The sequence below is a fragment of the Thamnophis sirtalis genome, unplaced genomic scaffold, assembly GCF_051295495.1.
Source record: "Thamnophis sirtalis isolate CommonGarterSnake01/CBP01778 unplaced genomic scaffold, rThaSir2_p1.2 scaffold_5, whole genome shotgun sequence".
NCBI classification, from domain to species: domain Eukaryota; kingdom Metazoa; phylum Chordata; class Lepidosauria; order Squamata; family Natricidae; genus Thamnophis; species Thamnophis sirtalis.
This window is the reverse complement of record NW_028261385.1, coordinates 60,497,288-60,785,645: the sequence shown is the minus strand read 5'-3', so window position 1 is coordinate 60,785,645 and position 288,358 is coordinate 60,497,288. Positions and strand designations below refer to the sequence as shown.

Below are 288,358 nucleotides of genomic sequence, written 5' to 3'. Positions count from 1 at the left end.
TGGGCCTCAACTGTCAGCGGCTGGGGAATTCTGGGAGTTAAATTTGCATGTCTTAAAGTTGCTAAGGTCGAGAAACACTCATCTCTATGAAGACTTGTGTTTATCATCACAATACTGAGGAATAGAACAGAACAGAGGTTGGAAGGGACCTTGGAGATCTTCACGTCTAACTCTATGCTTAGGCAGGAAACCCTATACCATTTCAGACAAATGGTTTCCAATCTCTTCTTAAAAATCTCCAGGAGACAAGTTGTTCCACTGATTCATTGTTTTAACTGTCAAGAAATTTCTCCTTAGTTCCAGGTTGCTTCTCTCCTTGATTAGTTTCCATCCATTGCTTCTTGTCCTGCCCTCAAGTGCTTTGGAGAATAGCTTGACTCCCTCTTCTTTGTGGCAGCTCCTGTGATATTGGAACACTGCTATCATGTCTCCCCTAGTCCTTCTTTTCATTAAAGTAGACATACCCAATTCCAGCAACCATTCTTTATATGTTCTTTATATGTTTACATTCCGCTCCAGTCTATTATTTTCAGGAAATGTCAAGGGCAGTATTGCAAATGATGCTCCATTGTGCATTATTTAAATGGAGGAACTTTATGTCAGAATCAATTGGTGCTCTGAAAAAGCAAAAAGGAAACCCACCTTTGGCTGGCCATTATTTCTGTAGGGAGGCAGGTTAGCAATTCCCACCGTGCTGAGAACTAGCTGAGTTCATCAGCGAATGAGTCACCCATAAATGATACTCCTTTTATAAGCTGCATGCAATGTTCCTATTGATGAGCACTTCCTGTGATGCTCACTCATCCTCAAGGGGACTTGGAATGAGAGTTCTGTCCACTCCCATCAGTATAAAAAGGAAACTCTCCATTAAAAAAAAGCTAGTGTGCATTTTGTAGTCTAAGACAGAGAAGAAACATCTGCTGAGCATTTCCTCTTTGCTAACACTGCAAAGTCTGCAATTTTTCAATAGCTGTTAAGTAACTAAAACAAAAAGAATTCTTTCAGACCTTTGGGGAATTCTTTTGCTGGCCATTTCCATTAATAATATTTGAGAAAGCGTGGAGCCTTTCATTGACGCGGCCTGCATTCCCATAGAGTGTTCCAACTCTATAAAAGCAGCTAATAAAAATATATCTGGCTCTAGTTTCCACAAAGAAATGGCTCCCCTAACTGCAGCACAATTCTCTAAGATGAAGAACCTTTTACCAGCACTGTGTCTCACAACTGTGAACTGTGCACTTGGTTTAAATGGATATGCAAAATATAGTCCCACTGATTGTGGTTCTCATTCCTCCCCTTCTCCTTCCACCTCCTCCTTCACAAGATTGAGATGATAAAAGAGACTCTGATCAATATTTCTTTCCTGTAAAGCTTTCGTCTTATATTTGTAATTGTCCTTATTCTTTTTCATTGCATTCTTCCTCGTCTTCCCCTCTCCAATTTCCGTCCTTTGAGCAAGATCCAGTTTTCTTTTATATATCTTTGAGCAGTCTCTCTGATGAACTGTAAATTCCTCTTGCCTTTTTTTCTTTTTCTATTTTTCTCAGATATATTTTCCACTCTCAGCTATCTTTTCAACCTCAGTGTCTCTGAGCTCTTCCCCATCTCTTTTGCTTTCCTACAAACAGGATTGTAAATTGCTATTTTGTGAGCAGTGCAATACTCTGAGCCTTTCCTGTATGAAGCTATCAGAGCATAGGTGGTATTCATCAGGTTCTGACCAGTTCTGGAGAACCGGTAGCAGAAATTTTGAGTAGTTTGGAGAACTGGTAAATACTGCCTCTGACTAACCCCGCCCCTATCTATTCTCTGCCTCCCGAGTCCCAGCTGTTCGGGAGGGAATGGGGATTTTGCAGTAAACTTCCCCTGGAGTGGGGAGGGAATGGAGATTTTACAATATCTTTCCCCTGCCACGCCCACCAAGCCAGGCCCACCAAGCTGTGCCATGCCCACTAAGCCACGCCCACAGAACCAGTAGTACAAAATTTTGAATCTCACCACTGTATCAGAGGTTTTATGGCTTTAAATACACCCTTGAATATCTCAAAGATGCTTTTTCAAAAGGCACCTGGACTATGTTTTTTTCCCCTTGAGGAAGAAGATGTTTTGCTTTTCATCCAAGAAACTTCATCAGTTCTGGCTGGATGGTGGGGGTATGGGAGATGGGTGGAAGGATTAGTTCTGACAGGAAGTTGGGGTGGTGATGGAAGGATTTTATTTCTTTGCAGTCATCTGGTCATTAGTATTCTCTCTGAGAGCCTTTGAGGCCACTTGAGGGTTTACAGTATCTGGGCCCTAGGGTCACATAAATCAGAGTGCAAATGGGTGTGGAATCTTCTTGGAACTGCTGAAAGGATTGTGTTGTAGACAGGTGATAGGAAGGTGTCAATTCCTCCCCCTCTGTTGAGAGTGGGCTGTTCAATTCTAACATAGATGGACCTTTTCACCCCTCTTTCAAAACAATGGTCCTCTCTATCCAGAGACAAAATGTGCCCAGATTGAAGCTAACCTGTTTCCCCAAGGGTCCAGCAGAAGTCACTGGCCACAGCTTCTCTACTTTGGTTCTGAAATATCTCCCAAAAGCAATGAGTTTATCAAAGATCCTCTGTTCCTGGGTAAGTCCTTTATCAGCAAGGTAATTTATTTGATAACTTGCAGCAGAAAATAGAAGTCTTGCATTAATTTATGTAGGCATATAATTCAAGACATAAAATAATGAAACCAACACAATAAAAATCCTATTCTTTTCTACCTAGAGAGAATGAAATATAGTGATGTAGCTTGGGAGCAGGAGATCATACCTGAAAAAATTATGGAGCTTGTATTTTACATTCTGTTCTGACCTAGGCTTCCCAAGATCATGAAGCAGATTCCTCATCCCGATAAAACCTCTTTTATTTAGGTTAAAGGGAATTCCTTTCCAGAAAAGTCCCGGCAAACAGTCTTTCATGAGATTTCAGGCTTGGAGAGCTGCCAGGCCGATATCTTCCAAATGCCATGCCGTAACAGCAATTACTTGGCAATAAGTCAGGAACAGATCTTCACCCTAATGAATTGAACTAATGGTCTTCTGCAAACTCCCCTCCCCTTTCGCTTCTCTTTATTTCCTCTGGGAGGGGCCATTCACCATCCACCTGTGTCTTTACTCCCAAGTCGACCGCTGTTCTTTAGCTGTTCCCTTCGTCTGGCAACTTTGTGCATGCACACCCTGGGAACTGGCTTCAGCTGTTCATCTGCCTCACTGATGTCTGACTCTGAGGGCAGCTGATAACTGGCATACGGCCCTGGCCCCATCTCTGCCTCTGACACAGAGCACTCATCAGAGCTTTCCCCAGACTCCAGGACTGGCCATGTTCCTCTCCAGCTTCCTCACTGTCTGAGTCTGCCAACAGCTCCACTGGCCCCTGGCGGGCTACAACACACTCAGTATATAATGTTGATAGCATAAGTAAATTTCTGCCTTTACCTTGAAATAGCACACTATTTAAAATAAACAGTGTGTTCCAAATACGTTAGATCAAACTTTCTCAACCTTTCTATCCTGGAGGAATTCTTGAAATAATTTTAAGGTCTCAGGAAATCTCTGCACAAAAATCACAAATTAAAAAAAAATGCAAACACTTCACCACACAATTCATTTCAAACCTATACAATCCACACTTTACAATGTTAACAATAACAGCAAAGAAGCAGGTCAGCAGTTGAGTCACGGGGTGTAAAAATGCCACCACTGCAAATGTTAGTATTGCATAGTGTGCAAAGTTTTAAAAAATGTTTATTTTTATTTTTAATCACGCTCTCCTAGCACCCTTTACAGAAACCTCAGGGGTTTTTGGGAATCCCGGTAGAGAAAGGCTGAATTAGGCAATTTAAAAGATTCAGATTTTTCCTGATGTGATAGATGTTTTGTAAAATCTTGAATATCTGGAAGAAGACTATAGAGATTTAGTTAATCAATATAAGGATCAGGAAATGAAAGTATGAGTGAATTAATATTTTATTTGTTTGCTTAGAGACTTGTTTGATTCCTATCCTGCCTTTTCTCTATAAGCTAAAGATAATGCTAAAGCCACTCATAGAAGGCTTCTAAGCAGAATAATTGGTTCTACCAATTTCTGTTATATTGCTTCCTCAAAAAGATTACCAGGTTTTGCTCTCAGACAAATTCATCAGCTGCAACTGATAGAAAAACAGAATTCCAGAAAGTGTACCCAGTAATATGACACTGATAAAATGTCAGCCAGAAATTAAAATGTCACTGAGACACATCTCTGAAAACAAAACAAAAAAAATAATCCAAAGGACAATATTTTGCCATTTTTGAAGTGGGAAATATATCAACAACAATAAACTTAGTAAATATGATTGTAGCTTCATTTGATTAATGGGAAATTCATGACATTGTATGCTTAAAAGTACACATTTACCTGTAGGACTTCGCATAATACATTCTACCTGATGGATACTGATGAAGCTCTTTTCTGATATGTTTTCAACATTTTCAGAGGCACTATACTGATGTTTGTGTGTGTATGTGTATAAAAATACCTTTCCATAAAAAACATAGGATACAGAATAATAGAGGTACTTGTAGAGGTCTTCTAGTCCATCCCCGTGCTCAAGAAGGAGGTCCTATATCATTTCAGACAAATGGTTGTCCAGTCTCTTTTTGAAAGCCTCCAGTGATGGACCACCCACCACTTCTGATGGCAAGCTATTCCATTGGTTGATTGCTCTCACTATTAGGAACTTTCTCCTTAGTTCTGCTTCTATCCTTGGTTATTTTCCATCCATTGTTTCTTGTCTCACCTTTTTGGTACTTTGGAAAATAGTTTGACCCTCTCATCTTTGTAGGAGCCCCGCAAATATTGGAACATTGCTATCATGTCTCTCCTAGGGCTTCTTTTCATTAGACTAGATCAGTGATAGCTAACCTTTTTGTTGCGGCATTCCGAAGCACATGCCCGCGCCCATAATGCAATGCACTGCCTCCCGTGCATGTGCCTCCCCTCCCCACGCATGCACACACAACCCTCGTGCTTGTGCATGTGACACTCCCCCCACATTCCTCTGCCCCTGAACATGAGCTCTGCCCCCCCCCACCCATTTTTGGCTTCCAGGTTGGTGCAGGAGGCTTTCCAGGCCCAAAACATGGTGTGAGGAGGCCCCTGCATCCCATTTTGGTCCTGGAAGGCTTCCTGCACCAACCTGGAAGCCAAAACAGGGCACAGGGGGCATGGGCACCCCCTGCACCCCATTTTGGGCTGGATGGCCTGCTGCACCAACCTGGAAGCCAAAATGGGGCACAAGCACACTCTGCGAGGTCCCAAATTCAATGCGAGCATCCTGTCATCCATGCACTCCCCCCGCACATATGCTCCACTCCCCCGCACATACACACAGATCCCCCGCATGTGCCGATCTCCAAGCATTGCGCAGCAGAGACCTGAAGACCAGGTGACCAATGGGAAGCACACATGCATGCGGAGTGGAACTGGGCTAGGGTAATGGCTGGTGTGCCATAGGTTCGCCATCACGGGACTAGACATGCCCAATTCCTTGAAATGTCTTTGAATATTAGTAGCTTGGGTTGGTAGTTATGTTGTTGGTTTGTGATCCGAGCTTGGTGATTTTGTTGCAAACGTTTCATCCACATTGGAGGAGACAATTTCCTTGAATGGGGATGAAATGTTTGCAACCAAATCACCAAGCTCGGAGCTCAAACCAAAAACCTACCCAATTCCTGTAAGCGCCCCAAATTTTAAATACTTTTTCCACACTTTATAATATGAGGAAATATTCAAATGTGGCTGAGTAGCCACTCATATTTTTCTTCCATAAAGTTGTCATTCATGAACTTTGGCTTACAGTAAAATATCTGGTATCATTTGACCAGAGAAATATCAGCTACTACTATCAAAAAAGAGCATATTATAAAAGATGAGGCACTTGATGAAAAAAGTAAAAAAAAACCTACTGTAGGAAGTTAGCACCCACCCCTCTCCTAGGAAAATGAGATATTTTAGGAAATATTAAAAGGGCAGAATATTTCCCCCAAAAGGGAGGCAGACACTCATCCCCCACATTTTCAATGGGCCATTAAGGCCTGGGCCAGTCTATTCTACATAACAAAGATCTACTTCCTTCAGGCAGAGCCATAGGAGGAATTGCCCAAAGCCCCTTCATTACATCATCACCCAGCAAGGCTCAACCAAGCCTACAGTTACCCCTGCATGCCCCCATGGGAGCCTGACATCCAATCAGAATACAAGCTCAAATTCAAAAGCCCAGAGAGGGCATAAAACCCAGGCACTCTCAGCATCTCTTCCCTTTTTGCCCAGGACCTCAAATCATGTGATCCTGTCCACCATTAACCATCTTTCCCAGCAGTCTCCATGTTTCCAGTGTCTTTTTTCCCACTTGGAACTGAACCCAGATAGACAGGTCTTCCAACACTACCATTACAAAATGTATTCATTTCTCTCAAGATAATCCATAGAAAAACACACAAAGGTTTCCTTCAGAGGTGACCCAAACTACATTTGTACTGAAAGCAGTACAATAATCAGTTATTGCGGGTGTAAAAAAAAAAGATGTTAATAATATCTCCTCAACAGACTGCAATAATAGACCACAGAGCTGAACCACCACAAAGCAGCTTCCTGTTATAACACATAGCGTGCAAGTGAGCAAATGAAATTTTTGAGATATCCAGTAAATGGCTTTCAGGTCAATGATACGTCATTCTGAACTTTTAGAAGAGCAAGCATATGACTGCTTCAAGTTTTACTGAGCACCTATTGAGGCCAGGGATTAACTCTTGGCTCCTAAGGAATTCCTAATTGGTTCAATATGACACTCAAATAGTGAGAAGAATGTCACCATTCAGATTATATTCATGGATGACATTTTAGCAGGCTGTGTTAAATGCCAAGGCAGGTTATTCAGATAGTAAAATTCAAAATTACTTCTCTTAGATGAATGAATTGGTTTCTTTGAGCCAAGATCTGTTAACACAATGTGATTGTGGGGAGAAAGTACTCACAAATGTATGACTTTGTTACACAGAATAAAAGCCAGATTCCCCGTGTTGGAAATAATTATTTCCCTAATTTGTGATCACTTTCAATCCAACCTCTACAAATATTGTGCCAGGATACAGGTGCAGTGGTGGGACACCTGTATCCTGACACAATATTTGTAGAGGTTGGATTGAAAGTGATCACAAATTAGGGAAATAATTCTTTCCAACATGGGGAATCTGGCTTTTGCATGCAATTTCTTACATATTTTAGTCCTCATCCCTAGAGCTGCTTTTGTGTGACATGGGTGGCTATATAAATTAGAATTAATTAGAATTAATTAATATGAATTAAATATTAAAATTACCTCAATTATTGGGCAACGTTTACCTCACAATATTGTGGTCCATGTTTTGTCAATTGCATAGCAAATGTATATTTTTGTGTAGATATGTAAGGTAAAGGTTCCCCTAGCACATATGCGCTAGTCATTCCCAACTCTAGGGGGTGGTACTCATCTCCGTTTCAAAACCGAAGAGCCAGCACTGTCTGACGACGTCTCCGTGATCATGTGGCCGGCATAACTAAATATCGAAGGTGCACAGAGTGCTGTCATCTTCCTATCAAAGTGGTTCCTATTTCTCTACTTTCATTTTTCACCTGCTTTCGAACCGCTAGGTTTGCAGAAGCTGGGACAAGTAACAGGAGCTCAAACTGTTACGCAGTGCCAGGGATTCGAACGGCCAAACTACCGACCTTTCTGATTGACAAGCTCAGTGTCTTAGCCACTGAGCTACCGCGTCCCCTGTGTAGATCTGTAGAAAGGGCAATATCTCTGTGTTGCTTTTGGGGGGATTACAATAAAAGGAAAACACATTACAAATCTATCTTTTGGCTAATATATGTAGCAGATGGCCTGATCTAATTTATGTTTGAGTAAGTATAACCATAAACATCTATTCCAAGACAGATGAAAAGCCATGACCTTTTGTACATACATCTTTTGCATTATAAACATCTTGAAAAATATAGAGGCTATGCTAAACTACATTTTGAGAAATAATATTCTAACTTGACATTAGATTAGATGAAGAGATTACAAAGACATAAAAGGGCAAATAATTGCAGAAAGGGTTTGTTCTGTTTTCAAGTGGAACAGAATGCCATGGCTTTCCTCAGCTTCTCACATCCCCTTTCCAACCCCAAACCACATTTGTGATAGGAAACAAACTGGAAGAACTTTGTGCAGTAGTTTTATGTCTTATGAGAGACAACACAACTCATAAATATAGTTAAAGGGATTGGCGGGAACTGTGTGACAATCCCATCTGCAAAAATTATGTACTGACATGTTGGAAGAAATGTCCATCTGGGTTAAGTTCCAAGTGGAAAGAAAGACAGTGGAAACATGGAGGCTGCTTGGAAAGATGATTTTAATGGTGGACAGGATCACATAGTTTGAGGTCTTGGGCAAAGAAAACACATGGGTGAGAGAAAGAGAGAGAGAGAGAGAAAGAGAGAGAGAGAGAGAGAGAGAGAGAGAGAGAGAGAGAGAGAGAGAGAGAGAGAGAGATTTATACCTTCTGTTGAGCTTTGAATTTGAGCTTGTATTCTGATTGGTTGTCAGATTCCCATGGGGCCATGCAGGGACAACTCTGTAGGCTGTCCTGAGTCCCAAGCTTGGTTGACTCTTGCTGGGTGATGATGTAATGAAGGGGGTTTGGCCAATTCCTTTTATGGCTCTACCTGAAGGAGGTAGAATAGACTGGCCCACGCCTTAATGGCCCATTGACAAAGCTACCTCCCTTTTAGGGGAAATATTCTGTCCTTTTAATATTTCCTAAAAGATTTCATTTTTCTAGAAGGTTGGTGACAGGAGTGGGTTGCTAATCCCGTTCCAACCGGTTCGGTTGGAACAGGGCCGGCGGCGTCCTCGTGCACGTGCGCAGTTCACGCATGCGTCTTAGCGCCTGCACGATGCTCCAGCTGCTCGCGGAGACTCGCGCAGGCGCTGTATGTGCCATCCAGCTGCTCGTGGAGAATCGCGCAGGCGCTGTATGTGCCATGCGCCTGCGTGGAAGCGCAGAAGCCTTCAAAGACCGGTAAAGAGTGCGGGCAGGCGGGTGGGCCCTTCGCCGTTCCCGGAAGTTACTTACTTCCGGGTTCACCGACCAACCGGTTCGCGGGGACCGCCGCGAACTAGTTGAAACCCACCCCTGGTCGGTGAGTGCTAACTTCCTACAGACACTCAGCCAAAAATTGGACAAATGAAAAGGACCCTATCATTTTGAGGAACAGACACCTTATTGAAAATAGAACAGTCAAATTGCCCAGTCAAATTAAGTATCTAATATCACTGATATTCACTGTGGTATAGTCAGATAGATTGATAGATTGAGATTCATTCATTCATGAGATTTAAAAGATGACCCAATTCAAACAATGTGATTCTGGATGGCTTAGGTAATAAACAATTTTTAAAAAACCAAAACAGAACCAACATCATATACTGTATATCAAACATATGCAATGTACAAGTCTTCTTCTTATTTACTTCTTCTTTTACTGAAACAGCAACTAAGCTACATAACAAAAGAAGCAAAAAGGAACTTTCACTGACATGGCCCATAATGCTTCAAGAAAGAGTCAGATTTCAGTGGTTTTTCTAAAGGCCAGTACAGTTGGGACCTGTCTGGGTCATTTTTTCCCTAAACAGAGGCAACCCTTTACAGAGCTTCCTAGTCCTATAAGCTGATAAAATTTAACAGAAGGAACCTGGAGTATGCCTTCCTGTAGGAGCACGTAGAGCTGGCATATGTTCTTGGGAGAGTAATATGGACATACTGTATGCCATGTAGGGCTTTAAAGATGATTACCAGAACTCTGAATCACAGACGAAAGCCTATTGCAAACCAGTGCAGCTGTAGTGAATGTATATGGGCATCAGTAGATACACTCATAACTATCTATGTTGCTGCATTCCAAATCATTTTAGATTCTGGATTTAACAGGCCTATGAAAGGCTGGGCTAATAATGATCTCTTACTCATCTGCTGAATTATGGGATCTCATCTGCTGAATGAGATTCCATCATTCTGCCCAAAGTCCTTTCCTGGTGGTATTATGAGGGATTTTAATACTAGACTATTTGTAGTCTAACAGACTGTGTATTATCGGATTCGCTTTTCATTGCATTTTCGTGAAATATGTAACTTCTTTCGAAGTTGTCCAACTCATTGTTCATATAAATTTAACAAATACATAAATGCTTTCAACTGGCTCCTTGGAATGACAGTTCCATTTTCATTCATGATGTATTTTGAAATATGCATATTAATGGATATACAATAGATAACAGCACATTTATATATACAATCTATAGTTATATATACAATTTATATATACAATTATAACTGCACATGGGACATAGTGGCTCAGTGGCTAAGAGGCTGAGCTTGTCGATCAGAAAGGTTGGCAGTTTGGCGGTTCAAATCCCTAGCGCTGTGTAACAGAATGAGTTGCCATTATTTGTCCCAGCTTCTGCCAACCTAGCAGTTCGAAAACACGTAAAAAATGCAAGTAGAAAAATAGGGACCACCTTTGGTGGGAAGGTAACAGCGTTCTGCATTTAGTCATGCCGGCCATATGACCATAGAGACGTCTTTGGACAGCTATGGCTATTCAGATTTGAAACAGAGATGGGCACTGCCCCCTAGAGTCAGGAACGACTAGCACATATGAGTGCAAGGGAAACCTTTACCTTTACCTAACTGCACATTGCACCTTGTGCTTCAATTTAAATCATCATGATATTATCTTAACTGTTATTTTACAGTTGCAAAGTTCAGCCCATGTTTTAATTAGCTTTTGTGTTAAAAATAGTTTTTTTCTTATAATGGTAGAAGGCAAGCAGAATATGAATACATTGCAAGGAATCACCTGCTGTTCAGCAAACAGATAAAGCTCCGGGATTAAATTAATAATGTCAAGTTTCCAATATTAAATAGGAGTAAAAGCTGTAAATTATAGCACAATGTTACATTATTGAAGCAATAACTATGAGAAATTAGCAGACCAGATGTTGAATGCATACCTATTAACATGCTGCATTTTCTAAAAGAGTAATCTAATGACAGTGACATTTTTAGAACCACTGAGTTCCCTAATTATAACAGCCATGTGGCCTAGGAATGCTGTAGTATTGCTCTTTGCAGCAATTTAATTTTATTACTCTGAATGTCTTCATTTAAATCTTCTTACATCTAAATCTCGCTATTAGATATGAGCCAAGGAACTCACTAGGATGGCTAGTTGTAGAGTTGTTTCTCATAGTGATCCACCTAATGGTCTGGATGCAAATTTACCTCCCACTGACATGTAAATGTTGAATTAAATGCAGCTAGTTTAATTTACTGTCAGGCCATTCATCCTGTTTTTTCCTTGGACACATCATGAAAATAAGCTTGACTTGCTTGCCAAGATTAAACATAAGAACTTTTCTGGCAGTGCAATTTGAAGCTGAGGCCATCCAATTGAAATTTAAAGGACTCCTAATGAATGGAGAGGGTGGGAGAGACAGGAGGAGGGAGGGAGGAAGAAAGAGAGAGAGAGGAGGAGGAGGAGGAGGACTGCATAATTGTGACTCATCTGCCAAAAAACCCCCACCCCATCAATGATTTAAGGCAGAGAAGTATAAACTGATCCCTCTAAATAGCTGGGCCCTGGGCAGCATGGCCAATGGCTAAATATGATGGGATCTATTATCTAAAACAACCGCTTTCTGACTCCTGACTTATGTATTTAACTTTAGTTCATTTTTATATTAATCTATGTTTTCTGGTTACGTAGCAAGAAATGCTTCCAGTAGAATCATTAGTTCAGTAGATAGCACTTTTGTTTCAGGAACCCCATCCGCTTCGCTAACTAAAATCATAACATCAAAAGGGATTTGGGTAGCATCTTTTCCAATTAACACATTTTATTAAAAGGCACAAGGAACCATTCATCCTAAAACAGATTCTTGCCAGAAACTAAAACAAAGAAGAATTATTCTTTAATTAATCCACAGTTACACTAACAGAAACATCACAGTCAACTTCATACGTAAGATTAGAAGTACTTTCACATACTCCCCCCCTTGCCCCCATGATATTATTGGAAGAAATGTCCTTCTGGGTTCGGCCCCAAGTGGAGGCTGCTTAGAAAGATGGTTTAATGTTTAATGGTGGACAGGACTGCATGGCTTGAGGTCCTGGGGAAAAAGGTGATCACATGCTTCCAGGTGTTGGGTGAAGAAGAAGAAAGGGTTGAGAGAGGGGCTTGCAGGGCTTTTTATAATCTGTTTGGCCTCACCTATCTGCCTCCTGCTCCTGTCCAAGAAATGTATTCTGATTGGTTGTCAGACTCACATGGGGCCATGCAGGGGCAACTCTAGCCTAAGTCCAGGTTTGGTTGAATTCTCAGATGCCATGTGGTCAGTTAGGTAAAGGGCCAATATTATCATGCCTTAATCCCATCCCCCTGTAGCTGAAGGGGAGAACTCTTTATTATGTAAAGGGACCGGCTTGGCCTTCTTAATGGCCCATTGACAAAGTGGGTGGGGGCAGGAAGCTGCAGGAAGTTTCTCTTTAAAACGTTTCTCCTTTTTCACATCCAGGGAAACATAATATTCTGCCTTTTCAATATTTCCTAGGATATTTCATTTTTCTGGGAGAGGGCTGGGTGATAACTTCCTATATTTCCCATTATGCCCCTTTGAATCCTAAGTTAGGCAAACAAGCTTTACTTTTTACAAAACAATTAATAGATACTCTTTTAATTGGGACTCAAATAAAGACAAAGTAATATCACAGCATCTTAATCGTCCAGGTCATTTGAATACAGACTTCAAAGTCATTGTTTTAGAACAAAGAAATGTGACTAGTATCAGAGAATGACAGACTGCCACATTCCTAAACATAGAAGGACTTTAGGCTATCTCAGTAAGTCTTAATAAAGGATGAGGTTTTTATAGACATTAGATATTAATCGTCTTTCTCATAGGTAACTCGTATCTGCATAATCACCCTTTTTTTCTACCCCATCTTCTTTCCTTATTGCTTGTCAAATCCCATGTCAGTTTAACTCGCTCTGTGCATCTGATGAATAACTTCCTGCACTGTGTTTTAATTGTGTATTTTTTTTTCCTTTCTTTGCCCCTCGTACTCTTTTAAACCTCTCCGCCTTAACTTTCTGCAGGAGTAAAAATTACGGAAAAAGAAAAATACACAAGTGGAGCTGCAACCATCTAGTCTTCATAAAAGGCTATGGTTGAGCACTGGCTGCTTTACCAATTCTAAAGAGTCATTTAGATAAAGTTCTTTGAATCTTATCCACTGTATTTAAAGTTATTAAAATAATAAAAAAGGAACTAGATTGCCACATGTTTTGCATGTTGTTGCCATTCATATCAGGACTGTGTTGTAGCTTTCAAAGGGATGCTTTGCTTTAACAATTCTTCAAACAATCCCCTTCAGTTTATGAAGCTATGAAGCCCCCAGGCACAAAGAGAATATGCTTTGATTGGATCCCTCCTGCTTTGATTGTTAACTGACTTCTATTCTTATTCAGAAATTCTGTCATCTCACTAATATCATCAAAATATATCCCTATCATTATTTAGAAAATATGCAATGCACTATGACCATGAGAACTTCCCAAGTTGAGGTCCTTCAAGTCAGTTGGACTTCAGCCTCCATAATCACTAAGCTGATGCAACTTTTGGCAAAGTTGACAGAGATTATGAAAGTTGAAAGGCTACAGTTTGGGAATGGATGTATTAATAGTAAAACCAGTAGATGTTGTTATTGGTTTGTTTTTGAAAGAATATGAGTAGCTGTACTTTCACATGCTGTTCACTCAAGACATGATATATGAGCTGCTATTCCTAAAAATTTAGCAAATAGAAAGGAAAAGGACATATATATAGACCAACAAGCTTCAATGTTAATCTTGAAGCTGTAAATCATACTATGTCAGAAGACAGAGGTTATATATCAAATAATTTGTCATAATATATGGTCTATTAATGGTACAATTTTATGCCTTCAGAACATTTTTATCCTATTCCCAGAAGAAAATAATTTAACCTTGCAAGATCTTGGATAAATTCATTTTTTTTTCATTAGCAAAAATGAACAGGGGAATTTATTTCAAAGTTACGTTAAATAATATTTTTAAAAATATTTGTACCATTTAATTATGCAAATATGGTAACTGAAGACTTTAAATCACTTGGTGGGATATACAGAGAAGGGGAATATTCCTATAGTGTTATATTAAATGCTCACCAGTTGTTCCCCAATTTAGAAACATGTTTTATTTTCAAGTATATGCCTGATATTTGATTTTGGGGGAGATATAGGGATGTTGATCTTTAAACAACTAAATTATTTTGTTGTGCTGTGCTTATTGGTGTTTCTCAGAAATAATGAGTTTGAACTAACCTTTAAGTCAAATATTCAGATAGAAAAACGTTGGAAGTTAGATAACGCTTTGAATTTCTATGATTTGATGATCTAGATATAAAAATTTTGCAATGCTGCAACAAATGATGGGCGAGAATATGGATGAAGAAGGATGTATTGGTAGATATCTGATTATTTTGAAGTAAATTAGGATAAATATATTTTTCAACTTTTATTTATTTCATAGGTATATGTTTCAAATAAAACTAAGTCAAATGGTGACCAATACAAAGACAAATTCTTGTATGTCCAATCACACTGGGTCAATAAAGATTCTATTCTATTCTAAAATAAATTTTAAAGGTTTTTTTGGGGGGGGATTATATCTGATTTCCTCATTAAATTCCAGCATTCTAAGCCATGTTTATGTGAATGAGTGATTTTTAAGAAAGTAAGAAGAGAGTTAACAAAAGCATTAGAACTTTCCCATTTATTAAACAAATAGAAACTTTGATCTTGTCTTGATCCTTTATCTTTAGACAAAGTTTGAAAACACATGTTTGATTCTCCCCCCAAAAAGTTCTAATATTATACATTTTTTTTAAAAAAAAGCCCACCCTTGTTTGTTTTGCATCTTTAATATTTCATCTCCTGCTTTAATGCCATTTGTGTTTATGGCCCTTTGAGAGCTAATCAGTAATAAGCCTAAGTAAATAAACAAGTTTGCAAATTTTTCTAAGGCTACTTGAGAGCAAACCTTACTGACAAAAGCAGGCTGGACTTCTAAGTAAATATGCAGAAGACTGAATTGTAAACTACTACCCTAATTCATCTCCATTAAGGCATTTACAAACACAAAGCCTCTAGCTCAGATAAAACTAGTGGCTGGCTCTTGAAAGTTGGTTTGGGCAGTTACTCTTCTGATCAAATATATTCTGTTTGATTATTTTATTTGCTTTATTTTTAAGGTTATAGATACTGTAACTGAAAGTTAGCTTGAATAGTTATATTTGTTTTCCACATAAATTAAAGATTTGTTTTAAAGAGGTTTCTGAAGGCGAAAGGTTAATAAACAAAGTCCTTTAAGTTCTGTGAATTTAGATAATTTCAAACTTGTAAACAAAAGCTTTTGCATGGTCTGGAGATCAGCAATTAACAGCAATTAGTGATTGCATCTGCTGTTGTTTGCCAAGTTCACAGTAGCAAGTAAGTACAAAAGAAGTTAGAAGAACACCTTGGATACACCATTGTGTTTCCATTTCCTTTAATAGTCTGCCTTGAATGCTAATGGAGGTCTTTCTTCAGGGAATTGGGGGGGGAAATCCATTGGTGTTTATATTATCTTTCAACTAATTATCACTTTTCCCTCCGTTTGAGCAGATTGGAATGGGCCAATTTGATAATTTGTAAGGCAGCACAAAATATAGAAATTTTAAACTATTAATATAATTGTGTGTGTTGTGTTGTGTGTGAGAGAGAGGGGGGGGAGCGGGAGAGACTAAAAGTCAAGCCCGTAGACCAATCACCATATGTTTTATTGTAAGATTTTTTACTTAGGAATGCTCAAAGGTCGTATGACAAATGAATAAAGAAATATTTAGAAATAAACCCAATAGAACCCAAGTCAAATATTTAGAGCAAAGGGCCTGACTTTTTATACATTGTATATGATTACTGTAGCCTATTTGAGATCTGTAGCTTCACTGGCCTTTTAATATTTTGGTATACCTTCAGAGAATATCAGATTATAAATTGCCCTAACTTCTGCCTTTGAATTTAAATATTACCTTATTTGAAACTTTAACAATAGTCCAGTGAATCACTTCAAGAAAACTAAATATCAGTCTTCATTAACTTTTTACACTCCAAGTCTTTTTACACTGCAATTCAACTCATCACATCTTCAACCACCACAGTAGGAGATTATGGATGCTGGACTTTAACACACCCGGAAGGCATCAGGTTGAGAATGCTACTATGCTCCATAATGTTATTAGTACTCCTTTTACAAATAGCAGTTCTTGGCAGGTAGCAAACCTCTTTTGAGACAAGGGGACATTTCAAATAGCAGTAGAGATGAAGAAATATTCACAGGTGAATGTGAAGGGTTTTTTTGGGGGGGAGGACGGGGAAGTGACAGCTTAGTTCCTATAATAATAGAAACAGTATTGAGCCAACCTAGAAGTACATCTCATCAGAAGGTAGACCATGCTTGGTTTTATATATACATATATCAGCCTCAGGATGAAACTGGCTTGGTAGTAGCAACTGTGAGAGAGATCTTGGTGTCCTAGTGGACAACCACTTAAAAATGAGCCAGCAATGTGCTTCAGCTGCCAAAAAAGCCAACACAATCCTCAGCTGCATTAACAGAGGGATAGAATCAAGAACACGTTAAGTCTTAATACCATTTTATAATGCCTTTGTAAGGCCACATTTAGAATACGGCATCCAGTTTTGGTCGCCATGATATATAAAAGATGTTGAGACTCTAGAAAGAGTACCAAGAAGAGCAACAAAGATGATTAGAGGACTGAAGGCTAAAACATATGAAGAACAGTGCCTGGAATTGTGTATGTCTAGTTTAATGAAAAGAAGGATAAGGGTGTTCCACGATACCAGTGTTCCAATATCTAAGGGGCTGCCACAAAGAAAAGGGAGCCAACCAGGGGTGGGTTTCAGGCGGTTTGCGGCGGTCCCCGTGAACCGGTTGGTCGGCGAACCCGGAAGTAAGTAACTTCCGGGAACGCCGAAGGGCCCACCCGCCCGCCCGCGTTTCTTACCCAGTTTTGACGAGTTCTGCGCTTCCACGCATGTGCAGGACGCATACAGCGCCTGCGCGATCCTCCAGGAGCTGCTGGAGCATCGCACAGACGCTAGTACGCATGCGTGCACTGCGCGCATGCACGAGGACGCCGCCGGCCCCGTTCCAACCGAACCGGTTGGAACGGGGCGAGAAACCCACCCCTGGAGCCAATCTAGTCTAGAAAGCACCAGATCGCAGGACAAGAAACAATGGAAGGAAGCTAATAAAGGAGAGAAGCAACCTAGATCTAAGCAGTGTTCAACAGTATCAAAATGGCAGACACAATCAGGCAACCAAGCGATGTCCATTTTAATATGCAACACACTTATCATCAAATATAAAAAGGGATTGGACTTTAATTGAACTTTAGATTGGACCAGCCAATTTAATAAATAAAATCTCGCTCACATGAATGTCTCGCTATAGACCCAAACAGGCAAGTATGCATCTATGATTTTTTTTCCAGCCTAACTTATTAAACAAGAAGAAATGGGGGAAGCACAGAAATTACATGAAGGACTATGCAAAGTGCAAAGTTGCTCTAAAAAATCAGTGAGCCATATGCAACTTTGAAAAATGTCCTATGGAATGGCCTTTATTTGAACACTTAAAAATACACTCTGTTTAGTTTTGAAGGCTTACGTTAGCAGAGCCAATACGCCTGAGGGAAATTCATTCACTGAGCAGAGTACGTTCAAAGTTCATAATCTAAACAAAATCAAAACAACCCCCATCCCCACTAAAACTCAAGAGGCCCAAACAAATTGAAGGAATGAGAGATGGAGCAGTAGTTTAAAGTTATTTCGGCTGGGATGCTTCACTTTGGCAGTTCATGAAGTCCTGGTGAAGGTCCATCCAACCACTATTTCTCTGGATTTCAGCACAAACTTAACATATGATCCATTCCCCTCACCCATATTCTCTTGTCTGGTCTAAAAATCAGATTGTGTTTATATAGACAGATCAATATAGATGTTTACTTTTTAAAAAATTCCATATTTTCAGGACTGTAGTTGTATTAATGCAAATCTTTCTGAGAGCCATCAGTTCTGTCTGTGTCTGCAGAACTTACTCTGCTTCAGAAACTGCAGTCTTGGTTTCATCTCGGTGGCATCATAATGTACAAACTACAGCTAGTCCTCGAATTATGACAACTGAGCCCAAAATTTCTGTTGCTAAGCAAGACAGTTGTTAAGTGAATTTTGTCCCATTTTACGAGTTTTCTTGCCACAGTTGTTAAGTTAATAGTAAAAGTAAAGGTAAAGGTTTCCCTTGCACTAATGTGCTAGTTGTTCCCAACTCTAGGGGGCAGTGCTCATCTCCATTTCAAAGCCAGAGCCAGCACTGTCCGAAGACGTCTCCATGGTTATGTGGCTGGCATGACTAAATGCCAAAGGCGCATGGAACGCTGTTATCTTCCCATCAAAGGTGGTTCCTATTTTTCTATTTGCATTTTTACATGCTTTCAAATTGCTAGGCAGAAGCTGGGACAAGTAACAGGAGCTCATTCTGTTACGCAATGCTAGAGATTCGAACTGCCAACCTTTCTGATCAACAAGCTCAGCGTCTTAGCCACTGAGCCACCACGTCCCATTAAGGTAATAATACAGGTTGTTAAAAGGATCAGTCATGTGAAGAGGTCCCAGCTCTTTTAACTTTTTTCCTTTTAAAAACTAATTAGTTTTATTAAGGAAATTATAATAATATATTTCTGAAATAGATGACATTAGAGCTCTAAAACATATTCTGTTTTTGAAAAGCTCATTTGTACAGGTAGTCCTTAACTTACAACCCCAATGGAGCCCAAAGTTTATGTTGCTAAGTGAGAAATTTGTTAAGTCAGTTTTGCCCCATTGTCTTGCTACAGTTGTTAAGTGAATCAGTGAATCACTGCAGTTGTTAAATTAGTCAAATGGTTGTTAAGTGAATTTGACTTCCTCATCAACTTTGCTTGTTAGAAGTTCGCAAAAAGGGATCACTTGACCCCTGGACACTGCAACCGTCATAAATATGAGTCAGTTGTCAAGCATCTGAAAGTAAATCACATGACTATGAGGATACTGCAACAGCCATAAGTGTGAAAATGGTCATCGGTCACTTTTTTCAGTGCCGTTGTAGCTTTAAAAGGTCACTAAGTGAACTGTTGTAAGTCGAGGATTACCTGTAAAAGAAAATTCCGTAGATCAGCTGAGTGATGCAGTTTCCTCCTTTGTAGCATTCTCACATGAACTGCAATTCTATGTGAAATAAGGTGAAAACCTTTCTCATGATTAGGAACAGTGCAATCATAGCCAGTGTAGGAAATTTGGAGAGCCATACAAACCCAGGAAATGCAGAGTCCTCGCTGATATTAAGATGGAGTGACCAAATGTTAAAATGATGAAACCATACAATCTCAAGTAAAAAGTAAAGCTGTAAAAAGAAAATTCATTGGCTATGAAAACTGAACACTTAACTATTTTTGTTTTTAAAAATTCTTCTTTGGAGACAAACTTCTTCCCTTGGCAAAGAAAAAGAAATGTTTTGTATTTTTATTGCATATTTATAATAAACACTCAGGAAAAGATGAAAAGACACACAAGAAACTAAAATGAAAATAAGGAAAAATACAGCAAAACAGATAAGCAGGGAATTTATAAACATCATAAAAATAGCTTAACATTTTTAGCATTTTGGTTGAAGATGAATATATTATAGCATTTTAAAAACTGCTAATCCCAAGGAAAAGTAAAACCCAAGTAAAATACAACAACAATAGTCAACACATACAAATTATAAAATAAGATTAAGAATTATAGTAGTTTATATCTGAGGAATTAAATATCTTATATTAAAAGAACCCCAAATTGCAGAAGTGGTACAAACCTATATATACAGTTTGGATCCAAAATTGGTTTTCAAATTGAATTCAATTCAGTGTTTAGGAAATTATTTTAGACATTGAGGTGTACGGACAAAGATTAATTAATTAACCTTTGTTCTGCAGAAACAACTGAGGGTTGTTCTCCCCAAAAGAACCATTCAGTATCCTTGCAACAGCTACTAGGGACACAGCTATCCTTGTGCTATGGTAAGGTTTAATAATGTTTAATTTAAAAAAATAGTAAGTTGAAAAGAAAATGCACCTCTTAAATTTGGTTTCTCCTTCGTATTTTAAATTATTTTCTGAAATTATTGAACTTTACGATAGTGTCACCAAATCCTGATCATTGTATTTCTTGTTGTTTTTAGAAAAGGAGTAATCCATTCTAGGAACCAATATTGAGATAATATAGCAATGGTAAAACAGAACCAATTTTCTCTCTATATCTCATTCAGTGCTTAGGCCCAGGATACCTGCGAGACCACCTACTGCCACCGGTAGCCTCCCACCGTCCAGTGCGATCCCACAGAGTTGGCCTCCTCAGGGTGCCATCGGCCAGACAGTGTCGGCTAGTGACCCCCAGGGGGGAGAGCCTTCTCTGTGGGAGCGCCTTCCCTCTGGAATGAGCTGCCCCCAGAGCTTCGTATAATCCCCAACCTCCGGTCCTTCCGACGCACCCTAAAATGTTGGCTTTTCCAGCAAGCCAGCCTGGCCTGAACAAAACAAAATAAATTATTGATTATTGTTAATTTTAATCATTTTTTTAAAATGTTATTGTTAATCTTAATTGGGTTTGTTTTTTGGATATTCTATCTAGTTTTTTTTAAACTTTTGTAAGATGTTTTTTTTTAATGTTGTATGCCGCCCTGAGTCCTTGGGAGAAGGGCGGCATATAAATCCAATAAACCAAACCAAACCAAACCAGTGTAAATTAAATATTTTTCTCCTGTTGTAATCTGTATTGTTCCACATCAATTTTTATATATAAACTCTGCCTCTATTTTACTTGTTTGTCTTTGCAATCATTTTCATCTGTAATTTATAAATAAAATGCACCAAATGCTCAAAGCTTTGTTAGAAGGTTTTTCAAATTTTGTTTCCATCTTGTTCTTACAGTTCCTATAAAGCTACTCTGCTCATACTAAAACTGATTAGAGACTCATAAGATTTTATCTTTGTTTTATTAATAATCAAATATTAGAGTCTCTCGACTGATTGAATATTTGTTGTCTCTCAACTGACTGAATTTTTCATGCTTTTCTTTTTATGAACACAAATATTTCATAATAAAACAGAATATAATAAAACTGGTTGGATTCCTTTCCTATATTTTTAATACGGTGTGTGTTATTACACACTCTCTTTTGTTGCACTTTGTTTCTATTAATCCAAAATTATTTATATAGTCCAACTGGAACTCCTAATCCATCAATTGAGGCAACTAATCCTAGGGTGATATTATCCATTCTGCAATCCGTTATCTTGATAACGTAGTTTAAAGTTGGGAGATACCAAAACACTTTCTTTTAAAACCAGTAGTACATTAAAACTATATTTGCTTTTTTTATTCCACCATGTTACACCATATAAAAATTGTCAGTTGCCTCTGCCTGATCATTTAATACCTAGTTTTCTTTTTTCTTTTATTGCAATTATTTGGAAAAGACAATTAAGCCTTGGCAGAATGTTCATTTTAACAGCTGTATTTCTTCATTATCAAAAAGTTTGAACTTGTTCCATCTTTTTAAAAAATGCCATTATGTTCTTTCCTCAGATCTCTGAATAGTTATTTTTAAATAGGCTTTTATTGTTTTTGTAAATTCTCAGATAGTTAACCTTTTGAGCAATGGCGTTGAAGCCCATTATGTGGTACAACTGCTAGTTAAATTCTAAGTCAACATTTGAGTTTTGCCTTACTGACCTACTATCCTGACCCCAAACCATGCTACTGTGTAGCACTGATTTTCTTTTGAAATATCATTTCCCTTGCTTTCGTTCCTGCAAATACTGCTAATAGTTTATCAGTGTTCAAAGCACAATTTCTTCTCCAAATGCATTTCTTTCCACATTCGTTGCATTTGGATGTGCCAAAAACCATGCTAGTTGGACATCTGGGAGGTACCAAGTTGGAGAAAGCTGTTGTAACAAAAGGTCTCTTTTATCTAATAAAATGCCCCCCCCCCAAAGTCTGTCTAGCCTTTCCTTCAAATATCATTTCTTCTGTTTGAAAATAGACCGTCTCTCCTCCGTCTCCTTTTCCTTCTTTTGTTTGTTCTATATTTCACTTTTCTTTCAGCAGCTCAGGGTTCCATATAAAATGATACTTCTTCTAAATTTGTTCTTTCCAAGTCATAATTGCTATATACCTATAAATCAGATTAATCATTCTGGAGCATATAATTATGTCTGCATATGACTAGATGATTGAACATTCTTCTTTTAGTGCAGGGGTGTCAAATTCAATTTCATTGAGGACCGCATCAGAGTTGTGTTTGACCTTGGGGAGCCATGGTGGGCATGGCCAGCTCGATGTAACTAGTGTCGAGGGTACCCGTGGTGGTCCAAGCACTCTGCAGGCAAAAATGGGCTCCCAAGCTCCATTTTTGGCTGTGATGGCTTCCTACAACCTTCTGCCAGCGAAAACAGAGCTAGGGAGGGCTGCACACGGCCCTTGCGAGCTCCATTTTCGGTTGCAACAGCCTCCTGAAACCCTCAGCAGGCGAAAACAGAGCTCAGGCTAAGCTCCATTTTCACTGGCAGAGGCACTTTGAGCTGGTCCTTTGCTGTTTCCAGGAAGGCCCCATGGGCCAGATCTAAGGACTCTGTGGGCCGGATCTGGCCACTGGGCCTTAGGTTTGACACCCCTGTTTTAATGACTGGTCATATTAAGGGAGGTGGTTTTTCAGTTTTCTCTAAATTGCAAGAGCTACTTTCTTAATAAAATATTCACTATTTCTTATGGGACCACCCTCAAGAACTTCCTTTAATACTAACTTTCTGTAAAAGAACAATTACCAATTTACAGATGATAAAAATTAACATTTCACTATGCTTCTGATATTTCCACCACTTGCAATCTCTGGTACTTTACAATTCCTCGGTGTGTCACCCAATTGGCTGGATATGGAAGGGAAGAGTTAGAAGGCTGCATTAATTTCTTAATAGAACCCCACTTAGTGGTCTGTAAAATATTCATGAACTCAGAATTGATCTCTCAGATATATAAGCACATTCACTATTCCATGAAATGTACTCATCTGATTTTCTCTCCCCTCTCCCACCAAGATAAAGGGATGGGGTTTAATTTTTTTGAAAACTGGTTGTATTATCTTCCAGAAGACCCTTACCCATTACAAATATTAAGTGCACTCCTAGGCCCACATACTATCTTAAAATTTGCCTCTATACTACTAATCAGAATGTCTTGATCTACATACAATATTGTGTACGATATTCAGATTAAAAAGTTGGCTAGTAAAGTGTTCTTCATTAGCAATCCAGCTGCAAATATGAAACCACCTCTCAATAGTCATAGCCTATATAGCCTATAAAAGGGACGCAGTGGATCAGTGGCTAAGATGCTGAGCTTGTCAGTCAGAAAGGTCGGCAGTTCAGCGGTTCGAATCCCTAGTGCTGTGTAATGGAGTGAGCTCCCATTACTTGTCCCAGCTTCTGCCAACCTAGCAGTTCAAAAGCATGTAAAAATGCAAGTAGAAAAATAGGCACCACCTTTGGTGGGAAGGTAACAGCGTTCTGTCGCACTTTTGGCATCTAGTCATGCCCGCCACATGACCACAGAGACATCTTCAGACAGCGCTGGCTCTTCAGCTTTGAAATGGAGATGAGCAGCGCCCCCTAAAGTCAGGAATGACTAGCACATATATATGAGGGGAACCTTTTCCTTATATAGCCAATATATGTCAATGATAATAATATTTCTATCATTGCCAATGACAGTTAAAGATTTAATACATTGGTTGTTTTGATGTATGTTTGGTTTCATTTTATTGCATAATTTAATGGGTATTAAAAGCATACCCTGCCTTAGATTGGGTGTAGAAAAACCTATACATGAAATGATCTCATTTAGAAAAAGCTCATCACATAACCAAATTCTCATTCCAAAGGACACAGGAAAATCTTACGAGAAAATTGTTTTTAATATTTCAGTTAAGGATTTAATCCTATTAATCTTACTACCTTAACAGTGCCAAATCAATATTTGTGAAGACTCTGGAACAAAAAACCCCCAATGCGTTCTCAAGATTTCTCAGAATGGAAAGAACAAAGGTACATTGGTTTTCCTGAAACATTGCTTATCTATACTGTACTGTACTGTTCTTCCTCAACATTTGTAATCATGGAATACAAACCTACCATTAAAATAGAAAACCGGAGCATATATTTAATTCTGCATCCTCTCCTTCATAGCAGCTAGCAATGCCTGTGGGAAAACCATAGGGCAATTGTCCCTTCCTGCTGTTCTTCAGCGCCACACTGGCACTGTTTCTGGAAGTAGTACATGATCATTATGATTAGAAAGCATGGAGAAGATTCAATTCCACAAATTTGTCCAGTCCCTTGAATGGTATCTAGTTTGGAGGTCATGATTATAGCTTGTGTAGTGGATTCTTTATAGGAGCCATAGAGCTTCCCTGAATGCCTTCAATTACTACTATTATGAGAACAGAGAAACAACTTTTTTCTATCCATTTTTTTCCTGCACCTAGCACAGTACTTCTCAACCCTATCAACTTTAAGAGGTATGGACTTCAGTTCCCAGAATTCCCCAGCCAGCTGTGGAACTCTAGGACTTAAAGTCTCATGTCTTAAAGTTGACAGGGCTGAGAAACGCCCACCTAGCACGATCTTCTGAATCTCTTTCCATGTTTCTCCTTATTCACATTTTCCCCAAACAAATTTGCTTATAATATTTTCTCCCTGAGATATTGTTTCTTTGGTTTGCCCATTCTTGCACTTCAAAAATAAAATAACACCATTTGGAGATATGATAGGAGCTGGTATTGCCTGTTCTAAATTGAACGGTGATCTCATCCAGCTGCTCATCTAGCCCTCACTCTTGCCCTTGGACTTCTGCGGTAGAGTTCAATAGTTATTCTTACATAAACTGATCTCAGAAGGCTTTTCTAAAGATGGAAATTTTGAATGTGTTTGTGTTATAATATAATGGGTTCTCCTAGATGCAAGGTTCCAAAGCTATAAGGCATTTTATCTTTCTTCCTTAATGGATTTTTGGTTAAGAAGAAAAAAACCATAAGATGAAAGGGGGGAAATATACAAGTGTTACTAATGGAAATAATGGGCATCTAGATTTTCAGAAGAGTCCAGTTCCAAAGTTAAGTGCTTTCATAATACAAAGCCCCAGGGATTTCATAATAAAGAGATCTCTAGCAAAAGTCCTCCTAACTTCCTGAAGTTCTTTTAACTGGAAATTCTGTATACCAAATCTGGAGGTTTCTGTGTAACAAAATCAAGACTTTTCTATATAATTCTTTCAAATAATCACATAGTGATCTTTATTCGGACTTGTGTATTCTTCTAGAATTAAAACATACAAGCATGGAAGTTTCTGCCCATTTCATAAATGGCAAGAAAAATCAAGCTGATGTCTCTTTACTGAGGAACCAGTTAGCAAAATGTGTGACTTTGATTAGATTTTGTTTTCCACAATCCATTCATAGACTTCTGGTTGATAGTGGGACAAATCTGATGGTCCCATCCTACTTAGTTCTTATCTCTTAGTAACTATGTGACACTAATGTGATTGCCTCTGTCTCTTCTCCAGGTCACTACAGAAACTATCTAGAGTCATATATAGCTGACGTAGTGAAGGAATTATATTTTCTTCTGACACAATACTTGCCCTCCCAAAACAATTAAAGGCACCGCAAGAATAACTCTGGTAATGATGCAATCATGGGATAATGCAAGTAGCTCCCATTGGCTACTTAAGTTTGAAAGCATGTCCCCTTCCCCTTTTGACAGCTAGGCAATGGCATTTTATCTGCGCTGCAAGAGAGATAGTTACAGAACCTCTTGTTGGAATTTTTAAAAATGAAAATATTAACTTATTGGAAACACATAAAGGGGTTTATATAAGCATTTAATTCCTCATTAATACCTTTATACCTGTAAATTTGTTAGAGAGAGATCTAGAATATAGCCCCCAGTTGATATTCAAAGGCCAAGTAACTCAACTCAAAACCAATTAGGTAGACAATTCTTTTAGAAAGACCAACAATAAGATTCTTGGCTAAGCAGTTTTTTCATTACCAAAACAAAAATGTCTTCACTGTCAGAACAGGAGAGAAGAAATGTAAAACAGAAAATGATAACTTTTGAATTTTTTTTCCAAACAGCTGAAAAAAATGTAGTATAGACACCATTTTGTTCTAAATAGCCACATAGGAGCTGTGCTTCTTAACCATCATAACTAATAATGTCACAATAGAATTCAGAATCTCATTCATATTCAATCTTGTGTAATCAGAATTAATAAGTTTGAATTCAAGTTCATTTATCTTAAAAGCCAGTTCTTCCTATATGCTCAGAAACATTTAAACCAGGACTTTCAAACTCCCAGCCCATGGGCTGGATGCGTCACGGGCTGGCCACACCCATGCCCGGTTTAGCAAAGAGGGGGAAGGTCCCTATACATCACGTGACACCACTGTGACAACGTGAATGTGGCACCCCTGATCTAAACAATAAAATTATTTACAAGATCACAGCTAATATTTCCCCTTCCCTGTTCATTAGTAATCTGCAGTCTTGGTGATTTTGCCAACTGATGTTTGTTGAAGCCTTCCCCTTTTGTACAGACCCATAAAAGACTTAAAGATAGGGGTGAAATGCTACCGGTTCGGACCAGTTTGCCCGAACCAGTAGCAAAAAAATGCTACCTGTTTGGGCGAACCGGTATTTCCAACTATCAGCTATGATGTGTGATTTATATTAGCTAGAATTCCTGCTTTTTAGCTAATCTAAATCACATGGCACAGCAGATCCCCCCCCTTACTGTTTAACTTACTTTGCAAGTGTGCTCAGTAGCAGGCTCCGCCCACCTGCCTGAAGGTCATCACATCTGTTTTTGATGCTCTGTGCATGCTCACATTTGCAAACCGGCAGCGAAGATAAGTTGATTTTACCACTGCTTAAAGATACAATTCTTAGATAGGTGAAGTGGGATTTCACAGTATCAAAATCACCTTAACTTGCAAAGCAAGAAATCTAGAGCAAGGCCACTTCTAAGGATCAGGTATGGCAAGTGGCATTTGCTGCCACAAGATAAGTTTCAAGTTACATCTTGCAATGAACAAATTATCTTCCCATCTTACTAGACTCACTTTAACCTGAAAGCACACAATCAAAGGTGTGAGATTTTTGTGGTTTGAACCTCAAGATCATCTTCAAATCACATCTTTGATAGTGTGCTTTCAGGTTAAAGTGAGTCAGAAGCAGGCACAGTTTAATTTAGGGGAGACATAATGCATTGTAGAATTGAATCTCTGAATGCTGATCTCAGGGTGCTGTTAAATAGTTAATGCTGTTACTGCAGTTTTAGAATTTTATCCCAAGCATTAAAGACTTCCAAGATTTAGCACTAGGATATATTCTAGAATAGGGGTTATTTCTCATGCTAAATCACCCAGGGGAAAAAAATGACTGGAGCCTCCTTCATTATAATGGTGCTTCCATTTGTCTGGAGCTATGGACTGAATTGTGGTCTACTGCCTTAGACAGGAAATAGCTGAATCTCGTGTGTGGGCAGTAGGGACTTCCACATTTCCTTTCTGTTCAGATCAAGTCCATCTCAAGGGAGAGTTGTGTTGCAAGGAGTCAAGGACAATCTCATGCATCCTCTTGTTAGCATTTACACCTTCTCGCAGAGGCCTCCTCTCCTTTGGAGAACAGTATAGTGATCTAGATAGCAAATATTTTAGCAACCCCTGCAGCTCAGTCTCTCTCTTACTCTTTGAATTGCTAGATTCAAATCTAGAGAGCTTGCATATTCTTTACCTTTAGATCTACCAAAGCAGTAAAACTATGACTATGGCTTGCTGCCTTCTATGAGCTATAGTGGAGTACAGGATAGCAGATCATATTATTGTTTGGGGTTTGTCATATTACCTCTCTGTACAATCTGATAGGGTCCAGATATTTATGCCAATTCCCCACTATTCCACACACTTCTTCCAAACCATCCAGTGGTGGGATTCAAATTTTTTTTTTATTGAAAATTTTGAAAAAAAAACTTTTACATTTACCTCTCTCCCTCCCCCTACCCACCCACCCCAAACCCCACTCCACTCCAATATCCCCCCCCCCCGGCTTCCCAGAACCAATACAGGGTATAAATCTTTAACAAAGATATTTTAAGTTAAACTTAAAAAAAAGTTAGTATCATCTTTCATTTGAGCTTTAACTCCTCTTTGCTAGGTTAGCTCTAAACAGATTATATCATTCCTTGTTTCTTCAGTCATAAACTATCTGGAATTTCTTAGTCCCATATTTATTTTGAGTATAGTCAATCCATCTTCTCCCTCCAGTTTATATCTCTCATTTGAATGGTCCTTGAGATATGCTGATATTTTAGCCATCTCTGCTAGGTTTGTTACTTTTAATGTCCATTCTTGAATAGTGGGCAAATCTTCTTCTTCCAATATTGCACCACCAAGAGTCTTGCTGCAGTTATTAAATGCAAAATCAAGTTAGTCTCTATAACTGTACAATCAGTAATTATACCTAACAAAAATAACTGAGGGGTGGATTCAAATAATTTAACAACCGGTTCTCTGCCCTAATGAGCAGCTGGGTAGGTGTGGCTCAGTGGTCATGTGACCATGTGGGAGTGGTCAACTCAACATCACTCAGGTCCATGGGCGCTTTGCCTTACCTGTTACAATGTAATAAAAGTTAACCGGAGAGGCAGTTTCTGTAAGTAGAGCAATAAAGATTAGACTAGAAATAACACCGGAATGTTTCCTTCCTGCCTTCCTTACAGGATTAGCCCTGTAAAGTGGAAAAAAACAAAATAAGATTTCTTCCAACAACCAGTTCTCTGAACTGCTTAAAAAGTTAACAACTGGTTCTCCTGAATAGGTGCGAACTGGCTAAATTCCACCACTGAAACTATCTCTCTAACCTTGAAGGCTGGCCATTTAAAAAAAAATTCCCATGTCACCCAACTCTTTTCTCCTGGCCCACCTGGATGTTTCAGCAGCTTTCAATGCCATCAATCATAGCACCCTTCTGGATCTGTTGTGTGGATTGGGAGTGAGTTTGTCTTTGAGGTTTATCCTCCTTCTTCCACAGCTGGTATCAAATGGTTGGTGGGGACAGGTCCAATTGTAGGCCCCTAAAATGAGGGAGGTCTCAAGGTTCAATCATAATGAGGTTGATATAAGTATGTAACCTTTTATTAATACATTTATACCAGTATTAAACTGTTTCTTTTTAACATCTACATCAGCGCTGCAAACCCCCACCCCATGGGGCTGGATACATCACACACTGGCCATGCCCACATCCGTTTTAGTGAAGAGGGGGAAAGTCCCAATACGTCACGTGACAACACGTGACGACATGAGTTTGACATCCTTGGTCGACATGAAGCTGTGGGTGAACTCATGTATAATAGCATAGAATGGCTTTATAGCTGTCACTCAAGACCTGGCAGGTGATATCATTTCAGTGTTAATCCATTGCCTGACAGTTGCAAGGGTCTGGATGGGAAGGAATTGGCTCTGGCTCAACTCTAGCATGATGGAAGGATTGGGAGTTTTTGGCTGTTCTGGGTCCAGTGATGTATTATCTCTGGTTTTTAATGAGGTAACATTATGTCAGAGTTGGTGTACAATTTGGGAGTTTTCTTAAACTTGCAACACCAACTCGGGGAGCAGGGAACAGCTATGACCGTGGGTGCTTTGCAATAATTGTCTCGTGTAATAATTGTGCTTATTCTGAACAGAGAAGCCTTGCTCATGGCCACTCATTTCCCAACTGGACTATTGCAATATGGTCAACATGGGGCTGCCTTTGAAAACCACCCAGAAATTACAAGGTAGGTAGCATAGTATTGGCTTGGACTTTGATTTGAACCCATCATGTATCCAGGTTACACCATTACTACATGAGCTACACACTGGCTCCCAGTTTCTTTCTGGGTGCAATTCAAAGTGCAGGTTATAAACTATATGGCACAGAGTCAGATTATTGGTGAGACCATTTTTCACTGAAGTATTTGCCTGTTTCACCACACCAGGTAAAGTAGACACACTCCTGTTTTCTTCCCTTAAATATAGCCATCTATCTGGACCAAGGAAGCATGCCTTTCCACAGGAGTCCCTTTCCACAGGACTCCTCCTTGAGATCTGGCAGGCATTCAGCTTCTGAACATTGCAGAAAGCTATAAAGATTGGGGGGGGGTGTCCACCAGACATTAGGATAATAAGGTTGGAGCCTGGAGATCACATAGATGGTGAAATGTCTATGATGGGTTAGATACAGAGGTTGCTTACAGTTCGCACCAGTTTGGGCGAACCAGTAGTGGAATGTTGGCCTGGGTCACAGAATCAACAGCAATCCAGGCTGGCCACACCTCCAAACCAGTTCCCCGGTCGCAGCTGCCATTCCCAGCATGGTTTTTGTCCTTTTTTAATGTTCTGCGCATGCACAGAACTATTTACAGGCAATTGCAAACGCATGCGCAGCGCGTGAAGTGAATCGGTAATAACGCAGGCAGCAACCCACCCTGGTTAGATGCCTAGTTTTGTTTTGATTTTTGTTTGTTTTGTTTTATATTGCATGTGAACTTAGCACTGTTGCTAGCCACTCAGGACTGTGTGCAATAAGCTTGGCATTTATACAAAACTTTTAAATAAGTAAATAAATGCAACAGGTTGTGGAGGTGTATTGATGACAGAACTAATGAGCAAAGCAATGACTTTGATTGTGGCTGCCAATTTTTCCTCTTGTAAAGGTACATTTCAAGATAAATGGAAAGTAGTACCCATTATCTTGAAGTGTCTAGACATTGGACAAAAGAGGGAGAGAAGTAAGTATATGATCTTACCGGTTCAATACTGTACAAAAGAGTTCTAGGTCATTGAAATGTTTCCATATGCTCATGCAGTCATGTTTTTTTGTAAATGTCAAGAAAACCAATGGAACACTACAAATGCAACATAGAGGCAAATGGAAGACAATTGGTGGCTTTATGATTAGTCTAGACAGGAAACCATAAGCCTCTACTAGTGAGAAATGTGCTGCGAGCTTCTCTAGAAAAAAATCCAGTGTGATAATTATTTGCTGCTACCTGTCAGAAGCAGCCTGGTACCAGCTTTTCAGACTAGCAAATGTGATGGAAAGCCATAGGTTTTTATGAACAATTTGCCCTGAGCAAGAGTTCCCATCCCAGACAAAGGGCAGCCTAATCTTTGCTTTAAAACTTCCAGATACGGAGCCTTCACAGCTTCAAAGGGCAGGCTACCCTACTGCTTAATAGTTCTTATGGCCAGGAAACATCTTCTTATTCCGAATTTAGATCTCCCTTTATTACGCTTCCACCTTTCTTCTCCTACCCTTGAAATTGCTGGTGGATAAATCCACACTTTTCACTCTTTGAAATATTTCCCTAACAATATTTGAAATATTTAAAGATTACCATCATATTTTCTCATAGTCTAAACATCCTCGGTTCAGTTCATCATAGGATTTAATCTCTGAGCCATTTAGCATCTTCATCTGGTTCTTTTCTGCCTTCTTTCTCATTCCTCGGTGGGAACAACCTCTTTGTATTGTGGCAGCCCAAAACTACCGACTCTCTTATAACCATTCATTTCCTTGTCCATATTATCCATTTCTTGTAATCTAATGAAAGTAATCATTTCAAGCAGGCTATAAATAGGCATTGTTAGTATATAGTTTCAGCTACACTTTAAATAGAAATGGAAGTGCTCTCAGGTATTATTGTCTTAGAACACAACTGGGGTCTAATTACTTTTTGGGAAAATCAGAGAGAATAGTCTGTGATCTTCCCATTTTTAGCCCAACACTTCAGAGTTCTGTCTCAGAAAGGAGTATTTTCTGTGCAACACTTCCCTCCCTCCAACTCTTAAAGCCTTTATTTCAAACAGGTGCCCTGTTTGATGCACAGAGATGAAATAGGAAGCAGCAGAAACAAGCAGTAAAAAAATGAAAACTTGAATGGAAAAAGACCAAATTTGATTTCTTTGATTACATACATTAATTAACCTATAGTATAAATATTCATAACTATTTTGCAAGATGTTTATTTGATTTACACCATTTATACAAATGGTATCCCTCGTTTGCTTTATTGAAAAATTTGGAAAAAACAAGAGTATTATATTCATATCTTCTTTAGCCATTAGAGATCATGACAACCTGAATTTCCAAGCTCAGGGTAGATACTGTACATGCAGTGGTGGGTTCCTACCGGTTTGGGCTGAACCGGTGTTGTTTTGGCAGCCTGGGTCGCTGGAAGCAGTGACCCAGGCCTGCCACACCCCCGAATGGTTTTCCTGGTGGTGCCATAGGCACCGTCATCTTGTTTTTTGGTTCTATGCATGCGTAGAACAATTTTAGTTGCACTGTGCATGTGCGCATAGCGCGCATAGTGCGCATCAAGCTCCAGCCCGCAGGGCGCATACACAAGTGAACCAGCAGTAGTGCCTGCCGGAACCCACTCCTGGATACATGCTGTGGATTTTCTTCTCTTGTCTATCTTAGTATTGTCACAAAGAGCTAAAGATGAGAAATATCTATGACATATAGTAGTGATTTTAAAAGGTTAGACTAGAATTACAAAAGAAAGAAAATGCAAAAAGATAATAAGCACCCACTATGTTTCTAATGACTTCCTCAAGGCAAATGCTCATCAATAAAACTTCCTTTAAAAACTTTTTTTCCAGCCACGATGACATGTAGGAAAATATAAAATATGTCTGGCAGAGGCAGCAGCTCATGGCCCCCAACAGCATTTTCCAGCTACAACATCACTCTCATTGTGTCCCAGTCAGTTTGCCCTACAGTCAGACAGGATGAATTATAGGTAGGTTGAAGTTCAACACCCCACCGATCGTCACTTCCACAAATATTGGTGGGGAAACAAATTGCATTTATTTTCCCAGACTTTGGACAGTCTGGTGGTACTTCCTGTTAGTAAAATGCTCTTCCTGAATCTGTAGTTTCAATATTATACTTTCTAATACATAATTGTGTCTGCCTGTTGCAGTAATCCAGAGGATGAAATGCCACTTAAACTCCACCAAAAGTCATTACTATCTAGGTCCTGCTGAGGAAGAGAGCAGGAGCAGGAGAAAAGCAGCATCAAAAAGCTGTCCAAATAAATTTTACTGTGATAGATTCTTTGTGATAGAAAACCGCATGGTTAAAAAAAAAAACTCCCATTAAAAATATACTAAAGCCTCTGGATCCCTGACATTGATTGGCTAAAGCACCTTTTTTCCCCCTTCGTAGCATTTTCCAACAAATGCAGAATCAACCAAGTGATGTTCCAATGCTTGTAACAGGAGTTTTCTGACCTGCTTATCACCCAAGCATGGCATCATGGGCTGAGAGAGAATGTCTGGCTTTCATGCCATTTTCTCTCATGGAAATATAAAATGATGGAATGAACTTCTATAGCCCAACATTATTTTGTCTCAGAACAGCTGCTAAATGAGTATACCTTGAAGGCTACCACATTAAACAGCTGATCTACTTATGTATGATATTTCTATTCCACATTTATTACTTTACAAGTAATTTAAAGTGGCAAACATACCTAATCCTCCTCCTCTTTTCTCCATAGTAACAACCCTGTGAGGTGAGTTGGGCTAAGAGAGAGTGACTGGCCCAAAGTCATCCAGATGGTTTTTATACCTAATATGGGACTAGAACTCACAGTCTCCTGGTTTCTAGGCCAGCATCTTAACTACTACACTAAACCGGCTTAGGATACAACATAATTTCATTTTTTTCAGAACTAACAAATCTCTTTCCCTACCCACCAATTTTTATTTGATTGTTGTGAAGAGTTTGGTTTAAACAGAGCTATTTTAAGACACACCAAACACGCATTGCACTGACATTGTAGATCCCAACTGATTTGCAAGTTCAAAAGTTCAGTTCAGCATTCATAAAGAAACTGACTTTGTTTGCATTGCTGTGTAGACATTAAAGATACCCATGCTTGGGAGCATGTTCTGTTTTACCATGGGATAAATGATTTTTCCGGATGTTTGTCAGCTGTCCCATCGCAAACAGGCGGATTAAAAAGATGAGTTGCAAATTTTCCCCCCAGAGGCAGTTGGCTTAGATGCAGTGAGAATTGGATCTAAATATTCCTGTAGAATACATTTGCACATCTAGAGAAAAATAAGATGCACTCCCTTGGTAGAATCACGGGAAGTAAAATACAAATGTTCTCTTTTGGGGTAGGTTGTTCTCTTATTTGCATGTTCTGCTTCTTCCTTTGAGGATGCCCTTCCTTTGAGGAACTGTTTAATTCAACCTGGGGTAGAGATAAACAACGATAAGAATGCAAAATGGGGAAACTTCAAGTTGCCTTTTAATACCTTTTGCAGAACAGAATCAGCAAAAATTTCCCCTGGTTATAGTTGTTCCGCTCCATGGTGAGATAGATCACATTTTGATTTTCATTATAATATTTAGTTCTGAATTCAAATCTATGAATGTAAATTAGCATAGAAATTTTCTATAGCTTTCCTTTGGGGGGGGGGATAATGCCTGAACAGCTTTTTCTCGTGTTTGTACAGGTAGCCCTCGACTTACAACAATTTGTTTACTGATCTTTCAAAGTTACAACGGCACTGAAAATGTGACTTGTGACCATTTTTCACACTTATGACCTTTGTGGCATCCCCATGATCATCTGATCAAAATTGAGCCACTTGGTGTCCTGGGGTCACATGATCCCCTTTTGCGACATTCAATGGGGAAGTCAATGGGGAAGCCTGATTCACTTAACGACCATGTTACTAATGTAACAATCACAGTCATTTATTTAACCATTATGGGAAGAAAGGTTGCAAAAGGGGGAAAAACACTCAACAAATGTCTCACTTAACAACAGAATTTTTGGGCTCAATTGTGGTCGTACGTCGAGGACTACCTGTATAAATCCTCTTGAGTCAATGGATACAAATGCACTCCCTCATCTGTTTGATTCAAAAATGAATGAGAGAGTTATTGGAATAGAATGAAAGTTATGATTAGGATTTATATAGGGAATCATGAACAGGTGGTTGCAGATAAATAAATTAGATAAATACATTTGTACCTTTTAAAACATCTAGAAGAGATTGTCAAAAAACAAGATAATATACTTTAAAGTATAATTTAAAAAGTGTTCCAATATTTGAACGGCTATCTCAAGAAGAGAGGGTGTCAAACTATTTTCAAAAGCTCGAGAAGACAAGACAAGAAACAACGGAGGTAAACTAAACAAGGAGAGAAGCAAACTAGAACTAAGGAGAAACTTCCTAACACGGAGAACAATTAACCAGTGGAATGGCTTGTCTTCACAGATTGTAGGTGCTCCATCAAGGAGACTTTTAAGAAAAGACTTTTCAGACAGCCATTTGCCTGAAATGATACAGGGTCTCCTGCTTGAGCAGAGGGTTGGACTAGAAAATCTCCAAGTGTCCCTTCCAATTCTGTTATTCTGTGTCTACTGTATTAAAAGTTTGTGCTTTGTTAAAATATGCAGATATGCAGGTGTGTTCACGTTAGGACAGGTCAAACACAGTATTAATTAGATCATCTGATAATTAAAGAAAGTATCAGCATGGTCTTAACTAACTTACAGTGAATGTGATTGACCAAAGGTATGCTACAAAGTATTGACATAGAACATATTAATTCTTCAGCTGATTTTTATTTATTTGTTATTTACTTATTTATCAAATTTATATAGCCAGCCCATCTCACCAGAAGTGACTCTAAGTGGTGTACAACAATCAAATAAAACAACAGTATAAAAGCAATCATTACAAAACAATCCTTATAAAAATATGGGCAACAATTATTAAAATTAAATGATTTTAAAAAAAAATAGAATATGCAAACCACAAATAGAGAGAGTAAATATAGCAACCACATTTTCTGACTAATTCATCCATTTGGGGAATGGAAATGGTCCAGGATTAGGTTTTTTTTTTTCCTTTTCTTGTTCCTATCAGAATTCTGGATTGGCCAATTTACAGATGCATTTGAATGAAATGACAATCCTCTGGGAACATTTCTCTTTAATTTAAATGGTGGAGGAAATGCACAAACTATTAGGCTCTGACCTTCTGCGTCCTTTAGGACATTTGTCTGGTTGTTAGCAGTTGGCAAGGCTTCAGATTTGCTGTTTTTCCTGAAACAAAACAGATTTTTGAGCTAAAGTGTCAGGGTAATGTCAACAAAACATGCAAGGCTCAATTGCATATAAATAGAGGACCAGAATGTCTAAGCAGCTTTGTAACACCTTCAACTGATTTACTAGTGATTATTTGAAATAGCAGTAGTCATCAATATTGTTCTCCAGAAGTGATAGCCACTTCTATTTTTTTCCTTACCCCAAGTCATTGAAAGAAAAATATATTATTTCTCTGTCTACCTATCAAGTATGCAAAACTATTGAATTACCACTATCTTTTGCTTCTAAGGAAAATAAACTGCTGCTATCAGATAAGGTCACAGAAATAAGAGTCCATTATCATTATTGTTTATTTTCCAATTCTTGGGGTTCCCTTTGTGCCAATAAAAATATGAAAAAGATACAAAACCAAAAGCCCTTCTAATGTCAAATCAACTTAACTGGACTTAGAAGCAAAATATACAGTTTACATACTATAGGGCCCTATCAAGATTCAATGATTGATACTTTATGAACTAGGTCAGTATTTCATCAACTAATTGCCTCCAGTTATTTGAGGTCTATAATTCCGGAATTCTTAGTCAGGTTGATTAAATTGTCTGGAAATGCTGGGACTTACATTCCAAAGACACCTGAAGGCTGGGGAAACTGATATAGGCTCTCTGAGGTTTGTAGAATATTTGAACATATTAAAAGTGTGTAATTTGCCTCTGAAGGTATGAATTGTGCAGAATTTCTTCATGAATTATTTAAAACATTTCCTAATGTCACTTATTGTCGGGGAAATATAAAGCCTGTTATTGCTATTGTTATATCAAGACAATAATTGTTAGAAGATACTATAAAATGTCATAAATCATTGTTAGGATTAGACCTGTTTTTCATCCTTACTGTGTTTGAATTCAGGTGAGCATAAAAAAAATCAAAAACAAAAATAATGATTAGAAAAGTCAGATATTTATTTTAGCCACTAGGTCAAATATAGCTTGTTTTTAGAATGCAGTGCTTAAAAAAACAGAAAGAGATTGTATAATATCTCAAGTATTACAAAGAATCTATAATGAACCTGGACAATGGATCATTACAACGATTGATACAAAGGGAAATATATATTTATTTTAGAAGTCTTTTGAAACCCATATTACAAAATCATTTAGAGCAGTGGTTCCCAAACTTGGCAACTTTAAGACTTGTGGACTTCGACCCTCAAAATTCTCCAGCCAGCTCTGCTCTGCTCTGCTGGCTGGAGAATTCTGGGAGTTGAAGTCCATAAGTCTTAAAGTTGCCAAGTTTGGGAACCACTGATTTAGAGGTTTTTGTTCTATATCTTCTACCCAATAAACATCTGTTTATTTTTAATTACAAAAACTATGAATATTGAATACACCATGCGTTTGGTGTAATTTTATGGTCTATGAAATATCTTATCATAATGGTATTAATAACCTGGCTAGATTAAAGTCTTCAGGATGTCTAGTTGCTGATATTGCTATACAGGAAAAGAAAATCTGAAGCTGCAAAGATAACATTACAGTAACAACAGGGAATATAAGAGGTATGAACACAGGAAAGGTCAATGAAAGATGAAATGAAACAACTACAAATTGACAACTTAGGCATCAAGAAATTGAGATAGACTGGGATTGGACACTTTCAGTCAGAAGATTACACTATTTATTACTAAAGACATGAAAAAAGAGGGGACCTGTGATGTTTTTATCATTAGGAATGGTATGGCAAGAAAAGTGCTTGTTTACAATGGAATCAATGTCCAAATAATATCAATTTGACTTGGTGATGAACATTTTAATATGTTGATCATTCAAGCTTATGCTTCTGATGCAAACAGGAAGATGGTTTATTACTTCTGGAATCAAATTCAAAACGAAATGGACAGAACATGCAAGCAAGATATGCTGTTTGTGAATGGAGAATGGAATACCAAAGTTGGAAACATGAAAGGAAAAATGTACCGTATATACTCGAGTATAGGCCGACCCGAATATAAGCCGAGGCACCTAATTTTACCACAAAAAACTGGAAAAGTTATTGACTCGAGTATAAGCCTAGGGTGGGAAATGCAGCAGTTACCGGTAATGATGTCCCGTGCAGCCGCGGGAGCGATGTCCCGCCTCCTATGACACACGGCACAGTGATTCCTATCATTGGATCACTGTACCAGAGGAGGTGGGACATCGTTATGTAGCTGCTTGCCATAACAAGGAGGAGGTGGGACATCGTTGCAGAGCGGCAGGAGGGGGAGGAAGGGGAATTGTAAGACAGCTCTGCATTACATTAGAACGTGAGGAGGGGGGTGGTGCGGTGCGCGCTGCGTGGCAAACTGACACAAGGGAGGGGAAACTCACAGGGGCGCTGGGCCATTCACGAGCGTCACCCAGCGGCATGGCCCCGCCCCTTTTTCTCCTCCATTTCGGGCAAATTTTTCACTGACTCGAGTATAAGCCGAGGCGGCTTTTTTCAGCCCAAAAAGTGGGCTGAAAAACTCGGCTTATACTTGAGTATATATGGTACTTGGATTGGGTAGTTTAGGAAACTAAAATCAAGCACGAGATCAACTTATCAATTTCTGCCATTCCAATTATTTCTTCATCACTAACACTGTTTTCAGAGAATCAAAACAATGCCTCTGTACATGGTCATCATCAGATGGAGTATGTAGAAATTAAATTGACTACATTATTGCCAAAAGGAAGTGGGGGAGCTCAATTATAGCATCAAAGACATGGCCAGATGCCAACTTTAGAACTGTTCATGAATTGCTCATGTTCAAGCTTCAAATTAAACTAAGGAAGGAGAAAAAGCTAGTTAAATTTCTACAATATGATGTTGAACATGTATCACCATTTCCAAGGAGAACACTAGGAATCACTCTGAACCCTTAAACTTCACTGATAAATAATCAAGGAATTATGGAATGAATTTTAATAATTCATTAAGGATGAATGTGGGGAAAAAGATTACCAATAACAAAGAAATAGAAGAAAGGAAACTGGATGTCAGCACAAACCATGGAAATTGTCAAGGAAAAGAAGAAAAGGCAGAGCCAAGAAAGGCAAAAATCTCAGAAATGAAATTAATGAAGAGTTCAGACAGCTGTTAGAAGAGACACCAGGCAGTATTACAACATCTGTAAAGACACTGTGGATGGAGACAGACATGGAAGAACAAGGAAAGTCTTTCAAAGGAGTTCTGAATTCCAAACTCAAATTGGTATGCTAAATGACACCGATGGACAGATATTAACAGATTCAAAGGAGATAGAAGGATGAGGGAAGGAGTATACTGAAACATTGTTAAGTAGAGAAGTCAACATCCAAAATACTTTAGAAAATATTCCTTACTTACAAAACTCTAGTACTAGGAGATGAAATTAAATCAGCACTCAATTCATTATCAAGTAGAAAGGCTACAGAAGCCCATTGAAATATGGAAGGGAAACAGAAGAACAATCAAAGTTCTAACCAAGCTATGCTTAAATCTGGAGGGTGACAGAGTGGCCAGCCAATTGGAAGAGGTCAACCTACATTCCAATGTGCAAATTATATATAACATCCTTAATTTCATATACTAGCAAAATAACACTTAGGATCATCCAACACAGATTAGAGTCCAAACGGGAAAAATATGCCAGATGTTCAAACTGGATTTAGAAAAGGCCAGAAAAAATGAAACATTATTACAGATGCACACTGGATAATTGAGAAAGCCAAAGAATACCAAAAAGAAAGCAGTGTGTAGTTTATCAATTATAGAAAAGACTTTGATTAAATTGATGACATCAAGCTCCGGAAAAAGCTTAAACAATGGGAATCCCGGAACATCTCATTGTCTTCATGAAATATTTATACAGGTCAGGAAGTCACAGTATGGCCAGAACATGGTGAAACAAACTGATTCCAGGTTGGCAAAGGAATGCAACAAGGCGCATGCTCTCCCCTTATTTATTCAATATGTAGATGTTATGGGAAGCTGGGTTGGAAGAAGTCAAGAGTGGTTTTAAAATTGATGGATGAAACATCAATAACCCATGCTATGCCAGTAATACTGTCCTGATAGCCAAAAATGCAAAGAAATTGCAAGCCTGGTACTGCATTCCTTAAGCAAGACTCATAGTTGGTGCTTCCAACAGTTTTTGGTATTTCTTTCCCCCTCCCTTTAGGGGATATTTTTCCAATGAAATCTGTAGTTTTAAGAGGAGGAGGAAAGAGGAGGAGAGGGAGGCACTTTAATCTGAACTTTTATTAATTTGGAAATGTGATGAAAGCTATCAGTTCACAAGTAAACCTTTTTGCAGGTCCAATTCAATTTAGGGCAATTCTGCCCTTCAGCCTCAGCTTCTTTCTCATGTGCTCCCAACTGTTCTTAAGCCAGCTTTAGAAAATCCATTTCCAGTTTGACTCCAGTGGTTTCACAAGAATTCTGAGCTGGTGTTCAGACTAGACCGTGGACTCTGTAAGATTCCCCTGTTCTTGCCCTTCCATTCAGAAAAGGCAGGAGTAGCTAATTGGTTCCAGTATGGACCGGCCTACCAACACCGCCCTTCTTCTTTTAGGGATTCTTCCCTCCTAACTAGCTCCATACTGTTTCTTCGCTTTTCCAATTTGTTGGGAACTGGGAAAGCGGGATGCTCCATTCAGCCATCATTTCTCACATTAGCTTCTTGACACTAACATGAACCCTTTTTAATTTCTTTTTTTCTCTTATAGCTCCATAGAATTGCTCTGAAGCTGCAATAATCAAAACAATAAGGAACAAGTTATTCTTTTGTCCTTAAGTTCTTCTGAGATCTGGGGAAACTTTGCAGCAAGGAACAATAGATAAGTCAGCTTCACAGAAAGTGGTATGTCCACGAACAACCCCATCCTATTTCTTCACCTCCATCCTAACTTAATGCCTGTAACTTAAAAGCCAAGCTATCTTGGAACTCAGGCTTAAAAGGTTTTCAAAAGAGTCCTGTCAGTGATAGGATTCACATTTTTTTACTACCAGTCTGTGGACATGGTTTGGTGGGTGTGGCAGGGGAAGGATAGTCCATTCCCACCCCACTCCAGGGGAAGGTTACTGCAAAAACCCCATTCCCTCTCAATCAGCTGGGATTGGGGTCAGTCAGAGGTGGTATTTACCGGTTCTCAAAATTACTCAAAATTTCCACTACCGGTTCTCAGAAGTGGTCAGAACCTGCTGAATACCACCTCTGAGTCCTGTGATCAGAAACAGCCCTACTGGTATATTGTAAGGAGTAGTTGTGGGGCACATTATACCCCACATCTACCTCTGCTGCCTACCTCTCCTGATTTCCTTCATTTGCACCTATAACCTCTTAGCTCTTGCATTCATAATTACATCTACTCTCTATATAATTATGAGAAAGAGGGGAGGGAGACTTTACTTCATAATTAATTCATGATTTACTTTTCCTACATTCCAAGGATAACTTTCCATATTTACCACCAGATGGGTCCATAGATATAGAACTCCACTATGCAACATAACAGAAGATGTCAATTATCAATCTAATTTATACCCATACATACGCACATTGTCTCCTAACAACATGGAGATTACTGGTCAATTCTTGCATATTTTGTCCATTATGCCACAAGCACAAACAAAGTCCAGCTTTATCTCAAGTATGTTCATATTATTCTATGCAAAATCCAGTGTCAACCAGTCATGCTAAAATACCATTACCTATATCCTATCAACTTGGAAGCATTGTTGTTTGTAAACATTCTGAAAATTACTACCAGGCTGGTTGTGTGTTTCAGACCCTCGAGTGTGCATTGGGGACTTATTATTATTATGGCATCTACCCTGGAGCAACATCTGGTGCCCGTAGGTTCTCAAGCCTGCTGTACTGCTTCAGAATAGAAATGAGTTCTGTGCTACTTGGAGCATAAAAAGAAAATGTACTAATCCTCCCCTCCAAAGCTACCTTTAGGGAAATGTTGAGAAATGCATCGGTCCAGAATTAATTAGAGGTAGGACACATTTCCTGTTTTCAGTTTGATTTGGCTTGGCTTTGCAATGAGCTATTCTCCTCCAGAGAAATTCTGGAAAGGGCTGGTTACTTCTCTTATGACCCATAGACTTTGTGTCATGGTGTGCTGCATTTTTCCTTCATTGACTGATTCATTAATTCTTCTCTCCATGCATTATCGTTACTACCACTATAGCCACTAAAACCCCATTCATCCCAAGGCTAAATGTGGCTCATGCTGAGACTTCAGCACCATAAAAAACCATAAACTCAGTAACAAAAACTTTGAATCTTAGCCTTGCTAATTTCAACCCTTGCCTCCCTACACCCTAGGATATGTTAAACATATCTCCTGGAGATGAATAAATTGCCCATCAATAAGTTAAAGCTTCAGTGTTTATTGGTCAGGCCAGGAGTGAGGCTATTTTAGGTATAGTTGCTTGGGAAACTATGAAAACTAATTTGTATTAATTCAGAGTGTAGTTTCAAGGCTATAATTCCCTTCTTCCCCAGCCCCACCACATAGCAAAAGGATGAAAGAAATGGAGATCCACAAGTGATAAAAGTTGACAAATGAAAGTATGCATGTGCATACTTACCAGAAAACTGGTAGGATATAATTATGTTTGCTGCATAATTGACACATTCAATAGTAGGTCCATGCATTGCCACCATTGGAAGCAAAGCAACTTCTTTTGATATATTTTAAAGCATTTTAAAGCATCTGATGCCACGAAGCATTTGCCAGTTTTTTGAATGGTGCATCTTCTCCCAAACTGCCTATATTCTGATATTATTGTCAGTGTATCTGGAATTCATTCACTTTCCCAGAATTCTGTGTTCTTGTTCAGCATCTCTGCTCTGGTCAGCTTGACCTCTTCCAAGACTGCACTGTGGAGAAAAGGTCAGAAACTAAGAGTGTCTTTGCTTTTCTCTGACTCATCTGTTGCAAACATCAAAATAAGTTTCACACATTGTGTCTGCACTGCCCCTATTGGGTTCTGGAGAAATTTCACGCAATATATGCCATGATGGCAAGAAGTAAAGGAATGCCAATGTCTTGAAAACACATAATGGCACAGAATCATAGGGGCTGTTTTAAAATATTTCTACCTCAATGCACAGTTTGAAGACATTGTGCTTCTGTCTGTGTGTTTCTGTGATAATGGTCAGATCCAAATCCCAAAGGTGCTTTTTCAGGAGGCAACTGGACTTTCTTGTTTTTTTTTCCTTTTGAAGACATTTTGCTTCTCATCCAAGATGCTTCTTCAGCTCTGACAGAATAGTGGGGAATGGAAGGATTTATATTCCTTGCAGACAGCTGGTCATTTGCATCCTTTTAGCGGGTTGGGTTGTTGAAGTACTTGGAGGTTTATCTGAGTCCTTAGGGTCACCTGAGTAGTGGTCCTGGTTTCTGTAGTCAGAATAACAAAATAACAGGGTTGGAAGGCACCTTGGAGATCTTCTAGTCCAAACGCCTGCCTTGGCAGGAAACCCTACACTACTTCAGACAAATGGTTATCCAACATCTTCTTAAAAACTTCCAGTGTTGGAGCATTCACAACTTCTGGAGGCCTTGTTCCACTGATTAATTGTTCTAACTCTCAGGAAATTTCCCCTCTGTTCTAAATTGCTTCTCTCCTTGATTAATTTCCACTCATTGCTTCTTGTTCTACCCTCAGGTGCCTTGGAGAATAGTTTGACTCTGCAATTTTTCCTCTGCAATTTTAGTCTGCAATTTTTCCTCTGGAAATCCATTCTGACTCCCACACCATTCAAAGGGTGTTCATCCCAAATTGTATAGCTAAAAATCTGTAGAGATTTTCAGTCATCCAGGTCATGGTTGTTGTCTTCAAGGAATATAAATCCTTCCATTCCCCACTAGCTGAAGAAGCTTCTTGGATGAGAAGTAAAAAATCTTCAAAAGAGAAAACAAGAAAGTCCAGTTGTCTCCCGAAAAAGCATCTTTGTGATAGTCATCACCTGGAAGACTGAGAATCTCTACAGAGGTCAGACCCAAATATTATTTCATGTTTTTCCAACTCTCATTTAAAACAATGTACATAATAACCACCAAATCAAATCCACATGTGTCTAATTACAGCTACTGGACCTGGAGACATGTTTATAGTAAGTGGGTGGTTGGATCTTCCTGCCTATGATAAAGTAGCGATGAAGAAGTGGGCAGGGAAAATATTGAATCTGATTTAAACACAATCATAATATCATCTTCATTATGCAAGAAATTACAATTCACTGGCTGTTTTTGCAGGGACTCTTTTACACTGTACATAAAAATGCAACCACATTCTATAGTGGAATTGACAGCAATGGCTTCATGGATACTACCTGGACGCCTTGTCAATTTCTCAAATCTACAATGCTGGAACCTCCTTATGGCTTTCCTCCTATATTGACCAAGTTTAAGTTTGAAGCCCAGGCTGAGCTCATAGGAATTAATTCATGGGAATTCACAAAGGAGGGGTGGATTCAAAGCAATGGGGGGGGGGGGAATGAAGACTGCCACATTAAAATGCAATCCAAAAAAGGGTTCCAGCACAAATTCCACTGGCTTCATTGCCAACCGCTGTTCTGCTTCTGCTGACGATTGTTTCTGTTTTTATATAGGACAGAAGACTGTAGCTTTATTTCTCCTCCCATCAAGCATTATTTGTCAGCTGGAAAAACAACCACAAATTGTGCTCTTTAACATGTGGTGGGGCTAGTTGGGTAAATGGTAGACAGATGCTTTGAATTGTGGCGTTAGCCACCTTTCAAGTTGCTGGACTTTCACAGTTCTGCAATGAGCATCATAAAGCCATGTCCAAAATAGCCCAGCTGGCAGATCACAGGTAGGGAGGATGGCTCATGATTGAAGTGGGAGGGGCTTTCCCAGTCTTTTTGCTCTTAGAGCATTCTTTTCCATTTCATACCAGAGTTCTTGACTCTCTTTCTTAAATGCTTCCCCCACTCATCACCCATACACACTCATTGGGGAATCACCAGAGTAATGCAAATGATTTCAGAAGTGAAGAGAAGTGAAAGGATGGTTGGAGGAAGCTGGAAAAATAAAGAACAGATGTCCCAGGTGGAATCTGACTTGAAAGTACATTTCTGGCCACAGAGCAGCTGTCTCAAGGTTCTCCAGTCATCAATGGAACAGTTCAGAGGAAATAAATTAGGGACTTTCCTTCTCGAAGACACCTTGCCCACATTCCCTCCGTTTTGCTCATACACCACTTATTTTTCTCCCTCCCTCTTGATCTTTTTTGCACAGACAGTGAGACAACCCAAGAGCTCTTATATGAGATGAAGAGCAGAACCGAAGCCTATCCTGAGATTTTCCCAAGGATAGAGGGTCTTGAGATGGCCAGCCTTCTCTTTCCCTAAACCACAAGTCTTCCCTGGCATCTTTCCTTTCTCCACTTCCGGAGTTCAGATTTTACTCTGGTCCCTGCAACTCATCAGCTGCCTGTCTGGAAGAGTCCCCTCCCACTCCCAAACCACAGAACCAAAAGTAAAATAAAGAAATAAATGAATGAATGAATCCATGCGTGCACACAACTGCCCGCCATCGTAGTGTACACAAAATGATTACGCATGAGTCCTCCTCTCAACAACCTTTTCCTTTCCCACACCCCACATACTGTCTCTTTTCATCACAGAGGAGACGCAGAATCGGAGAAGAGGCCAAGATCTGAGAGAGTAAGAAATCTCATGCAGAGTTTTGTTTCGTTTTGTTTTGACTTTGGCCATTTCTATAGCGGTGATTGAGAACATCTCTTTTCTGCGCAGCACATGTTTCAAAAAACAGACCTACTGCTTGTGGAAAACAGCGTGAAGCCCAAATAAGAGCTTTAGCTAGAGATTATGCAGGCAGCTGCCTCTATGGAAGTTGGTGTTCAGTCTCTCCTGTAACCCACACTCTTTAAGTAACACACACTCTAATCTGCATACTCTTTCATGGCAAAGAGTGTGCAGATAGGACAAAGGGAGCTAGACAGAGCCCAACTATGATTATCTTCAGGGCACAGGGGGCAGCAAGCAACGACATGTGCAACCTGTCACAGATTTTTGTCCGAATGGCATTGCAATGTCACACCTCAAACTTCAATCCTCCTAAAGTGGGAGTGCGATGTCATAAATCACAAAGAAAAGGGTTGGGAGTGTCATGCTGCTTTCATCAATCTGACCTCCCCTTTACTCCACAGACACTGCATGAGGCAAATGATGAAGCGTGTGTGACCTCATTGCAAGCATGTCATGATTTGGGCTTCGTCACTGTTTGTGGTGGATGCAACCGATTTCACACCTTAACCACATCAGCCACCCCAGCACCAATAAAGTCTCCAAGGGAAAAATTGTGTCAAAAAGAGGGAAGACATTACTTTTAAAACAACCCTGCTAAGGGGGACTTGAAGCAGACTTCGCTGCTGAGAAAAGCCCTGGTGACAAAGCGACATGGTGACAAAGAACTCCACACACCATTGGAGAAAGTGAAGACACGTTCAGAGAAAGCCAGTGAAAGGAAACCAAAGGTCCTCGACTTACAACAGTTCATTTAGTGACCATTCAAAGTTACAAAAGCACTGAAAAAAAGTGACATGGCCATTTTTCACTTACGACCATTGCAGCCTCTCCATGCTCATGTGATCAAAATTCAGCTGCTTTATGACGGTTGCAGTGTCCTGGGGTCTTGTGATCCCTTTTGTGACCTTTTGACAAAGGCAAAGTCATCGAGGAAGCCAGATTCACTTAACAACAGTGTTACTAATTTAATAACTACAGTTGCCTCTCTGTGGCAAGAGAGGTCGTAAAATAGAAGTTCACTTAACAAATGTCTCGCTTAACAACTGAAACGTTGGACTAAACATTTGTCGTAAGTCGAGGCATACCAGTACTTCTCAGAAAATACACAGAATGGAAATATTTTCAGCAGATATAACATTATGCTCTTTTGGAGTTCCTATTTACTGGTTTTCTTTTCTTTTTTAATTGATGTTATTCCTTTCCCAAAGCAGGAACGGCAAGTATTTTGTCAAATTTGCCCCACAGCCTCCCCCATATCAATGGGGAAAACTTCCCAGTTCTGGAGAAGCCCTTAAACCAAATGATGAAGTGACCGAGAGCCAAGCAGAATTCCCTTCCTCCTTCCGAGCGCTTGCCACCCCGCGCCCATTGACTCAGAAGCCGAGCCCAGAGAATTCAGCCGAGCTCCTTCTCCGCCAAGGGTGCAAGAGCGCACCCATCGGCCAGAAATGGGCCACCTTCACAGGTCCTGCTCGCTGGAGAACAGCGGGACTCCTTTCCCACTCAGCGGATCCGGCTTGAGCAGCGTGGCTGGGAGAGGAGCAGTTGGCAAGAGCGCGGAGCTGAGGGCTGCCGCTGCCGTGGGAGGTGCGTTGGAGGACACAAGGCTCGCTGGAGAAAGAATGTAGAGGCAGCTCAGCGGGGAACGGGGGAGGATGTGGCGGCGCGTGTGAACCGGGACTCGTCGCCGAGGAGAGTTCGGCGGGAGGAGTCCCGCAAGGCCGAGAGGAGGCGGCGGCGGAGCAGGAGCAGCAGCAGAGGAGGGGGAGGCATCCGCTCGCAGCACGGCCGGCGGAGTTTTTTCTCCTTCGGCTGGACGGCGCGGTCGGGAGGCGCTGATCGTCCCGTTGCGGCTGCGCTCTTGGCTAAGCGGGAACTTTTGGCCCCACAAAAGTGGGACTCGGCAGAGCAGAGCGCTTGGCGCCAACAAACCTCCAGCCGGCATGAGGCGCGCCGGGCAAAGAGCGGGCAAGGAAGGAGAGGAGCGGACGCCAGGTGAGCGGGAAGGCAACGCCGCGCGGAGTTAAAGGGCGAAAGGGGTGGGACGCCTCGCCTCTCACAATCCGAATTGGCACGAGTCGCTTGGGAATCGGGTGGGACCGATGGGGCAACTGTAAGGGCGAAGGCGAGCCAAGAGACAGAGACAGAGAGAGAGAGAGAGACAAGGCGATGCGCCCGCAAAGCCACAGCCGTGCGATTTGCAAGCTTATTTGGGGCTGGTGGCGGGGAGGGGGGGAGACCGGCTGGTGACGGGGACGAGGTGGGACCGTTTACACATCCCGTGTCGCCAAAAACGACAAAAGGCATCTGGCCCCGATCCTCGTCCCCTTTTTGAACTTGGTGGACCCACAATTGTATTCTCCCTTCACGACGGGGCTGTGCTGGACACTGGTTCTAAGTGAACTCCAGTTCACCATCACCGATTTCCACATTTCGTTATGTGGCGGGTGGGTGGGAGGGCTTGAAGACTCCTCCCCTTTTTAAAAAGTTACGGTGGGACCCTCGCTCATTAACGGGCCTTAATCCAGAGCAGCTTCCTCGGCAGCGCGTTCATGCGGGGAAGAGACCAAGGACCCAATCGGCATCTGGCTTAGCGGGGGTCCCCTTGGCCTTTCCAGCTTTTGATGATCCGACATTCAGACGACACAATCGGGCTAACTAAACTTCCCCCAAAACGATTTTGGGGAAATATAAACGAACAATGAAAGTAACAGGGAAGATGAGCATGAGATTAAGGGGCGTGCATAAACACAACAGCGTGCCTACCGTCCCTGTCCTAATATTCCCCTGTATTGGTATTCATTTCATATATTCATATTATGTATATACATATATCTGTTATCTAATTCATGCTTGATGAAATAAAATATTATTATTATCATAGCACTGTGCATCGGATAAACCATTCCCAACCCAACACCTCCCAAAGTGTTGGATTAAGACAGGGAATTAGAGTGCCAGATGGGAAAATTTAATTTATAGCATCAGTTTTTAAGCCAGGAGGCATTGTTCTCCTCCTTTGCTTTGGAGTTTGCTTGTGCATTTATTTGGTTAAAATGTTCATGTACTGAATTTATACCCCGCCTTTCCCCCAGGGCAGCTCAGGGTAGTATACCTAGCATGATCCGCCTAAGTGGGTTGGACTGAAAGCATATGACTGACTTCAAACTACTCAGAAGGGCAGACTTGAACCCCAGTCTTCTAGATCTAATTCAACATTCTTTGCATTTGCTTCTGGTATGATCAGGTGAATGCATTTTCAGGACACCCATGGATCTTCTCTGGGAATCTTGGAAAAAAATTCACAAAAAATGGACAGAATTTAGGATAACTGCAGCAAGGTTTTAAAATGGCCATATTAAATAGCTCTAAAGAAAAGGCTGAGATTTCAAAAGTTTGGAGTACAAGGAAGAGAAAAGCACTTTTTTAGGAAACAGCCTAGTCTTTGAAATGAGGAGATCTCTATGAAGATAGCTTCTAAAAAACAAAAAATGTACTCATTGTGTTCTCTGGAAGTATAATGGAAGAAAATAAGCAGAAGTATATGAGATGCAATTCTAAAGTAATGGTAAATTTAGCAAAATGTGGTAATAAAATATGGGCAGTCATCCAAAGCATAATCAAACCAATGCCATTTGCTTGCAAAGAAGCATGCAGCTTCTACTGAGCCAGTGATTGGACAGGCCTTCGTAAAGTACTCTGGAAGTGGGCAGGTCAAATCCAGAAAAAAGATGGAGCCTCTTAAAGGTTAAGGTTTTTTTGCTTTAAGGTTTAAGGTTTAAAGTGAAATTGAAGGATGGTAACTAACAGTTCAACTCCTTTCCTATATAATTAACTACTAAATAAACACACTTAATTTCTTTCCTATTCCAGACTGATCACATTTAAGTCTCTTCCCACTTCAGACATAAAACTGCATATATGGACTTTCAAAAGTTAATTTGGAAGAAGTACTTTAGGCAGTATCTCTCTGCTGCAAATTAAAGCAGCCCCACTTTTTTTCCCAAGCAATTAAAACTGAAGATTCACAACTTCTGCATACTGCTATTGAATATCATATATTGAATATATATATATATATATATATATATATATATATATATATATATATATATATATATATATATATATATATATATATTCTGTGCAAGAGAATTTAATTGGATACACACTTTTGATCTACAAGAAAGGGCAATCCAAATATTTATTTTATTTAAACAATTTATATGACTACCCACCTCACTATTAAGTCTTTGGGTGGAAGGATCCTTCCTTCCTTCCTTCCTTCCTTCCTTCCTTCCTTCCTTCCTTCCTTCCTTCCTTCCCCATACAAATGGACTTTTTGCATAAAATACAGCATGTTATAAAATAAATTAAATTGCAACTGGGGAGTTCTGTAATGGTTTGCTTCAAGAACAACTCGTTGATCAGTTTGAAATGTCATATCGTCTCCCTGGGTCATTGTTTTATCAGACAAGCAGAAACATGCTGGGCAGACAGTTACAGATCATACAAGGTCAAAATATTCACATGACATCATATTCGGCGTGTAGAACTATTATTTCATTTGTGGACTGCTCTGTGGGGTATTGTAACTAGATCAGAGTGATGTAGGCTGAAATAAAATGAATACGGACTGGAATCTTGTATAAACATAAGCACAGCATCTTTCTGATAGTAAATACAATAAAGCTGCTCTGTCCTTTTCTTCAGGCTGATACGGGATCATGATTTTAATGAGTAGAAGAAGTTTTGAGTTTGTTCAAAATCTGAAGCACTTCTCCACTTGTTCATTTCCATATTCACACTCCCTTCTGCTCCCTCTCTTCCTCTCCATCTGAAGTAAAGGACAAGGGGGAAAATAGAGGGGCATCAGGGGACAGCATCTGGAGTGCCTGGCAAGGACACTCCTCCTCCGCTCATGATTTCATGACTCTCTCTGGGTTCAGACTTATGGGAAGAAGGTTTAAAGGTACATGGACTGCTTCTTCTATTCTCTCCCTTTCCCACAATCTCCCTCTTGTAAGGATCCAATTTCAATGCATCCACCATCTGGAAAGAATATTACTTCAACTAGACTTCAGGAACATGAGAACACTTTTCTTCAAACAGCCAGCCCATACATACCCTCAGCTTCACAAATATTTATACAAATCTAAAACCCCCAATAATCTTAACTAAATCACCTTATTTTTGCTGGTATATCCCAGTGATATTGAGCTGCAGTGCATGAATTGACTGGTGGTCTGCTTTTAATTTCCTGTTTTACAGATGATGTAATTTCACTGCTTTCTTGACTATGGAAACCTAATATTGTGTTTGCTGTTAATTTTGCATTCATTTTTACAAGTCCTGCATTGTCTATTTTCACCATTCTTGGTCATGAAAAACAGTGGGGTACTTAGGCAGAATCTGTTTGTCTGTCTATCTGTACTTACATCTGCCTGTATTTACACCTGTCTGTCTGTCATCTATGTCTATCTATCATCTATGTCTGTCTATCTATCATCTAATTTCACACGCATCCCTGTCAGACAGCTAACAACCAATCAATTGGCAGCCCCTGATATCAAATATGTGAATGGAGTTTGGAACACATCAAATCCATCACCTAGATCAGACCTGCACAACTTGTAAAGGGGACAGGATGACACTGATACATTAAAAATCATTGCAAGCTGCAAAGAAATAGTTGATGTGCCATTCAGCTACTCTGCAGCTAATGGAGCAGAGTTAATGGAATTATTACTTGCTAAAAATTGCCAGCAGGCACACAAAGACTGCTTCGTGGGATACTTGTGGCCTGAAGGCCATATGCTATGCAGGCCTGACCTAGATGCTGCATACATCTTGATCATGGTCAGGCTGCAATGAAAACCAATAGGAAAGGACTGCAGAAATGTGGAGCATTCCAGAGACATACCTCTGGGTGCATAAGAGCCATAATTTTTAGAATTATGACAAACATGCGTTGGTTGAAGTAGTTAGTGCACATCTAAGGGAAGACATGTTGACACCTTCTTGGAACTTTCTGATATCAGTTAGATAATTTAGATCAATCAATGAGTCTCTGGAAGGCATTCAAAACAGCCACAACCCTTTCAGTTTCTAGAGGAATTGCTTGATGGCATCATTACCAGGTGGAAGCCTTCTGATATACATATGTGATATATCTTAATAATATACATTAGGGCTTTGAACCTGATAGTGATATCATCTCTCATAGGTTCCTATTCAAAATAATAGAAGTATCCGCTTTGCCTGGTAGTCCTTTAGATTAATTGTTTCCATTTGTAAACAGTAAAGTAATCATTACAATCAGAGGTGACATGCAAGTAGTAGTAGTAGTAGTAGTAGTAGTAGTAGTAGTAGTAGTAGTAGTAGTAAAAGTCATAGGTACTGGAGTTCCAGTGTCTTAAGGATACACTATATTGCCAAAAGTATTTGCTCACCCATCCACATAATCAGACTCAGTTGTGAGGAAATACCTTTGGCAATATAGTATATATAGCAGACTTTAAAACAGCATTTCTTCAAGGACTACAATCCAAAAGTAGGCAAAGGCAGGATATTTGAGTGTCTGTGTGTGTGTGTGTGTGTGTGTGTGTGTGTGAGAGAGAGAGAGAGAGAGAGAGAGAGAGAGAGAGAGAGAGAGAGAGAGAGAGAGAGAGAGAGAGAGAGAGAGAGAGAGAGAGAGAGAGAGAGAGAGAGAGAGAGAGAGAGAAGATTTTAAAGGTTCCTCTTATATCCCCCTGCTATTTGCTTCCAGCATAAAGTTTACATGAGATGCTTTATTGTCTTGGGCCCCTGGATATGGGTATCTGTGAGAATGTATTTTCCAGATTGCCTCTGCCCATCCTTTCCAATTTTCTGCGTGAAGAAAGACATGTCTGGAATAGATAATGCCTTCCAGAGGCACATATGATGGACAGGGCTGAAGCAAGCAGCAAATGTTGGCTGTAACCCAAAATGGGTGAGGATAGTTATTCTCCCATATGCCCCTCTTTTTCTTCTTTCTGCTAACTCTCACTCTGAAATTAATATATAGGCAGCGTATACAGTATGTTACTCTAGGGCTGCGGGCTGATTATCCATGCATTCAAGGACAAGGATTGAAACTGCTGGACAAAAGACTCTATGTATATTACTTTGGCCTACATTCCTTTGATCGGTATGAAATTATTTTTCATAGAACAGCCAACAAATTAAAAACAATAGAAAAAGCTGCTACAATGTGCCAAATATAGGATAGTATTAAATTTATGATTTGGTGTGTGATCAGCAACTATCTGTTTGGCATGTCTCACCGTAAATGCTTACATATGATATTGCCTTGAAATGAACTGAAGAAGCTATTTTGGATGAGAAGTGAAACATTTTCAAAGGAAAAAAAAACCCCAAAGGGCAACGCCCAGTTGCCTTTTGAAAAAAGCACCTTTGAGACAATTATGACCTGGATGATTAAGCATCTCCATAGACCTGGAAAGTACGTGCTGTTTTCTTGTGTAAAATGTACCATTTGTGGATCTGATTCATTCTGGTGCAATGAAGTGGTTTAAAGGCAGTTGGATTGGACGTTTTCCATTGTTGTGTTTATCAAGGAAAAAGGGAGGAGGGAATCAATGTATAAATAGGACTGTATAACTTAGCAATTATCTGATGAAGATTTGTTCTGCCGTGGAAATATACATTAGTATTTTATCAGGAGATACTCTTATTATCTCGTCTTATTGTTTCTCCAAAGCATTCACAATGCCCTACGTGGTTCCCCAACCCATATTTTATCTTCACAATATCCCTGTGTAATAAATTAGTAAGGGAGATAATGATTGGCTTAAGATCAGCCAATGAGCTTTGAAGTATGGTGGGATTTCCCAAGGTCTATGTAATCTAGCCTAACTCTCTTACCCAGAGAGTAATATTAGCTCCGAGTTACTTTCTTAGCCTTAGTCCACTGAGTCAGATCATGTTTCATAGTGAAATCGAGTACATACTTGTTTTGCTGACATATTTAACTGTTCTTATCCAACAGAGGGTTTAAACAAGAGGCCCTCCCATAGTTTTGTCAGGTTCTAGCAATCAGCTTTGCTTTTTTCAACTTGAAGCCTTCCTTGCTTGTTGGAAATTCTTGGAAGTGTATCCAGAGTGCCCAAATTGCGGAGAACTGGTGGAGAGATTTTTATGTATTAAGCCTAACTTTTGTTTGGACAATAGAAATGATTCCAGGTCAGCCTCAAGCAAAATTCTCCACTTGTAGTTTTCTGATTTTCAAACTGCTATGTTTGCATAAATATTGGAACAGCAGCAAAGTGTGTTGTGTTTGGTAATTAGTAACTTAGCTGAAGCTCCTTATAAGAACTACTGGAAAAATAGCAAAATTGGGATCTAGGAAACTGGATCTTTTAGCTATGTTGGGAGTTTTTTTATTGCCACCAGCAACTATATAGAAGACAAGCAAACTGGTAAGCAAAACTTCCATCTGTGGGCCAAAGTAGCTTGTTGGCAAGTCCCTTTTTTTTCCATTTCTGCATTTTTCTCTGCAGTTCTCTTTCCCTCCATCCCCCAACTCTGAGTTTGCAAATAGCATCCCAGGGCTGCCAGTAGCTGAATCTGAATATATAAAAATATATTTGGGAGTTGAAAAAGAGGGATCAAAGCCTTACTTACTCCCCTTCAAACCAATTCTCTTTTTCCCTTCCAGCAATCAACATTTGTGCTTCCACTCTTGCTATTACCTCCACTTTCTGAATGTTCTGTATAGGCTTGAATGGGCAGTTCTAATTATTTACAGTTGTTAGGAGGCAACGGGAGCCTCCTGTTTACGGTGTTAGAAGTCTGTAGGAATGCCAACAGTTTGCTTTTCACCTTTAGGGAAGGTGTCTTAGTCAGTCATAAAAGAAAGACAATGGCAACCCTCTTTTTCTGCTCAACATATTGCATATTCATTCTCCTGCTGGGGAGTTCTTTCTTTCAATCTGTAATTTGGCTGTCTTCTCCCTTGTTGTTGTTAGTTGCGAAGTTGTGTCTGACGCATCATGACCCCATGGACAAAGTTCCTCCAGGCCTTTCTGTTCTCTACCATCCCCTGGAATCCATTTAAGCTCACGCCTACTGTTTTGGTGACTCCATCCAGCCATCTCATTCTCTGTCGCCCTCTTCTTCTTCTGCCCTCAATTTTTCCCAGCATTAGGCTCTTCTTTAGTGAGTCCTTCCATCTCATTAGGTAGCAAAAGTATTTAAGTTTCATCTTCAGGATCTGGTCTTCTAAAGAGCAGTCCGGGTTGATCTCCTCTAGGTCTGATCAGCCAAGAAGGGAAGGCGGGGAGCCAAGCATCCCTCCCAATGGTTGCAAACCTTCCCCATATGCAAGAAACACTGCAAACTCCTATTTTTTGCAGCAGGACTCGTGCTTAAAAATGAATATGGATGTCTGCTAGTAATGTGGTCACAGCAGGAAAATGCTGGTGCATAGGCTTTGTACATGGTGCAATGGTAAGCCACAGAAGCCATGTCAACTAATATTGATCTGATCTTAGAAATGTCAATACAGCGTTAATAAATCTGTGTGCTGGAATTGTATGAACATCCACTCTCCTTTTACTTTGACTCTGATTTTTATGTAAAGACAACTTCCATGCCAGAGTTGTATATTTTTTCAAAGTCAACCCCAGGGTTTCTCTGCAAGTTGCCACCGAATTATAATTTCTAATATAATATAATAGTAAAGAATAGCTAGATAACGATCGTATTTAATTTTAATTATTTAACAAGCCAATGCATGCTGTGAAAAGAGCTTTTGGAAGCATACGGGGCATTTCCTAACCAATGTAAGCCTTTCAGTGCAAGAGAAGGGTAGAATAAGTTGTCAGACTGGTTAGGAAAGAGTCTGCTCCAATGCCAAATCTCAATTTTATGTCAGTAGTCTTCCTGGCATACTTTGTCAATTCTCAAGCATTTCACTAGTGGCTCAGCATTTTTGACCTGATTCACTAGCAGTAGGGAGAAATGTTCCCTGGTCAAAAAAAAAACCTCAGTTGCTAAAGAAGTCACGATCCTTGGACACTCTTGGTTGACTGAAATGCATTCAGTGGCTTCAAGGTGAAGGAAGAACTGAAGAACCTGCTTGAGGGGAAACCTCTTCAAGGAGGTCAGGTGATGCAATAATGAGGGTTTTTTAAAATGAAGACTGTCCTATTCATCTAATCATTTCAAATTTGATTATTGGGTGAATAGGCGGAAATATAAATGTAATAATAATAATAATGATAATAATAATAATAATAATAATAATCAAAATACAAAGACATACAAGTAGAAATTGAACGACTATTGCAAGGGCAAACAAGGGTAGTAGCAATAGTAATAGGCACCTTGGGTGCAGTCCCAAAACAACTGGAGCACCACTTGAACACCATAGGCATCGACAAATTTACCATCAGTCAATTGCAGAAGGCAGCTGTACTTGGAACTACTTCCATCCTGTGACGATATCTGTAACACCATCAAACATCCAGATTTGCCTATCCCAGGTCCTTAGTAAGAACTCAATAGGTAGACAAAAATGCCAAGTCCAGACTGAACATCTGGCTGACTGTGCGATTAATAATAATAATGTGGAGTTGTAATTTTTAAATGACTATAGAGTGCCGTAATGGCTTGCCTAATAGTTCATTTCTTTCTTTAATTTTCTCTGCAAAGTTTGAAAAGGTACAGTTGTTTCACAAAGCCACATGACTCTCTCTGTGCTCTAAAGAGCATCCTACAGTTCTGGGTCCCCTCCCCCAGCTTTGGATGCATGGTGATAATCTTGGCTGAGCCAAGAAAAACATTATCAGTGATTCCATAGCATGGAGTATCACTTTGAGGCAAATCATGGCCACTTGTTTGTTGTGTTTCATTCTTTACTTTTATATAATTGGCTTAGATGAGTTTTGTTGTTGGACAGATTGAAAACGTAAGTAACCATGAGAGATGACAATGACCATCCATAAAAGCCCAATCGGAATAATATATTATCTTTTTGGACTGCATCGATCAATATGCTTTGGAAGAGTGTATGTTGACTGGATCTCTTCAGATGTTACATCTGATATACGGTAATATCTGAACTTCTTTCTTAAGACAACTGTGAAATCTAAGTACTGTGCAATTTTCAGTCTATTATCTGTGCTTAGTACTGGATTGTCAGCAAAAAATCCTAATAAGATGGCCTTTAACTAGATGGATTTTCTAATTACAACTAGTGTTGCTGTGAAAGCTGAATCACTGGATAGGGATTCATTGCCGCATTGTCTAGAGCAGGGGTGTCAAACTCGAGTTCATTGAGGGCTTCATCAGGGTTGTGTTTGACCTCGGGGGTGAGGGGTGTGACCAGGGGGCATGGCCAGCCTGTGGTGGCCCAAGCGCTCTGCCAGTGAAAATGGAGCTCAGGAAGGCTGCACAAAGCCCTCCTGAGCTTCATTTTCATTGGCAGAGGCACCATGGGCCAGTCCTTCACTGTTTCCAGGGTGGCCCGCAGGCCAGATCTAAGCATGCTGCAGGCCAGATCTGGCCCAGGGGCCTTGAGTTTGGCACCCCTGGTCTAGAGGATGCTACAAGTGGTGCTGCCCTTTTCTTTTAAAAAAAGAATACAATTGAAGTGTGTCTGTCTAATAAAAGGGAGAGGAAGAGATCAGATCAGGAATGTGCAGAAGAGGGGGCGGTTAAGAAACAAGAAGTAGAGGGGAGAGAAATTGGATGCTTCAGCAGGAAGTATTTTTCCTATGAAGTGAAGGAATTCTATTTCAAGTTCTATGCAACATTTTCCCAGGCAAGGTTTGTATTGGATTGCAGTCTGTTACTCATTTAAGATGCCATTTCAGACAGTTGCAGTCAGGACCAGTTCTATAATTAGGCACAGCCTGACAAGTTCAGACAGCACATTTTGGGTGTTTTGAAAGGGTAAAAATGAAGAGGTTGTGATTTTACCATTAATGCATCATTACTGCCAGAAATGAGATGTTCTTGTGGCATTGCTTCTCTCTTGTGCTCAACTAATTTAACAGGCCTTGAATTCTAGGCAGATGACTCTGGACTGTGGCAGGGTAGAAGAGAAGATGATAATACCATCTAATATTTTAATTTCAGTCAATAAATATCAAATCAGTGCTGCCCTGTGTCTACAATTGTATCTATATTTTAACTTGTATCTTGTTTTGTTTTGTTTTCTGTGAAAATCATTGCTTGGAAATTCATTCCTACACTAATTCTGCCCTTCCCCTTAATATGTAATAACTTGCTCACGTTTTTCAGTCCTATGTGATGATATAAAATGAACTTAGCCTTTTTTGGCACAGTGACAATGTACTTGATATGGAAAGTCTTTTATAATAGAAACCTCACCTGTTTGATAATAGTAGCCTCACCTGTATCTTCTTTGCCTTGAGGATCTGATTGCTCTCTGTTTAAAGGAGAGTTTCCTGTTCCTACTTTGTTACAACATGAGATTCAGGAAGTCTAAGGACTAACATTGTCTTTTACTTCTTTTTAAAGGTCCTGGCAGCCGAGCCTGAAGATGCTGAGATGCAATCAGCTTGGAGACATCTTTAAAGAGCCACGCTCTAAAGATTGTGGTGTGAGCTCCCCCTGGTGGAAAACAATTAGAACAAAAGTTTCTTGATGTTTAAAGTGCATCACTCTCAAATTAAGTCATGGCTATTGTTAGCACAGCGCCCCCTAGTTTCTTATTCTTTCCGGAAAATGAAGTTGTGGACCCAGTGATCGTACTTCACTACAATTATACTGGAAAGCTGAGCCGTGGAAAAGAAAAAAAATTGACTATCATTGCACTTCTCATTATCTGTGGCTTTATCATCCTGGAGAACCTAATGGTGCTGATTGCCATTTGGAAGAACAACCGATTTCACAACCGCATGTATTTTTTTATTGGCAACCTGGCCCTTTGTGACCTGTTGGCGGGAATAGTTTACAAAGTGAACATTCTGATGTCAGGAAACAAAACTTTGACTTTGTCTTCCAGGATCTGGTTTGTTCGGGAAGGCAGCATGTTTGTGGCGCTGGGCGCTTCTACACTCAGCCTGTTAGCTATTGCTATAGAACGGCATTTGACCATGATCAAAATGAGGCCATACGATGCTAATAAAAAGTACAGGGTTTTCCTGCTTATTGGAACATGCTGGCTTATCTCTCTTTCTCTGGGAGCTTTGCCCATCCTTGGCTGGAACTGTATTGGCAATTTAAGAGACTGCTCCACCATTTTACCACTGTACTCCAAGAAATACGTGGCATTTTGCACCATCATCTTCATAGCCATCCTAGTGGCCATTGTAATCCTCTATGCCCGCATTTACATCTTGGTGAAATCAAGCAGTCGGAATGTCACCAACCACAACAACTCAGAGAGGTCCATGGCATTGCTGAGGACTGTTGTGATCGTGGTTGGGGTTTTCATTGCCTGCTGGTCTCCCCTATTCATTTTGTTGCTGATTGACGTCGCCTGCAAAGTGAAAGAGTGCTCAGTTTTGTATCAAGAAGATGGCTTCATAGCTTTAGCGGTCCTCAATTCAGCCATGAATCCCGTCATCTATACGCTGGCAAGCAAAGACATGCGCCGGGCCTTCTTTCGCCTGGTGTGTGGTTGCTTGGTGAAGAACAATGTTGCCATGTCTTTGCCTATCCAGCCCACCCCGGATCAGAGTCGAAGCAAATCCAGCAGCGGCAACAACACTCCAAAACTGAACGATGACTTTCTGAAAACAAAAAATTTGTCGTACATCACCGAAAAGAATAAACCTCCGTTTTATAATGGAAATGTCTGCAAGTGAAATCTGCTGACTGGGCACTTCAATGATTCTTGTGCTGTGGCTTTTACAGAGCCAAAGAGAAAGGGGTTGTTGTAGTTTTTAAGTGGAGTTTCCTGCACTTAACTCATAGGAAGGGCAAACTTGAGACAGCTGCTTAATTCGAAGTGCCTATTTTGAGCACTGAGCTTTAGGCCTTCACCAACTGATTCAGGAAAGGTTTGGCTGCCTCTTCTAGTTCCTGTGAGGATTGTGTAAAGAAGAAGAAAAAGCGCTACCCCTGACATTGCATTCTTGATGCAATTCAACTGAAAAAGTGTACTTACTAGAGAAACAAGGTAGGAATGGCCGTTGATTACTCAAAAGCACTACATGAAATTCACTTCTTATGTTACAAAAGACAACTGTGGAAGCCCTTACAGGACCCTAGCAGAGTCTTCCTCAGGCTACATCTGTCTGGAATCAACGTTTAGGACTTAAGAGAGTGCCTGGACAATTTAGCATCTATATGACTGACTTACTTTTTCAGTAATAGAAACACTTATAAATATTCTGTGATGTCACAGTCATTCAGCAAGCAGTCTGGGAAAAATGCGAAATCATTTCATAATGATGGCTGGTCAGCTGGTTGCATATGTGTACAAAACGCCCTTCTCCACTGTTACTGTTCATTGGCCGCAGGAGACAAAACTTTCTCTATCCTGCAGTTTAAGGTGAATAATATACAGATATTCTATCCAGAAGAGATGCAATGGCTCAGTGGCTAAGACTCTGAGCTTGTCAATCAGAAAAGTTGGTAGCTCGAATCCCTAGCACCGCGTAATGGAGTGAGCTCCTGTTACTTGTCCCAGCTTCTGCCAACCTAGCTGTTCAAAAGCATGTAAAAATGCAAATAGAAAAATAGGAACCACCTTTGGTGGGAAGGTAACAGTGTTCCAAGCACCTTCGGCATTTAATCATGCCGGCCACAATCACAGAGATGTCTTCGTACAGAACTGACTCTTCGACTTTAAAACGGAGATGAAAACCACCATCCAGAATCGGGAATGACTTGCACATATGTGTGAGGGGAACCTTTACCTTTACCTTATTCTATCCAGGCTGCAATGTTATTGATTTCTGTTAACATTTTCACAAATATTTATTCATCCATTTTGAGATGTGTTATATCAAGAAATCAGGGCTTAAGTTAGAATGCGGTGGTTTATTTTGCCAGGACTGATAAACAGCCGCAGGCCCAGCATTTGTTGTGTTGAAGTACACCAATCAAGGCATCCTAGGGAGGAAAAAGAGGGATTTTAATTTGGGGCACCAACCTTTGTTTTTCTTTGTATTTGTTTTCTTTTTATTATGCCTGCTGTGTGGCATAGGTTTACATTATATGGCATTATAATATGCTAGTCTGTATATAATATAACTTTTTATTGTAACAAGTACTGTGAACATGTAATCTTCAAATATTTTTTAAGTAAATGAAGAAAACATCTTTATGTAAGTTTTGTGAGACAGAAAATAGATGCTCAGTTAATCCAGTAATCAGTCTTGCATTTACTGGTGCAAATTTCCAGTGCAAATACAGCAGTTGTGACTAGAAGCCATTTCTGTATTCTTCTGTATATATATAAAAAAACGCATAATCATTGTTTTTCACTAAAATAGTTTTTTTATTATTATTTAATGTAGTTCAATGATAAAATTAAAACATGTGACTTGGAATTTCATGCATATTTCACCTACATATATTTTGATGTGGGTTTTGATTTTTTTACTATTTGGGAAGAATGTTACAGATTGAGAAATAGGTCTGCACTATTGTTGTTTAAAACCGAACCAGATAAATAGTCTATTGGAAATGATGTGATCCTCCCCAAAATCAGGAAAAGACAAAGCACAGGAAAATTGTTGCTACTTAGAGAAAGATGTACAAATCACAAATCATACTTCACTGTTGACGCTCCTTGGCAGTTATATCTAGGCTCAAATTGAAATCTCTACATTACATTGAAATGCTCCTTGTTGGGGTCTTCCTATACATTAATCTATTCTTAGGCTTATCTGCCTAAGCCCTTTATACAAGTAGTCCTCAGCTTACAACCTTTCATTTAATGACTGTTCAAAGTTACAGCATTGAAGAAAGTGACTTAACAACTGATCCTTGCACTTATGACCATGACAGCATTTCTACTTATTATGATCAAAATTTGGGCATTTGGCAGCCACAATGTATTTATGATGGTTGTAGCATTGTGAGGATTATTTATACACAATTTTCCCAGCCCGTTTCTGACAACAAAGTCAATGGGGGAAGGTGAATTTCCTTAATGACTGCATGATTCACTTAACAACTGCAATGATTGCTTAACAACCACAGCAAAAAAAGAAAGGTTGTAGCAACAGAAATTCTGGTCCCTTATTATGGTTATAAACCAAGGATTCCCTGTATATACTCTGTGCTTATTTTGGACTTAAGCCTTGTTTTTCTCCTCATTGCTTTGTTAATAGATCCGGCCTATTTTTGTCAAGGTCAACTTCTTTACTCTCTGCACCGGTAACAGCTCTCCATGAGGCTTAGACATTTCCTTAAATATATGCCATAATGAATTGCTGTTCCACAATCCATCTGGAAAATATAATATTTCTCAGAGAAATGCCATGAATTGATAGAATCGGCCAATTTCATAGAGCCTGTCTTAAAAAAATTGTCAGGGGAAAGTGTGATGCCTGAATTCTTCTCTAGGACTAGATCCAACCCAGTCTGGGATCTGAACCACAGCAAAGCCTATCAAATCATACAGTCAACAATGATCCAAGTCCTGTCCATGCCTGGTGACCACTACATATGGAAATTGCTTCCACCGTGCAAGCATTTCATATTGCTTACATGCCATGAGGGAGATCTGAATGCTATTCCTTTCGAATATATCTCTTCTTTAGATGGGTTTTTTGGGAAGAAAATTAAGAGTTATAGATATGAATCAAAATGGAAGAGCAAGAAACAAGCCCTTCTCTTTCTAAATGATGACAGAAAAATGAGACAGGAAGGGCGAGAGCAGATAAGACTGTCAAATACATCTTGAAATGCTGGCAAGGAACAGGAGACTGTCTGAGTCAGTCAGACTTTTCCTAAAGCCAAGTGTGTCCACCCATCAATCTGCACAGCCCACAAAATGTCATGAGCAACAGCTATCCTGTAAAAAACGGGTAGCAAGAAAATGGTTCTGTCTTTGTGCAGTCAAGCCAAGGCTGCAGTGATAGATGAGATGCAAAACAAAACTCATTGCTGATTTTCTAACGAGGAGGGAGAAATCCTTCAGATTTCCAACTTCACATACAGTAATCTAGCAAATACCAAACCTGCACTGATTGGATGTCATCATTACTCTGGATACGTTTACCAAAGGACTATTTCTCACTGGTTCATGTTCCTGAGCAACAGATTAGATAATTGTTATCATTTCATGAAGCCTTCCTGAACATTTCTGCTGTAGTACAGTGTCCCAGAAAACTGATCTTTTACAAGAAGCTTTTGCTTTATTTATTTACCATTTTACTAATTAGACTTACAGCTTTCCTCTGCAAATTTCACTTTTGTTTCTCCATAATTTCTTTCGGTAGTCTGAGATACAATAACTGCTACCAAATTACCTGAACCTGGATCTCCCTGGTTCAAGTACAACACCTTAATTACTACACTGTATTGACTAAAAAGGGTTTAGACCATTGGTTTCTCCCAGTTGTAAAGCTGGCATTATCTGATATCCTCCAGATGTTTAGAATTAATTTCATCGTTCTCAGTATACACAGCCAATGGTCAAGGATACTGGGATCAAAATATTCAGAGGACACCATGGTGTCTATCTTGTTCTATATGTTCCAGGTCAAGTTAAAACTTCAGAATATAAAAACTAGTTTACATTTCTTAGACTATGCATTGCACAGTCAATTGGCAAACGGCAGTACTAAGTCTAATTTGAGATCATTATTTGATTGGCAATGCTGAATTTCTGAGAAAGTAATATAAATCAGTACTCCAAGTTTGGTTTGAGAATTGGATGTGATACTTTTTAATGTGCTTCTGATGATTCAAAGGTTTGGAACTGTTTATTTTGAACAGGAAAGTACATATTATGGAAATGGAGGAGACAAATTACTAGTTGACAATGATCTTGCATTTGAAGCAATGTTTCAATAAAATAATATTAAATCAGATAATTAGAACAGCTCCATTACATTATTTAGAATTATACTTACTTGAAAAAGTCAGTATTCTTCATTTCTATTTTGAAGAAGAGCTCCAGAATTTTTATTAATGAGTTCAATTTGTGAATTCTTACTTTCCCCTCCTGTTCAGCCAAATGATTTGTAATCTTAGATGACAAAGATCTAATATTACACATCTGGAAAGTATAAATTCGAAGAAAGCTGTAATATTGCATTTGCACACAATTTTAAGTACCCATTTGATATGTCATCAGTACAAAGTAATTATCAAGAAAAATGTATAGATAAAAGCAGATATAGTTTTTATTTTTAATGAAAAATTGAATCTTTCAGATTTGCAGTTTGCTGAAATTGTGGGCAGGAAAATCATGTTTCTTATATTCAACTCCCTCCCATTCAAAAGTAGCCAAGAGTCTTGTTTTATGCTTTTCTTTCTTTTTTAGAAACTGCCTAGGATGGTTAACAGCTGTTCTTTGTGAAGCGATTTGAATCATAAGCTATATTTCATCAGTCTCCAATTTAAAAGTCTCTGTAAGAAATTATGTTTTTTTTTCTGAAATAAGTTGGAGACAAAATACTATTGTTCAAATGGTAATATAGCTCATGAAGAGACCACTTTCTGCCAGCTGGGCTGCTAGCAAGGAGGACCATTCAGTTATCTTCTCCAGATGTTAGTTTTCCAAACTAGAAATGACTTTTTGTAAGATTTGTTTAATTTGACCTTGCTACAAATACATAGCATTAAGAGGTAAATATTGACATCATAGAAAGTAAAACCTTTTTTTTTTGGCCCCCATGGTTTCCAGACAATACAAAAGTGGCTGTAGATATAGAGAGAATTGCACTTGTTTTAAATGAACAAACTCTTTGGAAATTGAAATTCCAAAAATACAGCAGACACTTATAATTATCTTCCCAAAGACAGTTATTGGTGTGATATAGATATTCCTGCATCAGGAATCTGATTAATCCACCTAAATTAAATTAATATATTTCTTCTTAGGCTATTATTTTATGCAGCTGATCCAAAAAGAATCCTTGAACTGCATGCTTTTAAGGTGCCAGAAAATTCTTTGTTGTGTATACCTGAAAGAAGTGTTAATCTTAGCTTTGTGAAGATGAATTGCAAACTGCTTGAGACCATTTAAGTCAGAACTCACTTCAAGTAACAAATACCTCTAGAAGACCTACAGGTCAGGCATGAAAGATCAAATCCACACATGAAGGTCCAGTTAAATTGGTTTATTGCTAATCATGCCTATGCACAGGAATCTTCTCAACTAACGGTGAGCATCTGCTTGGCGTTAGATAAGGATCAACAGAATTCAGGGGAGGTTGGACTTAGTTCAGTTGTGCCTACATAGGGATTCTAGGCTTATCCCTCTTTTAATTCTGCCCCCAGGTTCTCCCACTCCTTAGAATTTAGAGATTTAATATTGCTTCTGTTAAAGGAAGTGTTGTCAATTAAAGTCATTTATAGATCTAAAAGTCAGAGCATGGATCTGCACATATTGGAAAAAAATTAAATGGGTTGCTCCTTGGATGAGAAACCACCAAAAACCGTCTAGAACAGTGTTTCTCAAACTTGGCAGGTGAAGATGTCTGGAATTTAACTACCAGAATTACCCAACCTGCATGACTGTCCATGGAATTCTGGGAGTTGAAGTCTACACATGTTCAAGTTGTCAACATTGAGGAAACATTGCTCTAGTCTGTAGACAGTAATCTATATTCTAAAATGTAGATTAGACTGGGAAGTTTCAAACAAAGACCAGAAGGTGATAGTGGCAAATAATTTCTGTTTTGTTGGCAAAACCACAATCCAATTGAAGGTATACAGTATTGACTCATGAGTGACTTTCTATTTTTATAGCTGTCAATAGGCTTATCCTTCGTTAATTGAACCAATCCAACATTTTTGTTAAAAGCCTCAGAGCAATTAATTTCACAATTTGGGGTGGGGTGGGAATTTTTTTGATTTCTATTACATTTATAATATATGAAAAAAATGTAATTATGAAGTAAATGTATGTGAGTAATCCAAATTCTTATGATAGGATAATATGTTCTTTATTATTTCCTTTATTAATTTTAATCTTAAAAATACTATTATGCTTCCAGCTTCATATACCCCACCCCCAAATCAGTAACAGATGAAAAAACAGGAAACCTTATTCTACTTTGTAATGTTATAACATTACCACTACACCGCTTGCCCCTACTACAGTCACTCCTTCCCCCTACTACATACGTTTCCCCTACCACCACATATTATATTCTTCTAGGAAAAGATGGGTACACAATTTTAGACATGACTGGAAAAGAAGAATTACATGCCTAATAAAACACTCTTGAACACTCTTTTATTAAATCAAAGTAATTTCACACAGCATATTAATAGAAAATTCAATGCATGTACGTACTTCATACACAGATCACATCAACTCAAAGTCAAAACAAACCGCAAACAATCTGGAGTAGTGTTATATACAAATCGAAATGAGACATCTGAAGTGTGGGGAAATGATCATTTACTTGAGAAACAAGAATGTGTTAAAAAGTTGATTCAGGATAACATTTCTTGTTGGCATACTATCTCACAGAGTCATTTTCCTTTGTCTGATGCTTGTTCATTGCATTTTTTTCTGTTTGCTTTCTACTATTGTGCTTATTATATTACATTTCTTAATTTTTTAGCTTTAATTTTCTAAAGGAAACAAGACTCGTGACACGTATATTCTAACTTCACAATCACACACAACTCAGATCTTTTCTTCTGTTAAAACTCCACTGAAGAGTAGAAAAATGGTTGTTGTCTTCAGCAGATTGACTTCAAAAATATAACTATCTACCATGTCTATATAGAATGGGACATGTGTATATGTACACAAACAGTGTTCCTGTTAAGGAATGAGAACACTTTGAGTAAAGACACTTTTCTGAAAATCCTTTTAAGCAGTGTTTTTTTTTAAATGCTTCCCTATTCCGAAGTCCTAAAAACATATTATTCTAGTACCCTGCAGAACTGATATTTCTTCAGCCTACAGAAACCTCAACGGATGATGTTCTTTTTCTATGGACCTACAGCTACACTTTTATTTCTGATTGTGGCTTGTTGCACATCTCACCAGCCACGGGGCCAGTCACTTTTTTTCAGCAGGCTGTTGGAGGCAGAGTTCAGTTCCAGAAGAGACAATGGGTAAATTGTACTCAAGATGATGCTTGATCAGGTGGCTAATGCTATCAAAGGTACGATCCTTTGTACGAATCTGAAAATAAGAAAGGACATGCAATCATATCATTTGCCAGATTTGATGATGCTTAACTGAAGGTCCCAGCCAGGTATAACAATACATTCATATGAATTCAATAGGTATGGCAGTCTGGAAAATTATACAGTTTGGAAAGTCAGGCTGGGAGAAGACCAACCAAATTAGTGAGGAAACAACTTCAAAATGAACCTATTTCTTTGGTCTGTACCTATTTCTTCAACTACCAAGCTTGATTCTACTAAACTAAAACCCAATATAAAAATATTATACTACAGTCGTGGAAAAAGACTACTTTTCATCATTTGTATATTTCTTTGCAAAGTTTTAATGTCCAACTTAAATAATGTAAATAATGAGCAAATACATGGATCACATTGTGAATGTGGAGACTAAAATTAAATTGAAGCTCTGGGATATTCTTTAAGAGCTCACATCCAAATTTAGGAATTGGGGTCTTTAACAGAGCAGCAAATTATTTGAGCAGAAAAACCAAAATTGTACTTCTAAAATGTGGCATGTTTCCTCTCTTTATGAAGCATCTCCCTGCTTTGCAACCTCAGCCTAATATAGCCTCATTGATGTGGTGAGAATAATCTTTGACTGTCCTCTGCTGTTCAAACATGAAAGTTACACATATTATTTCTTGGTTCTTCATCAAGAATCAGAGACCAGCCTATAAATTAGTAGAGAAATTTAGAGGCCATGAAAAGGGTGATGCATCCTACTGACGTTTTATTGGCACTAGGGATTATACAGAATCATCCTTTCTACTATATCAAGACCAAAAAAAACACTTTTTCCCCTTCTCTTTCCTGATGGGAAAGCAATTCCCTCCTAAATTAAGGTGGATCCAAGCTTTATCAGAGATGGCTTCCAGGGAATGTGGCTCAACAGGTTCATATGGAAAGTTACTCAGTTTTGAAAGAAATTGGCTAGGAACTAGAAGTAGATCTGCTGGTGCATTGTTGGAATAGAGATTTATTTGCAAATAAAACTGATTCCACAGGAAGAACCAGCAGAGTTCTTTTTTCCCTTTCAGAAGAAAATGATTCCATGTACAATCTAGCTAGTTATGCTGATCACTTGAAATGAATTTGATACATACGTCAAAATCATTTCATCTGACACATGAATTGCTAAAGGGATCCGAAACATTACATCAGTTTATTTGCCCCTAGATTGCTTTGGAGAGATCCAACCATCTTTCAGACCTTAACAAGGCCTTAAACAAGGCTCCAACTCTTCTTCCATAAATATGAAAGAGTTGGTGGAACAGGTGTCTAGACTTTATGTTGAGTTCTCTGATACTGACTGGGGAATTTCTTCACAAACTTTGCCTTCAGACATGAGAAAACAATGCCATCTGCTATTCTGAGTGTCTGTGTTCCTGTCACTCTTCTTCTAGAAAGTTCTCTTAGAATGAGAATCGACAAAGAGAAACCATTCTCCTGTTGTTCTGCTACTGTTGTTGATTGAGAGTGGATAGGGAGAGTTCATGGTTTCATCTACAAGAAGAGGATATTACTGGAATAGAAAATTCCATCATCCAGTGCCCTCCAAGCCCTACTCTTCAGACAATGAACAATGTCATCAGCTAAGCCTGAGCCTTGCAGTAGAGATAAGGATGAGAAAAAGCCAAACCTTCAACCAGGGGAGGGCTGCTGGGGGTTCGCAGGGGTTCGGGAGAACCTCTAGCTAAGATTCTGTGCAGTTTGGAGAACCCCCAAATCTCACTCCTGGCTGGCCCCACCCAGCCCCTCCCACAAGTCCCCACGCGGCGTGTTTTGGATGCAGGTAAGGGTACATGAGGAGGCTCTGGGAGGGCAAAAACTGGGCCTACCAGATGTACTGGAGGGCCTCCAGAGCCTGGGGAGTCCGTTTTCATCCTCCTGGAGGCTCGAGAAAAGCCTCTGGAGTCCGGGGAGGGGAAAAACACCCCCCTCGGCCCGCCGTGGTGCAGGAGGCCAAGTAGGCTATGCTCACCATGTCCACATCCACCCAGCAACCAGGCAGAGAACCCCTTGCTAAAAATTTTGAAGCCCACCCCTGCCTTCAACCAAGAACTATATAGATTGTTTTGCATGGGAGTACTTTTAGCAGCCAAAAAATGGCATCTGGACCATCAGGTTCAAGCCTAAATTCAGGGTAGGAGTCCAAACTTTACATCCAAAACCTGGAGCAAGAGAGAATGACCTTATTCTTTGCAACATCGTCTCAAGTAAGCATATCCCTCCTTAGATGTTCTCAACGCTAAGCATGGCTAATTATGGAAAACGATCATCATAGGACTTGATTTTTAGTACCCTGATTGTTCCCTTCTCCAAGCCTCAATCCATCTTAGAGCACCTAGTTCAGAAATATTTCAGGCTGCATCTCATCAAAGTACATTATGATAGAATGATTTTTTTAATGATTTGGAAATGATTCAAAAAGAAAAGAGATAATCGGATGAAGAGTGAACTCTTGCAATTTTTAAGATCTTGGTTATTTCATATCCTTCCCAGAAGAGACTTCTCTTGCCAATAAACCATACCAACTAGCCCTGCCAGTTAAGTAAAGAACTGGGTTTTTAAAAAGGTTTCATTTTGAAATTGGAATATAATATTCTTTGCTGTGGTTCCACATCACTGTGTTGGCTTTTGGATAGGCAATTCGGGGTTATCAGGAGCTGCGGTGGTACAGTGGTTAGAATGCAGTACCGCAGGCTACTTCTGCTGACTATCTGCTGCCTGCAATTTGGCAGATTGAATCTCAACAGGCTCAAGGTTGACTCAGCCTTCCATCCTTCCGAGTCGGTAAAATGAGGACTCAGATTGTTGGGGATAATATGCTGACTCTGTAAACCGCTTAGAAAGGGCTGTGGACGGTGCACCGTGAAGCAGTATATAAATCTAAGTGCTACTGCTATTGCTATTAGGCTGCCTTGTCCTTCTCTTGCTGTCTTACCTGAAAAGAAATTATAGCAATAGCAATAGCAATAGCAGTAGACTTATATACCGCTTCATAGGCCTTTCAGGCCTCTCTAAGCGGTTTACAGAGAGTCAGCATATTGCCCCCAACAATCTGGGTCCTCATTTTACCCACCTCGGAAGGATGGAAGGCTGAGTCAACCCTGAGCCGGTGAGATTTGAACCGCTGACCTGCTGATCTAGCAGAGGTAATGTCTCAAAACATTATTGAGGTGAAATCCTTCAGGTTATTAAGCTGAACTTTTGTAGCATCACTCTCCCTTAAAGATCTGTCCCTCATTTCATTTTAATCCCATTCATCCCCCCCCTCATGAAGCAGTTGCAGATATTATGATGCTTATGGTTGAAACTTTTATTAACTCATATCCTGCTGAACTGAATCACACTGCCTATGGATTTCAAAATGAATCAAATGAATCAAAATGAATCAAATCACACAACTATTGAATCTCGGGTTTTCTATCTGAATTAAATCGAGGCTGATTTGCACACACCAAATACTGTGGTGGTATCCCTCAAGAAGCAGGACTTCTCTGCAGTGGGTTTCGTTAAGCTGAAGCTTAAAATTGCCCTGGTCCCTAAGATATAATTCTCTATTGCTCTGAATATTGTATTGCACCACCACAAGTTAAGTGTGAATCAGTCTGCTTTAATGATGAAACTAGATAGTGCAGAAAGGTGGGTCTCTACAACCTAAAGTAAAAAAGGTCTCTCTCCTTAGGATCACATACTTACAACTCCTTCAGGATCTACCAACAGAAGATGTTTGGCTTGTCCATTCTGTAATCCAGTGAGTACATAGGATCCTGGATTGGAGGTACTTTTCCTAACCAGAAAGTCTCCACTTTTCTTTAAGAGCTGTTCTGCTTCTTTCCTGGTCATTTTTCCTTGATACCAGGGCTCTGTGCTCAGTTCTTCAGCTGCAGTTGCTCCACTTGCTCTGGAAAGGAGAGGACTGGTACATTCAACTGAGGTAGCCTTATTCAAAACAGGCCCTGGCATTTGATTCTTGAGAGCATCTTCGAAAGGGCCTGGTAAACAGAGGAAATAACAGAGAGAAATTAGCAACAATTTATGCCATCCAAATTCCTAATCCCCCCCTCCCCTATATACTGTGCTCAGGAAAGAGATCTGGATAAATTGCAACTATCATTCTCTTCCACTGAGACCGAGGGATCTTAAACCAGCTTAATTTGAATGGGTTGTCCTACTGCATGTCAAAAATTTCTGAACTTTTCTAGATAATTCAGTTGGATAGAAAAGAAAATATATTAAACTTTTTTCCAAAACTAAATACATTTCAATATAATTTTTATGAATAACATTAGCATGTTTCTGTACTAATTTAGTTTAAAAGTGATCAAAGGGCTCTTCAGGTTAAAAGTTGGGTCAAAGAGAAGCTGTGGGATGATGGAGTGATATGTAATAAAAGAATAACAGCAAGCCTATTACCTTAGCAGAGGAAATAAATTTTAAAAAGCAAGAAATTCCTAGATGTTTTCAAGCATCACTTTCTGGACACTGCCTAACAGGAGGGATAAGAACTAAGGTCCAATCTCAACCTGCAGTCCAGGAGGGTCTCATGATTGTTGATATTCAAAGCCTTGAAGATGTTCAAGAGAACTAGTCACATATATTTCTATCCATTTTCTAGCACAAAGTCATTCCCTAAGGCAATTTAATCATCCAGGAGATGTACTGAGTAGGTAAGCAAATGACAGCCCATCTCTTCACATACTCCATTCCTATCAAGGAAGGAAGGAAGGAAGGAAGGAAGGAAGGAAGGAAGGAAGGAAGGAAGGAAGGAAGGAAGGAAGGAAGGAAGGAAGGAAGGAAGGAAGGAAGGAAAGGGCTTGCTGAACCCAATCATCCTAGACAATTTCTCTCAAGACTCCAACTTTCTTTTTTAGAGAGGAAGGTTAGGTTTTAACTCCAGAAGACTCTCAAGGAAAGGGTTTATCTAGGTTGTTAGAATCAGGCTCAGCATGCATATGGCATTGGTCATGCTTACTGATGACTTGTGACAGAGTCAGGATGGAGGAACATACTTCTTGATCACTCAGCAGTACTAAACATGGTATTCTTTTGGATCGGCTTCAGGCTTGGGAGTGGAAGCATTGTACAGAATATACAGAATAACAGAGTTGGAAGGGATATTGTAGGTCATCTAGTCGAAGCTCTTGCTCAGGCAGCAAAGCCTATACCATTTCTGACAAGTGGCTGTCTAGTCTCTTCTTGAAAGCCTCCAGTGATGAAGCTCCCACAACCTCTGAAAACCAGCTGTTCCACAGGTTGATTGTTCTCACTGTCAGAAAATTTCTCCTTATTTCTAAGTTGAATCTCTCATTTATCAGTTTCCATCCATTGTTCCTTGTCTGGCCTTCAGATGGTTTGGAAAATAGCTTGACCCCCTGCTCTCTATGATAGCCCCTCAATTATTGGGACACTGCCCTCATGTCTCCCCTGGTCCTTTTCTTCACTAGACTAGTCATGTCTAGTTCTTGCGACTGTTCTTCATATGTTTTACTCTACAGTCCCCTAATCATCTTTTTGTTCTTCTCTGCACTCTTTCTGCATCTCCACATCTTTTTTATAGCGTGGTGACCAAAACTGGATCCAGTATTCTAGATGTGGTCTTATTTATGTGTTATAGAGTGGTATTAGTACCTCACATCATTGTTCACAGTAGTTCTCCTGCTTTCTGTGTGACAAAGTTCAATTAAAATTGGAATATTAAATTAAATTAGAACATGAATGGAAATTGCTTGCTGATTATTTCTCTGAGTCCTAAAATGAAGATGATCACTGCTCACAGCAGGTTTAAAGCAGCAAGTGATTGGAAGTTCGATTAATCCATCATTTCCTCCCTGCAGAAGAAGTGGCAGCCTTCCTGCTCAGCTCTCATTTGCTTTTCCAAAAGCAGAGATAGTCAAAAATAGTTGACTTCAAAAAAATCAGGAGGAATGTGAAAATTTGGTTCAAAATTAAATATATTTTTTTTAGCAATTGTTGGGGAAATTGAATCATCACAATCTTTTTAGCCAATAAGTGTCCTTTTTGAATCTCTTTACAGGATTGCATTTTTCAATCAATACAATAGTGGCTAGAAATTGTTGACCGCCTACTGAATTCTCCAAAGCAAAAAAAGATCATCTACTTCAAATTAGATTTTTAAAAGATGGTAAGGTGAACGTACTCATGTCAAAAAGATCTTTTCCTGGCCTGCTGTCTTTGGTGCTTTCTATTTTTTCAGTAAACAAATGTTCAGCCTCTGTCTGAAGAGCATGGAGCATTTCCATATTTATATGTCGTGTATTCACATACATTGGCATCTCTTTTGATAGATCAACATTGGATTTTCCTTCTGGCAGACTGTAGATGTCCAAAGACCCTGTGAAACCAAGACATCCAATGAAAACCAATTTATATCCTGAATTCAACAGGTCACTTTGCTTTAATTCTAGAAACTCAATTTTCATTCTTTGTCCATTATGTGGAATTTATTCTGCATCACTGTTGACCACAGCATTATTCCAATATTATTTTTTCCAATCCTGTGAACAATCAGACTTATGCAGTTTTTAAAATGTTTATTTGCTTCAATATTAATTTATAACCTTTTGTTCTCATTTTCATGTAGTAAAATAACATTATCTGGACACAAAAGCCATACAAACAGATAAAATAAAAATGGGGAAAACTTAATAATTCTTGTCCTCTACAGGTAGAGCTAAATGAAATTATTATAAATCACTTAGTCAGTTCATGTCAATTCATCTGAAATACCACTGCTACTTTTAGAAGTATACAATAAAAGTGACAGAGGCAGACAGCAGGAGTTAATTAATTTGGGAAATATTCTTTGCTAAATAAAAAGACTTCAAGTAAACTTACAGGGGATTTTTACAAAAGAGAAGAACTCTGCTAGATATGTTCGATAGCTAAAGAGCCATAGTGTGAAAACAAAATTTAACCAGGCTAAAAATAGAAAGCTCTTCTAACACAATGCTCTGTAATCTTTCAGTTACAAAAGCTCATATTGCTTGGATTCTGACATTTACTACACCGATACATTACCACTTCCAAGGTTCTGGAAGGAACTCAACAGTGGCCATTGCCAGCTAAAGAACTGGCATATGTGATTTCACATTGTGATGATGATGATGATTATCATCATCATCATCATCATCATCATCATCCTCCTCCTCCTCCTCCTCCTCATCATCATCATCATCCTCGTACTTATTGAAATTGCTGTACCAGGAAATGCCAGCGTTAAAGAAAAAGAACTGGGGGGGGGAATCACAAAATAGCATGACGTGGCCATCGAAACTATGTGGTTATGGATGAAACATGTAACAGTGATACCCATTGTTATCAGGGCACTTGGTACCATGTCCAAGAATTTTACAAAATACATTAAAAAATTGCAGCTTCCTACAATAACACCAACGGAACTGCAAAAAAACTGCATCATCACAAAATATGTGCAAATAGAAGAACGACTGTGGCAAAAGAAAGCAAAAATAGTACCAATATTAAGAGGCACCTTGGGTACAATCCCAAAACATCTGGAGCATTATCTGAACACCATCAGCAATGTGAAAATCATGTTTAGTCAATTTGTCAAGGCAGCTTTACTTGGAAAGCTTACACCCTACAATGATACCTTGAACACCAACAAACAGCAACATCTGCCTATCCTAGGTCCTTGGGAAAGACTCAATAGGTAGATAAAAATGCAGATCTTGTTGTTCAGTAACATCAATGGCAATGATGTTTAGTAATAGCACTTAGACTTATATACCACTTCCCAGTGCTTTGCAGCCCCCCTGTAAGCGATTTGTAAATTCAGCATATTGCCCCCAACAATCTGGGTCCTCCCTTTATCGACCTCGGAAGGATGGAAGTCTGAGTCAAGCGGTACACCAGACTTTTTTTTATTATTCTTTTACCACATCTTTTCTATATATAATTCAAACTCTGTTCAATCAAAAAACAATGAAAGATGGGTACAAAAGCCAAACTCAGGAAAAGCCAGATCTACATTGTCTTGCCTACTCTCCAAAAGGTAAGTAGGGACAATACCATCTGAATTATGTGGAGGCAGGGAAATGCTATTCCATATGGCAGGTCTAGTGATAGAGAAAGCATGTTTCTTGGGTCCTATGAGATAACTGAGTGAGAACCTACTGTAGAACATGACTCCTGCCTATCCAATCTTATTGGATGGGCTGAAGTAATTGGAACTATGTAGATTTGTACCTTGAGTATACATATAAAATACAAGAGTATAGCTTACCTTGCCTGCTGGGTGCCTGTTGCCGGTCTTCATCACACAGATCTCTAACGTGCTGGCTCTGGTAGTATGTTTGCTCTTTTCCCAATGCTGATGCAGACTAAGGTGGTAGTAAAAATATTCTTCATGCAAACGTTACCTTTAAAAACTGTTATGCATTTTCAGTAAGTCTTTTTTTAATGATTGGTCCAGGTGCAATTCTACCCAAACCCAGTTTTCGTTCATTCATTATGTATGACACAATGAGTATGCATAGGAGGAGGAAAGTAATGATGTCCTTCTGGAAAACTGCATTCCTTTCCTGTTTTATTAACCCCTGTAATTCTAAATGACAAAGTTGGTATATTACATCTATAAAAGGAATTCCTCCAGTTGAATCACTCTCTCCTAATGAATGAATGAAAGAGAGAGAGAGAGACAGACAGAGACAGAGACAGAGAGAAGGAAGGAAGGAAGGAAAGAAGGAAGAGGGAGGGAGGAAAGGAAGGAAGGAAGGAAGGAAGGAAGGAAGGAAGGAAGGAAGGAAGGAAGGAAGAGGGAGACGACTATTTTAGTTAAATTAGGAGAGTGTAAAGAACAAAAGTTACCAGAGCAGTGCTTTCCTTCACAATCTTGTAAACAATTGTTAAATATTAAATACATATGAAATAAATATTAAATATTTCCTTCATTGTATTATTAGATGCAAGATACCAGAACATTTAGAATCTCAGATAATGCACACTGGAATAAAACCAAACCAAAATTAGTTTCAAACATGACCAAGCAGGAAGGAGATCATCAGGCCATGTTATTATTCCTGAGTCAACTACACCAACATCTCTTTTTGGCCTATCAGTCACTTATGGAAATAATAGAACATACCATTGTCCTTATGCTACCTATTACATTTTAAATGAAGATGCTACATACGTTAACATCTGCCCAAATAGTAATGGCATTTAGGGGGAGAAAAGCTCATAGGTGCCTTAGAAACTCTAGTGAAGATCTTGTTCCCATGAGAAAAAGCAGTGGCAATACAGAATTAGAGATTTATGATAGGGCCGCTCTTCTGTGTCAAATTATACTGACATTTTGAAAAGATGCAGACTTAAAAAAAATTACAAGAAACGAGGACAATGGGCAGCTTTCATGGATCAAATAAAAATATGGCAAGAAGGACTTATAGTATTGTATATTGGTACAGATATATATCGTATATATAACATACTTGTTATAGATAAAATGAAGAGGGACAAGTATTTCATTCTCTGTTATGATATCAAATTTTTGGGTCATGCAGCTACATGGATTGGCTGGAGAGGCTTTAGCAAAGTTCCTCCCCACCCTTTACTTCTCTGTATCTTTTAGGCAGCTATTTTCAATCCACCTTCAACCTTAATACTCTAGATGACTTTCATAGGGATTGCTTTGCTTACCTGAGCAGGATCTGAAATAGGGGGAATTTTGACCTTGACTCTTTCGTCCATTTTGTTTGGAAAACTATTGTAGTAGGGATGTTCAGCCACTTCGCTGTCTTCTTCCATCCACAGTTCATCCAGACTTTGCATCCTGCAGAGAGGTGCTCAGTTAATTGCTTCTTGATTTATCTTCATTTGTTATCACAATGAAACAATATTTTAATATTGGGAATGGTTTCTAAACAAAGAGCTATTTTTATATCAGAGTATCTGTGGATCCTAAAGTTGGAAATAATGTAGGCACATATTTACTGCAGAAGTCATTCTTTTAGTCGTTAAACAATTAAACAATTAGGAATATTTTATTGGTGTACTTTTTTTTTTTGACAAATGAACTCTCAGGATAATGTTGTAGGATCCAATCTGGGGTGGTCACTGGGACCAGAGGTTTTTGTCTTCCTAGCTTTGGGAGTCATGCTGGAGTCCATCTTCAGGGAACTCGTCTCTAGCTGAAACCTTGAAGATGGTGCCCATCTTCTCACTGAAGATGGGCTCCAGCACAAGTCCCAAAGCTCAGAAGACAAAGTCTCTGGTCCCAGTGATTGGCCCAAATCGGATCCTATTTTTCTCTGAGCTCCTCCAAAGGGCAAATATGAAGTGTGAGAAGAATGCCACTTTCTATCTTCAGTAGTGCGTATGAATAGGTAGTTTTATGCATTAGGACTGAAAGCTCTATTATGGTACAGTTTGAGCCCTCATTCCTTTAAACAGAGTACAAATAAATCAAGAAAATACTGAAAATTGCTCCTGCTCCCAGGCGTTTCAACCCAACTTCGAGATCTACTTTACTGTTTTATAACAGTTATTCAAAGATTAATAATAACAATATAATTTGTTCAATTTTTGAAACCACCTCATCAAAACTCAATGATATACAGAAGCAACTTAGAACTAAGGAGAAATTTCCTGACAGTTAGAACAATCAGTGGAACAACTTGCCTCCCAAAGTTGTGAATGCTCCAACACTGGAAGTTTTTAAGAAGATGTTGGATATCCATTTGTTTGAAGTGGTGTAGGGTTTCCTGCCTGAGCAGGGGGTTGGACTAGAAGACCTCCAAGGTCCCTTTCAACTCTGTTATTCTATCATTCTATCAGTACCACTTTGCCCTGCCTGATTCTGAATATACAAGCAGGACAATTCAGCTGTCTAAGATCTTCAGCATAAAAACATTTGCTTTGCCTTCTATCTTATGAACGTATTTCTCCCATTAAAAGACATCCTAATAAACTTTATTGCCCCTTCACTCTCTTAGATGCAAGAAAATAATCAAACTATTATATTATGTAGTCCTTAACGTACAACCACAATTGACCCAAAATTTCTGTTGTTAAGTAAGACAATTGTTAAGTGCATTTTGAGCTCTTTTACAACCTTTCTTGCCACACTTGTTAAATGCATCACTGCAGTTGATTAGTTAGTAAGCTGGTGTTAAGTGAATCTGGCTTCGCCATTGACTTTGCTTGTCAGAAGGTTGCAAAAGGTGATCATGTGACCTTGGGACACAGCAACAGTCATAAATATGAACCAGTTGCCAAGCTTCTGTATTTTGATCACATGATCATGGAGATCCTGCAATGGTCGTAACTGTGAGAAACTGTCATAAGTCACTTTTTCAGTGATTTTTTCAGCTATTATAACTTGAATAGTCACTAAATGAACTGTTTGAAGTCAGGGGTGGGTTGCTACTGGCATTATTCCTGGTTCAGCATGCCAAAATAAGAGTTCCTGACTCTAGGGGGCAGTGCTCATCTGTTACAAAGCCGAAGAGCCAGCACTGTCCGAAGATGTTTCTGTGGTAATGTGCCCAGCATGACTAAACGCCAAAGATGCAAGGAACACTGTTGCCTTCCCACCAAAGACGGTCCCTATTTTTCTACTTGCATTTTTACAGGTAGATCTAATTAAAACATTTGCAGCTAGGTCTAGTATTAAAATTCCTGAGTAAAATAACTCTTGTGATTCCATTAAATCAAGAAACCTGTGTGTATAAAAATCTCAGTGATACTACTCACCTGTCTTGAAGTGCTGGAATCTTAGAGGGGCAGTGCAAATATTGCTTAAAACGAAGTTCAAATGCTTGCCCTATGGTACTGATTATATCCTGGGCAAGACCATCACAACATTCCAGAATATGACATGCTGGAAGTGATGAGAGAACAAGACCATTATTCAAATATATATCCAGGAGAAATCTGTATTACTACAGTTTCCAATTTTATTTGCTGACTTTTGTAAATACCAAAAAAAAAACAACACATCATCTAAGCAATGTTAATGGCATCATACTGGCATTGTTTTAATTCTTGATTAGGAGCTGTCCAGAGTTTGATATAAAATGAATGGCTAGGTAAATGTTTTAAATAAATACATTTTATCTGACCACTAGGTCATTCCTGGAAAGAAAAGCAAAAAATTGAAGATCTGACTGGAACTATAGAATGTCTACTCCTGGTATAAGTGGTTAACATGTTTCATTTCTTTGATAACGTTTTATACATCGATCAGTCTTCAAGATATCTCAAGATCATGTTAAAATGCACTTCTAACCACTCCTTAGCCAAAAGAGCCCCCAAAGTGGCTTTAACATCTTTTGTTCTGACTGTGGCTTCCCAAGAGCATGAAGCAAACTCCTTGTCCTGGCAAAACCTCTTTTATTAATTTACTAGGAATTCTGCTCATTCACATCCAGCAGTCTTTCAAGGGAGAATTTACAGTCACAGACCTTATCTGGCTTGGAGAGCTGCCAGACCGATATCTGCAAAATTTGGCAAGGAGTCTTGGAGAGTCACGAACCAATTAAGTGAACTAATTGTCTCCTGCAAATTCTACTCCCCTTTCGCTCCTCTTTTATTTCCTCGTCCACCTGTGGCCTTGCTCCCAAGTTGACTCCCGTTATTTAGCTGTTCCTTTCGTCTGACAATTCTGCACATGCGGAGAATGTAATAGATGAACAGCTGGGAACAGGCTCCAGCTGTTCATCTGCCTCACTGATGTCTAACTCTGAAGGCAGCTGATAACTGGCATACGGCTTTGCCCACCCCCCCTGCCTCTGACACAGAGCTCTCATCAGAGCCTTCCCCAGACTCCAAGACTGGCCCATGTTCCTCTCCAACCTCCTCACTATCCGAATCTGCTGCCAGCTCCACTGGCTGCTGGCGGGCCACAACCAGTGGTGGGTTTCCATTTTTTTTACTATTGGGCAAACATATGCACACAGAAGAAAACTAACCCACCTCAACTTTTGAACTCTACCACTTCATTTGCAAAATGTTGAGAATACTGCCCTTCCTGTTGGAGGGCATAGGTTTAAAGGGACAGGGAGCCAATCCAGGAGCATAGCAAATGCTACATATCTAACTATCCTCAACAAAGTTCTTATGAAAAGTTCTTAAGGGAGCAACATTATAAATGTAAGTTAATCTTGCATGCAAATGCAACACACTCTGCTGGACTGGCTGTTAATACAATCATTCTTCTTCCATTGCAAAGAGCTATGGTCCAATAGCAGTTAGAACACAGTATTGCAGGCTAATTCTGCCGACTGCCAGCAGTTCGATTCTCACCGGCTCAAGGTTGGTTCAGTCTTCCATCTTTCCGAGATAGGTAAAATGAGGACTCAGACTGTTGGAAGTAATATGCTGACTCTGTAAACTGTTTAAAGAGTGCTGTAAAGTACAATGAAGTGGTATATAAGCTCTTATTTCTAATATATGAAAGGCTGGGAGAGTCAGTCTCAGATCTTTGATTATTTTATTAATTTGGCCCTCATCATTTTGAAGGCAACCAAAACTCCCCATTGGCAACAGGAAGGGCATCCAGCCATTAGAACACTCTACTAGCTCCATTCAGTTGCCCAGACTCCACCCTGCAAGGGATTATGGAGTCAGTAAAAGATGATGTGCATTAAAGGCAGAGGTGGGTTCCTACCAGTTCGCACCTATTTGGTAGAACCGGTTCATCAAATCTACTGAACCGGTTAGAAGAGGTTCTACCAGTGGACCCGGAAAGCAGGCCACACTTACAGAAGAGGTTCCAAAATTTTTTGAAACCCACCACTGGTCCTTGGATATGATTATTCTACACTATCATGCTCATATTTATAAAACTCAGTGCCTCTGCGAAAGGTAAGGATGACTACTGCATTTGTGGTGCAATCAGAACATTGCGTGTGTTGAAGTTGTTTTAATGCAAACCAAAGATGCCTTTTAAAAAACAAGTTTACATCATATTCTTATGCATGTCAGTGCTGTGTGTGAGGTAATTTAAGGTGGTTCTGACAAGTGTTGTCGGCATCTTCATATCCGGTCACATGGGCAGCAAGCCACTCCCATCCGGTCACATGGGTGGCAAGCCACTCCCACAAAGGAGGCCACACCCACAGAGTAGGTTCGAACAATTTTTGACACCCACCACTGATTAAAGGAAACAAATATCTGAACAAATAAATACAAGCACACTGCTAGCAAAATACCTGTAGGAAGCCATTAGAAATAGAATAATAATGGAAGAGAATCTGGACAATATATGTTTTCAAAAGGAAGATGAGATTATTTACCTCTGTGATTAACAGGATCCTTAGCTACATATGCAACATAGTCTGTTGTATCCTGTTGGAGGAGCATAGAGAATAAAAAAGTGAAGCATCTATCATGAATGTGAAAGTTTCTTTTTGTACTGATTCAGAGATCAGTTCAATTTTCAACTGAATCTTTGCAATCTGGTACTTATGCCTGGATCCCACGGTGACAAAAATATTAGAAAAATCCTATCACATTAGATTTTAGAACGGATACATTGATCAAGCAAGCCTTCTCAAAGTCTTGCATAGGTAACTTTGTAAAGCAACTGAGCAAATCTTTAGATTAAAAAATCAATTGAAAGTTTGAGATGCTATTTTCGAAAAGTGGATTCTAGTTTTCCAAGTCCATTAAATGGAGCTCTTACAAATTATTAAATTATTATCAGTAAATCTTAACTAAACTTCATATATATTGTAAACCCCGCTGAAAATATGTTCATGTATCACAAGCATGTTCAAATAAACTGAAACTTTCTTTGTCTTTCTCCCTTACTGCTATGCCCTAAGGGTGTAACAATGAGCAGTTTCCTCCCCAAGAAAGATAAGTAATACATTTGGCACAATGACCTCTTGCATCAATAGCAAATGGTAGAAAGGAAGAGACTTACCACATCTACTCCAGATGCAAAAGAAATAGATTGCATATGATGGTTTGCTATAATCTGTAGAGTTAAGAAAACATAATGTGTGAGATACACAAGAATGCTAGTTTTCTTCCCCTCCCCCAGCTGTGTTCTTGAGTATATACAATCAGAAGCCCAAATTAGAAATACAAGGGTAACAGTGACAAATGTCATGTATCTCTACGCCTCCATTTAGAGTACATTCAAATGGCAACTCTGTCTGTAAGATCTTCAAGAGTCATTCAGATGTGAACCTGGAATTTGGCAATGAAAGCCAATGCCACCCTGCCCCCATTTTTAATTTTATTTTTTTAATTCCAGTATGGCTCTTAATATACAGACGACCTTTCATTATTAGGTGCTTCGAGAATCAGTGCAAAGAACTAACAATCCCAGCTTAATGTCTGTCCCCGTGACACTATTCTTGTCTCATCCTCTGGTCAGAGGTAGTATTCAGCCAGTTCAGACTGGTTCGGGCGAATCGGTAGCTCTGACAATCAGCTGGCCCTGACCACCTGCCCCTGCTCTATCCTGTCCTTTATTTCCTGCTTTCTAGCTCACCTCAAACGCATGGCACAGCTGATCCCCTCTGGCAGCTGTTTTACTTACCGTTGCTGACTTGGAAGGTAAGCAGCTGAGCTTCTAAATGCTCCATTTTCAGCACTGTGCATACCTGCACACAAAGCACGCGCTCACCAAACCAGTTATTAAACCGGCAGCATCCCACCACTGCCTCTGGACATGGTTTACATAGCCCTACCAGAGGTGGGTTCCTACCAGTTCAGACCGGTTCGGCCAAATAGGTAGTAACTCGGTCGGACACGCCCCTGAAACAGTTGTATCGGTGGAGCCATAGGCACCGCCATCTTGTTTTTTGCTTCTGCGCATGCACAGAAACAATTTTTTTACGACTATGCATGCATGCATAGCGTACATGTGAGCAAAGTGCCTGCAAATCCACAGCGCTCCTCTGAGCGAACCGGCAGTAACAGAAGCCAGAACGTACCCCCGAGTCCTACCCTACTGTTTTCTATAGTGACAAACACCGAAGCTTTTCTCTTTAAACCACCAAAGTCACATCACAATGCTATGTAAAATGTGTAACACTGGTCTCTGGTTGAAGTTGTAGGCATACCAAAAAGCTAAATTATTCTCTTCTTTCATTCCAATTTGAGTATCTTTGTCTTCATGGCTTTTAAATCAAGATCCAGAAATATTCATTTCTTTAAAACATTTACATTTATCTTTTTTATCTAAAAAATAAATTAAAAAAACATAAATATATAAAACAATTAATCTAACAACATACAAAGCAAATTCACAGCTTGAAAATAGCATAACTATGCAAAGAAGCATGCCAGATCACTACCCACTTTACATCTGCAAGATGTACTTGAAGGGATGGGAAAATGAAGTCATTTATTGGTGAGTTCAAATGGAAGAAATGGCCTCTCGAGTTATACACATGTATCTATATTTTTACTGAAATAATTGTATATTCAAATGTTATTTTTTTTAATTATGAGAATTAAGAACGGAAATAGCTTGCTCACACTAATCATGAGAGTTTAAAAAGAGATAATGGGAATGAGAAAAATACCAACCTGCTTGCAGTTGGGAGTCATCAGGTTTAAGCTGGTAGTAGATATATTCAGACTGATGTTCATTCCTGCAAACTGAAGATTGGTCTTCCCCAGAATATTAGAGAGAGCTTTACTTGGTGGCTGGAAAATTAAAATGCACATCTTTCAGTACTCTGTCCACGTTTGATTCCATCTGAATCCCTCTGAATAAATTGTCACCTCTAAAATTTAATAGTCAAGAACATGACAATTCAATCAACAGTGTACAGATGCTTTCAATACTGATTTTAAAAAAAGAGAAAATACTACAGGGAAAAAAAATGGATCTCATTTTGTATAACCGAGAGATGGAAGAAATGGTTTTAAAACTGGAAGCAACAACCTTTTCTGGAAACTGGAATCAGTAACCCCAGCTGCTGGTGAGAACTTGCAGGATTGCAAATCTTAGCAATAGCAATAGCACTTAGACTTCTATACTGCTTCATAGTGCTTTTACAGCCCTCTCTAAGTGGTTTACAGAGTCAGCCTATTGCCCCCAACAATCTGGGTTTTCATTTTACTCACCTTGGAAGGGTGGAAGGCTGAGTCAACCTTGAGCTGGTGAGATTTGAACTGCTGAACTGCAGTTAGCAGTCAACTGAAGTAGCCTGCAGTACTGCACTTTAACCATTGCGCCACCAAATCTTAACTCCTGCTTAAGATTATTATTTGTTTTCAAAAAGTATTTATAGGTAGTCCTCAACTTATGACTACAATTGAGCCCAAAATTTCTGTTGCTAAGCAAGACAGTTGTTAAGTGAATTTTATACCATTTTACGACCTTTCCTGCCACAGTTGTTAAATGAATCACTGCAGTTTTAAATTGGTTATTAAATGAATCTGGCTTCCCCACTGACCAGTGGTGGGATTTAAAAAAAAAATTAGTACCAGTTTTACTACCAGCTTGGTGGGCATGGCATGGCTTGATAGAGCCAAGGTGGCGCAGTGGTTAAATGCAGCACTGCAGGCTACTGCTAGATCAGCAGGTCAGCGGTTCAAATCTCACCGGCTCAGGGTTGACTCAGCCTTCCATCCTTCCGAGGTGGGTAAAATGAGGACCCAGATTGTTGGGGGCAATATGCTGACTCTCTGTAAACCGCTTAGAGAGGCCTGGAAGGCCTATGAAGCGGTATATAAGTCTACTGCTATTGCTATTGCTATATGGTAGGGGAAGGATGCTGCAAAATCTCCATTCCCACTGCACTCCAGGGAAAGGTTATTGCAAATTCCCCATTTCTTCCTGATCAGCTGGGACTTGGGAGGCAGAGAATAGATGGGGGTGGGGCCAGTCAGAAGTGGTATTTACCAGTTCTCTGAACTACTCAAAATTTCCACTACCGGTTCTCCAGAACTGGTCAGAATCTGCTGAATATCACCTCTGCACTGATTGCTTGATAGAAGGTCACAAAAGGTGATCACATGACTCTGGGACACTGCAACTGTCATAAATATGAGACAGTGGCCAAGCTTCTGAATTTTGATCATGTAACTGAGGGGATTCGACAATGGTCAACTTCGAGTGGTCACTAAATGAATGGTTGTAATTCGAGGACTACCTGTATTTTAAAGAGCACTTGTATTGACTGAAGACAAATAGGTTTCTAAATAGGCACTGCACTTTTTAATGATCCTAATTGCTATGAATTCAATGATCATATAAATATGTACACACAATACACATTAAATGCACAAACTCATAAATAAATATAAATATAGCCTAGTTTTTTTCAGGGACCATTTATTGCTGGTTTGTGCCCATCCTGTAAATTGGGCAGAGTTGGCATGCTCTTGGTTCAATCAATTTAACTGTATCAACTGATGGAGTCCATGAAATGGGCCTTCTGTTTCTGGGACTGTCCTTTTGTAAGAACTTTCCCTCAGATTCATATGGCCTGTACCCTGGCTTTACTTAAATTAGCCCTTTAAACCTGATTCTTCTCCATGGACTAGGACTTAAAGTGGCAGACCCCATGTATGATGATTAAATTGCTAGAGACTGAGCTATTTTCCTTCCAATATTTGGTTTTATTTGGTTGTGTATTATATTGTCTCAAATTCTTTAATATTGTATACTAGAGATACAGTGGAGTTGGGCAGCTTGTGTAACCAACCAACCAACCGATAAAAAACTTACCTGTCTCCGATCTCATTTTTCAAAAATGAAGTTTGAGAGCAGTGACTATTCAGCTCCACTTAATTCTATTAACAATTGCTGAGATTCTTGCTAGATTTTTTAGACAAAATAATCTTAGTATGTTGAAATTAAACTTGTCTGTGATTGGATAGTAGAGATATGACCCTTTCAAGCCTACTGTGTACCACTGAAGTTTGACATCAATAATACACTATGATTAGAAGCAAGGCATATAGTCTTAAACCCCAGCTGAATGACCAGTTTCAGCTGTTTCATTCCATGTCATTTGAGTTGAGAGATGATGTACAAATCAAATTTATCTTGCATACTTTGTGATATCCAATAATGTGAAGCCAATCATCTGGAGATTTGGTTTACATTGTTACAAATATATAAAAGGTACATGCCTATCTGTTTTTTGTCAATCCTACAATAGTTGTTGATATCCTGAGGCAGTCACTGGATAATGTTTGAGGGAAAATAGACATGATTTAATTCAGACATTTTGTGGATTGGGAAATCAGCTGTTTGGAATGGTAGACCTAACTACTTAGTGGGATTACTTTCTTCTTGAAGAATTAAGTGTAAGCTTGAGAACTCTCTTGAGCTCTCTACTATAGTCAATAGTTTGAGTGGTAGAGTCATAAAAGTGAATTTTGTTAATTAAAGGCAATATAGCAGCTATCACATGTTCAAAACATTAGGAACTATTGTAGTCATTTGTAACCCATCTCTACTTATCACTAAACTGAAATAATGTTGTTATTCATTGTAGTTGCTTTGAGTCTAGCTCAGAAACTCACAAACACCTCAATGTGAATGAACAAAAAACAATGGAATGAAATGATTTAGGTTGGGTTAGAAGGTGAGTTAAAGAAGTGGATACTAACTAAATCTGCCCAATTTTAGGATTGGGCAGAGTATTTAGTTGGGCACAAACTTCACAAACTGTATATATTTGTTTATATTTATATGCATTAATACGTATTGTGTGTGCACATATTTATATGAGCATTGACCCAACGTATAGGAATTAGGCTCATAAAAATGCAGTGCCTATTCAAAAATCTATTTGTCTTCAGTCAACAAAAGTGATAAGAATGTTAACAAATATAATAAACCACCTTTGTTAAGATAATAAACCAGGAGAAATCTGAAATGCTAGAGATGAAACCAAACATACTGGTAGATCAATGGAAGAACATTTTATTAAAAAAAAGTTCATATTTCCTTTTCTATTTTCTATTTCTACATAGGGCTTTAATACAGCTCTCACTTTAACATGCTTCTGTACTGTCGTGACTTTCCTTCCAATTATCACATGTTGTTGAATCATTACATAAAAACATAAATTTCATATGTTTAATGTTCCTAACACTGCCTCAAACCCATTGCTTAATGCAATCTGAATAAGAACAGCAGATAAATAATTGTAAATAATTACATGATACATGCTCTTTTTCAACCTAAGGAAGAAGATAGTAGCAAGCCACTTCCAAAAATGTTGCTGAGAAAACTGAATAATTTTTTCCATATAGTCACCAGAAGTCAATATATAAATGTGAATAAAAAAATAATTCTTCTTCCCAGGACCCTCTTCTGCTCAAGTTCTTATATATGTTTGTACAAAAAACTAAACACAAATGTACTTAGTGCTTATCAATTATTTGCATCACATTATCTTGGGTAGAAGCAATATAAATTAATTTAAAAAAAGACAGCAGTTTTGTTTGATGGTGAAGATGTTCTAGAACTGAAAAGACTTGGGCTCATGTCTGCTTTGATGCACAGAAGCTGACTGGTTAATTGTGGGACATTTTTCAGAGATAAAATTGGAGAAAGGCATGATAGTTGGGCAACAATGGTAAGCCAATAAATAAGTAATTAAGATTACTACCTTTCTTCTTTTAAAAGCTCCTTTGGTTCCTGGCACAGCTTCACAAACAAGGCCAATTGCTTCTCTAAAAAGATAGAATAGGATGTCAAAAGCAAATGCTTATGCTATTTTTCTTCATTTATTTTTACAAACAGGGCTTGAAAATCTAAATTGGTCCCTTATGACACACACACACACACACACACACACACACACACACACACACACATCTGCAGAAAAATCTGAAGTTAAAATTAGCATTGTATGATATTAGGCACTTGAAATATTGTATATTTTGACTATTTCATACTTGTATTAATTGTGCTAATAGGAACAACACAATTACTCAAACATCAAATTTTCCTAGAGGAATGTGAGTTAGTAGCATAATACATTTTCAATGCATGGATTTTCCTTCTATCTGAAATATATTTTTTGGGATTTCTGGAGTCAATGAGATTGGTTTTAAATTAGATATAACAGGCATTTCCATACCAAAAAGAGTATATGAACATTTATTATGAACCAATGCAAACAGTCTGAATAAATACATGGCAAACTCTGTCTTACAGTAATTTTCATTTCTTGCAGTTTTTGGTTTAAATGCACACAAGCACATAAACGTACACCAGGACAGAGCACAATCCTTCACAGTCAAATCAGGTCAAATAAACTCTTATTGAATATGATGTCAGGGTGATCTGACTGCTTTGTTATAGAAAAAGACTCCTCAGTCTTAATATTTACTTCTATTATAGAGTGACTGCTAATATTATTAGTTGTATGCTGAGCTATGACTGAAATAAAATAAAAGGAAATATAATGTAAAATAAGAATTTAGTGTTGAATAACCTTCATAGTTCTATAGGCAAAAACAATCGGCGGTAATGTTCTATAGATACAGGTAGTCCTCGATTTACAACCACAATTGAGTCCAGGATTTATGTTGCTAAGTGAGACATTTGTTAAGTGAGTTTTGTCCCATTTTATGACTTTTCTTGGCACATTTGTTAAGCGAACCACTGCAGTTGCTAAATTATTAATATGGTCATTAAGTGAATCTGGCTTCCTCATTGACTTGGCTGGTCAGAGGGTCGGAAAAGATGGTCACATGGCCCCAGGACAGAAGTGGGTTCCTACCAGTTTGGACCAGTTTGGCCAAGTAGGTAGTAACTCGGCCGGCCACGCCCCTGAACCAGTTCTATAGCCGGCACCATCTTTTTACTACTGCGCATGCATGCATAGCAGGCAACAAGCACACTAGCACAAAGCGCATCCCTGAGCGAACCAGCAGTAACAGAAGTCGAAACTTCTGGAAACTGCAACTGTCATAAATATGAATCAGTTGTCAAGCATCCAAATGTAAATCACATGGCCATGGGGACTCTGCAATGGTCACAAGTCTGAAAAATGGTCATAAGTCACTTTTTCAGTGTCATTGTAACTTTGAATGGTCACTAAATGAACTGTTGTAAGTTGAGGATTACCTGTATAGGAAAACGAGGACTGATGCAGAATGATCCATGGTGCAGAATGACCACATACAAGAATCAAGAACTCATCCCTAACTTCTCCATAAACCATTTTGCTTAGCATGTTTTAGAGACAATTTCAGTATGTTACATGTATCCAAACTGTTCAGAAATACAGTTGTTTTTTTCACTTTTCATCCACAGTATTGCCAAGACTGTATTTTATTATTATCATTATTATCATTATTATCATTATTATCATTATTATCATTATTATCATTATTATCATTATTATCATTATTATCATTATTATCATTATTATCATTATTATCATTATTATCATTATTATCATTATTATCATTATTATCATTATTATCATTATTATCATTATTATCATTATTCGCAACAACAGAATTGTATCACAGCGGCCAATTGTTTCACCAGATTTGGCATTGATTACTAGTCGGACCCCACCTAGGGGCCTAGGACATCGTAACGTATTTTCGTAATATGTGTGCAGATCCAAGCAGTGAGGCTTTTTGCATTTGACTGATGGTGATTTTGTCAATTTTTAACTGTTTTAAATGTAATTCCAGTGCTTTTGGAATAGCACCCAGTGTGCCTATTACCATTGGAATTACGACTGCTAGTTTGTGCCATAATAGTTGAACTTCTATTTTCCAGTCCTGGTATTTCACAATTTTTTCATATTCCTTCTCGTCGACCCTGCTATCACCTGGTATTGCGATGTCTATGATTGTAACCTTATTTTTCTTAACCAGTGTGATGTCTGGTGTATTATGTGCCAGTATTTTGTCCGTTTGTATGCAAAAATCCCACAAGATCTTGACCATCTGATTTTCAGTGACTTTTTCAAGCTTATGTTCCCACCACTTTGTTGCTGTTTTAATATTATAATTTTTGCACAAATTCCAATGGATCATTTGTGCTACTGAATTGTGCCGCAATTTATAATCAGTCTGCGCGATTTTTTTACAGCAGCTGAGTATGTGATCAACAGTTTCATCAGCTTCTTTGCAAAGTCTGCATTTGGCATCATCAGAGGATTTTTCGATTTTGGCCTTAATGGCATTTGTGCAGATAGCTTGTTGTTGTTATTATTATTAGGCATTCTGAGGAAGATTGTATGATTGTTGAAAGGCAATATTATATGATACAGAAGAGAGATAGTGTTTCTGGAAACTTGATCCTAAGATCCTTAGGACTTTCAAAATAATTAGTGCTTGGAAGAAGGCTTAAGAACAGACCAGAAGACTGAAGATGATACATGAGGTAGATTCCCTAAATTGAATTCTGTTTCAGCAGCTGCAAAATTATTGTTTCATAACAGATGACATAATAGTTGCTAGCATTCTTTTCTAGCTGTTTCCTATGCTGGGACTGGAACTGCAGGGAGAAAGGAAGGAAGGAAGGAAGGAAGGAAGGAAGGAAGGAAGGAAGGAAGGAAGGAAGGAAGGAAGGAAGGAAGGAAGATGCTGCATGCTGAGAGTTTTGTTAGTTTGTTTGCTGGCCAAAGCAGAAACAGGGTAACTTCTTTATACTCAGCATAGAAAAAAAACAGATAATCAGAAGGAACGATTAGTGCCTCTTGTCCTTTCTTCCTATTGCAACAAATCAGATGATAAAAATTCAGATTAGCCTTGCAGAAGTAAATTATTATTTAAAAAATAGCAAAAGGAAAAGTGGGAAAGACTGAGTGGGTTTATAAATAGAAGAAAATGGCATCTTATTCACATTCCCTGAATGCAACAGGATTACTGCCCAATAAAATCCTTATCTGGGAACACCAAATTACCAAAATTATCAAGTGCTTTTAAAAAAGTATGGCAAAAATAGGGTTAAATGCTGGCTTGCACTTGTCAACCCTTTTGAAGCAATGGACAAGCCTTCTCCAACTTGGTGCTGTCTTCATTGGAAAACCAGAAGGATTGAACCTCTATTTCCTGACTTCCACAGCTGACAAGCATTCCCAGAAGAGCATCTGTTGGCAAAAACAAGTCTCCAATTCTTTCATGGATGGGTGTTTATGATATACCTTGCTTTCGTGATCAGAACCGACTATTAGGCCAGAAAAGGATTTCCAACCAATTAATAATAGGGCTATTGGGGCAAAAAAGGTAAAACAATGCATAAGTAAAATATCTCCCCCTTTTTTCTCCTTCTTTATCCATTCCTTATATATTATGGCATATATCTAGCTATTAATATACATATAATGATGATATTAATACAGTATCAAACCTAACTGACTGCCCTCAAAAAGTGAGCTCAAAATATTAAATCAGACTTTATTAATAAGCTATCAGAATAAATAATTTTTAAAACTGATTTACTTGGGCAGCTTTATGTACTTTTCAATGCATATATTCACAATGGACCCAGTCGGTTATTCAATATTGCCATAGTTTCACCTTACTATTTAGGAAACCTATTGTTTTCCCAGGTGGTAGAGTCAAGGTTTGGCACATAAATGATTATATCCTCCAGATTTATAACAGCATATCCTCACTTTGAAATATATATACTCTTGTGGATTTATAGAATCAATCACAGCTTTGAAACTATACAGAAGCTGTATTGAAAAAGTGTTCTGAAAAATGATATGAATGTATTTTACATTGAAAACATGGATACAAAATTGACAGCAGCAAGTTTTAAAGATTAGACTCAAGCAATATAGTAGTTACAATATTTCCTGCCTTAAGAATCATTACACATCACAAAACAGAGACAAATAAAACATGCTTAGAAATCTTAACTTGACATACTGTTGTTATTTATTTGGAATTTCGTACATAAAGCAGCCTTTTCTTACTTAGGACATTTCCCCATAGCTCAAATAAAGCACTGAGTTGCATTTCACAAAAGCTTATTGCTGTTAATAAATTTGATAGTCAGAAAAAGGGTGTCATCAGGCCACTGTTTTTTTGTCACATAGACTAAAACAGCTCTCCTCCTATTTATATTTCCTCTGTGAGAAAGCAGAAAGGTAAAGCTGCCACAGGGTATATGTTCTCCCCACGGTCAATCTCAGTTTGCTAACTCATAGGGTTGACTTGATATCCTAATTTTCCACTAAGAAAAGGTTGCTGTCTGCACTCCTCTCGATATTTCCAAGTGGCTGGAAAATCACCTACCAATCACTGCATTACAGGAACAAATAGTCCTCGACTTATCACCACAATTGAGCCCAAAATTTCTGTAGTTAAGTGAGACATTCATTAAGTTAATTTTGCCCCATTTTACAACCTTTCTTGCCACAGTTGTTAAGTGAATCTCTGCAGTTCATAAGTTAGTAACACGGTTGTTATGTGAAATCTAATTTCCCCATTGACTTTGCTTGTCAGAAGATTGCAAAAGGGGATCACATGACCCCGGGACGCTGCAATGGTCATAAATATGAACCAGATGCTGTGGATCTGAATTTTGATCACATGATCATGGGGATGCTGCAAAGGTTGAAACTGTGAAAAACTGTCATAAATCACTTTTTTCAGTGCCATTGTATCTTTGAATGATCACTAAACAAACAGTTGCAAGTCAAGAACTACTTGTTGTTACATCTGCAGATTTAGTCATCTGTCAGAAGGACAGTGGATGGGCCAATAAAGGGATCACCACAAACCATCTCCCTCCCTCCCTCCCACTCCCTTTTTATCTTTCTCTGTTGCTTCATTGTGCAACTCTTAAATATGAGTTTAGTATACTTGGTGCAAAACCCATGTTCAAAAGAATCCCAAACAAGAGGTAGATATAATGGGCATGGGTTTTTGCTGAGAAATGGCTTACTCCATCCTTCATCTTCTTCCTACAAACCCCACCACCACTGCTACTCTGCTGCTAAGTCTCTGAATTGGAGGTGAGTATAAAGGGAGCAAGTGCTTGATCAGAAAGAACTGGACTTCCAACTCGCCAGAGTAGAATGGTCTCTAAAGACACTGTCCAAGAATATGTCAATCATTTATATGCTATTTATAAATAGCATATATATTACATAAGCATATATATATGCTTATGTAATATATATGTAAGAGCCAAGGTGGCGCAGTGGTTAAATGCAGCACTGCAGGCTACTGCTAGATCAGCAGTTCAGCGGTTCAAATCTCACTGGCTCAGGGTTGACTCAGCCTTCCATCCTTCCGAGGTGGGTAAAATGAGGACCCAGATTGTTGGGGGCAATATGCTGACTCTCTGTAAACCGCTTAGAGAGGGCTGAAAGCCCTATGAAGCGGTATATAAGTTTACTGCTATATTTACTGCTATATAGGTCTCACTCGTCATCCTCAGGCTGGTGTTTTTGGCTTAAAGCATGGCCGGAGCTGCAGTTTTTCTATAAATCTTGGTGGGGAAGTGTGGAGTGCTGGCGTTGTTTCAGTAAGTGGATTGATTGGCTGTGTGGCTGTATCATGATTCGTAGATTGGTGCTGATTGGTGCTGGCTGTGTGTCCACTGTTGTTTTGTGTTGTAACGGCCTGGGTGGTGGATCGGGCTCGTTTGTTTACCAGCCACACAGCCAATCAATCCACTTACTGAAACAACACCAGCACTCCACACACTCCCACCAAGATTTATAGAAAGACGGCAGCTCCAGCCATGCTTTAAGCCAAAAACACCAGCCTGAGGATGGCGAGTGAGACCTCGCCAAAACGTTGCCAACACAATCTCAATCTTATAAGGGAGAAGACCCGAGTACAACAAGAAACTTACATATAATTATCATCATGCACCCTGCACTATTCCTGGTATTTTTCTCCTTCAAATAAATTAATTGTATCTGATTCAAAAGGTACAACAGTGATGGGAATGTATGTAGAATATATCATCTTACCTTGTTATCTGTGTTCTAGTATTAAAATCCAGAGATTTCATGGACCGCAAGACCTCTATACATCCCAAATACTACAAAGAGGAAAAAGTGTGCATATAAATATAACTGAAATAAACTTTGTACAGCAAAATCCATACTCATACTTTGATAGACAGAGGTTGTGGTTTTATTTATATCTCTTCTCCAACAAATAGTCCATCAAAATGGCTTGCTAAGCATGTATGGTAAAACAAATCCCATTATCCCCTTTCTTATTCTTATATATTTTTCATTTATCTATGCAGCAGCAATAATCATTTTTAAAAAATTGGAGCCCTCCCTATTAGGTTAGAAGCTACACAGAAGGCCCTTTCACTAGTGTGTACATTTTTAAGCATACTATTATTAGTCTAGGTTGCATAATTAGTTAATGCTGCAGAAAGTCCCTTATGCTTATAATTTAATTTGATGCTACATATAATAACTGTGCAAGAATAGAATGAGTTAGAAAATTTGCATACACGATATCATTTGTGTCTACTGTGGGAAAATATATCCTGTGCCACATGCATGACTCTCAAATTGTGAAAGGCATCAGAGGCCATGCAGACCTGTTTCACGTTCTTTTCCTAAATGTTTGCACACCAACACATCTGCACGAGAATTTAGGCTTTACAGTAAAAAAAAGGCTAACTGGCTATTGACAATTCTGCAGCTGTGTAGATATATTTAAATTAGACTAACTTGATTATAATAAGGCCTGGCCAATCTCTCCTGTCTCTGCTAGAAAAGAAATAGAAGGCAGCTATAAATTTCCTGGCCACAAACATCTTTTGCCTGGTCCAGATATTTCAGTCAGTAAACAACTTTGGGCCAGTTGCTGGGATGCTGAATGTAGAGGGGATAATGGTTGGAATTCAACTTTGGAGGCACCAGTTTTCTGCACCAATAAATCTATTGACTATTGGGGGCAATAGATGCAGACATAATTGGCAGAGGGACTCAGGACTTTTGTCTTCTTTCTTTGTCAAAAAGGCTTGCTTTGTATGTTTTTTTTCCCCTAATGGACCTTCTATGGATTATGCTGAAATTTGAGGGGCTTTCATCTCATTCCTTGTAGGTCATCTAGTCCAACCCCCTGCCCAAGCAGACCCTACACCATTTTTGACAGATGGCAGTGCAGTCTCTTCTTGAAAGCTTCCAGTGATGAAGCTCCCACAATTTCTGGAAGCAAACTGTCCATTGGTTGATTGGTCTCACTGTCAGAAAATTTCTCCTTATTTCGAGGTTGAATCTCTCCTTGATCAGTCTCCATCCATTATTCATTGTCTGGCTTTCAGGTGCTTTAGAAAATAGATTGACTCTCTCCTCTCTGTGACAGACCCTCAAATATTGGAACACTGCTATCATGTCTCCCCTGGTCCTTCTTTTCACTAGATTAGCCATGCCCAGTTCCTCAAACTGTTCATCGTATGTTTTAGCCTCCAGTCCCCTAATCATCTTAGTTGCTCTTCTCTGCACTCTTTCTAGAGTCTCAACATTTTTTTTATAGTGTGGTGACCAAAACTGGATGCAGTACTCTAGGTGTGGTCTTACTAAGGCTTTATAGAGTGGTACAAGAACCTCCCTTGAACTTGATTGTATCCCTCTGTTAATGCAATTTTGGATTTCATTGGCTTTTATGGCTGCTGCTGCGTACTGTTGGCTTATATTTAATTGGTTGCAATGCATACAATACATACAATGCAGGCTGTTATCTGTAGACAAACCTGAGCAGCTTAGGTTTACCATTGTTTCCTTCTGAGGCCTGAGGAAATGTGATTATTCCAAAACCCAGCCCTTCTCATTTACTTTAGATTTAAAGTGATACAAAGAAAGGTGTATAGAATCACACGTGTACACACTTTTTATGGCATTTATTATTTCAACTTGCACAGGTGGTAAATAAAATTACCTGAGCTGTTCAGCATATTATGTAAATCAATTAGAAATATAGACATTCCAGAGTAACATTCACAAATAATCTGAAATTTTGGATTATTGGTGGAATCCTGAAATTTTAAGGAAGCAAAATAGAATGAGCATTCATACTTATGAACTTGGCTATCAATAAATGCCATAAGAAAGTGTGCATGTGTAAAATAAATAAAATTGGCTTGCTGAAGAAATGAAAATGATTATGCAGAATTTTGCAAAAATGATGCTTGGGATGGAGAAAAAAAGAGATACTAAATTCTATAAGAAATTTACCATATCCCCAAATATGAGATAGCAATCTGAACAAAATACTATATATAGGCACTATTATTGCATTTTTAATCATGAAAATAGCATTTTTATAGCAGCTTCTAATGCTAGCCCTTCCCTAAGTTTGGTAGTTTGCCAGTCAGCCAATAGTCTAAAAATAAGCTTGCAAAATTAGACATTTCTTATATAGGCACATTTGAATTCATGCCTGTCTGAATGCAATCTGTCTCACTACTGCCGCATAATACTTTTAGCTGGGAAAAATAACCCTGTCTTTGAAAATTTGCCAACAGTTATTCATGTTGAACTGATTATGCGTATAGTAATGTCATAAAACAGAACTGGCTTCATAAAAAAAATATCCAGGCTATTAATTGCATATGAATAAAGGTTAAGGATACGTTTTGTTTCAGGTATTTTTATGTGTGAAGCATCAATGCACAGACTCTATAAATAGTCTGTTATATTTGATTGAAATTTATTTTTAAGATAGCAGAACTCTGCATGATTGTATTTTACTATTCTTAGATTTTCAATTTAAAACTACAATATAAATAGATAAAATTCCCACTCATACTTGGCCCATCACAAGACCCATTACAAGGCCCTCACTTGACACACCTACGCCTGATCCATCACAAAATCTCCTGTTCACACAAAGCCCTCATAAACAGAAGAACACTGAGATTGACATGCCCTAAACTAATATGTTACCTAGTCTGGTAATAAAACTTTCAGAAACTAACCCACAAGCTCTTGAGAATGAACCTTCACCCTCAAAATTAAATTACTTAAACAGAGAAATTAAATAGAAATTTTAAATTGTAATATATTAAAAATAGATAAAATAAGCAGAAGGAATTAATTACATTATTGAAAATATACAATAGCTCTTACCCATCTGGGAAAGTACCATAATAATAGAGAACTGAGACAGATACAGTAGTAGTTATGCAAATCAGGTTCACAGTTGGATTTTCTAAAACCCAGAAATAAAATTAAACTGAAAATGACAAAGTGGGAGAGAAGGCTACCCACTCTGATGTGATATTATGATATATCTTCTTTATCTTTGTGGGGGTATCCACAGGAAGAAGTAAAAAAAAAAAAGTCTCACCATGCACAAAAAGACTTTGCTTGTGCATGCACAATTGTCGTTTTGACTTTTTTTAACTCCTACCCCACCAAGGCATTTTGGCCTTTGGTCACCAGACTATTAAAAAAACAAAAAAACTTTATTTACTAAAAATGTGCATGCAAGCTTTTACAGAATTATTATAAGAATTATCTATACTGGCCTGAGATCCTTATGGGAAGAGTAGAATAAAATATAATAACTACTCATGATAATATTTTGATGAGTGGCAACACAAGACCTACTAAAACTGACCTCTTTTCCTCCTAAGTCTTATTTTCCTGATCTTAGATTCCATTCCAATAAGCATGTTTTTATCGTTATTAATTTTATATTACAGGTAGTCTTTGAATTTTGGCCACAATTATGACTGGAACTTCCATTGTTAAGCCTTCTGATCATCGAATCAGTTTTATGACCATTATTCTTTTTGCTGTGCTCATTAATCTGGCATTCCCACATTGACTTTGTTTGTCAGAAACCCTCAGGGAAAGAGGTGAATGGCAATCATGTGAGCCCGGGACTTTGCAACCTGGCTGCCAAATGCATAAATCACAAACATGTGACTGCAAGAACTCTGGTGCTTCTAAGTGCAAGGACCACTTACAAGTCACCTTTTTCAACACCGTCATAATTTCAAACAGTTGTAAAATGAATAGTTGTATGTGGAGGATTACTGATATGTTGTAGAGGTGTTACCGGAATTTGGGGTTCATTTTCCTTATTAGAAAATAACAATTATTTGACACTATCGCTATCTCAGTTGTCTTTGCTATTGCTGCAAATCTGTCGCGGAATCTGCAGTTGAAGTTGGAGGGAAGAGTTAAGAGGCTGGGTAGTCTGGAATCACGGAAGGGGAGGAAGCAACAGAAAATACACACCCTCTCCAAACCTTGGAATATTTATCTAGTTGTTCCGTAATGAGTGCAGCTTGTCTGGCAAGATTTTTGTAAATAGCCGAGTAGCAATAAAAATACTGCCCTGATCAACTTTTAGTGTCATTCTGGTTCCTTGTCGCAGACAAAATCTGATGAAACAGAAGTGGGAATGTCCCTAACTGTTAGCCAGTATATTCCAAAAATAAAGAAAAAAGCAGCTAGGATTTCTTGACCCTTAATACCATTTGCATAGATACAGAATTTTACTAAATGTGCACTCACAAATAATGGATGCTTCTCATTAATGGATGTAGTGAATATGCTTTTATTTCCAGATGAAAACTATGGAAAGCAAATATACTTTGATAAGAAATGGTACAGAAAATGTAAATACCTAGAGTACAGTCCAGGAAGATGTTTCCATAAACACTCCTTGAACTAATCAAAATTGTGTTTTATTGCTCAGAAATTCCTCATAGACCCGGAAAGAGTCATACTATGCTTTATTTATGAAGTTGGTTGAAATCTAATTTTAGAGCAGCTTTCAAATTAAAGTACTTTGCCCTATGCCAATTTTTTCTAACTATATTGCATATTGTTATTTGTTTTTTTTTTCATAATTAAAATGTTATTGTATACATTAAAGTAATTCTTATCATAATGTTTTTAATAATTTCCTATGGCCCTTTTTATTATATCAGATTGTCAGGTCATGGTTTTCTCACTAATGAATACAGGGATCAGTCACAGTAGTTTCAGTGGTGATGCAATATCAAAACTCCCAAATGTTTCTGTAGCAGCTGGATTGTTTATCTCTGTTCTTGATGTATGTTCTTGATGTACTTCTTGGCATTCTAAGATAAAACAACAAACTCCACCATGGAATCAAATGCCATTCAGAACCAGCCAAGTATCAGAAAGTGATATGAAGCTGGGGGCCATATTCACATTCTTTTATCTGCAGCATAAACATATTCCAGTAACTGTTTTGGTGAAGCTGACTTTACCTCACCTCAGCCCAAAGCTGAGGTATGTTAAAATCATCTTCAACTGTTCCAGTTTTCAAGTCTGCATTTAGCACAATTTCAATCATTGGCATGCCTTCTGTTATTGTTGATGAAGTCGAGAACTTGGGTTTGCCCTATTATTATTGGACAATTTATATTATGGGTGTAAATCCTTCTCCTCTCATAGTTAAAACAGGCCACAGTCTTCCATTGCTATTTCTAAGATGAGATTCCGTTTCTCCTGGAGTCAACCTGAAATATTGAGTGCTAGTCCTTTACTGAGAAAATGCTACTTCTTTGCTGAATAGGAAGCCATTTTAAACTAAGAAAGAAAGCCACATTGTGTCAGAATTTTGTTCCTTTCAAACATTGCTATTAGCTAATTGGATCACTTTCAGATCACTGCTGATTGTAACTCTAATTTAAGGTCCAGAAGATAACACTTCAAATTTCCACTGCGTGAAAGATTCACTAGGTAGCTTTGCACAAAATAACTAAGGTCTGAGCAAAAGAGAACCATTAAAATGCTTCTATAAGATTGTGACATGAACTCCAGACCTTATTACTTGCATGTGATATCACAACAAAAGTAGAAACAGGTGGATTTTTTTACTGCAATGTCACAATATGTTTCACCATTTTAGTATCACAATGTTGAAGACCTGATGCTTATGCTTCAAAGCCCTTCTAGAAAAGGGAAAAAAAAACATTTGAAGCTTTGTAATTAGAATACCAGGGATACATGATTAATCTAGTACACATTTCATCAATGAAGGATATTTCTTAAAAGAAAACTTTTGTTCACTTGTTTCAAACATAAACATCACCTTTCCATGACAAAACACTGAGAAATGTATGTGTTTCATATGCTGTGCATAGAGGCCATGATGCTTTTTAGAATTCTACTGCATGACTGAATCAGAATATTTTATTTTATGTCTCAAACATAAACATCACCTTTCCATGACAAAACACTAAGAAATGTATGTGTTTCATATGCTGTGCATAGAGGCCATGATGCTTTTTAGAATTCCACTGCATGACTGAATCAGAACATTTTATTTTATGATCAGTTTTAAATTGTTTTAAATTGTTTGTGGCTAATTTCCTGATCAATGCCTGTGGCTGTAAAACAGAGCTTTGCACTTTACAAAGTTCCTGCAATTTCAGAGCAAATGAATCAAAAAAAGCAATTTTGAACAAAGACTAATGTTTGCTTTTTTAAATTTATAGGTCAACTTGAACAATAGAATCTAAATGCATAAACACTGAGATATCACAGAAGTATGTTAGTTGCATACCATATATATTAACAAAAGGTTGATATGTCTTGTTTAATTTAGTAATAAGGAAGCTGACAGAAAGAAAGTTTCCTCTCTCCATAGTCACCGATATCCAACAAAAATTGCTGAAAGAATCAGATGGCTGGCTTTGAAAGCATGGTTGTTTTTAGTGTAGTCTAGTTATATTTTTATAAATAGGAAGATCTGCTGTTTGGAGTTGCGGAGAAACTATATAGCTTTAGCTATTGCTAACCTTGATTTGTTGGTGTTAATGTAAGAAATTTGGAATTTTTCATTTCCTTTTCTATTTCAGACAACAAAATATCTTGTTCAACACAATTTCACGGTACTTCTGAATAATATAATATGGACCCCAACTAATGTAGCTTATGGAAGTTACAACTTACCATATGTAGAATAGATTTTTCTGGTGCACAAATGAAAAAACAAAACAAAACAGAAGAAATCCCATTGCACAGAACTAATGCATGTTGGATGTATCCCCATATATGTGGTATTGCATTGTCAATTATAAGCAGCAAAATTGCATCTTTCCATAGTTATTTTTAAAAGGTTCTGAATTTAAGCTGGCAAATTAGGCTGAAAAAAAAGTTGGCTTCATTTTTTTTTTCAGCAAATGTACTTTCACTGTCCCTTTTTAAATATATATTAATTGGAGAGGCATAATCATCCTTTCCGATAAATATGCTAAAAGCTGGCACAATTTCCTAAACTATATGAAGATATTCGTGTATTTGTAGAAATAGAGATGAATACACACACATAATTTGACTATAAATCTACTGTATATCAGTTTTCAAAATATATTTATCTTTATCAGAGAAAATTATTGAGAGATATTTCAGGTTCAGCTTGATCTAAGAGCAATATGTTAACTAATGAAGCTACGTGAAGCTGCTTCCCATGCCAATCTATTGCTTTACAACAGACATGGCTTGTAGACAGTGGGTAGAAGATGCACCATCTACATTTTTTTAATTTAAATCAATAAAACAATGCAAACTCACAACAGTTTAAACAACAATAAAGATTTTAGCTGTCTTCAGCCACTGATCCTTGAGGTTAGATTACGTTCATAGTTCCAAACGGTTAGGTATTACAGAATTGAAAAGGGATTGCCTTGAAGGCATTGTTTCCATCCATCATATGAACTGATGTCCTGTACTACACTTAGAATTCTGGATGTCTGATAAAAGAAATACTAATGTTTTGAGTCTCCAATACATCTATAACTGGGAGTTATAGTACTATATATTTTAAAGCAATGCCCATGTATTTATTAAATTTATTTATTATCCTCACCTTATTTTAGTAGCATTTAGTAGAAAGGAGCCTAACATATTCTAGAACTCCAATTAGATCACAGCAACTGCCATAATACAAATTATATTTCAGGATTTATAATACATACAAATTAACTTGGTGCATATCTGATAGGTAATAATCCTTACCAACATGAATGTACTTTTCTTCTGCACAAAGAAAATGTTTTTCTTTACCTAATTTCTGGTTATCTTACAGCATCATACAGATGCTAAATTTTCCTGTGGAATTAAAAGACATATCTGATAATAAATTATATAAATTTTTGAACTAGTCTTTGTATGTGTATTTGTTGAATGATAAAGAAGTATTAACCAGATTGAAAAAAAAGATGGCTACACATTTTCCCTTTTAATTTAATTGCTTAACTGTGGGATACAACAAAAACATTAGAATTTATATAGACCTTTGGCTTCTATTAAATATGAATTTAACAAGTGGTACATTGCCAAATCAGAATTTTTATTACATTGCACCAGGCATGGATGCTGGGAAGGAAAGAAAAAAATCTAGGAAGCTGCTGGCCTTAGACTTAAAAAATTCAGTAACAATATCTGTACCATTGTATACTTGGGAAATGTGCTGTATATAGATTCTAAACCAATTATTCAATAGTTTTAAAATTGTACTTCAAACTGAACAGTTCCAATTTTTCATTAATAGATAATGAGATTATTGCACGACTATTTTTCTCCCTGTCTTCAAAAAATTGTGAATATCACTAAAATTTATTGTTTTGTAGAAATCTGCTGGGTTTAGTGATTTCCCAGCTAATTTGATAATCCCCTCCATTTAATAGGTGATATAAATCAAAGGTATGCATACACACACACACAAAGAGAGAGAGAGAGAGAGAGAGAGAGAGATATTCCCAAGTCTTAAAGTTCCAGTTAAGCAGCTGTTTCTTTAAATTTAGATATTAAGATTTTATCATCTACCTTGGCTCACAGATTGCTGCCTGTTCTTCATCCTAATATTACACAACCCCTTAGGTTGGATTTCTGTCTGCTCGTAAAGGATCTGATAATGTAAAATTGTTAATGAATGTGAATCCTGCACTTATTTCTTTAGATGAAAATAAAGTTTTTGATGTAATTTTCTCAAAGTTTCTGACACAGATGTTAACTCATATTAAATTTCCCCAACAATTTTACATTTGGGATTAATGTTTTACTGAATTTCTCATTTTATATGATTGTCAATGGTGTGTCACCTCCTTGATTGAAATGATGCCATTGATGTGAGAATTAATTTTCCAATTTCAGAATATTTGAATGTTATTTAAATTATCACAGCCTGAACTTTCCGTATTGCCACATTTTGGCTGAAATTCACAGGATTGCTAATATGACCAAAAATAATCAGTGACTTCTAAAATTATGTATAGTTCTACTTGGCTTCATGTATATAATATAAACCTAGTTTTATACAAGATACAGAGAGAGAGAAAATTGCAAAAGGAAATTTCTAATTATATCCTTTAAATTAAAGCAGATCAAACTAAAATAGAATGAGTATAAAAGCAAGTTGTTATTAAAATATTAGACAAAATCTAAAGTAGTTAAAAGTTAAGTTAGTTGTTAGAGAATTAATAATGTGAATTATTAAAATGAAGGATACTAAAATATTGAACTTCTAAGATATCAAAATATTAAATAATAAGTTGCATTTATTTGTTGTGTATAATATTATAGATAATGCAAATTTTAAACTACTTCACTAATAATTAGCAGGTTAGAATAAAAATACTCAAAATTTTAGATAATTAACTAAGGTATTACATGGGCAGTATATCTTTGCTGAATGTAGTACTCATCACTTTCTCATTAAATCTTTTTTTTTCAAAATCATCATTCATGTTTGTCCCACTATCTTCAACATTGATGAAGAGAAATGTCTCTTAATGGGTTCTGAATGTTCTGGATTTAATGTATTGTATCCTGGAGTTTTTCCATTATGACTGTTTATAATAGTTCGGTGTACTAAAAGTCTAAATCTGGAAAACTCATTTCCTTCCATTTATGAACTACAGCCATCCTTCCTGTCACTAATCAAATCCTTATTTTTCTCCCTAAAGCAACATTAAAAAATATTGTTCTTGTTTTACAGGGATGGAAGATGAACAGATCTGATCCCCAAGCAACAAATGTTCAGAACTGTCAGATCATTGGATAACTCCACCAAATGTGCCAGTTAATCATCTTTAGAAAAAGATGTTGATATTTTGGTTAACAAAGGAACAAAGAATTTTTGTGCATATTATTATTATTATTATTATTATTATTATTATTATTATTATTATTATTATTATTATTATTATATAATGTTGTTATTATCAAAAGGACAAATCTATTCCTTAGTTAAAATATAAGACTGTTGAAATGTGTTTACCCTCATCAACAACAACAAGAGGACAAGAAAGGATTTTTGAGCTGCTGATGAAATTTTTCACACATAAGATAAATTTCTAGTTCTTTCTTCCTTAATTTCTTTTTGGGGGAAAACTAATATCTTTGTTATATTATTTTTTAATTCTGTGTATTCATGTAATGCCTTACATGTACCTGGCGGGGGGGGGGACTAACAGAAACATTAAAAATTCCAAACAATAAAATATTATTAAAACAATTATCAGTGAAGTCAGGAAAGAAGTGAAAAAATTACTACGCAGCTAACATCTGAAATGTATGGAATTACAATTCATTATTCCCAATATCAATAACTTAAAAAAAACTTTAATAATTAAAAAGAGGAAAAAGAAATCTAAAAAAGAAAAAATATGATGCAAACAAAATTCAGTAAAATAGAAATATCAGTTCATTTTTAAACACAACATTAAACTTTGAGTACACAAAATAATACTGGTCTATTACCTTCCATTCTATTCCAAGTCAATTCATAAGCAGGTAGCAAAAAATAATGTCCAATAGAGTAACAATCTTTTTGCTGAACTAGAATTATATACTGAGATCATGAATACACTTTGTTTTCTATATATCTATCCAGAAAAATGCTTAAGAGAAGCTTTCAATAATAAATAATTAAAATGAAAATATTTCTATAAAGCATACTATTTACCCTAATCCACCAACAATAGTGCCTCATCCGTCAAGTTTTTAAAGTCACTTGAAATTTGCAACTGATGCTTTTTTATCAGAATATAAGTAAGCAAATGATACAGAATAGCTATTCTAAAATCTGACACTGTATTATATATTTCCTTCATTAACCAGTAATGAGTACTATATTCTGAAAAATAGCAATGAGAAGCATATTTTATTCTACATGCCATGATAAATTTGTTCATTAAATATGGTTCTTAAGTAATTTAGCTATAATTATAATTACAAATTACAAACACTAACATTTTCTATTTTTGTAAAAGCAAACTTTTAAACCAGATAATTAAGAAGATAACTGAAATAAAAGTACAGCCAGTGTAGAATCTTGAGCAATGAGAAATTAAAGGTCTGCACTGTTGTACTATACGGTATATCATAATTTCCCCCTTTAAATAATCATTCCTATTTTCAAAAAATAAAATATAAATACAATGCTTCTGCTTAATCTTATGAAATATCAAATATTTTTTATGAAAATCTGTTCTGTTACAATGAATGGTCATTCTCAACAGTGCCATTTTAGAACCAAGTAACTATCGGCATACAGTCACAAAATAAATCATTAATTTTGCCTTTAAGTTCTTAGACTTCACCTGGTCAGATGAAACCTTAACTACATTGAATCAAAAAACTGACCTAGAAATGCACAAGGATTTTTTTTGTCCTACTCCTTAACTATCAGGGAACAGAAAGGGGGGAGAAAGTCCTGTTAAAGACTGTTATGTAAAACAAGACTGCATTTTGAATGCACCACTTCAAGAAAGAGTATTTCTGTTTGCAAATAAGACAGATTCTACAAACTGTTGCTCTTCTAGCCATGACATGCAAATAAAAGAGTTGCGTGTGTATTTGTACACACACACACACACACACACACTTCATTTGAGATATTTGATGTTTAAACTCAGAATTATCATATGGAAAGATATTACTCTTACCTCACCTATTACAGATTCTCCAGAAACAATACTAATAAATATATACAAATACATGCAGTGCTCTGAAGAGCTGGGTATATAATCCCTTTAATTTTGAAAGTGCTCTTTCCCACTGCTTTAAATCATTTAAACTGCCAAGAAGTCAGCTTGAATGTTCACTTAATGAAAGCAAATTAACATCGGTTTTTCACAATAAAATCTTTTGCACTTAACAGTCTTCATTTGACTAAATTCCAGATTAAAAATCCTCCAACCTATTTGGCTGGTGTCTAGGTCCCCCCCCCCCAAAAAAATTATTAAACAGATACAAAAAAAACAGAGTGTGGAAAGAAAGAAGACCAACCTTCACAATATACATCACTCCTGGTCCTAGGATCTTCTCATTTGAATGCAGCCATCCTTGGGGTACTTTGTTGGCAGTGCTGCCACGCTGATTCCAGTCCTCATCTCCCAGGTACATTTCCTCCGACCATGGTTTTTTCCCGGTATTCATCTTGTTCTTGTCCTGCTGAGAAGGCAGGGTGGCAGTGGCAAGGCTACATGTGTTGTCTGAAGTCTCTGCTGCTGAACTACCCTGCAACTTGGCGACAGCCAGCTCTTTCACTGCAGAGGAAAGGTTCTTGATGCCCCAAAGGCTGCCTGTGGAGGAGAGTTTTAAGTGGGACGCTTTAGGCACAAGAGTGGAAAGGGTGGTGCTTCCACCATGCTCCTTCTGGAGGTTCTCAGGTGAGGCCAGATATGGCGAAGACGCTGAAATGGTATCTGTTGAGGATAACTTGCTGTTGATGGACCAGTTATGGACCGTATCATCCACTGATGTCACCGAATCATTCCTGAAGCGGTTATACTTGGAACGCTGAAGCATGCCCTTCTATCTGGAATCTTGTGTTCGTTCCAGCAAACAGGAAACCCCTCTACTAACATAGCAAATGATTTAGAGTATCAAAGATGGTCAGTGAAAATGTGGCCATGGGGAGGAGCTTGTGGTTTTTTTTAAAAGAAAAAATGAAAGGAATTTTGCTTAAGGTTCCATGGTAAGGCTAGGCAAAGCGGTAATTTTCTGTGCAACAGAAAGATCCCAGTCCAGCTCAGAGCTGCCAAGTCTCTCACAGCAAAAGCATGACTCACCCAAATGAGAAGGACCCTTTTCAACAAAAGGCTCAGTGAATGCTGCAAAGCACTTCCTGTAAGGAAAAAAAAATCCACCCACTTACAGCACACTACCTCCAATCAATTCTCACATTTCCTTTCCCTATTTGAAACAGATATTTAGCCTTCCTTCCTTCCTTCCTTCCTTCCTTCCTTCCTTCCTTCCTTCCTTCCTTCCTTCCTTCTAGGTGAATATCTGCAATGGCTCAAAGCAATTGCATTAACTTTTTTCCCTATGTAAAGTACTAGCCTATTTTAATGGCTTTATAAAATATGCCCCAGTGTGCAACTATTCAAAAACAGAAAGCAAATGCTACAAATTCTACACAGTACAGAATCCCTCATTCTCTCTCTGTTTTCCAGAAAAGCTCATTATCAATTAAAATAGCCATATGTTTGTCACTATAATCACCAAAGTGCAGTCTTTCTTTCAAAACCACAGTGTTCTGATTCTGGAATTTTTAATGCCAGCAGTTTTATATTAAATGTTGTGCTGTACAATATGAAAAACATATGGCTTAAGTAATTTGTATAAACACACACATATGCATATTTTCTTTAATCTAATATTTCAGGACAACTAAAGGACAACTGAAAAATATTTAAGACAAAATAGTAATGCCTCCCGTTCCAACTAAAAATAAATCCATTAATAATCATTTTGATTTTCATCAATAATAATCAAGTGTATAAAATTCTTAATATGAAGAGATAAGCAACACACCAACCCTTAAAACATGTGTAATATATTTATTGTAATCATGCAAAATGTAACATTCTTATGGAAACTAATCTTGCTAATATTTCATTAAATTAATGTATTTAGATTTGAAACTATGATTTCAAATAATTATACTGAAAAAGGCAAATTTCTGAATAATCCTACTCCAATTTAAACAAAAAACAGAAAAGAGAACGGCAGCACACAACTTAATATATTATCCAGAGAACAGTTGACAATTTTCTCACAGTAAAGGCTGGATTATAGAAAAAGCAATCATACAACAGCATCTTTCAATGCAGGTATTTAATGAGACAAATTGATGATACATAAATGAAGGCAGCACCTCTGATCCCAGCAGTGATGAATGAAAATGTCCCATTCATTGTAAAAAGCAAATGTCTAGTGATCTGCAGAATAGCCTTTCATCACACTGCAAACCTGCTACAGCTTCCACACTGCATTCATTATTCCCCCTTTTCTCCTGCTACCCTAGCAACAGCAAATATACATGGTAAGGATCGTTTCTGATCTTGTGTTCTGCAATAAGCCGCAATCTCTGTCATTCAGAAATTATTCCCTCCATGAAAAGTAGATTTAAAAAAAACCTGGAAAATATGAATGGATTTCTGTATATGTGAATGGAAGAGCTGGCTGGCATACCAGCATTTCTGTGAATGAAGCAGGGCCTGGCAGGCTCTACCAGGCAGTAATTCCTTGGATGCTAACTATGTGGACCAATAAGATGCAGCCCGGATGACTCATTCAACAAAGGCTTGCTAAATAGTGGAAGATTCCATTTTGCACACAGGTAAGATATTTCTATACGTATAGAATCCACAACTAGGAATCAATACATGTCTCCAAGTAAATAATGAATACATTACTGCAATATTCTTCTCCAGCATATGGTATGTGTTTGTGTGTGTTCCTCAAAATTCATTTAGCAGGTTTATGTTTACTAGACAATGAAATAAATTCATACATACCTTGATGCTTATGAATTCTTACTGCAAGTATACCAGATGCTGGGCATGATCCAACCTTTGCATGAAGTCCCTTACCTGAGAAGAAGGATTATTGGGACTTTGGAGTTATGATAAAGGTGAGTAAGAAGGGGATGTGGAAATGCATATGATTATGCATGACGTAGAGAAGTACGTAGCTTTTCTCTTAATACTACAACTTAGATCAACCAATACAGATTGTACTTCAAACAATGCATAGTCATTGCATACTGCTGAATTCAATGTTACAAAATGGAGGCAGCAAATAACCATAAGTGACTTAAAAAGGGATTCGACAAATTTATGAGGAACAGAGCCACAAATGGCTATTAATCAAGATGGCCAAACCTTATCTATAGCTTAAAAAGCACTATTCCTCTAACTAATGATTGCAGTGAAAGATCTGTGCCCTTTATGGTCTTCCTGTAATTATTTGAAGAAAATCAGTTCATACAAAACAGGAGGTTAAAGTGGAAACACCAATGAACTGAATGGAAAGGTCTTTTTAGTGCATTGTAGGTACACTTAGCATGCCATGACATTTCTACATATGTGTTTCTTCAATGTTCCTAGGCAGATTCACCAAGCAGTTTTAGTTGTTTCTGCTACATTGAAGCAACAAAGAACAATTATTCTAGATAGTGTGGAACTTCTCCTGCTACTTTAGCTCAATTTGGCATGGACATTTATATAATTATATTAAGGACAATGACTACTTTTAATTATTTTCAAATGAAGAGAAATTAAAAGATATAAACAGTTATCACAACTTTGAGGGTTGCTATCGAAGTGCATTTCACTGTGCTTAAGCCTTTGCACAGAATTTAGAGCTCTAGATGATACTGTATTTCTTTACACGATGGGGAAGATAATGCTAGAATTTTCTTAATATTTAATTTTGGGATAGGTTAAATTTTTGAAAAAACGTTTTTAATGTTTGGGCATTTGAAAGATTCATCTGAATCTTTTCATTTAACTCTGGTTGGGAGTTTACTCTTAAAGATTTGAGAACTCTTTTTAATCCCAAATTGGCATTAAAGATGCCTTCTTAAAACCCTTAGTTTTTGCCTCTGGTTTGTCAGATGTGTGGGATTTGACAAGCATGACACTAATATGAAGTACAAAAAAGGAATTTTGGTATAATTATGAAGTAAAAGAGGCTGTGAAAGGGAGAGAAATGCATGTCAGGGAATGATTGCTGCAAATTATATAATGCATATATAGGGAGAACGTTTCAAAGAATAGTGTCAAGGGGATTTAGAAACAGTCAAAATTAAAAGAGAGGAAGTATAGCTCAATGGTGACAGAATATAACATAGCAATGAATGGATTACCTGGGTGAAGTAAGAGATTTGTATGATGATAAAAATGAATGCGACAAATGTTAATGGTCAAGGAAAAATTGATGACAAGAACATACTTAATGTGAGAATATTAAAAATGGCTAAGGCTGCATGAATGGATGGTATAACAGAAGAAATATTAACATATGAATGTGGTTTGCTTATGGAACAACTGAAGGCTTGTCGTAATGTTACTAAAGTGCTACTGTTAAGGACATGAATCTGTGTGAGACTTTGTATGTAGAGAATGATTGTTGCTGGGTAAGAACCTGAATGATTTTCAGTGCATGCTAGATAGAATGTATGCTGCAATAAGAGTATGGATCTGAAAACTATTATATCAAAAACCAAGTATTTGATAGGGAAACAGAATAAACAAGTGCAGCTTGTACATAAAGAGATAAAAGCAGAATATACGTCAGTAGAATGCTTACTAAAAATAGGGAAATGGATGCAGTATTTTTCAAATATACAAATACTAATAGAAAAGTGGTAGGTAGTATGGGGTCTGTCATGAGGAGCGGATACTTCACAAAAGTATTGTTATGTAGAAGTGAGAATTAGGCATGTCACAGATGATGAATCAGAAGGAGTAGATTAATGGGTACTGAATGAATATGGATTACAGTGAGCAGTACAAATGAAGTATATTTGGGTGGTTTATTCATATAAAGGGAATCAGTGAGAACTGAATCACAAAACAAATGTGATAAGGAAAAATAAACAGGTTGAGAGGAAGAAGACAAGAAAGTCTTAGTAAGATGATGAATTCCTTAAAAAGCAAGAGATGCAAAATTTAAAGAGCCAAAGGCAATGTATGAAGCATTGTATGGATATGGAGGAATCACATATGTTTTACAAGAATAAAAAGCTCTGGAGAGGTATAATGAAATATTTGGTTTTAGCTGTAGTTCCTTTGCATTTTCTGATCTCATGCTTAAATTGGTTTAACATTCTCTATTCCTTTTCTCTTTTTCCCCATAATGCTTACCATGGAAAGGTAAAGGATAAAGCTGAAAGATTTGTATGTATGTGTGCATACATACATTCAGGGATGAGGAATTCCCACAGATCCACTTTTGAGATCCCTTTTCTTCACAGGTGATTCTCTCAATTCTCTACTGAATCTAACACTAACATTCCTACTTTCTCGCATTTTCATATGTTCAGTGTGTCCGTGTTCTCTTTTTCTCCAAATCTGTTTAGCTAATGTCCCTCAGAGTTTTAGGTGATGTTTCTACTTTAACATAGTCAAAGCCTTATTCGTAAGGGTTTTAAAAAATGATGAAGGGCCTGAGCCTCCCCTCCTGTCATCTTCTCACTGCTTTCTCCATTGATTAGGTTTTTTTCTACTGTTTTTTTTCCAACCCAGAACCCATGGACTGGGAGTGTTTGCGGGAACTTAAAATGCCCCTTGTTAAGTGACTATTTTGCTGCTTTGACCAAAAATATTGATCTATAAAATCATTTAAAATCCTGAGTCACATGATGACTGCCCTCTTCAGTGAAAGCCCACAACAATTGGTCGAATCCCTTTAAAAAGGCTTTCATTAATCATAATTTAGGGATTAGGTGGTCCACGTAGCACTATTTTATAATTACAATCTTCTTGTGTCTTCATTTATACCACTTTCATCATCATTTTCCTTACCAGAGAAGGAATAAAATCGGAAATGTAGAAAAGGGAAATAAAATGCATGGCTAGAACATGTCAGGAGGCGCTGTCTTTGCAGGAGATTTCTTGTGCCAATACATATACCCCTTAGCTAATAAAGCAAAAATATCAGTGAGTAATTTTTTTTGTTCTTCCTGTTTTATACTCTGACCTTGTTGGCAAGGGGGCAGTTATGGCTTTCTTTATAAACAGAGTAGAGTAAATGGACACTCCACTAGGTCTGTGATGGTGAACCTATGGCACACATGCCACTTTTGGTATGCGGAGCCATTTCTTAGGGCATGCAACACAATGCCCTGTCAGCTCAAGTGCACATGCGTGCGCTGGCCAGCTGATTTTGGCCTTCATTTTTGGCTGTTTTTTGCCCTCTGGAGGCTTCCCTGAAGCCTCCGGAGGGCAGAAAACAACCCAACTCACAAACCGGAAGTTCAGAACGGATTTCCGGGTTGCCCGTAGGCTGTTTTTCTTGCCCCCAGAGGGCAAAAAACAGCCAAAAATGAAGGCCAAAATCAGCTGGCCAGCGCACGCAAAAACGGCCCAACAAGAAGTCGGAAAACAGGCCTCCAGGGAGATAGGAAGGCCATTTGCGCCCTCCCGAGGCTCCTAGAAAGCCTCTGGAGCCTGGGGAGGGTGAAAAATGGGTCCACCATGCCAGAGGGAGGGCGCATAGAATTATGGTTGTGGGCACATGTGTGCATGACCTCCCTGCACTTCTCTTGCTTTTGGCACACAATGGCAAAAAGGTTAGCCATCATTGGCATAGGTGATTTAAAAGAAGAGACTAACAGATAATTTCTCCTCCCCACTCTGCTCCCCAAATTATTTTGACAGAAAGCATCAGTGAGAGAATTCCTGAAGTAATACTTTCCCTATGCTTATATGGTGAATAGGGCTTATTATAGTTGAGACATCATAAACAGGTAGTCCTTGACTTACAATAGTTCACTTAGTGACTGTTCAAAGTTACAATGGCACTGAAAAAAGTGACTTATTACCATTTTTCACACTTCTTAGGACCATTGCCATAGTCATTCAGCCCTCCCTCTGGCATGGTGGACCCATTGACAACTGACTCATATTTATGACGATTTCAGTATCCTGGAGTCATGGGATCACATTTTGTGACCTTCTGACAAGCAAAGTCAATGGGAAAACCAGATTCACGTAACACTTCACAGTGTTACAAATTTAACAACTGAAGTGATTCACTTAACAAATGTGGCAAGAAAAGTCATAGTAAAATGGGACAAATTCACTTAACAAATGATTCACTGAGCAACATAAATCTTGGGTTCAATTGTGGTCATAACTCAAGGACTACCTGTGGCTCCTAGTAGAATATAAGATAAAAATAGGGAAAGGTGTGCTATTAATATCAGCAAGGTTTTTATGGTATTGCAAAGCTGTCTAGATATTATTATGAAGTATTATTATGAATTGACTAGAGAACCATCATTACCAAGGAATGGAATAAGGCAACTTCCAGTGCATTTTGTATTTATCCATAAACACAATTACAATTGCAATCCTCTAGCTCTGTTCTGTAAGCACTTTTTGAAAATAACAAACTTACTATTGGTGCAAATTATCATTTAAATCTAAAAAAATCTTCTGTGCATCTGTGCTGGGAACACACAAAGAGAAACTTAAAACCAGTAAATTTAAGTGCTTCAAAATTTCAAAGTGAGTCATGGAGAAAAAGAAACTGAACAATGGTGTGGTAAAACAGGAAGATAGGAAAATATCCTCACTGCCATCTCCGTGATGGGAGCTCAACATTCATAGAACAACGTTCTCTATCAAAACAGAAGCAGAGGTCTGAAAATGTGGCTGGTCACATTACATCTGCCCAGATTGTCTTGATCTCCTCTGTTGTCCTTAAGGGTGGTAGCACATTAGATGTTTTTCCATCACTGACATCAGTCAGTCTTGCAACAGACTTGAGAAGAGTTTTCACTAGCTGGGTGGATCAGACAGCAATTGACTTTGTTCCAAGATGTACCTATTGAATTCTATAGTAGAGTGTTTAGAGGTCAGCAGAACTATGAGAGGAGAAATGAATTGATACTTGGGCCAACAAGGCCACAACTTCATTTAATTTACTTTCTCCTACATAAAGGGACAGGTTAACATTCACTCACATATGGGGATAAAAAGCAGGATATTTGGAAATGCCATGGAGGAGAACAAATCACACCCACTATCCCTAATCGTGGTTCTTTCTTCACCAAATGGGCACTCAATTTGGGGGCACACTGTGCCTCTATCTGTAGCATAATAATGAGCAGCCCTTCACTTATTTTAATCAGAGGGGAAGGAGTAGAGAAGGGAATGGAAACATTTGACAAAATGATGGTTTGAAAGAGCATCCTTTATAGGCCCCATGAAAGTAAAGACTAGTTTTGCCAACAGTTCATTCCTGTTTTGTTTTTTTAAATCTGGTGACCCTTATTTTAACACTTCATCAAACAGGCAGACATTTAATTAGGTTTTTTTTTACTTTAATTACCTTTCCCCAAGCATAACATTCAAGTAAACTCAAAAGTGTTGGAGAATTATTTATTTTTATTTAAAGTAAGTCCTGGCCCCACCATAAAAAATATTGGCAAGTTCCACTTCTAAAGAGTGGCCCACCTCAAGGGATTGTTGTGGTCACAACACAATCTATAAAGCACCTTTATTAAAAGGTTTACCAGACATGTCTGCAGTAAATTCTGTCAGATGATAGATTATTATCAATCAGAATATAGCTGGAAGGGATCTTGGAAGTCTTCTAATCCAAGCAGGAAACTCTATACCATTTCAGACAAGTATCCAGTCTCTTTTTAAAGACTTCTAGTGATGAAGCACCCATAACTTCTGAAGACAATCTGCTCCACTGTTAGGAAGTTTCTCCTTAATTCCAGATTGCTTCCCTCTGTTGATGTTGCTTCCATCAACAACTTCTAAGTTCTAAGCAGTGAATTTCTTCGCCTTGAAGTGGATTGAGATTTAAAACAGGTTCTTCCAGCCCAGCAAAAACCTTACACAGAGGAGTGGATCAATGTGGTTAGAGAAGAAAATAGGTCTCTGAGAGTCATCTGGAAAAATAAGATCCACTCACGAATGCCTTCTGCTAATGTCTCCTCTTCCCTGCACTGTTAGGATTTCCCAGATCTCACTGTTGAATTTTTTGTCAGCCGGGGAGACCATCTTGGGGCAGAGAAAGTAAAAGGCAACTCCAACTACATCCAATTTATTGTTTTTTTTTAAAAAAAATCAAGCAAATCTAAGCCTTCAATGATATTAACATGACTATTGTTGTTATCTCATATGTCTAAAACTCTATGCCCAGTCCTGTGAATTTCCAAATGAGAGCCTCCATCTTCCTCAGAAATACTCATTAAAATGAGTATTTTAATAAAAAATGTTCTGGTTAATACAAATCTTAAAACAAGCCCTTCAATTTACCCCAACATGCATTTACTTCTCTTCTTGCTGCATGAAAAGATACAAAACTATTGACAATTCACATGAAGAAGAACCATACAACAGAAATACATTTTTTTGTCCTGATTTGCAACTTCAGACTTCAGCCTTTCAGTTTAAAATTCTCACTCCTTCTCCATTTATATTCACTGTTTCCATGACAGTCTGGTTGCTAAGGGTGGACCCAATAAACACATCATAGTTTAATCTTCATGTGGAAGTTGTTCTTCAACAAACAGGACACCAAAGCAATTACATCAAAGCAACAAAAAACATTGCAAGATTTTCAAAACTTGTAGCATGAGCTGCTGTCATGAATACATTGTGTACCTAGGGTGTGTGTGTGTGTGTGTGTGTGTGTGTGTGTGTGTGCGGGTGTGTGTATGTGTGTGTGTGTGTTATTCAGTACCAAGTTAATATTTCAGGATATTAAGTTCATCACTAACGATGAACTCACGTTCTCATTATTGCCAGAGACGCAGGAACATACAAACAAGATGCACAAGTGAATTATGTTTCTCCATTCTATTTCTTGTCATTAGTTCACAACTGATAAAACCTCATCCAAAAAACTACTGGTAGTCCTTGACCTGTGACCACAATTGAGCCCAAAATTTCTGTTGATAAGCAAGACAGTTGTTAATTGAATTTTCACCCATTTTATGACCTTTCTTATCACAGTTGTTAAGTGAATTATTGTAGTTGTTAAGTTAGTAATATGGTTAAGTGAATCTGACTTTGCTTGTCAGAAGGTCGCAAAAGGTAACCACATGACCATCATAAACACGAGTCAGTTGCCAACTGTCTGAAGTTGATCATGTGGCCATGGAGCTGCTGCAACCATCATAAGTGTGAAAAATGGGCATAATTTTTTTTCTGTATCATTGTAACTTTGAACAGTCACTAAATAAACTATTGCAAGTCAGGGACTACCTTCCATAGATTTTCCATGTAGAAGATGTTGGGGCAAATTAGGTTGTAATTAACTGCTGAAGAATACAGTACAAAATGCTGACATGAAAGCAGAAAATGTTATGTCCAAAGAATTTACAGGTGATAGAAAAAAGATCTGTATTATGCAGACCCTATAAATTACCAGCTTGATCTGAAGATTTGCTAAACAATTTTATATGAGTCAGAAATGCTTTTAGAAAAGAACTAAAACCGAATCAACAAAGATCTCCTTACACTTCACCTCAAACTCAGCAACATGATCCATCCCGCACTTTAGGACAAATCCAAACAACTCACTGCCTGGAGAGCTGAAACACAGACCACTTTCAAGACAGAAACACACATCAACAAACTCCGAAGACTAAAAGAACGGCAGAAACCAACCCCTCCCCCCTCACAGCCACACATGAAACAAACAGTGCATAACATCTCAGATAGGATCCTCAGCAAAGCCGAAACCAATGTCCTTTCAAAAGGATTCAACTTTGCAGTTGCCCCCAAATACATCCCCACTGAAACCATTATATGTGGAGTTGAAACCAGCCTGACCAAAATCAACGCTGACGCCTGACGCTAACAGAATCAGACTCTAAATCACCAACATCCTCTGCACCAGCAAGCCACCCAAAAGCAACTTACCCAAAGAAGAACAGACAGCACTACTTAACCTGAAAGAAGACACCAGCATAATAATCCTACCAGCAGACAAGGGCAATGCCATGGTGGTTATGAACACTTCTGACTACCAAACCAAATTAACCAATCTACTCTAAGACTCCACATACAAACCCCTAAACACGGACCCCACCACCTACCTGGAAAAAACCACTAGATCCAAAATAAAAGCCTCCCCCATCAGTGAAGAGATCCAGCAAAGAATCATTCCCAGAGAGAAATCATCCAGATGCCCTAAACTCTATGGTCTCCCCAAGATACACAAAGAGGGAACTCCACTTAGGCCCATAGTCAGCTCCATAGGCTCACCTCTACAAAATCTAGCCAAATTTCTCACCAAACAACTACAGCCCTATGCAGATTCCATCACCTCACATGTAAAAAACTCTTTCCAGTTTATAGAGATCATAAAGAAACAAAACGTACAGCCCAGCGACCTACTCATGAGCTTCGATGTCGTATCCCTCTTCACCCAAGTGCCAATCAAAGAAGCCTTGACAGCTATCCAAAACAAATATAACACCCCCCCCCCCAAAACACATCCTTGATCTGATCAACCACTGCCTATCCAACATATACTTCATTATAATGGACAAAAATACAAACAGATAGAAGGAGCACCCATGGGATCACCCCTCTCACCTGTCATTGCCAACTTCTACATGGAAAACTTTGAAACCCAAGCTCTAGAAAAACTCTGGCTCAGATATGTAGACGACACTTTCATAATCTGGCCACATGGGAAAGAAAAACTGGACAACTTCCTCACACACCTCAACAATCCAAAATACAGTTCACCATGGAAACAGAAGTAAACAACCAACTTCCCTTCCTGGATGTCTTAGTCTACAGGAAATCTAATGGCTCCCTAGGACACACCATCTACCAGAAGAAAACACATACTAACCTTTATCTGAATGCACTCTCACACCACCACCCAGCCCAGATCAACTCCGTAGCCAAGACACTCATCTCCAGAACAAAAGCTTAGCTGATGAACAACACCTAAAAACCGAACTACACACTCTCACTAACGTACTGACATCCAGTGGATTCCAAAGAAATAAGATTACCAACCTAATCCAAAAAGAAACCCCCACTAAAATCCAGGACAGAGAACAAGAAAACGGAAAAGCCCTCCTCCCATACATAAAAGGCACCACAGACAGAATCAGCAAAATCCTCCACAAACACAACATCAAGACAGCATTCTGCACAAACCGAAAAATATCCACCATCCTAAGAAACCCCAAAGACAAAATTCAGTTAGAAAATCAAGGAGTATATGAAATCCCATGCACCACCTGCCCCACCACTTACATCGGACAAACCAACAAAAGAATAAGTGCACACATTGAAAAACACAAGAACGCAATCAGAAAAGAGGAACCTACTTCTTCCCTAGTCCAACACCCTAAAGCCACAGGACATAAAATTGACTTTAAAAAGACCAGAACTATTGCCAAAGCTGAACATTTTAACAACAGAATAATCAGAGAAGCCATCGAGATAGAAAAACACCCACACAGCATGAACAAACGAGATGATACCTCCCGCCTACCCGCCCTTATTGACAAATGAGTCCCTAACACGAGGGATGACACCAGATCCACACTCACAAGAGCCACACAGGATGTCACCACCACACATCCACGCAGAAAGCAGACTCAAACCCACACTGATGATGAGGCACAACCAAGGACCAGAAGCCAGACCGCAACTGCACCATTAGCCACTTTAAACCCCTCCAATCCTTACATGAACCACAAACCCCCAACCAATCAGAACACACCTCCACCCAATCAGAACACAGCCAAGCTCCCACCCAATCAGCTCAAACCCCCACTGGCAGTTAAAAGAAAGAAACAGCTGAGATCTCACATTGCTCCTGGAAGCACGAAGCCGAGCAAACAAGCCTGAAGATGACGAATGAGACTTTGTCGAAACATCGCCAAGACACTTCCAATTTTACGCGGGAGAAAACCCGAATAACCAAAGACACACACACACACACACACACGAAAGATGGCTGCCATAATATAACTAGATATATAGTTAGATATATATCTATATATTTATCTATATGAAAGATGGCTGCCGTAATATAACTGGCATGGGGCATTTTCCCTTCTCCATACAGTGTTCTATTGAGAATATTACCACATTGTATCTTTCCTTGCAAGAGAGCTGTCTACCTGATTTCAGTCAACAAAGCATTTGCTGTGCCTTTTAGAACCGTCAAATTTCTATTAAAAATATTCTTCAAAGTTTAATACATTTGAAAGGCAACATCAATATTCCAAAAGAAGAGAAGGGGAAAGTGATGTCACAAATGTCATATCACACCAGAGACAAAAATTACATAATTGCATAAGGCTATTTTATGATGATGTCTATGGCAGTAGATGACTATCTAATCAACATGTGTGATGTACCGCCTCAAGTTTACAATTTAAAATAATTGTAGAGAGGGTGTTAAATCTGCACATGCTCACTTGAATTCTGACCAATAGACATTAATCACATCTGAAGTCAGAATAGAATGCATTGAGTTAATTCAATCCATTAGTATATGCAATCATTAATGTATCAGGCAAATGTTTTGGCTTTTCAGGTCACTGGGGATCACTTCAATATTTTTTCAGAAACTTTTCTGGAATTCCCCCAAACCATGGATCTTTTTTTCATTATTAATACTATATTTATTAAAAGGTTAAGAATGCAAAATGAACTATTATATTTGCATCCGATATTTATATGATGAATTTTTGCCAAGGTACTCAGTTCAGTTTGGAATTTTTTAAGTTCAGGATCGATAAATCTTACAATGACTACTAGTCATGGCATCTATTTGGGACTTCGACATCAAAGGCAATTTTCCATTGAATGCCATTTGGGAACTGTTGGCATCATCATACACTGGTTGAAGGTACTGCAGTAGAATTTGATTGAACCCTTTTAGGATAATTGTTACCAAATTAGATGAATTTTTTGTCTTATCCAGCATGATCAGAAAAGCCAACAAAATACTTGAAGCAATAATACTTGAGGTTTACATACATACATACATACATACATACATACATACATACATACATACATACATACGAAAAATACCTGATTTTAAACACTGCTGTTTGAGGTCTGGAGTTTATGCCTAATGACTTGTTCTTGGATTCGCCTTCCTATTCCTTATTCATTGCTTTTTTACTAAAAGAAGAGCAAGGCAATCTTCCCTTGAATCAATACAGGCTTTCACAAAAAACATCAAAGTTGAGTTTACTTTTCAAAATGAAAAGTATGAATTACAAACACTCCATGTCTAACAATTAAAATGAGCAGAATTTAAATTAATTTGGATACAATCAAAGGCAAGCCGTTAAATCATAGACAACCATTTAGGTAGACTTTGTTTTATTTTTAATAAGTTATCCTGCCTTTAGGCTATGAGGATTTGGATTCTATGAAGAATATTTGAGTTTGCTTGGTATGAAAATGAGATGTGCTTGGAGAGTTAATCTGGTGGAGTCGTGACTATTTGTAACTCACTGTCAACTTCTCTCTGATGAGAAATAATTAAAGCTTCAGGAAGAACACACAGGAAGCAGTGGAGTATGCATATACGTAGGTGTGGAAAGCATTTGTTTTCATCCAATCATTGAGTAAAGAACAAAAGCATATATACTTATCCATTGCTCTATTCTCTTTTGGGTAAGTAGCATTAAAGCAAAGCACAGAAAGGGTGTAGAAATGGTAGACCAAAGAAATATAAGATGTAAAAGATAGGAAATCTAGCTATATCGAGCTTATTCAGCCATATAGCTAAATAAAATATATTATTCGTGCAACTGGGCTTATTCAGTACTACATGACCTGAACCACAATGGGAAGTTGCAGGATCCAGTGCTGACCTGAGCTGCATACAGAGAAAAGGATTCTATGTGTAAACAGCATGGTGCTTCAAATATAACAAAACAGCGTATTCAGGATGTGCTCTGAGCCAAGGGCTGATATTATGCTCAAGCAAACTCTCAAAAATACGGAGTGGTGATTATTTTCTGTCTTCATTTTTACCTTTGTCTTACATTATTTATTTCTTCACTTAATTGTAAGTCTGTATTCCTCTCTGTAAAAATGTTTTAAAGGATTTTTTTTTAAAAAAATAATTCTTTCCAAGTAATCTGATACCAGTCTGGGAGAAACTAACAATAAACAACTATGGTCCTTTGTGACAGACAAGAATCAATTGAATTACTTTCAAGTGTGATTGCTTTTAATTTGAACCTTTTCTCTGTAATATCTTTACAATAAACATTTTCTTTGTACCTGCTGGTTCAACTTATTCCCTGAAGCCGCCTTCACCTTATCATAGACATCCATGAAGATGTCAAATCTGAAATATGATGGATGTTGCGTTGTGAGAAAAGCCCTCCCTGTTTATGGGAGTGATGTCAGTTGTAATCCCATGCCTCTTGCAGATTGCAGCATCCCTCCTCCAGACCACTGATGATTGATTGCATGAGCTATCAAGTTATTGTTAACTCTTAATGACCATGTAGACACATTTTCACCAAGATGATCTGTCCCTAGTCGGATCTTCTGCTCTTCCAATAGTGCCCTCATTGCCTCTGTAACTGAGTTTATCCACCTTGCTGCTGGTCATTCTCTTCGTCTCTTTCCCAAACATCAACTTTCTGCATTATAATGCATTATTTTATGCAGTATAAAAATTGTAAAAGGCTATTGTTAGTTTCTAAAAAGAATTTAACTAAGCATTGAATTTTAAATTCTATTTTAAAAAATATCCTCTTGACTTTTTAAAATGACTCAAGGGAAAACTAAAGGAGGATGATATTGACCTACCTCAGAAAATTATCAAAATATAACAAGTATTGAATAAAAAAGGTTAAGGCATGGGAATGATAATGAAACTAGGAAAAAGCTGTAGATGTTGGTGATCAAGAAGAAAGTGGACCATACACCAGTGGCAAAAATCTAGAGCAGGGTGAATTCGTGTATTTTACTAGAATGTTATAAAGATGAGTAAATGGATGAAGAAATTTTAAGATGTGCAAATATTGATAGAAAATAAATGGGTGCTAAAATGATAATTCAGTACAAAAGGATGTATATTGAGATGGTTTGAATGAATGATAAATAATCTGCAAAACCAATTTATATGAAGAAAGAGTAAAAAAAAAGTTGAGAGGAAGGGGAAGGCTAAAAAGTTGTAATGAGGCAGAATTTGTGGGATGAAGAAACAGACAGGTGAGAAATTTGAAGGACAAAAGGCAATGTATGTATGTTCTTTAGGGGATTGCTCAATTTCCCAAATGGGCTTTGGGAGTCAAACCATAAAGCAACACAATTAAAACTGATTCAACGAAATTCCTACTGAAGGAAACAAAAACAGATAATGGTGCCCTATTCAGCTTGGGTCAAGGCATGATAAAATCAAACCAAAATATGAAACAATATGAATGTGGTGGTAGAAAAGATGATTTGTCAAAATAGGAAAACTATGGAGAGGTGAAGAAATATTAGACATAAATAGCCTAGACCCAGTTACAGAGGTTCTTGGATGTCATATTGATTATTCTTTCTTTACGCAACAGAGTTGCTGCTATGAAATTAAACTTAAGAAAATCTCCCATGTATGGTGCTCAGGACTCTATTTAAATTTATATGTCACTTGGGACCCAGCAACTTGGAATAATTAAACTGGAATCCAAAAGATTGGATAGCATAAGGAAGTTTGACTATTAAAAATAGTTCACCACGAAAAAGAGAGAGCGGAACATAGAGGAAGATACACCTTCAAGAGAACAGATTGGAGAACATGAGTGAGTGGACTTACAATACTGGGAGACATCACTACTGAGTTTAGCTTCTGGTTTAACTATAGTTTCTGGTGACAAACATGGTTATTATTTTTCTTTGAAGACAATTTCTTCACTGGCTTAATAGTGGATTTGGCCTTAGCTAGCAGTATTGAAAAACTGAGTTTTTATGTAACCAACCATGCACATATTCTGCCTTAACAGTTTGTCCTCAGCCACACTGTCAATGTTGTTTATACATCAGTATTTGTTTATATGATACATATGATTATTCTTTAACCTAACTCTGCTTTCCATTTCCTCACAATACAACTTTCCCTTCACAACACATCGTTGCTTTGTATGAATTTACCACTTACTTTTTTAAAGCCACAAAACAGGTCAAGATCTTAAATAACTGCAAAGCAGGAAATAAAAACAAATATAGGCATGATATGTAACAGGGTAAGCTGTATCTATCAACTTGCTCATTACAATTTCCTTCTATAGAAACAGGAGCACTTTGTGGGTAGGTATATTTTCATTATCTCCATTAAAAAATTGGGGTCATACCTCGGGATCTCGTTTCTGTCAGGACTTAAGATGATAGGTGATACTCATTTCTTCTGGACTGAATCACACAGCAGTCCCAATATGCTTTATTGCTTCTTTTGTCCTTGCTCTCTATATAGTTTGTAATGGAGAGTTCAGATGAGGAGCATACAAAACCTTTCCTGACTTCGCCAGTATGGTATGCTGCAATCCTGAATAACTATGGCCTGCCCCTTTAACATTCTGTCTTCTCCAAGGTGAGACTGACGTCATATGAGTGGGTTGGAATGTTGCCATAGCAATGCAAACCTGTGGGTGGGAGATGTCAGCCAACAAAGTAGGTGTTCCCCATCCTTTCCCCTTCAGATACAGTACATTATAAGAATTGTTCAAATATGATTTTATTAGAGGAGACACTGTTGGAGATAAATTCCAACTGTCACCTGTCAGTAGGACTCTATGCCTTTTGCTCTGAAACAGCTATGGGTGAGTGGTACTCTCTTCATAGACACCTGGTTTGCTTCCTTGGCTTATCAGCTTTCAGGATAGCTGCAGCCATCCAAATTTGCCCATGATGAGAACATTATCCTTTTTGATAGTTTTGATATTTTATTTTCCAAAGCACCAGAGGGCAAGACAAGAAACAATGGGTGGAAATTAATCAAGGAGAGATTCAACCTGAGGAACTTCCTAACAGTGAAGACAATTAACCAGTGGAACAGCTTGCCTTCAGAAGTTGTGAGTGCTTCATCACTGGAGGCTTTTAAGAAGAGACTGGACAGCCACTTTTCTGAAATGGTATGGTCTCCTGCTTGAGCAGGGGGCTAGATTAGAAAACCTCCAAGATGCCTTGCAGCTCTATTCTGATTGATTGGTTGATTCTGATTGATAGATAGATATTGGCATTGGCAGCCACCCTCTACCTCCATTTAATGCCAAGAAAAACAAGGAAATGGCACTCCCCTGGATTTGACGATCCCATTTGACTGCCTCAGAATATCACCAACTTGGCACGTTCATTCAAACACTGCAATCCATAGAGAACGCAGGCATGAGTCATCGGGAGACATGCTGCTTTAGCTCTGCAGCTTATGTCCTGCCTTCATAGCAATAGCTGTACCAGCCTGGGCTATTCTACCCAGCAGCAGTGATTATTCAGCATTATCCAATGGTGGAGCCAGCAGAAAAGTATGCCATCTTCAAAGAACTCCAGCTGTGCTTCCATCCCTATTGTGTCTCAGCAGAACAAGGGTTTTGTTTGCAGAAGGGGGAGAATAAGATGCAGGATGAGGAGGAATGCCTCCTTTATAGCTCATAATGGAGTATCAGAGATGTGTAACAACAGAGCCCTCACTCCTGCTCCTCGCCAATGTGGCAGAAATCAGGGGAAGGAAGCAGGGATCTCAGGTTTTTTTGGTGCCAGTTCTCTCAACATCCAAAAGCCCCATACTTGCCCTGTGTAGTGGGTAGATGAAGCCTGTTTTCTTACCCAGAGGGGAAGAGATATGGAGATTTGCAACCCACAGCATTGTAGTAAAGGAATCTGAAATTTCACTGTGTGACTGTCAGCTGCAAAACCAGTGTCCCCCACAGTGATGTTAGAGCCACTTCATTACAGGACTGTCAGTTGCAGAATTGCTTCCAAGAATTCACTGAACCTCAGAATACTCCATTGTCCCTGTTTTCCCTTTCATAAGGGGGACTGAATCTTCCTAGTGCTGGCAGAACTGACCTCCCAAAGATCTATATCCCATTTTTTCTCTTTCCACTGGTATTGGCAGAAGTAAAATAGAGACACCAAGGGCACAGTGGGTACTGTGCTGCTGTCAATCAATAGCTAAAACTAGAGGGGAGAGTGTGTCAGCAGAAGCCTCAGATCAGTAAAGGATATTATCTTCACTACTGGTTCGGTAGCGGGAGTGCGCGCGTGTGTGTGTGAATGAAGCATGTGCAGAAGGTTCTTGATGACACCAGGGTGGGTGAGTGGAGCCTTGCGCCGCCACTACCAGTTCATCCAAACCAGTGCAAACCGGCAGCATACCACCTATGCCTCAGATGGCTAATAGGAGTTGGAAAAGTGCTAAAATGCACTTCAGCTTAGACGAACCAAATGGCACTGTTTATGCTGGAAGAAGCTGGAAAACATCATCTTAAAATCAAAGAAGAAAAAGATTCTCCAAGTGTTGAGGGCAAACTGAATATGACGTTATCTGTTTTTTAGAGAATATGTTTGCCAAAGCAGAGCCAATCATAGATAGCAGCTTGTGTAGAAGATCAATAAAAAAGAATGTGCTTTTCCTTATCACAAACACTTGAAAATGAAAGTGATCAATTTATATGTGTAATTTATACCAATTGAAGTATATTTGGATTTGATATTTGTCATGACAGCTGCTAGATCTTGCAAGTATGCCACTATCTGGAATCCAGAATGATATTTAGAACACTGTATCACTGATGCAAGATCACCAGTGAAGAGCCCAAAAACTCTACCACTGGACTGGAGTAGCATTCACTGGAGAAAGAATTGCTGGTGGAAAAAAAAACCCAGACGTCTAGGGAGATGGAGGCAATGTGAAAAGAAGTTGTTGATGGGAAAAAGAGGAAGAGAAGGGGGGAAGAATAGATTGGATGAAGTTGAACCTTGTGGAAAGCTAGAAACTGACTGCAGATAAAGTGGAGGAAAGCAAAGACTTCCTAAAGAGAGGAAGAGAGGACTGAATAGTGGAGAAGATTGCGTCAGAAATTAGGAATGCACTAGATAAGAAGAGTGAGATCATCAGAGATCTAAAGGATACATTTACTGAGACAATGTATGGGAGGGTAAAGACTGCTGGACCTGGGAGGCATACTTGGAGAAACTGCATGGATTTGGGCCAAGGGCACAGGACCAGAATCTGGGTTGCTGGGCTAGGATCCTGGCATTGCAGTCATGAATTGTGGGCTGCCCTGTGATTGCTATATATCCTCCTAGGGAAGCAAGACAATCACTTTCAGGCCTTGGATATGTTCATGAGATCACCTAGCATGTTGACCAGTTTGTACAATTCTGATCAGAAGCTTCAGTGGATAACTTGTCAATAAGACAGGGCAGTTGAGAGGCCTCCTCTGTAGTGATTCTTCTTGATCCAACTCTAGTAAGAGGCAGATGTAGGTGAGGTTGAGGCAATAAGGACATTGATGCAAATCAAGAGAGATGATGTAAAGTTTTGGTGTGCGGAAATCAGGAAGCTAGAGTGACATGCCAAGTTGCTACTGTACCAGATTGCATGTGAGGCTTGAACGGGATTAGCTTTGGGATAATGGTGATAAGACGCTGACCTTGTTGATTGGCAGTTCAGCAGTTTGAATCCCTAGCACCGTGTAATGGAGTGAGCTCCCCTTTCCTGTCTCAGCTTCTGCCAACCTAGCAGTTCGAAAGCATGTAAAAAATGCAAGTAGAAAAATAGGGACCACTTTGGTAGAAAGGTAACAGTGTTCCATGCACCTTTGGTCTTTAGTCATGCCGGCCATATAACCACAGGTGTCTTCAGACAGCACTGGCTCTTCAGTTTGGAAACGGAAATGAACACCGCCCCTAGAGCCAGAAACAACTAGCACGCATGTGCAAGGAAACCTTTACATTTACTTTAATGGTGATTCATTAGGATCTATTGGTCTTCCAGATATCAGAATACAAACCTGAAGGGGTGAAGATAGGAAAGCAGGTGCGTTCATGACCAATAGAGTTATGGTGAAAATGCTGGGCTAACTATTAGAGAGAGTCCTGCAATTGCTTCTGGTTCCAACTAGATTGCCAGTGACTCTGATATCAGTCTGCTGTTGATAAATTCCTGACAGTGTCTAATCAGTTACTGTGTTAACAAAATCATCCATTACTAGATGCATTAAACAAAATCATATTCTACTAAATATGTTAACAAATGAAGACAATAGTCTGTATGCATGATTGTTTTTTAGATTAATTTATATTACACTGAAGTTATACATGTGAACTCTTATAACTTCTGATAGTACTACTAATGGGAGAATGAAAAAAAATGGACTTTTTGGTTATAAATCTTTGAGGCAAAATGAAATCACTTTGTTTTTTAAACATGGAGTGAGCTCTGGCACATGTATAGTTACTATATGAATATAAAAAATGATTTACAGGAAATCCTTGACTTACACTTGTTATGAAGCCTGTCCGTGATGTTTATAAGTCATGATGGTTATAGAATAAGTCATATAACTGATCTGATTTTAAACCTTTTTTGTGATGGTGGTTAAGTGAAGCACTGAACTTGTTAAGCAAATGCTGAGGTTTGTTAAGTAAAATTTATTGAGGGGATATAGGCAATAAAACTATCAACATCCCATGGGAAATATTTTTTTTCTATACAAAAAAACCAGAAGGGTACTTGAGACTTCTACTTAAATACCCAGTGCTGTATTTTTTTCTGACTGCAATATCAGTAAATTCAATAGCACTAAGGCTATTGTTACTTCCAGTTTGAATATTGTATAGACAAATCAAAGTGCATTCCTCTGTAAAGGTTTGAAAAATTGAACAAAGTGCCATGATCATTCTATCCTAAATATGTACAATTATAATCCATCATACAACATTGAAATTTCAAACTGAAGAATAATAGTATTGATTAGAATTATGTTATGTTGGTGTCCTAGTTTCTTGAAAAAACTGCTACTGGCCAAATTCACACAACTCACTAATATCAAACTAAGAAACAAAATGAAACGGTATCACTGACCAATTTGTTAACCTGGATCTTCAGAATTCCAGGTGATAGGAACTCTGAGTTTATAATCTGTTTCTATTTTAATTCCAATTTGGGATAAAATGTAGTTTACTATATTATTCAAACTATAGTTTTTTTAAGGATTTAAATGTATTTCTTAAAATCTTGCCAAACATCTTGTAAATCTGTTGCAATACACAGTGATTAGATATTTACCCATTAACTTGGAAAGTATTTAAAGCAAACTAATGTAAACAAATGCCAGGCAAGGACATGAGGTAAACAACTTGACAGGATGCCTATTGGGATAAGATTGCCTTGGAAGCATATATCCTGGTACATGGAATTTCTGAGCAGCAAGAACTTTCAAAGCTGCCAACATTTATACAGGAAAAATATTTAAAGGCAGAAGCAAGTTGTGTGGCATGCGGTCCTAATATAAACTACAGAGTTTAACACATTAATATGCCAGCAGATTCTGAAATCCATAGTGTCATAAAATTTCTTGCAATCACCAAAGAGCTGTGTCAGTTTTTCTCCAGTCCATCAAACTATGTAAATTATCTATTCTTATTGTGGTCTTGCAAAAAAAAGAAAAAAAGAATCCTATTTAGATAATTTTCTTGCCATGTTTTAGGCAAAATGTGACCAAATTATTTAGGTTTCTTTATCATTATTAGAATGCTGTAGGGTTAGGGCTATCAACTGACCTTTGTCAGATATTTAGAAACATGGATTAGATAGTAAAAAGCATTTCCTATTCCAGCTACCTTAAATCAATTTTTTGAGCTGGTTAGAGAAGACTAACTATTCTGCTCTATTCAGAGAATGCAGGAGATCCAGCGTTCAGGATTCTTACTTTGACATGAAGTATTTAACTAGATTTTTATTATAAATTGAATGTATTTATTGGGCATCATTTTACAGTATATTTATAGAAATAAAATATAAATAAAAATCTTTAGATTTAAAAAGTGACGCATAATATGAACACCACTATTTGGGGGAAAACATGTTCAATCCATACTACATTATGTGTTAGAACCCTTGAAATCTCAAATTATTGCTCTGATTGAGATATTCAGATCTGAAGTTGAAAGAGACTTTAGATATAAAGTTAGGTTTCAGATATGGCAGGAGATAAAGATTATTGGCAACTCCACATGGTATTTCTAGTTGCTCCAATAAACATCATACTTGTAATTCCCACTTGTCATCTCCATTAGATAGCAAACTAATTTCTTTCTAATTACTCAGTTGGGATTTAAAAACCACTTTGAAAAAAATTTATGAGTAGAAATTTTGGAGATCTTTTTTCTATCGATAGAAACTCTTGCCTCTAAACTCTATCTTTAAATAACTTTACATTTGTTGTTAAATTGAGCAGAGAAAAAGTATCTTAACATCTCTTTCTTACAGCAAATGCTAAACTCTTAAAAAGTAATAAATGACAAAATTAAATGTGCTAATTCATAGATAGAAAGTCTGATTACTTTTTCTTCTCTACTGGTTATCAGGAAGAGCTCATAGATTATTCTGTGTTTCAACATCAGCCCTGGTGAGAACAAAAAGGTTCAAAATGATTCTGAGTGTTTGAAAGTGAAAACAGTAATGGTTTGGAAGTGTGACAAGGCGAAAAACTTAAATTTACTTATCAAGGAGTATGCTCTATTGAATTCACTGGTATTTAACTTCCAAGTTCTATTGTTTAGGGATTGTGCTAAAGATTTCTTGAAAAAGCTTTAAAGCTACGCAGACTCCAATAATACGGTACAACTTAAAAAGAAGCATGTATGCTATGCAAATGTTATCTGTTCGAAAAAATAAAAAATAATCATTTGTGAGTAGAATCTCTTTGAACTGCTGAAGGAAAGTGCATGTCTGAACAGAGAGGTAAACTTTTAACATAGGAAAATAGAAACCTTTGAAGTTAAGACAAGTAGAATGTAGGAAAGAAAACAAGAGAAAACCCACATTTCAAATGTTATGTGGGGAAGCAATGTACTTAGAAATTTTTTAGAAATTTTAAAAAGTTGGGCCTACTCAAAACAGTGAAACTGAAAATATGTGTAGGTAGTCCTCAACTTACGACCACAATTGATTCCAAAATTTATGTTGCTAAGGGAAACATTTAAGTGACTTTTGCCCCATTTTACAAATTTTCTTGCTACAATGGTAGCAAGAATCATTGTAGTTAAGGTAGTAACATGGTTGTTGAGTGAATCTGGCTTCCCCACTGACTTTGTCAGAATTTCACAAAAACTGATCACATGACCCCAGAACACTGCAACCGCCATAAATGAGTCAGTTGCCAAGCATCCAAATTTTGATCACGTGACGATGAGAATGCTGCAATGGTCATGTAACCATTTTTTGAGTGCTATTGTAACTTTGAACAGTGACTGTTGTAAGCTGAGGACTATTTGTACACAATTATTCAGAAGACTTCCTCTAGTCAAGACCATCAAAGCATTTGACTGCTATTCCCATCATTCAAAGATCCTCAATACTGGAGATTAGAACAACAGATAGTCCTCAACATATGGCTACAATTGAACCCAATGTTTCTCTTGTTAAGTGAGACATTTGTTAAGCTATTAATGCCCCCTTTTATGGCCTTTCTTGCCACAGTTGTTACATGAATCACTTCGGTTGATAACCTTAAGTGAATCTAGCTTCCCTGTTGACCTTATCAGAAGGGTGCAAAAGAGGATCAGATGACCTTGGGATACAGTACCAGTCAAGAGCCAGTTACCAAGCACCAAGTTTGATCACATGATCCTTCAAAGATTGTAGCTGTGAAAACATCCATAAGTCACTTGTTTCAGTGCCGTTCTAACTTTGAATAGTCGTTAAATGAACTGCTGTAAGTTGAGGACTACCTATGTAGTTTGTCAGTGCTCACTAAATTGAGAAAGGCTGACTGAGCCACCTTTCCCAATATTGGAAAGTTTGTCAGTGGGAGGAAGATTTAAATTAGCTCTCCATGGTGCAGAGTTGAAGGATTTGGAGTTGGTAGATGCTGGGTGGGGGTGGGGGTGAAAACTGGACCCTTGTAGACACAACCAACAGAAAGACTCGGATCCCTTCCCCCTTTGAAGGCACTCAGTAGAGGGAATGAGACAGATTTTTTTTTTAAAAAAAAGGTTTGCAAATCCTACACGCAACACTCTCTTTAGGAAAAGGATGAAATGGCTCCCTGGTATATTACTGATTCTAGAATGCGATCCTTGTAGAGTTTTATTCTTAAATATCCCACTTTTGATTGCAGTTCTGGACTCCGCAATTCATTAGAGTAAATTCTTAAATGAAACGGCGAAGAATGAAACGACGCGGGCAGAAAATTGTCCTGAAAACAATATGCAAAAGGTGGGTAGCTATGCGCGAAGAGCAGCCATTTCGATAACAATAGTTAAGGGGGGGGGGGAATAACAGCTCTTGGTCACCACCCGACCGGAGATATTGGAATCGTATATCATTCTTTCTTTTCTCGTCGGAGGGAGGGAGAGACAAAACCCGCCAGGACCCAGTAATCAACGTCTGAAGTGTGTTTAGCGCCGCCACAACTCCCCCCGCTTGCGCCTCGGCGCCTCCGCTCTCCGATTGGTGGAAACAGAGACAAACCTAGGAGAGTGTCAAATAGCAACAGACCGAGGCCACGTGACGGCGCGCGCTCCCATTCGTTCGGGGCTCCCTTCCAATCAGCGCCGAGATGTCGGATTCAAATTGGGTCGGGTGCCGAGTTGCTTTCACGGCAGTCGGTTAGTGACGAGCTCTGGGGCCGGAGGGGGATTTGTCTGTGGTCGCCGCCGCCGCCGCCGCCATTCCTCTCATAATGTCTCATAAACAGATCTATTATTCGGATAAATACTTCGACGAGAACTACGAATACCGGTATGAGAACGGGGAGGCTCGTGTTGCTTCGTTTGTGTGGGGGGCGGGGCGGGCGGGATGGCTGAAGTCGGCTTTCGATCAATTTGCCTTTGCCTGAATACATAGAAGCGAAACAACGAGCGGTTGGCCGCCTCAGAGGCTGTAACAAAAAGGAGAACTGAGGAGCTTCAGGGGTTATTTAGGAAACGCGGGGGGAAAGTGGCATCAATGCCCATCAAAATTATCTTTATAGGTAGAAGTTGCCATGCAAAAGAGCTGAGGCACTGCTAAAGTACAGTAACCGCCGTTGTTTTCATACACTCGGCCTCTGAGGGGGTAACTTTTCTCCCTTTCCACCCTAAACTCTTTATCCTGATCGCAGCTGGGGAGGGGGATAATTGGCTGATCCGAGGTTAACTCTCGGGGAAACCTAATGACTGAGTGGGCGTTGGCTGCAGTAATGGTTCTTTTGCATCTTTTAGATTTGGGAAAATAGTTTGATTGTGTATGGTGTGAATATTGAATATTTGTTTGTGGAACTGCAAATGTAACGTAATATTAGATACTTTGAAAGTATCTGAATGCTGCCATTGTTGATTATGTAACTTCAGCCGAAGCATGATTCTAAAGAATTTTGATCACTTCCAAAAAGCAATGGATTTTTATCGGAGATTTTATTTTACTCATGACTGGGTTCATGCCTATTGAGTCAACTCTAACCATTTTATCCGTGAGTTTGATATATACATTTTAAATCGTGATAGGCATGTGATGCTGCCAAGAGAGCTCTCAAAGCAAGTACCAAAAACACATCTAATGACTGAAGAAGAATGGAGAAGGCTTGGTGTTCAGCAGAGTCTTGGCTGGGTCCACTATATGATTCATGAACCAGGTAAAATAAATATAGATGTTATATTTTTAGAAAATATTTTCCCTGTAGACTTCATGTTGCATTGATATGAATTGGGAGTGTTTGCATAACCTACTGAAATGTTTATTTCATTTGTGGTCAACATTTTTCCCTTTCTATCATTTGGGAATTGAAGGGAAAAATACAAATGTAGTGTGTCCTATGTCAAGCTAAATTGTATAGTTTTTGCTTTGGAGAAGTAAACTTAGTTGTACCATATTATATTGTGATACAAAATATTTTGAATATTTTGTTTAGCATGTTTACATGTCTTTTAATAAATGTTAAATATTTAGTTGTGATATGACATCACAATTTGTTTTGAATATGTTGGACTACAGTCTTATGTTCCATATTTGAAAGGGGATTTTTCTTTCCAAGTCAGTTACGATGGCAGTGATAAAGGGATGGGTTTAATCAGCATGATTGGCAAGTGTAAGCTTTCACAACAGGCATAAACAAATTTCTGTTTTTCTCTTGCAGAACCACATATCCTTCTTTTTAGAAGACCACTTCCAAAAGGCCAACAAAAATAACTTCTCTAAATTTCTGAAATTTTATGTACAAATGTATATATGTTGGTAGTATTCAGTGAATACTTGAGAAAAATGTACAAATAAGTCATTACCTGTGCATGAGCTGTATTATTCACAGCAACAGAGCTCAGTAAAATGCAAAGTTAAGTTGGCTGCTATGATCTTGAACTCTCATTGTTAACAAGTGCCTATTTGCTCTTGTCAATTTTGTTCAATAAAGTTTACAACTTACATGTAATGTGTTGATTATACAATCTTCAATGATCTTTGGTTTATATTAGAAATGTATATTTCTATAACTGTTAGAGCAATTCATCCTGTGGCTTTTCAACTCCTAAAATAGGTCTGAAGAAATAAACCTGTTTTTAAAATTAAATCTTGGTATGTATTTTATGGATTTTAATTTCTTAATCTAATTTCCATACAATATAAGAAAAGCTGTCCAAATTTTTTTAATAACAGCTGGCTTATTTCTCATACCCTGCCTATAGATCTGATATTTCCTAATAGATCACCTAGCCATAAATATCACCCTCTATGAAACTAAGAAAAAAATGAGATTCATGGGCAAAACCAATTGACAAATTCATGCTGATTTGTGATAATTTGTTTCCAAAGTGCTTATGGATCAATTGCTCTGTTACCTTTAAAATCTTTCCCAATATTGATGTTAGAGTAAGTCTTACTGTTCCTGGAAATGTAAGGTTTTTGAAAATTTCTCAAGGATAAATATTTGGCTAGACTACAGTAAATTCCTTAAAATCCTCTAGAATGCAATTCATCTGACTGGAGATTTAAACTTAAATGCACATTCCATCAACTTGTTTATCAATTTCATACTTCCAACAGGCTGGAAGACAGCTGAGAGTAACAAGATATTATTTAATATAGCTAATTATTAAAGTATTACATTTAGAGATAGTAAACTGTAGGACCTATATATAACAGGGAAATAATAGTTTGGAAATGCTAAAATTGAGCAGGACTTGGGTGTGGTCATTGGCAAGATGAGTCAGCGGTATGATACACCCATGAGAAGGTAGGTAACAGACTTGGCTTGCATTATAAGAATTGTGTCAAAGGTGGATGAAGTCATTCTATTCGTTACTGGTATAATCACATCTGGAATTTCATGTATGATTTAGAGGTTTACATTTCCTGAATAATATTGATAGGTTATTGTACAACAGGTGTGTCCAGCCCACAGGTTGCATGTGGTCCTGGATAGCTATAAGTTTGTAAAGTTTTATAATTTGTGATGTTTATATAAACTATATTACATACTTTATATGCTGCCTGAGACAAGCCAAAAGGTTGGCCAGCCATGCTGTAAAGCAAAGGTGTCAAACTCAATCCTGTTGTGGACCACATCAGGAGTTTGTTTGCCCTTGCAGGTCCGAGGTGGGTGTGGCCTGGTCATCGTGGCTGGGCCTGGGGCGGCAGGAGCCAGTCCCTCGCTGTCTCCAGGACAGGCCAATTCCATGGTCTATCACAGGCTGGATCCAGCCTGCAGGTGTGTTTGACATCTACTGTAAAGGATTCAGAGGAGATAATGAAAATTGTATTGAGACGACATGCTTTATGAAAATAAGCTGAAGGAACTTAAGTTGTCTGATTCTACCCAGGGGATGGGGAGAACCAAGGGAGCATGATTTAAAACAAAAGTCACAGCGAACATGGTTGAAAACTTCCATGGCCGCAGAAACTGACCAGAAATAGATATAAGGTGCGGCTACCTGTATATTGTTTAAATAACTTACTAACAGTGTTAACAATAGTGGAACAGACTTGGAGATTGTGAGTTCTCCATCTATGGACAATTTTTAATAACTGCACAACCATTTCTCATGGATATTTTAGTTTTTCTGCACATCACACAGGGTTAGGTTTAGATGTTCTTTATGGTCCCTTCCAACTTTACAATTCCATGATACGGTCCTACTAAAACTTCAGAGCATAATGGCAGAACATCCTTTTCTAAGACAAACTTGTGAGTAGTGCCACGTTTTCTGTGTTAAGTGTTGTTTCTCCCAGCATTTGGAATACTGATTCCCTTTTCTAAACTAACCCCTAACCTTTATGTGATGTGCCTATATTGACAGAATAATTTTCACTGTGGAGTCTCAGGCTCAAATCCTCATTTATCTAGAACTCATTCAACACAACTTCACACAGAATAGTGAAGAGGATGAATGAGACTGCATGTAAACAGCATGCCACTTTAAGCCCTCCAAATAAAATTTGAAATACACCAAAAATACATGCAGTGCATTTAATGAGGCAGTTTCCCAGGATGCCTTCTGTTTAGAAAAATCAAACGTAGCTTATACATGAGATCTTATACATAGTAGTATAGGCTTGCTAAATATCAAGTGTCAAATGAAGGCAGCTTCCCAGGGCAATTCAGATGTATAAGGTTTTTTGAAAGGAAAAAAGCGTCTACTGATGCGAAGTTCCAGAAAAATTAGAGAATAGCGGTGTATTGTAGTCAAGGTTTTTGTCACTTCTTCTCGGAGATTGGGTAGCAAAAGCTCCCACGATGGCCTGCTCTGCCTCTGCAGCTGGATGCGGCTTCCCTCCCGCGCAACCGCGACCCGGCGCGACTTCCTCGGAAGAACCGTCGAACACTTCCGCCTGCAAGGTTCTCTTTGCCTCTGGCGTCATGGCGACTGTCATGTGACGTTTACGCAGCTGCTGATTGGCCGTGATCCCCGTAGGCTCCGGCGTCGCTTCCAAGACGACTTTTGTGCGCGCCAGCGGGGTTTGTGGTGGAGGGTAGGGTGGAAGTCGCCGTTAGCAAGGCATTGACCTTTGCTTTTCTCCCCGCCATGACTTCAGAACGGGGAGCGGGCAATGAGGTAAGCGGGAAAACGGCGGTCAGGCTGGGTCTGCGGAGCACTAAAAATAAAGACCGGCTTTTCTTTTAAGTCGCCCTGGCCGTTGTTATGTAACCGGCAGCGAGAACTCCCACTCCCCCGCCCGCGATCCCGGTAAAGAAAAAGAAAAGGAAGCCTCTGCCCGAGGTTTCTTCTTGGTAAACCACGTCGCTTGCTTTTCGACGGGAGCCTCGAAGTGAAGGTGTAAAATGACAGTCTGTTCAGTTCAGGTGGGGAGTCCTTCCTCCTCTGCCAAATGAAAAGCAAATACAAGCGGAGATCTGGCGGTCACACCCAAAGGCCTTAGGAAAGGCACATTTCGAGTGTGTTTTCACAACCCGCTAAATTGTAGTTAACGAACTGTAGTAGAAAGTCCGAAGCCAAACAAAATGCATCACATTAAAACATAGTGTGGTAATTTTCGTTTTAGTTCAAGTTATTTTAATACAAACTAGCATGTTTGTTAACCATGACTTACTGTTAAAATATTCCGTGAACGTAGCAAATATACTGTAAACATTATCATTACAGGACATTGATAGATTCCATTCCTCTTTCAAGGTGGCTAAAATTAAGATGAATCTTGCCTATGGAATTGTTTTTCAATAGTGTATTTGCTCTTGCACCTAATTTCTGTTCTCTAAAGCAGAGAGAGAATTGCCATTTCTCTCCATTTGTTCGTTTTTCAAAAACATATTTTAATGCCAAAACTTCCCACAAAAAAGCTAAAGTTCAGGAGACAGGGCTTTTTCCAATGAAAGGAACATATTGTATTCACTGAATATATTTATTATCTGACTTTCAAGACTTGTCTCAGATAACATAAGGTACCTTACAATATAAAACAGCATTGTAATTCTATTTGTAAATGTAAATGATTTCAAATAATCTGACTTAAAATAAGCAAAACAGCTTCTTGAAATTAAGCTCTATACCCAGGAATTAGATAATGTGCAACAATATTATTTTCTTGATATTAATATACAAATGGTTTGCCATTGTCTTCTTCCAGAATTTTAATCTAGTCTAATTGAAAATATTGACACAACTATTTAAAGGGGCAGGGAGAGAGACTGATAGGAAGCCTGAAATTGGACTTTTCTTATTATTATTTGAACTGTAAGAAACTACTTATGTAGCAGGTACTTCTTTTATTACAAATTACAATGTGCAATGTGATTACAAATATAACAGATAAAAATTTTTGACCCATGCTTCTAATGTGACCAAATGTTGTGCGTCTGGCAATAATGAACAGTGAAATAAGAGTAACATTGGCAAAATTGCAGAAGATAACTATCAGAAACAGATGACAGCAAGTAATGATCTTTGCATCATATATATATATATATATATATATATATATATATATATATACTTAAAGTCACAACCCCTGGTATGCCCAAGTGTGGGAGGAAGGTCACACTTCCACTCTCTGTCATTAGGCTCGTCACAAGAGTCCATCCAGACAGAAACCCAATATTTTTACTGTTGCCTTTGTTATATTTGTGTTTTTATTTGTGCTGATAAATAAATAAAGGAAGACTAGTATAATCCCAGTAAGGATATGGCTAGCTGATGAGAGCTAAATAGCTTGAAATAGATCTATACTAGTCTTCCTTTATTTATTTATCAGCACAAATAAAAACACACACACACACACACACACACACACACACACACACACACACACACACACACACACACACACCACACACATATATATATATATATATATATATATATATATATATATGATTATTTAAAATAATATTGGTAACCAAATTAAAACTAGATGATGCGATAGTCATTAGTATTTCTTCTTAGTGAATATGCTTATCTGCATTTAGTAGCTTTTCTTCTGAGAGCAAAGTGTATCCAGGAAAAAGTATTCTCTACTTTAATTTTGCCATATTGCCTGACACTACTAGTCAAAGTTCTTATTATTTCAATTTATTTACATCCTCTGTGGTTAGCAATGCTAAGAATATTTTGTGGATAACATGATGCATTCAAAATGAACCAAAGACAGTTATTCCACTTGGAGAAAGAACCAGCAAGTGTGTGGTTCCATATGGCTTAATAGAAATATACAAGCACATTAAAGGTATATACTGTGATTTCAAAGAGAATAAACGAATTTACTTGAACAATATAATTGGGAATGTTGTAGAAGTTTAAGATAACTGAATCTGGGCTCATTACATGGTATAAAACAGTGGGAATTGCAAGTACAAATATTTAATATTTCATTTGGATGGAAGTGGCCTTTACCCCCATCCCCACCCCCATGCACTCACACTTTGGCTAAGATTGTATAGTATATGTTATTTTCTGTTTTTAATTTATGAATTATTTATTTCATCAAAAGGATAATTATGATTAGCTAATGGCTGAAAAATATGTGATGCAAAGTTGCAAAATTTTCAAAATATTTAATTTTTTAATGTATTCAAATTGTCAGAAATGTAAAAATTATTCAATCATACTTTAGCTTAATATTTTTGCAATGTGATTTAATGTGTATATTTCACTTTTTGATTAAATCTGCACTCGCAAGCAATCAGTATAAATTTGCCAGATTATGACTGCACTAATTGCAAAAATAAATAATTCATATTCTTGACCGAAACATTTAAGTTTCCTGCAATGTTTCTAGAAATAACCACTAGAGGGTGCACAGTGAAAGGGCATTTAACTGCTAGTTGAATAACTTGCTGCAGTTTGGTTGCGACTTTATAAATGAAAGTTAACATAGAGCCAATGCAAACATACCACAGTGTATATGCATATTATAATTTTCAGCTCAAACCAACCGATTGCAGATTAAAGTCTTTTTCACTGAATGTTACAGATTATAATCTACAGTGGTGATCTAGTACGAATTGGTAGATATTTTTTAACTCCCCTAAATAGGGGTGAAAAAGAGTGAGTAGCTCAAAGTCACTTGGCAACTTCTGTTCTTAAGGAAGGATTAGAATCTTGTCTCCCTACTTCTTGTCCAGCACCTTAGCTGCTGATATTGTCTTTCTCTCTGCATATAGAAACATGCATACATACATAGATATAGATACCGCATTTTCACAACTATAAGCTGCACTGAAAATCCTAAAATTTGATCAAAAACCGGCAGTGCGGCTTATAACCCGGTGCGCTTTATGTATGGAAAAAGATCGAAAATCTCTCCCTCCCGATTTTACGCTCAAACTTGAAGCTCGCAAGCGAATGACCGCGCGCAGGCACGCACACGTCCCTCGGGTCTCTCCCTCTCAATTTTTCGCTCAAACTGGAAGCTCTCCCACACGTCCCTCGGGTCTCTCCCTCTCAATTTTACGCTCAAACTGGAAGCTCTCGCACACGTCCCTCTGGTCTCTCCCTCTCAATTTTACGCTCAAACTGGAAGCTCTCCCACACGTCCCTCTGGTCTCTCCCTCTCAATTTTACGCTCAAACTGGAAGCTCTCCCACACGTCCCTCTGGTCTCTCCCTCTCAATTTTACGCTCAAACTGGAAGCTTTCCCACACGTCCCTCTGGTCTCTCCCTCTCAATTTTACGCTCAAACTGGAAGCTCTCCCACACGTCCCTCTGGTCTCTCCCTCTCAATTTTACGCTCAAACTGGAAGCTCTCCCACACGTCCCTCTGGTCTCTCCCTCTCAATTTTACGCTCAAACTGGAAGCTTTCCCACACGTCCCTCTGGTCTCTCCCTCTCAATTTTACGCTCAAACTGGAAGCTCTCCCACACGTCCCTCGGGTCTCTCCCTCTCAATTTTACGCTCAAACTGGAAGCTCGCAAGCAAATGACCGCGCGCAGGCACGCACAGGTCCCTCGTGTGGGAGAGCTTCCAGTTTGAGCGTAAAATTGAGAGGGAGAGACCAGAGGGACGTGTGGGAGAGCTTCCAGTTTGAGCGTAAAATTGAGAGGGAGAGACCAGAGGGACGTGTGGGAGAGCTTCCAGTTTGAGCGTAAAATTGAGAGGGAGAGACCAGAGGGACGTGTGGGAGAGCTTCCAGTTTGAGCGTAAAATCAAGAGGGAGATTCAGATTCAGTTCGCGGGAGATATTTGGTGCGCTTCTTTGAAAATCTCCCTCCCAATTCTGCCCAACGCCTCCCCGACCTTACTGGACGAATGGTGCGGGGGTGTGTGTATCATGTAGTGCGGAGTGCGAGGAGTGGCAGATGTTGCAAAAAAAACGTGCGGCTTATAACCCGGTGCGCTTTATATATGAAAAAAGTTTGAAAAATTAACGTTAACTGATACTGCGGCTTATAATCCGGTGCGGCTTTTGGTCGTGAAAATACGGTACATAAACTAAGAATGTGTAATAAGATGTTTTCTCTTTCACAAACTTCTACTTTAAATTACATCTGACATTTAAACTTGTAATGCAAAACTGTAACTGGGGTAAAAGGCTAGTAGGGAGATTCCTGCAAAAGAAGAGAGATTGCAGAAAGGGAGAAACTTCCTAAAACCTATAGAAAGTCTTTTAACTTAATTGAATAGCAAAGATAGAAAAAATATGTGTCTTTACTGCTTATAATATCTTTGCTGCTAAATGTAATTATCAAGAGAATATACAGTTGGCATTTTAATGTCTCATTGTTTGAAGAGCAGAAGAATCGTACTTTTTCTCATGTATATGCATAACATTTTAATTGATTTTGTATAATCTGAAAGTATATGTAATCAAAACTTATTTTGTAAAGCAGGGTATCAAGTTATCAGCAGAGGTCAAACCATTTGTCCCCAAATTTGCAGCAGTAACAGTGGCATGGCCAGAACCCTCAGAAGCATGTGTCTTTCCTGGGTATTATACAACATGCTATCCATATGTTCAGGAGCCATCAGTGAATAAGTATGTACCCTTTATGTCTCATTTTTGAGGAAACTTAACTTCCCAAGATCTTGAATTTAATTTTTTAAGTTTGGTGAATTACATTTATTGGTTATTTATTTAAGCAATGTATATGGCTCCCCATTTCAACAATAATTCTGAATGATATCATTGAAATGTTCCTTTAATATTTTAGACTATAATATTTAGTGTACTTCTTATGAGATACTTCAAAGTTGATGAGTCACTTGGGGCTTTTTCTCAACCCTAAATGTCTTACTTGTATTATCTATACAATACTAAGAATAAGAACAGAGTTTAAATGGAAAAAAGATGATCATTAAAGATAAAGAAAAAAAACTTTGAGATACCAGTTCATTTTTTTTTTGTGAGATTGTTTTGTGTTGGAACAAAATATAGCTTATCATTTAATCATTAAAGGGAAAATCATATTTATATAAAATTATTTTCAAAAACATACAGATAAATGTTGATACTTTCACAACTTGTGATATTCATTATAATGTTATGTTATATGTTGATCAGAAATCTAAACATCTAGTGTTAGCATTTAGAACTGAAATATTTTCCAGCTATCCTCTTTTCTTTCTTGGTATAGTACTGCTTGCAATTTATGGAAGAAATTCTACATCTATACATGTATTTTTGAATTTTGTAAATCATTTTTCATTCCGTATCCCATGTCTTTTTATATTTATTTCTTCTGCAAAAATTCTTAGCAAAATAAACCAAGTGATTTGTGACAGCTTTAGAAAGCCATGTTTCTGCATTATAACAATTGTTTCATAATTTGTTTCATTTGAATATCAAACATACTATGATATAAAATAAAAACATACTCTACAGTGGGATTATTTTCCTACTATAAAACGTTGATATGTTTGAGTAACCTGTTCTGCTAAAAATCAATATGCTTATTCTGTTTAAGACAACAGCTATATGTTGAAGAAGTACCATGGGATACCTCCACCTGTCTTTCTCAGTGTGCACCTCAAAATATTACAGGATGTACTTCTCTTGAGGAGTACACCAATTCTCCATATTCTCTTACTGCCACACCAAGAACACATGCAGTTTCCAGCTTCCAGCGTCAGAACATTTCTAGTAAACAGGGTAGAGAGTACACCCCACCGCCTTCTTTGATCAGAAAAGAATGTGCTACTTTATCCAGGGTAAGTGATAACAGCTTAGACAACTATTTTCAGTTCTTTCTGTATTTTCACCTCTTGCTCTTCATTTCCAAATAAGGAGCATGCTTTTTGATCCTTAGCTGTCATTGGATTCACAAGTAACGACTGTGATTACCCAATTAGATCCACTGTTTTAGCTGTGACCTTTCCTACCACAAATCAGATGTGGTAACCCTTGTCCATGCTTTGCATTTCAATGCATCTATTACAAAGAGCACTATAAATCAGGGGTCTCCAACCTTGGCAACTTTAAGACTTGTGGACTTCAACTCTTCACTAGCTGAGGAATTCTGGGAGTTGAAGTCCACAAGTGTTAAAATTGCCAAGGTTGCAGATCCCTGCTATAGATAGTCCTCGACTTATAGCCAAACGTTTGGGATCAGAACTTCCATTGCCAAGCAGGGAAATTGTTTACGTGACTGGCAATTTTACAATAGCCACAGTTATTAAATCACCTCAGTTTTTAAATACATCCCCCACTGACTTTGCTTGTTGGACATTCCCTAGGAAGGTTGCAAATGGAGATAACATGACCCTGGACATCGCAGTTATCATAAAATGCATGCAAGTTGCCAAGCACCCAAATTTTGACTACCGTATTTTTTGGAATATAAGACACACCGGAGCATAAGACGCACTGAAGTATAAGATGCACCAAAGTTTTGAAGAGGCAATTTTTTAAAAAAGTAGGTAGGTAGATAGAGGGATAGAGAGGGAGAGAAAGAGAGAGAAATACAGTAGGTAGTAGGAGAAGTTAGATAGGTAGATAAATGGAGAGAGACAGAGAGAGAAATAGAGAGAGAGTGTGTGTCAGTAGGTAGAGAGATAGAGATAAATAGATATAGAGAAATACAGTAGGTAGGGAGAGAGAGAGTAGATAGGTTGGTAGATAGAGTGATAGAGGAATAGAGAGAAATACAGTAGATAGGGAAAGAGAGTAGGTAGGAGGGTAGGTAGGTAGGTAGATAAAGGGATAGAGAGAGAGAAATAGAGAAATACAGTTGTTAGGGAGAGAGTGTGTGTGTTTGTGTAGGTAGAGGGATAGAGAGAAAAATACAGTAGATAGGAGTTTCTGCTGGCACAGCATTTGATCAATGTAATTCTCATCAATCAGTTAAAGAGCTTTCCGGGGGGGGGGGGTTGCGCTCTACAAACCTCCCCAAAATGGCCCGGTTTTTGTGAAAACGTGCCCGTTTTTTTTTTAAAGGCACGAACAACCTTGGGGGGCTTGAGTGTGTTCTTGGGGGGACAAAAATGAGCAAAAAACGGGCCCGTTTTTCGTCAAAAAAAATTGCATGCATAGCCTTATGGAGGCTTATAGAGTGCTGCTGGGGGTGGGTGGGCATTTTTTGCTCATTTCTGCCCTCCTCAGCCCGAGGAACTCTCTGCGGGGCTTCGGGAGGCAAAAAATGCCTTTTTCAGGGTATGACACACCCAGATTTTCAGTCTCTCTTTTGAGGAAAAAAGGTGTGCTTATACTCTGAAAAATACAGTACATAACCTTGGGGATGTTGCGATGGTTATAAGTGTGTGCCCCAATCAGAAGTCACTTTTTTTTAGTATCACCGTAACTTCGAAAAGTTGCTTAAATGAATGTTGTAAGTCGAGGACTACTTGCACATAGGGTTATCCTTGAAAAAAGCCCAAAACCCTCAGTTAATACAAAATGCAGGAGCTGAATTGCAAAGAATATTTGAATCATATAGTTAGATCTGTATTACTGCAATTTGTTTTCTTAGCAGAAATGAAGTAGTTAATATTAACAATTTTTAAGGTTTAGAAGATTACTGAGAAATCATCTTTCCTATATGAACATGTCTGAATATTAGGATGTGAGGAAGAGGCTCATCTGTGTGCCTTCTCTGTCTGTGAACCAATTGTTAGATATATGCAAAAAGGCCTCCTTCTGCATTAATCCCAGTAAGAAATATGCTCTCTTGTCAGTGTCTTTTCGTTAGGCGTAACTTGTATTTTTTCTTCAATGCTCATTTTGTTTTGCTTTTATTTTAATAACTGTTGAATATTTGAATAAATGTAAATAATATAAGTGGAATAAACAGGGAAATAATTTAGAAAAATCAACTTGAAATATGCATTGTTTTTCTTTGTTATTTTGTACAGAGACAACTGAAAAATAATGAAACTATACTGGAGGATAAAAGGCCTAATAGAAGTGATTTTACCTGCAGATCAACCGAAAATTCAGCTTATATTCCTCTGCATAGCAGGAATACTATTAAATCTGGTACACTGACTCACATGATTGAAAAAAAAGAGGCCAGAATACACAGTGAGATCATGTTTAGATTACATATATTATTAAACAGTATATTTAAAGATTGTTAAAATGCAGCACTTTCCCATCCACACAGAGAAATTATTCTGAAATGTTCTCTCTATTGAAATGAAGTTCCTATAGAAGTCTTTTGAGAGAGAAAAAAAATCAGATTTTGGATGTAGCTGAAACGGCATAGTTGTGTACATCTACAAATTTGACACTCAAATGGGAGGGGAATCAAGGGAAACAACCTAATTAGAATTGAGCATGCTTAATACGGATATAATCATTGGTTGGCTTAGCTGGGGAAAGAGATGAAAATCAAGATAATATACAGGGTGGTAGAATTACAGCAGGTTGAGTTTTTTTACATAATTTGTTTCAGGATTTGGCCTAAACATAGTAACTTTAAAATAGTAAACTGATTATGGCTATTAAAAAAGGTAACCATTAGTGTTTACATTTTGTTTTAAATTAGATAGGCCTATTAAAGTTATGAATGGGAAGTTCAAGCAAATTCCAAACGCTGAACATCTACCAGAACCTGCCTTTGAAATGACCTTGTCAGATTTCCCAAAACTCCAAGACCTAGAAAGTAACAATCTCCTGGATCTTCAAAAGCATGCATGGGGGCCAGTGGTCTCAGCAGAAGGAGATAAGCTGCCTCTGACACCTCCAGGAAAACTTGCAATTTCAAACATAACCAAAGAGGTTAGCCACTGGATAGTGTTTGAGATGTTGAACATAGAGGTGTTGATACAAAACTATTTGCTGATCAGTACAACTGCCAATCTCTATTAAGGAAAAATGAATAGAAATATATGTCCCATCAATAATGTTAATTCCGTTGCATGTTAGAGAAAATTTGGAACTGAATTCTTAGTTACCAAAAATGTTCCTCTAGGTCCTCTTAAAATTACCTAATCATTTTATATATTATGTATACAATCCTTTTTTTGGGAGGGGGGAAGCAAAAACTTAGTTTGATTTATATTAATAAAGAGAAACAGTTGGGTTGGCAACTAAAAATCAATATATCTTTTACACTTGTATATATAATAATTTTTGCATTTAATTGATAATTTTGTAGTTGTCTCACAGTGAGATCAATGCATTGAATGCATTTGTATATCTTAAAAAAACATGTATGTATGTATGTATTTGTATTTTATTTTCAGTGGCTCTTGTAATTTATAATTGAATGTAACTAAATATGGATTTTCCATTGTACATAAATTACACACTGGATCCTGAAGAAGTCATTTAATGAAGCAAGATATTTTCTGCAACAACTGAAGCTATTCTGGAGCAGTTTTAATGTATTTTATTATGAACTATTTTATTTAATTTATTATCATGGTGAGGCTTTATTTTCTGATTGACTCTGAGTAGAGGTGCATATGATAAATTATTTTTAAATGACACTAAGTTGTACATATTCAACAAGGTGTTAATATTTACTATAGGGTGAAGTATGTTGGAAAAAACATTTCACAACAAGACCTTTAAGTTCTTCATCAGATCCCGGAGGTAAGCACTATCCAGCATAATATAACCTGGCTTCATGTTGATGTATCCTTCTACTTTAGAATTTAAAGCATTAATTCACATTCCAGTTCTTATTTTATAAATACATATGCTTAAATCCATTCATTTTGTGTATAAAATATCCATACATATAATTAGTCTTTTTCAACATATAGTAATAATTGAGGATTTCCTGTTTTCATTTTACACACAAAATAGAAATAATGATTCCATGTGAGGTCAACTCTTAGTTTACTCTGATATTAGTTTAATAATACATTATGTCCTCAGTTCCCCAGACAAGAAAATAACCAAACTCAGAGAGATCAAAGACCCCTGATTTCAATTCTTAGGTTACTTTGCAATTGGTTTGAATAAAATATTCTGTTTGTTCTCAGTTCCTCAGGCAAATCCAGGCCTTTTCACTGAAATACCCTTATCTTGGGCCACTGTGCTTTCCCAAACTTCCAAAAAAGTTGTTCCAGTTCCAGCTTCAATTCTAGCAAGCAATCATTCTGGAAGTAAAAAAACAGATAATGCTCCTGAGGATTACAAGGTATGAAGATCAGTTTCTAAGCTCTTTCACTATTTTATAATTAACCAAAACTTCAGTGAACCTGCAGTATAAAATATTTAAATGCATTCATTTGTAACAGGAAGAATGATAATTGTGATAAAAATCAAAACACATGGATAGTATTCTTGCCTTGCATTAATAAAATCTATTTCTCTAGAATATTTTAATGCAAGTGGTATAAAAATGAATATATGAGATTAAGTAACCCTTGTTTTTTTTTCTTTTTCTGTGCATACTGACTCTCCTGATCAACTTTCATTTACCACATACCTCTTCTTGTATTTATATTTATTATTTTATCTACATTTATTTATTTAAAAGATTTATATGGCCGCCCATCTTAAATGTCTCCGGGCAACTCATGATAACAATAAACCAATAAATAAAAGGATCATACTCTACAATACAATCTTGGCTTTGTTTTCTATCTCTCCTAAGAAATATTTACTTCTACTTTATACAGAAATCAGAAAGAGAAAATGCAAGTAATCTTGAAGAAACAGCAAAGAAAAAAAAGAAGAAAAAGAAAAAAAAGAAAGCCAGACCATGCAGTGAAGTAGAGAAACTTCCTATCCCGAGGATTTTAGTTCAAGACCCTCCAAGAATTCAGGTGCTAAAGTTAATTATCTGACACAACTAATTATTATATGTGTGTGTAAAGGAATTATAGTACAATATAATTTAAAGAAATAAAAAATAATTATAATTTAGGCTTCACATGACAATCAAAAATCATATAAATTTTATTTTAGGTAGAATAAAAATTAAGCCTAAATTCCAGGCTTTAGTATACATTTCTTCCCTTAATTATTTAAAATATTAGTCCTATTTAAAAATAAAGCTTTGCCCTTTTTATTTTATTTTTTAATACCATATGCAATAATGATAGTACATGTGGAGAAAATCACAAACTTCTTATAAATGTTACACATTTTACTACTAAGTAGAAAATACTTTTAAGTGTTAAACTGATATAGTGTATAATAATTTTCTTTAAGTTTATAACTTGGATTAGTACTGTTTCCACTAAAAACTATATAATATGTTCAACAACATTAGGGATTTGTTTTCCTCCCTGAATGTGAAATAAACAAATACAGAGACACATACACACAGTAAAAGGGAGGACACAAGAGATTGGCTTTGCTTGATGCCCTTGGCTTAGTAAAACCGACTGAAAATTCATCTTAGAGTGTAACTGTAATATTACATTAGAAATAGATTGCTTTATCACTTAACTTCAACTGATTTCAACTGCACATTCTTAAATCTCTCATTGGCGTTTCTTTTGAGAGGGGTGACACATAAGTTTAATAAATAATAGCTTTTGAAAATGGTGGCTTGTTCATGTGCTTTTGTATTTATATTCTGCTTTAGAGTTCAAAAACTTTCAAGTACATTATCCTTCATAATTTATCACACAAGACTATTGAAAATATATGTTCCATATTCCTTTAGTTACTAAACCATGAGCTGCGCTGGCTACCTGTTGATCTCCGGGTGCACTTCAAGGTCCTACTTACCATTCACAAAGCGCTCCATGGTAGTGGATCTGGCTATTTGAGAGACCGCCTTCTGCCAATTACCTCCCTCCGTCCCATCAGATCGCATAGAGTAGGCCTCCTCCGAATTCCATCCGCCAGTCAGTGCCGACTGGCGACTACGCGGAGGAGAACCTTCTCAGTTGCAGCTCCGACGCTATGGAACAATCTCCCCGTGGAGATCCGCACCCTCACCACCGTCCAGGCCTTCCGCACAGCCCTCAAGATCTGGCTATCCCGTCAGACCTGGGGATAAGACTTTACTCTCGCCCCTCCCAAATGTTGAATGAATGTTGTGTTTTCACCGCTAATTATTTTTACTCACATTTTCTTTTTGTGTTTTGTCATGCACTCCCCTCCCCTATTATTGTAAGCCGCCCTGAGTCCCCTCAGGGAAAAGGGCGGCCTATAAATGTTTAATAAAACTAAAAAACTAAACTAAAACCAATATGTTTATTGGATACATGAAAGATGTGTGATGCAATCCTGAGAATTCAGAATCAGAAATTGGAGAGTCTTCGTTATTACATCAACTTAGTTACATAATTATATCATCAAAATTAGAAATATTGTTTCTTTACATGAGACAGATGTCACTTGTCTTTTTAATCACTTCATATAAAAAGAAGGAAAAATACTGAGAATCTAGAACCTGGCATAATACTATAATGAGAGAGAGGGAAAAGGAAGGTTTGCTTCTGGGAATAGTGTAATATAGCTTAAACCAGAGCTAAATAATCTTTGGAGGTCAATGCCACTGTAAGATAGAACTGTATTATTCAGTTCTATCAGAATAGTCCTTTGAACTTCAGTTGAGCTACGGTGGCTGTATTATGGAGTTTTTCTCCCTTATGTGCATTATACATTTTTTTGGTATTTCCCTAAAAATGATAAGAAAACATATAACCAATATTTGCAGCATGATTAGAAAAGGCTGTATTGCCTTGAGAAACAAAATCCAAGTGGCTTCTATCCTGGTGATATTCAGGGAGCTATTAGGCCTAGCTGTCTACCAAAACTTGGGGCAGATCAATGGCTGAGCTTCTTTTAGATGAGTCTTTTGCTTATATGTGATTTCTTTGAGGGCTGGAAGTTGGTAGTGTTCTTGCTTTAATTGTAAGTCATTTAAAAATCTCAGGAGTTAGGCAGTCTCTAAATTGTATTTGTAAATAAATAAATTGTTTCCTACCCAGATCTACTCAAACAATCTACTTTGATTTATGTAGGATGTTGAAGAATTCCCAGATTTAGCAGCTGCTTTTGACAGAAAACATAAACAGGCAACTGAAAATATTCCTTGTTTAACACCTATTATTGAGAAGACTAAAGTAAGAATTATTATTTGTCTCTATTTTCACTTTTAAATGAGTATTCATTATTTTTATTTTTATGTATATTTTTTGTTATGAAAGGTAAAATACAGAACAGAAAAACAAATAAAACAAAACAAAAACATGTCCAGTATTGATAACAAAAAAGAAAAAAATGGCATATTAAAAAAAAGAGAAAAAGGTGATTCAATGTTAAGTAAATTTAACATCAATTTTTAATGCCTGGGGTTTATTCCTTTCATTTCAAATTTCGGTCATGAGCACTTTGCTCAAATCAATTAAATATCCTGAAAAATAAATGCAGTGGACTTCATTTATCAGTCCAATAATAAATGATATCAGTCATAATAAAGGAATTTGGAATAAAAATAAGAGGAAGATACAGTGTCAGAAATTTCCTTTGTCTCCACCAGTTCTCCTGCAATCCAATGAACAGGAAGGTGATATTATACAAAATATCAATATCACCTTTCTTAATCAAAATTCTTGAACTGTGCAAACACTCCTCATAGGGTTTCTTAGAAAATAAAAATAATAGAGAGCTACAGCATTAAAAAATAATCTTGGAAAAATACCCTTGCTGGTTTGCATTTTCATAAAAGGGTGTCTTTCTAGTTTTTATGGTTGGCAATTTTTGTGAATAGGTAAATACTGAGTGCCGAAACTGGAGCGTGTGTGTGTGCACTGGAACTCTGGAACCCGGAAGAGAACAGCTGGCCAGTGCATATGTGCATGGCGGCCAGGTGCTCTTTTCCGGTTTCCAACATGTGAATGCATGTTCATGCCGGCATGAAGACCAACTGGCCGGCGCGCATGTGCGAGCCAGAACTTGGAAAAGCAGCTGGCGATGGCATATGTGCCCACTGAGAGGACTCTGTGTGCCACCCTCTGGCACGCATGCCATAGGTTTGTCATCACAGCCTTGTGGTCTCAAAACTGCTTCATGGTTCCCAATGTATTAAGAATAGCTGCTCTACACACATTAGAAAATCTTTGGTAATTGCTTGGACCCAAAGTTGTTTGATGATGACAACATGCATGCACAATGGGATGGGCAATCTTATCACATATGGCACACACAGAGATGTGAAACTAAAGAACTGAAGCAGGAATATCACTTGAATCCAAACATGTCGTCATAATTTTGAAGTGAGTAACTAGAATCCTGTTAACTCATGAAGTTTTAAGGCTGTTGCCGCATAAGAACTTAGATCAGTAAATTAAAATCTACAAGTAATCCTTGTTTTGTAGCCGGCAACTTAGTCTTTAAGCAACGTGGTTATTAAGTGAAACAGCAACAATGTGTACTTTCTTCAGTTTTCCTCTGCTTTATAGACCTGCAAAGGTTGTAAACAAAAGGGCTGGTTGCAAAGTTTCTTTTTCATCCCCATTATATCTACAAACTGTTGTGAAACAAGTCAATTCCTAAATAAAGACTACTTGTGTTTAGATTACTGAACTGAGCCATAGTTTTTCATCCTTCATAGCTTTTTCATTGTATTTATTTTCCAAGGTAATCACAAAGCTCTCATTTGAGTCTCATGATCATTCTCCTCCAAAGGAATTAATACCTATGCCTGATGTATTATCCACAAGAAAAACAGGCAAACAGGATCCACCAGCTCCAATAGAAAAAAATAAAATGCAGGTAAAATTGTCCGTTCTGTGTTACACTAACTTGCTTGTGAGTTATACAAATATTGCTGGATAGGTATGCTCATATTTTATTTTTTAGATAAAATTTGGAATGTGAGAAAATCTGTGGGTTTTTGTTTTTGTTTTGTACTTCTTTACAGGATACTCTGCCATCTAAGAAAAATAGAAAAAAGAGTCAGATTCCTGTGCAGCTTGATTTAGGGGGTATGCTGGCAGTTTTGGAAGAAAAACAGCATGCAGAAAAATTAAAGCAATCGTTTAAACCTCTGGTGCTTTCAGGTATGCTTTTGATACTGTTTCTCTAGATGATGACATTCAAATTCATCACTCTTTTTCTATTTTGAACTTATATCTTCTAAGGTGAGGTAATTATTAAAAGACTTCAGTAGAAGGAATAGAAAGAAAGAATTCAGAGAAAGGATATTATTTTATTATCTGTCCATAGCAATGTGAAGTCAATGCTACCAGTTCTTTAGCTTGTATTGACTGTCATATGCATCAACTTTTTCCATGTAATGCTTTTTCTTACCAGTATTTTGTCCTTGTATTTATTACATTATTTCAATATTTGCTTTGTTTTCCTATACATAAGTTTCAATTTTTAATTTGCATCAATGCCTGTTCTTGGCTGTATTTTATGTAATCAGCCAATGCGTGTTTTTCTTCTTCAATAGTTTGTTTGATTTGAAGTAAACCTCTGCCTCCATTATGTGGGGCAGGTATAATCTATGAAAACCACTATGGGGATATAGTGCATAGCTTTAATGTTTTTCAGCCCAAATGGTCCACTTTTTATATCATATGTAAGCCCAAGTATAGATGGCTTTGATAATATTTCCACCATTCAAATAATAATAAATTATGATTATCATGATTTGTGGGTAATCTACCATTAGATTGACAGTCTTAAACACTGGATGGATATGAAAGATAAAGCAGACTGCTCCACAAAAGTTTATGGGAGCAGTCTGAATATATCATGCAATATAGTACAATAAGTGTGGTCAGACTTTGAAATGCAAGATGGTAATGACTTCACTGAATTTCAATGGTTTCATGACTTCTTAAATGTAATTTAAACATTTAGTGTTAAACACCAAACTGGTTTATTTGCAATAATAAGGTAAGATGAAGGTACAAGACAGAGAACAAACCATAGTATTTCATCATTAAAGAAATAGCAGTGATATAAACAACTAATTACTTTTAGCTAAAATTGGTAATGACAGGGCAGAAGAAATTGGCAGCAGTTTACTTTTCTAAAAAATTATAATATTCCCAAGAGAAGGCTTGTGTAATGTATTGCTACATAAAGAAAGGAAGATGTTCTCTTGTACATTCTTGAGTTCATATGATGAGTTCACTGCTAAACCTGAATTACACTCAAATGTAAGTAAGGGCTTCAGATTTAAAGCCTCCATCAGATTATATTTATATATTTATATTTGTTTCAGTTGGTAGTGGAGTAACATTGTCCACAAAGGAATCTCCCAGAATGACAAAAACGTCATCATCAATTCAGAAAAATACTCCACACAACCCCTTGGATTCTAGTTCTCCATTGGTCAAGAAGGGGAAGCAGAGAGAAGTCCCAAAGCCAAAGAAGCCAACATCACTAAAAAAGGTACATTACCTAACCACTCCAAGTACAGTATAGTGTAACTGTTACTCCTTTGCCCTACCAACATTTCTCAACTGTGACAACAGGCTGGCTGGAGAATTCTGGCAATTGATGTTGACATGTCTTAAAGCTGCTATTGTTGAGAAACACTGTTATAGATGCTTCATCCTTCTTTAATATTTAATACATATGAAATTCCTCAAACTGTTGGCTATCAGAAACATACTAAGGACTAATACATTAATCCTTAGGGATGTGGGAAGGGGACAGAATGTATCTGCCCTGAGTGTGGAAGGGATTGCCACTCCCGAATTGGACTTTTCAACCACACCAGAGGCTGCATTAGGACCTCTTTCCAGAGCACGATACCATAGTCTTTTGAGACTGAAGGATGCCAATGTGTAGGGATGTGGGTAAGATAGAAATTGAGTGAATTCACTGTTAAGGTAGAATTGCTGAAAGAGTTTTTGGGGAACGATCATTTTTGAAATGATCAGGAATATCAAATGTATAAGCTACCTTATTTTGATACAATAGCATAACATTAGTATCCTCCTGTGAGCTACCTTTTAATTTAACATTAAAAAGATGATTCTTCATGTTAATATAATGCCATAGTTTTCTCATGGGATTTATCTCTCTATTAATTTAAATGTTGCAATTAGCAACTGCTTGTCAGAGATGTGTAACAGCCCTTCTACTCTAAAACTACACCACCAGGTCTGCCTCTTCCAATAGAACAGTTCAGGGTGATGTAACAAAGTCTTCAGTTTAGTGTTTGCTGCCACCATTTTGTTTTCTTTTTCTTAAACAGGATTGTAACAGGCCAAAAGAATGAAACGTCCTCCCTTTTTTTGCAATTGAAGGAATTTAAGAGCATTTAAACGAATACCTGTTTTTTCAGTCTATAAAGACCAAGGCCTTCTGATGCATGTTACCACATTGTAATCTACATAAGACATAAAGTGGCAAAATATATCTGTTTAAAATAGTACTGAAAGTTTACTAAGAATACACAGTAGTAGTAAAGAAAGCATGAGATATGTTGGTTTTTAAAAAAAAATAAGGCTCAAAAAAGAAGTATTAACAAAGACACGATGGCTTAGTACAAAATGTTAATGAAGTATTAGATGAAAGACTACCTTTGAAAAAATTGTATGAGGCTTGCTTAGTGCCTGCTCAAAATCAAATCAAATCCAAATACTACTCTTTCTGGATATTAATGCACGTAGAAGTCTGCATAAATCAGATTTTTTTCTGCATTCTGGAAGATTTCATTTACAACTTGAGCTTAGATTCCTTTTTCTTTCTTCACAGTTAGTCATGGCTCCCAAGAAAATTCCACAGAAGAAAGGAAAAATATCTAACCAATTTCTCCCATGCTTCTTAGCTGCCAAGAAAGAGGTGTTGTTCTTCCTCAGGGATTTGGACAAGTGACCCTCTAGATTTTTGGCCCATTGGGGCGGTCAACATGAATAAAATCTGACCTAATGGGACTCTCTTAAAAGCCTACATTATTAAAGGCATTCATTTCAACTCATCCCATTGAGACGTGGAACAGGAATTCAGTATTTTCACATATTTAAAATCTATTCACTTGCCTTAACTACCTTTCTTGGAAAGTCAGACAAAAAGGATCCTAAAGTAGTTAAATTATGCCTGCCAACATTTCAGGAACCAGTTAACCTTATTTAGGGTGAGCCTAATGCAAGTATTTTCTTTTTAAGATTATTTTGAAGGAGAGAGAACAGCGAAAACAGCAACACGTTTTAGAACAGATGGCTACACCGAAGAAAGCTGATGCTGTCGAGCAGAATGCAGAATCTGTTCCTGATGACGAGCAATTTTGTAAAGCCCCGAAAGAAGGTGCAGGGTTCATGGACAACCAGTCAGAACCAGGTGCTTATAGGGAATGGAATTTTTTTAATGTGTTAATGAATAATTGGTTTGGCTTGTTTGTGAGACAGCTGCTTCTGCACGTAAGCCTAGATATTGCTTTATCCTACACTGTGCACAAAAAATATCTTGTTTAAAAATTCTCATCTTCCTTTTGTAAATATAATTGCCACTTTGAGCCTTTTGTAGATAGTTAAAACCTGCAATGGACAAGGTTGGTCTTCATTACACCAGGCTTATATCTTAAATTGGCATCTAGGATTGCCAAGTTTTATACATGCAAAAGGCACCGTTCAATTTAAAACAGGAACAGTAAAGAATTAGCTTCTCATATAACCTAAGGGACTTGAAAATGCGAAGAAGAGATAATATTTCTATTTTTTGCTTTAATCAAATTTTTAATGTAAATATAATGATAACTATAACAGTTACATTTAAAATTAATTATACAATTAAAATCTATAACTATACACACATATATAGAGATATACAATATTATATACATTTAGTATATGCATATATCACCTATTCTTTATTCTCAAGAAATATATAAAGTTTAACAATAAATTAAATATAAAATGCAATGAGAACATAGAATAAAGGAAAATGGGGGGAAACTCATAAATGTCTCACTTAGCAACAGAAATTTTGGGTTCCATTATGGTCATTTAGTCAAGGACTTCGTATTTATAAATATGAAACATATTCCCTTTGAAGGTTGATGATGTGATTATTTTAAATGTTAACTATTTGCTTTACGTACAAAGATTACTTAAACTTTAAACAGAAATATGTAAGATGTCCTGTTCTATGGTTTTCATTTCGGTAATCTCTCCTCCTTATGTGGCCTGTAACTTTTTATGCCAGTTTCACTGTAATAATTCCTTAAATTAGTCAATAATACTTCTAAAGCTTCTGATCTATTAAAAAAAATTAACCATTTGTGTATTCATTCAACTTCCTTTTACTTAGAAGTTGTAAAAGAAGTTGCAGAGTACCCAGTACTTCTGACGCCGAGTAATTCAGAAGTGGACTTGAAATGTACAGAATCTAGTGGTTCCATGCAAAACTCCATTGATCCATCACAGTTGAAATCCAACTTTCCCAAAATCCATAGCCGAAGATTTAGAGAGTAAGTACATTGGTATCAGTCATTCAAACATTGCTTTTGTTATAGGCTTGGGAGGTCTGTGAAGCAAGATGCCTATAAAAACTTTCAAATTGAATAGAGTATGAAGATACCATTTCTTATTCTCCCCAACTTGGGTAACATGAATGTTTGAAGGGAAGCTCTACTCATACTGATCTGAAATGTTATTACAGCTTCCCATGCAGTGCACAATTATGTTTTTTTCACGCTGATGTTCAAACAAGTAATTTTGACTTGAAATTTCCAGCTGAACCTCTGAAGAGCAGAAAGGGATGGTGCTGCCTCTATAGCCCTCTTCTGCATCCAATTTGACTTCCTCCATGCGTTCAGTTACATGCTGGATTAGTAAAATTCTGGAATGACCTTAATTGTAAACAAATGACATTTTAGGGTGGAATGGTGGATTTGCACTTTTGAATAAGCTTGTCCACTGGAAAATTTTGGTTCACCAAAGAAGAAATTGACATTTTTGAACTGTCTTACCCAGTTATATGTCCCATTTGGTTTAGGTATGTTAATTAGGTGTCAATTTGGTTCAGCCCCTGGTATAAGTAGGGACAAATATCTTCCATCTTGACTTGTGCCAGATAATAATCCATAGCTTGTCCAAAGACGTTCCCTATCCTTCAATCTAATTGGTATTTTTCCTTTTTTCTACTTTGTTCAGTGTTGCCAAATGTAGGGATTTTTTTCCTCATCCCTAGTCCATTGTACCACTTGTCCAAAATATTCTATGCTGATCATTGTTTCAAGGGAGACATTAGATTTTATTTAATCCAAAACTGTTTGGGTTGTTTTTTTTTGTTTTGTTTTTTTTGGTAGTCCACAGCATTCTTAAAATTATCTTCAAATCTGAAATCCTCATTCTTTCACTCTACCTTAATGTCCAGGATTAATTGCTGTACATTTCTGCTGGATAAAAAAAAACATGTATATATCTTTATTCTTCGTGATGTCAATTTGCCATTGCCATCCTGCTAGGGTTAATTTATTCTTTATTTCTGTAGCATACTGTCCATCCTTATTCTTGACCCTAAACTCCAAAATTATCTCCCACCTTCAGTTCTTTCAGATTTTTTAGTTATTAAGAAAGTATAATCTTTATTGTCATTATACTTAAATACAACAAAATTGGTTAATCTTTAATAACTCCCTGCGGGTATAGACTAGTTTTTGCCTAACTCTACTGTGGTACCAGGAACTCAAAGCCGCAGTGTCTAAGCACGCCACCCTCTTGTTCTTATTTCATCTTGTTCCAGGCTTCAAGCAAAATAAAATCTGGATAGGGTTAGTAGGATGTTGTGTGCCTCTCTGTTAAGTAGTGTATTCTTATAAAGTTTCCTTACTTTCGGCAAAAAAAGTCAGCATTTTATGCACATATCAAATTTTCAAACTTCCAGGTTTGTTTCCAACTGTCTAACCTTTCTGTTCTTCTATAGATTGTCTGTATGATTTAAATAGAGCAATGTGTATCCTTTTTATACTTGCTTCCCAATTGTGAACAACTATTTTTTTCCACATGTAGTTCTTACAGTGGCTTCTTGGTCATTATAAAGGTTCATCTGAGAAATAGTTGGATGTTCTGGCATAATTGCCCCGTTTCTCTGAAAATAAGACCTATCCTGAAAATAAGACATGTTTTACATGTGCACATAATATAAGCCCTACCCCCCCAAAATAAGCCCAACTGCGGAGCCAGCTGGCTGCCCGTTCCATCTGGTTGTTTGCAGTGCTGTATGCATGAGGCACGGGTGGGTGGGTATGGAGCCGCCTCATGCATCTTGCAAAGGCTTACCTCAGGGCTTCGGCAGCTAGGCTATCCACACCCCAACACCTGCCACATGGTGGCAGCACCAACAGCCATGTGCAGTAGGAGGTGTATGCAGGCCTATTTTTTCTGCTTGCTCATGGTTCGCAACGAAGCAGGAGGCCAAGTGATGTGCTGGTGTTGTTGTCGGAGCCAGAAGGTGAGGTATGTGTCCAGGTGTGGATGGCCTGGCTGCGGGCGCTCTGAGGTAAGTCAGCGTGTGGCATGTGGAGCAGCTCTAGCCCCTGCCTCGCCTCATGGTCACAGCACCAGTATGTTGCTCAGCCTCCTGCTCCATTGTGACAGCGAGCAAACAAGAAGTGGGTCAGTGGCCACACAGGATCTTGCTGGAAAGGGCTGCTGGAGCCACCTCTGCAAGGCGAGGCAGGTGTCGGGGCATGGATGGCCTGGCAACAGGAGCCCTGAGGTAAACTAGTGCAGGGTGTGTGAGGCAGTTCTACCTCCTGCCTCGTAACTGCAGCCCTAGCATACCACGTAGCCTCCTCCCTCCCCCCCACGAGCAAGCACAAGACGTTTCCTATTCATTGGAAAAAAATGTACACACGGGTGTTGTGACAGTAGCTGACTATATCCAGACAGAGGGTGCTGAGTACGTTTATCTTGAACCACTTCCATGCTGGGCAGTTCCATTGTGTGAGTGTGCATTAGTTTTCCTTGAACCACGGATCTGTTGGAAGTGTGGCTTGTATGAACGTCCCCTGAAAATAAGCCCTATTGCTTGTTTTGGCGCCCAAAAGAAAATAAGACCTGGTCTTATTTTTGTGGAAACACAGTATTATATATTTCACAATCTGGCAAGACTTATAGTCATAGTTATACTGTGATGAAGCATATCTTAAATTATCTAATTAACTTTACTATCTGTCCCATTTTAGTTAGTTGAATTCATTAATAGAGTGATTCAGTTATTTTGTTTGCAATTATATTTTCCAATCTCTGGGCCTCATAATGTTCTGTATATGAAGTAAAACTCTTAGTACCTTATCTGTTTCTTCTGTAACTTTAAACAATTCAATAGGAATTTCATCTGTGTCTGGTGCTATTCCTTTTGACAGCTGGTTTAATGTCTCTTGTCCTTCACTTCTAGGGCAGTCAGTTCCTGAATATATTCCTCTGCAAGAAATGTTTCTATTATTCTGCAATCCTTTTTGTAAAAAATATTTGAGTATTATCTCCAAATTCTATTAACTTCATTTGCTTCTATCCAATTCCTTCCATGTTTCTTCCTAAGAAGCCCTAACTTGGCTGAAACCTCCCATGATTTTTTAAAATCTTTCTAAGGCTATCTCTACTTTTTATCATTTGCCCTTTTTTTACATTATTCTTTACTTTTTTACATTATTGAACTATTTAATCCTTTCCTGCTTGTTGTTGAAAATCTGTGTTGATTTATCATAAATCTTATTGCCAGAGGCTTTAGCTTTCATCCTTTGTCTTTTCTCAGCTATCATGATGCTTGATCTGCACGTCATTTGAATAATTTCTTCTTTGAAATGTTTGAATTTTACAGGGTCTCTTATCTCTTCTGATCTCTCTTCAGGTTCTTTTTCACATAAGTGTATCCTGTCTGTTCCCTTAACTGAGCTTAATTTCTAAATCCCAGTAAAACTTCTTTAGCATTTGTTTAACTTTTAAAGTTTAACTTGTATATTTGGCGTCAATGATTCATGATCTGGTCACCTGGAAATGAAGTGATCTTCATTTCAAAAGATTGAACAAAATATACTTTTTGATCATCTGTTTCTTGTTATAAAGGAGATTTTATTCTGATGTTGTACATTCAGTAATGTCCATTTTGCTTATGGTGTCACATGAATATTGCATAGCATATTTTACTATTTACTATTCCAAATATTGTATATCAGAAATCTAACTAATTAGGATATAGCTGTGTCTACATAAGGAAAATTTTTAAATGAGGACAATTTGCCAGGCCTTTTCTTTTTTTGTATGTATATTTCTCTTGAATGTTTCTCTAAGGTATTTTAGTAAGTAGTTTTGTAGTTTATTTTATGATTTAGAACTTATTTGTTCTGAACACAGATTTCTTATTTATTTATGTGTATATATCTTTGATTAGAATGGATAAGAAAGAAGGTAGACAGGAGTCTCAGGCATTTGCTGAAATACTGAAACAATTGATTCTTTCTTTAGCTACTGTACCCAAGTGCTTAGTAAAGAGGTTGACAGCTGCGTTACAGATCTCCTAAAAGAGTTGGTTCGTTTCCAAGACCGCTTGTATCAGAAAGACCCTGTGAAGGCCAAGACGAAACGCAGACTCGTTTTGGGACTCAGAGAAGTGTTGAAACACCTGAAGCTGAAGAAGTTGAAATGTGTCATTATTTCTCCAAATTGTGAAAAAATTCAGTCAAAAGGTATGGTTTTTTACATTAAAGTATTTACCTAAAGCAAACAGATAATTTGTGATGTAGTTTAGTGGGACATTGGAAAATCCCTCAGGACATAAATGAAGAGAAATTAGTTACTCTGACAGCAAAATTCTTTTAACGGTTGGTTCCTTTAATTTGTTTTTTTTTAATCACAGGTGGGTTGGATGAGACTCTGCATCTCATAATTGACACTGCATGTGAACAGAATATTCCATTTGTTTTTGCTCTCAATCGCAAAGCTCTAGGGCACTGTGTGAACAAATTAGTGCCTGTTAGTGTGGTGGGAATATTCAGCTATGATGGTGCTCAGGTGAGTTGTGCTATAGCCACTGTTTGCCCTCCTCGGTTAATATTTCAGCTTTTAAAAGTCTTAATTATTAGTATTACAACAGCTACTGCCAGCATTTAAAAAGATGCCAATCAATACTCCAGGGTATTTTTCTATACCCTTAAGTAACTTGGTGCTATTCTAAGTATTAGAGCAATGCAGAATGGTTCGTTTATGATTACTTGTAGTAACCATGTTGCCACCCAGCAAATATGTCGGTTTTATGCAGTTACTTATATATTCAGTGCAGATGTCTGTAAAAAGAAAGTTTTTGCATGCACGGCTACAGGTAACTTTGTTTATTAGATTTATATGCTGACCATCTCACTCTCAAAAGCAACTTTTTTCAAATAAAAGTTGGCTTTCAATTAATCAGGGCTCTGCACTGAATACATGGACTGTTTAGCAAGCAGGAATCATTTCAGTGAGAAGATGGTTTTATCTCAAATGTGTATATGTCAGATACTCTTTTGTAATAAGTATTGAGCAACATGAAGAAAATTATGTTTATGTTTGAAACTTCAGCAAATTACTTTCTCTTTGCTTTCCTGCCTACTCCTACAGAAATGCCTTTTTGGCTGTAGCAGAATATTATTTCTAACTTGTTTGAAGAAAGAAATCACTGCACTTTCCCCATGCCTCAGTTATTCCATATGATTCAGAACATAGTATATTACAATTGTAAACAAGATGCACTGTGTAGACACTTATTAAAAAAACAGATAAGTGATTAATCAAAGGTCCTTTACAAGAGAAGATATACATATTTCACAACTGCGCCCACTTCCCAAAGTCAGTGGGGAAAAACATAATTTTCCATTTAATTTTAGTATTGCTTTCCCAGTATTTCAGTATCCAACAGTAACTGCAGTTGGTGGTTTATTAGCATCAGTCCATTCCCTTATGTTGGTGCAGCATCTAGGGCTTTTTGTCAAGATGATAAACTCTTTTGCTGCTTAGTTTAACTTTAGATTCCTAGATGATAGCAATAGCACTTAGACTTATATACCACTTTACAGCCCTCTCTAAGTGGTTTACAGAGTCAGCATATTTCCCCCAACAATTTGGGTCCTCATTTTACCCACCTCGGAAGGAGAGAAGGATGAATCAACCTTGAGCCTGGTGAGATTGGAACTGTCAAATTGCAGACAGCAGAAGTAGCCTGTAGTACTGCACTCTAATCACTGCCCCCCACCCCATGATCAACTTATTAAAACTTAGTATGATGAGTTGCCCTACATTCTTATAAATAAGACCCTATTTGTAAATACTGTGAAGTTATTGATGAATCAAGAAGTTTCATGGCTTCAGAATTCCTAAGGTGGACTTTCCCTGAAACAAAAATAAGTAAACTGATCTTAATTATCTATACAATTGTATTTGTATCATGCTGAGTTCATGCAAGTAGAGTTTGTTTTCACATACAGTTAGGATCTTGGCCACAGAGACTTCCAGAGGCACTATAATATAAAATGAATATTTACATAGGTATCATCACTGTTCAACAGCTTTTTTGTTTCAGTGTGCTGCGCTTGTAGATTCTGATTGCTAGCAAATTTTATGTAATGTTACTAGGTATTCTCTATTACACAATTTTCAGTAGGCAGTTCAAGCGCTTTAATTTCCTGTGTGTTTTATTATTTTATTAAATGCTATTTTCCAGAATCATTTTTGTAGTCTCTTGTGTTTGGTACTTTAGCCTTTAAAAATAAAAAAGCAAACAAACCCTTGATTTCCACGTATCCTTGAACTTGGGAATACATGTCAGATTGAGACTGTTGAGCTATTTAATCCCTGAACATGGAACTATGCTATTTGGAGATAACCAGTTATATTTGATGAGAAAGTTCTAAAATTAATGTCAATGCAAAATTCCAATTTTTATAAATCAGGACTACTTTCACAAAATGGTGGAATTGACCATGGAAGCAAGGCTGGCGTACAAGGAGATGATTTCAACTTTAGAGAAGGAGTCAAGTGAAGATGTAAAACAAAGTGATTGTGTACTCCAAACCGATCGGGAAGAGAATTGTGCACTAGATAATGGTATGGTGCCCTTTCAAGAATCTGAAGAGGATGCCCCAAATTACAGTGAGTTTTCAGGGTCTTTGTTTAAAACACGTAAATTGTTTTTGGTTCATCTGTATATTTTCATCTTTAAGGTAAACAGTTTTATGATAGCAGAGATAGCACAATTCATGATTACAGAATGTTCTGGATGACTCAAGAATGTTCTGCTCTCCCACTACAACTATGCCGTCCGTGGAGTACTTCAACATTTTCAACAGTAAATTTCTTTAACCGGTAGTAGTTTTAGAAGCTTTAGAATTGAGTTCCAGGGGAACAGAATATTCTGGAATATTCTTCAATTGCAGATTTGCACATTTGTTGTTGCAGAATATGTCATTTAATTCTTCAAACCTTGAGTACGCTAATCTTGGTTTGTTAATCCTTGCTGCAGTTTGTATTTCAGTCTTTAGAATGATGCCAGAAACTGCCTTTAAACCAGTCTTGCCTTGAGACTTCTATAGCAGAATAACTAAAGTTGTGTTAATACCCAAACATAAATACAGGTAATCCTTGAGATACAACAGGCCACTTAATGAACATTCAAAGTTACAACATACACCCCAAAAGTTAAAAACAAATCGGTTACAAAGTTACAAATTCTGCAGTGCCCCCATGGTCATTTGCCCTTATCATTGATCATAGAGATGCTGCAGCGTACCCACGCACCTATTTCCCTCCATCCTGTCCAGCCAGGTTCTCAGAGGTGCTGGGCCTGCTTTGCCAACATACTGGGTTCCATGAACTTTTCTCCACTCCCATCACCATTTGCTTACCTTTTGATGAGCTCAGGAAGTTAGGGTAGAAAAGGCCGCTCCTTCATTGGGCCACATGGTACAATCAAGAGGAAGAAATCCAGTCAGGTTTGTTTCCGTTGCAATTCTTTCCTCTCCAGCTAGCATAAACCACTACGATTTCCTCTTAACTGCCAGTGCTAGCTTTTTATGCTAGTGGTGCTAAGAAAAAATCTCACCTATTTTGGTTCCTTGCAAGTCTTTCCATCCCAGCCAGCATTAATTGGTGCGATTGTTTCTTAGCACTGCCAGCTGTAGCATTACGCTAGTCTTAATGTTGGTGCTGCTAAGAAGAAATCATGGTGATTTACGCTGGCTGAAGAGGAAAGGCTTGCAAGCAATCAAAATAGGCATGATTTCTTCTTAGCTTTACGCTACTCTTATACTGGTAGAACAAAGAAGAAATCCCATCTCTTTTGCTTCCATGGAAATCCTTTCCTCCCCAGCCAAGGTAATCACTACTGATTTATGCTGATTGGGGAGGAAAGGCTCGCAAAGAACCAAAATAGGCGCAATTTCTTCTAAGCGCCACTAGTGTAAAACTATGCTGGCGGAGCTAAGAAGAAATCAGAGTGGTTTATACTGGCTGTAGAGGCAAGAATTACAACGGAAGCAATCCTGATTTCTTGAGCTTGTTAAAGGATAACTTAAGTGAATGGTGACAGGGTGGAGTATGGATGAGGCCCATGGGGCTTTGGGGAAACTGAGGGGCAGGAAGCAGAGCATGAGATGTTTTAGATGGTGGGGGAGTCCTCCTGGGAGTATCTGTCATTGCACTAGGTCTCCCTGAGTTTGTCCCGGTTTCTCCCATCCCTGAGTCACCCCATGCTCTACCCATCAATCTGCACATTCTTTAACAAATGCATAGGGGAAAGCAGGGACAGGGGAGGTCTTTAGTTAAGTGCTTCATTTAACACAGTGATGGAGCCTGACTGGGCAGGCTCCATTACTGTTGTAAGTCGAGGACTACCTGCACTACTGCTCTTTAGGAGAAGCCAAGCAAAACCATCATTACCTTGTTGATCTCATTTGTGATAGAACGTGTATTTAAATTTGAATACCCTTCTCAGAGCAGTAGAACTCCTGTGTTATGTTTGGTATCAATTATAAGACAAGTTTGAATCAGTGCTCTAGATTCTTCCACCAACACATGTACTTGTATTATTTTTTTCATTTCTGAGAGCAGTAATTCTTCTGAATGCAGGCCATATCATGCTGTATTGACCAAACAATACATTAATACAAGGGTCTCTATCCCCTGGTCTGAGGTATTGGTCCATGCCTGTTAGGAACTGGGCCGCGCAAGCAGCGGGAAAGCAAGTGAAGCAAATGCATGTACGGGATCTAGGTTGCGTGCAAAACCATCTTCTCCCCCACCCCCACCCATCCATAGAAAAAATGTCTTTCATAAAACTGGTCACTGGTGCCAGAAAGGTTTATGAATGATTATGTGCATTTTTTGTGATCCTGGAGCTCAATACAAGAGTTGCAAGTTTTGAGTAGGAAATAGTTACTAGTTAGCTACTATGGGAACCATTTTTCCAACTCTAGTATTCTCAAAAGTATAGTAAAACTACATTGCATTCCTACTTTTTACGTTATAGCCTTTGTAAGAATTATAGTCCATAACTGTTGTTAATATGTCTTTGCCAAGAGGAAAATCTTTTTGTGTTTTGTTTGTTTGCACCTCTAGTTAAGATCTGGAAGCAAAAGCTTGAAGAGGAGTATAATCCCTACATCTTGGAGCTGGAAAAACTGTCAACCACTGACATGTTGCCCTTGGGTGTTGAGGAGCCTCAGTAAATCAAGACTACCTTCTTTGGCATTATTGACTTTTACTTTATGTGTGTGTCTGAGTGTATATAGACTTGTAAATAGTGAATTACCTAAATTTAATTATCTGTAATATAGGATAGAAAACCCACAGTTGAATTTCTGAGATAATTTAATGCCAAAGAATTCAGAGCTGTCCAATAACTTCCCTCCGAGGGCGAATTCAGTGAAACGCTTGGCTCATCCAAATGGAATACAGAATGAGACAGAAATCGAATCAGGTTTGTTTGTATTTTCATATAGCAAAACTGTAGAGAAAGCACCTTTAGCAGAAAGCCAGACAGGTAATCTCTACTCCTATAAGCACAGAGTCTCCAATCACTGTTCTCATGATTTCCTATAATTATATCACTGGATTGATACAAATGAACTGCATTGTGCTTGTAAGTGGTTTCTTTTTCTCTTTATGATAGAATACACAACTCTGCATAAAATAATATGAAATGAAAAAAAAGTGAAGGGAACACCATTGATTTTCTCTGGGACATTATTGTAAATATATATATAAAATATACTAATATATAATGATTCCATTTGGATATATGCAAATTAGCAAAAAAATGCAATACTGCCAGCTGGTTTATTTTGTGATGGAGCAATTTGGTGTAGGTCATGGGTGTGTCAATAAAAGATGGTAGAAGCAAAGTGGAATTATTAAATACATAGAGAATAATCATTAATTTATTGGTATGCTATTTTCCTATTCGATCCCGTTCTACAGCTTGATATTAACATTTGAAGGGCTTTATAAAGCCTTGGAACTTGGATACATTTGTTGCAAATATCCTGAATGGGATCCCCTCAGCTAACAACTAAAACTTCAGCACTTTATTAAATATTGGTGATAGATTATAGTCAGGGGGCTATGATGGCCTAGTGGTGAAGATGCTCACCTCCTAATTCAAGGTAGCATCAAATATTTCCTAGAGCATGAAGAAAAAAAAATCTGCTGTAAATTTTGCATGGTGTTAGGAAGGACATCCAACCAGTAAAATGCTCAGCTCCATTGCCCCACCTCTACCCCAAATTAAGGGATTACAGGGTTGTAAAAGGGAGTTTGGTGGTAGATTTTAGTCATAGTTACAAAAAATGTCCACCATATGATATCTTACTTTTTGCATACAAAGTAATTTCTTTGTTAATGGCTACCTTTAGAAAGCTAGTAGGATTCTGTTGTGCAGAAAGTGGCAGCAGTGCAAGTTGAGAAGTAGGCAATGTGAAATGACTGAGTTTACTAAGCACTCTTTTCTACAGTTTTGCTCATTTATCCATGCTAAAGGCACAGTTTCACCTAGTAGAAAAAAAAAGTGTGAAGGGTCATTGTGTCCTAGAACAGCAGTCCTCAACTTTTCTGGCTTGGCAACCCGGCAGTGGGGAGAAGAGGAGATAGTTCCCTGTGAGTGGCAGGTGAGTGTGCACCAGCGCACAAAGCACCATTTTGCGAGAAGCCACCGCTTGCATGAAGGGAGCTTCACGTGCATGTACATGCTCACCCGCCACTTGTGTAGCCCGGTTCAAACAGGCCACGGCCCGGCAGTGGGCCATAGCCCGGGAGTTGGAGACCTCTGTCCTAGGATGTTAAAAAAAAAAACCACAATCCAATCCTTTGTATTAGCTTTCCAGAACCCAAATAAACTTAGCTGAAGAGAGGTTAAGCTGCTCTATCAGCATAACGTTTTTTTTCCTCCAACAGAGCTGGAGGTCTTATTTCAGCCAGAAGAACCAACTGTTGTGTGGGAATTTGACACCCCTGCTCAGATGCTTTAGCCATTCTTATTTTTGCCAGAGAGATATGGAGGATTGTTCCATTTTGGACCATTTTATGATAAGCTTTCCAACATTTCAGTGTCTCGAGACAACTGAATAATTGTACAACTACTGTATTTTTCATTTTTTATTTTGCAATATGCTTCTTATATTGCAAAAGATGTTTGCATTAAAATAACATCAGGTATTTTACTGATGCTATTACTGGGCAGTTTCACAGAGAAAATGCTGCTTTTCTTCGTACTTGTGTGCCTTTTTAAAAGTGTGGAAATTTTCATTGTAATTTTCATACAATTCCAGTCACACTTGTGATTTACTAATTTAGGTGTATTTCCCAGTGCTCGGATTTCCAAATGCTATTTGCTCCTTTATTAGTAAGTATCAGTAAGTACTAGTAAGGGAATTTGGTTAAAGTTTTTATGTCTTCCTGTGCCTTTATCTGCATAAAATGCAGATATCTTATTTCTTTATTAGCAATACTAGGGTATTGGGGCAAGTTGCCTTTTGCCAAGGAATGCACTTAACATTTTTTAAGAATGGTGGGATTTTTTTCATTGTCCATCACATTTTGAAAACATATATTTCTTACTTCAAAAGTTGACAGGGTTTTAGTAACAGTTTTATGTTTTAATGCGCCTGAAACTGCATCACTAACTTTGAACAATTGTGGTTGGAAGATTTTCTGGCAGAAAAAGAGAATTGAAGGTAATCTTAAGCTACCTCGATCTACAATAAAATGTCTTACAAGTCACTGCTGTGTGTTATAACGCTGGAGATAACATAGCTCAGACTCTTGATTATTTGCAATATCTTTCTAGTTCGCACCACTTTCTACATTTTCTAGCAAATGAAAGTTATCAAGAAGTTGTGAATTTTCATTGGATTTTCTATATTTTGAAATATGTAGTTTTAAAAATGGAATGGGGAAACAGGAAAACACTTCATCTAAAGGTCCAGCATGGGACTAGCAAGTGTGCCTCAATGATTTGATAAGATTACTGGTAATTGGGAATGTTGTGATTTACCTTGTGGTATCACTTTGAATTTCTGCATATTCTGCAAGAACTCTGAATTCTGCTAACAGAAATTTAAAACCAGGGAAGCAAATTCTGCTAACAGAAATTTAAAACAGGGAAACAGATTCCATCTTGTTTGACTTGAGTGGATGACTTGATTTCATACATGGTTGTATTCACGCATCCATTGAAGACTGATTGCACAATATGTTTCAGCAACTCTTCTACCAGGTTTCCAAGTAAAGTTTGTAAACTGAAACCAAAGTGTTTTGCATGAGAATCGGCGTAACTTAGCTCTGAGCAAGATAATGGTGTAATTTTTGCTAGTTATACTCCATCTTAACTTTTAGGTGTAGTGTAGTTGTAGCAGTTACAGAGTTTTCATTTACTTTGTCAAAATATATATTTAACTGTTTTTTTTAAAAAAACCTGTTTTTTTACTACCTGATTCAACAGATCAACCATTTTTAAGGCTTCAAAATGACAAGATTATGACATAAGAAATAGTTGAATTTTTCAGGAGTTATTTGCAGGTATAATCCGTTTTCCTCAAAAGATCCCGCAGCTAAGTAACCAAAGGGAAAGAACCTACTTTGCCTGAATTATACTGTCTTAATAAATTTATAGTGCAGTGAGATTTCATGTACTTTCCACGTACTAGCCCAGTGGGAATTGTTCTTTTGAAATAGGCAAAGACCGAAGTAATCGGTCATGGGATTCATTGAAGATCAGGTAATGCGGTTGTGCACATCTTGTAACATCCTTCTTCTTTTTCTTGGCATGGGGATATTTACAGAATATCTGATGGCAGCACTTCAATGCACACTGTTCACATCAGCTGACAAAAGCAACAGGCTAGTTTCATGGCACACAGGTCATACCTGAGCTAGATTGATGTCAGAGTATCTTTTCTTTTTCAACAATACTTTTAGCCTCTCACGCTGTGCCACTTTTGTTGCAACTGTCCTAAATAAATATGAACCAGAAAAGGCCTTTTAATTCTAGTGAGTCAATGTACAGTAATAAATGTAATACCTTGTCCCTGAGCTTGCTAATCATAAATCTTACTTTCTACAAGGATTTAAGACTTTGCACACTCATATCAACTTCTCAATTTCTATTCAGTCTTTATTACAGTCACGGACCAGCACAGCAACTTCTCAATAAACTGACAAGTGTGTAATTCATAAAAGTGCACTTTGAACTACTACAGTCATATTAGACTTCTCTGGGTCCTTTGAATTGGCTCTGGGAGCATTCTGGAATAAGGATTTTATGATGAAACTGAGCTAACAATACCGGGTTTCTTCAGTGCATTTGCTGCTTTTGGCAATATGAATATAGTGGAGTGCCTAAGGGTGACTCATGAAAGTACAAGAAAGAGCATTCAGATGTGGAAAAACATGCAAACTATCTCTAGCAATTGCCAATGTAGCAATTGAGAAAAGTTATAGGTTGATTTGCCAGGTTTCAAACCAACTAATATGAATTTAGAAATGGTAGCTGACCAGCCTGAAGACTTCCCAAATAATATGGTAAAGTACTTTGTGACTTGCAGGGTTCCTGTTTTGTGGCCAAAATGTTAACAATTCTGCACAAACTAAGACAGTTTTGCCAATTTCTTCTGGGCACCCTGCAAAAATAAATTTTCCTTCATCTAAACAAAATGAAAATCCAGTTGCCCCAAATGTAACACCTACCAATGTGTTTTTCCAATTTTCCAACAGTTTCTCATGCTCACCAATAACACTTCTCCAGCTAGAAAACTCTCTTGACCAGGTCTCTTGATAGTTGCTACCTAAAATTAGTAAGCAATGGGAGGAAGGGATTTGGGTTAGGTGCTTATTAAACATTCAAATATCTATATATATTGACCATGCCAAAACATTGCCAAGACAATCTCAATCTTACACAGGAAAAGACCCAATATATATAATAAACATCTAGAGGTAAGCATGTGATGCTATGAGAATATTTAACATTTACATAGTTCAAATCATTGATTGGCAATTGTATTACTCATTTTGTAAGCTTTATTTAGATAAAAGGGAGTTACCTAAAAAGCAGCTTAGTATATTGTGCAATAACATTGATAGAAAATATTTCTGGGTAGAGCACAGGCACCCACACTTGCTCATTTCTGCTAAGTGTTAAATTATTGAGAGGCTGCCAAGTTTTCTTCTGCTCAGCAACAATCCGGCTGCATCCTTTAACCACAAATGATAATTTTGCAGAAATGCCAATTTGCTCGTGTTGGAACAGGTCAGCATTCTTGATATCGTAAATCTTTGTATTCTCACTAGGTCCCTTTTTAGTGACTTGAAATGAGCAGTCAAGCTGACCCATTAGGCTTGCTCAGCTCAGGACTATATGTGTCTAGGGCTCTTTGGTTTTAGAGCTCTCTGACATCTTGAAATCTGAAAAGTCACTACCCAACAGAGACCCCGTTACCTTCTACAGTGATAGAAGAGGTAGAGGCTTTGCGCCCAGATTCTGTGATCAGCAGGCAAGTGTATTCTGCATCTTGTACTATGGCATCTTTCACCCAGCTTAAGAGATGCACTCGGCCATTGGACAGCATGTGGGTTTGCTCATTCACACAGTTTGCCATTTTTTGCCCATTTTTTTTCCATACAAAATGTGCATCTCTGGACCCTGTGGAAAGTGGTCAGTCATACAAATAGGACAAGTGCAAAGTCAAAAGCAATACAAAGTCTCCCTGGAACAGGATACTCTAATTATACATTTTTGTATCTGCTAGTAATCCTGAGATCTTCCAAGCAAAGTCTAGAAAAATATTGGTAAAAGAAACACTATTTCCCAGATATTTTGGTGATTAACTGAACATCCAGTAGAAATGCCCTTAGCTCCCTTTGCCCACCTACCTGTCATAACCCCATTGACGTGCCTTCTGTGTTCATTACCTAGATTTCTTAAAACCAGGTTTGAAAATTTAGGATTAGGCACAAACCCATTTTACTAACTATAACTGGAAAGTATTCTCCCACCCCCCCTCTGTAAACCAATTGTTCCATAAATTGACAGGAGCCACTATCCAAAATCCATAATGGAATGGCGCTTCCCCTGACACTCAACACTTTTCCACTGTTCTTGTCAGTTTAGCTGTAAGCATTCTTTTTCCCCAATGATTTCTCTAGCCCTTCAATTGAGGGGTGTGTGTGTATGTGTGTGTGTGTATGTATATGTATATATATATATATACACACACACATACACACACACACACACACAACCTTTAATCCAAGAGTTCAACATGGAATAGAGTAAAAGCAAATGCACTTTCAATCTAGCCTTTCTCCAAAGGTGCAAGAAAGACCTACCGAAAAAATTTCTTTTGTCTTGAGACCACACCTGTTTTGATAAATATGATCCCTGATACATTATTTTTTTAAAAATCGGATTGAACCTCATTCATAGAAAAAATTATAAATGCTTGCTCCAAAATATATTTACATTGGATGAGTCCCTCCCAATTTATAACATCATATTAAATTGATCTCAAAATTTGCTATCAAATGCACTGAAATAATGCTCTAAGCAGAGCTTTGAATATATATAGGTAAAATACAAACACTATAATTGTGGCGTCAGGTTGAAATCCTTTCCTAGTTTCCAGTCTTTTGGGAGAGGTTTTCACTTAAGCTTTGAGAATTGAAGAAAGGAATTTGTGTTGGACATTGCGCTTTTAAACACCACAATCTCAGGTTCTTTTCACAAACTGTGAAGTGCTCTTGGGAGCCATTCAAAAACATTTCATTCCTACAACTCCTTTCTCAAACAGGCTACCCTCAAAGAAATAAATGTCTTCTGATCTGGCCTGCAGATAACTTTTGCAGCTGACACTCTTCTTTCTGTTAGCTTCCCAAGCAGCACCGTGGGGATGTGACTGAAGACCCTGATCAGGCACCTTTCCTTATTTTCCCATGAAGGTTTCAGAGCCCCCAAAACAGGATTTTCCCTTGTTTCAACACAAACCAACTTCTATTTTCTCAGTGGCAGCAATACTCCTTCATTTCAGGTCACAGAGGAGTGGAATTTTCTTTTTTTACTTTAGACGAAGGGCTAATACATAATTTGTGATTGCGTAAATACATCCCTCATGTTTAGAGAGAGAGTGAGAACAATTCATATACATATAAAAAATACTTTGTACTGACACTTGCAACCATTATTATCTCTACTTGCAATTTAGTATATTCCAGATATATTAGACTGCAACTTCTCATCTTCCTAACATTCCATAGGTAATGGCCATAGATTTTGTGGTTGGCAAATAGTTATGTTTAAAAAAGAAAAGAGCTTTTAAATTATAAAATTTGACAATGTGCACAAGAAATATTGTTGCACAATATTTGAGTACAATCGGCTCTCCAAGCCTTACTGGTTAGATTTAAAATTCCTAAAATGTGTTGCATTTACATTTAACTGCAGTAAATGTTTTGGCAAATTATCCATATTTTTTGGAGTATAAAACAAACCAGAGTATAAGACGCACCAAGATTTTGAAGAGGCAAATTAAAAAAAATTTTTTTTTGCCTTCTGCAAACCTCCCAAAAATGGGCTGTTTTTTCTAAAAACGTGCATGGTTCCCCCCCCCCCCAAAGGGCATGCATAGCCTTTAGGAGGCTTGTAGAATGCTCCTAGGGGGTGGGAGGGCCAAAATTGAGGGAAAAAAATGTCCCTTTTTTGCTCAGTTCTGCCCTTCCTAGCCCCCAGGAGCACTCTGAAAGCCTCCTAATGGCTATGCATGGCCATTTTGGTGAAGGGGCGGGTTTTCAGGAGGCAAAAAATGCTTTATTGAGTGTATAAGGTGTGTCTTATACTCCAAAAAATACGGTAACTAGGCTGCCAGTTGATACAGAAGTTGGTATTGTGTTTGAATTTATTTTTCTAAGATATAATTCAACCTTGGCTTAATGGCATTAGTAGAAATGATTTTATAGATGAGGATTTTGCAATGAACCATTAAACTGAAACCATCTGGGTGGCCTTGAATACTTGCATGTTTCATTAAAGGAAAATCAATGTACTTACTTTCATTTTTCTTCATGTTTCAGCGATGCTTGTAGAATTAAAAAAATATTAATAGTTATCAAATGCAGGCATTACATGTCAATTTAAAATATTAAAGTGAGATCAGGAATTATATGCTTGGAATGCATACAGACCATCCAGATACTGCTTAATAACTCCCAGCAAAAGGAAAGCTTATTAGCATATTTCTTCTAATGTTTACTGGCATATGTATCCCACATTTCCTTTGCAGGTACATATGCTGCATGAAATAGAAAACAGAAGGTAGAAAAGGCTTTCGATCTGAGGGTAATAAATTTGCAGAATATGGAGGCATACACTTTCAATATAAAACAAGCACATTTGTAGTTCTTTATGCATTAAATCAGTGCTGAATTTAAATACAAAGCTGATTGTATCTTAAAGGTCTACTAGGGCTCCAGCATTGCACATCAACACCTGAGCCAAGTATAACTTTTCACACCAGAAAAATTCCAGTGCAGATATGATTTAAGTTGTGCTTCATGTCATAATGCAGAGACTAGCATCTCACTTTTAAAGCTGCATATCTATATTTGCATGAGAGTAAGGGTTATTGTTGAATTAAACCAAAATGTGATCTGCCATTTTCCTCGTAGGTTTCAACCCAAAAGTTTCACTTCAAAGCTTACGTTCTTCTAGTCCATGTTCCCATTACTGATGATGAGCTATTGATATAAGACACTTTGCAAAGCTGCTTATGGAGAGAAAAAAATACAATACAAACAGAACACTAAATTTCTGTATTCTGAAATGACGGAAGAAAGATCCTGCAACTAAGTTACAGATTTAGAAGCACACTTTAAAGCACCATTCACCTTAGAAAAAAGTTTGAAAGGATGGTGTGCTAATTATTATAAGCTCACAATATGTTGCTCAGGAAAAACCATTATAATAGTGAATCTTTTCAAAACTACAATTATTGGGATGCAGGTCTATTGTTAGTTTAATTTACAACGGAAGATATTGCTAGAGTCAATCTAGTTTCAGTTGGAAGGTGAAGGTGAAAAAAATAAGATTATTGAGGATGGAAATCAACATGAGAGAAGAGTAGAATCAAGGCAGAAGCACAAGGTAAATGCCAAAAAAAAAAAGATTACATTATTATGCCTGTGTTCTTAAAGTCATTTTTTTGTGTATAAATTCAATGACCCTGATGTAAGAATCCTCATCCTAACATGGAAACGTAGCATGAGTAAAAATCTACTGAAGACTAGCCAAGGATTTTTCATGGGACAATATATGTGCCTTAATTTCTCAGTATATATATATCACACAATAGCAGATGTAGCAAACAGCACTTTCTAGAAAATATGCTTAGGAGCACCATAACCCCAAGAAGATTGTAAGAAAACCAAAACTGTTTTTAAAAATCAACATTCTCAGACTAAAATGGCTCCAGGAGAGACACCATGAAAAAGGGAATCTAAAAGATAAGCTTCACCATAATAATATTTAAAGTGAGAAATGAAAATTGCATCTAAAGGAATCCGCTGACATTTTCATTTATTTTTCACATTTTTGAACCCTCAGAGTACATCTCCCTCAGAGAGGGACTCTCATGTTGCTGTGAGCTGAACCACTGTGAGAGAAACAAAAAAGCTTTAAAATTTGAAAGCTCTTTTCACACAAAAGGACCGCTTGCTGTGTCTTCTTCTAATTTCTACTCTGGGCACATGGGAAGCAGGCCAGCAATTCTTCAGGGATGTCCATGGGGATGATAGAAAAAGACAAGATGGTGGCCATGATGGCTCCTCCTGTTTTTATGTGTGACACATGATACACATTAAAAAAAAACAAGCGGAGCTTTGATGAGGCCATTATGGCCACCATCTTGGAATTTTTGACTCTGCAATTCCTGAACCCCAAATAACGGCTCTCTCCCTATTGCCCTACAAGACACAAATTGGCATGATTCAGGAATTATAACAGCTTAATTGGTCAAGAAGACAGTAATTTTAAATTATTCTCCAGGAGACGAAAAAGGAGGAGCCATACAAATTGGGTCGTCTTTAGGAAAGATTGTGGTGAGGAAAACTACCTTGGGTCCCACATATGGAACGGGCCTCACTCAGAATATAGTTGAATATTTAAAATAGTCAAATGGATTTAGCTATTTCCTTCAAGACACTGCATCAGTTAAAGTAACCTTGTAGTAATTATTTCAGTATTTTGGGTTTCCTAACATACTCTGGTTTTCAGTGGGTAAAACACAATGGAAAGAAAATCAACTTATTTCATGTTACCTTCAATCTGCCTACTAAACGAGATCTGGTGGCAAATTATTTAAGTATTTGTTTTAAAGAAATAAAGAAACATCTCTAGTGAACACTATAGGGAAGATAATGATTTAAAATCCTTGGGCCAGTAAAGATTGCATTTGTATGCCACCCATTTCCCTTATAAGGAGATGATGGTTAGTTAAGTCGCTACAATCTTCAAAACTGAGCAGAAAAGACTGTTTTAAACCAGGATCATAAAGCTCTCAACATCAATTTTTACAGCTTATACATTATATTAAAGAGGGGAAAAATTCTGAAGTGATTTATCATCTTAATCCGATTTTTTTTTACATCTCAAAAACCTGGCATTTTCATAGTGTGTAAACCTTTTATACCCACTATAGTCTTCCAATTTCTTTTTGCTTCCCCTTCCAGAAAAAGTTTCTCAATCTCCTGCTTATCAGCGGGTTTTTTGGGGGGTGGGTGGGGGGGAGGGGGAAGCAATGTTACACACTTCAAACTTTATTTGGCCTTGCATACTTTGCAGAAAGATTTTATCTATTTTTTTTTATAATCACTAGATATCCCAAATCAGAACATTTTGACATAATTCAACAACTGGATGTGGTTTGCATGAAGTGATTATTTTTAGGAGTGTCATAGATTGTTTTGAGTGTCATCATGGATGTGTGATTTATTTCGCAAACAAATATTACACATAAGCAGAGTCTTGGTTCTTGGGAGGTCTCTAAGATGCATTAGTATTAAATAGCATAGGATACCTCCATTGTTTGCCATATCAATACTTCTGTAGGCCTTTAGAGCCAATAACTGTAATCTAAATTAAATACATTTTTAAAAAATATTTAATTTCTCATTGTACAAAAAAGAGCAATTAGCTTTCAGAGCTTCATTTTAGTCCTAGAACTGAAGCTAAGAGTTAAGGTAGTCTGTAATTTCCAGCATCTCCCACTGCAAAGATGCCTCAAATTGCTCTGCCTTGAATTTTTAAAGTGAGGCACTGAATTCTTACTTTCCTGCCATCCCTATTTCTACAAATGCCTCTAGATTCTTGGGATCCAAAACACTTTATTCTGCACTTTTATTACTAACCCGCTAAGTAAAGAATGGATCTCAGTACTGCTCTTGGATGAGCTTTCTAACTCATCTCAACCACACAGCACAGCTGATTCCCCCCACCCAGCTGTTTTACTTACAGTTGCTGACTTGGAAGGTAAGCAGCTGAGCTTCTAAACGCTCCATTTTCAGTGCTGCACGTGAAAAGTACACATGCACACAAAGTGTGCACTCACCAAACTGGTTGTTAAACTGGCAGCATCCCACCACTGGAGAGGACATACATCTTTTGACATATGCTGGAGTGCAAAGTAAATGATGTTTAGACCACAAATTTCCTATTCATGAGTCTCTCAGCCTTAAAAATTCCCTAACAAAAATAGACAGCAGATAGAGGAAAAATCCAGCAATCTCTGATTCAGCACATCTGATGTCTATGGGGAAGTCAATCATACAATAAAGCATCATCTGAAAATTAATCATCGCAGGAGGCTCCACACCCAGCATTAACTTGAGAGATAACCAAGAAGCTTTTATCAATCCTTACAATCTCAACTTTTCAGTATAAATTTGACATAATTCTGAATGGGACTGTACCTATTTGGGGCCAAATGATATGTTTGAAATATTGAAAAACCACCATAGGATTGGTTATAAATTAAGGTGTGGAAATGCTCATTCACAGAACAATGAGTGTGGTTAGCTTTAAGGCTCCCATCTCCTCAATTGCCAAATTGATGAAGTCAAAAGAACAAAAACTTGAATACAAGAAAGAAGTGTAACTTGAGCATCAAAACAGACACATTTTGTTCCAACCCTCAACACCCCAGAATATCCTTTTCCCCTTGCACTTGAGCTGATGCTGCTTTTCTTTCTTTTTCTTCCTCCCTCCCTCCCTCCCTCCCTCTCTCTCTCTCTCTCTCACACACACACACAGAGACACACTTCACCCTTCTCTACTGGGATTTCCTCAAACTTTTTCTAATCCCTTTTATCTATCTTTGCTTCATCCTTTCATGTTTGAACAACCTCCTATTCTTACTCCCAAGCATTAGAGAGGTCACTCTTCACCATCCACTAATTAGTTCCTTTAGCCTCCATATCTCATCTCAGAGTAGTACTGAGATCCATTCCTCCATATCTCATCTCAGAGTAGTACTGAGATCCATTCCTTACTTAACGGGTTAGTAATAAAAGTGTTTTGGATCCCAAGAATCTAGAAGCATTTGTAGAAATAGGGATGGCAGGAAAGTAAGAATTCAGTGCCTCACTTTAAAAATTCAAGGCAGAGCAATTTGAGGTATCTTTGCAGTGGGAGATGCTGGAAATTACAACTACCTTAATTCCTAGCTTCAGTTCTAGGACTAAAATGAAGCTCTGAAAGCTAATTGCTTTTTTGTACAACAAGAAATTAAATACTTTTTAAACATGTATTTAATTTACATGAGAGTTATTGACTCTAAAGGCCTACAGAAGTATTGATATGGCAAACAATGGAGGTATCCTGTGCTATTTAATAGTAATGCATCCTGGAGAACTTCCAAGAACCAAGATTCTGCTTATGTGTAAGAATTTTTCGTGAAATAAATCACACATCCATGATGACACTCAAAACAATCCATGACACTCCTAAAAATAATCACTGCATGCAAACCACATCCAGTTGTTGAATTATGTCAAAATGTTCTGATTTGGGATACCTAAGTGGATATAAAAAAATCAGATAAAATTTTTCTGCAAAATATGCAAAGCAAAATAAGGGTTGAAGTGACTAACATTGCCTGCACCTGCTGATAAGCAGAAGATTTGAGAATCTCTTTCTGGAAGTGGAAGCAAAAAAAATGCAAGATTATAGCGGGTATAAAAAGTTTATACTCTTATTAAATTGCCTGGTTTTTTGAGATGTAAAAAAAAATCACATGGTGATAAATCACCACAGAATTTTTCCCAACTTTAATGTAAAATAAAAGCTGTAGAAATTGAGAAATAAACTGAAATATTTATGGTTGTGTAAGTGTGCACACCTTATAAATAGGGATGTGGCTGTGTTCAGAATGAACCAATCAGATTCAAACTGATGTTAACTAGTCGTCAGGACACACCAGCCATCAATTAAAATAGATGTGTGGAACATGAAGAACTGGAACTCTCCATACAAAGTGAACATGATTTATTGGTATTATGGAAACCTGGTGGGATAAAAATCATGAATAGAATGCAAGGATGGTAGGATGGAACTTATTCAAAAGGGGCAGAACAGACTAAAGGAAAGAAGTGGCATTAAGGGTAAGGCAAGTAAACAGCATGTACTGAGATTCAGGAGTTTTTACACAAAGGTTCTAAAACATCTTGGTAATTGCAAGGAAGGGGAAACAACCAAGATATTTTTTGGAGCCAGGTGCTAGAGATTGTCAAGCCTGGTAGAAAATGTAGATAATGCTCTCCTAGACACTAGGATGACTGGCAACACAAATGGTTTAAGATAGAAGCTTACTCTGAGAAATGAGGGGGGGGGGTTGAAAGATAAGAAAATCAAGACTAAAAACTAATTTACAACGAGTCAAAGTATTAACAGAGGTAAATGATCCGAGAGAACAAGGCGTAGGAGTGATTTAATGTTTCAGCAAAGGAAAATTTAAATATAGAAAAAGTTTCAGTTAATATTGCTACCTGATTGTAATCATCACTTCTGAAAAAAGGGATGAAAGACACCTTGAACTTCCTTATGTAAGTGAATTTGTGCAATCTGTATCATGAATAAAAGGAAATAAATAATGTAATTATGGGTGCTTTTCACAGATGGCTTTGCCCACAGATTTAGTTATCGCCTAACATTCATTTGGAGATTTGCTCCTGTTTTGCCTGTGCAAGCCTCTTCAGCTTTAAGAAATTCTGTGAGCCTCCATCTTAAGTTGCCAGAGATCTCCTGGGGATTCTGGGCCTCTTGCTGTTTGGCAACTCCTACTTCAGCATCAAAATTCAGAACTTGTAAAGCTGCAACAATGAGCAGAAAGCATTAAAATGTAAATGCAAAGCCCTTCATTACCACAGGAACAATCAAAGGCTTAAGAATAGGATTCTATATTATATAGGACAGTGATGCACATATGAAAGAGATCTGAGTGTCTTGGAGCACAAGCTTAAAAGATCCAATTGTATGAAGCATTTGCAGAAAAAGCAAATGGAACACAGGTAGTTCTCAAGTTACAACCACAATTGAGCTCAAAACTCCCTAGTCCAGATTTCCCCAATTGTTATGGCCATTTTTGAGAATTCTGGAAGTTGAACTCTATGGAGGCTGTCTATATTGGAAAGCAATGGCTTAGATAATCAGGGTCCCTTTCCACCCTTAGATTTTATAATTCTATGAAATTCTAAATCCATTAATAAAAAGACTTCTATTCCTTTCTGAGATGTGTGATTTATCTCACAATAAAAGGTAGGATTACAGTAACACCTCACCAAAAGCTAATTTAATAATTCTACCAAGTATAATCAAGTATTTTTAATTCAGATATAGTATAAGCATGTTATTAAAATAGTGCTAATAATCGTGTGTGTGTGTGTAAATTTATTCAAGAGACAAAAGCAAAACATAACCAAGAAATCAAGATTATAGAATACATTCTGGTCAGGAAAATGTTTTGATAACATCCCTAGTTATATTTCTCTGTTCAGAGAAGCTTAAAAGCAAGTCCTGAGTTATACTCACTGACCTGTAGGATATAAATCAGGTAGCTCAATGGTTCTGAAACTTTTCTTCACCACAGACCCCCTTTAAATACCTTTTGTGGCCACGGATGGAGCATGGCCACAGATCCCCAAGAATTAACTCAAGATTTAAATCATAACGTTCCTTCAAGCTTTCAAGGACCCCCTGTGACATTGTGGCCCCTCAGGGGTCACGAACCATGGGTTGAGAATCACTAGGATAGCTTGAAGAAATGTATGTTCCAACGTCTTCCTAACTCACTGGAGGCTTAAGATGGCATGCTACAAAAATGTAAACAACGGCACTTTGGTGAATAAACAAAACCGGACAGTGGCCGCTGGAAGGATCTTCTGACTTACCTATGGCTTGACAAAAGAGAAGGAAGGTGCTATGAGCATTAACATGTAGGATCTGGTCACTTAGGAAAGGTGGTAGCAGTGTAACTGGAGCATGATCTGTGATAGACCAAACTTCAGGCTGAGGGCAGCTGGGTAACGAGAAATCACTTCCAACACAGGATAAAGAGATACCAGTAGGAGGAAATGCTACAGAAGCGGAAGCTGTGAAGAAGAGGACAGAAAAGGAAAAAGAAGAAGAAAAGGGCACTAAGGAAAAAAGTCTGCAAGAAACACTTCACATGCCAAAGAAATAATGTGCATAGGAAAGAAAAAGAGGAAAAAATAGAAAACAGAAATGTAAAGGAAAGTCATGGGGATCCTGTCTTTACTCCACCAAACAAGAAACCAAACTTTTGTGGATTTTATTGTGATATAATCAATCTAAGGCTCAATAATAAAGATGGAATGCAATTAATTTCAATATTTATTCCATAACCTTTTCACATATACATAGTTAAGATAGAAAAATAAAAGCAAAATGAATCATACAAAATATAAAACTATTCACAGCAATACCATCTAAGAGAGGTTGGGGAGTTAACAAAAAAAAAGGGTTGAGGATAAATTTGCCTACTGAGCAAGGAGATTTCTTGCTATTCCTAACCTCCCTGTTTCTTATAACACAAAAGAGAGACACAGAGACAGCAAAATACAAGTATTAAAACTGTACATCACAAAAGAATTTTACATACAAATAGTGCCACTGTGAACCACATTTAATGTATTTTAACCCATGAAGAAATAAAAGAGTTTTTGGGCAGTTTTGGTTTGTCTGTCTTGTTTCTTCACTTGCTTTTTTCAAATGTTGATGGATGATGTGACAAAAGTGTGAAAATATTTGGCAAAGTTGGCTATGGGTGTTGTAATATGATTACTTTCCAACTGTGAAAAAGGTTGAAAAATAAGTATTCTCTTTCACCTCTTCAGGGACATCCATCAAATATTTGTCAAATTCTGCATTATAAACACACAAGGCTCTCAAAATGTGTGTAGTTTGGTGACAGGGCCTCCCATTGTCCACTTTTAAAAATCCCAAAATGTAGTTAATGTGGCAGTGTCTAACACCTTTGTTTAAAAAAAAAACCTCTTTTCTAAGCTACATTTCCCCATAATCCAAAATTGAGCACTTATAGTGATTACCATACCATCTCTTAAAATAATAAAACAAAATCATTTAACCAAAACATATCCCTGAGAACCTTATGCAAAACTATCCAGACCTGTCCCAATATACAGCATATTCTACAAAAAGTACACAAACTGTTTGGGAAAACTTAAATGCTTCTTTCATCAACTATAGTTAACAGACAAAATACAATGATGGCAGTACATTAAGCATTATAAATCACTAGATGCAAAGAAATGTCCAAAACTGGACAAAAAGCCTATAATTTACCAATCTGATAAACTAAATATTATTTCCAATTTGGAATTAAACTGAAATTAGATTTTTAACAGCAGTTAAATATACGCAAGCTGTAGCTACTTAAATCCTTTTTGGCATGGATTTGCAAAAAGAGTTAATTTTACTTTCTATGGAAACAGGAAATAAAGTAGTATGTGCAAATGTTAAATCAACCTCAAGGGAGAAAAAAGTTTGAAATTTACAACTGGCCATTTAAAATAAAAAATCAACAAACACATGAGAACAATAAATGTGGAACATAATGGTTTTTAGAATACAGCAGATGGTTCTTTGTTCAATCCAGTTGTGAAATGACAAAGTATCACATACAGATCGATGACATGTAGATAGCCCTTTGTGGCCCAGTTATCACATTTAAATGAAGTGTATTAAAAAAAATATAATAATCAAACTTTCATCAGAAAAACTGGGACCAGTTGCCTTTAATCAGCCTCAGCATCTGAGTCAGCAAATTTCAGTTCACACTTAACATCAAAAGGTTTGTCCTTGACATCTTTGTAAGATTGCGAATGGTCCTCATCATGCTGAATGTGGCCATTTCCATAGTCTGCTTCGGTTTCATAGCCTGTGTCATGTGCTGGCTTTGGATGTTCTCCACTTTGGGTCATAAGACTGCCTGGCTCCACCAAGGTCTCTTTCACACTTTGCTCACAATCAGAAAAATCCGCCTTGGGCTTCTTCTTCCCAAGTAGCATAGCTGAACGGAACTTCAGACACTGGTCTGGTAAATATCCTTTGTAACAATTGTAGGCAAACAGACTCAAGAACAGCACAAAAAAGAACAAAAAGAGAAACATCAAAAGGGAACTATCATTTGCTTTTAGAAACATGGTCTTTTCAGGGACCTCAAGAAACGACTTGGTGCGTTCAAGACTGGAGGCAGTGCTCATTAGCATTGGGACAAGAGGATTTGTTTCTATCCTGGTTGTTGTGACTGGCACAATTGTTGGAATGTGAACAGCTAACCTTTCAGTAGGAAAAGAAGCCATTTTGGATGCCTCTCTGTTACCTTCTGTTTGTGGAATAGGCTGCTTTGGGCTCAGAGTGGTATGCTGGATTTTTTTCAGTTCCAAAACATGCTTAGCCAACACTTGTGAAAACTTTTGATTCTTCACTTTTTCTTCCGACAGGCATTGATAAACGCCACTGTCACCTTCAGACAAATTGAAGATGAGCAATGCTTTCTCCAGAAGACGGTACTTAGGGCTTTCCACCTTTAGCACATCATCCTTGAATTTCCAAACCACCTGTGCCAGGTTGGATTTCTTTGAACATTTTAACTCTGCAGTGCTCCCATGCCCGAAAGTGTGCTGCAGAGAATGCTCTCTGACTTTATCTGAAATGGCAAAATAAATGTGAAACCATGTCAGAAATGACTTTTTGAAGAGAAGGGGACACCAATTCAGCCATATTGGGTCATCAAATGCTCATAATGTCAGTGCAGGTAGCCAATCGCACCACACCTATGGCAGTATCCAACTGGTATCCTTCTGTTAACAGGAAGCATCAATCAGAACAGGGGCCTTCAAATGCTAGGCATTCATGGACTAGTTTGCAAGATGGCACAAGGCCTGCAGAGTTATATGATATCATTGAAAAAAAGCATTGTTTATTCTGTTGACGAATGCCTCTGTCAGAAGACTTTACAATGGATATGACCATTATTAGTGTGAGACAAGATACAACTTACATTATAAATTATACCCAGGTTCAACTAAACAGAGATGTGTAGAACGTGTCTGCCCTTATATTTGGAAGTGAAAGGAGGCACAGGGAAAAATGTATGAATGATCCTAACAGAGCAGAGGAAAAAAGGCTAACAAATTTAAGTTGTATAATGAGGAGATCATAGTAACAAATATGGTACACAGGCTTAACTTAAAAACAAACAAACAACAAATACAACAGCAAATATAACACAAACTTGGAAAGATAAACTATCTCAAAAGAATTATAATCTTTGAAAATGAATCTTGTGTTTAAATATTCTTGTATAGAACAACCTGTAGTTTAAAACAGTTAATGCTTTTAAAACAACTCTTATGATTCTTTTGATTGGTTAGATAATATGTAATCTAAACCAGAAACAGCATCACTGGATAGACAGGCTTTTAATGTTCAAAGTGCAGCCTAATTAAGCAATGTCCGTTGTTTTAAATGGCCAAATGTGCCAAATGTTACTTTTATCAACTTTGACCACAAAACAGGCTTATGCATGCACTGGAGTTGGAAAAAGGCTGCATTGCAAAAAATAAACTATTTGGAGATTTGACCAGAATTTGAAAATAGATTACAGCTAGAACAGTTCCATGTTGTAATAATCATCCCTGGACATGGAAATTTTGTTTTGGAAGGGAAGATCTCTCAATAATTTTTTTTGTCAGTTTGGAAACTCTCAGTGGATGAGGAAGAAGAATCTATTAAAAAAAAACTATAAAAAGCTAGAGTAACTAAATAAAAACACTAAAACCATGCTAGATTAAAAATAGTCTACTAATTGATTCATATGTAGGTAGACTCACAAAGCCTTTGTGTAAGGCTATTGTTTGGTGTTCCAACAAAGCCCTTCATGGTAGTGGATCTGGGTACTTGAGAGACCGCCTACTGCCAATTACCTCCACCCGACCAATTAGATCCCATAGATTAGGCCTCCTCCGAGTCCCATCTGCCGGTCAATGTCGACTGGCAACTACGCGGAGGAGAGCCTTCTCGGTGGCAGCTCCGACCCTATGGAACGATCTCCCCGTGGAGATTCGTACCCTCACCACCCTCCAGACCTTCCGCACAGCCCTTAAAATCTGGCTAACCCGTCAGGCCTGGGGTTAAAGACTGTAACCCACCCTAATAGTATGAATGTTGTGCTTTTAATGATGTACTGTCTTATGTGTTAATTGTTTGTTTCCCCCCCCTTTTCGAGTTGTAAGCCGCCCTGAGTCCCCCCAGGGAAAAGGGCGGCATATAAATAAATTACTCTAAACTCTCTAAACTCTAAACTCTTTCTCAGTTTCTTTTTATACGACCCCATGATTTCATGTGTGGGTTATTCCTGGTTTATGCAATTGGACAATTCCATGATCAACTTGGTTATGAATTCAGAGATGATCACAGTCCTGTTTCTTCAAACATTTTAAGGGTAGTTACAGAATAAATTATGAAGCATGTTAAAAATATAAGCAATGTGATAACAATATATATTATATGCAAATGAGGAATATTCCCTGTAGAAATAAATAAATGTATCCAACATTTATTCTGTGTTATTCAATCATTTATGAAAACCAAAGCTTACCTGAACAAGAGGAGGCATCTCCACTTATATTCTGAATCCAATCCCTAGAAACAATATATAGTGTGAGATATAATAAATTGCCATATCCTGTATGTATAACCTTACTGCAAAATCATCAGAACTTTTTAAAGTGCACCGCTAATTATAGCTAAAAATATTCAAATAATTTATTTGAATATTTATTATATTCAAATAAATATAGGGGAGAAGCATGTTTGCAGAAGGTTATGCTGGATTTTGAAATCAGCTGCTCCTTGCAACAAACAAATTCATGAAGGAAAAAAATAATTTGTAATGTTATTCATAATTTGTCTGTTATGGAGATATAGCAACATATGATTTATCAATGAAGAAAAATGGTATGTTCCATATACTATTTTTAACCACCAGCCTTTGGTTCTCCTAGCATGCCTTCACAGAAAGGGGAGAACTTCCAACACATGAAAGAATCCTCATGCATCAGTGTGACATTAGGTACAGAAAAGCAAACAGGAAAAGATATAACTTTTGAAGCTAATGTATGTGTGTATAATCTGTTAACCCTGCAGATTAACAGATATCAATCTGGAGCGTTTGAAATGATTCTTCAATGCAAATCAGAACAATCCACGGGAAACAAAAACAAACCCCTTTTTGGGGAGGGGACAGGAGCAAATGACCAAGGCAAAATAAGACCAGAGTGTCTAGGATGGACAAAATGGCTGATACTTGCCATTTTCCTAACTTCCTTATTCTCCATTTATACCAGGCACAAATGGATGATCTCAATTTAAAGTAAGAAACTATATTTTCCTCCTAAAAATATTGTAAACAATAATTGTGTGCATAATATGCCTTGCAGTACTTCTACGAAATGCAAATAAAGGCGAAAGTACCAGTTGGTTTGGAAAGAATAGTAAAGCAGGTTAGTGCAGTCTATAGTTGAAAACTTGGGAGATTGAGCTAAGAGGTGTGTTCTGATTCATGCAATTTGTTCTCTTATAGCCTAACTTGCTTATGCATGAAAAAAATCCAGAACACAACAGCCAAAACTGGGACGACAAAATAATAATTACAGTATTTAGATTGAAACAATACTAATTTCCTTTTTCTCACTTCTTCCCTTCCTCTCTGATACAATTAAAGGTTGTATTTTTCATTTATGACATTTTGCCATATCATCCAAATCTGGCAAACTCTAATTAACCTTATTCAAAAGCACGGTTTATAAAGCTGCCTTATTTCCATAAAATATAGCTTAATTTAATTGCATATTAGAATTTAGATATAATACTAAAACATTGTCTTGGGCCACATACAAACTATATAATATCATTAATGTATAACTTTATATCAGTTTGTATAAATAACTTTATTTTTAGTTATTTTGTGGGTCCTGTCCAGAACTACCTGCAACCTGCGGGCTGTGCATTAGACATACCCAAGCTAAACTAAACATGACCTGATTTCGCAAAGCAAAATATTCAAGCTATTTTTTTACTTTGCATTTTATATATTCTGCATTGTATTTTAGATAGTTTGGCTTAGAATTAAATTATGTTAAGTTGTATATATTTTATGAAAATTACAACATCCCTATTAATCTTCAATTCATATTATTTTCCCTAGTTCTAAAAACAAGTTAAAGTAGCAATTTATACAGTTTTTAAAAATTATGAGTAAGATCCATTGAAGTCAGCTACACCTAGTTCTAAGTAAACATACACAAAATTATTTAAGTGTTCTGATCCCATTGTTCACTGGAAAGTTGTGAGTTTCTTCTTTTCTAAAGCGTTATAAACGAAGTTTTTCAGATATCTTTTTCTCTTTCATCCCATCCCTATTACTTTTCAAATTTTACTAACTATCCATATGCTTAAAGTTCTTTTTCCAGATGAGGCAGAAAGAATTAGAAGAAGAAATAGTTTCAAAAGAATAAAAATAATATAGGACTGTCAAGATGTTGCATTTTGTGCAATATGCATGCTTAGAACTGCTCATTGAATGACATTTTAGTAGTTGATTCACATAAACACATTTGATCTTCATTGTAATATATAATGTAGTTGCATCTCAGTACTTTTACCTGTTATTCTCATTTTCTTTGAAGATATCACCGCAAAGGGATTTATGGGGATTCCAACCACAGTATGGATCTCTTGCCAGGATACAGTCCACACAGGTACTATACTTCTCACAAAATGCAACAGGTGACTGGACTACTCCTGTATTGGATCCTGCATAGAGGTATTGCTTTCCCTGCAGAAAATACCAAGGCAATCGGTATAAGAGGGCATATTTTACTTCCCACCTCAAGCAAGAAGGAAGCTTCATAAAAGATTGAGCAACAGTATTTCTCAAAAGAAAATTCTGCTGTTGTGAACTAACAGCCTGTGTAAGCCACAACCATTGTCAAAACTAACAATATTAGGCTGCCATGGGACTAAGCTGCCTAACACAACTTCAGACTTCCAATTTGTACTGATTCCAAGGACCTTCACTTAATAAATTGTGGGATGTTATTGTTTTTTTACTGTGAACCAGAGGAGTAATGGAAACATCAAACATCTATGGTGTCTTATGGACAGAGTATTAAGACAATTACTTACTATATATTACTACAGCTGTTGATGTTGCAACATTCTTTTCTCCATTAAAGAGATGGTTGGGATGTTAATATAAGCTCCCAGCCCTAATCTTTTTAAAAGAGATAACTAAAATAGCTTATCGTTATTTTAAGATATGCACCGCTTGGTTTAAAAAGCAGGAATTAGATAAACAATGGAAATGAGCTTGTAACAAGCAGGACTCATCCATCATGCCTTCTAAACCATCAATGTGGTTTGCTTATTTATGGCTTGGAATGTTGTGTAACCTCAATCCTAGTGGTTTGTAAATCAAAGATTATGATAGGGATGGATAATCTTTTTCTGAACTATAAATGCAACTACGATGCCTTTGGTAGCATGGTGGTCACAGATAGGGGCCAATTGTTTTTAGGTGCTGGGTAACAACACACTTTCACTCTTAAGCCCATTTCTCAATCAACTTACTGTTTAAATTCAGTAGGAAAATTGCCAAGTTATCATGGCTTGATTTCAAAGTGTTTTGGGAAGATTTGTAGGTGAAGATGCAAATGGGAAGGGGTCTATCCTCATTTCTAGCATTATTTTTGAGAAACATAGGTAACATTCATGTTGCTGAAATTTGCCGCTGAATTTCAAGATGCCAACAATGGTTTGATCAACGAAGTATTATAAACAAATCGTGGCTGAGTACTGAGTGTGAACTCCATCACAGAAAACTGAATGATGTCAGATTATTTGTTATTTGTCCATTGAGCACAGTAATTCTGACACTAGCTCTCCAGGCTATTAGTCAACAGAACAAATTAAGATACATTAGACTTTTCATTCTTCATGAAAATATAAACTTATCTCTGAATGATCACATTCCTTCCTGCTTGTAGTCCCAAATCAAAAAGCTATACAGGTATCCTTAATTTAGGACTGCAATTGGGAAGGGATGCAGTTGTAAAGCATGACACACATAACTTGCAACATAATTGCAAGTCCCAGGTGGATTGCAAATAGGCTGGCAGGTGGATTATGTGGCTGTTGCTGGGTGGAAAAAGGTGAAGAAGTAGAGGTGTAGTGTCAGCACAGCTGCTGCCACATGGGAAACGATGTCTGAGTGATGGGAGTAGGTGAGGCACAAGGGTAGCAGGTGCTATTGAGTGGGAGAAAGTGCAAGAGTGGCTGGGGAGGCATGGTATGGGTGCAGCAATGCTCAGGAAATGTGTGCAGGTGGCTGGTGATGCACAGCACCAGCGGAGACCGGCTGGGGAAAGGTGCATGCATGAGGAAGATTAACCCAAGCAATTTGTGTCCTTCCCTGTCAGTTTCCCCATTGACTTTTCTGATGGGAAGATGGCAGGGAAGATCACAAATTGTGATCACATAATTATGGGATGCTGCAAGCATCATAATGGGAGCCGGTTGCCAGACACCGCATAATTCTGATGGCTGGGATGGCTGGAACATGAAAACTGGTCAAAACCCCCACATGTAACTTTGGTTGCTGAACGAGTACTTGTTAACCGAAGACTATCTGTAGTCCCCAAAAGGCTGCATGAATACAAACAATTACAACTTGGTGCTTCTGCAACTAAAAGTGAGCATATTATGAGAATCTATTTGGGTGTTTGAGTCTTGGCATAAACTCAAATCTACCCATCACCCAGGGAGCTGCATCTATCTTGCAGCCTAATTAATCACCCTGAATTCAGCAGCTGATTCCTCCCCCCCCCCAATCCCCAATCTTTACATATTGCAAGATTTGATTTCCTCAGGTCTGTTTTTCCCAGGGTTACTACAATTTCCTTGCCTTCACTTCAGCCCTACCTTTTTTGAAGAAAGCAAGAGAGTCTGAATAGAATCAAAATTTGGGAAGAGCTGAATTTCTTCCATAATATGCATTCCATTTTCATAGCTGATTGCTTTGTGAAGAGCACCTTGATCTGAAATGACAGAAGGCAATGTTTTTGGCAGCCGTGTAAAAATAAACACACATTGACCATGCTTGGGAGTCTACAGATTCCTTCTTCACAAGGGATTTCAAAACCTTTTAGCTTTCTCTGCTTTTTCAATGTTTTGCATATTGCTTTTTACTATATAACTTGCCTGCTTCAGCAGTTTTGCCCCTGATCCAATTTTTGCCTCAGCTTTTATCTCCATTCTGTTGCTTTTAATTTTAGATAAACTGCAGTGGTTTATGTATGCACCTCTTGAAAAGTAGAGTGGATTATATAACATATCCCACACCTGTATCAAATGAACATGCAACAATATACAGGTAGTCTTTGACTTACAACCATAATTGAGTCGAAAATTTCTGTTGCTAAGTGAGACAATTTTTAAGTGACTTTTGTCTCATTTTACAACCTTTCTTGCCACAATTGTTAAATGAATCACTGCAGTTTGTACGTTAGTAACATGGTTGTTAAATGAATCTAGGTTCAATATTGACTTTGCTTGTCAGATCACAAAAGCTGATCACATGACCCTGGGACACTGCAACCATCATAAATGAGTCAGCTGCCAACCATTTAAATTTTGATCACATGACCATGGAGATGATGCAGTGGTAATAAGTGTGAAAAACAGTCATAAATCACTTTTTCCAGTACTGTTACAACTTTGAATAATCATTAAAGAGACTGTTGTAAGTTGAGGACTACCTTTAGTATCAGCAGCTACTGCATTTCCCAGAAACACCCAGTGAAATGTTGACAATGACACAACCAGGACATTTTGTAATAATTCCCAGACTGAAAATATAGTCTCTCTTTTGCTTAAATTGCTAAACTTCAGTTAAGGTTTTCAAAGATATGAAGGAAAACTTCTGAAGATGCATACAGGTAAGTCCTTGACTTACGGCCATGATGGAGGCTGGAATTTAAATCTTAAGTTGTTACGGTCATAAGCCAAGGCACCTCCTGAGAGAACTTGATTTTACAACCATTTTTACAATGAGTAATCTTGGTCATTAAGTGAGTCACATGGTCATTAAGAGAACCGTGTGTTTATTAATTGAATCCAGCACATCCAATGGGCAACTTTTGCTATTTTCTACTGAAAAATGCCATACATTGTGATTATAGCAATATGGAGTACTGCAATCAGTCAAAAAATTAATCTGGTTCCCAGGTGCCTGAAATGTGATCACATGACCAAGAGCGCAGTTGTAATTTCAAGGACTGAGCTTGTAAGTAGCTTTTTAAAAATCCATAGTGACTTTTAATGGTCATTAAACAACTAATCTTAAGTCGTAAGAAGACTATGTAAGGAAGCACTTTTCATTAATTCTGGGCCCACTTTTCTCCCACTTTCAGTCTAACTGAAACTAACAACATTGGATTGGCCTATTCAACTTCACTGAAAAGCCATCTCATCTTAATACAATGTGGAAAACTCACCTGTCCCGATAAACATGACATCATACAACGTGCCATTCAATGCACGGACTTGGTCCACCACAATCTGGGTATACTTCACATCACGCTTGATCAATCTGGGTCTGTCTCCTATTGGGGTCACAGAATCATCCATCAAAGGATGGTCTTTGACAAACTGTAAGGTTTTGTCAGGTAAGTTGAGTGTACTCTTGAAATTTTCTCCTTTGGCCTCCTTGTTTATACACTGTTCCATGAAAAATAAACAAATAAAAACACACAATATGATTAATGAACACTTAAAAAGGAATAATACGGGCAGTCCTCGACTTACAACAGTTCAAACAGTGACTGTTCAAAGTTACAATGGCACTGAAAAAAGTGATTTAAGACCATTTTTCACACTTTTGTAGCCTCCCTATGGTCATGTGATTGAAATTCAGATACTTGGCAACTGGTTCTTATTTATGACCATTGCTGTGGCCCAAGGTCTTGTGATCCCCTCTTGTGACCTTCTGACAAGCAGTCAGTGGGGAAACCGGATTCACTTAACAACTGGGTTACTTACTTACTGGGTTACTTACTTATCAACTGCAGTGATTCAATTAACAACTGTGGGCAAGAAAGGGGGCAAAATGGGAGCAAAACTCACTTAACAAATGTCTCATTTAACAGCAGACATTTTGGGCTCCATTGTGGTTGTACGTTGAGGACTACCTGTACAAGCTGTAAAATAAAGTCTCTGTTGCAAAAATTATCTAGCTGTATGAACTAATTTTTGTACTTTTTCAAGAGGCAAAACTCAAGACTTTCCAAACTGGATGAAATTAACCTCAACAATGGAGGAATTATCTCATGTGCCTTTTAATTCTCTTAAAAGATAGTCTTTGGAAATGAAACAGCACATTAGGAATCTTTAACATATAACAATCACAATAGCACAGTACTCTCTGAGCGGTTTACAAAAGTCAGCATGTTGCCCCCAACAATCGGGGTCCTCATTTTACTGACTTCGGAAGGATGGAAGACTGAGTCAACCTTAAGCCCATCAGGATCGAACTCCAGACTATGGAACAGTCTTTGCTTACAATACTGCATCCCAACCACTCTGCCACTAGGACTCTTATAACATATGATCAAATAAAAATGGCGCTTATCATGTTTTTTAATGTTTTGTGCTACTGCTATTGCTATTGCTATTGCTATTTTCTTTTGCAATGTATGCCACATAGCAATAGCAGTTTGACTTATATACCGCTTCATAGGGCTTTCAGCCCTCTCTAAGCGGTTTACAGAGTCAGCATATCGCCCCCACAGTCTGGGTCCTCATTTTACCCACCTGGGAAGGATGGAAGGCTGAGTCAACCTTTGAGCCAGTGAGATTTGAACCGCTGAACTGCAGTTAGCAGTCAGCTGAAGTGGCCTGCAGTACTGCACTCTAACCACTGTGCCACCTCGGCTCTAGAGTAACATCATCTGAGCTGGACAGTTACATAACTGTTCTAAGCAAATCAAATAGATAAGCATATTTCTTCCTCAATTTTCTCATCAAAATTATTTTCCATATATGGCTAGTTATTAACATCAGACCAGCAAACCTAAAATATACATTATAATAATCTTAAACTAGCTAAATTGAGGCACTCTTGGTGTTCTCTAAGCTTGGCAGTTTTCTTGTAGAGAATTCATTGCCCAAATAGGTAACATCATCTTTACAATGTTGCAAACAACCAAGTTCAAAGAGCACCAAGGATCTCTCATTTCAAACTTGAGCTACAAATATTCTCCTTTATTGATACTTCTTAATTAAGCAAAAGGGGCAAGGAATGTCCCAATCACTTAAGACTAACCCAATAGATGGTTAGAAGAGCTTCTAGTGTTAAGACCAAGATTATGGTTCTCTTAAAATCCTCCCCTGTGGTCTTCAGGGATATAATTTAGCACTTATCGATGATGATATAATAAAAGATGAAACTTGCAGCAGTTGGTTTTATCTACCTTGTCAAGAGGTGTAACAAACAACTCACTTATTCAGACTGGTGCTACTATTGTTTAGGGATTATCACAATTAAAGTTAGATGCCATCAAAAGTATATTAGTGGTGGGTTTTGGACCCCAGCGCAGTCAGTACACTGCGTATGGGGCTGGCCGTCTTAGATGAGCACGTGTGCTGTGCATGCATGCACACACAACCACCCTGCAACACCCAGCTGGCCAGCAGATGTCGCACAGACACCGCATGCTGTGCGCACGTGTGCAATGGGCCAAACACGTTATTAAACGGCCATGGGATGCAGGCGGGCGGGCCAAACGAGCCAAAGTACCGGTATGGTGGCCGCTTCTCCCGGCTACTACCAGGACAGCCGTAGTGGGCCATACCGCCCGGAACCCACCACTGAAGTGTATCTAAAATTGAATAAAAACTGTCCTTACAATTGTTTTTTTTTAGAAATCAAGGAGAGGGAACAGTAACCAGTTTGCATATTATCCAGAACTTACTGCTCCAGGCCGTGGCTTAGGAATCTCTCCATTGTATCGCAACCATTTTGTATGGGATTGTTCAACTGTGGTGCTTTGCATGTACTTTCCTTTGGCAAAAACATCTTCCACTGTAGAAATATTGTAGGCACATACTGCTGAGAGACCCACATTATTCCTTAAAAAAAAAAAAAAAAAACATGGAAACTTATTCAACTTTTTACATTCCTGTGGTAACAAATGGGTCTCTAAAACAAAAAGCTATTACTTACAACTGAGGAGTAAAAACCCCATAAATCACTGGTTCTTTTAAATTTGAAGTCTTTAGGATAAAAATATCATTGACAATGTTGAAAAATAAATTTTTCTCTGGGACTGAACAAAACAACCGAGCCTTGAGGTAAGTAGTCCATTTTTTTTGTAAAGTTCGATGTCCTCCTTGGTCCCCCTTGAAAGAAAAAAAAAAACGCATTTTCATTGTCCAAGATCAATTTTTTTTTAAAAAAAGGTTTGCACTGTTAAAGCATCAGTAATATAAAAATATGAAATTTGCCAAGCCATTTTTACATTTTAAGCACTTACTTAAAAACTGCCAAACACTGAGGAAAAGTTTCAACCTTAAAATATCCATATCCAAACTTAACTGGAAATGTTCTAACCACAACAGAGACATTTCTGCTACAATATGGAGGTGTCAATGGTTTGTCTGGAGAATGTCTTTGCCAAAGTTTCAACATGTTATTAATAGACAGAATGGGAGATTTGAGAATTAAAATGTTTTGACTTCAGAATGTATTGTATACACACACTCACCCACACCACCATCACAACAAAACTTTTCAAATAAATGAATAAGGCCCTGTAGGCAGTCTGTGCTTTTACATAATTTTATATTCATAAACGCCATTCAGTGTCTCTATAATGTTAATGACTTGAGGGCTGCTGTGATAAATACAGCTTTTTCCCACACTCCAAACAACCTTGGCATTAGGAAGAATTGTGTCTTTTCCCTGTGCAACTTAATTGATATCAACCTGGGGGGCAGTTGGAAATGTTTGTTTCCCTCTACCTTTGTGACACAGGAAGAATTGTGCTCTTGCACCGCAAAGTAACAGGAAGCCTCAATCTCCAAATAATGAATTTTAAGCCAGAGCTTCCGAAAGAGAAACATGTTACACTGAAAGAATTATAATTTAAAATATCCCTTGTCTTCAGCCTTTGCTGCGACCACACTTTTTCTTAAAAAGTAGACAACTTTTCCTAAATACCACCAGCAATGCAAAAGGATGTGCATATATATCAGGCATGAAATACTCTAATCTTCGCTACTGGTTCAAAAGTGGCAGCGTGCTTACACATGGTGCTTCTGCGCATGCGCAGAGAATCCATGATGACGTCAGGGTGGGTGGGTGGAGCCTCCCGCCGCCACCACTACTGGTTCTCCTGAACCGGGGCGAACCAGCAGAATACCACATCTGATGAATGCGTATGCCTTCAATATATTGTTGACCTCCTGATGACTGCCTCAACTAGTTTCTGGAGTTTTCTCGGCAAGATTTCAAAAGTAGTTTGCAAGGGCTGAGAAAGAGGACTGGCAAAAGATCATCCAGCTAGCTTTCACGCCTAAGGCGGAGCTAGAATTCACAGTCTCCCAATTTCTAAGCCTGGTACCTTAATCACTACATCAAGCTTGCTCTCATATTGCCCTATCCCCTTCCATATAATTCCATATTAAAAAATGAGAATCCAGATTATATATTAGTTGTGCTACCATTTCAAAGTAATGACAAGCTGTCAGTGTGCAGAGAACCATCATTGCCACACCAAAGCACATTTGGTAAAACTGCTGGGATTTCACAAATCTTGCAGGCTTTAATCAGCTTGAACTGCTTAATTACATGTTGCAAATTAAATGCACAGCCTAATATGTTACAAACTTCCGCACCCTTCCACCCACAATAAAAGTACAAGGTGACAAGAGCATTAAATGTTCTTGGGGGAAAAAACACATTGTTTCATGGTAAAAGGAACTTTTACTGCACTCACATAAAGAGTGACAGAAGCACATAGATTATCAGGAGTTTTCTCTTGGCACAGAAGGACACATTCCAGTCGAACCAGTTTGATACCTTAATGGCCAAGTGGTCACTATTTCCCAATTCCCTCAGGCTGACAATGACTGATAAGCATATATGTGAGGAGAGAAATGTGTGATAGTATCATAAAAGCCCTTCGTTTTTCAGGATACCATACCAGTGGTGAAATTCAATTTTTTTATTACCAGTTCTGTGGGCATGCTTGATGGCAAAATCCCCATTTCCACCCCACTCCAGGGGAAGGATAGTGCAAAATCCCCATTCCCACCCCACTCTGGGGCCAGCCGAACTACACAAAATTTCTGCTACCGGTTCTCCAGAACCTGTTGAATTTCACCCCTGTGCCATACCAAGTCTTTGGTCCTCCCCGCCGCCCAATTTTCACAGACATTTAGCAATTCCAGTAAGCATTTCTGTTCTCTCAGCAAAAAGCTATACAAAAAGCATTAATTGTTGAGAGTAATTTGGATTTTTTTTTTTATGTTTCCTTCCCATGGAAAACTTGTTATGGCCTTCAAGATGCTGATAAACACAGCTTTTGAAATCCCTCACTAAAGGCTATGCTGGCTGGGACTACCAGGAGTTAGCAACATTTGGCAAACGATGGAAATTATGGCTGTCTACACACAGTCCAGTTTAATGTTATAGTGCTCTGTTGGAAACACAGCAGATCTAATTTAAAGAATGGCAAGTTTGGCTCTTAAGTAGAAAGGCCAAACAGACTAACACTGTTGCCCTTGGGGATAGGCTGCAAAGAAAAGGCATGTCTGGACTGACAAAACAAATTCTTGTTTCAACTGGTTCCTTCCTCCATCCCAGAAAGAAATAGAAAATGTTTTCACCCACCTTACAAACTCTAGCTATCCTTGGAATCATCAGTTTGTTAAGGAATTCATATTCCACTGACACCTCAGTGAAAAAGAAGTACACTTTGTCGTCATCTTCATCAAGGCTTTCTGGATCAGCTCTTATCACATCAGCAAAAATAAAATTTGGTTCTATATAAAGAAAATATAAACCACATTGACCACCATTTTAATTATACTCCTGTGGCCCACTTTTCTGTAATTGTTCATTGGATACTTTTTATTATTTCCATTTTCACAAACCTAACAGGAAAAGCTTTGAGACACCACAAACTCTTTTCATGGATTAAACTCAGAGATCAAGATTTACGTGCATGGTTGAATGAGTGATTCCAATCTAAATTTCTTGTTTTACAAAATGAGGAAAACACATGCATAGCTCCCAAAACAAATTTTGATAAAATAGCATTGGATGAAACCCAACAAAATATTCTATGGGGAAGAGAGTTGCAGAAACAGCATGTAAATAACAAGTCAAGCAGGTTACTTTCCTTGCTGTTTGCTGGTTGTTTGCTGGTTGAAAAGTCTCCAGGTCATTCATAATCAAAACCAAATTGGTTAAATCAAAACCAGCATCTAAATACTGAAATCATTACTTGGAATTTTGGCATCGCTTTCAAACATAGATGGAAAATTCAGGAAAAAAGGTTATTTTCTGCAGCTGTGGGTTTGAAAGCAGCACTGGTTGTTATTGTTTAGAAAAAATAGGAAAAAATCTACATCAGATAAAACCTGACAGTTTTTGAATAACATTTTAGCGTAGGTTTTTTTAAAATTCAAGGTCATTGTTAAAATTTATCTAGGATCAAACCCCCTCTAAATTTCCTCACCATTAAGCCAAGGAATTGCATATTCTGTCCTTAGTGGATTTTGCAGTGAGTTCCGAGAAATAATAGGTTCACTTCCTAAAAAATTGTAAGATGTTGCAGAGTAAAGATCCCCATCTGTGGAACAACAACAAAACAGAATAAAACTAAATGTATTTCTCTTGAAACATTACATGACATTCTATTTTGCTTTCCCATCCGGACTAAAATTAAATTGCTTTCTTCTTACCTGTCAAATCTCTATATACCACTTCTCTATTTTTTAAAGCAAATACTCTGTATTGCTTTTAAAATAATGACAGAGAAATGTTGCTTTTAAAATAATGACAGAGAAATGGGAGAAACCCACAAATGATAAAAATATGTGCATTGTCATGGAAAAAGAAAAGTGTTTTTTTTAAAGTGGGGAAAAATTAACAAAAGAAAAATAAAACGGTGCAATCCTTTAAATGTAAAGAGTTACAATTCTGTGTAGTTATTTAATGCAATTATTATTTGATTACATATTTATTCCTAATGTACCTCTTTTCTATTCCTATATAAACTTTGCATTTGTTGGTTGAATTCTTTGGGGTAGAAGTAGAAAAGAGTGATTTTTAAAAATTATGAGGAAAGCTAAATTTAATAAGAACGGCTTGTGCCAAATTACTTTTTTTAAATCAGAAAAATTCCGTTCTAAAAAAATAGCTTGAAAGAAACTTTACTACTGCTAAACAAACATGTATATCTTCTTGATTTGTTTCAAGAATAACATTGTTGAAATTATATACTTACCAACCATGACTGATGTATAACTTTGTGCAGGATCAAATGGGCACCTTCCTTTACCATCTTCATTTCTCCCCATAAGCTTAAATGTTGTCAGATTCTACAAAACAGTTTAATTTTTATTTATTTATTTTCTATTTGAAATATAAGTAGCTACATTCCTACCTTACAGTTGTGAACATATGGAATATTTCTCAGTTCTACCAATTAAAAGAGCATTCTTTTTATTTAATTGTTAGATTTTTTTTTGAAGTAGTATACACAGTATACTTCCTCCTTCCACTTTTCTCTTCAACAATCTTTTGAGAGACGATTTGGTTGAGAGAGGATGATTGGTTCAAAATTACCTATGAGTTTCTATGCTTGAGAGTACGATCCTAGTCCAATACCTGAGCTGCTATACCACACTGGACCATATTTCTACTCCCTTTCCATGATAAGGGGAAAAAAAGATATTTGGGGGGGGGGGGGAGGTTAGAATTTACAAATGGAAGACATCATTTGGAATGCACATAGACACATACAGAGCTATAACATTTCATTTTTGGATCAGATACTGGCAAAAGGATGCTGTCATGATTATTCAATTTATTCAAATATTTTTATTACTGCTAAAGGCAATTCAAATTGGCAAACAACAAAAACAAAATAAATAAAATGTCAATGGGATTGGAATATACAAAGACCAAACCCATGCAATCATTTTTGAAATCATCCGTTGAAATATTCATAACTGTTTAAACTCATTCCAGACTTCAGTCCATTATCTCCTGGTAAATATCCCAACACCTAATTTAAATCACAAATGAGATACTGCCTTAGATGTTTAATTTTAGCAGGACTCACATATTTGAACTGTATAAAATCATTGAATCTTATCAACCCTATAACATTGCTATATTAATTAACAAATGAACCAAAATCAAAGTTATGAGTGTGCTCTGAATTATAAAGTATTTGGTTTTGTAATAAATTATCACTGTTACTTTCCACTCCATATACAGGAACATGTGTAAGGAGACTGTTTCAAACGAACCACAAGGCTCAGTTCAGTCTTCTGGCAAAGACCTGGAAATGAATGACATTTCTGCCCCTTCTTCATTCACAGTCGTACAGCCTGTTTGCCGCAACCAACTCATCGCGGGACAACTCGCCATGGGACAATTCAACAATTCAATTTAATTATTTTAAATAATTAAACATTAGTTTAGTTTTTATCATTCACATTTTATTAGTTTAATTCTTATCATTCACATTTCAATTGTTCCTCCTTTGGCATCCTTTCTTTAATAACTTTATTCCACTATTTCTTTGAAATTAGTGCAACTGTTATCCTGCAGTGAGTTGTTCTGTAGTGAGTTGGCTGTAGCAAGTTGTCCTGCAGCAAGTTGTCGTAGAGAGGTAATGCTACGGCAAACTGCTTATTCTCTGTTAATGTTTTTCTGCATTGTGTGGAATTCTGGACCCATAAGACTATAGGGAAATTCCACTGGTTCTGGATAGTATTTGCTGTAAACAGCTGCTCTCCATTTGTGAATGGTGATCAAACAGAGGATCACCTCTGTTTGAGAATGCTTGTGTCTTCCTTGGTTTCACAATGTGTTAGAAATCTATAACCGTCTGCAATAAACATTGAAGAGTTGAGTCCTCATTTAGAAGCCAATTGAAGGCAAAAGAAAAGTTACAGTTAGAGCAAAATTAAGCGTGACAAGAGAGGATGTGAGCAAAGATTCAGCAAAGAACGATATGGACAACTGGGGTACACAACAGAAATAAAATTTGATATGCTATGGAGATTATTGATTATATTCATTCATGTCTCAGGTATAAATATGCAAAAGTATTTTGCCTAAATATTTAGGAAGCCTTTTATTACCGTAACTTTGTTGCCACCCAAATCAGAAAACCGATTAGCCGTTTAAAATCAATACATTTTATAACTATTTTGACATCCCAGTTTGTTCTGAAAGTAACATCATTTTCTCAATTTTGATAAAATAAGGAAATGTTTAGAGCCCTGGATTAAATGTGAAGAATACTGAGTTTGACTACAAACATTTGGGGGGGGGGGGAGAGCTATGCAAATTCCATTTTTATTATGCCAAATAGTATTCTAACTCTTAGGAGATCGGTGGACAAAATTATGATAAAAATTAAGAGACAAAAGAGTGGAAGTGAAAAAAAGTTAGAATGTCAATACCTGATTCAGAATGTTAAAGAATGCTTCTAATAGTAAAGAAACCCATTAAAGCAACAAAGTTGCAATTTAGAAATGGGAACTACATGTCTTTAAAAAGTTGACATTATTTTTGAAGGGATGTTAAATAAAGAAAGTTCACAAGAATTTTGTCCTTGAGAACAAAACAAGATCAAAATAAAGAAGAACGATAATATAGAATACGATGTATGGAAGGTAGACAGGTGTATTTTTGTTAAAAGGAAGGATGTAATTTTGAAGGATTCAGAATAGAAAAATAAAGATCACGTCAGAAGCTGACAGGGACCAGAGAAACGGAGAGTCAAGAAGTGAGTTTAGATAAAGAAACAAAAGGCGTATCAGGCATGGAAAGGATATTTCCATATGTTCTGTAAAAACAGCATTCGTAAATTAGGATAAGTCTTTATTATCAAACTAAGAATTTTTAACTGAATTTTAATTATGCAAAATGGGCTTTTGCTCTTTACACTACTGAACATAATTTTCCAGTTGTCTCTAAATAAACTTTATTCTCACACTTACCAGATGATCACAGATAGGCTGAAATGCATTTGTTCCACACACATAGAGCAAAGTATCATTCAAATATTGTAAGACACGAACATAGTTAAGGCACTCTGTCTGTTAAACAAAAAGAAAAAAATTAACAGGAGAGAAAATAAAGAGAATCAATCAAAACCTCAATGTTTTTGTAAAAACTCCAAATTGGTAACATAAATGGCTTTAACTTGTGCACACAGGTAAAAAATTGTTCACTATATTATAGCCCATTTTTAGGCAAAATTTTAAACATGGGGCTTGAGTAGGTCTCCCATTGCAGACTGTGAAAGGGAAGACATCATGTTTAGTCCTAAATAAGATTCTTCATTGGGCAGAAAAAACTACATAGGTAGCATCTGGTAAATTCCCATCTGGGGTATGCTGTATAAGCTCTAAAGTGGGATGAAATATAGCTAAATCTCTGTTTGCTTTCTATAGCTAAAAACCTTTCTTTAATAATTCTCATAGCTTGAGTATATTGCGTGCCTTGAATATAATGTTGATGTGCAAGTATGCACTACTGATTTCACCGCATGTATTGGACATAAACCTATTTTTTTATTAATTTAATACAGTTTCATTGAATCTTTTTTAGTGAGCTGCCAATCTAAGTATCATTTCCAATTATGGTAGGATGCTTCAAAAATGCAGAATTCAGTTACCTACTTTCCATCTTTAAAACTCTTTTGAAAGATAATGAAAAATTAACAAATTGACAGTGATATCCAACAACTTTTCCACAAGCATTATGCAAATTGGTTTTTTCCTGAAATCCTACATCTATATAAACACTGCATGAGCCTACCAAAGAGATTGCAAAGAGTGAAAAATGATTATTTGATCCTCCTTTCATTTTCAGGCTATTTCCTCGGGCATCAAAAAAGAACCACAGCCTCACAGCATGGAGCTGGGAACATTTCAAATGAAGGAAGAAAGGGGAGATGCCAAATGATGGATTCCACATTTGTGCTGTTAATCAAAAACTGATGTTCAGGCAAAGGAGATAATTCTATCATCCTAGTAGGATAGGGGTGGGGTGGGGGGAGGAAATTATTCCTGTTTCATTCAAAAGCAGCAGTAAAGAAGATCCAATGTAAATACCTGTGGGGTTATTTTCCACCAATAGGTTACCAATCCTTCAACACTAGTGTTTCCAAAGTGTTGCAACACAAAGGCAAGCCTGTATACATACCGGAAGGTGAAAAAAACAGGGAGAAGCAGTAGCTGATTTAGGGAGTGACTGTCCCAGTTGGATACTGCGTCTACCACATTTAAAGAATGCACAGGAGTATGCATTCTTAGCAGTGCTTTGTGATTTAGAAAAAATCAACTATTGCCATACGTATATACACAAATGTGGCACTTTTAGCAATATGACTTACCATGGAAAACTCACTCTATTGCAATTTTGATTAAAAGGCCACTAAATGGTTTCTTCATACCAATGCTTTCTTCAAAGTAAAATGGATATGGGACAATCAACAACATTTACTCACCTGTTTTGATTTGCCCTTTTCTGCACATTTCGTTTTCTTGTCTTCTGTTACCTTCCAAAACACCTGGAGGAAAACAGAAGAATCAATCAAAAGGCTTTCTGATGCTATTGCCCTCAGCAACTAACACTAAAGCCAGAAAATAGACAGCATTCCAAGACAAACATAAATGAAAATTCTAAATTAACTAGGTACACTCTTGACAAATAACTTTCTCACATATACCTGCTATTCTGGAGCTATATCAACACCAACTAAGCTTAAGCAACACCAACAAAGGGCAAAATTATTACACATTATATATTCTAATCTAAACTGAATGAATTTCTGCAGTGATTCATTATACCCTGAAACTTAAAAGGTCCTTCTCCATGCTTGGAGACATTTCCTCCAGTGAATGGGGAATATAAGCAGCAGGAAAGCAATAATATAAAAGGCTACTGTGAATCAAAGAGTCAGCAGCTGGAAAATAGCTGACAAGTTCCACCCAATAAAAGCATCTAGATTGAGTTTTTGAGCTTTCCATAAATCTATGCCAGAATTATGCTAGCAGAATTTCACCAGCAGCGTGCTTCTACTCAGAACATCTTTATAACCACAGAAATCTTAATATCGCTCTAAAATGGTACTAGGAAGCAAATGGTACTAAATTCAGTGAGTCTTATCTCTGAGTAAGCATATGTATGACTGCATCATTGGCAGAAAAATCTGAGAACCATAAAACTGCATACCTACCTCTTCCTTTTTTTCCACAATGTTGAATGAATTTAAAGCAAATATAACTTCTCTAGCCCCCACATACAAAATATCTCTGTCTTCATCTAGTAACAAGGTTGAGTAGTTAGATATTTCTGGATCTTGAAAATGTACCAGATGAACTTCTGTTAATAAACAATGATTTCAGAGCAAATGTTAATTCAAAAAGTGGCAATCTTAAGGCAAACATTAATCAAAACAAGGATTTGTTAAGATTCCTCATTTTGAGTCATGCAATATTACATTAAAACAGCACAATCTACTAACTAGGATTAAGGGAAAGCTAAGAGGCAAAAATAACTTTGTAAAAATAACTTTGTAGGTCAGAGTTATATGAAGAAACCTGATGTTTGAGATTGGGGCTCTTACTGAAAAGCAAGTATGAGAAAAATGAGGATCCGATACTGAAGAATTAACCAGAAATACTGGAGTACAAATATTAGCGTGTATATTAGGATTAATCTCAAGGTCAAAATAATTTGAGACAGACTTTAGAATGCTACTGGGACAAAGCAGTAATTGTTTCTTTAAGTGTAAGATATAACAATTATGTAAGTATTTGGTTCTCTGCCCATACATATTCATCACAAGTCAAAGAGCAAATGTAAAGAGAATTAGATTTTATTCAAATGGCCCTCATTCAAAAGACACCAAATCTTGTGACCTACAGTGAAAGATTTTATCTATCCATTTTTAGATTAGTTTTTGTCACTTTACAATAAGTAAAGAACAACCCTTTACTTAACCATAGATATATTTCAAGGATTTGTTATTCATGGGTTTATGATAAGCAGCTTCAATGTTGGTATAAAACCCCAATGGTGTAAAAAGGGCCACCTACATTAGATGGAAGATTAATCTAAATAAATAAAATCTAATTTATTTTAGATGGTACAGCTATTCTTTTAAAGAAGTCTGATTTTTGTTGGAGAGACGGATACAAACATTTATCAGATTTAGTTTGCTTTAATCAATTTTCCTACTTTTTTAAAAATTAAAACTTCTTTACAAATAGTTTGAAGAATGAATAACTTTAATTATCTGTTCTATTGTTGAAACTCTATTCATATTTTGTTGTTTCATTATGTTCCTGAATAGCAATATGAATTGTATTCTGAAAGAATAGGGGAAATGAAAAGTCATAAGGAACAATGAATTGCCTTTTGAGGTTGCCTCCGAAAACACTGAGGAATAACCAAAGGCAAAGATAAAATGGCAGCATATAATGTTGCTTTCTATACTGTCACAGTTCCAAGTCTTGTTAGAAACTTCTGAATGGAACTTGCATTCCCATTGATTTTATTTTGGTTTTGAGCCAAGTTCTATGGATATATAAATACAATACTGCCTTGTTTCAGCACATTTAACTCCTCCCTTCCACAATGAATGAAAGTATGGTTGAAAATAATTAAGGAAACCTTGATTTGTTCAAACTAGCTGCATTTTTTTTTGAAGAAAGCTATTTATCAATCTGATTTGAAAGCAAGGATAAGCAATTTGAAAGAGCTATACGGAAAAAAAAACCTCCTGATCCAACATATAGATTTAAGGATATGTTGTCCAAAACATAAGGAATAGTTGCTGACAGTGTAAGAAGTGCTATCTTGGATGTAATGAATTTCAAAGAAATAAAATCTGCATATAAGGATTTCAAGATATGGACATACTGAGAGGGAGAGTCAGGGGCAGATAAGTACAGCTGGGAACCACAAACATGGTGCTGACAGCCATGGAGCTTAATGAGGCCACCCAGGTACAGTGTATTTAAAGGAAGAGCAAAGGGCTGAAAATGTATCTCAGGGACTACAAGAGAAATTGTTGGGGCAGCTTTCCTTGAAGAAACATTTAATAATCAATTAAACAAGTAGTAAGAACACCAGCTGAGGACTAGGTTGCAGAACTCTTCAGCTTACAAGGTCTTTTGAATAGCAGCTATTTAAGAGGAACTGTTTGCCAATGGACGTCATGTACAAAATGTGTCACTGTTTGGCTTTGTATTCTATTTAATTCCCTTGAGAACTACAGTGTGTTAATTAATCTATCAAGTTCTGATTTTCTTTTTTCTTTAGCCAACCCTTGAAGTGGACAACTTAATAATGAAACATTTCCTTATGAACCAGATAACAGATTGGACTATCATCATCGCTCAAATTGATATCCACCAACTGGGTTACATTTACCAGTTAAAATAACTTATCACTTGAAAATTTCTCCTTAACCAATAGATTAGCCATAGCCATACTGAATTTCAGGGAAGGGAATAAAAATAAAATTCCAGCTCTTATTACATGGAAATTATTTGTATTTAACTCTTGCTATTACACAATGGGAACTCATCATGCTTTATATCTGCTTCCTTCTACACGTACACTGTTTTTCTCTTTTGCAAAAAGAGTTATATGAAAATAAGCTCCATGTAGTGAGTTTAGGAATGGAACATTGGTCACTAAGCTACTTGCCCAGCCAAGTTTGCATTCTTTCCTAAATGAACATTATTTCCAGTACTGTGTCTTATCACAAAGAAAAGAGGATTAGATAAGGTACACAAATGACCTAAATTAAATTCCCATTTATTTATGTAACTGTCATATTACAACAGTTTAATATTATCCATTTGATGTATTACACAGTACTTGCAAGTAAGATTTACCTAGCGTTTTTATTTCCATGAATTGTAAAGGCAGACTAGCAACATAATTAGAATGCATTAAATGCATATATCATTAGCATAATCTGAAACTATTTCTTACCTTTATGTTCCCATGAAATTCGGGGCATTGGACCTAATGCCACTGACATTCCAAGATATAAACTCATAATCCCATATAGAGCAAGAGCCATGTCAAAAAATTTTGTTTTACAATTGTAGATGGGTAAGTGCAGCAGCAAAACGTTCATTTGGCAGAAAAAAAATCTGCCTTTTAACTTAAACAGCTTGTGCAAATATAGAAATCCAATTAAATATGCTGTTGATTTCTCGCCAAGGTGTTTGCAAAGGTCTATTATTGGATCACTTCTTCCAACAAACATATATTTGCCACAATGATGAACAGAAGAAGCTTCCAGAATGAGTCTCAGTAACTCTTCTGTTTCTTAAGCACATGCTTCTGATTAGTTGGACTGGAATATAAACCTGCAAAAAGAAAAGAAAAGGAAGGAATAAAGTGGGCAAAAGTTTTCACAAATGATTTCCAAACTACTCCATTCTTTGTAGTATAGCAGAAGACTGATCTTACAAAAGGAAAAACTAGTTCATTTTTTAAAATAGGAAATTGACAGTAATATTTTCCATGTGGTCTTGTAATTTATTTATGAATAGAAGTTCAATATACTTAGACACACATTTGCACATTGGAAAAAGATGTGGTTTAATCTTTTTGAAAAATCCCAAAATAGAATAAATCATTTACAGTATACTCACAGATGTTTTAAGATACAGGAAGCTTGAGGTATTTCTATGAATTCTGTTCAAATGTTATCATAATGGTTTCTAAACTACTAAAATACTGCAACGTGCTCTACATGGGGCTGCCCTTGAAGAGCATCCGGCGACTTCAGCTAGTACAGAATGCGGCCACGCGAGTGATTGTGGGTGCACCTCGGTTCGCCCACATAACACCTATCCTCCGCGAGCTGCGCTGGCTACCTGTTGATCTCCGGGTGCGCTTCAAGGTGCTACTTACCACCCATAAAGCCCTCCATGGTAGTGGATCTGGGTACTTGAGAGACCGCCTCCTGCCAATTACCTCCTTACGACCTATTAGATCACACAGATTAGGCCTCCTCCGAATTCCATCTGCCAGTCAGTGTCGACTGGCAACTACGCGGAGGAGAGCCTTTTCAGTAGTAGTTCCGACCCTTTGGAACGATCTCCCCGTGGAGATTCGTACCCTCACCACCCTCCAGACCTTCCGCACAGCCCTCAAGATCTGGCTATCCCGTCAGGCCTGGGGTTAAAGATTATAATCCGTCCCCTCCCGAATGATGAATGAATGTTGCTTCTATTTTTAATTATGTACTGTCTTCATATGTCATTGTGTGTACTCCCTTCCCTATACGTTGTAAGCCGCCCTGAGTCCCTTCAGGGAAAAGGGCGGCCTATAAATAAATTTATCTAAATCTAAATCTAAAAGTTTCAAAATCTATCCACAATATTATTAATAGAATTTAATAGAATTCTATGGTCACATAATAAGACGTTCTCACAAAATGATTACCACAGGGTGTTTATGAGTGTAATCAGTTAACTTCCATTAAAAAATATACAGGTTTGCAAGGACCCAATATTTGATATAATAATGTCACTTCTCGGATCCAGGATATTATGGGAAATACACATTATTCCTGAAGCTGGTGCTTTGTGTCACAACATGAAAGTTTCTATTCTTAAAAACAAATAATTATACAGGTAGTCCTCAACTTGCAACCATTTGTTTAGCGACCGTTTGATGTTACAATGGCACTGAAAAAAGTGAGTTACAACTGGTCCTTGCACCTGCAACTCTTGCAGCATCTCATGGTCACGTGATCAAAATTCTGGCACTTGGCAACCTGTTTGTATATATGAAGATTGCAGCATCCTGGTGTCATGTGATCACCATTTACGATCTTCCCAATAGGCTTCTGATAAGCAATGTCAATGGGGGAAGCCAGATTCATTCAACAACCTCAAGTTTCTATTAACAACTGCAGACATTTGTTTTAATAACCATGCCAAAAAATATTGTAAAATTGGGTTGAATCACTTGACAACCAGCTTGTTTAGTAACAGTATTGGTCTCAATAGTTGTTGTAAATTGACAGCTACCTGTATGCAAGATTATAAAATGCGGTGGACACTAGAAAACATAATGATGGACAAATTATCATCCCTGGGGTTCATGCTGTGGATACAAATTAAAACTAAACCTCTGTATGCTACATTTTGTGACTACTGTGAGTCAAGGCTTTACAGTATTAAAATTCCAATTTCATCACGTTACTGGGCAGGCTGGGATTAGGTGAGGTAAAAGTAGTGATTATTTTTATGGGAGTTAAGTCTTGTAAACAAGAAAGACTACCAAGTGAAGTTATTTTTCTTTCCACAAGGGTCAATGTGCAAATTTCAGTTCATAAAATATAGATGTATTAAATACACATCACATCATCTACTGGAAGGCCTATTCCCCCACCACCACCACCACCAAAAAAGTAATTATAACAATGTGTTTTAATATGTCTGCGACCAATCTGTTTTCTACCCAAAGTTGTTTTTATCCATTTCAATATCATATAAGTCATATCATACTTAGAAATAATCTCAGAAAATTTACTGGGAATGCAATTAAACATGTACAGAATTGTTGCCTTAGTAAGTTACTCAGTTATAATTATGTTTCTGAGCAAAAGCATATTCCTCCTTATTTTGTTTGTTCTGGTTCGTTTTCTTTTATGCCTCTATAAAAGGTGATCTAGGAGATGTAACTAGAACAACTAAAAAGTACTGTGATATTGTGGCATACAATGGATATGAGGAGTCACCAGGAGTCAAGTGGCACACAAGTTTAACATTATTACTGTTATTATGATCACCATTATATTTACTAAAGTTAATATAACTTAGTATATTATACAATTTGCTTAATGGATGCCCAGCCTGACTTGATGCTGATTCTGGAACATAAACTGGAGGGGAAAAAATCAGAGTTCCACCTTCCATAATACATAGGAAAATAACTAAATGATGTTTCCATATTTTTTTCAAAATGGAACCAAATCTGCAAGAAAGGCTAAATTCTTGAGGATGAGACCCAAATTTTATAGAAATTGGTAGAGAGAATTTGAGGCATATTACACTTTGAATAACAATGTATTCAGACCAGTGAAAGGTCCAATTAATCCTTTGCCAGAACAATTTAACCAAATCCCACCTTCTATTCTCTCAGGATCAATAGTAAAGTGAAGGATACTGCTAATAAGGATAAAAGAAAGGAAGAGACGTTGGCACTTCAATATTGTTTACAATTTAATGTAGTAAAAACTGTGTGATGAAAGAATAATCTGCAATGTATGAATAAGGAGTAAGTAAAAATTAATAAAACTGAGAAACCATAGGAATTTGTATTATATATTTAAATTTAATTCTGTGGGGGCGCAAACCACAATTACACTGATCTCAGATGCACATCTGTCCATCCGTTGGCTTCTCACCGCTGTTCTTCCCTTCTCACAGGCTGTACATCACCAGTTTTTGTCATCAACCACAGCTGTAGTCCACACATAAGACAGCTGGTTTCTTTCTTTTGCCACATGCAATACCCAAAACCAGACTATCTTCCTAACTTCAAACCAAACAGAGTGTGATGAATTCCTCCCTCCCTCTTCATTTTCCATGTTGAGGGCAGTATTTGTGTGCATGCACATGTGTGTCTCCAAAAGGTTTACTTAATCATCGAAGTGGCATCTTGTGCATTCCTATAACAAGTAAGCCCTAGTGAGCTGGGAAAATTAATAAAGAAATTTACAACTACACTACTCAGCTGCAATACCCTCCTCAGAAGTGGAACAAAACCAAGTAGGAGAAGGCGGCTGCTCTTAGGATCCAGCCTAGCATCACAAGAACATTTATCTATGCCATCAACATTCATTCCAGATATATGTTATTCTATATATATACATTTTTATTAGGCCTTCTAAATATTTATGTAATGTGAACATTTCCCCAGAAATGGGATCACTGGCTACAAACTGGTGTAATTGCAGGTGGCAGCCAAGAAGCCAAATTAATTTGACACAAATTTTGAGAAATTAAAATTAAATTCATCTGATTTCACAGGACAAATGTTTCCTCGTGTGATACAACTTATGAATTTCTGGATAAAGATTTAAAAGAATATCCTGAAACTGCCAGTCAACTACTGAAATGTTCTTTGTGAGAAAGAAGCAGGGTAAATACGGAAGGTATTTACAGGTAGCATTAATCTCACCAAATACTGAACTTTTATCAAAAAAAAAAAAAAAAAACAATTATATCCCATCAGAGAACACTAACTTGTTTTGCTAAAGTATCCTACCAATAACTTTCAAGGGTCTTTGGGGGGGGGGGATTGAGGATATTGGAAATTTTTATTTTGTATTTATAATAAACATTTTACTTTTTATTTTATTGCCAGTTTTTTTTATCTCTAGAGCTTTCCCTCTTGAAAAAAATAACAAAACAAACAGGTTTTATTGTCTGAAAATCCCTATTCAACTTCCCTGTTCCACACAATTCTCAGAGGTTTTATCAAAGAGTTATTTGCTGGCTTTCACAAAAATATATATATTACATACTCCAAACGTTAATACAGCATAGGAGCACATGGCTTTTCAATGCTATCTCTTTACTCCTACAAATGGGCACAGACCTCAATATGTTGGTGCTGCTCAGATAATTATGTATTTTTATTACATAAGATATGATTTAGATCGCAAACATTTTATTATGCAATAATCTAAATGTTTACAGTTCTTTAAAATCATAAGCCAATGCAGAGAGAAGTCCCATTTACCTCATGCACGAAACCAGTAGTTAAAGAGCAACTCAATGGCAAATTCAGTTATGAAAATAGCTCATAGACAATTATTTCTGCAGTAGTGCCTCTGGGTGAATGTGGAAGAAAATCTTAGGATACAAGGAAGAAAATATAAATGAAATTTTTTTTTTTTACTTTTTGAAGCTGATTATTAGTTGGAATTAGGACTTCCTCTGAAGTTGATTATAAGCGTTGAATACTATGTTTTAGTTCTAATTCTTCTTTGAAGGATTAAAAATCCTGATCTACTATTTTACTTCCTTTTCTGATAGCTATTTGTTTATTTTCATCTTCATTGGCAATCATATTAATGTTTTATATTGAAAACTGGGATAAAATGATAAAAATGTTTTGGTGACTGCGTCAATTTATATTACTTTAAAAAATACTGCTGGCGTTAAACAAATGCATAAAATAATATATAAAGCAGGAAACATCAAACAGAAAGTTTGATGGTAGATAGTATCACTAAATAAATGTTCATAAAATGTGGATATTATCCCTCTCTTATTTCTGTTTTTTAACAACAGAGAAATTCATAATTTCTGGTAAATAAAATAATGACTGATGTGTTAGTTCCCATCTCCTGTCCCATTTTGAAGATCTTTTAAAACTAGATTTTTACCCCCAAATTAATCCAAAATTAAGTTTTTTTATCTCTTAAATGTAAACTTTGTCTTAGTTTGTATATACCATATTTTATAAACAACTGTACCATGAGTCTTCTCTGTTCATAAAAAATATTCAATAGAAATCCCTGAACACTAAAACTTTCATCTTGGAAAGCCTAGCCAATTCAATAGCATTGAACCCTGGGGTTGAGGTGGATAAACTGAATTAGACTAATAAATGTGGTGGTGGTGATGGTGGGGTCTGTGGCAGATCACCTACTAGACTTCTTGAACCCAAAAGTTCCACTTATTCAGATGTTTGAGAAAATTACAAGAAAGCATACATGTGATTAAGCATACATATGGTTAAAATGAAAATGAGGCCAGAAAGAACAATAATAAGTATTATCCAAAGTTTTGCATGCAACAAGCAAAGACATTAAAATAACAGAGAAACACTTAGAATTGAATTCAACTCTCTTTTCAATTGAATGACAAGAGATCTGTTACTATATAATCTTGTGCTGCACATAATTGGAAGCCAGACAGATGGATATGGAATCTGTTGACTCTCCTTTTAAAATATATTTATCTTTTTTATTGTGGAGTACTTTAGTGGCAGAACTAATAATCTTTGTGTTTTGGGATAAATTAGTATGTGTCATCCAAGGAAACAGCTGCTATAGCTAAGCAGTGTTATCTACTGCAAATGATCTACCCATTTTTGAAGTCTCCATAAATCCCTCCAAAACAAAATTATTTTAAGATGTTGGTTACATTTTATTACAATTATCCATAGGTATACATATACCAACTTATAACTTGAATTAAATCACCCAATATTTCAAATATATTGCCGTGATAAAAATAACCATAGATTGGAAGTGCTTGCACCTACTTCAGGCTAGCACAAACCAAGTGAGCAGACAAACATATAATTGAGAATGGAAATGTCTAGCTGGATTAAATTACTGCCTCTTTATATAAGGATAGAAGAAATGGTTCTGGGAAGCTTGCAAACAAAAAAGGCTATCAGCAATGTTTTTTGATATCTCTGAATTTAAATGCCAAACACAGTTAATAACTGGAAAGATAGAGCAATAACATGGGCATAAAAGAATGTTCTGTTATGCACCATCTTGTAAAAAATATCTTTGTAACAAAGTTCTAATTTCTTATGGATGCAACAGTGTCTTTAAAGGTAAAGGTTCCCCTCGTACATAAGTGCTAGTCGTTCCCAACTCTAGGAGGTGGTGCTTATCTCCATTTCAAAGCTGAAGAGCTAGCGCTGTCTGAAGATGTCTCTGTAGTCATGTGGCCGGCATGACTAAATTACCTTCCCATCAAAGGTGGTTCCTATTTTTTCTACTTGCATTTTTACGTGCTTTTGAACTACTAGGTTGCAGAAGCTGGGACAAGTAATGGGAGCTCATTCTGTTACATAGTGCTAGGGATTCAAATTGCCGAACTGCCAACCTTTCTGATCGACACGCTCAGCGCTTTAACCATTGAGCCACTGTGTCTTTAGAAGCATCTAAAAAAGTACAGTCTCAAACAATGGGCTTCCAACAAGCAGAAGTAAGAGGTAACACATTTCCTTGATGGAAACAGTAACCTTACCAATAAAGGAAATGTCCTATATTGCAGTCTCCCTGAGGGCTTGCAAAGGACACACTCCTCATAAGCATTCTTGGTCCAGGCAAATTTAAAGGAGGGAGATCTTCTTGGCATCTTCTCCACATGTATAGCCAATACTGGACACAAGCAGCTTTAAGAAATAAACTTGTTGTTTTAACTGCTACAGTTCAACATATGTCTTCCATGAACACGTAGTATACTCTGAGAAATATGCTTATACAAGATTTGTAGGTTGTCAACCAGTGAACAGCACTTCACTTTAGCAAGCGTATCCTTTGTGTGCAAAGCAGCTGCATATCTACAACATTACCATACACTATTATTGGTGAGCAATCTGCCAATTGCTGATGCTTAGTAAAATCTGTTTGACAAATCTTCTCCCAGCCAAGAGCTTGTTTAATGTGGCCCTTGGGTGTGGAGTACCTTTTTTCAAGTATGCTTATCAATCGATGCTAAAATGATCTAGGACAGAAAAACAAAATAATGGGCTTTGCATCTCTAAACTTGGCTATGAAAGAAAAAGTTTAAGACTGCAACAGTTAAACTTTGGAATGTTTCCATCATAGCTTAAACACATGGTAATAATTTCGTTGAAAGGATCTTTTGTGAAAATGGGAGTATCTTGTAGTGCTTTCCAGTTAAGTAGCAGCATACTGAATGTTTTATGTTTTAAGTGCAAAATAAAACATACTCGGTTTGTGTAAAATATTGTAGGAGACAATTCATCATACTATTAAAAGCTACTGTTTAGAAAGTGCTAAACAAATACTAGTAGTCCTTCACTTATGACTATTTGTTCAATGACCGTATAAAATTACACGATGAATGAAAGGATTTATTTGTGCAAGTGGTGGGATTCAATTTTTTTTTACTACCGGTTCTGTGGGCGTGGCTTGGTGGGCTTGGTGGGCATGGCAGGGGAAGGATACTGTAAAATTTCCATTCCTCTCCACTCCAGGGTAAAGTTACTGCAAAATCCCCATTTCCTCCCGATCAACTGGGACTCGGCAGGCAGAATAGATGGGGGCGGGGGCAGTCAGAGGTGGCTCTCCGAACTGCTCAAAATTTCCACTACTGGTTCTCCAGAACTGGTCAGAACCTGCTGAATACCACCTCTGATTTGTGCCCAATGTTATGGCTGCTGAAGTGCCCCAGTGATTATGTGATAAAAAGTCTGTTCACAATACAACTGCATGGGCACTGAAATGTCCCATTTATTTATCTCGCCCCGCCATCCTAGCCACCCACCCAGATCACCACAACTGAGAAGCCCAGGCCTGCTCCTAGCGCCTTCAGGCCTGAAAAGCCTTGGTCAGTTACAGGACACACTGGTTTGCACAAACTGCCTCACAACCTCAACAGGTTTTTCTGCAGTTGTTAGCAGAAAACACTCACTCAGGAAGTGTAGCCTTCCTGAGACTGCTTCATGCCATTCTGTACATAAGCACCATCCTCGCAATTGTTCAGAAGGCACCAAATTTCACTATTTGAAGGAGCCTTCTAAATGATCACATGAATGATGCCCACATGCAGAATGACACAATATGGCCTTGGTAAGACTGCACCTTGAGATAGGTAGGACATACCTGTCAGCAGCTGCAGGGAAACATGCAGGAGTGCAACCTGTGCTTGCTAGGCGGGCTCTGTAGCTGCCCAAGGCCTCCTGGGCCACAGCAGATTTCTGCATGCTGGTGGACCCTATATCCTATGCTGGGCCACCCCCAATCCCTTAGGCACCCCCCCTCCATACCTCTGATTCCATCCACTTAATGACTCGAGATCGTTTATTGACAACCAGAAATGTCGTCATTATGCAAAATGGTAATGTGACATCTGCTTGGTCAGTGACTGAGATTCTAATCCCAGTTGTAGTTGCAAGTCAAGAATTTCCTATGTATGCAAAGTGTTTTTTTAAAAATCTAGTTATGCATACTACCTAAACAATTTTTTAAAAATACATCAGGTATAAATGTTTAAACATGTAAAGTTTGGGCTTTTTTCTTGCTTTAATACAATTGCTGGTCATTCTGAAGGATATCAGATATTGAATTTGTTGGAGATGACGAGGCTGAGCCTGAAGGAGGATGTTAAAGGTGTCGTCAGTCATGAGTCCCTATACACCCACAAATATTTAAGTCCAACTCAGAAATATTTATCATGTAGCCTTTGTAGTAGTTCAGATTCTTGTAGAGAGTTTTAGCTTGCAATTAATCTTTATACTCATTTGAACTGTCTGAATCTCCAGATTTCCCCGGTGCTTGACATAATTCCATATAAATCTATTCTTCCATTCATAAGTGGTTGATAGTAGGGTATTAATTTTGAAATGATGACAGGTTTCCAATTATAATACAATTCTAAAATGAGCCGACTAGATGGCTGTTGAAAGGAACTTTCACAAAGGAAGTTCTCCATTGGCTTTCAGCAAGAATGCATGTTTCAAAAGCAACATTATTTTTCTTCAGAAATATATAGGCATTTATTTATTTATTAAGTTTATATACAGCTTAGTTCTCATATGTGGACTGGACTGCTTCAGCTAGCTGACTGACATATTTTTGTAAAAAAGTTTTTATTTTTCCTTTCAAATTCATTTTTAAATATACATTCTTATAATTGCTATTTAACATTTGACAATTCATATCATTTTTCCGCCTGTATATTTACATTTTCATACTTTATTTCCCCTCCCCAATTTAATAATGTGTCATCTGAGTTATTTGTTTTATACTTTGTTCCTTTCTCTATTTGTATCTTTTTTCAAGCCAATCATAAAATCGCCCCCATGTTCTGCAGTACACTGATTCCTCTTTGTCCTTTATTCTCAATGTCAACCTGACTGACATATTGAATGGCTAAAGCTTCTCTTCATAAGCAGGTATTGTGGCTTTATCAGTACACCCTCTCATATAAACCCATATAAATCATACAAATACATTAACAAAAATAAATATTTCATCTACAGGCTGAACTGCTTCAGCTCAGACATAGATTTCTTATGCAAGAAGGAAGCATCCCTATACAAAATGTTTTATTCCTGCCTCTCAGGGACAATTAGTCACCATTTGCAATGCATGGAAGCTTACCCCATTTTGGTTTGTATTTATTTATAATTTAAAAGAACGGAAAAAGAACTGATTTCAGTTTGGGCGATTGGGGAAAAAAATCTTATTTCCCATTCCCAACACTTGTCATTTTCTTTTAGAAAAATCTGCCTACCCTGTAGTGCATGCCTCCAATAAGAAAAAAGGATACTCATCAATACTCTAGACTATCTGAATACCATTAAAAGAATGAATTATATTGCTGGGTTTTAAAGGAGTAGACTCTGTAATCAGTACTCCATGCAATACTGTGGGATCATCCAGCAGAGGTTGAGCGGCAGGGGGCTGGGTGTAGGAGATTGGCAGTTTGAATTCAAAATCAGCCATTCATGAAAACAAAGCCTTAAATCCTTTGCCTCCTAAGAGTTAACAGAATGTTTTGACAAGGATTCTCAGGCAGCAAGATTCTTACATGCTGCTAGAAGAGTAGAGGTTGTGTAGAAAGGAAAATGCAATGGATTTTACACTGTTGAATGTTTGGCCACAAGGCCTTCAGTGTTTTTGTCTGTCAAGATCAGTTAAAGGGCTTAAAGCTAACTATCTGTCAGACATTAGTTGCCATGAAATACTTGTCATCCTTCATTCCCATGCACGAATGACAGTCTTTTCAGACAAGCAAATACAGAAAGCCATTTCCCCAAATACAATTCCAGAACGGTAATTGTTTAATTATATGGTTGTCAAAACCATAAGTTCAATACATACAGGCAGACAGGTTTTCATGTTGTTTTCAGTGGAATGATTTCTAATGGCAGAAAGAGAAGCTGTATTTTTCATCAGTCAGAAGAAATTACTGCTGATTTGTTTGGGAAACTTGTCTCCTTTTTCTGCCTTATTTCTGATATTCTCAGCTTGCAGGCCAAGGTGCATGCAAATCTGTCAGACAGGATTCCCAAACCTTGGCCACACAATAAATAAAAGCCAAAATAGTCTGGAGACTGGATTTATGCATATACAAATATATGATGAGACCTCTGACTGCTTGGAAGATCCAGACAAATTGTAACTAATGGATGGGTTAAAACTCACAAATGGTCTGATTTTAGCAAAGTTGCACAATTTCCACGTTTATTGTTAGAACAATCTTTTCAAGGCCAGTTTTTTAAAAATCAGTGGCGCCATAGGAAGAAAATAAGTAAAGGCCAAAATAAAGCCAAACATAAAGAAATGAAAAGGATTTTATTATGTCTGCTTAAGAATATAATTTCAGAGATGCCTGAAAAATATTGTATTATAGTTTCAATAACCAAAACTCCACTTTTGAAAAATGACATCATTCCTTTTCCTCATCCCAATGTTTCCCCAAGTTTTTCTATTTAAAAAAACTGATGAAGAATAAAATTACCTTGTTTTTATAGTTTACCATGCAAAATTGGAGTAGCACATAAAGCTATTTTTAAAAAACAGGGAAAGAATTATCAAAAAGCCACTTGATAATTTATGTGGATTGATCTTTGTAGAATGACAGATGCTAGGAAAACGCTTACAGCAGCACCAGCCTAAAACAGCTAAGATGATGTTAAGAATTGCTTGTCTGTCTGTCTACCTATCTATTCTATCTTTTAATACTGTACATTGACATCAACATGCAGCCATATGTCATTGCCTTTTAAATTTTATTTTATAATAGATAAAGAAAAGGCAGAAGTAACATTAGGAAGGTAAAGAAGAAAATTTACTGAGCTAAAATTATCGATAAAGAAACTTGTTAGAAACTATGCTATATATTAATAAGCTAGCAGCAAATTAGCTTCATAATTTTTTCAATTCTGAATCAAGCTTTTGGGAGAGTCTGAGTAAAAACTATTTTTATTGGACAAAGATTATTATATGCAAACATGATGTTTTATGTTTATTTAATTATTTTATCCGGGTTTAATGAACTGTTATTGAAAAATACAAGGGATTATATATTAGAATATCTAAGACTATTTAGATATTCCAATATACAATCCCATCAAAAATACTTGTCACTTCAGATATTGTGCCACTTGGACATTAAAAGTGACAATATGCATTTATAGATTAAAATGTAGAAGAAAGAAAGAGAGAGGGAGGGAGGGAGAGAGAAAGCTGTCACCATTTGGAACTTGTCAGTTTCTCACGAATCAACTACTTTTAAGCATATGTTTTCTGTGAAAGTAAAAGGGGAAGGTTTCCTTGTTACTTGTATCTGACTCTAGGGCCTGGTGCTTATCTCCATTTTTTTGAGCCTAGGGAGCTAGCATTGTCCAAAGACAATTTCTGTGATCAGATGGCCAGCATGGCTATATGTCAAAGGCACTTGGGACACTGTTACCTTCTCACGAAAGTAGGAATTAATCTACTTGTATCTGCATGCTTTCGAACTGCTAAGTGGGCAGGGTATATTTTCTGTATAGCATAGTAAATAGTAAAACTCCAGCATTATAGCCCAGAAATCTTCAGTCTATTATTAAAAGAGAAATAAAGAGGTGCATTGTTTTACATTTTATTTTTCTTAATAAAATTATTATTTTGCTCTTAGTAAACTATGAGAAAAAAAGTGTTGGCATTTCAGTTCAGAACTAAACAAATCTGCCAGTCACTTTCCTTAATAGAAAGTAGGCGCTATTTTACTACTCATTGTGTGTTTTGGTTTGGGGTGGGGGCGTCTTTTATTGCAGTGTTTTAACATTGAAGTGAGAAATTCCAAAGTTCAAACAACCCTGGAAGCCCCATCCTCCTGACACAAAAGCTTTGCTTTCAAATCCCAAAGGCTACATGATAAATTGGAGATGGATGATAGATAAATTAGAGATGAAAGAAAAGAAATAAAAGAAAAACTGGTTTGCCACTATCTATTGAAAAGTTGAGTACTCTAGGGTTGCAAAACCTCTTGCTTTCTAAATTTGAGAACCTATCTTGAAAATGAATCCTCAGGAACAAAGGAAAATTCATCAAGCAGAGTTAGCTCCATTATATTCTCCTTCTACTGTGAACAATCAGATGCTAGCATGAGTCAGATCCCAATATATGGTGGCCTACCTACTCTGCCATGAAACTTGCATAGGATAAGCCCATTTAATATATAAAATGTAAAAGTCCAGTTCTGGAAGAAGAGTGATTCAGTGAAACTAAGTGTTTCTTATTTGTCAGAATGTTGTCAGTTGTTTTCTCCTCGACAAAACATGCCATAAGCATCACACTTGGAAGCAAAACAAGATTTTAAGTGAATTTCTATTCTCTGTGAATCTTAGTACTGGAAATGGTCTGTCTCTGGAATTTGTCAGCACAGCCATAGCCAATTATTTCCCACCAATTAGCCATCTTTCTGTCCCGATGAATTGAAATTCTTGGGGAACCCACACTCACTTACTTTAATCCAGTGCTAATAAAAGAACCCACAAGAAAAGGATAAGGAAAAACTAAAATGCTGTTTAGATTGAATAGGAAGGGAAACTATTCATTAGTGTCCTACCTTCTGTACATTTATTGCTACAGAACCTGAAACCTTTACATCTGAACAAACTGCACATAGAGCGTGGAATTCTTCTCAGAAAAACGTGTAACTGAAATCCACAGAAAAAAATTATCCAGTGTCTAATGACCTTCCTGAAAGACATTTTTCAACACTGACTTGAACAATTCCTCTAGGACAGTGATTCCTAGAGGGATTCTCAAACTGAGCTCAGAAGTCTACCAGATGGTCTGCTAAAATTTCCCCACTTTCACTGGCCAAAGTCAATTTGTTTCTTTAGCCTTGTCTCTGCATGCCATGATGATCAGCTGGCAAAAATATCCTTATCACACTAGTTCCTATCTCCACCATCTGTCTCAACTGTCATTGCCTACATGAATGAAATTCTTAGTTAAATTTAGAATGCTGACTTTTATTATAATATTTTGGAACCAACTATAAAAAGTAAAGAGCTTCTTGTGAGAGTCAGAATTCTTTTTGGCTACTTTGGTTGTTAACAAAGATAAGCAATTTTATGATTTTAGAAACTGGACATAATAGGGGAATAAAGATTCTAAGTAGAAGGGAAAAAATACAAGCCACATTTTGGTGTCAGTTGCGATTTACAAAATGATGTTATGTATCATAACACATCATAACACTGGAAATATTAAATGAGATCTTTGATCAATGGAGCAGAAATTAGTAGCTACAATATCAACAGTGTCAGTAATAATGTATGATTCAATGAATATACAGTATTTAATGAATAAATTATCTCAAAAAGCTGTCAATGAGGAAATGACAGATTAGATCAAAAATATCTGACAAGGCTGAGAAAGTACTGAAAGTGAAATTATAAATGACAGGTCAAGAGAATGATTTGGAAAATGATGCATTATAGGGTTCATAAAAGAAAATGGCTGAAATTTTAAAAACTAAAGAGGAATTACAAATGACAGAGAGTAATCTTGAAAATGTTTTCTGATTGGGCCTACAAAAGAGGATTGTTATAAACTCTTGAACATGTCTGTGTGATGAGATAAAGAAAAATAGAAGAAAAATAAAATCCTACAATAAAATAATGATTAAATTGCCAGAAATAAAAAGAAATATAAAATTGAGTTAATCAAAGTTAAAATAAGACATATTTGCAATTCTACAGACTTTTAGATGAAACAGGGTTGAAAAGTTGATGTTTTACATATTTGTTTATAGATAAGGGATAGAATACCAGTTTGTTAATTATGGGCAAAAAGTTACTAAATTTATCTATACGTAATGAACATTGGAAGACACTGCTTTATATACGGTATTTTTTGGAGTATAAGACGCACCGTTTCCCCCCCAAAAAGAGGGTGAAAATCTGGGTGCATCTTATATTCTGAATGCAGCCCCACCCACCCACCTGCCACCACCCTTCAGTCTCTGTTCCCAAACTTCTGATTTACATGTTGGGTTGTTTTTTGCGCTTCAGAGGCTTTGGGAAAGCCTCCGGAGGGCAAAAAATGGCCGAAAATGAAGGCCAAAGTTAGCTGGCCAGCACTGGAGCTGACAGGGCAACCCCTCAGGTGCTCTAACAAATGGTTCCCTTTAATCTCTAATTATAGTTGTAGGACTGAATAGATTCTTGCCCACAAGTTAGTGTGTTGCAGAATATATACATATATATTTATTGAATAGACAAGGCAAGAAAAATTTTCATAAATGAAATGCATCAAGAATTAAATTCATTTTAATAGCAATTTCGGTAGCACAGAACAATTTCCCACTTAACTCTGTGCATAGTTTGCTTTAATTCTAAAATCCACACAAAGCTAAAACATCAGCTGCCACTATGATGAGCTAACTAACAAAGCCCATTTTAAGAATGAAGTAAAAGCAGTCATTTTGTTCACCACTTTCAAGTTAGTAGCTGTTTAATTTGCAATTATGTCTCCAGTTAATGTTCCCCATCCAAGGTGGTTCATAATTTGTTTTAATCAAAGCATTTTTATGGCTATAAAAAGGTAATAGACCTTTTTAAATAATCGCACCATTAAGTATTTTAAGGTCTCTTGAATATCTACAACAATATCAGATTACAGTAATTTGTGACAAGATTGATCATAAATGGCATGAAACAGCTGCTGCAGGAGAACTGAACTTTTAGCATGACTCTATAGGAGATGACTAAATTCAAGTAAGCTATTGCGTTTCAGAAGATAAATGTACTTTCTAAGAGATTTTGTTCTAATTCATCTTACAACCTATAATTTTGGATATGATTGTTAAGTTAAAAGGTAAATGATGTTTCACTTTCAATTAATGAACACAAGCTGGAGATGTGTTTGTGTGTACTTGCATATATGCCTTTATTTTTTTGGATCATGATATATTTTTTTCTTTTTTCTTTCTACATTGACCAAATTGCTGCACTAACAAAATGTGAACAAGCAAAAAAGGCAAGAGCTAACATGACCTAAATTTGGAAATTCTTTCATTGTGAAATGAAATAAATACCTTGCACAAGATCACATTCTAACCTCTACAGTAATAAGATAATTATCATTCGTTAGTTCCTACTATCATAGATTTGAAATACCTGTACAAATACCTGTATGTTTGCATTGAAGGAACAAAAACTTTACAGTATTCTTCTCTATAGCTAGTATAGATGTTATATAACATGAAACAAGCATTTCTTACTACACATACAATGCAGCAATAATTCACAAACTTATTTCTTCCCAGGTATGACTTGTGATATTCAGCTAATGTAATATTTTTTTCCACCCTGAAAACAGAAATATGACAAATTTGCACCCTAACCCTAACCCTATTGCTGTTTGGTGATAGCTCTAATATCTGAAAACATAGCTTCAAATGAATGATTAAACACAATTACTGACTTGCATTGCCACTGCAATTCTTCATAGGAGCGATAATGACAAGTTAACACTTTAGGTACCATTGTATCCTCAATAAGCAAAGAAAGAAAAATGGGTAAACTGAAGCAAATTAAAATAAAAATTGTTTATTTTCATTCAATTCTGTATTTCGGACAGATAGATTTATTGCATCCAGAATGCCAAATACAGAGAAAGCTTCAAAGCCATCTTATTTTGGCAATGCAGAATTACTAAGACTTTACTTGCTGGTAATTTCCTAATAGATAGTCTATACCAGTGATGGCGAACCTGAAGGTGCGCGCATATGTGCTCACGCACACACGCACCACAGTGCCGGAAAACTGACAACCAGCTGGCTGGCACACATGCACATGTCGGAAACCCGAAGATCAATTGGCTGAGCTAGGGTGATGGAGCACATGCCCACAGAGAGCACTGCCATAGGTTCATCATCATTGGTCTATACCTACGACTATAATTGAGACCAGAATTTTCATCTCTAGGTGATGTGGTTGAATCATATCCAATTTTACAATTGTCAAGTGAATCACCATGGTCATTAAGCAAATCGTGTAATCGTTAAGCAAATACAGATCCCTTTTTCAGTGCCACCATAAGTTCAAATTGTCATTAAATTGAGGTCTATCTGTACAGGATAAAGCATCCTGTACAATAAAATGACTCCACTCATGGAACACAGTTTTATAGATGGAAATTTCCAAAAATATATTGCACACAAATTATCCTCTTGAAATAGCATTAGGTATTAAAAGTCTGCCTATCCTCAGCCTACAAACTTTCCACTGCAACATATATGCTCTTAAATCAAGAGATACTTGCCCAGAAGTTGTATTTACCTGCATAAATATTTAGTTGGGAATTGCACAAGTTTTCAAGTTCTGTTTTAAGTATTATATGACTTATTAGTTTTAAAAAACTGCAGAGGCAACTCAGTGAACCAGCTATAAATTTTTACCTTGTTCATTCATCATTATTTTTAATTACATTTATCCACTCAAAATATAAAGTTATCTTAAGAAGCTAAGGATACATTAACTAAAAATGTAAACTGTAAAATGCACTATCTTCATGAAAAAAGACTAATTTAAAGCAATTAAATTAGTTGATAACAGAAATAAAATTAATGGTATGTCCATTTATGATGTTGATCATAATTAAGAGGCTTGAGATGGTAAAAATGTCTGCCTACTGCCAAAAAGACAATGAAGATACTGTCAAGTAAGCCTTTCAGGGGAGTTTATTCTAGAGGGAGGGAGAAAGCTATTTAAATGCGTAGAATGCAATTGATTTTTAAAAGGCTACAAGGGGAGAAAAAATCTTAAGATAGAAAAAACAGTTATTTTTGTCATAATTAACTGCAATGTCAGATTACCCTATGCTTATGCTATTTTGTGTGTGCATGTGTCTGTTCCTTCAAGGAACATGAATTCTGCACAAAACAAAGAAGTGATTTTTGAATAGCAACCATATAGGGTGGGATAGGGAATTCTGCTGGCTGTTAACCTAACATATCAAAAAGGCATCAGCTTAGGAAATAAAATTGTGTCTAAATTAAATATTACTGACACTGTTATACAATGAAACTCCAATTTACCAGACCTCAGCACAATAAGCTTTCTATTCAAAGTGGACAGCTAAGCTTTCCAAAGAAAGGTCTACAGGGAACTCGCTACAGTCAACTTGCTTCAGGACAACTCACCATGGCCGCGGGTCAACTCGCTGCGGACAAGAGTTACACTAATATTGAAGAAATAGTCAAACAGAATCATTAAAGAAAGGATGCCAAAGGAGGGACAAAATAAAATATGAATAACAAAAATTAAAATATTTTTAAATTATTTTAAATAATTGAATTGTTGAATCGTCCTGCAGGCAAGTTGTCCTGAGGCGAGTTGTCCTGCAGCGAGTTGACCGTGGCAAGTTTGCTGGAGAGTTGTCCCAGTCCGTCCAAAGAATGTGTTAACACTTTCCAAGAAAGGTTCTTTGTTTGCATTAACAGCCTTTGTGAAGCACCTCTTCCAAATCATTTGGACAGCCCTGTCATATATATTTAAGTAATTAGGAATGGTTTATAAAGTGTTTCAAAAAGCTATTTGTGCTCAGTCACTATGCCTACTAATCTGCAGATAAAACTATACTGAAGGAATCATAAACCAAAAAAGGCTAAGGGTAGTTCACCTCTGAAGGAAGGGAAATTGAGTTTCAGAGGCCAATTCAGAAATACATTAAAATGCCTGCTTTTTCTAGGGGCAGAGGTGAGATTCTACAGGTTCAGACTGGTTCATAGCTCCGGCTATCAGCTGGGAGTGAACCAGTTTCAGTGGTGGGTTGCAGGCGGTACACCCCAGTATGGGTGTACTGGAGCCCACCCGGAGCACCGGATACCATTCCGGTATGGTGTTCCGGAGGGCCCACTCGAGCTGCTTACCGGTCCTTTAAGTCTTCGGTGCTTCCACGCACAGTGCATACAGCGCCTGCACAATGCTCCGCTCAGCAGCTGAAGCACCGCAGAGGCTCGCGGAGGCAGTAAGATGCTGTACGCATCCATGAGGACAACGGCAGGCCCGTTCCAACTGTACTGCTTGGAACGGGATCCGGAACCCACCACTGACCAGTTTGCTCTGACTTTCAGCTGGGCCCGCCCACCCGTGCCTGTGCTATACTCTCCTATATTCCCTTTTCTGAAGCCCAGCTGACCGGGGCGGCAGAGTAGATTGCCACACCTCAGTTGTTTTCCTCCACAGCAGTAATATGGAAGGTGATTTCTCCACAAACTGCACACACAGCATGTGTAAGGTACATGCGCAAGCAAGTGCACCCTCAGCAAACCAGTTGTCAAACCGGTAGAATCTCACCCCTGTCTGGGGATATGCAATCTTTTCAAAATAAGATAACTTCCAGTGGCTTAATTTCAACTAACTAGAGTTTCATTCATATTAAACTCAATGTAACATCTATATTCCCATGTAAAATGAGACTTTTAAGTGCCAGAATATATGTCTTCAAATTCAATTCCGCTTATCTGGGAGTATACAAAAGGAGCTTTTGAGTTATAACAACAACTGGAACTGGAACTTCCATCATGGTTGTAAAGCATCATCATGACCTGCATTGATCTACAATGGCTATTCTGGTTTTCCCTATTGCAGTCATTATCTGAGAATTATGGGTTGTTAAAGGAGTACCCACCCCATTCAAGACATCACAGGCTTGGTCCCTCATAGTCCTGAGCCTCAGTAGGGTAAGGGACCCTAATGTGTGGATGATCTTGTGAAGGAAGGGAAGAAATGCTGCATAGGAAGCAATCAGGAGAAGAGAGGCAGGAGTCCCCACTGTTTTAACAGTCAGAGGAAGATAGGAACCACCTATTTCCTGTTTACAACACTGTCCTTTCAGCAGTTCTAAGAAGGTTCCACACTCATCTGCACTATTCAGGTGATCCTGAGGGCACAGATAAATCTCCAAGTGACCTCAACAACTCTCAGAAAGAGTGCTAAAGACCAGATGACTGCAAGGAATATAAATCCTTCCAGTCTCCACCCTTCAGTCAGAACTGAAGAAGCTTCTTGCATAAGAAATGAAACGTCTTCAAGGAAAAACAAAGTCCAGCTGCCTTTTGAAAAAGCACCTTTGGGACAACTATGACCTGGATGACTGAGAATCTCCATAGAAAGTCAGAGGAAGAAACTTAGGAAGGATCTGTCCTAATGGTTCAAGAAGTTAAAAGTGGCAGCAGAAAGTCTGTACTTTCAGACTTAACATATTCCATTAATGTAGTCTTTACAATAAAATAGAATTCGTTCATCTTGTCATGCTTCCCATCTGATTTACCTGGGAGGCTGACATGAACCGCATCCAAATCCCCCTGCCACCCCCACCCATTTCTGCCTAATCTTTGCCCTTTTTGGCTGGCAGGCACCCTGCCTGGCCAGATGGCAAGCAATCGCAGAACTTCATAGCTCTGCAGCTGGTTACCACACCCCAGGAAGCCTCAGCAAATCCCAGCAAGCATTCATTCGACCAGTTGCCTTCTCTCCCCAGCCCCATTTGGCTCCCCAGATCACCCCAGCAAGCAAACATTCCTTTGCTAACATTGCTCAAAAACCATCAGGCGGACTTGTCTTCTGAGTAGGCAGAAGAGGTAGGGCAGGCGAACAGTGGTTGCTCTCTGAAGTTGAGAGGACAGAAATATCAACCCCTCCCAATGCAGGAGCTTGGCGGGCTACAAAGAGAGTATAGCAAAGGTGCTTTTTTGTAAGACTGGTCGCACAGAAGGATATTCATCCTGCTAAATGAGCTACACCAGGGCTGCTTCTATTGAAATTAATTTCGAATGGTTGCTAAACGAATGGGTGCAGGGTAAGTACAACCTGTATGGTGATATAGGTACACCCTGTTTCCCTGAAAATAACCCCTCCCATGAAAATAAGCCTTCCCCAAAAATATTGCAATACAGCAGCAGCCTTGAGGTGACCACGCTCACCACCTCCTGCACCTCAAAAATAATAAGACCTCCCCAAAAATAAGGCCAAGCACTTATTTTGGGGGTCAAAAGAAACCCCCAAAATTTCAGGAAAACGCACTCACCTTTTACTTACAACAACCACCATTGAATCCAAAATTTCTGTTGCTTATCAAGACAGTTGTTAAGTGAGTTTTGCCCCATTTTACACCTTTCTTGCCATGGATGTTAAGCAAATCACTGCAATTGTTAAGTTAGTAACACAGCTATAAGTGAATCTGGCTTTCCCATTAACTGTCAGAAGTTCTCAAAAGGGGATCACTGCAACTGTCATATGAAACAGTTGCCAAGCATCTAGATTTTGATCATGTGACCATGGAGATGCTGCAACAGTCATAAGTGTGACAAATGGTCATAAGTCACTTTTTTCAATGCCATTATAACTTCGAACAGGCACTAAATGAATTGTTGTAAATCAAGGACTACCTGTACTGTTTAAAAGTACCCATATATGCTTGCAGATAAGCCCACCTGCAAATAAATTGACTCTCAAATCTTTAGGCAAAATATTATGAAAAATGTATAAACAAATGTGAAAATTAAAACATATGAAAATCTAGAGTGTCGACTTATTTCTGGCACATTTACATAGTATTTTTATTAAAAAATTAATGGTCATTTTATCCACAGATGGGCTTATCTGTTAAGTATATATAGTACTAAACAAGAGTTGTAGGATTTTTTTTTAATGTTCTCTTGTCCTATTCTGCACTGTGTTACAAAGCAATGAATTTGTTTATAACCTGCTGCTGTACATAAATTCTGGACTGCAATTTCCACAATTTTCAAGCAAATCAGGCATATTCTCTGGGAATTTAAGGGCAGCCTCATAATGGTGGTAAACCCCTATGATGCACAAGGCTACTGCAGTATATAGCTATGCAGTGCATAAAACTAACATCACAGCATTTTGTGATACTGTTGATCAGGAGCGTTTGAAGACAAAATTATCTAATAGTAATAGCTGTTGCTGGTAATTTCTCACACACACACACACAGACACATACTGTAAGAGCTGTGCGTATTATTACTCATGAAGAAAAATAAACTGCTAATTATTTTGGCAACTACATACCCACAAGGATTCAAAGGAAAATCCATTTGAATATGAATGACTGAAAGCCTGGAACTACTTAAATGGAATAGCATAATTACGGTCTTCAAAAGAAACTTTATTTTCTCAAGGCTCCATTATAAGAATTAAAACACAAGCTCTAGGTTTATTATAAAGGCAGGAATTATTACACCTTTACTGTGCAATGTTCAGCAAGTCTAAAAAAATCCAAGTAAATTAAATTCCAAGTGACAATTAAAGAATTTATAGCTCTTTCACACACACATACTTTGCTTCCTGTTGATGCCTCTTCACTGGAATGGCACAGGCATACACCCAAGAGCTAAATCCTACTCGCTGCACTGCTTTTGAATTCAAAATCACTGCCAAATTAAAAGTTCTGGGAAAAGTTCAATATCTGAGAGAGCATATATAGTGGTGCTTAAAAGTCTGTAAATCCTTTTGCATTTTCAAATTTCTACGTAAATATGACCTAAAATATTATCTGTTCTTTACACAAGTCCTAAAACTGGATAAAGAGGACCCAATGTAACAAAACGTGCCAACAGTATCCTTGTTCATTGATTCATTCATTGAGATGGCGCAGTGGTTAAAAGCAGCACTGCAGGCTACTGCTAGATCAGCAGGTCAGCGGTTCAAATCTCACCGGCTCAGGGTTGACTCAGCCTTCCATCCTTCCGAGGTGGGTAAAATGAGGACCCAGATTGTTGGGGGCAATATGCTGACTCTCTGTAAACCGCTTAGAGAGGCCTGAAAGGCCTATGAAGCGGTATATAAGTCTACTGCTATTTATTGAGGATAATGAGCAAAGGCTACCATTTCTGTGTAGCAACTGCTATGTGAATCTTTGCTTCCAGTTAACTGATGTGCCAAGCCAGAAAGGTTGGGGATTGCTGCTCCAGGATGAAGTTCAGGACTTTGACTTAGCCATTCCAAAACATTAATTTTCTTCTGCTTTAACTGTTCTTTGGTCATACAACTTGTGTGTTCTGGAATAGCAATAGAACTTAAAGACTTATATACCCCTTTACAGTGCTTTACAGCCCTCTCTAAGTGGTTTACAGAGTCAGCATATTGCCCCCAATAATTTGGTTCCTCATTTTACCGACCTCAGAAAGATGGAAGGCTGACTCAACCTTGAGCCTGGTGAGATTTGAACTGCCAAATGGCAGGCAGTTGGCAGTCAGCAGGAGTGGCCTGCAGTACTGAACTCAAACCACTGCGCCACCATGGCTCATGTTCACTCACTGTATAAATCACTTTCTCTTAAGCTTCATTTCACAGATAAGATACCCTGATTTTACCCTATTTCCCTGTAGAACTGTTGGTATAATTCAGACTTCATAATTCCAACAACATGGCAAGCTGTACAGCGACAGCAAAGCAGGCTCAAATCATGATATTGCCACCATGTTATAGATGGGATAAAGTACTTATGCTGGAATGCAGTCTTTGCCTTTCGCTAAACAATACTTTTCATTCAAACCCAAATGTTCTATTTTGGTCTCATCCGTCCACAAAACTTTCTTCCAGTAGCCTTCTGCCTTATCAACATAGTCTTTCATAAACTATAGACAAGCAGCAATGTTCTTTTTGGAGAGTGGTGGTTTTCTCTTTGCAATCCTGCCATGCACATGATTGTTGTTCAGTGTTCTTCTGATGGTGATCTCATAAAGGCTGGCGTTGCAAGAGAGATCTTAAGTTCTGCAGATGTTATCCTTTGGTTCTTTGAGGCTTCCCAGAATATTATATGCCTTGCTCTTGGTGTGATCTTGGTTGGTTAACTACATCTAGGTAGTGTGACAATAGTGTTGAATTGTTTGCATATCTCCCTGGCCATGAATTGGTGGCATCAGAATACTTTGGAAGTAATTTTGTAGCCTTTTCCAATCTGGTGAGCATCAACAATAAATCATCTTTAGGACTTCTCATACTCTCACTTACCTTGCCACTGATTGTAGGTGTTGTTTTTTTTGCACCCTAGGAAAGAAACATCTGCCGCTACCTCTCAATGGTCAAGAATTCACAAACTTCTAAGCGCATCTCTTTCTCTAAGTGCGCCTGTGTAAAAAAACATCAGATGGAAGAGAATAATATCCACATTTTCATTTACTGTCATCCTGATACCCTTACTACTAGACTGAGATACAATAACTTCTGAATTGTCATCTATTTCTTCTCTTCCATCCAATTTTTCTTCCATATTTGCCATATAGTATTCAGCTTTTAAACAGTAATACAACAGTGCAAGTGTGTAAATGTGCAAGTAGGGCTTTTGTTGGTATTTATTGTTCAAGGAAGAGATAATAATAAAACATTTTGTTGATGTGAAATTCTTTTACTTTATCCATTTGGATTATCTAAACTCCCTTTCTTAACCCAAGAAGCAAAATTTTGTTCTCTGAAACTTCAATATATAACTTAAGCTTTAAAAGAGCCTTGAGCAGAACTATAAGTTAGAATCTTTTGTCCTTTTTGACTGTTCTTCATCTAATATTTCAGCCTTTGGATGCCTATATGCAAACATATCAAACACAACCTTGGTCTTTCTCACCACTAAGTTGCAAATTATTTTTTTATGCACTTGGGAACAATGTATTGGTATTGAAAGACCAAGTAAGCAGTCAGGATATGCTGGCTTAATTTCTCCTGATGTTGCTCTATCCTAAGAAAATACTGGGATTTAGTTATGAAAAGTTTCAGATGCAAAATCATGTAGTATAAAAATAACAAGTTATTCTCCATAATATAAAACAGAAGTAGTTGAGCAGAGGACAACGTGCCTAAACAATAATCTAGAAAGTTTTATAGCTGTACAAGCTAGTTGTTTATAGGAAAAGTGTTTCTTCATGAATTAATGATACCTATTCAAAGTAAGCAATGATATTAAGCATAATACTTCAGAAAGAACTATTGGGTTTTTAATCCATTGTACAGGGATTAAATACAGATCACTTTGAACTTTATGTTAGTAAGTGGGTATAAGAAACGTACTGCATTTTTATGCCATGCTACCCATTTCCCATTCACAAATCCAGGTGCAGATCTTTCATAATGCGCATTTTGGATTTGGTATCAAGTTATGGGAGAACATGACTATGTGAGAATTATGGTAATAGAACCTCTGCCTGCTGAAATCTCTCAGTGCATTATGTTTGAGTCCTGACAAACACAAAATGACCTCTCCTCCACCACTGCTCAGCAATACTGAATAACAGTGAGAGGAGGCATTATTGCAAGCTGATGATTAACTATGAAAAAGAGGCACGTTTTTAAAAAGGATTCATGGCTCAGACAGAACAGTGACAATCATATTGTAAATTAGTTTTTCATGTGTAAACCAACATGTTAAGCAAAACCTTAAATAAAATTAGGGATTACCCCAGTGGATAGCCAGGATTGAAGAATTTACCAATCGGGGCAAATACCAAGTCCATTCTTCTGTCCCACATAAATTTTTGTATTCCATGTGAATGTACAAAAGCAAAGAATTCACAGATTAAGTTACTAGTACAGCCTCACATTTCAAGGTGTATAGTCTATTGCATTGTGTTAATTTTTTATTGAGAACAAGCCCAGGAAAGAATGCACCACAATAACTTGATTATTCTTGTTCAAGCATATCAATCACTCCAACCTTCCCACTTAATAACATTTTGCCATTTTATACCATTAATTGAGTTCTCTATTTTGTTTCAGTTAAAATAGCCTTGTGCACCTTGTTACTCACTATACTGAAAAATGCCTGCCACAGATGTTCTGACACCTGGAAGGTCCTTGGCAGTTCCCATATATTTGCAAATTTCAATCTAGCAGCAAACACAGAAAGTTTGTAAAGTCTTTGGCAACATTCCAACTTACTAAACCACCGTACTAGATTACACAATTGTGGGAAAGATTTAGAAACAGAAAAATATAACCTTTTAAGTGTAATTTGTTATCTGGCCATTTAAGTTATGGAATTTGAAATATTTACAGCATGGAATTCTTGTGCAGCATACAGATGCACAGATTACTTGACTTTTTTCTCCATCCCTCCTCTTCACATTTCTACATTTGATTTAAACACAATTCAGAATCTGATGGAATGTTAATGATGAATATATTGCAACATTAACTAAAGTCTGCCAATTTACTCCCCCGCTCCTTCATTTAATATTCATACAAAATTCACCCATACAAAACTAGGTATTGCTTCTTCTTGAACTGATTTTCAAAAAGAAGAAGGATCCAAAGAACAACAGGCACATCAGCTTGATGTCTCAGCCAAGCACATTTTTGTGCAGATTATCAAGCATCATTTCTATGGATGAACTTGTATTGACCTGCAACAATTAACAGGAACTAGGATAAGTCGGTAACAAAGGTCAGGCTAACCCTTTCTTCACCTTTGACTGAGTTAACTTAGCAGATCAGCGTACAGTACAGACTACTGTATACTGGTCCGCAACAAAGCCATTTTTATTGAATACCATGAGATACTACCCTTAGAATGTGGATATAGTTGAGATAATAGTACTGTTACTACTCGAGCCATGGTGGCGCAGATACTGCATGCTAACTCAAATGCTCACTCCAGGAGTTTGATCCTGAACAGCTCAAGGTTGACTCAGCTTTCCATCCTTCTGAGGTCAGTAAAATGAGGAGCCAGATTGTTGGGGGCAATATGCCATCAATATGCTTAGAGAGAGCTGTAAAGCACTTAGAAGAGGTATATATGGTAAGTCTAAGTGCTATTGCTAGTTAGATGGACTCATAACAACTGCACCTAATGGTTCCATCTCAGCTTGGATGGATATATTGAGCAGCAGCTTAGATGAAAGTATTGGGTGGATTTTGTGCTGGAAACTTTAATATTTTTATCAATAGCTTGGCCAAGGGAGTTGAGGGATGTCTATAAAGTTTGCAGAGAATACAAAATTGCAAGGGGTGGCTAACATTATACGAAATGGAGAATATTCAGAAAGATGTAGGGAGGCTTGAGCAGTGGACTGAAATAAGCGAGATGTAATTTAACAAGGAATGCAAAGTTTTGCACCTAGCTAAGAAAAATATACGGTGTAAGGATAGGGAAGGGGAAGACGTGACTTGGCACTTATATATGGAGAAAGCATCTGAATATCCATACACAACAGTTGCTCCAAAATCAAGGGCTATGTTGGGCAGCACTAACAAAAGCATAAAGTTAGATCATGAGAACAAACTGCTACCTTTTAAACTACTCTGTTCAGACTCCATTTTGAATATTGTGTCCAGTTCTCGGTATCATAGGTTTTTGGTTTTTTTTAAAGGCAGATACAAACTAAAACAAGTTAAGAGATTGGCTACTTAATGTGTGGAAATAAAGCCCTACAAGGAACAGTTAAAGGATTAGAATGTGTTTAATGCAAAACATGATAGCAATCTTCATTTGGGGGGGGGGGGGTGTTGAATACATAAGAGACAATGCGCTTGTTCATTATTGCTCATTCCAACACTATTCCCCTCATCATCAATCAGATATTTACCAGAAGTGCACAGGAACACAATCACACTTTTTTTTGGGGGGGGGGAATCTTAACAACTACAAGAGATTGGGGGGAGGTTGCCTCTGAAATGATAAATAGCATATAGTCATCATGATGAGTAGCCAGACAGCTTTATCTTATATGAATGTGTGTCATTCCCTTATTACATTGTTTAACTATATAACTATATAAGGTGTGAAAAAAATGCTGTTTTTCATTTGCAACGAATACCCCATAATTGAGCTTGACTGGATGACTCTGGCTTCTAGTTTATGAGCTAGATTTCCCCGACTATCTTCTCCCCATCATCATTGCCTTACCATTCACCTTCAAGCTAAAAAACAAAACAAAACCCAAATATTACAATCTTTTTTCATAGGAAATGATTCAGATTCCTCTTTCCTCTATAAACTTTGGCACAGAGTCAAATCTGAAGGGCATGCTATATATTTTTGGCATAGATTAGAAACTTCATTATTTTATCTTTAAGCTTTCAACATCAAGGAAAATAAGGTTTTGGCCTGGCACTGAAACAACAGCAACGCAAGCATCAAATGAGCCTTCCTGGAGCAAGAAATCTAAAAAACAGGAAGCAAGGGCACAAGTGGGAGACCCCTACTACACTCCTGAGGAGGGGTTCTGGTGACGATCCAACATCCAGAAAGGCTGATATGAAAGCAGACATTCCGTTGAGTAACTGGCCTCAAGTTGAACAAATAGCTTTAAAGACAAGCACTGGCAATGGAAATTGTGTTGGGAACTGTATAATTAATTAGCCTTGGGCATCAGATGAAATGCATGTAATTAAATTTATTAATGACATTAGATGTTCTAATACAAACCACTGCTCAGTTTTTCTGCAGGAAGAAAAAGACAGAAGAAGGGATGTAAAAACACGGAGGTTACAACCGAAAACAAATATTATTTCAATTCAGTACAATACAATACATAAATAAATACTGTAATTTTTGTACTGTAGGACTCACCACACCATAAAATGCACATTAGCTTTAGAGGAGGAAAACAAGAAAAAGAAATCTGCCTCTGCCTCCAAGTATCCATCCGATATTCATCTGGTTAGCATCCTTGCAGCAAACAGCCTGGTCAGCTTCAGCACATTATTGCAGCCACAGCACGTGGCTCGTCAGGGATCCATTCCGTTGCACCCACCACCGGTCAAATAAGCTGAGGTGCTGCCGCGACGAGGAATGCTGGAGTTTTGCGGGCAAACAGCTGATTGGTGGTTGGATCAACCTCCAAAAATACTTAGCTGTTCTAGGCAAAAGGGATCGGCGGTGATACCCGCCGCCTAGAACAGCTGATCGGCAGTATTCCAGGAGGCCAATCCAACTGTTAATCAGCTGCTCGGCAGCAAAGACTCCAGTGTTCCCGGTCAGCGTCGGAACAGCGGAAGCAGTGACAGGTGGTGGCGGCAAACACTGTTACCGCACCAACCCCCCTACCCACACAGGCATTTCCACCCACTTTTTGGAGGGGAAGTGTGTCTTATAGTGCGAAAAATATGGTAATACTGAGGCAGGGCATCAAGAGCCCCCTTCCCCCAGACACACCTATGGAAATATCTTATTATAGAGATGACTATATCTGGGAATGAAAACTGAAAAACGTATCTATCCTACAAGAACAAGATGCTCTTCAAAATCAGAATATAAAAAATGTGTGGATTTGCTTGTCCTATTTTTTTTCCAGAATAGTATTTTTTTTTTTTACAAATTACATCTAAGCATTTCATGTTTGGAAAGCCAAAAACAGTTCTCTCAAAATAGTTTGCAATCTCACTAACTTCGGAATGCAACACAGATCACAACAATTTAAAATGTACAAATCCATCCTTCAAAAATGTATTTCCTTACCAAAGCATGTCTTCCCAAACAGATTGAAAATGCTATTTTCTTCAAAATCAAATAATTAATGTAGGGAGCCCCAAGGACAGAATACATACACTACCATAATAAGTTATCATATACAAATTTTCTCGTGTAATTTTCAAATTTGCCAGAATTCGCCAACCTAATTGGCAATCAATAAAACGCCATTTAAAAAGAGGGAAGGTGGGTGCCCAAAGAAGCAATATTTCTCTCTGTTCTAATTGTGAGCAAGTCTGCTTCCCACACAAACTGGGCTATGACACTAATCCAACCAAGCAAAACAAAAACCAGCTAAATTCAGACTTCAATTTATCCTAGCACTTGTTGCTAGGAAACCTTTCATCCTCAGGGTCATTTTGTTGATTATCATTTATTAGGCATATGTTTAAATCATTTTAAAAGACAAGCTTCATTTAGTTTTCTGCACCAAGTGAGCAGGCACACACACATACATACACTCACTTGGACCTTTTCTTTTTTTCACCATTAAATTACAAGTTCACCTTCGGGGCATGCTAAGAAATGTTTGCGTTATTGTTTCTGTAGTGATGAAACATTCCTTCCAGAAAGCTATTGGGCACTGCATACTTTGTACACAGTGTAAGTATTTCTTATAATTAACATCCATTCTTTGCAAGAATGGGCCTTGCTAATGCTTTAGTCCTTACTACAGAGGGGAGAATTTTTAATTTTGGGCTGCATCGCTTCAAACCTCAGTATCTAACTCCAAGCTATGAGCTATTATGCACTTGCATTGAAAATTATCTGATTTTCATGATTTTTGGTATGTCTTTTATAAGATGGGAGGGGCATTTGTTACTGGGACTTAACACTGATTTTAAAAACAAAAAGTACAGGACCTGCTAAGCTTATTGAACAAAATCATTTACATACACCGGCAAAGCTCTATTTAAACTACATACCAGACAGATACTGTTGTCTAAACTTTGCCCTGAAATATTGCCAGTTCCTTTATTTAACACTCTTTCTCTGATTCATAAATGGAGATACAAAGCAAAAAGGAGATAGCACATGAACAAAATGTTTCTATCCAGATAGTCCTCAATTAACAACCATTTGGTTTAGTGATCATTCAAAGTTAGAACAGCACTGAAAAAAAATGACTTATGACATTTTTTCATACTTACGATGCAGCATCCCCATCATCACATAATCAAAATTCAGATGTGTGGCAACCGGAATGTATTGATGACGGTTGTGGTGTCCTGGGGAGTCATGTGATCACCTTTTGTGACCTTCTGACAAGCAAAGTCAGTGAGGAAGCCAAATTCACTTAGCAGCCATGTTACTGATTTAACAACTGCTGTGATGCATTTAACAACTGTGGCAAGCAGTCATAAAATGGGCCAAACCTCCCTTAATTGTCTTGCTGAACAGCAGAAATTAGACTCAATTATGGTCATAAGTCGAGGACTACCTGTATAGCACCTAGAACTCTGAAACAACTTGAAAATGAGCCTTGAACCAATAAGGCTTGTGATCACTTGATCATGGGAATCATGCGCTCTACATGGAGCAGCCCTTAAAGAGCATTCGGAGACTTCAACTTGTCCAGAATGCAGCCGCGCGAGCAATTGTGGGTGTACCTCGATACACCCATGTTACACCTATCCTCCGCGAGCTGCACTGGCTTCCAATCGGTCTCCGGATACGCTTCAAGGTGCTAGTTATTACTTATAAAGCCCTTCATGGTATTGGACCTGGGTACTTGAGAGACCGCCTGCTGCCAATTACCTCCCAAAGACCCATTAGATCGCACAGGGTCGGCCTCCTCCGGGTCCCGTCTACTAGCCAATGCCATCTAGCTACGACCCGGGGGAGGGCCTTCTCCGTCGCAGCTCCGGCCCTTTGGAATGAACTCCCCGCAGAGATTCGGACCCTCGCCTCTCTCCCGTTAAAGCCGTTAAAACCTGGCTGTGTCAGCAGGCCTGGGGTTGATGAGCTCCCTTCCCCTCTCGACAGACATGGTTGTTGGTTATTTTTAAATACTTGTCTTGTTTTTGTATGTTCCCTTCCCCGTTTGAGTTGTTCGCCGCCCTGAGTCCCTGCAGGGAATAGGGCAGCATATAAATAAAACAAAACTTCAAACTTCAAACATAATTAACCAGAGTTATTATGAAGAAAAGGCATCTTCTTTCAGATATTTAGAATATGAATATTACTACCTTCCCTATCTCTGAATCTCTTTTGCCTAAACTTGTACTAGATTCCTTAGGAGGATGCCAGAAACAATATGGGTTTTTTTATGAGTTAAAACATTGCTTACTTTTTCTAATCTTCATATTAATACATACAGATGGGATTCACATTATGCTAAGCCAGGGGTGTCAAACTCGTGGAGTCACATTGTCTTCATGTAACGTATAGTGATTTTTTTTCCACTTCACTAACCCGGGTGTGGGCATGACCAGTGTGTGATGCATACAGGCCGCGAGTTTGACACTCCTCTGCTAAGCCACTTAGATCTCTTTAGCTTTGGTTTAGAATCTTGTGGAAATCTAGCGATTGTATGTCAACCACGATTTATGTGCTAGAAATATATGAATCCAATCTACTGTAACATATTCAACAATTAATATTTTAATACAATATATAAACAAAAAGGTATTCATTTATTAATGGGGAATTTTCTTGAAAAACGAAATCAACATACCTGGTAATTGAAAAGAGGCAAAAGAAGATTAAGTATTATGAAACTAGAAGGGCTGGGAACATACTTGACTCAGTTCCAGATCTCTTTTGTGTTGAGAAATGGCCTTTGCATTCAATTCTATATTTTGTTCCCTATCTATTTCCAACATATTTACAAGTTAAAGGAGATCATTGAATTTAGAAGGTGGTGTTAGATCAAATGATCAGGCGAAAACAACTTTATTTTTACTTTTCGGCTAATGAAGGGGTGTCAAAACTCACAGCCTACGGACCAGATGTGTCACGCGCTGGCCATGCCCCCCATTTTAGCGAAAGAGGGGGAAGTCATGATATATCACGTGAGGAAAACGTGATGGTGCAAGTTTGACACCCCCGAGCTAATGCTAATAAGACTACTGATGCTGCTAGTGAGAAATTAAGACTTATGTGAATAAACTGTAGTTCAGTTCAATAAATCATCCAGCATAATTGCAAATTCTTTTGGAAGCCACATTATTCCTTTTAAAATATGACACAAGACTGTTGGATCTTCTACTGTTCCTGGAAGATCAAGTGGCAGTGGTGACCAACTGTTTCTTTGTTCAATTCTATTCTCCACCCCACCTTTAACATTCATTTGGGTGGAAAGGAAAGAATGTGATTCTTAGGCTTTCAAATGAATTTTGAAAGACTGCCCTTTTCTGCAATTATTCAAGAAAGTAGAGGCAATGCTCAATTTTCAGAAAGTGGTCTGAAAAAGACTTGACATTTTTACCTGTTTGTTGATAAAATGTTGAAATATGACCAGGGACAACTTAATTCTAATGATCAAATATTGGCTATACAGATAGTCCTTGTTTAGAGACAGCTTTGGACAGTAACTGTTTGCAGTTATGAAAGTGATGGAAAAAGTAACTTTGTGACCGACATCCGCATTTCTGATCTTTGCAATGCCTCTCGCATTAGTCTTTCTTCCTCAATGCAGTTAGTACACATTCTCCTGTTCCTGACCCATTTTTTTCTTTCCCTCCTAGCAGAGCAGTGAGCAATCAAGCTATCACTTTCTGACCTGCTCTTCTCTACAGTACCGTCTTCCCTAAAAAAGGCTAATGGCAAGGTAACAGGCTGAGCTATGACCTTAATTAGCCAGTATGCAACAAGACCCTATCCAGTTTTACACTAAAGCTTGTCTCCTAAGCATATTAAAAATAAAAAATAAAAAGCCAGTACTAGCACTTTGCTAAAATTGTATATTCCACAGTGTGCCTGCTTACTCTCTTGTAATCCCTTCCTCTCTCCAATGATTTTTCACTTAATAACCACTTTATTTCACAAGCGAGTTGCTGATTCCAATTGCAGTCACTAAATAAGGATTACCTGTATTTGCAAGTAAGTTCTCAAATATCGGATACGTACAGGAAATTTTACTTTGCACATTTATTTCTTATAAAGTAGACAATTTGTATATTATGTATTTCTCCATGTAGTACAATAAAGGCCAATTATAAGCAGCAGTTAAATCTCCAAATGATGAAGGAAAATGCTTAAAACCTAATAGCCTGCCATAAAATTATGCTGCCATATAGGCTTTCTCCAAGTGTAAATTGACCTTAAGTAAGGTTCATTAAATTACTGTAACAATTCTAACATCATGGCATTGTTTTTCTCTCCAGATAATATATTTGTTCAAGAATTCAACAATTATAGATTAAATCAATTTGGGAAAGAAGGTTGTGTCTCAAATACCAAACCAGCAATATCAGGGATTAAAAATGAATACTTTAAAAAGTATTTTAAATTCGTTCAATTCTCGACACTATAAAAGGATGACAGCTATCGAAGTCTGGGCAGCCAATATAAATTAGATGATGAAGAGGCCATTTTCTAATAAATTGATCATAGTATAGTATACCCATAGTATACCCTTCAAATACAAGGACATTTTTTTCTGCTCATATTGGCCATTTTATTGATTCTAATTAAGTACAGACTCCCACACTAACAAAAGATAATGCAATGTCTGGGTCAAAGGATATCTAGAAAGTAGGCACAAACTGCAAATTCATCGTTTTAAAAAGCAGATCTTCGCTTTTCAAACTGTATCCCGAAATACCACTTAAGAGCACATACACTCTGAAAGATTTCACAAAGTGTATGTTTATTAACTAAGTTTACTACTAAAAAGTAATTAATATTAGAGAATAGTTACATCTTTGTATCCTATTCTATTGCATTTAACATGTTATAGGTTCGTGATGAAGAACCTGAGGCCATTTTTTGCCCTCCGGAGGCTTCCCTGCAGCCCCCGGAGCACGAAAAACTGGCCCTATGGGCAAACTGGAAATTCGGGAATGGACTTCCGGTTTACTCGTAGGGCCGGTTTTAGCCCTACAGAGCATTCAGGAGCCCTCAGGAGGCTTCCTTGAAGGCTCCGGAGGACAAAAAACAATACTACGAGCAAACCGGAAGTCACTTCAGGGTTGCTTGTAGGGCCGGTTTTAGCCCTCTGGAGCCTTCAGGAGGCTTCCCTGAAAGCTCTAGAGGGCTAAAACTGGCCCTATGAGCAAACTGGAAGTCTATTCCCAAACTTCCGGTTTCACCCTAGGGCTGGTTTTTCACACTCCGGAGGCTTCAGAGAAGCTCCTGAAGTCTCCGGAGGACCTCCAGGGGGGCTGTTTTCGCCTTCCCCAGGTTCTATAAAGCATTGTGTTGATGCAAAATTGTGGACTGTTTGCCCAAAGATGCTAAAGCAAGGCGGTCAAACTCCTGGCTGGTGGCCCGGATGCATCATACATTGGCCACGCCCACACCTGGTTTAGTGTAGGGGGGAAGTCCCAATACATTAAATGACACCACCGTGATGATGAGTTTGACAGCCCTGAGCTAAGGCCACTAGTGTAGCCAAAAACCAAAGGCCCACATTTCTCATCTCATTCTAGTTCTATGAAGCTGTCATTGCCAAACCATCTCATTGGCTGCTTCAGGAATTTATAGAAGTTCTTTTCAAACTTGATTTCCACCCAGGTCCGTCAGAACTTTATCTCCTAAGTTTCTCCAAATTGGAAGATAGCCAGGATAAAATATATTTTTCCACAGCATAACAGGTTTTTTCCAAGTTATATTAGTTTGATTAATTTTTTTTTCTCAGAAAGGGTGGAATGATCAAAATATAATTTGCTGCTAAAAGTTTAAGGCATGCCAAGGATAGGAAGCCTTAAAAAAGGATCTGAAGTATAACAAATTCCTGTCTGTCTGATCATCTGTCCGTCCCTCCCTCCCTCCATCTAATTTATCTGCTGCCCACCTTGAGTGCCTTCAACATTACAAGCTATAAAATGGTAACACATGAATATTTCTAAAAACAATAAACATAGAATTACAATCAAAAGTAATTAACCATGGTTTGTTGAACGTATATAAACACTGTAAAAACACATTTATATAGTTTGCAGTTTATATGTGGTTTGCTGGCCACTTTTGGTTATTTTTATTATTTTTTCTATCTTAAGAATGATATCAGATTTGAATATGACATGAAACAAATAGGAATATCCAAGCAAATTACAAATTATGTTCCCCATTCACACTATACCATACCTGCAATCACAAAGTCAATAAAATTGTGATTATTTCTCTAGATCTGTGATGGCGAACCTGTGGCACACATAGCCATATTTGGCAGCATGCCAGTTGTCAGTTCTGGTGCGCATACGCGCGCCAGCCAGCTGATTTTTCACCCTTCGGAGTCAGGGGAGTAGTAGTAGTAGTAGTAGTTTATTGGTCTTATATGCCGCCCACTCCTGAAGGACTCTGGGCGGCTTACAATAAACAAGGAAGGGGGATAAATAGACAAAACAACACTTTAAAATACACAACATTCATAGTTACCGTGGGGCTGGGTACTTCAATAGCCCCCCGGCCTGCTGGAGCAGCCAGGACTTAGTGGCTTTGCGGAAGGCCGGGAGAGTAGTAAGGATCCGGATCTCCACGGGGAGGTCGTTCCAAAGGGCTGCAACAGAGAAGGCTCTCCCCCGGGGAGTCGCCAGCTGACATTGGCTGGCAGATGGAATCCGGAGAAGACCTAGCCTGTGAGATCTGATCGGTCTATGGGAGGTAATTGGCAGGAGGCGGTCTCTCAGGTACCCAAGTCAAGGGGCCTTTGGGTTGGGAATGCGTCGGAAATGAACTTCCAGTAGGCCCGTTGGGGGCGTTTTTCTCCCTCTCCAACCTCCAGAGGCTTTCCTGAAGCCTGGGAAGGGCGAAAAACGGCCCCAACAGGCCAACTGGAAACTCAGAAATGACAGTTGGTCTTACCTGAACTGTTGTTTTAGGAGGTTTTGCAGGATTAGCCAGGATTGGGTACTGTCTCGAGGCCAATTGGACATCACAATACCCAATGCTGGCTAATCCTGCAAAATTCCTCCGGAAAACTATCTGTTTCCAGCTTCCAGAGGTCCTCTGGGAGGCCGGAGTAGGTCATTTTCACCCTCCCCAAGCTTCAGGAAAGCCTCCGGAGCCTGGGGAGGGACTTGTGCTTGCATGTGCAGGGGGGTGTCACACATGCATGCACAGGTGGGGGTACAGGGGTGAGTGGGCACATGCGTGTATGCGCAATTTTGGAATGCCGTAAGAAAAAGGTTCACCATTACTGCTCTAAAACTAATTGCATAATGGTTGAGAAGATGTGAGATCAATACAACTATTTACAGGGAGTCCATGTAATAGAATTGAGGAAAAACAAAGGCTATTCATTTTGCTCTTAGTCCATACTGAATTCATAAAGGTAGGTTACAGCCCATGCAGAACACCAGATGACTAGCAACATGCAAGACTTCTTGGTTGTTGTGTAATCACACCGGCTGTAGATGGCTTGGAAAACTGCATTTGAAACTTTATGTGCAAAAATAATTTAAATTTATAATCTATAATGACATTTCATCTAAATATATTAATCTCTGATTTTTATCCTGCAAAAAAAAAACCCAGCATTGGTAGTGTTTTATTGGTTGAAGAAGGTATTAAAATAGCTTTTTTCTGTTTTTCAAAAACAGAAAGGAAGGAATTTAGAACAATGAAGGAAAAGATAACAAAAATTCTAAAGATCAGGTTGTTTGAAGAGCCTAAGGATACTCATTTTGTTAATTAAAGCTATTTAACTATATGTGATAACAAGCTTCAATGAAATTTATTGCCATTTTAAAAGCTTTATGTTTCTCCAATTTAAATGAAAACAGCCTTTGTATAAACTGGTATTTTCCTTTGTTCTCAAGCATATCAAATAAAGAACAGAAATTGAATTTATCCAACCATCTTCTATTAGTTTCTTGACATTTTCTAATCCCTCATCACATTTGTGTTTTCAGAATCATAATTGCCATTCCCTCTCCATGTAATGAAGATAAGAGGGCACAAGCAATAATATACTTTATTCCCAAAGGTTTTGAAAGGGGAAGAGAGAGACAGACAGACAGACAGACACACAGACAAAAAATGCAACTTACTGGCCACAAAATCCTTGTAGCTACTGAAGGAATCTTCCCACATGGTATCCACAGAAGCCACGATGAGGAAAACAATCCTATAGTAGGTTAAGAGAAAGAGAAGGAGGAAAAAAAAGAAAGGGAGAATGTCTTGTTAGTAATGCCATTCCAGTAAAAACGCCTTCTCAAAGAAATTGATCTCAAGGTATCTTTATGCCCAGGAGAAATTTGGAATGCTAAGTATATCTTTCTTACAGCATTATTAAGCATCTTGTTTTATAGCATTATTAAAATCTACAATCACGCAACAAAGGTCTGTAATAATATATCACTAATGATTTTCACTTACATCTATATGGTTACAATAGATTTATTCCTCTATTTCTTTAAAGCAGACCTTTGCGGCCTCCCGGGCCACATCCAGCTCTTCGGCAGTCCCTGTGTGGCCCTCATGAGGTCAATTGCAAATTAAAAATCAAATTTAAATAAGATGTGACATATATTCTAATCAGTAGCAACTACCATATTTTTTGGAGTATAAGACGCACCTCCCCCCCAAAAAGGGGTGAAAATCTGGGTGCATATTATACACCAAATGTAGCCTCACCTAGCCCCACCAGAGGCCAAAAAGGTGAGGCATGGAGGCAGCAATGGTCTGTGGCAATCCCTGCAGCCTGGAACAGCTAATAGGGGTTTTTCCGGCAGTCTGATCCACCACCAATCAGCTGTACTGCATCAGGCTGCAATAATAGCAATAGCAATAGCAGTTAGACTTATATACTGCTTCATAGGGCTTTCAGCCCTTTCTAAGCGATTTACAGAGTCAGCATATCACCCCCACAGTCTGGGTCCTCATTTCACCCATCTCGGAAGGATGGAAGGCTGAGTCAACCTTGAGCCGGTGAGATTAGAACCGCTGAACTGCAGATAACAGTCAGCTGAAGTGGCCTGCAGTACTGCACCCTAACCACTGCGCCACCTCGACTCGTGCTAAGACTGTCCTGGCTGGTCAGATTTTGCAGCAGCAATCACATTCAGAAAGCACACACAAATAACTGATTCAGGAGAATTCAAAATAATAATAATAATAATAATAATAATAATAATAATAATAATAATAATAATAATAATAATAATATACAATATAATACCAAAAGCAGGTTTTCCAAGGTAGCAGTAAATACAAGCAAAACACAAGCAGTTTCACTTTCAGTTCTCAGCTAAGTTCCTGTCTCCTTGTTGCTCACACAGCAAATACTAGAGTCCAAATAGCCCTCATTGGCTGACTTAGTTGCTATGCCTATCAATTGGCTGACCAAATCATGAACTCTCACACAGTGACAGAAAGTTAGCCAGCTGAGTACCATGGATGCTGGTAGGCAGAGGCAGAATTTTTTTTCTTCTCATTTTCCTCCCCAAAAAACTAAGGTGCGTCTTATACATCGGAGTTTCTTATACTCCGAAAAATATTGCAATCAAAAGTGTATAATTTACTACTCTTTATAAAACAATACAATTAATATTCAGTTAAATTAAATTCAGTCTTTGGCCCTCCACAACAGTCCCATTTTCTTATGTGGCCCCCTTGGAAAAATTAATTGCCAGTCCTTGCTGTAGAGTCGAGGTGTCAAACTGGAAGTCCCTGGGCTGGATGCATCATGTGTAGGCCACGCCCACTCCAGCTCCATGAAAGGGAAAATGTCACAAAATGTCACATGATGGCAACGTGACACAGTGAGTTTGACACCCGTGATATAGAGCATTACTTTTTTAAAATAGAAAAAGAAAAAAAAAGGAAGGAATTGCCTGGGAAGCAATGTGCGAAGAGTTGGATTTATGAAACCTATCAGAGCCTGAATCAGTTTCCCACTATGGGGACTAATACATTTTACAAGATATAGGAACCATTGCAGTTTATACCACAAACACCCTTATGTGTTGATTCTTGGTTTTATGTCTTCTTCCAGCCACTATGAAATGTGGCAGTAAAATATACTTCTTGTGAGACAAATTCAAGTCAAAGGTCTCTGGAATGTTTGCTACTATCTTGAGAGGCTGAGACATAATACCTTTGCCTGTGGTATCTGCTGCTCAGTTTTTTTGTGTCTGAAATCTGAAGACTGTGTGACAGATCACTTCCAGTTCAGCCTGTCGATTTGGTACTCTTGAAGTCACAATTCAAGAAGTAGGCCGTTACACTAAAATCACTGATCTTCTGTATTTGTGTTCATACTGTATTTGTATAGTATTAATACTTCTTAGTTTGATTGTTTTTCTCTTCTCTCCTTGGTCAATCACACACTGGGCACTGCATCAGAAGAAAAGATTTATCTCTTCCCTTCCACAAACCCAGCACAAGGTCAAAACTAACATTGTTTTACCTGAAGATGCCAAGACATTTAAATTCTACAAATAAACTTATGAGAAATTAAATCAATGTCCTAAATTCCAAAGATAAGCGTTATTCAGACTCCCTTTATACTATAGCTCTCATAAAAAGCATGTTTTATGATCCTTCAAAAAAACATCAGAGTTCATCAAAATTAAATTCAGTAATGTAAGGTTATTTACGTAAGAACAGAGTGTTCTGATGCACTTGAAAGTAATGTAATTTGACCCATTAGATTTTTTAAAAAAATAAGCTATGGTGGGAGTGCTGACCTTCAAGTAAAGGAAAGCCTTTAAATGTTCTGTTGACATCTGAACTAAAGAAAGAATAAAAATATCACCTCCCTTACCATCTGTATACAGCCTTCAACAGCACTCTGCTTTTCAGTTTATTATGGTTTATTTGAAATGATGGCAACTTATAATTAACAAACTAAAACCAAAGCAGAATCCTTTTTCTGACATTTCAGAATTTTGCCAGCTTGAAAACTACACCATTTAGGTTTAAAAACATATAAATTGTTTCACATTATGAAGATTTTTTTAAAAAATGTCTAAGATGATATTATACAGCAATTTATCTAAAAACTAGTCCTTTCACTCATAGTTTGTAGGAAAAACTGGAAAGTCCTGTCACTGCTTCTTGGCTGATAAACTGCCATTCAACAAATAATCCTTCTCTGTTCCTCTATAATAAAGAACTATTAATCCTTTCAACAATTGCCTTCTTTTTGTCATTTTACAGTGCAAATCAATATGAGCCCTAAGAAACCTCTCAAGCTGAACACGTGATACATTGATTAAGGGGCTAATTCTCTGTATGTATAAATAAAGCACACAGCATTTATAGAAGAATGATGTTCAGAAATGCTATTATTTAGGCTGTCTCTGGGTGTACAGTTCCCCCCACCCAAAAAAAGACAATGAACAGTTCTTTCTTTGGAAGCTAGAAATGATACAGCTGTGATGGTGAACCTATGGCATGTGTGCCAGAGGTGGCATGCAGTGCCCTCTCTGATGGCACATGAGCTGTTGCCCCAGTCCAGCTCTGCCACGCATGCATGCGCACCTTCCATTGGCCAGCTGGTGTATGCCGTGCATGGGGGGGCATGTGCATGCACAGGAGGCGTGCACATGCATAGGATGGTGGGGGCATGCAGGTGGACGCACATGCATGCATGTGAGGCAGGGCACATGTACAGGAAACATGTGTGCATTCCATTTTGGGGGTTCCGGGACATGCAAACACACATTCGGGTGTGCGCACACAAGTTTTGGGCACTCACTCCGATAAAGGTTAGCCATCACTGTGATAGAGGATTGGTTCACCTACTTTCATATAGTTCATGCAGCTTTCCCCTTTGTAAGCACCCATGTACAAAGACACCCTGTTAAAAACAACTCCACCAAGGAGGAATGTTGATTAATTCTTATCAACTGTACAGTAAGTGAAAATGTTGTGAGTTAGGATTATATTTTTCCTGACAGCCAAAAAGAAGTATATCTCAATGACCCTCAGTAACAGGGTAAATAACATTTGTTACATGAAAAGTAGGCAATTGTTTGGCCTTCTGTTTCACTATAATGTTAAATGCATTTTGTGAATGCTTCAATAAAAGGCTTGCCAAAGGAGAGATTGTTATGGTATTATAAGCAACACTGAGTCTTTTAGAGCTGGGCATCATTCTGCATCTGAGGACAAAAAGGTGCTTTGGCAAGTGTAACTCCTGTGCTGATGTATCTTCTCCTGGAATCACACTGAAGCCACAAAGGATGGATAAGTGGTTGGAGAAATAGATCCAGTTGTTCAAAGGAGCAGCAATCAGAGGCTTCCCTAGTAACCTTTTTGTCACATGTGTAAGCACTGTTCCCTCTAAGGTGGGCGCGTGCGCGGCCGCGCACGTCGCTAGAAACCTCCGCGCAGAGCTTTCTAACTGCCGCGCAGAGCTTTCTACCAAAGCAAACGTGGGGAAGTCCTTTGCAGGCAGCTAGAACTGGCCGCCTGCAAAGGACCTCCCCAGACTTGTTTTGATGAGCCGCCAGTCCTCTTGCTTCTTCTCCTTCACCAGCAAAGCTCCCGCAGTGGTGCCTCTCTCTCCACACGGAGCACCTGAGCTGGCCCCCGCGTTATCCCTCCCCCTTCCTCCTCTGCCGTGCTTTTGAGGCCGCGGGAGCTAGTAGGAAAGCGGCGGAGGTGGAGGCGATGGCAGGGATAACCCAGAGCCCAGCTGAGGTGCTCCGAGCGGAGTGGGAGGCACCAGCGCCGCTGCTTTGCCGGTGAAGGAGAAGGAGCAAGAGGACTGGCGGCTTTGAAATGGTCCCGCCGGCTGCAGATTTGATTCAGCGTAAGCAGGGGCCGAACACATGCTGAGCCGACTTTGCGCAGTGAGGCGGAGTAATTCAACCCCCCCAAAGAACACGTGTCTCTCTCTCTCTCTCTCTCTGTGTGTGTGTGTGTGTGTGTGAGAGAGAGAGAGAGAGAGAGAGAGAGGGAGGGAGGGAGGGAGGGAGGGAGGGAGGGAGAGAGAGAGAGAGAGAGAGAGAGAGAGAGAGAGAGAGAGAGAGAGAGAGTTGGATCAAAATTGGTGGCCAAAGGAGTGGAGGGAAGGAAGGAAGGAAGGAAGCAAGCCCTGCCCCCTGTGAAAAAAACTGAAGATGGAGCAGTGAATGAATAAACCATAAAAGCAACAAACAGTTAATGCGTAAGTAAGCTGAGGAGGAAGTTCTCAACTAAGGAAGCAATATTAGAAAGAAATATAAAAAGCTCAATATGCCAAAACACTTATTTTAGTCTTCATTTAATTACTTGTATTGTAGTCTGATGTAACATCTTTTTAAAGTTAACGTTAGTTAGAAAAGATAGGGTACAAAACTTAAATAATAATAAAAATTCTACATTCATTTTGAAAAATAAATGCAATACTTGATTAATTTCATATCTTTATTTAAAATAGTTTTGGCATGGCATATCATTTTATTGACTCAGTTGGAAATGATGTGGATGTTGTATCTGATTCTGAGGCATATATATTCTTAAGTAACATAACATATAGCATATTGTCCAAACTTGCTAGACTATTTAATTGATCTTATTACTTTAAAGGGGGAGAGTTTCATGATAAATTATTTTATTACATTTATGTTGTATTTATATATTATATTTATTACATTTATATTCCACATTATATATTTGTATTGTTATTTTAGTGTTTATTGTCAATTTTGATAGATATATTGATATATCAATACTGATTTTAATCATACTAAATAACAATTACTGCTATTATTTATCAGCATTAAATATTTACATTTTTAATATCGAGTTAGTCATATTTTAGAATAATAGGATTATCTTTTAATAGGATAATTGGCAAAATCTAATTCAAATGTGATGGGTTGCATTCCAAAGGAATGTGAGAGGACAGGTTGCCTGCAAAATGCCAGGACCCAGGACCTGTTGGTGCCATGTCTCTCTCTAGCCAGTCTAATGATCTAAAAGCTGAGCAGAAGTCTTTTTTTTTTCAGGGTGAGCGGAAAAGTATAGTGTTTGAGTAGCACATTTTCATGCCTGGCATTCATCAGGCTGAAACCTCGCTCACAATTGGTGCTTGGCGCTTGGAATGTTGCGTAAATGTCCAGCAGACGAGACAGAAGTTCAAACTGTTGCTCTCTTAGGTGCTCAGGCATGAAACTGTGCCGCTCAAACACTATACTTTTCCGCTCACCCTGAAAAAAAATTAGAGGGAACATTGTGTGTAAGTGGCCGAAGGAAGGGAGCAGAGGTGGGATTCACTCACCTTCCCTACTGATTTGCAAATGTCAGCGCGCTTGGCTCACTCACATGGACCTCATCTGTACATGCATACCACCTTCTGTGCATGCGCAATGCTCGCACATTACATTGGGGCAGGTGGGTGGAGTCTTCTGCAGCCCCCCCTATGGTTCACCCAAACCAGCTGAATACCACCTCTGGAAGAGAGGTAAGCAAAGCACTGAAAACACTGGTGTATGGGGGAGCTGGTGAGATGGAAGTTGCTGAGGAGAGATGGTGAGAGAGATAGTGTGCTACACACCAGTTTTATTCTATTTCTCTGGCAAACAATTGCTTCATCTGGAACCCAGAACAAAGCATTCTGTGTTACCGTTCTGCTATACATAGTGGTACTGAGACTGTTTAGCAGAATTTCTCAAACATAACACAGGTATTCCTCAACTTACAACCTACAACAAATTGAGCCCAAAATTTATGCTGCTAAGTTAAGTGTGTTTTGCCCCATTTTATGACCTTTCTTGCCACAGTTGTTAAGTGAATCATTGCAGTTGTTAAGTTAGTAATATGGCTGTTAAGTGAATCTGGTTTCCCCATTGACTTTGCTTGTCAGAAGGTCGCAAAAGGAGATCACATGATCCCAGGACACCGTAACCATCATAAATATGAACCAGTTGCCGAACACCAAAATTTTAATCACATAACCAGGTGGATGCTGGTTCATACTAAGTAGAAATTCCCAAATTATGGTACCCAATGCTTTTGAAGGGCAACAGGTTAGAGAAAGATGACTTAATATCCAAAATAAGTTATTTTTAAATTAAACATAGTAGCAAAATAATGAGGCAAGTAAAAATAGGGGGGAATCTATTTTGGTGTTATATACATATTGTTGATTCAGATCATATTAATTAAAGTGTAATATTCAATAAATATTTAAGTTACAGCATTCCTAGAAAAACAAATAAAAAGCAAGCGTATTTAATTACTTGGTTTTGTTGCTATTTCTGATTGCTTTGAAAATGTTCCTGCTGAAGCTGGAAAGCTTAATTGATTTAATAAGCAACACGTTTTTTCCCACTTTCCAAATGTTAATAGAAAAGATTCAGAGTTGCTTTGCAAGGTCACCATGTGTCCCCCTCCCTTCCCAATCCATTTGGAACTGAATCAAATGGAAATTATCAGTCTCTGATCAGCTGTCACACAACTGCAAGTTTGAACACTTTAAACTGACAGTCTGTTTTCTGCAAGTCGAAACACCATTCATCTTTTAGACCTTCTTTTATTCCACAGGTCAGAACACTTCAAAAGCTGAAAATGTTGCATCTTCACATAGTTTAGCCCAAATGCATTCATCCCCCATCCCCTTTAAGCGTTTCTTAGCACAGTCAAGCCTCATCATGTCCACAACAGCCTCTCGCACCACAAAATAAGAAGGAAAACATGCTGTTGCAGAGCCATTTGTGCTGCAATACAATGCAAAGTGTTTAACCCTCAGATATAATTATCTGGCTTCATGTATTCAGAAAGCCATATGAAACAGTTACTGTGAAACCACCCATTTATTTTCAAAATTACCCAAATAGCAAAACATACAAGGTATGTTACATGTCCCCAAACTCTTTAAATCTTAATATTATTTCTTCTAAAGCAATTTTGAAATACTATTAAGCTTTGTAAGGATTCTTAATATAATATTAAATTATACACCTTAGGCCCATTAGCCAGTTTGCATCAACTCCAGTGGTCGTATTCAAAATTCTTTACTACCGGTTCTGTGGGCGTGGCTTGGTGGGCGTGGTGTGACTTTGTGGGTATGGCAGGGAAAGGATACTGCAAAATTCTCATTCCATCTCCACCCACTAAGCTGCTTTCTGGCTCCATTCTTCTGTTCAGGGCAAAGAAGATCAACTGGGAGGCAGTGGGGACAGGGATGGCCTATTTGCCGGTTCTCCGAACTACTAAAATTTCTGCTACTGGTTCTCCAGAACGGGTCAGAACTGGCTGAATACCACCTCTGATCAACTCATAATAGCTATAAACCAGGGTTTCCCAAACGTCTTGTGGTTAAGGCACTGGAGATCTTGAATTCAACTCCTGCTTAAGCCATGAAAGCGAGCTGGGTGATTTTGGGCCTAGTCACTCTTAATTCAGCCAAACTGACCTCATAGGGTTATTGTTATAAGGAAAATAGGAGGAAGAAGATTAGTTAGATATGTTTGTTGCCTTGAGTTATTTGTAAAAATAATCAAGGCCAGAAACAAGCAAACAAACAGATGTGTACTTCCTTGGGGGGGTACATATAGAGTCCTGGGGAGGTGTGAATAACCTTTTTAGTTATACTTTGTTTGAAGTCCACATTTCCCAAAAAATTAGTTATATTGTTTTCATTGTTTATTTATGAGTGGGGCTTTTTTAGATTTTTAGAAGAGATGTGAACATTAAGGTTACACTAAAGAAAATATGATGGCAAAAAGTTCAAGAAGTCCTCCTATAAACAACTAGCAATATTTTTCCTCCTGAGCTATTTGTACCAAAAGGAGGGGGGACCTAATCGGCATGCATCATAACCAAAGATTTCCACAAAACATCAAAAACACAGTTCCTATTCTAGTGTGTGTGTGTGTGTGTGTGTGTGTGTGTGTGTGTGTGTGTGTGTACACATACATACACATGCCTAAGGGAGGCCTACAATTCACAAATAGACTCTCATTTCAATAGAAATATCCTAGTAACAAAGAAGACAAAAAGAAACGAGTTTTCTTCTGCTCAATGTGACTTTTGATAACTTCGCAAAAGCAGTAGAATGGAAAAGTAACAGAAAATGATCTTTCCCAGGCTAATGGGAATTTTCAAAATTCCAAGTAGCAGATAGAGCAAGCTTTGAGACACCACACAACTTGGAAATGGATTTGAACAATGCCTTAAGCAATCTCCTACAATAGAGGGGCTTTTGGGACCATCCCATGTCAAACTCCTTCTTGCTTCTCATCTTTTTTCTGGGACATCCTTTTGCTACCAGTTCCCAAGGCATTTTCTCACCCTTCCCTTCACCCTTCCCTTGTAAGTGCCAAATTTACAAGGCAGTCCGGGCAGCAAGAGAAACCATGAACAATTGGAACTGCAATCTTCATTTCTTATTCAACAAAGTTGCATGCCTCTACTGATCCAATATGTTGGTTAGAATCTTCTCCAAATAACAATCTGTGTCAGGAAGTCTAACAAGCAGAAACATTATGTTCCTGAAGGGTATTTGGAATGGCTACATCAATTCCAGGTGATAGCTTAGACTAACTGTTAGAAAGACTAAGTATGAGTCACGCAGGAAAAGAATTTACTACTCACTTAAACTAATACAGATGTTTACAAAGATATTATAATCTGTGAAAAAGGTTATACTACTGAGTAACTTAGGTATGTACAAATGAGAAGAAGAAAAAACACCAAGATTGCCCAAGCTAAAACAACTGCTTTTAAAAAGACTGTATTTGGAAATAAGTAGAAATAATCCACAATGCTAAGGGAACGTCTGTTTTTAAATTTTTGATTTTTTCTTGCCCAAGGTTGTTCAGGGTTATATACTTTTTCAAGATGATACCAACCCATGGTATGCCAGAAACCAGTTCAAACAAATAAGTGAAGCCTGTACATGGGATACAGGCAGCATGCAAACCCATTCCCCCTCTGGTTCACGGGGAAAAACCTCTCTCCATGGAACCTGTCCCTGGTGGCCAAAAGGTTGGGGGAAGCTGTTCTGGACTACAACTGAGAACTTTGAGGGGGAAATGATTTATTTCAGCATTATTTCCAAGAAGAGAAGGCCAAGGTTTAAAGAAATGTATTGTGAATCTTCCCTGCTACTTTCTGGTAAAAGCAGCATATTCTATTTATTTATTTATTTATTCACGCATACAATTTGAACTGAGCAACTGAATTCCTTTCTTTGTGAAACTTACAATGAAATGGATAAAATTTCCCTTTCAATGCCTTGCTCCTTCTTCTAGCAATTGTCAAGGTAATTTTTACTTAACTGAAATATCCAAGGTATTTAATGAAGTCCCTGTGAAAGGAAATACTTTAGAATGGAAATGTTTCTGGAGGTTCATCATGTAAGATTCACTGTGCTGAGGACCTGATGCTTTCTTTTCATTAGGACACAATTATTTTTTAACAGTAAATGAGAAAGTAAATGTTTTAGTTCTGCAGCTTATTGATAATAGTTTGGGAACAAAGGCGTGTGTATTTATCTTACCCCTGAAAAAAATGCCCATACTAATATAGTAATTACTAATTAATAGTTACATTATAGTTGTTAATGATAAATAATAGGAGGTTCAGTTTTTTATTTGGAAAAGAATGTTTCCAAAAGTCAAAATTTCTTTACAAAACACAAGGATCAAAGGATTACAATCCAGAACAAATTTACTGAAATGAAAGTCATATCTCAAGTCATATCTCAAGTCATTTAAATGCTTAAATGCTTTAAAGCTGGTTAGGAAATGGCTGGCAATGGAAGTAGGGGATTTACTTTCTCACATGCAGCATCATTCAAAACAAAGCTATGTATCATTTTCTAACAGTTTTAATTATTAGACCTATAGATCAGTCATTACATTAAAAAGCAAAATCTAGGCACAGCAGAACAGAGCCTGGATTTACTATTTAGCATATCACATTTACATCACAAACCCAGTTAAATAGCATAGGCTTAACAGTTAACTAATTCCTTTCTGTTTGCAAAACCTACCAAAAGGGAATCCTTGGTCTTGTAAAAATAGATTGCCTGATTCTGGTCACCCATGGGCAAACGTGTAATGATATCATCAGATGATACAACTGATATTACTTGCATTAGATGCATTATTACTTGCACAATAGTGTCATAGTATGTGTTCAATGTTCTATCTATTAGTGGAAATAAGCCATTGTTTGAAGCTGGCTTATTTCTGTTAATCATATTTAAGATATACCATGCTTGGAACTGGAGACAGCAAGTCATGCTTAGTATTTAAAAAAAAAAAAACTCAAGGCAAATTTCCAAAATTTTCCACCACAGAGAGGTGAAACTGGGATGACACAAAACTTTTTTTCTAGCTTTATTTTATCCCTAACAAGAATAAGATGGTTGCGCTTTAAAACCAAACCAGCCAATGAAAATAGATAGACCTCCAGATACGGTATTGATCCCCAAAGCAAAGTGCTTTAATGTTAAAACAATCAATTCATTAATAAGTCAGTGCTAAGTTAGCCCAAATTACAAACTGAATGGCAAATTTAGAATCCCCTAATTAGACTTGACCTTATTTAATTAATTTGTTATATCAATATCTCATTTTTTCTCTAAAAACTCAAAGGCAGTTTATCTTTCATTTTATCCCTATTATAACACTAATTCCAAAACTGGTTGACTGGGAGAAAGTAAAAAATAGGTGCTTCTCTATGGCCGATGTCTTGACTGGGACTGTATCTAATATGACAATGACGTCTAACAAGTATACCATAGCAGCTCTCATTAATTCCACAACTGTGATTATAAATATGATTAGATTTTACACTAAAATCATTTACTTGTAAATATATTAACTGATAGATGATACCTAGTAGCAAGGAAAACAATGCCAGAAAAATCTATCATCCTCTTTCCTTAACTTGCCCCATATTAAGACTGAAAACGTGGTTTCAATTGTAGGCCTCAATGTTAAGACAATCTAGTTTGGCAAACAAGCCTAGAAAGCTAAGCAAAATAGATCCATTCCTTTCGCTAAAACCTCATACATTGCTAAAATTGTGCCGTTCTGGAAGCCAACTTGACAGGATGACAATACAAGTAATATTTTATAGAACATTTAACAATTAAAACCTTGAATCCTGTTCTGGCATGCTATGCTTTACAACTCCATCTGCTTCTGTTGAAACCATATGATAGCTTAACAACTGGGGATTCTTGCTATGGGAGAAATCATTTTCTCGATGCTCCTTGTGAACATTATTCCACGCAGACTGAAGCAACATAAACATGGTGGAAAGAATAAAGATTACTTTGTCTAAAATGCTAACAGACAAACTGCCTAAATCATTTGCATGTTGAAAATAGTAATTGTCCTTCTTGGTGAATTGGTACTGTTTTTTCATATGTATATGGAAGAAATATACACATACTATTGGGTGGGGCCGTGCCTTTGACTCAGTGTTGACTCCTGGAGATTTCCTGGACAAATTCCCATAGTTTAGCAAGGTTTTTAGGAAGTGATTTGCCATTATCTGCTTCTTTGGGCTGAGAGAGTGTGCCAGGCTGTGTGACCCAAGATCACCCCAGCTAGTTTTGTTCCCAAGGAGGGACTAAAACATATAGTCTCCCAGTTTCTAGACAGATGTTTTAACCATCAAACTGGCTTTCATTTATACATACATAGAAGCACAATTCTAATGAGGAAATTGAAAATAATCACAACACTGCCATTTATCCCAATGAGCTAGAAAATACCTTCAATACACCTGTGAAAAAGGAGAGTTGAAAGCTGACCAAAAATAAATAAATTCTCAACCAGGTTTCATTCAGATAAGGGCTCAATAAATCAATAATTTCAACATAAGGATTTTCCACATTTCATGGTAAAGCAGGCTACTACAATGCGATTGTGTGTTGGTGTCTGCAGTTGCATTCACTTATTGAACAGCTTCCAAAGCAGTCCCTCCTGACCAAAGGTCACCCTTGTCTCTTTAAGGTTTCAAGCAGAAGCTGACTTGTACTCCTGAATGTATAAAATGCAGCCTGTAATTAGTAAGATAGTTGCTACCTTATAGTTAACAATCTAAAAGGCATAACCCAGAATAATAGGCATAACACAAAATGGGAAGGGAGAAAAAATAAAACAAGGTCGATTATCAGTTTTAAATGTCTTATCATGCCCAGCAGGGACAGAAGTAGAGCAGATATTGTATTGGAATGACAGCTGCTATTTGGGAAAAACGAACAGCAGCTGGTTTCTCCATGTGATTCAAGAGTCCTGCTCTTGTCTCCAGCTCCTACCAGGTATATAATAGGGTTGCTTCTGTAGCTAATATATTGTGTATCATTTTTCCAATTTAAAATTGCGGGTTCTGATGTACCATCCCTAACCCCAGCTAACTGACTGATGTTTAACTTAATTTGATCTGGTGTTTCTTTTTCTTGGTTTATGATACCTTTAAATTGCTGTTTATTCATTATTTAAACTGGGAAATTGCACACACACAAGTGGATTATAGGTAGGTTCACATAGGTGTTATCTTGCTCGGTCAACCTGTCTAATAGGAAACTGGCCTGGACTACCAAGAATGGTTGTTGTCTTGTTTTCACAATACCCAAAACAAATGTAGATGACTATAGTTGGAATCTAGAATTCTACCTCTCTTGTAATGTACTATCTCAAACTCAATTTCTTTTTTTATACTAGAAAAGCCCTTTATTTGTAGAACATGGCACTATTCTGTCTCAAACAAAAAAGGTAGAAATGCACTCACGTGTCTTTGCTTTGTGGGGATTGTGTGTTTGTGTGTGTGTGTATTGTTTAAATGTTTTAACAATTTTAAAAAATGCCCAGAATCACTGGGCATCAGGCAGCATATACATTTAAAATATTAAAATGCAATGTAACATTTATCTCAAATTATGATGTATAAATTTCTTTGTACAAATATGGGTGAATTTGGACACATGAACTGCTGACAGGCAGATTAATCCAACTTCTTAGCCTTGATACCTAACTATTCCTTTAATGTAATCATAACGGTAACAAGACATATATTTCTCATACCTATAAATAGCACTATTGCACAAATCTGCAATCCAGTTTAAATGGACTATAAGCATTTTTGAGTACACGCTGAAGCCTGCATTTTTTTTCAACCATACCCATTCCTTTTAGGCAGAAAGATAAATGGTCAACAGAAAAGAGAATATTTAAATTATTTGCAGGTTGGGTATTGAGACTTCTTATGGCTAAGTCATGATCATCTGCATGTCATCATCTGCATGTCTACAAGCATTACCACACCTCAGGCTATCAACTTCTTCAATCAAAAAGAAGAAAGAGTCTATTGGCATTTTAGTTAAAGACTGACTAATTCATTACTGTATAAACTGTAGTTTTGCAATTTGTAAGCCTTCAAGTTACCACATGAAATATTTTCTTGCAATAGTCCTCTGGGGTAAATTAATGTCTTCACCTTCTTACAGGTAATATTGGGTGACTAAGCAACATGACAAAGGACAGATAGCAACTTAACTCCTAGCAATAATGGCATTTCCTGCTACTCATGCCCTCTTGTAATGTTAAATTGTAAAGCTTTTGAACAAAAGCCAAAACAAAAGCCAGCAGCCCTTTTGAACTCATGGCAGTTTTTTTCTTTCCTCCAATGGTGCATTTTGCTAAATTTCAGCACACAAGATTCTTATTTGAATATGTTTTACTGTTTTGTCTGATGCTGCTCCCCTCAACCCTTGATTTTGCTAAATTGTAACTGTGATTAGATTATGTCACACATAACCAACCCACTGCCTCTGGTTTCAATGGGCCCCAATGCGAGCCTGTCTGAATGGCAGGCAGAATTACTCAATATTCATTACTGTTACTATGGTTTGTCAAACTCACGTCGTCATGGCAGCATCACATGACGTATCAGGACTTTTTCCTCCTTCACTAAACCGGGTGTGGGTTTGGTCAGCATGTGATGCATCCAGCCAGGAGTTTCACAGCCCTGGCTTATAATGTCCAACTTCAGAAAACCAGTCAATATTTCTCCCTTTTTCATATTTGTTTTTATTTTGTAGGTTTGACAGGATCACAGACTATAATAATGATATTTAACATTTCACTGTGAAGAAGTAATTAGCTAATATAGCAAGAGTTTTAAAAAATCTATTTGTTTTAAATTAAAATAATCGATCATTACTGAGTTTTTAAATACATCTTGAGTTTATTTATTGGTGAAATGTAATGCTTATGTGCCAATGGATGTGTGCTGATGATTCACTAGCCCTGAGTTATTTAAAGGGATGACTCCAATTGATTTCCATGGCAATTTGAAGTTATCACTTCGCCAGCTAAGGAAAAGTACAAGGGTGAGGCTGTTAATATCAGAATGCCATTATTTCCTTTATCTCCTTCTAATGTTAATCATATTACACACACAAACACACACACACACACAAAAGGAGGGGAGAGGGGAGGAGAGCTACACACCTTGAAAATTCACAATAGATTTCTGACCTGCTTACTGAAAATATTGAAAGCAGAATTCTGTTGCTGCAAGATAAAATATCTATCTATTCATACCTCTGATTTATATAGCCATCCATCTTACAATAAGTTACTCTGGACAGCGTACAACAGTATACTAAAATAATAAATATATAAAAATAATCACTGTAAAATTTAACAATATTTTTAAAAAATGAAAAACCATATGGCACAGGAGAGTAATTATCAGCCACAGTGATAAAACTATTCTAAGATTTCACAAACCCTCCAGACCCCGAGGGCTGGTGACAAAGCCAGATCTTGAGGTAACTCAAGGCAATGGAGAGGGGAGTGGATGTTCCAAAAGCAGGTGCCACGGTAGAGAATACTCATTTTGAGGGACCCACCAAATCTAGATTCCCTGATTAGCGGAAGCCACACTATGTCTTCTGTACCAGAGTTGTTGGGACAGGCAAAGTTAATGTTAATGTAATGCTATTTGTATTTAGGAAATTTGCAATGTTGAGATAGAGATTAAAAGGTTATGAAGTTAAATGACCTTTCTTTCAACAAACTACTAAATACACAAACATGATATGCACACTTAATACATTGAACTGCCAATCCAGGGTCCCTTTATGGCGATGCTAGGATTGCTCCTTCCAAAATTCCCATCCGGCAATTGTCTCTGTTTGTTGGGAATCCTGGAAGTTGGTCCCAATTGAACTTCAGGAGAAAGTTTACTCCAAAACAATTGTAAATGTTTGTAAGATTTTTAGGATATTTTAAAGTCTCTTTAGCTCCTGCACTAAACCAAGGAACAAAAGATTTGACTAATTTTATCTTCTTTTCATAATCTATGTCACAGAAGTTGACAAGAAGGAATTCATCAAAAAATATATCACTATATCCAATATCCAGGGAAAGTTCTGCCTAGCATATAGCTACGGTATTAGCCAATAAAAAAGAAAATTAGAAAAGGGAAATAAAAGAGGAATCAGCAACTTTATGATGCACTGGACACCAACTTTTAAATACTAAGTGTAATAAACAGTAATTATTAAAACAATTTAAACCAATATTAATCTGTATTGGAAAAGTGAATATGCCTTGTCAATTTTGTATCTTGTATATGTATCTTTAAGTGCTTCCAGAAATGTAATTATGCAAAAGTCTGAATAGTTTTTTAAGCATATTTACATTTTCTTTTCTCCTACTACAATCAAAGGAGAGAATGAATATAATATTTCCACCTGGGCAGTTAAGCATGCTAAGCCCTGTTACTAGAGACATGCCTGTAGCACATATTTAAAACAAGATATCCTAAATTTAACACTTTTAAAAATAGACAAGGTATTCTCGTTACCGAGTATTACCACAGTTTCTGCATGAACTAATATTAATTTACAGAAACACATTTCCGGCAGATGTACTTTATCAAGACACTTTGGCCTTTAAAGTTTAATATACAAGCAATTTTGCTTTAATGAGGAAAAAATGGAGATATAACTACCATCCTATTTATCTGAACTGAACCCTGAAAACTTTTTAAAATGTTTACATTTTCCTTTGTAAAATCCTGATCTTATGAAAAAGTATCTGCAACTGTCTTCATGTAATCAGAACCATAATTGGAGTGAATTTTCTAGATAGTATAAGCTAAATTACAGTATTTCTGCATTCTTCTACTCAGTTTATGGCTCCTTAATAGAAACCGCTTCACACATTACCTATTCTAAGTCTACTTTGCTCTGACTTTTCTTAGACACATTAATTCACATAATTCCCAGCCAACAAGATTGATGACCAAGCTTGTTGGGAACTGTGAAAGAACAAGGTAATAGAAGGCCATGCTAACATATCCTGGATTTGGCTTAATCTGGGTGTTAGGCATTGTATTACTTGTGCAAAGCCATTATTTGTCCAATGAATGGCTTTGTACAATGCATAAAGCGGGCTACTGAAGTATCAGTAGCTTGTGGCTCAGACTCTGTGGCTCAGTGGCTAAGACGCTGACCTTGTCGATCGGAAGGTCAGCAGTTCAGCGGTTTGAATCCCTAGTCCTGCATAATAGGTAAGCTCCCGTTACTTGTCCCAGCTTCTACCAACCTAGCAGTTCGAAAGCCCGTAAAAAAATGCAAGTAGAAAAATAAGGTCCACCTTGGTGGGAAGGTAACAGCTATCTGTGCGCCTTTGGCGTTTAGTCATGCTGTCAACATGACTATGGAGAAGTCTTCAGACAATACTGGCTCTTCGGCTTAGAAACGGAGATGAATACCAGCCCTAGAGTCAGAAATGACTAGCACGCATGTGGGGGGGGAAACCTTTACCTTTTACATAAAGTATCATATGATTTAACAAGACTTGATTAAAACAAAGGACAGCTTAGTAGTAATTCATCTAATCTTTACTGTATTTCATAAATCAATTAGTATAGTTAATGTTACTTTTTCATTCTAAATGGTAGTCAATATAGAAAGGAATTAAAAAATTTCAGTCTTCTCTATCCCAGCAGAGGGGGAAATGTGCAGGCTTAATATTAAGCCTAAATCATGCCATCATGCTTTGCTTTACTGAAATATCTGTGCATAAAAAAAGATTTAAATTCACTCTGAAAACACTTAAATATCAATAGGTTTATCCTATCCAATTTTGTAGTAATAGTTTTGTTATAGAAACCGTAGACCATAATATTTTCCCTCTCTCCCCCTCACACACAAACACAATCATCAATAAAGCCTCTGTGTTAAATAAAATGCATTTCTTGGTAACTTAATTATAATTTTATTTTTAAAAGCTGTTTCTCATGCAGCTTAAATGCACAAAAATATTTAATTCATGAATGCAAATCAAATGTTTGAAAAGAATTCACATTGGCACATCTATGAACCTGAACGCAATTTAATAATAACCTTTATTTGCATGGTTCTTAGCCTGGTTCCTTGTAATCTTTCTACTCAAGCAGAATTATGCAAATACCAATGCTTTCAGTATCTTATACAGCAAGAAACTGTACAGTTTCATGTTTTTGTTTGGACCATTTGAAGATAAAGGCTTACTTGAGTCCAGGAACTGAGATTTGCTATTGAGTGGAAAGATCCTGAGAAAAGTCCTGAGAATGACAAGATTCTAAAGACTATTTTAAATTTTAAATCTCATGCAGTCCAACAGCATTTGACATCTATGCTACTTTCTTTAAAGGAAAACAAATCCAATATTGAAGAGAAAGGTCAAACATTCATTGTGACTGTACCAGCCTTGGCAACGCTGTTCAAATTATGATGGGAGGAGATCACACTATCACATTTTATATTACATTAATAAGTTAAAAGTTAACAAAGCAATCCCTATGTGTTATTGAATTTTGTTAATAATCTAAAGTACATTTATGATTTTAAAAAACCTCACTGAATTCTAATGACATTTCTTCTAAGAATCCATCACTGAAATCACTGACCTAAATGGCTGGGCTCAAGCCTATTAAGAGTCTATTAAGTCTCTTTAAATTTAATATATATAATAAGCAAATCTTGCACAGGGAATTACCCATCAAGCAGTTCACTTTTTATTCATTTGTGTAAGAATGAAAACAAAAATGTAATTGGGGCTCACTGTCTCCTCTCTTAAACTGTATAAGATCTTTCTCTCTCTGACTCCAAATGAATTCTGTAAGATTCCCACTGGAAGTAGTCCATATCAGTCTCTAATCACTTGCCAGAAAAGGAGCAATTAGAAGCATTTTTTTTCTTCAGTAAGCATACTGGTTCCCAAATATTTAATTTTTCATTTAGAAATTGAATAAATGTTGATTATCTTATTCCCAGCACTATTTTAAAGCTGCCCACCAAGAGAAAAAAAATGTCCTAACACAGCATATGATTCTCACTTGAAATACATATAAGGGATAACTGTGCATAAAAGACTATTGGTCCTGGACTGCAAAAATGAGTCTGCTCATTAGCAAGATGGCAGCAATAAGATATGGCCCTCAAACTCTCTGACGCCATCTAGAGCAGTGATCCCCAACCCCCGGTCCGCGGACCGGTGCCGGGCCGTGGAGTACCTGGCACCGGGCCGCGCAGCGGCCGGGGGCTATGATCGCTGCAGCGGCCGGGGGCCATGATCGCTGCAGCGGCCGGCTGATTCCTGAAAAAAACCTAAGAGCGCCTGCGCAGCTACGTAGGGCTAGCGTAGACAGCGCTAGTAGCGTAGCCTTGCGTAGGTGCAGTTTGTGCTACGCTATCTACGCTAGCCATACTGAACTGCGCCTGCGCAAGGCTACGCTACTAGCGCTGGTCATCGACGCGCTCAGCGGGCCACGGTAAAATTATCAAAGGCTGACTGGTCCGCGGCGATAAAAAGGTTGGGGACCACTGATCTAGAGGTTATTTATATTTGTAGTCTAGATCTGGTAACCCTAATATACTCCATCTATATTTATCTTACAAGAAAAGTATTTAGTGGATGTGCTCACTATTATTAAACATATATTTGCCTTACTTTTGTTTTTCCATTTTATAATGCAGTGTCACTTGTTGAGATGGGCAGCTATAGAAATCAAATCAAATCAATCAATCAATCCTATTAATAAAGTTTATGGAACAGCTTTATGGAAAACAATTCCAAGTCTTAAACTCTTGTGTCAACCTTTCAGTGGAATCATTTCAAAGTAGTAGGGACAGTGTCAAATAAATATTAGGCAATCATGTCTTCTTGATAAACAAGATTTCACATTATCAGATAAGAGATTTCTTTTAATTCATTATTATGAAACTTCCTACAAAATATGTTGTAAATTAATAGAAGCACATGAACCTTTCCTGTTTTCATACACAATCCCATTATGGCCTGTTTTGTGGTATTATAGGTAGTCCTGTTTAGTGACCACAATTGGGACCAGCAATTCAGTGATTAAGCAAGTGGTTGATAAGCTAATGTCCTTATGATCTTACTTCAGCTTTCCTTGGGTTTATGACCTACAAAGGTAATAAATGCAAAGATTGGTCATAAGTTACTTTGTCATCACTATCATATGCATATTCTTAGAAAATAAAAATAGGCAACTCCAAAGTGGTAGTCTTTTGAAAATATATATTTATGCAGAAAATGCCTAAAAGAAATAGAAAGCACCTGCAGACACTATAAGAAATGGCACAAAGTAAGTTAACCAAATTACCTAGTGATAAACTGATATCTTTTGAGGGATGATATAACATATTTCCAAAATTCAAAATGTGATCGCTGGCTCAAAAGAATGAGAATCCTTAGCTTAGTGCCACTGTGTACCAAGTTACTTATTCAACAATAAGTATATAATAAATTATGTCATAAAGTAAAAATGAACCTACCTCACCAGAAAAAATACAGGGAGAAATTCAGCCAGGGATTTTTAAGAGATTTGACATGAGCAAGAAGATATCAGTTCTATATAATCCTCCAAGATGTCGTTTAATGGTATTTGTTCAACTATTTAGTGAAGTGAGGTGGGCCCCCACTCTCCTCTTCTTCCATAAAGGTGTAAAAAGATGGCTCTGTGGCCTTTCATGAGGTGTACAATGTAGCATGTAGACATGGGGCTGGTTAATACCCTGAAATCCCTTCCCCTGTCTTTTAATTAATTTTTAACATTCCTTGGCTCTTTCAAACTTTATATACTGTTTTTATGTTTTTATGTTTTTAATATTTTATTGTACTCTGCCCAGAGTCCGTTTGGGAGGGACATGAGTGGTTCTTAAATATAAATGAAATAAATAAAATAAATTTGTTATAATGACTTAATATAATAAAACATTCTACTTAATTCTAAGTATTCCTTGAGTAGTTAGCTAAAATTATGGATCAGAATAGAATGAAGAAAGTACAAACACTATCAGAACAGTGATTATTAAGATAGAAAGCATACATTTTACTCCAAGAGTTACAATGAATTCATAGGAATTTTGTTTAAAGTTTCAATCAAGGCAAAATACATCAAAATTGGGCAAGTGACCAAGAGCAATTAATCATTAATTTGGCAAACAAACAAAAAAAGCTGTTATCCTGCTTTAGAAATGAGTTTCCTTTCAAACACAAATAAAATAAGAAATGAGATATAGAACTAAAGAATATGTATATAATAACAAACCCATAAATTCTGACTGCTTATGATGCTATTTCAGAAATGCCTTAATATCTGTCCATCAAGCATTACTTTGATGTAGCTCTTTCTGACAGGAAATCTCAAGAGATTGAACTTGGGGTCATCTCATATTTTCGCAATTAAGGTTTCCCTTCTAAGCCAATGCAATGTGAGGAAGGAGACGTCACTCATCTCTGCTTGACACAGATTATTAACATAGGTATATGAGAGAGGAGCACAGGAAGATAAAGTTTCAGCTCTCATTCAATAGGCAATTCTGGAACTGATACACATTTTTAGCCTAGTCTAATTAATGGAGTAGTTGGAAGGAAAAGTTGGAGCTGCCTATCAATCACTCAAGCTCATTTAGGGATTTAAACTAATAAAAATGATAATTCATTTGCACTGAAAAATCAACATTAATTAATGTGTCAAAACACATTAGGGGTGTCAAAATCAAGGCCCGCGGGCCAAATCCGCCCCTTGAGGTGCTTAAATCTGCTCTGTGGAGCTGGCCTGGAAATAGCAAAGGACCAGCCCACGGTGCCTCTGGCCAAAACTTTGCTGTTTTGGCCAGAAAAGTGCTGGAGGAGGCAGTCCAGGCCAAAAATGGGGGCGCGGGGACCATACACAGCCCCTACACAGCCCATTTTGGCCAGCAAAGTGCTGCAGGAGGCATCTGTCCCATCTCCCCTCCCCATGGCCTGCTTGCGGAGAACTGCAATGATGATACAGTCCTGAAAGAAATCCAGTTTGACACCCCCGTTTTAGGGACTAAGGGGTTGTAAAAAGTGAAGTTTTCTTTGTTTCCTTCAACATGCTAATGTTTTAAAATCTTAAGACAGAACCCTTTAAAACCTTAAAGCAGAAAATCTAGATTTAACCCAGCTAATTTTCTCCTCCTCTCAAAACAGTAAATCCATCACTGAAATAGGATTTGGGAGGTTTAAAATTTAGAGATGTACAAGTTTTGAGTCCACAACAATTGTTTCAATTTCATGATGGGTTATTACAAATTAACAGTAGTACTCCAATCATATCCTGGCCAATCTCATAATATTCTGTGCATGAAACTGGACAGTTCTGAGTTCAGACCATTTCACAAAAGTACAGGATGGCAGTGGAATTCAATACATTAAGCTCAAACCAACAAATCATAATATGGGACATATGAATCAACAGCAGACAAGTCTGTGATTTATGTATAGCATTATAGGGAAAGAAAAGAACAGGCAAGAGAAGGGCGGGGGGAGAGAAGTATTTGTAAACACCTCTGGATCCTTGAAGTGACATGATGTTTGTCTTGATAAAGTGATGTAAAAATACATATGAACTTACACATAAAGTCCCAATGAAATACCTGAATCATTTGTCTATGGTGATTCTCAGTCATCCAGGTCATAGTTGTCCCAAAGGTACTTTTTCAAGAGGCAACTAGACTTTCTTATTCAACAAAACTATTTTGTACAAAATATATTAATTGATCTCATATTCTAATATTTTTCAGCAAGTACTGATACAATCAGCATTCTGCTGTAAACTGCATCAGCTTGCCAGAAAAGGAAGTAGGCAAAACCATGCAGACAAAGTGATGGAAATGAAAGTTAATGTTTAAAAGAATAGAAAGCACTGCTATTTGAAATCTAGCTCTGCCCTGTAAATCCTGTAAAAAGTTTTGGCATAAGGTAATCATGACAAACAGCCTCAAAGGAGTACTTAACAGACCATGTATTATTTGAATGACACATACAAGTAAGCTTTGAGGTCAATAAATGTCACAAAATTCTCACCACCTAAAGTTTTTTCTTCCCAACATTTGACCTTGCACTTTCAAAAGCAGTCTGCTATGTCTGATTCTATAATTCTGGAGGTATTATACTGTATGTATTACTTTAAAAAGTGTCTGTGTTTGCTAATTGGAAATTGTTAGCAGTTTTTAGTTTCTCTATTGGAATTTCTGCAGCAAATTAGCCAGTCAATGTTACTTCCTAAATCATACTATAAATCTGTATAGTTTAGACCAATGCTTCTCAGTCTTAACAATTAAGACATGTGGACTTCAATTCCCAGAATTCTCCAGCCAGTACTGTTGGCAAATACTGAGAAATATTGAGAAAAAGGTTGAGAAATACTGGTTTAGAATATTCTGAGAACTGAATCAGTTGGGAATTGTTTCGCCCAGAAATCAGCATCTTTGGTTTTCTTGTGTGTTGTCAACTTCATGGTCAGCATGTACCATATTTTTCGGATATATAAGATGCACCTGTGTATAAGATGCAACAAGATTTCAAAGAAGTAAGCAAGAAAAAACAGTTTTTGTCCTCCCCAACCCCTAAGAGCACTCTGCAGGCTTCAGCAGGGCTGGGAGAAGGCAAAAATGCTCCCGTTTTTACAAAAAATGGGTGAAAAATGGCAGGTTTTTTGCAAAAACGGAGGTGTTTTTGCCTTCCCCCAGCCCTGCTGAAGCCTGCAGAGTGCTCCTGGGGGCAGACAAAAACACTTCCATTTTTGCGAAAAGAGGTTAGGTTTTTGCAAAAATGGGATGCGGGGGCGGCGTCTCGGGAGGCCGAAAATGGCTGTATTCAGTGTATAAGACGCACCAACATTTCCATGGTCTTGGGGTAGGGGGGAAAGATGCATCTTATACTTCGAAAAATGATAAATCTTCCCAGGTTATATTAGCTAATAATAGTGAGGCCTCTGCAACTAACTATATCTAAATCACTCGAGGTTTTCAATAATAGACTGGACAACAATTTGACTGGGAAGGCTTCTGCCTTGAGGAAGGGGTTGGGCTAGAAGACGTCTGAGGTCCCTTCCAGCCCTATGATTCAGAATAACTTTTTTATTTTGACAACATATAGCAAACAAATCCTGAAAAGGTGTTACAATAATTAAGATGCCAAATGTTTCAACTGTCTTAATCACCTTAGTCATTTTGATATTTACAAACACATTGAACAGAAGTTCTGGATATTTTTTGTAATTCCTGAAGGGCCATAAATCACTCTTTTGGCAGAGACAAAGAGAGCTGTGAGAGAACCTGAACTCCAGAAAGATTTGTTCCAATTATTACAATAATTCTAACCATTATTGTATGTCAGTAACCCACATCGCCAGATGAGAAGTGTCCCTGTCTTTGTGGCACAACTGTGTCCCAATCCAAAAGTTCTGTGGAAGTGATTTCAAAACACATTATCTGCCCTGAAAATAAATATGCACCAACTTTAGCATGCTTGAACCTAATCTAGAAAATTGCTGAAGCTACTCATAGTGATATTCTTTCTGACAGAAAGAAATACAATCTTTCCAACAGAGGACACCAAAACCGGTTAACTCCTGTCCTCACCTGTCATTTTCAGCCCCACAGGAAGTGGCAGAGTAACAGCTATCAGAAAACCTTCCCCAAAATAACTGTGTTGCTGCAATCCAAGAGATTTGATTGCACACATCTACACAAGGTGCTCTCTCATAGCCCACTTACTTTTAAAGCTTTTTAAAAATAGTCTTGACATGGTACCAAAGCATTAAATATACTTACCAAAATAACACGAAAACCTTGTAACTGTATTCTTATTTTGTATAAGCGTTCTACCAGTATGACTTGAAATATCAGGCCATGATTTAAAAAGAAATTGGAAGATGATTGCATGCTTCATTACTTCAAACATCAAAATGGACTTTCTTTGTGAAAAGCACTTTCATGTAGCTAACACATAAATTCTACTTGCAGATTCAGTAGTTGAAAAATGGGTAATCTATGGACACCTGCTGTCATTCCTGAATTGCTGCATTATGGAACGAATTGCATAAGGCCTCTCCCTACTTCAATTTTACACTGCAGAGTTTTAAAAAAAAATCAATGGAAAAGTTATTCAGTCTGGGTTTTTTTTTTCCCAGAAAAAAAATCCAATATTTCCTTTCCCCCCTCCAAAACCCCCCACTACACATGCTCATTCATTGATAATAAGGAATGGACACGAACTGCTAATTCTGCATTGGACATTGGCAATTTGAAACTTGAATATTTTCAGATACTTGAGTTAAACCTATGTGTGAGAAATTAATGTCAGAATATTTTTCCAATGTAAATTGAAATTCAAACTGTGCTCTAAGTAATTCCTTATCCCAGAATTACATTTTTGAAGTTTTCAGTTCTTTTTACCCCTATATTTTCTATGAAAGATTTAGGGATGTGTCAGCTTCTCTTAGAAAGTTTTCTATGGAAATAAAAAAAAATCCTTGTAAACCCCACTCTAGGTAGTACATTTGCCTTGAAGCACTGTTTGATCCTGAATTTAAGTGCTCAGAAACAACAGAAATAAGAAATATGAACACAGATGGAAGCCATGTGCAATGGCCAGCTTTCCCCTCAAGTTGCCATTCCTATTTGCAATCAACACAGACTCCTTCTGTTCTCCGCTCAATGAATGTACATGTGACACATTTGCATGTGTTTGTGTGTGGTAATGTGTATATATGTACATTTATATACATACACATACACCTCTGCCAGAAGCCAGGGCAAGGATGAAAAATTATACTAACTGAATAATCATTTTAATAACTACTAATTAAAATTAATTGCCTGGAAAATAAGGTACCACATTTGCAAGATGAATGGGCCCCCACCTGCATATATCAAGCATTCTATCATGCAAATCACTCACACCCAAAAGCACACTCCATATATGTTCCCCTCCCTGCAGCAAAAACACTAAATAGAAAAATAAAAAACAAAAACAGTAAGAGGGAGAGAAACAGGATGTCAGCCTCTAAGACAGGTAAGAGTCATTAGGTGATTTAAAAAACTTTAATGGATGATAATAATAATAAGCTGAAGGAACAGTGGACCACCTAGTTAGGTGCTGCAAGAAGATCGCACAGGCTGACTACAGACAACGGCATGACAAAGTAGCAACAACAATGTGTTGGAACATCTGCAAGAAATACCAACTGCCTGCAAGAAAGACAGGGGGGGACTGACGGACAGACCACAAAATAGACAAAGTGATAAAAAGAAAAAGCTAAAGTGCTCAGGATTTTAGAATTCAAATAGAAAATAGAAGCATAAAAATTGTAGAAAAAATAACCATAAATAAAAGCCAAAAACAGTGTCAATAATGACAAAATCACCATCAGTCAATTGCAAATGTAGCTTTACTTTTAACAACTTACATCTTGCAGTATAATAGACTTTTATTTGCTGATGTAATCAAACAATATCTGCCTATCCCAGGTCCTTGGGAAGGACTCAATAGGATACAAATGCAAAATCTGATCTAATCCTCTGTCTGACTGGCGACTAACTATAACAATAATAATTCATTAAAATTGTCAAAATCCTCCTCTACTTCAAATTAAGCATAATCTAATTAAAGGAGAATTGTTTTCATCTTCTTTATGAAGTTTTTACTTTCTTGGGATTCAAATATCTTTTCTTACAAATTTGGCATTCCCTATTTTCAATCAAACTCTCATTGCTACATAAAAGGGACCTGGAGGGGAAAAAGACAACAAATACTTTTTTAGTTGTTATAAAAAGGGTTAAAATCAGCACCTTCAAAGGAGATCCTTGTCTTTCAATTTGCCACAGCCAACTCACCATGGCCAACACACCACGGCCAATTTGCCACAAGACAATTCACTGCGGGATAATGTAACAATGCAATTTAATTATTTAAAATCAATAAAAAATATTTTAATTTTTGTTATTCACATTTCATTGTCGCTTTGGCATCCTTTTGTATAAATATTAAATATTTCTAAAAATTCAGTTAGTCAGAACTAGTTCAGGATATATTGCAAACACCTAGATATGAAAGGGTACAAGCAGAAGTCAGTCAGAGATCTTTCAATTCCTAGCATATTCATGTGCATTATTCCAATACAGATAATCCTTGCTTAGTGGCACTCAAATGACCATTCAAAGTTATGACATTGCTGAAAAAGGAGACTTAAAACTGGCCTCAAAAATGCAGCTGTCAGTTTCCCAGTGGTCATGTGATTATGATTTGGGCACTTGGCCACCAGAATGCATTTATAGATGGCAGGACAGTGGTCCATAGTCATGTGATCGCCATTTGCATCCTTCACACCCAGTTTGTGACAAGCAATGTCCGGGGGGGGGGGGCTGGCAGGAACTCTCAAATTACAATTATTTGCTTCACGACACCAGTCAAACTGTAAGTCAAGTGCAGTTGTGATATTTCACTTAACAACCAAATTGTTTATTGACACAATTTCCAGCCCCAATTGCAGTTACTAAGTGAGGACTACCCATAACTCTCTCACATAAGCTCATATGCTCACCAGACACAATAAAATACTCCCAGAATTTCCTCAGGAAATAAAGCTCCAATAGCTTTTCAAAATATATTTATCATCTATGTGGCCTTCGCAATTAGTAAAATCGAAACACTCATTTGTTCCACCACACCCAAGGAAAATAATTTCTAAATTATATGCAGGATTACATAACGTTAGTGTATCTCCCCTGTATGTACTTCAGAAACAGTTTATATGTTATTTATTATTATGGGATAAGACAAGCAAAAGTGCTCAAATCTAAAAGAGTAAGAACGTTTCAACTTTACATTTTCCTCAAACCAAATTTGGATTGGATTTTGCCCACTTTTCTCTATTGGACTAGATGAACTGTAGCAAGCATACATACCCTCAGATAATGTCCTAGAATTGTTATTTTTCAAACTAGGCCTTCTAGAATTAGTTCCACAGAGGGGGAACAAAACCCTATTATTTTAGCCTCTTGAGAGATGGCAGTTTTCCTGGCCATTTTCGGGCCAAAATCGGCCCCCCAAAAGGCTGAAAATCAGCCTGAAAACATCCCAGAAAAACTGGCTGTAAGAGGAAGAGAAGCCAGGTGAGCAGGACACAGACGTGTCCCAGATCCCCTCATTCCAGCAATCTCGCAATCTTCTCCTCTCTGCTAGCCCTTTCTTTGCATGGGATCAGTGGTGGGTTGCAGGCGGTACGCCCCGGTACGGGCGTACCGGTGCCTGCCGGGAGCACTGGGTACCGTTCCGGTACGGTACTCTGGAGGCCCCACCCACCCACTTTACCTGTATTTGAGTTCTTCGGTGCTTCTGCGCACGGCTCGTACGGCATCTGCGCAATGCTCCACCGAGCAGCTGTAGTGTTGCAAAGGCGTCGCAAGAGGTAAGGATGCATGCGTGCGCTGCATGTGTGCGTGTGTGCTGCACACATTTATGTGGTGGACGCCAGGCCCCGTTGCACCGGGATCCGGAACACACCACTGCATGGGATCGCCCAGGAACGGAGACAGAGAGGGGGAAAGGGGCAGCATTTCTGTGTGGCACTCTCCCCTGGGTACAACAGAAAGGGTTGATAGCTGACATTCAAAATCTACATATTTTTTATGAAAATGTTCTGGGGCCTCATAGGCGTGAAAACCCTCTCTTAGAAAATAGCTGTGTGCCAGTTTCATTAAACTGGTAAACATATTGCAAAATGTAGAAACTATACCTATCTCTTTAGAACAAAATACATGCTTATGCTAATCATTCTTACACTGTGATCAGTCTTCAACAAAATCACAATAGCACTTAGACTTATATACTGCTTCACAGTGATTTACAACCCTCTCTAAGCAGTTTACAGAGTCAGCATATTGCCCCCAACAATCTGGGTCTTCATTTTACCAACCTTGGAAGGATGGAGGGCTGAGCAACCTTTAGCCAGCAAGACTCAAACTGCTGGCAGTTGGCAGAATTGGCCTGTAATACTGCATTTTAACCACTGCACCACCTCAGCTGTTGTTACTCAATAGTATACATCCAAGCATATTTACCCACAAATAAATTCAACTATGTTCCAGCATATAATTTCTTAGAAATATGTTACATGCTATAACCAGGGAAAATTAAGGATCTCTGTTATTCACAAGTCATATATTAACAGGTCTGCAAGATTGAGCTGTGTTCACTAAATAACAGTAAGATAAACTCCAGGTGTGATATAAAAACACCATATTTACACATTTCCAATTATTTATTTTACAATATAAACTCTGGACAGTAAGAAAGAGCAAGAAGATAAAATCCTGACAATTTAGCAACTAAAAGTATAAATACTAAGAAGAAGGAGGGGACAATATAAATACTGAGGGGGGAGGGAGAGGAGCAGGACAATCTGTGCTATTACACATGTGGTTGAAACCAGTTGCTTGATCACTGCAGGCATATCAAATAACAATGAATCCTTGCCTCGGAAAATGGGTAGACATCTGGGCTCAGAACATAAGTAGGATGAGGCCCATTTAGGATTCTGATAGGAGACCAACAGAATTTAGGCTAAGCGGAGAAGTCAAAAAACAACTTACACAAGACAGCCAAATAAACCATTTCATATAGTTACCTCCAGAAAATTGCATGAATGTGCGCATGAAGTCACTAGAAGCTCTCAGTGAGAAGGAGATTTTCACTTTTCAGTTCAAAGCTTGTATATTAGATGTTTGTTCATAGAAGTGCTAAGCTGTACAGCCTAAAAATGCTTGCTTCAATGACTACCAATATGAACAAGAACTCAGATCAAATTTTGCAAGGAAGCTGGACTTCTTCTGACCTTGTGAAATCAGGAAGTAGACTGGCTTTGGTATGCAAAGGCCACCTGTGAATTAGATCTGCATCTGATCTTGTTCTGCTGGTTAAAGGGGTGCAATTGGAATAGAGAAGTGATAAATGGTTCATAGACACAGGGGGTTGTGCTTCTTGCCTTGAAGGAGGAAGTGGTGTAACTCCTTCTGAAGATCAAACACTAGTTTTCTTTGTTTTGGAGAAGATAACAGAAATGCAAATGAAAATAACCCTGGATGGAACAATTTATATAGATTAGCTCTTAAATATAGTTTCAAATTCTGGTATACAGATGATCTCTGCCAAGACCTGGATACTGGGAGAACATGCCTCTTGGATTTCTCAATATTATCAATCATCCTTCTAGATTACCTGAGAACAGTGTTGGAGGTACTGTCATTCAGCGGTTTCACTCCTAGCTGTGGAATATAAGGAAGATGCCCATGATGGAAATATGCAAGAATTGTTACTTAGGTAAAAGGGGCTGAAACATTTTTTTTTAAAGTACAGAAAATGACATTTGAAAGTTGCTTAAGCAATAATTTGCACAAGCAGCAGACAAGTGTGCCCACCGCTCACACAAATGGAGCTGCACACGCTCGCTCATCACTTTTCCATCTTGGTTCATAATGGGCTATAGCCCCATAGTGGGCCATGGAGCAGGGACAAAGATATTGCAGGTTTTCAAGATTCTGTCACTGTAGCAAGATCAATGAAGTAATTTTACCTTTTCTGATCTTGTCTCCCTACTGGGCCTGACACCCACTGACTGGTTGGTTTCAGGTAATGATAATGAGGGGATAGCTATGGAATTCTTGGCCCTTCCTGTATGGGATGCCACAATCCTGTTTCCTTCCCCCATTCTGTAATGTCTACATAAAACTGCTTGGGAGTTTATTCACTTGAAGTATGATCAGTATACAGGAAGTCCTCATGTAGTGATTGCCTTTTTAATGACCATTCAGTTACCACAATAATGAAAAAGTTTGTAGCCAACACTCATATTTACAACTTTCACAGGTCTATAAAACAAAGGAAAGCTGAAGGAAGATCTTAAGCACAGTTAGTGACCACTTTGCTGAATAACTGAGTTGTTGGTTGTAATTGTAGTCTCTAAATGAGGACTGCCTGCATATTACCAGTTATATATTTCTACCCTAAGCCAGAAAGAAAATTCAGTGAACAATTTTACAGATGCCTGAACGTAGTTAATGACTAGATGAGAATAATTGACTGCAATTGGTTTTAGTAACACAGAGCAATTTAGAAACGGAACAGAAGGGAAACTCATCAAATTTGCAGATGACTTAAGCTGGCAGGTATAGCTAACACTCCACAAGATAGGCTCAAGATCTAGAAGGATCCAGAAGATCTTGAACCCTGGGTCCTATTTAATAAAATGAAATTCAATGGTGAGAAAAGTAAGGTTTTATACTTAGGCAACAAATCAAATGTACAGGTATAGACTAAGTGGAGCCTAGCTCAATAGCAGCAACTGCGAGAGGGATCTTGGAGTCCTAATAGACAACCACTTAAATATGAGGCAGCAGTATGCTGCAGCCACCAAAAAAGCCAATGCAATACTACACTGCATTAACATAGAGACAGAATAAAGATCACATTAAGTGTTATTATCACTTTATAAGGCCTTAATAAGACTGCACTTGGAATACTGCAATTTCAGTCACCACAATATTAAAAAAAGATGTTGAGACTCTGGAAAGAGTGCAGAGAAGAGCAACCAAGATAATTAAGCAGCTGGAGGCTAAAACATAGGAAGAATGGTTGCAGGAATTGGGTAGTAAAAAGAAGGACTAGGGTGACAGGACAGCAATGTTCCACCATTTGAGTGGCTGACACAAAAAGAGGGGCTCAACCTATTTTCAAAACCACCAGAAGGCACACAAGAAACAATGGATGAAAACTAATCAAGGAGAAGCAACGTGGAACTAAAGAAAATTTCCTGACAGTGAGAACAATTAACAGCAGAAAACCTTGCCTTCGGAAGTTGTAGGTGTTCCATTACTGGAGGCTTTTAAGAAGAGACTGAACAACCTTTTGTCTGAAATAGTATAAGGTATCCTGCTGAGTAGGGGGATTGGACTAGAAGACCTCCAAGGTCCCTTCCAACTCTGTTATCCTGTTGAAACTGAGGTTTAGTTGAGGCTCCTAGGCCACCTGTGGACAGCACTCTGCTTGAAGAAATAGGCTCATGATTTAGCTTGGATTCATAGCTTCTACTTGATCATGTGGAGATTTTGGTTAGGAGAACATTTGCATAGTATTGGTTGATGTACCAATTGCAATCCTTTCTGAAATGGGAACCTTTGGGGACAACCAATCATGCCCTCACCAGCTTGAGAGTGATTTACTGCAATTTATTCTCCTTACAGCTACCTTTAAAGGAGTGTTTCTCAACCTGTGGGTCAGGACCCCTTTGGGGGTCGAACGATCCTTTCACAGGGGTCGCCTAAGACCATCAGAAAACACATATTTTTGATAGTCTTAGGAACCGAGACACCAATTTTATTGTTGGGGGTCACCACAACATGAGGAACTGTATTAAAGGGCCGCCGCATTGGGAAGGTTGAGAACCATTGCTTTAAAGACTACTTGGACATTTCAATTGCTGCAGAATGCAGCAACCCATACGGCGATAGGCAACAACTTTCAACGTAACATCTAAACTGTGGAGGTTGTACAGTTACCAATATGTTTCCAAGATTTCAAAGCTCTGATTTTGACCTCTAACGTCTTACAGGTAGTCCTTGACTTACCACCATTTGTTCAGTGACTGTTTGAAGTTGTGACTGTGTTGAACAAATAGCGGTTACAACTGGTCAACTTTTAAAATCTGATTATTTTACTAAGTTACAAGCTATTACAGAGATGTAAACGGAAAATTGTGCAAAATGCCTATATTCAACTAAGATACACAATGAAGACAGAGATTAAATATAACACTTTTAGAAATGGGACCATACTTAAAAAGTGAATGTTGTACTTACTGCGTTTATACATGTTCTTCTCAGCAAAATTAGATAACATGATTTAATGTTTTATTATTTACCTATGAATACAGTGCTATTTTAAACACGATGGTGGGTGGAATAGTGTCTCTTAAAACTGCTGTGTCAAAGTTTATTTTTCAAAAGCATAGAGAACTGATAAAGTGGAATACAATGTTCTGGGAAAACAATGATAGAAATTTTGGTATACTGTTGCAACATATTTTGTTTTTCACAAAGTGTTATCATGGCATGAGACATTCTTTCTGATTAAATAATTGACGAATGGTCCCTTTTAGAATCCAACTAATTGTTATTTCTTGATCAGAAAGAAACTTTCACTTGTTAAATGTCGTGGAATATAGTATAATGTTTGTGTTTTCTTTTACTGTGGAAAGTTATTCTTATCTAGAAAAATATCTGAAGGCACTCATATGGGTCACCTCTGCAGAATCGAAATTAATTGTATGCTAGCCATTTTCACATGATTAAGTTCCCACACTCAATGATTGGAAAAACAAGTTAGCAGCAGAGAAAAAGTTTAGAGCAGAGACAGAATTTTAATCAAATAGGAAAATTTCCTTCTTAGTAAGCACAGTTTTACTCTAACGTAATTATTCTGCACTATGTATGTATTACGTCATTTTTACTCTATTCTACTCAAAAGCATATGGATGTCTTACATCACATTATTAAAACTAAAAACAATAAGTAGAACATAATAATAAAACTGATGAAGATGAAATGTGATGAAAATGTAAAAAAAATATTCCCACATGACCAATTTAGGATATCTCAACTAAAACTCAAGATAATAATTTAAGAGATAATAGACTTTGTCTTTGTAAGAGCAATTCATGACAAATTTTGTGTCACTAAAATTTAGTATTATTAGATGTAATTCCAATTATGTGTTGGATCTTTTAGCTTGTTAAGGGGGGGGAACTCCCCCTCCCTCCCAAAAAAAAACCTGATACAAAAAGGTATCCAAACAAACTGGGAACCTGAGGTATGAAAACAATGAGAAAGCTGCACTGTAGAACTGTATGTACCCATTTAAAATTTCTTCAGTGGCCTGAAACTGAATTACATAACCAGAAAGATCTACACAAATCCTCTATCAGGCTGAGTTGCCTTATAGAACAACAGGAGTCAAGACATTACAGAAGTCTTTCCCAAGTAGGTCCCCTCAGGACATTTTAAGACTGTATGTCTAGTATGTACCCTGTAGCTGAAGACTGATGGAGGGATCTGAAGTACTGAACTGAACTAGATCCTCCAGTAAATATCATGAGTAAGCAAACTGCTACGAGCAAATTATTTCATTGACCATCCTGGAAGTCACCTGCCTTCCAGGCTTGGAGATCCCAAGCCATTTTATGCTTTAATCTATTTCTGGTATGTTTTCTGTAGTTAAAAGAAAGGAACTGAAGCCAAGACAATATAAATTAATTTGTGTGAAAGCTCAAGAAGAGATCTTGGGAAAAAGGAATGTTCTGCACAAATTACTTTCTACCAGATGGAGAAGATAGATATTACAAAGTAATATATACTGAAGACTCTAGGGTGGGGAAGGCCACTTCATACATTTATCTATTTGATCTAGTGGTTAAGGCACCAGGCTAAAAACCAGGAAGAGTGTGAGTTCAAATCCCATTTTAGGCATGAAAGCCAACTTGCTAACTTTGGTCCAGATACTCTCTGTCAGCCTCACAAGGTGTTGTGGAGAAAATAGGAGGAAGGATTCTTATAGCTATGTGCTGCCTTGAGTTATTTATAAAAATAATAAAGACGGGATTAAAAAACATAAATCTACATTTGTCTGCAACCAATAGACTGAAGTCTACTAGCCTTGTCTATAAACTGGTTCATTGTTCCATAAGCAGCAAGGGACATCACTGAGAGAGAGAAAAAACACATCTCATTCAAAAATGAATGCTTGCAGTTAGTAGTAGGGGTTGCACAAAGCTCTTCCTATCTGTTTTGCCAGCTCCAAGTGCTAAAATTAAACTTTCACAGTCTAGTAATTTCTGTGTTCCTATTTTAATACCCTTGTCTAGCAAGTTCGACCCCCTCCTCAGTGATATGAGAGGGGGGACTTTTCAACTTCATGCACAAAATTTGGTCTTAAATGTGCGCATTGGTCAGAACATGAGTTTCTTTAAATATTACAATTGTATTTTTGAACAGTTGTTAAATGAGGTAACTGCTAAATGAGTAGCAAAGATTGCTATTTTCATGTGTTAGTTTTCCCCCAAATAAAATATGAACACATCACTGCCTATCCATTAGATGGTATGCTGTGAGGGATTATGATGGTGCAAAAATTTATTAAACGACAGGGATAAATCAGGCATGTTAATGTAATAAACTGTGAAAGGGGCTACAAATGGAACAAATATGATATTTAAGGTTGAATCAAAGGGCATAAGATATAAAAGGGATCCCTTGCTTTGAATGGCCTTAAGCTTACCCCCCCCCCCACTTTCAGTGAAATAATAAATTATAGTCTAGTGGCCTTCAACATTTCCAAATGTAACAGTAATGTCTTATCCTAATTAGTCCCATAATGGTCTCCAGGTTTTGCCTTTTTTGCTTTCTCTCTTTTCTCTCTTTCAAAGGTTTGAGAAACATCTGTATGTTGCATGGAGATTTGGGAAATCTTTTTAGATATTGAGTAGGGGGCTACATGCACACGTTTGCATAAATTCATGTCAACTAGAATTTATAGTAATGAGAAAAAAAACAAGGAATCTGTACTTGTATGAAAAAAAATAAATGGTTTCTGATATATCTTTTTTATTAAAAAGAAAGTCTAAACAAAAACTTAGTGGATCTCTTCCACAAGGCCACAAGATTATTTACACTATAGCACCACCCACTTGACAAAGCCTTTTAATCCTCAGCAACATTCACTCATTGTGGTATAAAAATATACATACTTCTTGCTGAGATGCAAAACCTCCACATGGGAAGTTACACAGCATCGTTAGATCACACCCACATAAGGGACAGGTATAAGGAAATCTTTTATATCCACTTTGAAGTCCATCAGAACCCATCATGGTACAATGTCTAAGGTGGTACTTAGAATCAGAGAGGCTGAAGCTCAGAGACAGCCACAGCCATGGAAGCTCACACGGAGATGGGGTACAAGCCTAATGTATAAAAATCAGTGAATAAAGTACATTTAGAACAATAATGGCATCAGATGTCATTTCTTCCACACCTTAATGTCAGGATCACTGCAGAGTTTGATCCAAAATCCAACCACACCAAATGATCCCATTTTTAAAATAATAGCCAAATTAAACTTAACTTGAATGAATGCTAAGAAAAAATAACACTGGTAGAATGCAGTTTAGCATGAAGATTAATAAAGTTCTTTCAGGCTATGAAGAGTGGGTAAAAACAGGCTGTGGGGGGGGGGGGGGAAGCAAGAGCTCACTGGAGGATAGATGCATGTGAACAACAGGTGCAGCTCAGCTCTACTCCACATCCCCTCCTCTGTTTGAAATAGCAAATTCCAAAACATTCTATTCATGACCTGAAGAAACACAGGCTGAGAAGGCGCTCTTTACTTTATCCATCCCAGCTTCCTGAGGATATTATTACAACTCCAAATAATACCGACTCCCACTGGACAAAATGTGCCAAGGTCCCAGGTCAGGGAAGGTTCTCCTTTTTACTCTCTTTGTAAAGCAGCATTTTAAAAGAATAGCTCCGCACTCTTTTAAAAAAAATCTATCCACAGACTAGTCAAAATATGTAATTATTACTACCATTAAGAAAAACAATAAATCTAGCAAAGTCTGAGACTACCACCCTCAGCACAGCAGTGGGAACTGGGTTCTCCAGAAATTGCTGAACTGCACCTTTCAGCATCCTTCACATTGGTCATGCCAGCCACAGCTGCTGGGGCTTCAAGTTCAGAAAACATCTGGAGGACCAGATGTTCTCCATCCCTCTTTAGAAGCAGCATTCACTCCTGAGCCCATAACAAATAACAGCATAAGAAATTTAAGGTAACAGTCTGATATAACTCAAATTTAAATGTAAAGCTAACATAACAGGATTTCACATTGATTGTTTTCTCCTGTATATGTCTCCCCCCCCCCTATTATTTCCATCTTTACAAAGGGCTCTTTCCTTTCAGCCTTCTCCTTATGAAAGTGTCACTGGGGAAGCAGAAAAGGTCTTTGAAATGGTCAGGAACAGTGTAAGGTTGAGCGGCCTCAGTAAATCATGACAGAGCAACAGTGGAAATCCACCTCTTCCATTGAACCTTAGACACAAAGGGGATTGCACGATTCAGACTATTAAAAAGACCGGGGGGGGGTGGAGATTATAGGAGGCAGGTGAACGTATGAACACAGATTGTTAAGAAAGAAAGCCAAAGGTCACGTCATCAGACATTTCTGGGCAAAAGCAAAGAGAGGGGGCGTCAACCATCCTATGGAAAAAGAGTGAAATAAACTGAATACAAAATGCAGACCCCAAAGCAATTAAAGTGCCCACCCCCTGAGTGGGACCCCCCCCCCAACGCACGAATGCAACACCGCACTCTTGGATGGTTTTTTTTCCTTCCTCCAAACCTAATCCATTAAGCAGTGGAAACGTTTTGGTATTCGTTGTAAGGCGATCCGCTTGTGGAAGGTAAGGGATGTGTTTCAAATATCATGGGTCTGCGAACCACTCTCCATAGTAGAAAACTAGGGCGGCCAGCCACTGCAACTCCACATTTCCTTTATACTCGTCCGCCACTGCCAAACAACCGCCACTCCCTGCAAACTAGATTGGGAGAGGAAGAAAAAAAACCAAACCCACTACCATTTTCCAAAGACCATTTTTTGCCGATCATGTAAAATTAGCCACCTTCTGCGTTCTGGGATCCGATTTGTCCCTCTTTTTCTAAGCCAAGGATCTACTGTTTATTCCACGCCTGGCGGGGGATACATTTCCAATGCAGACACCCCGCCTCTCCCCTAGCTACAACCGACCGCGCACCGATTACTCTCCACCAGCTCGCTTCAAATGCCTACGTCGCCCGGGTCTTTCTCAAAAATACCGTCTTTCTCTCTCTCTCTCTCTCCTCCCCCCCCCCCCCCACTCCTGCACGATCCCCGAGCTCCAGGGTTGTGCAAATACGAACCTGAGCAAAAGCCTCGCCGCTCTCACAAGATCCTCAAGCGGCTGAAGGGGCTTGTGTTGAGGACTCGGAAAGCCGGAGAGCTGCTCCCCGCCGCCTCTTTTCTCCTCCTCCCTTTCCCGCCCCCGCGCTCCGCTGCAGCAGGCTTGAAAGAAGGAGGCTGCGGTGAGCAGCAAGCATGGGATACGTCGGAGAGGAGCTTACCTGCTACGCTGCCTTCCAACTTCTTCTTTACTCGCGGCTTTTGTGAAGAACGCGCCCCACCGCCACCCCCCGGTTGCAGGAACCGTTCAGCCGGGCCAGGCCGCCCGCACCGTCAATTGATGGGAAATAAAAAGGAGCCCGGCCGCACCGAGAAAGAGGAGTTGGTGCAAGTGTGTTACAAGTTTGGGTTGCCCCGCAGATATGGCGGCGGCTCCAGAGAAGGAGGAGGAGGCCGAGCGAGCCAATGCAACAGCGGGCGGCCCACAGAAGCTTTTCTGCCCTCCAGCGATCCGCTTCGGGGAGGAAAGCCCAGGGAGAGGGGGTGGTGGTTGGTAATGCCTTGAGTAGCGGTGGGGGGCGGAGATTTTAAAAGCAGGGACTGAGGCGAGGAGAATCACAGGGGGAATAAGACTGAGTTTATTTAGGCTGGGATTTTTTCCCCTCCTTTCCCATTACGTTCATTCAATTCTGATCAGGATCATAATAATAACAATAAACCAACAACCGATCTTCGAGATCATATGAGCGAAAGTCGGGGGGGGGGGCTTGTACCGGGAAGACCTTAGGAGAGATCCACAGACACACGCATCCATCTATCTTTGGCTCCCCCCCCCAAAAAAAAAAGATTGCAACAGCCCTTTGCTTCTAAGACACCAAGGCTTTGATTCACGTGCTATTGTTACTGTCTCGCTGGTGGTTTTTCTGGGAACTGAGTGCAGACAGGCGAAGGTATTGCACAACGTAGGTGTGTTGCAAACAAGGATCAAGGATCACTCCGTTCCTTGTAGGGGCGGGGGAATATCATTTCCTATTTTCTTGCTATTACACAGAACTTAAAAGTTTGTTTTTAAAAAGGCGCCCTTATTTTTTTTAGGACCATTTGTGTGCTAAGGCAAACAATCATAATCGTCGGTTGTTTCTCCTATTATATATTTACACTTTGTCTGGGAGGTGCTCATTTTGAATCACCGTTTGCCCATAATGCGGCCATTTTCTCCCCCCCCCCCCAAAGTTCAATGACTAAAGGCCTTCATTTCCCAGAATCCTGAGAAAATAAATACTAAGAAAGAAGCACTTGCTCCTTAAACTGCCAGCTTCTTGACAATTGGTTGTCTGTTAAGACTTTGCTGGCACAATCATTATTTCAGTAGTCCTGTTAGTTGCTAGTTACACACCTTTCCCACTGAGATGTGGCAGAAACTCGACTTATCCTTGGTAATAATATAAACCAGAATACAGGTACTCATCGACTTACAAAAGTTTGAAAGGTACAGCAGCAATGAAAAAAGTGACTTAATGACCGTTTTTCACACACCAGAACCATTGCAGCATTCTTGTGGACATGTGATCAAAATTCAGATGCTTGCTAACTGATTCATATTTATAAAGGTTGCAGTGTCCTGGGGTGAAATGATCATCTTTTGTGACCTGACAAGGTCAATGTGGGAACCAGATTCACTTAACAACTGTGTTACTAACTTAACTGCAGGTAAGAAAACTCACTTAAATGTCTCACTTAGCAATAGAAATGTTGGGCTCAATTGTGGTAAGTTGAGGACCACCTGTAATAAACCTGTTGGTTCAGGAAGTCTGTTCCCTCTGAAATCTTCAAGACTTTGCTCTATAGCTGGTACAATGGAGAAAATAAAAAAGCAATCTTTGGTGATCTTCTCCTGACTAGCAATTTTTGTAAAAATTAACAGTTGCCATATTAATTGCAAAGCTTCCTAAAAAAATGCGTGATGCAGTCAAGTAAAGTTTATTTTTGATAAAAAACATATTTTTTACACAACAGGTAACAAACATCCAAATCTGATCTTCCAGAATACACTGTTGTTTTACTAACATAATGTGATGCAACCTTATATTTTTTCAAATGTTTGCTAAGCAGATTTTTCCATGTCTTAATCACCTTTTTCTGGAAAATACTTTGAAAATATGAGAGTTTGCTTTTGAAACTTGTTGGAAGAAATGTCCTTCTGGGTTCAGTTCCAAGTGGGGAAAAATACACCGGAAACATGGAAACTGCTTGGAAAGATGTTTTAATTGTGAACAGGATCACATGGCTTGAGCTCCTGAACAGAAAAGGGAGATCACATGCTTCAAGATGTTGGGTGAAGAAGAACAAAAAGGGGCAAGATGCTAAAAGACCCTGGTTTTATGCCCTCTCTGGCCTTTGATCTTGATCTTGTATTTTGATTAATTGTCAGACTCCCATGGGCCATGCAGGGGCAACTCTGTAGGCTGTGCTTTGAGTCCAAGTTTGGTTGCCTTGCTGGCTGATGTAATTTTCCCAGTGTCTTGTGGTGAGTTTCTGTGGAGGGTTAATCCTACCTTTGTTATGAAGAGTAGACTGGCTCAGTCCTTTTAATGACCCATTGGCAAAGGTGGAGGCTATTAACAGTGAATCTGTTTCCTGTCTAAAACATGTTTCTCCATTTCTTATCCAGGAAAATATAATATTCTGCCTTTTTCATACTTCCTAGGATATTTCATTCTTCTAGGAGAGGGGTAGAGGCTAACTTCATATAATCTGATGCAAAGTTCCACTGAATCTGGCACAGTAGTGCCATGTTAAGGTTGTGAAGAAAATGCAATTGCTACATCCTCACATCATTGCTGTGAATTGGTGAGCTAAATGGTAGAGGACATGTTTTACATTTCCTATTCTGATCTCCTTATGAAAGATTTTTAAACCCAGAAGAACTAATGAGAGTCACATATTTATTTATTTATTTATTAGACTTATATACCGCTTCATAGGGCTTTCAGCCCTCTCTAAGCGGTTTACAGATTTTTTAGCAAATTGAGTCAGCAACTTGCCCCCACAGTCTGGGTCCTCATTTCACCCACCTCGGAAGGATGGAAGGCTGAGTCGACCTTGAGCCGGTGAAATTTGAACTGCAGATCGCAGTCAGCTGAAGTGGCCTGCAGTACTGCACCCTAACCACTGCACCACCTCGGCTGACATGGAAGATTCAGAACTATTCTGAAGAGGGAATTTTTGCTTTCCAGATGTTACAGAATGCCTAGTAGATTCATCCATTAGGATTAGCAGTGGAGGATATAAGATACTACCATTCAGTAATTTTTGGAGGACCAGAGGTTCTCCAATAATGGAACAGATGTGCCAATAATCTGATTTGCTAGGTAAATCATCTATCTGATATCCAGGTTGATAAATGTAGAACATCCCTGTTGCCAAAACTGCAGAAAAAGTCAAATTTATCCAAATGTGCGTCTCTCTTTGGCAACAATATAGAAGTGTTTCATCATTGTCACTTTTTTCAAGTCTAACCTGTTACTCTTTATTCAAGTACTAAATCCATTCTTGTTTATTTTTTTCTTAAAATCACAACATCTCAATATGCAACTCTTAAATGAAATAGAGGTGGGAGCAAACAATCTATGGTGTGTATGGCTATCACGGTATTCAACATAATTAAGTTGTTAAATACAGTATATACTGCTGGCCTTTTAAATATTAAGAGTAGAACCTATCATTTGTATATTGTGTTTTCCTTTCAAAATAGCTAAGATGGTGTTTATACTTTGCCACTCACCCCTCCATTTTATTCCTAAACACTCTCTTTGAGCAAGATTAGGACAGGAAGATGAGTTGCCCAATTATCTAATGAGCATGATGGTTAAGCAGGGCTTGACCCCAACATAGATCATATTCATAAGACACACCATGCTATTTTGTGGTTTTGCTTACTGTATCATCCCAACATAGGGTTATTTTGAGGTTAGGTGGAAGTTCTAACCACAGTGTCACTTTGCAAACTGGACTATTCTCTGCTGTTCTACCTTTGTTTCTTATTTCTTCTGATTCACAGAGACTTTATTTAAAAAATGGGGTGGAAAAATCTTTAGCCTTTATGGTCTTTATGCCCCAACTTACCTGATTGGATCACCAAAGGCTTTTGGGGGGTGGGCATTTGTAAACAAAAATAAAACAGAACATGCCAGAGACCAATCAACCCTGATAAGTACAAGCAAATTGTAAATTGCCATGTTTTGCTTTATTTCACTGGGCAATGCTTTTATTGTAGTACCATTGAGTCATATTTAGTATCTCTTGTCAATTTGTTTATGGGTTCTCTCATACTACTAATTCTGGCTTTCAGTCTCTTTTTCACTTCTCTTTTTTCTCAGACATGGGGGAAATTGCCTGTTTGTTAATTCTGCTTTTTTCCGTCTTCACAAAATAGTTAAATCATGTTACCATAATTGCTGCTGCCTTGTTGGAAATTTTGTTGGAAATATAGTTAATGAATGATTATTTGACTTCCATCACTGACCATTTAGTAGCTTCCATAGAATAAAGGCTAATCTTCAGAGTGGCTAAACTATAGTAATAAGTGTAAGAATGATCAAGATATTGTGTTTTCCTTTTCTCTTCTTTCTACTTGGTCACTGATAGGCAGATGTGTTTTCAGGGGCAGGAGTAGACAAGGAGACGCAAATGACCATTACATATAGTCCTTGACTTCCAAAACCACATTTGAGACTAGAATTTGTGTTGCTAAGCAATGTGGTTGTTTAGTGAATTATGGCCAATTTTACAAGCTTTTTTGTTGAAAGAAATCACCCAATCACTAAGCGAATCTGCTTCGCCCACTGAGTTTGCTTGTTGGAAGCTGGTTAGGAAGGTAGAAAATAGATCACATGACCTTGGGATACTGCAACCATTATAAATACATGCCAGTTGCCAAATGCCAGAATCGGGTTCGTGTGACTGTGGGGACAATGCACGAGTCATAAATGTGAGGATTGGCTGTAGGTCAGTCTTAACTGAAGAATTATATTTCTCTTGATATTCAAAAGGCCAATAAAAGTTAGTAGTATATTTAATAATGTACTAATTTTTTTCAACACTCGTAACTTCAAATGTTCATTAAACAAAGATATCATAGCCCTCTTGTATGTGTTTCATCATGATGGTGCAATACTGCTTTCATTGTTTTGATAACAGTTTTACAGGTGCCTCTGCTTATAGAAAGCTTGCCTTACACTTCAGAGCAATACTTTGTATTACATTGATTATTTGGGCAGAGACTAATAGCAATTTATTTTTTTAAGTACCTGATACAGAAACTTCAATGCAATACACTCTATATTCCACTGATCATTAGAATTTGGAATCTGATGCACACTTGAGCCTAAGCTCGTATCTGTCCAATGCGTCCAGGTGAGAAACTGGAGAACCAATTGTAGCTCCACTTCCATTAAGTTTACTCCCACAAATTTAAACAAGCAGACCAATCTAGTAAAGTGAATTTCCAATTAAATAGAAGCAATTTATACATTACCCCTCCCCCTCTTTCCTCTCTGCCTGAAGGCCACAATTTACCACAGGAAGAGAAAATATTCTAATTAGGTAACCACTAGGTTGATTGATTGTTTTTTAAAAAGGTACTGGATCAAACAATAACAAGCTTCCTAGAGTAGCCAGTTATGAAAGTCACAAACGTGGCATGAAAACAGAAAGTTCTTAGCTTGTCTTCAGCAAATGATTTTTTTTTCAAATTAGGAGGTTTCATGTATCATAAATATCCCTTAATAGAGCTGTCTTCCAAAGCTATACTAATCCTCTCTTAAAGGCATCTAAATGAGTTGCAATCACTGTGTCTTTTGGCTGAAGCACTGTCCAAATAATGGCTTTCTTTTATCTATCCTGAATCTGCCAGTCAATTTATTGACCTTTTCAAGAGGATTCCTAATGCTACCAATCAAAGGACATTGTGTAGCAATGCCTCCCCCCCCCTTTAATGGGTTATTCTGTGGTAAGAAAAAAAGGATGGGAAAAGCAGTAGGAAAACACGAGAGGTTTGTAAGTGGAAGATATCAGGATTCCCTGTAAAATGGTTTGAACAAAGTAAGGCAATTTTATGTTAAAAGTGTCACGTAGAAACAG

General features: G+C 37.8%; 7 protein-coding genes across 17 annotated transcripts; 3 read left to right on the top strand and 4 right to left on the bottom strand.

Moving 5' to 3' along the window:
• The first annotated feature begins 47,864 nt into the window (after positions 1 to 47,864).
• On the top strand, positions 47,865 to 61,899 carry S1PR3 (sphingosine-1-phosphate receptor 3). 2 transcript variants are annotated; one of them, XM_014059573.2, is made up of 2 exons: positions 47,865 to 48,374; positions 58,911 to 61,899. In XM_014059573.2, exon 2 carries the CDS (start codon positions 59,069 to 59,071, stop codon positions 60,200 to 60,202), a length of 1,134 nt encoding a protein of 377 aa, XP_013915048.2. In that variant the 5' UTR covers positions 47,865 to 48,374; positions 58,911 to 59,068; the 3' UTR covers positions 60,203 to 61,899. The 2 variants fall into 2 exon arrangements, with proteins under 2 accessions (XP_013915048.2, XP_087572028.1); XM_087715902.1 differs by lacking the exon at positions 47,865 to 48,374 and adding an exon at positions 57,389 to 57,475.
• A 4,846-nt stretch (positions 61,900 to 66,745) lies between these two features.
• Positions 66,746 to 107,707, bottom strand: SHC3 (SHC adaptor protein 3). The gene is made up of 12 exons (XM_087715901.1): positions 106,832 to 107,707; positions 94,556 to 94,626; positions 88,256 to 88,319; positions 84,207 to 84,326; positions 82,588 to 82,641; positions 81,956 to 82,007; positions 79,413 to 79,539; positions 77,358 to 77,490; positions 75,943 to 76,039; positions 73,837 to 74,031; positions 71,376 to 71,671; positions 66,746 to 67,668 (listed from the first exon to the last, which is right to left on the bottom strand). Exons 1-12 carry the CDS (start codon positions 107,351 to 107,353, stop codon positions 67,543 to 67,545), a joined length of 1,857 nt encoding a protein of 618 aa, XP_087572027.1. The 5' UTR covers positions 107,354 to 107,707; the 3' UTR covers positions 66,746 to 67,542.
• On the bottom strand, positions 90,189 to 90,821 carry LOC148045398 (uncharacterized; the record flags this gene model as incomplete). Its single annotated transcript, XM_087715189.1, has 1 exon — positions 90,189 to 90,821. A coding segment is annotated over one exon (633 nt), but the record flags the coding sequence as incomplete, so codon positions are not given.
• Positions 107,708 to 132,318: 24,611 nt separating the features above from the next.
• On the top strand, positions 132,319 to 134,150 carry CKS2 (CDC28 protein kinase regulatory subunit 2). Its single transcript, XM_014059936.2, has 3 exons — positions 132,319 to 132,487; positions 133,231 to 133,358; positions 133,860 to 134,150. Exons 1-3 carry the CDS (start codon positions 132,429 to 132,431, stop codon positions 133,910 to 133,912), a joined length of 240 nt encoding a protein of 79 aa, XP_013915411.1. The 5' UTR covers positions 132,319 to 132,428; the 3' UTR covers positions 133,913 to 134,150.
• A 2,485-nt stretch (positions 134,151 to 136,635) lies between these two features.
• SECISBP2 (SECIS binding protein 2) lies at positions 136,636 to 166,331 on the top strand. 9 transcript variants are annotated; one of them, XM_087715898.1, is made up of 18 exons: positions 136,636 to 136,770; positions 141,499 to 141,644; positions 142,573 to 142,816; positions 144,956 to 145,079; positions 145,591 to 145,823; positions 146,579 to 146,642; positions 147,038 to 147,195; positions 147,680 to 147,826; positions 149,984 to 150,085; positions 151,602 to 151,736; positions 151,885 to 152,023; positions 153,199 to 153,368; positions 155,093 to 155,231; positions 156,234 to 156,393; positions 160,394 to 160,614; positions 160,785 to 160,939; positions 162,850 to 163,048; positions 165,512 to 166,331. In XM_087715898.1, the coding sequence occupies exons 1-18, from the start codon at positions 136,741 to 136,743 to the stop codon at positions 165,619 to 165,621; spliced, it is 2,676 nt and encodes an 891-aa protein (XP_087572024.1). In that variant the 5' UTR covers positions 136,636 to 136,740; the 3' UTR covers positions 165,622 to 166,331. The 9 variants fall into 9 exon arrangements, with proteins under 9 accessions (XP_087572024.1, XP_087572023.1, XP_087572022.1 ...); XM_087715897.1 differs by having other exon boundaries at positions 155,093 to 155,264; XM_087715896.1 differs by having other exon boundaries at positions 144,956 to 145,124.
• A 2,629-nt stretch (positions 166,332 to 168,960) lies between these two features.
• Positions 168,961 to 182,664, bottom strand: LOC148045397 (uncharacterized). Its single transcript, XM_087716346.1, has 5 exons — positions 182,652 to 182,664; positions 180,878 to 181,123; positions 170,886 to 171,089; positions 170,135 to 170,232; positions 168,961 to 169,400 (listed from the first exon to the last, which is right to left on the bottom strand). Exons 1-5 carry the CDS (start codon positions 182,662 to 182,664, stop codon positions 169,371 to 169,373), a joined length of 591 nt encoding a protein of 196 aa, XP_087572472.1. The 3' UTR covers positions 168,961 to 169,370.
• On the bottom strand, positions 181,323 to 282,725 carry SEMA4D (semaphorin 4D). 2 transcript variants are annotated; one of them, XM_087715899.1, is made up of 16 exons: positions 282,439 to 282,725; positions 243,988 to 244,064; positions 206,356 to 206,738; positions 203,585 to 203,730; positions 202,853 to 202,915; positions 201,339 to 201,437; positions 198,605 to 198,698; positions 197,834 to 197,947; positions 196,984 to 197,135; positions 194,314 to 194,489; positions 194,063 to 194,219; positions 191,588 to 191,810; positions 190,014 to 190,129; positions 187,697 to 187,869; positions 185,632 to 185,675; positions 181,323 to 183,678 (listed from the first exon to the last, which is right to left on the bottom strand). In XM_087715899.1, exons 3-16 carry the CDS (start codon positions 206,633 to 206,635, stop codon positions 182,765 to 182,767), a joined length of 2,751 nt encoding a protein of 916 aa, XP_087572025.1. In that variant the 5' UTR covers positions 206,636 to 206,738; positions 243,988 to 244,064; positions 282,439 to 282,725; the 3' UTR covers positions 181,323 to 182,764. The 2 variants fall into 2 exon arrangements, with proteins under 2 accessions (XP_087572025.1, XP_087572026.1); XM_087715900.1 differs by lacking the exon at positions 282,439 to 282,725 and adding an exon at positions 282,238 to 282,342.
• Between the last annotated feature and the right edge of the window lie 5,633 nt (positions 282,726 to 288,358).

Bases quoted from the DNA above. Each gene is read 5' to 3' on its own strand.
- SEMA4D (XM_087715899.1), bottom strand. From the start codon at position 206,635: ATGTTTGTTGGAAGAAGTGATCCAATAATAGACCTTTGCAAACACCTT. The intron at 194,490-196,983 runs GTGGGTGAAAAC...TTTTCTTTCAAG, and splicing joins GGATAGCTAGAGTTTGTAAG to GGGGACCAAGGAGGACATCG. The intron at 187,870-190,013 runs GTAGGGCTGAAG...TATTTTCTGCAG, and splicing joins TCTTGCTTTCTTCAAAAAAG to GGAAAGCAATACCTCTATGC.
- S1PR3 (XM_014059573.2), top strand. From the start codon at position 59,069: ATGGCTATTGTTAGCACAGCGCCCCCTAGTTTCTTATTCTTTCCGGAA.
- LOC148045397 (XM_087716346.1), bottom strand. The intron at 171,090-180,877 runs GTAAGTCAGAAG...CACTTTCCACAG, and splicing joins TCTCTTTTGTCAAGCCATAG to GGTCCAGAGATGCACATTTT. The intron at 169,401-170,134 runs GTAGGTGTTACA...ATATTTATTTAG, and splicing joins AAAATTGGAAAAACACATTG to GACAGTTGCAACAAAAGTGG.
- CKS2 (XM_014059936.2), top strand. From the start codon at position 132,429: ATGTCTCATAAACAGATCTATTATTCGGATAAATACTTCGACGAGAAC. The intron at 132,488-133,230 runs GTATGAGAACGG...AAATCGTGATAG, and splicing joins GACGAGAACTACGAATACCG to GCATGTGATGCTGCCAAGAG. The intron at 133,359-133,859 runs GTAAAATAAATA...TTTCTCTTGCAG, and splicing joins CTATATGATTCATGAACCAG to AACCACATATCCTTCTTTTT.
- SHC3 (XM_087715901.1), bottom strand. From the start codon at position 107,353: ATGCTTCAGCGTTCCAAGTATAACCGCTTCAGGAATGATTCGGTGACA. The intron at 94,627-106,831 runs GTTGGTCTTCTT...TCCTCTTTGTAG, and splicing joins GAGTGATGTATATTGTGAAG to TATTTGGGATGTATAGAGGT. The intron at 74,032-75,942 runs GTAAGCTATACT...TTGGTTTCACAG, and splicing joins ACAGGCACCCAGCAGGCAAG to GGTCTTTGGACATCTACAGT.
- SECISBP2 (XM_014059941.2), top strand. From the start codon at position 136,741: ATGACTTCAGAACGGGGAGCGGGCAATGAG. The intron at 145,125-145,590 runs GTGAGATCATGT...GTTTTAAATTAG, and splicing joins AAAAGAGGCCAGAATACACA to ATAGGCCTATTAAAGTTATG. The intron at 163,049-165,511 runs GTGAGTTTTCAG...TTGCACCTCTAG, and splicing joins AGAGGATGCCCCAAATTACA to TTAAGATCTGGAAGCAAAAG.